Here is a 288,358-nt window from a genome sequence, read left to right as displayed (position 1 = left end):
CCAAAGTGCCTAGTCCCTACCAGTGCAGGGCAGAAGTGATTCTTGTGGGCTGAAGCATCTGGGAGAGGGGAAGCAGCCATGCCAGACTAACTACATGTGAATGCAGTTAATTCCATGCAAATGGGCTTGGGCACGAAGCCATTCACACTGGCAAAACAGGGCCAGGATGATACCAAATCGGTTTGTGCCTGGCGCAGATCTGATTTTTAGCCTCTCTCACTATTTTCCTGACTCACCACACTGATCGACTGGCACAACAAGTCAGTAAGATCATGCCAAATGTGTCAGTTGTAATCAGGGTAGCTGTTCGAATCTGTGGGCTAATATTGTTTCTTACTCCTTCTAGCATGCAAAGTGGTACGGTTTTGTACATGATGTTGTTATGACCCATCCTAGGTGAGATTCCCAAATGTTGGTGATCCAGTGAGACCCCTCAATTTGTTACTGTCTAGTTGGGTACCCCAAATTGTTACAAATCCAGGTGAGGAGGGATAAACTGGTTCCCTTTCTTTATCAACCTCTCTCTATTGGTAGCAACAGGATTTAATCTAAAAAGGATCCCTTTTCACGGATACCTTTTCCCAGACCTGATAATTGTGTTTTAAAAAGGAGCCAATTTAACCAGGCTTTCGTGAGTTAAAGGTAGACTGAGCTTATTAACTACTAAAAGGCAAGAACAAATGGTAAAACACATCCATATACATTCATATGGATTAGAAGTGAGAATTGAGCCCAAAGTAAGTAAATATATTTTTCAAAAAGTATTCAGAACAGTCCTTGACTTGTCCGGAATAAATCATGAAGCATTACACCCATTATGATTTGAGATTCCTGCATAGTTGACTTCAGTGAGTTTTGAGGTTCCAGTAGTTGACTTCATTGCGAACAGCTTGCAATTCAAAGTCTGTAGTTTGGCAGAGAAGATATTCAGTCCCGAGCCTGCTAAAAGGATGGAAATAGGGATTTAAATATTTACGCCAAAAAACTTAGCCCTGGAGACATCAGGAGGCCGTGGCACCCTGCAGTGAGCCTGCTAAACGGCCTTCGCTGATGTCTCCTGGCCTGTTGCGCTGGGCTGGGAGAATCGCCCCCTCCCCCTCCCCACTTAACTGGAAACAAGATGGTTCCATTGTCTCTCAGTGTATCTCCCCCCCGCCCCTCCCCCCACCCCCACCAGCAATTCAGCTAATGACTGACTACATCTTCAGCCATCTTTGGCTTATATGTCCATTTTTAAAAACTCACAGGTCTCAGTTATTTCCGTGTATAATTCTGTCCCCCCCACCCACCCTCCCATCATCATGACAACATGCTTTAGGCAGATCATATCTGCAAGTATTTTCCCTTTGTGGGTAAAGATTGCAACAATGAAAATACTTTCAACAGAAAATCAATATTATGTAATAAATATAACAACTTGGATGAGAGCAGTACGGGGAATCCCTGCTGATGGCCCTTCTGATGAAATTATAATGAGAACAGTCCAGATGTCACAAAATATGTTCCAAGATTATAACCGGGTGCTCCGGTTTCCTCCCACAGTCCGATAGACATGCTGGTTAGGTGCATTGACCCGAACAGGCGCCAGAGTGTGGTGACTAGGGGAATTTCACAGTAACTTCATTGCAGTGATAACGTAAGCCTTACTTGTGACTAATAAATAAACTTTACTTTTAACCCATAATCCTCCCCAATTAATAATTTTGAAACTACAGTACACTGGGTGACAATTACTGGTTACTAAAATTACTAACAATTTTGGCCATATGAACATTTATTTACAATTTACAGTCTTCACCTTTAAAACAGTTCACCACAGAAAAATAAAACTTGTTGTAGCAGTGATAAAAGTCACACTGAGGGCCCAATGTGTCCTTTTATGTTTGTTCACTAATCACTGTACAGCACAGTATTTTCCTATGTAGATATCACTGGCAGTGTCATTCTGTGATGATGATTAGTGTCTGAGTAACTTAAGGTAGATTTGTTTTATCAAAGTATAGTCCCTCTAAATACGTATCTATTTTGACTTTGAAGACTCGTATGTTTACATCAAGGCAGGCTGCCAACAGTTCCTATCTGGGTCAGTGCAGACAGATGGTTAAAGAGCAGACTTGAACTAAAATAAAATGCAGAACTAATAGGGTTTATGTTAAAACCACAGGTATACCAAAGCGTGCTCAGTTGCGAGAGAAATGTTATCGTGGGAAAGTTTAACAGTCATTTCAAACAAATTACTTTGTGTTAATCTGTCCATTTTAAACAACATTGTCCACTCATTTTAATTACTACGTACATCTCTTACCTTTCTATATCTCTTTAATTTGCCAGCTCATCATAGTTAACTCCCTTGCTTTTCCTCAAAACAGTGCCATGAGATCTATTACCTGAGAACATCTCATTCAGAAGGCAGCAGCACCTCCAACAGTGCAGCACTCCCTCAGTATTGTGCTGAACTGTCAATGTAGATTTCTGTGCTCAACGTTTTGGGGTGGGACTTGAACTCATAACCTACTGACTTAGAGGCAAAAGTGCTGCAAACTGAGCCATGACTGGCACCGAATGCGGACGGATTCCATCTCCCCTAACATTCCCAGAAACTGCAAAGCCATGTAGTGATCCAATGGATAAGGACCCAATGCACTTCCCACCCAAACCGGCCAGAGTTATGATGCAGAGCCAGTTTAATCTGAATGGAAAATCTTGGGCCTGATATTCAACATGTATCATTGGATAATGGCTTTTCCCCCATTCCTCCCTCTCTCTCTCTCTACTATGGAGCATTGAGGCAATTGCATTACTGTCACTGCCAGAACAACTGAGATCAATGAACTCAGCATGAACAATGAAGTAAAACATGGGCCTGCTGATTTATTTGGCTTCAGGTAATTTTCTATTTGAGTCATTTTAATTCATTGGAGACCAACATCTGTCAGCCAGTGATTATACCCAGCAAATCTGTCATTCATATTCTGGCAGCAGACTGAAAACAAACAAACAAAAGAACCGCATCTATGAGTCCGTGCTAAGACAGCAGAGGCCGAAATACTCTGCTAGGTTCTGAATGATAACAATGCCAACATTCTTTACCCAAAGTACCCAATGAAAAGATCAATGATAGAGCTCTACCCCACAATATTCCCTTTATAATTTTTAGCAGAGTCAAATCTTCACAAGATTCATCCAAGATTAAGAGCTATAGGTAGTATGCAGTAAATATGTTATACCAATTTTTGTTAAGGTTGGATTTACTTCAAAGTTCAAGAGCCCATGTGCTCACTACAGCTAACATATCTGCAATAGAATGAGTGTAGTGACCAGCATTTGTAGGATAGTCTACTGTGAGAAATAAGGATATTTGTCTCATTCAATGCAGGATGTATGGTTGATAACTCAAAGAATTTCCCTTTGTTTTACGAATTTGTATTGGACAGAAGAATGCAGATTTCAGTTCCTAGGGTAGCAACCTGATACTAAGCAAGCACATCAAATCCAATGTATTCAACTCAGAACTATATGGCAGGAAATGTTATTTTCAGTGTTTGTCTCTGGTAAGGCACAAAAAAATATTTACTGTCACAGCATTCAAGGTTCTGCCAAGGAACTAACATTCAGATACTCTTGAAATCCATTTCTCGGAAAGAGGAATTGATCTTAAATGCCATGAAAGTTGAATAAATTTCTCCTTCCTAATTATAGGGTCATGGAAAAGGAAGAAAACAAGTTACATTAAAATACTTGACATTCCTAATTCACTTGGTCAGAGTTTTGATTTTTTTCTAAGTTGTGCATTATCTCCAAGATGTCTTGCTTCCTTCAAGATGCTGCTTGATCTAGTGTTGGTCACCTGTCCTACTGTCTCCTTCAGCTCCATGTAGGTTTTTGTCTGATTATGCTCCATTGAAGCAGTAGATTTTTGTTCAGGAGGATAAGAAAAAGACGGAAAATGCTGGGAGGACTTTGCATTACCATCCTCTATAAGAATCATGCTTCAACATTATGATGCTTAGATTGTTTTCTGTTAAGATAAAATGCTGCCGGCTATATTTCTGCTACAATTTGGTAATGGCACTTCTATAAACAATAAAATACCAGCTGCAGTCGAATGTATGGTGATAAAATGTCAACCTCCAGGCTTATTAAGTAATTGCAAGTGTGTTAGAATAATGACACCCATCACTGTCACAAGAACAGGAATAGTGAAGGTCACTCCTTTGACTTGTCTTACCTCATGCACCCAGCAATAGCCCAAGAAAACATCCAACTATCTTCAAAATAATGCCATATCTTTATCAAAAAGTCCATCCAGAATGTTAACCTTTCAAAATCAAACTTCCTGCCATCAGTTTCCTTCTTTGTACAGTTCACCTTGAAGCAATGAATCAGATTTGCTGTAGTGTTTGATATTTTCTGTACCCCAATAAGGTTCCTTCTTTCAAGTAAATTTTAACGATACACTGGCCAACCGGCACTGAGAGTAGGTTGGCTGCATGCTCTCATCAGTGGGCTGGCAAGGGACTGAAGCCAGACCAGTTTTAAGGGAGGAGCCTCATTACAAGCCACCAGCATAACCAACGAAAGGATATCAAGAAAGAGCCCAGAGCAACAGCATTATTATTATGTATTATTCTCGTAGGACTTGGTGGCAAATTCAGCCCAGCCCAAAAAATGTAACTTCAACACTTAACTTTCCTGATCTCTTCCCTTCTTGCAATCGGCTGTTAAAATTACAATGGCTCTCTGTGTATATATCACAGCACCCTGATTGGCTTAGGATCAGTGAAACTCATGGCCCATTTGTGCAGGAGTCTTGGCCACCCCAGTCACAACCCCAGGAAAAGTAGGAGCAGAGCAGGAATAGAGCTGTGAATCCAGCACCTCTATTCTACCTGTTATTTCTCTGCTTCCACCAGACAGAGTTAGACAAAATTAATGGAAAGGGTTTTTTTAATGGGCATGTGATTAGTGACACCATTCAGGGCTGATGTCAGAAAACACTTCTTGATGCAAATCTGCAACTTTATTAAAAAGCAGCTAATACTGGGATCAATCAAAATGTTCAAAACTGAAATTGATATATTTTACTGAGGCGGGGGCAGTGAGGATTATGAGACCACGGTAGGTAGATGGAGTTGACCAAAAGGTGAGCTACAATCTAATCGAATGGCAGAACAGGGTTAAGGGGCTGAATGGCTTGCTCCTACATGGAGAGAATTTGAGGGTTTTTTTTAAGAAGGGAAATTTGTGAGAAAATTGGTTTTACTCGTCCACAAACCTAAAAGTCCTGGAAATTGAGAGAATATGTCCACTTCAGGGTCAACACAAGTATGCAGGACAGGTGGCTAAAATCTGAAAAAAAAACAATCAGCGAGTATTATGGGCTGAATCATTTTCACTGACTGGGTGGGGAAAATCTCCACCTCATGCACGCTCTTTCCTATAATCTTATCAGTAAAACTTGGCACACAATGTCAGACTAACAAAAGTGCCTGGATACTGATATAACATTAGGTATCAAGTTTGAACTTGTTCTGTCAATTTGGCAAGTGGGTAATGGGTGGAAGATTTCCATTGCTTGCTATGAGTTGACAAAGTGTACAGATAGCAGGGAGAATTCCATTGTTTGGGCCTTGGTAACAAAAGCAGACAAATGATTCCTAAAAAAATCACTTTGTTGAAGTTGCAATCAGATGAAATGTTTCCCATCATATTTAGCCATATTGTTAAAGCATAATGACCCGAGGAAATCTTCCTTCATTTTTGTTATACGATCCTAATAACAATAATAATCTGGGAGGGCAGAACAGGCTTTCTTGTGGGGCCGACTGCTCACTTGCATAAACAGTCAGGCTGGGTTAGAAGGTTTTTTTCAAATCTTGGCCCCCATTTGTCTGCAATGGGAATGTTCAGATTCCTTTATCCATTGAGATAGGTGGCCATTTTAAAAGTTACAAGAGGTTGGAAATTTCATATTTTTTAAATTTTAATTTAAAAATTAGGCCTTCAGCATATGCTGAGGTTATCGGGCGAGATGACTGATTTGGTTGAAGATTCACAACATTTCGGCTGTGCCAAAATGTGCAAAAGGTATTAAAGTGGTCCAAAATATTTCTGCAGAAACGAATGTTTAGATCATCAAGGTTGAATGAGAAATAAATAAGCTGTAACAATAGCAGTGCTGCTGAAATACTCCTGCAAAAGCTAAATTAATGTGGAGTAAACTATGAGAAGATGGTCAGGGAAAGAGCGTCTGCTAAAATTAATTTAGAACACACTTGTGAACTAAGCAAAATTACATAAAATATAAAATATAATAATAAAGACTACTGGGAATATGGATCTATTGACAATTAGTAAAAGTATTGATGATTGAACACTAAACATATCAAACACAAGCAGGTCCACTCTAGAAGACTGGAGAAGAGATTTAAATCTATTAAACAGAAAGAGGCCGCTCGACCCAAGCAGCTAGGGTCGGCATTTATCCTCTATTATTTCATGTGCTTATCTTGTTCTATATCTCTTCAACCCATTTTCCTTAACCCACCTATCCAATCTAGCCTTGAATGCTGGCATGGTTTCTGCATTAGCCACTAACCGTGAAAGTGGAATCCACAGTCTTACAACTCTGTAAAAAGTTTCTAGTTCCCCCTGCCCATTGTTGAAGCTGGGAAATTCCCAAAATATAGAAGGCTGAAAAAACAAGCGAGTGATTTCACGTCTGCACGAAGGGAAGATAGGGGGTTCCCACAAGCACTTCACAGAACCAACCCACTAATAGAGGAAATGAATCTCCTTGTGCTTTTATGAAACATTTGAGACACAAAATGATAACAAACAGAAGAGGTACCTTGCGCCACATGGTGGTGACAGGAAGTGTTACAGTTGTAAAATTCTGCAATAAGATGAAAGTAATCCAAACAAAACACAAAAAACTGGGCACTACGTATGCAAAAAAAACAAATACTCAGTCGATTGGGAGTTCCTTTAACAGTGGGAAGGGAAGGCCTCAACTTTCTTTGTGCTCACCAAAAGAGATCTCTGTTTCTCAAGGACCGACAACATTTTTTTTTCTAAATTGCCTGAAGGGCCCTCTCTCCAGCTGATGATCTGGTTCATTCAACCTGCATGAATGGTTCAACAGCTTCCTCACTCAGATCCCAGTTAAAATGCCATTAGGGTCCGGTTAACATTACGAGAGCCCTGTTACCACCATAGACAAGTCACTGCTGACTCCTCCACCAAATGTCTTGTCTGGAGACAATACACATCTTTTTAGCCTGTCTTGATGCTCTCTCCACTCACGTTGTTTTGTTTCTTAAAGACTTGATTAGTTGTAAGTATTCGCATTCCAACCATTATTCATGTAAATTGAGTTTGTGTCTTTATATGCCCTGTTTGTGAACAGACTTCCCACACACCTGAAGAAGGGGCTTGGAGCTCCGAAAGCTTGTGTGGCTTTTGCTACCAAATAAACCTGTTAGACTTTAACCTGGTGTTGTTAAACTCCTTACTGTGTCCTCCACCAAAAGCAGGGACATGAAAATCAGAAATCAGCAAATTCATTCTAACTGCTCACTTGTTCCATTTTAGTTAATCAGGGTGAGGTAAAACAGCTCCAGGATTTTATTTGCACTTGATTCTTCCAAAATTTTTCGAGATTAATTACTTTCTTTGGTGGTCTGTTAATTATTTGGTGGTCCCTTCTAAACATGAATAATCTTTAAATAAACAAAACATTACTCCCAAAGCCACATGCTAGAAACAGGATGATAGTGCAGGTAAAAATGAGTGACTGGAGAAACAGCGCGGGGGAGAGGATTTCAGATTGTGGAGATGACTGAACTGGTTCTGGGGGGAAAGGGCACTTGTACAAGATGGAAGGGTTGTACCTGGACAAAGGCAGTTCCAATGTTCTCACTCAGAGGGTAACTAGTAGGTTTCGGAGGAGTTAAACTAATCTGGCAGTGGTAGAGGAACTAAAAATCACCAGAAAAAAGCAGCAGTGAGGACAGAGAGGGAATGGGTCTTAATACTCCTGGTAACCAAGTAGTCATGGATGCCAAGGAAAGGGGGGCATGGCAGTCTTGATTAAGCATTATGTTGCAGTCCGAAATAGTAAGGATTTACTAGATGGTTCTGGCATTGAATTTATTTGACCTGAGTTGAAGAACAGAGGGAGACCTGTTACATTGTCAGAGAACATAGATGAACAAATTTGTCAGTAAATTTCAAAGGCAAGTAATATTAGAGTAATATCAGAACACTTTACTTACCTTACTGTAAGCTAATGTATAACCTCTCCAAACATAGTGCAGAAGGACAGGTATCTCTGATATGTGCACAGATGAATTTATTGGATCAATATGTCTACAATCCAGCAAGGAAGTTTTGGGTGTGGATCTGGGAAATGAAGTAGGGTGTGGAATGTGTTATAATGTGGAGATGTCGGCGTTGGACAGGGGTAAACACAGTAAGAAGTCTCACAACACCAAGTTAAAGTCCAACAGGTTTATTTGGTAGCAATTTGGAGAGACCATGCAGACACTACGGCAACGGATGAATGAACACTGCTCGACAATCGCCAGGCAAGAGTGTTCTCTTCCCGTTGGGGAACACTTCAGCGGTCACAGGCATTCGGCCTCTGATCTTCGGGTAAGCGTTCTCCAAGGTGGCCTTCACGACACACGACAACGCAGAATCGCTGAGCAGAGACTGATAGCCAAGTTCCACACACATGAGGACGGCCTCAACTGGGATCTTGGGTTCATGTCACATTATTTGTAACCCCCACGACTTGCCTGGGCTTGCAAAATCTCATTAACTGTCCTGTCTGGAGACAATACACATCTCTTTAGCCTATGCTTAACGCTCTCTCCACTCACATTGTCTGTACCTTCAAGACTTGATTACCTATAAAGATTCACATTCCAACCATTATTTTGTAAATTGAGTTTGTGTCTTTATATGCCCTGTTTGTGAACAGAACTCCCAATTACCTGACGAAGGAGCAGCGCTCCGAAAGCTAGTGGACTTTAACTTGGTGTTGTGAGACTTCTTACTGAATGTGTTATAGTCAGAGATCATCCAATTAACAGTGATTATAACATGATTCAGTTTAAAGTCATTATACAAAAGAACTCTGTTTCTCAAAAGTCAGTGGAAGCAGAGTTTTTGAATACCTTTAAGATGCGGAGATGCTGGCGTTGGACTCGGTTGGGCACAGTAAGAAGTCTCTCAACACCAGGTTAAAGTCCAACAGGTTTATTTCAAATCATGAGCTTTTGGAGCGCTGCTGCTTCATCAGGTGAGTCACTCACCTGACGAAGGAGCAATGCTCTGAAAGCTTGTGATTCCAAATAAACCTGTTGGACTTTAACCTGGTGTTCAGAGACTTCTTAATGTGAATATTTTTAAGGCAGAACTAGATAGATTCTTGATAAACAAGAAAATGAAAGATTATTGGAGATAGGCAGGAATGTGGAATTGAGGTTACAATCAGATCAGCCATGATCTTATTGAATGGCAGAGAAGGCTTGAGGGGCTTATTGACCTACTCCTGCTCCAAATTCATATGTTTGCAAGTACTTAGGTTGATATGAAATCAGGAATGATCAAAGGTAAAAATGTTCAACTGGGGAAAAAGTTAATCTCAGTGATTTAAAAAAGGACCCAGCACAAGTAGATTTGAAAAGGTGATTGTGGGGTAAAGTAGTAATGGAGCAATGGAGGATATTCAGGGAAGAGATAGTTCAGATATAAACTAGGCCATTTCTGTTGAGGAGCAAAGGTAGAGCATCAAAAGCTAATGCATTCTGGATTAACAAAGAGATAAAAACAGAATAATCCAGAAAAAGGAGGTTTATGACAAATGTCAGAAGCAAAATTCAGTTAATAACCAGGAAGTTTATGAGAAGTATAGGAAGGAATTGAAAAAAAATAATATGGGAGAAAAACAGAGGCTACAAGAAAAGATTAATAGGCAACTTTAAAATGAACCACAAAAGATTTCATGAACAGGTACATGATGCGCTATCAATTAGGCAAAAGACTACTTGTGTGCCAATACAACTGTAGGCTTTTATTCATTACAGAACCAGGAGCACATCCCAACAGATAACCGACCCGAACTGAACAAGGGGGAGGAAACAGCCACCTTTATACTAGGTGACAAGGGGAGGAGCCGGCAGGGGATGTGTCCAGGCATGACAAACACACAACGGTGGTCCAGGCAGGACAAAGACACAACTGAAGTCCACCACAGTACAGTGTTGGTGATCTAGGGAAAATGTTAGGTCTATTCAGGACGCAGAGGAAAATCTTCATGGAAAGGCAAAGGACCTAGCTAAGCTATTAAATGAATACTTTGCATTTGTTTCCACAAAGCAAGCGGATGATGTGAATATTACACTAAAAGAGGACAGGAGAGAGTTATGGATGGGTGGTGATAGAGAAGATGTAGCAAAAAAAAATCCTTCTTCTAAAGGATTACACCATTGAAAGTCATTAAGTCACCTGGCCCAGATGGAATGCATCCTATGTTGCAGGTGAAAATAGATAAGTTTTTTAAAAAAGAAATAAGAGACAAGTGTAAAGGTCAAACCAAGATAAGGTACAAGGGTGCCATAAACGATGAGGGAATAAATACATTTATAAAACGGAAGTATGAAAAAGCTGATGAAAATGAACAAAAACGAACAACTAAAGACAAATCAAACAGCCTGCACAGCAATGTGTAGAGCATCGAAAATAAAATGGAGAAACCGGGAGGCAATAATCTGCAGTGAGGAATTTGGAGCCAGAATTCAAATTGCTGGTAGTATTGGGAACAGGTACAAACACAATTTAAAAATTACATTTCTGGAAGGTGTCTCTGGGACATACTACAATTTTTAAAGGGTTGTGGGGGAAATTCGCCTGCCTCCAATTAACAGCCCATTCAACTCCTTGAGGAGCTTGTTAATGGGTTTGGAGAGCATGGAAATAATTGTGAATTCAGCAAACCTGAACAGTCTTGTGCTTGTTAGTGCGCAGCTGTCAGGTTCATTGTGAGGAGAAGTAAACATTTCTTTTAATGAGATGAAAATTGTAAGGACCTGGGAAATCTTGCACATTCCCTCCCATTTGGCTGTATGGTCACTTTCCAGGCAATGTCTCTCCTGCTCATAGGGCATTACCAGGCCCCATTATGATTGCCATGTGCCTCTGTCACTTGTCTCCTGTCTCCTGGTTAATTAGATGCTGAGTTCGCCTCCAGCCTAATTCTGACATTCACATTTCAAAATAGCATGTGGAGCTGGGTCAGGACCTGGAAATAAACCAGGCATTGGCTTCCTGACCCCATTTTCAACCCCAGATGTGGTAGGAATAACTTAAGCATGAAGAATTGATTAAATATAAAATAATCCGAAAGGATAGGGGTGACAGAAGGGTTTGGAATAGCTGAACTAATTAGCAATAAAGGGCAGTGGACAAAGCAACATAGATATCAGAGGGTTAGAAACAGATTCCATAAAAATTGAAATAATTTTTCTTCTTCTGTTCTCTGTACCAAGGTAGGCCTGACCTAGATCTTCACCAGGGGTAGAGCAAGGAAGCAGATCCTGAGGCCATCAACTGCATGCTGTTGGCACCAATCTGATCCACAATAGTTGTCTTAGCAACTCAATCCCCAAAAATCAGAATTCCTACAGCAACATACACTTTTACATGCAAATTGTAGTCCAGGGCTGTAAACTGTAATAGTAGAGGCTCCAATTTTCTTTCCATCACATGGCTGACCAGGAATTTCTCCCACTCTTACTGCCTGCCCTTGGTAGATGTTAGAAGGATTTATAAGTTGATATACACCTTTTTTGGCTATGTTGTGGAAGCCTTCCTTCGCCACCAAGTCCTGGAGTTGGTCTTGAACCAAGAGCTTCTGGTTCAGAGTCATGAAGGTTTACAACATGGAAACAGGTTCTTTGGCCCAATTTGTCCATGCCGCCCTGTTTTTACCATTAAGTTAGTCCCAGCTGTCCGCGTTTGGCTAATATCCCTCTATTCCAATCTTACCCCTGGAGCTGTCTAAATGCTTTTTAAAAGACAAAATTGTACCCGCCTCTACGACTCTGGCAGCTTGTTCCAGACACTCACCATCCTCTGTGTGAAAGAATTGCCCCTCTGGACCCTTTTGTATCTCTCCCCTCTCACCTTAAACCTATGCCCTCTAGCTTTAGACTCTCCTACATTTGGGAAAAGATGTTGACTATCTACCTTATCCATGTCCCTCATTATTTTATAGACCTCTACAAGATCACCCCTAAGTCTCCTACCCTCCAAGGAAAAATGTCCCAGTCTATCCAGTCTCTCTTTATATCTCAAAGCATCAAATCCCGGTAGCATCCTAATAAATCTTTTCTGTACTCTTTCCAGTTTAGTAATATCCTTTATATAATAGGGTGACCAGAACTGCACACAGTATTCCAAGTGTGGCTGTACCAATATCTTGTACAACTTTAACAAGATGTCCCAACTTCTGTATTCAATGTTCTGACCAATGAAACCAAGCATGCTGAATGCCTTCTTCACCACCCAGTCCACCTGTGACTCCACTTTCAAGGAGCTATGAACCTGTACCCCTAGATCTCTTTGTTTTATAATTCTTCCCAACACCCTACCATTAACTGAGTAAGTCCTGCCCTGGTTCGATCTCCCAAAATGCAACTCCATCTGGCATTCATCAGCCCACTGGCCCAATTGATCAAGATCCCGTTGCAATTCTAGATAACCCTTTTCACTGTCCACTATGCAACAATCTTGGTGTCATCTGCAAACTCACTAATCATGCCTCCTAAAGTCTCATCTAAATCATTAAATTAAGTGACAGATAATAGTGGACCCAGCGCCGATCCCTGAGGCAGACTGCTGGTTACAGGCCTCCAGTTTGAAAAACAACCCCCTACAACCACCCTCTCTCTGTCTTCTGTCATCAATCTGTCATCAAGCCAATTTTGTATCCAATTGGCTACCTCATCCTGGATCCCATGAGATGGGATGCAACAACCTACCATGCGGTACCTTGTCAAAGGCCTTGCTAAAGTCCATGTAGACAAAGTCAACTGCACTGCCTTCATTTACCTTCTTGGTTACCCCTTCAAAAATTGAATCAAATTGTGTGACATGATTTTCCACTCACAAAGCCATGCTGACTGTCCCTAATCAGTCCTTGCCTCTAAATAAATGCCTGTAGATCCTGTCTCTCAGAATACCTTCTAACAACTTACCCACCACAGACGTTAGACTCACTAGCCTGTAGTTCCCAGGCTTTTCTCTGCAGCTCTTCTTAAACAAAGACAAACATTTGCCACCCTCCAATCTTCAGGCACCTCACCTGTAGCTGATTGTGAGCCTCTCTTTCCTCTTCAGCAAGAAACCCAGCAGTGGCTATCTGAGACCTGGTTTGGTACATTGTTAAATATTAAGTTTTTTAAAAAGTTAGGTATGAAGAAACCAAACAACTTGCTGAGTAAAATATTCCATGTCAAAGCAACAAATTGATCATTTAAAAAAGAAAAATTAATAAAATGACCGTTAAAAAGTGCCAAGCTTCTGAGCTAAATAATAAAGCCTTTTCACTTAAGAAGCAGAAAGACAGATTCGGACCCATGTCCCGGTCACCAGGGATGAGAGAGGGGACCTGGACCAAGCCAAGAAGTTTAGTTTAGCTAATGTTGCGTTTTAACGGACCTTGCGTTTCCCTCTGGTGGAGCATTCTATGAACTGGACGTGGTGGAGTTTGTACAATAGTGGGGTCAGAAGTGCATAGCCATTCATTGACTCCTCTCTCAGCCCAGTGTGTGGACAGGTTTTTAAACAGGAAGGACGAGGGGGGAAATGTACGTGTTTGTCTCCAGCTCAATCTCGTTCTCAGGATTCATACAGACTCACTCATTCTCACACACACTTGCTCAATATCACTCATTTGCTCATGCTCTCACATGCACATTCACTTATTCTCACTTGCTCACTCTCACACACATTCTCATTCCCTTTCATTCACTCACTCTCACAATCACACTGACTGACTTGCTCTCGATGTGGAGATGCCAGCGTTGGACTGGGGTAAACACAGTAAGAAGTCTAACAACACCAGGTTAAAGTACAACAGGTTTATTTGGTAGCAAAAGCCACTAGCTTTCACACAGACTCATGCCCTCTCACATTCGCTCTTTCATTCTCACATTTATTGGCTTGCTCTCACATTCACTAGCTAGTGCACACATTCGTTCAACAGCAGTGATTTCCCACTGATGTCTTTGCGGTGACCCCAACCTGTCAGCTGGAATTGTGCTCTGTGGCGACGGTGGCCAACTCAGGAAGGGAATGGCACTCGGCAGCCATCATTGACCAGGTAGCCTGACAATCAGGATCACCCACACACCAGATTGACTGCTTTAGACACTGGCCATCCAGAATGACAGGCTAGTCAGCCAATGAGCCCAGGCCACAGTAATTAGCACTGAATATACCCTCCTGTCCCAGGCCCTGGTGCTATCCACTAAACCACAAGATTTTTAAAAAGTGTCACGGACAGAATGCATGTGATCTCTTACTGCCCATGGTCAGTATGTTTTGTAGAGAAAAGGGTGTGTTTTCTTACCCTTGGAGTGTGCATTCCAATTAAATAATTCAGTAGCAAGCTTTTGTGTGTTTAAAAATAAAGGTTATTTTATTCCAATACATTTACTCCAAATTAAATGCAACATCAGACACATTCATTCTCTCATACACAGAGGTTATATACTGATAAAGATCATGTTCTTTTACAGATTATAGTTATCTCAGTCTCTGACTTGCAAGTGTTAATCTCCCACATGGCAGGCCTGGTTTCTTGAATGATTTTGATGACTTACAGTTGAAATGAGGGTCTTGTAAAGCAAAAGATTCACAGCAGGTTGTAAGGTTTATTGCAGTTGAGCAGGTAGGAGGTTGGTTCCCGGGTGAACTTTAAACTGGAACAGGTTGGTGGGGGTTATTTTGTCTGTTGGGATCTTCTGCTTACAAAATATTGCTGGTCTACCTTGGCTGCTTGATGATTTGAAGTTAATCCATGATCCAGCTTTCTGGCCAATTTATTACTGATTGCCAATGGCTCCTAGCTGATTTTTAAAAGCATACAAAAACAACATGACTGCCTCCATGTGGTGTTTCACAAATAGAAATAATTTTCCCAATAAGTTGAATACTTAACAGGTATACTGCTCATGTTGATTACACATCCTATGTTGTGGGTTAACACCTCAGAAAGGTTGAGACATCAGTATTTTTGTATTAAAATTGCCCATTTGAATCAGATTTGGTTTCATAGAATCATAGAATCATAGAAACCCTACAGTGCAGAAGGAGGCCATTCGGCCCATCGAGTCTGCACCGACCACAATCCCACCCAGGCCCTATCCCTACCCCCACATATTTACCCGCTAATCCCTCTAACCTACGCATCTCAGGACTCTAAGGGGCAATTTTGAACCTGGCCAATCAACCTAACCCGCACATCTTTGGACTGTGGGAGGAAACCGGAGCACCCGGAGGAAACCCACGCAGACACAAGGAGAATGTGCAAACTCCACACAGACAGTGACCCGAGCCGGGAATCGAACCCGGGACCCTGGAGCTGTGAAGCAGCAGTGCTAACCATGTGCTACCGTGCCGCCATTGGTTTCATTGAAGGGCATTGATTCATATCAGTCTGGAACATTTTTTTGTTCCCTCTTGACACAGAGGAGTGGTTCGCACGCACCAAAGAAGTCAGGTTACCCTTGGGCAGCCATCTTTTCTGTCCAATTTGTTGTTCCAGTATAAAATTAGTTTCACGTTCAGGATATGATTGGCCAGTACTGGGCATGACAAAAATTGATCAGGCTGATAGGGGTCTTACCTGACGAAGGAGCAGCACTCCGAAAGCTAGTGGCTTTTGCTACCAAATAAGCCTGTTGGACTTTAACCTGGTGTTGTGAGACTTCTTACTGTGTCTATTTGGGCCAGCTAACAATGGAAAGGAGGTTGAGGAAATAAATCTGTAAGCAAATATGAGAAATAAAGAGGACATGGAATAAAAATCATGAGAGACTTTTGCTACACTCAAATAAACCGACAGGAAGAAATTGCCAAACTTGCACGAGGAATGGAAATTTTACAATGCATACTAAACTTCGAAAGCAAAAATAAAAGGCTCAACAAGAGAGGGATCAAAAAATTGGAAACGACCACAAGAAATAAGACTGGAAAGTATATCCTTGCCACTTCTCGACAGTTACTCAGCTGTGTAGGACTGCACTCACCCAGTTCCATTCTTATCCATTTAATCATAACTAGAAAATCACCTGGTTTGGATTCTCTTCCTGCACTGTTACCCTGGTGTCCTCCAGGAAGTCTAAAATTTCTCCCAAACTCTGGCAACTTTCTGGGTTTGAACTAGACTATTTGCAACCATATTTGACCACATATCTGTGCCATCGCTATGACCACCTATTTCCAGCTCTGTAATATCAACTCACTTAATTTAAGAGGAAGCTGGATAATCACATGAGCGTGAAAGTAATAGAAGGATATGCTAATAATAGATGAAATAGGGAGGAGGCTCATGTGGTGCATAAATATAAATGTGAACCTATTGGTCTGCCTTAAAAACAATTTAACAAAAGGGAACTTACTGTTGGCTCATAAATTTTGCAGCCAGGTGAATAATTTTTTTTCTAAGGGATGATTTTGCCCAGAATGTGGCACTCTGAAGTTAACATTTGGAGTGTGAAAGTTGCATGGAAAGTTTCTGCACATGTTACTGTGAAAATCCCCTAGTCGCCACACTCTGGCGCCTGTTTGGGTACACCAAGGGAGAATTTACCATGGCCAATGCACCTAACCAGCACGTCTTTTGGACTGTGGGAGTAAACCAGTGCACCCAGAGAAAGTCCATGCAAACATGGGGAACTCTGCACAGTCAGTGACCAAAGCCGGGAATTGAACCCAGGTCCCTGGCGCTGTGAGGCAGCAGTGCCAACCACTGTGCCACAGTGCTGCAAGGGATAATGTATCTGCAATTTCCTCCTGTTTCCCTTCGTGTCGTAAATTAGAAACCATCACGTTTTGGAGATTTAACTACCTTAATTCACATTATTTTCTCCATTACCTTATTTTTAAACTTATAAATCCAAGAGGTTCCTGTTCTTCACTTATTTTCTGTCCCTGTTTGTGGAAAAGGCAAGCAAGAGCTGCAAACACTTTGTTTTTCTGTTTACAGCAAATTACTAAATGGTTTTAAAAAGTATGGCACAAGTTTGCAATAGTCTGCAGCTAGTATATATATGAATTTCATATAAATAAGTAGCTATATCATGTAATGATATAGCTACTTATTTAAAATTTCACATTTATGCAATCATCCTTTTACTATGATTGGCAGAAAGTGGGAGCAGGTTCCCAATTTGTTTTCTTTGTAATCATATGTATAAAAAGTTCAGAGTCTAGATAATTAATATTATAAAACCAAATGATGTCTGGAGGTCTTGTGGCATCAGCGCTAGCTTCCCTACCCCTGAATCAGAATCTCTGGTTGTAAGTCCCACTTCAAGAGTTGATGGTGTGTTCATGGTGTAACCAAACAGTTTGATTATCAGCCTATAAATCCTTCCAATATGCCTCATGGTGTTAAGAGTGGGAGAGTTTCCTGGTTAGCCACACTGCAGAAGACAATGACAAACCTGCAGTCCTTTTCCAACCGTAATCATGGACTAATCCAATTGAAGTCTGTGGTCACCAATGTCGGGTATGATACTTGAAGGAAGGCCAGTGATGGCAAAGGCTGGGGGGAAGGCTGGGGGGAGATGGCACATAGTGGTAATACCACTGAACTGGTAATCCAGATGCTCAGGCTAATGCTCTGCGAACACAGGTTCAAATCACACCATGGCAGGGGAATTTCCTATTCATTCAAGTTATGTAGGTTTCTCTGGAAATATTTATTGCCCATCCCTAATTGCCCTTGAGAAGGTAGAAGTGAGCTGTGTCCTTGAACTACTGCAATCCATGTGATGTAGGTACGTTGTGGGTACAGTTAGGGAGGCAGTTCCAAGATTTTGACCCAGTGCCAGCGAAGGAGCAGTGATATATTTCTAGGCCAAGATGGTTGAGTGGCTTGGAGGTGAACTTCTAGGTGGCAGTGTTCCCATGTATCTGCTACCCATGTCCTTCTATTTGAACAGTAAGAAGTCTCACAACACCAGGTTAAAGTCCAACAGGTTTATTTGGTAGCAAATACCATAAGCTTTCGGAGCAATGCTCCTTCGTCAGATGGAGTGGTCTCTGTTCTCAAACAGGGCACAGACACAGAAATCAAATTACAGAATACTGATTAGAATGCAAATCTCTACAGCCAGCCAGGTCTTAAATGCACAGACAATGTGGGTGGAGGGAGCATTCAACACAGGTTAAAGAGATGTGTATTGTCTCCAGACAGTACAGCTTGTGAAATTGTGCAAGTCCAGGAGTCAAGCTGTGGCGGTTACTGATAATGTGACATAAATCCAACATCCCGGTTTAGACCGTCCTCATGTGTGCGGAACTTGGCTATCAGTTTCTGCTCAGTAACTCTGCGCTGTCGTGTGTCGTGAAGGCCGCCTTGGAGAACGCTTACCTGAAGATCCAAGGCTGAATGCCCGTGACTGCTGAAGTGCTCCCCCACAGGAAGAGAACAGTCTTGCCTGGTGATTGTCGAGCGGTGTTCATTCATCCGTTGTCGTAGCGTCTGCATGGTTTCCCCAATGTACCATGCCTCGGGACATCCTTTCTTGCAGCGTATCAGGTAGACAACGTTGGCCGAGTTGCAAGAGTAGGTACCATGTACCTGGTCGATGGTGTTCTCACGTGAGATGATAGCATCCGTGTTGATGATCCGGCACGTCTTGCAGAGGTTGCTGTGGCAGGGTTGTGTGGTGTCGTGGTCACTGTTCTCCTGAAGGCTGGGTAGTTTGCTGCGGACAATGGTCTGTTTGAGGTTGTGTGGTTGTTTGAAGGCAAGAAGTGGGGGTGTGGGGATGGCCTTGGCGAGATGTTCGTCTTCATCAATGACATGTTGAAGGCTCCGGAGGAGCAAACACACCCGGCCGTCCCATCGTTTCAGGAAACGGAACCCTGTGCGAGAACCTCTCCGGCTATGTCGAGGGCATCTTGAAACTCATTGTACAAAGAACCCCCAGCTTTTGTCGCGACACTACGGACTTCCTACAGAAACTCAACACACATGGAGCAGTTGAACCAGGAGCACTCCTCGTCACAATGGATGTCTCGGCACTCTACACCAGCATCCCCCACGATGATGGCATTGCTGCAACGGCCTCAGTACTCAATGCCGTCAACTGCCAGTTTCCAGATGCAATTTTACAACTCATCCGCTTCATCCTGGATCACAATATCTTCACCTTCAACAACCAGTTCTTCATCCAGACACACGGAACAGCCATGGGGACAAAATTCGCACCTCAATATGCCAACATCTTCATGCACAGGTTCGAACAAGACTTCTTCACCGCACAGGACCTTCAACCGATGCTATACACTAGATACATCGATGACATTTTCTTCCTTTGGAACATGGTGAGCAATCACTGAAACAACTATATGATGACATCAACAAGTTCCATCCCACCATCAGACTCACCATGGACTACTCTCCGGAATCGGTTGCATTCTTGGACACACGCATCTCCATTAAGGATGGTCACCTCAGCACCTCACTGTACCGCAAGCCCACGGATAACCTCATGATGCTCCACTTCTCCAGCTTCCACCCTAAACACGTAAAAGAAGCCATCCCCTACGGACAAGCCCTCCGAATACACAGGATCTGCTCGGATGAGGAGGATCGCAACAGACACCTCCAGACGCTGAAAGATGCCCTCATAAGAACAGGATATGGTGCTCGACTCATCGATCAACAGTTCCGACGTGCCACAGCGAAAAACCGCACCGACCTCCTCAGAAGACAAACACGGGACACGGTGGACAGAGTACCCTTCGTCGTCCAGTACTTCCCCGGAGCGGAGAAGCTACGGCATCTCCTCCGGAGCCTTCAACATGTCATTGATGAAGACGAACATCTCGCCAAGGCCATCCCCACACCCCCACTTCTTGCCTTCAAACAACCACGCAACCTCAAACAGACCATTGTCCGCAGCAAACTACCCAGCCTTCAGGAGAACAGTGACCACGACACCACACAACCCTGCCACAGCAACCTCTGCAAGACGTGCCGGATCATCAACACGGATGCCATCATCTCACGTGAGAACACCATCGACCAGGTACATGGTACCTACTCTTGCAACTCGGCCAACGTTGTCTACCTGATACGCTGCAAGAAAGGATGTCCCGAGGCATGGTACATTGGGGAAACCATGCAGACGCTACGACAACGGATGAATGAACACCACTCGACAATCACCAGGCAAGACTGTTCTCTTCCTGTGGGGGAGCACTTCAGCAGTCACGGGCATTCAGTCTTGGATCTTCAGGTAAGCGTTCTCCAAGTCGGCCTTCACGACACACGACAGCGCAGAGTCACTGAGCAGAAACTGATAGCCAAGTTCCGCACACATGAGGACGGTCTAAACCGGGATGTTGGATTTATGTCACATTATCAGTAACCCCCACAGCTTGACTCCTGGACTTGCACAATTTCACAAGCTGTACTGTCTGGAGACAATACACATCTCTTTAACCTGTGTTGAATGCTCCCTCCACCCACATTGTCTGTGCATTTAAGACCTGGCTGGCTGTAGAGATTTGCATTCTAATCAGTATTCTGTAATTTGATTTCTGTGTCTGTGCCCTGTTTGAGAACAGAGACCACTCCATCTGACGAAGGAGCATTGCTCCGAAAGCTTATGGTATTTGCTACCAAATAAACCTGTTGGACTTTAACCTGGTGTTGTGAGACTTCTTACTGTGCTTACCCCAGTCCAACGCCGGCATCTCCACATCATGACTTGTATTTGAAGTCAGTAATGGATGGTGACCATATTGCCGATTGTCATAAAAACGAATACGATTCACTAATGTCCTTTGGGGAAGGAAATCTGCTGTCCTTACTTGGGTCTGGGCTACATGACTGGATCCCAGACTTCCTAACCCACAGACCGTAATCAGTAAAGTAATGACACCTTCTCCATGATTATCCTCAACACCAGTGCCCCGCAAGGCTGTGTCCTCAGCCCCTTATTATACCCCCTATGACTGTGTGGCCAATTTCCACTCCAATTCCATTTTCAAGTTTGCTGATAACACTACCGTAGTGGGTCAGAACTCAAACAATGATGAGATGGAGTACAGGAAAGAGATGGAGAGTCTGATGAAATAGTGCGATGACAATAATCACTCTCCCTCAATGTCAGTAAAATGAAGGAGTTAGTCATCGACTTCAGGAAACATAGTGGAGGACATGCCCCTGTCTACATCAAAGGAGATTGTCATAATGTCACCAATGATAACATTGGAATCAGTAGATAATGTAACCAATGGCAAAATGATATGATGGTCAGCTGACCCAGTATAAATAGAAAGCAGATGGGGCTTGTGTGGCCCAGGTTGTAGTCTGAATGTTAGTGCAATGAAGTTTCTTTATTAAACCCTTTTCTTTGATTTGCTTTGTGAAGTTGGTTCTTTCATTGCTTGCAACTAATGTATCCTTACTGCCTGATGAACAGTGTTTAAGTGGAAATGGTCAAGACATTAAAATTTCTAGGTGTTCAGATCCCTCCAAATTGATGCTATAGTTAAAAAAACCCAACAACATTTCTACTTTCAGAGGAGGCGAAGGAAATTTGGCATGTCCTCTACGGCTCTCACCAATTGTTACAGATGTTCCATAGAAAGCATCCTTTTTGGATGTATCACAGCTTGGTATGGCTCCTGCTCTGACCAAGACCACAAGAAACTACAAAGGGTTGTGAATGTAGCCTAGTCCATCACGCAAACCAGCCTCCCATCCATTGACTCTGTCTACACTTTCCGCTGCCTCTGAAAAACAGCCAGCATAATCAAGGACCCCACGCACTCTGGAATACTCTCTTCCACCTTCTTCCATTGGGAAAAAGATACTAAATTCTGCGCTCACGTATCAACAGATTCAAGAAGTTTCTTCCCTGTAACCATCAGTCTTTTCAATGGACATGCTGCATATTAAGTTGACCTTTCTCTATACCTATCTGTAACTGCAACATGATATTCTGCACCCTCTCCTTTCCTTCTCGCCTATGTACTCTATGAACGGTATGTTTTGTCTGGATAGTGCGCAAAAAACAATATTTTTCACTGTATCCCAATACATGTGACAATAATAAATCAAATCAAAATCAAAACATGTGGCACATGGTTAGGACTACTGCCTCACAGTGTCGGGGACCCAGGTTCGATTCCTGGCTTGGGTCACTGTGCAGAGTCTGCGTGTGTTTCCTCCCAGTCTGAATGACGTGCTGGATTAGCATTAGCTATGCTAAATTCTGCCTCAATGTACCCAAACAGGCGTCAGAGTATGGTGACCAGGGGCTTTTCACAGTAACTTCATTGCAACGTTAATGTAAGCCTACTTGTGACACTAATAAATAAACTTTAAACAGACCCTGCGTTTGCAGTTGCTGCGTTTGAGAAAATTGCTGCGTTTGAAGAGGTGGCCAAAACTATGACCCACAGCAATGTGGTTGACTCTTAACTGGCCTCTGCAAAGGCTTAGAAAGCTACTCAGTTTCAAGGGAAATTAGGGATGGATAACAAATGCTGGCCTTTTTAATGAAGCTCACATCCCGTGAACAAACAAAGAAAAAAAAGTAATACGGTGGCGAGAGATGGGGAGGAATGATATCCACAATAAACAGTGTAGGAGAGGGCAGAAAATGCTGGAGACACTCAGCAGGCCTGACATCATCTGTGGAGAGAGAATAGAGTAAGAAGTCTCACAACACCAGGTTAAAGTCCAACAGGTTTGTTTGGTAGCAAAAGCCACTAGCTTTCGGAACCGGCATCTCCACATCGAGAGAGAATAGAGCCAATGTTTCCAGTCAGGGCGTCTATTCTCTCTCCACAGAAGCTGTCAGACTTGCTGAATTTTTCCAGCATTTTCTGTTTTTGTTTCAGATTCCAGCATTCTCTTAGGAAGAGGGGGAAGGGGGGGAATGACTGACAAAAGCGGAACCAAAGTTCTGAGCCGCTGTTGCCCCTCCGGCTGCCGGACGGTGTTACTCAGCCGCTCCGCGCTTTCATTTCAGTTTCGACTCCCTAATCTTTCCTTTAACCGATGCTGAGAGAATTTATTCTCCAGTCTCCGGGTGGAGAGATGGGGGGTGATGTGTTTATTTTGGTTTATAGACCTTGCCCGCCGGGAGGGAGGGGAGAGGTTTGAAAGTTTGGAGTCGCCGGTGCTAGAGCCTCTCTCCCTCAGGCGCGGAGGCCGGCGTCAGATGATTGACAGGGGCCGGCAGCCAATCGGGAGCGGGGGGAGCGCGGCTAAGGCCCGCCTCTGCCGTCCCGCCGGCCAATGGGAGCAGGGAGGGGGCGGGGCGGGTTCCGGCGCAAGTCAAGTGGGGCCTTCAGTCGGTGGTTTCGCAGCCTGTGTGTGTGGGTCTGGATTTAAGTCCAGTCAGTAAAGTTCCCTAAATACTTCAGATTTATTCCATCTTTATATCATTCACCAGAAACTCACTCCCTCCGGACCAACAACAACAACAAAAACACCCAAAATGTTCATCATCAGGTCTGAGTATGACAGGTCAGTGCAAGTGCTTTTGCTTTGTCATTTTGGAGCAAGGCCTCAGCTCTTTCTTTTATTAATTACAATTGTACTTCATTACTGAACCTTACTCAAATAAGGATTACACAATTCATTGTTTTCATTTTAACTTTTCCCCTTTCAGTAACTTGTTACTGCTAAATGTATTTTTATTTTGTGTATTGATCCATTTTCCTTTTTTGGTTTCACTTTCAGAGGTGTTAATACATTCTCTCCAGAAGGCCGATTATTCCAAGTCGAATATGCCATAGAGGCTATTAAGGTACCTTTTCATAATCCTGCGATGTTTGTTTCGAGCAGATGGAATCTTTTACTCTCGAGGCTGGGTCGTTAAGTATGTTTAAGGCTGAGATAGATTTTTAATCAGGAAGGGAATCGAGGGTTATGGGGATAAGGTGGGAACGTGGAGTTGAGGATTATCGTGTTAGGTCAGTCGTGATCTCACCGAATGGTGGAACGGACTCGATGGGAAAAAAAAATTGCCCCTTAATGTCCTGAGGTGCGTAGGTTAGAGGCATTAGTGGATAAAATCTGTAGGGATATGGGGGTAGGGCCTGGGTGGGATTGTGGTCGGCGCAGACTCGATGGGCTGAACGGCCTCTTTCTGTACTTGTAGGGTTTCTATGATTTCTATGATTTTGTGGACCTGGGTTTGAATCCTGCCACAGCAGATGGTGGAATTTGAATTCAATAAAAATATTGAATTAAGAATCTGCAGATGACTGTGAAATCATTGATGATTGTCAGAAAAACCCACCTGGTTCACTGATGTCCTTTAGGGAAAGAAATCTGCTGTCCTTGGTCTGGCCTACATGTGACTCCAGAGCCACAATAATGTGGTTGACTCTCAACTGCCCTCTGGTAACTAGGAATAAATGTTGGCCAGCCAGCAACGCCCGTGTCCTATGAATGAATTTTTTAAAAAAGCATTGTAATCAGTTAACCTGTGCCAATTTGTTTATCAATAAAGTCTTCCAGCCTTGCATCATCATCTTCATAAAAAGATTGCTTCGTTCTGTTCCTAGGTATTTTGGATGATATAACTGAAAGAATATTCTTCTAATAGACTTTAATCAAAGTAGGAAAAAGTGGTTTTAAAGTAATTAAGAAGGGGCAGAGGAAGATTTAGAAATCCAAGTGTAAAAGTTTAAGCAATAGAAGTTATATTGATCTGGGGAAAGACAAACTGACTGGGCCTAGAAGGATCAGAGTGTTATACAGTAATAATATATCAGAGTGAGGTCTAAGCAGGGAAAAGGAATACAAAAAATGAAGTCACTTTATCTGCATGCATGGAGCGTCTGCTATAATATAGATGAACTAGTGGCACAGAGAGAGAAATGGTTTAAATCTAATTGCCATTTTAGAAACATGGTTACAAGGTGACACTGTTTGGGAAATAAACATTCCATGGTACACAACATTTTGAAAAAGAGGAGGGGTAGCCCTGATGATAAAAGATGACATGAGGATATTAATAATGAAGGATCTTGCCTCAGAAAATCAGGAAGTAGAACTTGTCTGGATGGAGATTAGGAATAGTAAGGATCTGAAAATGCTGATGGGAGTAGTTTATAGATCCTCTAAGAGAAGTCATAGTATTGGTCAGAGCAATAAAAAAGAAATTATTGGAGCTTGTAACAAAGGCAATATAATGATTGTAAGGATTTTGATCTCAACACAGACTGGATTAATTGAATAGGTAAAGGTGGTCTGGAAGGTGAATATATAGAATGCTTTTGTGACCAGTTTCCTGGAGCAGTATTTTGTAGAATCAGTTAAGTCTAAAGTTATTTTAGTTCTAGTATTGTGCAATGATGCAGGATTGATTAATAAAAGATCCACTGGGGATTAGTGATCATAATATAATTGAATTCTAGATTAATTTTGAAAATGACATACTCCAATCACAAACAAGAATTTTAAACAAATTTTAAAATAAACAATGCTGTAGGATGGGTGCTGGGTAAGGTTGATTGGATAGAGACATTTTAAAAAGTTCAACCAAAGTATGTTGCATTGGAAAAAATGTAAGCTCAGTGAGAAAGCCACTGTGGCTTAGTAAGGTGATTTAAAGATAGTATTAGAAAAGAAGAACATAGAACATAGAAAGCCACAGCACAAACAGGCCCTTCGGCCCACAAGTTGCGCCGATCACATTCCCACCTCTAGGCCTATCTATAGCCCTCAATCCCATTAAATCCCATGTACTCATCCAGAAGTCTCTTAAAAGACCCCAACGAGTTTGCCTCCACCACCACCGACGTCAGCCGATTCCACTCACCCACCACCCTCTGAGTGAAAAACTTACCCCTGACATCCCCCCTGTACCTACCCCCCAGCACCTTAAACCTGTGTCCTCTCGTAGCAACCATTTCAGCCCTTGGAAATAGCCTCTGAGAGTCCACCCTATCCAGACCCCTCAACATCTTGTAAACCTCTATCAGGTCACCTCTCATCCTTCGTCTCTCCAGGGAGAAGAGACCAAGCTCCCTCAACCTATCCTCATAAGGCATGCCCCCCAATCCAGGCAACATCCTTGTAAATCTCCTCTGCACCCTTTCAATGGCTTCAACATCTTTCCTGTAATGAGGTGACCAGAACTGCGCGCAGTACTCCAAGTGGGGTCTAACCAGGGTCCTATAAAGCTGCAGCATTATCTCCCGACTCCTAAACTCAATCCCTCGATTAATGAAGGCTAGTACGCCATACGCCTTCTTGACCGCATCCTCCACCTGCGAGGCCGATTTAAGAGTCCTATGGACCCGGACCCCAAGGTCCTTCTGATCCTCTACACTGCTAAGAATGGTACCCTTCATTTTATACTGCTGCTCCATCCCATTGGATCTGCCAAAATGGATCACTACACACTTATCCGGGTTGAAGTCCATCTGCCACTTCTCCGCCCAGTCTTGCATTCTATCTATGTCTCGCTGCAACTTCTGACATCCCTCCAAACTATCCACAACACCACCTACCTTGGTGTCGTCAGCAAACTTACCAACCCATCCCTCCACTTCCTCATCCAGGTCATTTATGAAAATGACAAACAGCAAGGGTCCCAGAACAGATCCCTGGGGCACTCCACTGGTCACTGACCTCCATGCAGAGAAAGACCCCTCCACAGCCACTCTCTGCCTTCTGCAGGCAAGCCAGTTCTGGATCCACAAGGCAACAGCCCCTTGGATCCCATGCCCTCTCACTTTCTCAAGAAGTCTTGCATGGGGGACCTTATCGAACGCTTTGCTGAAGTCCATATAGACCACATCCACCGCTCTTCCTTCGTCAATGTGCTTGGTCACATTTTCAAAGAACTCAACCAGGCTCGTAAGGCACGACCTGCCCCTGACAAAGCCGTGCTGACTACTTTTGATCATACTAAACTTCTCTAGATGATCATAAATCCTGTCTCTCAGGATCCTCTCCATCAACTTACCAACCACTGAGGTTAGACTCACCGGTCGGTAATTTCCCGGGCTGTCCCTGTTTATAAGAAGCTTATAATTCAAGGAAACTGTGGATTGACAGTCTTCTGCAACCAACAAAGGGCACCAAAAAATTGAATACAAAGGGAAAAAATGGAATAGGAGGGGATCGAGCCAGAAATATATAATAAAATCAGATTATAAGAGCTTTTACAGGAACTTTTATAAAAAGGAAGAGAGTAGCTAAAGAATGTTGCTCCATTAGAAGGGAATTCAGGAGAAATCAGCATGGGGAATAGAGAAATGACAGAGACATTGAGCAAATATTATGTCTCTCTTCATGGTAGAATACACAAGTAACATACCTGAAATAGTGGATAATCGAGGGACTAATAAGAATGAGGAAATTAAGGGCAATTGCCCATGTGCACAGTTGTCATGTTCCACTGACTTCCATCTGCGTAGTTTTTTCCCCTGCTGGTATGACTGAAGTGATATGCATGTAAAGCAAAAGCAAATGAAGTGAGGTGCATGTAGATAGCACACAACATTGATTCAGGGCCATGCACTCCCTCTGCGTCCAAAGTGTAAATATTTATTTTGCTTTTACTATTTGAAGTTGATGGTTCTATTCATTAATTAAATGATTAAGCATTTTCTATAACTTATGAAATATTCAGCGTGTATGAAAGGTATGGGGTCAGTTTAGCTTAAGTGGTGGGACAGCTGGTTAGTAATGCAAAGTGACGCCAACAACCCGGGTTCAATTCCCATACCAGCTGAGGTTATTCATGAAGGCCCGCCTTCTCAACCTTGTCCCTTGCCTGAGGTGTGGTGATTGTCAGAGTAAATCGCCACAAGTCAGCTCTCCCTCCTCAAAGGGGAGAGCGGCCTATGATGACTTTACTTCAACCCCCTTGCAGCAAAGGCCAACCTGCCTTTTGACTTCCTTATTGCTTGCTGCACCTGCATGATAACTTTCAGTGATTTGTGTAGAAGGACCGTCAAATTCCTCTGCCAACATTTAGTACTTTCTCACCTTTTTTGAAAAGTAATTTGCTTTCCATTTTTTCAACCGAAGTGAACAAATTTACACTTCGCCACGTTATTCTTCATCTGCCTTCTTGCTCAATCTCCTAACTGGTTTAGATCCTTTTACAATCTCTTGAGTCTTCCCTTACAGCTTACTTTCCCACCCAGCTTTGTATTTTCAGCAAACCTGAATATATTACTTTTTGTCCCTTTATCAACGTCGTTGATATAGATTATAAATAGCAAGCTCAAGCACTGGTCTTTGCGGGACTCCACTAATTACACCCTAACATCCTGAAAATAGCTCTGTTTTCTCTCCATTGACCTAGTATAAATCCATGCAAATATGCTATGTTACTCCCAATCCCAAGAGCCCTAACTTTATGTAACAACCTCTTGCATGGTACCTTAATGAATGCCTTCTGAAAATCCAAATATGCATCATACAGTGGTTCCCATTAATCTACCCAGCCAGTTATATCCTCAAAAATCACCGATAAATTTGTCAAACACTTGATTTTTCAAGTACCCTGTTGCTACGTCCCTATTAATAGTCCAGCATTTCCCTACTGTTGGTGTCAAACTAACTGGCTGAAAGAGTCTATTTTCTTTCTTGTGCGCTCCCTCTTGAACAAGAGGGTTTATGTTTGCTACCTTCCTATGAGAACATTCTAGAATCTGTGGAATTTGGGAGATCAAAGCCAAGGCACCCATTATTTCTGCAGCCATTTCTTTGCAAACCATAAGCATAGGCCATGATTTGTGGACATTTCATGGCATGAATTCCCTACCATCTTTTCTACTATTAAGTACTTTAAGCTCCTCACTGTCATTAGACTCTTGGTTTCCCAAAATTTCAATTAATGTGGAGCCTCTGTTAAGTACTTACAACTTCCTGAGATTGTTAAAACTGCTTTATTACTTTTTTTCTTTTCTGAATAATTAATGCTTATGAGGTTTATCTGTTAAAGGCTGTTGACTTCCAATTTTTATTCAACATGTCCTCAGCTGAATTATTATCAGGACTTGTTGTCACCTCTCAAACAACCAATCCAGTGCTCTTCTAACTGGTGTCAATTCCTCTTCCTGTGCAAACTAGCTGTCACAAAAACGTCCATCTCCTAATCCTCATTAGATACTGCTTCCCCATCATTATTGTGCTCGCTGACCTAAAATGGGTCTTGATCATCCCAACCCTCTAATTTAGCATTCTCGAATTTGTGTTTAAGTCTCTTCGTGACCTCTCTTTGTATCTCTGTAACCATCTCCAAACTCTGGCCTCTTGTGTACCTCTTTTGTATACCCCTGTTCCTCCACCATTGATAGCCATGCCTTCATTTGTTTAAGTTTTAAGCTTTGGGACTTTTTCTTAATCTCTGTCTATCTTCCTTGCCTGTCTCTTTGACCAGGTTTTTTAGTTACCTCGTGGGCGGCACGGTAGCACAGTGGTTAGCACTGCTGCTTCACAGCTCCAGGGTCCCGGGTTCAATTCCCGGCTCGGGTCACTGTCTGTGTGGAGTTTGCACATTCTCCTCGTGTCTGCGTGGGTTTCCTCCGGGTGCTCCGGTTTCCTCCCACAGTCCAAAGATGTGCGGGTTAGGTTGATTGGCCAGGTTAAAAATTGCCCCTTAGAGTCCTGAGATGTGTAGGTTAGAGGGATTAGCGGGTAAATATGTGGGGATAGGGCCTGGGTGGGATTGTGGTCGGTGCAGACTCGATGGGCCGAATGGCCTCCTTCTGCACTGTAGGGTTTCTATGATTTCTATGATTAAGAGATCTTAAGATCTCTTTTTGCCTGAATACACTTCTGTGAATTGTCTTGGGCTTTAGTGGCATGATACACATGCAAGTTGTTATCTGAATCCTGAGCTGAATTTATTCCTGTCACATCACTTCAGTCTGTAATGCAGATCCTCCTGCCAATTTGTGGAACCAAGGTTCCATTACATCAATAATTATCGCAACCATGGCTCATTCTTTTTCTAATTCAATGGCAGAACAGGCCAGCTAGCTGTTCAGATATAAAAGATGGGGGGCAGATGGTAGCAGAACTGTCAAAGCTGAAAATCTTGAAATAGGAACGGAAAATGCTTGAAATACAGAGCATATCCACCATTATCTGAAACCTGAATCAGAACTATTTTAAAAAGAGTTTATAACCGAAAACATGTCTTTTTTTAAAGAAGGTAACTGGTATGTTTCTAGCATCGTCTGTCCTATGAATTTCTGGGATTTTTTATGGTGTACATTTTAAAGCTTAACAGTCAAAACTTGACTACAGTGTAATGCTCTTTCTCTTTCTCCAGTTGGGTTCCACAGCAATCGGAATCCAGACTTCAGAAGGTGTTGTCCTTGCAGTTGAAAAGAGAATCACTTCACCTCTGATGGAGCCCAGTAGCATTGAGAAAATAGTTGAAATTGATGCCCACATAGGTTGGTACACTTGAAAAAAATTTGTAGAACATTGACAGTTGAGCCTTTTATTCTTCAATACTTTCTAAATAATGAGTGTAATAGCAAATTTTACAGATGAATATATGGGGAAATGTTTGAAGAAGCAGAAAAAGATTGCCAAGGCATATTACTGCTTCTTGAGACTGATTAAAATGAAATACATAACACATTTTGGTCTGTGTCAATGTCTTATTCCAAGTAGTGGAAGCAGAATTCATCATTTTTTTAAAATATAGTGAGATAGGCAAAGTACAGGGCATAGGAATGGGACTAGGTAGATATTTTTTCCAGCGAGCTTGCACTCTATGCTGGGATGAATGGCCTCTTCTTGCTCTAAAGTTCTGAGTTGACCTGGGTAGTCCTATTGATAGGCATTTTCAGAGACATTGGGAGCTGGTCTTGACTGCAAAAGTGTCAAATTAGTTTGATAAATGCCCAGAATAAAATTATGAAGGAAATGGGGAAAAGTTGCTCCTTATAATTACAATGATTGTTTTGAAAATAATAAATTTGAGTATGTATATTTTACAAAAATACTAAGACATCTGTTATGTTGTCTTCCTGAACTTTTTTCTTAATGTTTGCGTGATCTGCTTTGTGTTATATAATGCATATTTTGCAAAATGTTTTGGGTCGTTGTTATGTGAGTCAACAACTTGTACTTTTGAGTCTATATTTACAAATAGAAATAGGCAATGCATCAAATGTAGACATTTTTTATTGGATAATGCTGTTACATTTCAATTTCAAATTCCATTCTACGTTTTTTGGAATGTCTTGTCTTACTTGTGTTTTGTTGCTAGGTTGTGCAATGAGTGGGTTAATAGCTGATGCCAAAACTTTGATTGACAAAGCAAGGGTTGAAACGCAGGTAAAATTACAGTTTTTACAAATGAATCTATTTTTAAATGTTAAGTAACTTATTTTTGTATTATGACCTTAGATGAGTGTAGTGCACCTTTTAACCCCCAACTTGATGTTTTATAATGACATAAAAATAAAATGCTGGAAATACTCAGCAGGACAGACAACATCTATGTCGCAAGAAACAGAATTAATGTTTTAGATGAATGTTCTGTCAGAACTGAGTGTTTTATATTGTTGCTTGTTTAACTAGCAAAAATGTTTATTTTTACTTGATTAATTTGGGAAACAGTTGTTGCAAATTCACTATATAGAGGAAGTTGTACTAACCTTCTAAAAGCCTGTGAATAACAATAGAATTTGGGTGATTATTTTATAGTTCCAAGTTCAATATAACAAGATGGGTTAAACAAATAAATACACTCGTGGTCCAAAATTACTTTCGAGCTGCAGTTTATTTTAAACAGAAAAGTACTTCTGGAAGATGTCATATATATCTACTATTATGTAACATGTTGAAGCTGCACTGGATTGCAAGGGGCTTGATACGGTAGATGCTGAGAGAGTATTTCTGCTATTTGGGGAATCTAAAACACGGGAGCACAGTCTCAGCGTAAGGAACTGATCATTTAGGACTGAACTCAACAGGTTGTGAATTGTTGGAATTTGCCGTCCAGAGGGTTGTGGATGCTCCATCGATGAGTAGGGATAGACAGATTCTTGGTGTCTCAGATAATCAAGGCTTATGGAGAATAGGCAGCAAAGTGGAGTTGAGGCCCAAGTTGGGCGGCACGGTACGGTAGCACAGTGGTTAGCACTGCTGCTTCACCGCTCCAGGGACCTGGGTTCGTTTCCCAGCTTGGGTCGCTGTCTGTGTGGAGTTTGCACATTCTCCTCGTGTCTGCGTGGGTTTCCTCCGGGTGCTCCGGTTTCCTCCCACAGTCCAAAGATGTGCGGGTTAGGTTGGTTGGCCATGCTAAAATTGCCCCTTGGTGTCCTGGGATGCGTGGATTAGCGGGTAAAATATGTAGGAATATGGGGGTAGGGCCTGGGTGGGATTGTGGTTGGTGCAGACTCGATGGGCCGAATAGCCTCTTTCTGTACTGTAGGGGTTTCTATGATGGTTTCTATGAAGATCGTGCATGAACATATTGAATGCTGAAGCAGGCTCAATGGACTATATAATTTAGTCCTGCTATTATTTCTTATGTTTAGTAGGAAAGAGGAAGGTGTTAAACATAAAAATATTTATTTCATTATAAACTACAGCTTGATCTTATTGATATTTGTTACCGATGTTTTGAATATAATTCACTGTACACCACAATCTGTTGTATTTTAAGAACTTTTAAAATACTTTGTTTTCTCTTCCCCTAAAGTTTGTAAAATAACTTTAGTGTAATTTCTGATGGTCTCTTTGTGTATAGGAATAATATTCATGAAAACTGTTTTTGTTTTCTATTCTTTAGAATCATTGGTTTACCTATAATGAAAATATGACAGTGGAGAGTGTGACACAGGCAGTCTCTAACTTGGCCTTGCAGTTTGGCGAAGAAGATGCAGATCCAGGTGCAATGGTAAATTCTGAAATATATAGATACAATGGCCTAGATTTTGAAGTTATAATGATGGTGAAACTATTGACGCTTGTCTTTCATTTTGTGTTAAACTGACACCAATTTGTGGCATCTGCAAATGCACAATTGAAATTGGAAATCCAGAAGATTGTGCCAGTAAAGTACTGCAGTACTATTTGTTGTAACCAATATGTGTTAATTGGTTATAGTAGTATTTAAATTCAAGTTACAAGGTGGGGTTGCCATTTTTAAAGACTGTTTGCAATTTGGTTGTATGCAAGAAGTCTCTTGTCCATTTTCCCCCCTCTCTGCTATAGCAAGGTGCTAAGTCATAAGCGTTTTGAAAATACTGTATTTTATATGGGATTACATGTGTTTGAAGCAGACTCGGTCAAAATGTATGGTATGAATGGAAGAAGGACAAAATGCTTCGCCTGCTTTGAGTTAATGTATTTTTTTGCTTGATCGCAAAAACCTCCACGCTGTTTGTCATTCATCTTTTATTGTTTTCTTGGCTGCAGAAAGGTCGAATAATCTTTTAATATATTATCATTTGCTGTTTAAGTGCTTGGAAGGAAAGACTTGGTTAAAATTACTGATATTAACTATTTTTTCAGAGCCGACCATTTGGTGTGGCATTGCTATTTGGAGGAATTGATGAAAAAGGACCACAGATGTGAGTATAATTTCTATGGAATGCATTGTTGTAAGTTAATGGTGCATTAGGATACTTTGAAAATGATAAGTTGGCCGCATGATTTTAGCTGCCACACAGCAATCTGCCTACAGCTGGATTTAATATAATGACAGCAGGATGAGGCCCTTGGGTAGTCATTAATTAGCTGCTTATGAGCTTCAATACGCAATGGAGTGGGAAGGTCAACCTTGGCCTTTCCCTCCCATGTTGGCAGAGGCACCACCATGGCACCTAAATGTGTGTCTTTCCACCTCCAAGCTCGCATCCAGCTAGAGCAGAAAACTCTGCCCTTTGCTTCATTGCAAACTGAACCTCTTTATAAATGCCAACTCATTTTTGCATTCGTTAAAAAACAAATTACAGCAGTAGTTCAAAATACTCCTTTCCCAAGATTTGCTGAGTCAACTTTAGGAGGCATTTTTTTCCGTTGGTGACTTTGAACAGGGTAACAGTGTTATCTTGTAAATGAAGCAGTGGTGAATGTTTGGATTTGTTAAGTTTAAACACATTTTAACCACCTTCTAATGAAAATAATTTTCTGCCAGGCAAAGTGATTATAATAAATTATGATTCTACTGAGGGCATTACAAAAATAACCATATGATAATTTCTACAGTAATGCGGCTGACCAGTTTCAATGCTAATAAAATGAGATAAATATTTGCAACATTTTGCATGGTGACACTGCGCAAGTTGCAGCTCGGAATTTTTCGAGCATGCACCATCAAATTAATTTTGCAGTTGTAACAGAGCTGCAGGCAGTTCCACTGTTAGTCAGCCACCTCCTCAGATACAAAATTAACTTGGTCCATGAATCTTGAAGCACAAATGATCTATTTGAAGCTTCAGGTGTGGGTGTTAAATTAAGCCCTACAGAAGTTGTGTTGTAATCACCATGTGCTTTGTCAACAAAGTGCCGAAACATATGGAAGTGGCATTCTGTAGTTCTGGAATTGGATTCTGGTTTGACTCAAATGTAGCTATGTTCCATCTGATTGGTGAAGCCGTTTTGCACTGCTTTAATTTGACATGTAGGATGGGACTTTACGGCCTTGCTCGACCCGAGACCAGAAAATCCCATCTGAGGTCAACGGATATTTCCATTGTCCACCTCTCGCCCACTCTGATTCCATGGCGGGCGGGGAGGTAGAATTCTGGCGGAGGAGTCTAACAAGTATTTTAAATTGATTTTAAAATCTTAGATTACATGGGATTTTATAAAATGTACTACTTTTCAAGTTGATTTTCAGAAAGTGTTTGTGCTTCCAAAGCCTTAAAAATATAACGAGCTGAAAATGGAGCTTGGTGTGGTGGCAAGAGTACAGCTGGCAGTAAGGCAAATGACAAAGAGTCTGGATGACTGTGGAGTGCAGCTTGCATGAACCTGTTTTAGATCAGTACTATTGGAACAGCTGCAAGATAAGACAAGTTTTCGGATATCAGAACTGATCTTGAGTGCATCTTTGCTTTGAATTGATTCTTATGTGATAGCCTGTAAATTCCAATATATATGTGCTCAAACACGTACAATCTGGACACCTATCATGTGCAGCCTAAAAAAAAAACAACTTTGGACATGAGTCAACTGTAGGCATTAAGTACAATACAGCCAAATTTCCGTATCTTTCATGATTGCCTCTTAATCCTTTCATCCAGAAGCATTTGAACAAGAACAACTTGTATTAATATATCCTACCTTTAACATAGTATAAAACACAGGGCTGTTATCAAATAAAGTTTGCCATTGAGCCACAACAGGAGTTATTGGGGCAAATGACCAAAAGATTGGTCACAGGCACGTCTTAAAGGTCTTGATCTGTAATATTAGTCCCGACTTGCAAGTTACAGAACCTAATCCACAGGCTGCCTGCAATATTCCTTCCATAGAAGGTATCTTTAAATGACAACCAGATTTTTAATTGTGTTTCTTTTTTAAACATCTCCACTGACACCTGTACTATGCTTTCTGTTTCTTTGGAATCTCTGTTTAGGTACAACTTGTTTGAAATAGTGCTTTTAGAATTTGGTCACCTATGCTGTAATGTTGGGTAGTACAGGACATGGGAATATTGTAGAAAAGAGGGTTAGCAGACATCTCTCTGTTACAGAGAGGTCCACACAAATGTGGCATGTAATTTAGTTTAGTTAGTGTTGGAGATTTTTAAAATCTATCTTTTGTTTTTACTTTCTACCTCCTGTGTCTTTCTCTCTTAAGCTCATAATTTCTTCTCCCTATTTTGCTTTCTGAATTTACATTCCTGGTTTAGACTTTGCATGCCTTGGTGAGGATTCTTTAAAATGGTTGAAGAAACATGCTGTTACTTGACGTGCTCACACGTACCACAGATCCCCTATAGTGGGCAACGTGCCTAATACCAGCAAGTTGCTTCCAAACCCATACAAGGTCTCTGAGCAGTTGACAGCATGCAGAAAGGCAAGTGCCATTCATTTGTTGATGACCACAAAATCCAGGCCAGTATAATCTTTTTGGAAGAAAGAAACCGGAATGTGAGGATTAATAGTCACTAAAAACTGTGGATAAATCATGAGATTTGAGGATTCCAGTACATAATTCCCCCAAAGTACAAGTGAAGATATATCAATCCATTTCCAAAAGACCAGTAAAATTTGGAGTTTCAGAAATACAGCCAAAGAAAACAAAATTAAAGTGTTATATCAAATACTGATTAGGTTTTGGTTAAAGTATTATGTCCTGTTTTGGAAACCAAGTGCAGAAGGACCCAAAAATCACAGGGAATGTTATTTAATTCAACAGCATTGACGCCAGGAATGAGAAACTATAGTTATGAGAAGAGATGCGGGATGCCACTAAAGTGGAGAAGATGAAGAGAAAATTCTAGAATCGTGATTAGAATAAATTAGAAAAGTCAGGGAGAGCTGTGATGAGGAATAGTTCATTAAAATTTATTACCAAATGTGAAGAAGGAGTTGAGCAAAACTTTATGCAGACTTTGAAGTGTTTTGCTATGGGGAATGATTGAAATTATTGCGGTATTTAAGGAAAAAATGTATAAATATTTGAAACTAACACAACACTCGGGAGAGAGGGTACAGTCAAAATGGACAAAATGGCCACTATGAATTTATAATTTTAGTTGTTTAGCTAATTCACGTCAAATGCATTCTATATTTGTACAAATTAAGTGTTTAGTTTGATGGTGTAAGTAACATAAACAAGTTTATTTGAGCATGGGTGTTTTGTCTGTTATGTTGTAGAATATCCCTGAAGAAAGACTTAACATAGAAAGCAGTATCAGCAATGGTGCACCAATTGTAAGATAAAGCATACCAGGAATATTAGCTGCTGCACACCTGTCCTTATAGCTACAGTTGAATCAAGTACGACCATTTCAATTTATTGGTTAACTCTCTTCAGATTGCTGAGCAGGAGCAGTGTCAGGGAGTTAATTGTTGCATTCTAAGATGCCCTTCCGATACAGCAGCTGATCTTGAGTCACATGACAGCTCCTACTTAGCTGGTCCAGTGTTACAGCTCGGTTATAGTAATTGAAAGTATTTGAGGTATTCATAGAATCCCTAAAGTGCAGAAAAGGCCATTCAGTCCATCGAGTCTTCACCAACTCTCTGACGGAGTATCTTACCCAGGCGCTCTTCCATGCCCTTTTCCCTGCAACCCCACACATTTCTCATGGCTAATCCATCTAACCTACACATCTTTGGACTGTGGGAGGAAACCGGAGGAAACCCACGCAGACAAGGGGAGAACGTGCAAACTCCACGCAGACAGTCATCCACGGCCAGAATTGAACCCAGGTACCTGGGAGCTGTGAGGCTCATGCCAAATCAGTTGCCACCAATGGATGCCAAGTATTCACATAAAATGATTGTAAGGAATGCGTTTTCAATTGAATTATTGTTTGGTTTGAGGTTTTGACGATTAAACAGTTCAATGTCATATCTGCATTCAATATTGGACTCTATATGCATGTTGGTAGATTGTTGTCCTTGAATGATACAGCACAATGTTGAATCTCTAACCTGTGCTTGGGATGGGCAAACTGTGGTTTGTTTCATTGTTAAATGTTAATGGTATCTTTGTAATTGTGAGCACAATTTTAATTTCTTGTGCAGGTATCATATGGATCCATCTGGGACCTTTGTACAGTGTGATGCAAGGGCGATTGGTTCTGCTTCAGAGGGTGCCCAGAGCTCTCTCCAGGAGGTTTATCGTAAGGTACAGGAACCAGTGTATATCGGATGCTGTTTGGAATATAAACCATTTAATATCATGTGAAAATGTTTTAACATTTGTTGGCCCCACTGTGACTAATGAGTAATCTGGGTAATATTGTGATATTACCCAGCGGCACGGTAGCACGGTGGTTAGCATTGCTGCTTCACAGCTCCAGGGTCCCGGGTTCGATTCCTGGCTCGGGTCACTGTCTGTGTGGAGTTTGCACATTCTCCTTGTGTCTGCGTGGGTTTCTTCCGGGTGCTCCGGTTTCCTCCCACAGTCCAAAGATGTGCGGGTTAGGTTGATTGGCCAGGTTAAAAATTGCCCCTTAGAGTCCTGAGATGCGTAGGTTAGAGGGATTAGCGGGTAAATATGTGGGGGTAGGGCCTGGGTGGGATTGTGGTCGGTGCAGACTCGATGGGCCGAATGGCCTCCTTCTGCACTGTAGGGTTTCTATGATTTCTATGAAAATATATGCCGCAACTAGCAGTCGTTTGGGAAATATTTGCGTGTTTTCAATCATCACAATCTTGTGAATTTCTGAAACCAATGCAAGTTTTTATTTTGATGCCTCTTAAATTTACAGGAGTGTGTTATTGTCTGACGAATTGATCTTGGGGAAATTTTAAACCTATTGGCCTGAATCTAACAATGGCAATTGTGGCGAAACTATTAGTGTTGTTCCATTGAAACTAGCAGCAACTGGGGAGTCTGCACATGCATATAATAATGCAGAAATCCAAAAGTTGCTGTCAGTGTTTCCACGCTCCCTTAGAGGATTACAGTGGGGGCCCTTCTTCCACGCCTGCAGACTGCAAGCAATGAGAATGCTATGAAGTGATAAGAACTTCCACTCTTGCTGTAAAAAAAAACGTTTAATAAGTTAATGATTGAATGAGGTGTAACTGGGTGTTAAGCAACATTCTAAAATCATAATTATGACTAAACAGCTGAGTTTTATATTTTAATGTCAAATATTACCAATATGATTTTTAAAAATTTAGATTCTGAAATTAAATTTTGGATTAAGGTAGGAGCTAAACTATCAATCATTTATTTCATTAGCTGACCATTTAAATTAAGAGGATAAAGTGCTTTTAGCTTCCTGGTTTACTATGCGAGAACACTTGCATGTGATTGGCTGCTTATCCTGCTTGCTAATCTCACTGCTGTTGGATGCCAGGAGATCCCCTTAACTTGATGCCGTTTTCACGTTGTCGTCAGGAAAGGGAAAGTCCGTGTCACAAGAGATCATTATATCTCAGTGAGTAGCTTTCTTCTAGGTCAGCTTTTCCGCTGAACATGAAACTCGGCCTTAATTTAGATGATACATTATGCATGCCAGTTGCCTTTGAAATCTGTTTATTCCTGGACGACCCTGCAGAACGTGAGTATAAAACTGAGGTCTTTGATATCCAAAATTTCAGTGATGCCTCACAGTTTTGAACACACACTAATGAAGCATGTGCATTCTTTTGAATCTTACATTTTTAGGTATGGCTTCTTACTGTCATATGTCATTGTGACTAAAGAGGTTTACTGTCTGGTTTCATCATGTAACCAGAAATAGGCGCGAGTTGTAATGGACTTAGCTGATCAGAAAATAACGTTTTAATCATTGCGAAACAATTGGGACAAGTTTCAGAAACTTATTAAAGCAAGCTACTGCAAATGCTGGAAATCTGAAATAAAAACTGAAAATGCTGGGAAAAAGCAGCAGGTCTGATTTGGAGTTGGACCAAGTGTAGAGTGTCAAAGTTCACAGATGACACTAAGATGAATGGTAGAGCAAACAGTGCAGAGGACACAGAAAGTCTGCGAAGGATTATAAATAGTTTAAGTGAGTGGGTAAGGGTCTGGCAGATGGAATACAATTGTGGTAAATGTGAAACCATCTATCTTGGTAGGAATAACAACAAAATGGACTATTATTTAAATGGTAAATATTTGCAGCATGCTGCTGTGCAGAGGGACCTGAATGTTCTTGTGCATGAATCACAAAAAGTTGGTTTGCAGGTGCAACAGGTAATTAAGAAGGCAAATGGAATTTTGTCCTTCATTACTAGAGGGATGGAGTTTAAAAACAGGGAAGTTATGTTGCAGCTGGAAAGATGCTGGTGAGGCCACACCTGAGGAACTGTGTACAGTTTAGGTCTCCTTACTTGAGAAAGGATACACTGGCACTGGAGGGGGTGCAGAGGAGGTTCACTAGGTTGATTCCGAGGTTGAGGGGTTGGTTTATGAGGAGAGACTGAGTAGACTGGGACTATACTCATTGGAATTTAGAAGAATGAGGGGGGAATCTTATAGAAACATAAAATTATGAAGGGAATAGATAAGATAGAAGTAGCAAGGTTATTTCCACTGGCGGGTGAAATTTGAACTAGGGAGCATAACCTCAAAATAAGGGGGAGCAGATTTAGGACTAAGGGTTGTGAACCTGTGGAATTCCCTGCCCAGTGAAGCAGTTGAGGCTACCTCATTGAATGTTTTTAAAGCAAGGATAGATTTTGAACAGTAAAGAAATTAAGGGTTATGGTGAGCGGGTGGATAAGTGGAACTGAGTCCATGAGAAGATCAGCATTGAGATTATTGAATGGTGGAGCAGACCTATTCCTGCTCCTAGTTCTTATGTCCTTGCGTCTGGCAGCTTCTGTGGAGAGAGAAACACAGTTAATGTTTCAAATCTGCATATGGACTCTTGGGGGCTTCTCTCTCTCTCTCAGATGCTGCTAAACCTACTGTGTTTTTCTAACATTTTCAGTTATATTACAAAGGCTTTTACCTTCCAAAATAATTCCTAGTCAAAGTATAATTTCCCATTGTATTAGTTCATGCATTTTGCAACAGATATTTTAATTCTCTCTCTAATCCATTTCCCATGTAATTTGTTGTCACTGTCACTCTGTTGGAAATATTAATCTCTTTCCATGAAAGAAATTAATGCTGCACTACACATTGCCATTGTGAGGTTGCATGCCAGAGTATAAATCTACTTTCCATTGCCTCCGGCTGCCATTTTAATGTGAGAAACTGTGGTGGAAATTAGCAGATTAGTGTAGTTTGTGTTACGTTGGATGAAAGCTTAGATTATTGTTTTTGATTTCTAGTCAATGACGTTAGAAGAGGCAAAGAATGCAGCACTCACCATCCTGAAACAAGTAATGGAAGAAAAACTGAATGCTACTAATATTGAGGTATGAACGTTTAGCCAATGGTAAAGCCGCAAATTTTCCAGTCTGCTGGGGTTGTCTACTTTTGTTCAATAACTTTTCTTTCAGTTCTGAAGGTTGGCAAGTCTTATTCTGATCATTAATATATACATTGCTCGTGCAGAGAGCTGGTTCGAACTGCATGGCCTCCCGTGCTGTAACCATTCTATGATGCTATATTTCTTCTTTCCTCTTCCCTCCCACATTCTGATCAACAGAATGGATGTGAGCACAGTTGGGTGACCAGACTTGGATTTTCCCTCCTGTTGAAGAGGAAATGTCCAGCCACTGCTCTTGCTTGTTACTTCCTTTTACTATTGCACCCTATATGAGCCTGTCCTGATTAAAATCTAAATAATCAGCTCACAAGTTTATCTAGATGGAATGAACCCTCTTTACAACTATGTTACTAAACCATAGAGGTCCCAGGTTTGATCCCCGGTTTATAGTGAGTTGGCTGTCCTGGCTAAATTACAAAATGGGCTTTAATTTGTATCCATGGCCTAGACTAGGATGTAGAAGAGGGACAACCCAGGTCCCCAGCTCCTGGTTTGTCTGCTTACTTTTACTGTTCATAGAATCCCTACAGTGCAGAAGGAGGCTATTTGGCCCATCAAGCCTGCACCAACACCAATCCCACCCAGGCTCTATCTCCATAAACCCACGCATTAACCCACTAGTCTGGCCAATCAACCTAACCCGCACATCTTTGGATTGTGGGAGGAAACCGGAGCACCCAGAGGAAACCCATGCGGATACGAGGAGAACGGGCAAACTCCATACAGACAGTCACCCGAGGCCAGAATTGAACCCAGGACCTTGGTGCTGTGAAGCAGCAGTGCTAACCACTGTGCCACCATGCTGCCCACATGTTCTCCTTATTTTAAAAAACAGATACAGTTGTGTTGAAAGCAGTTTAGAGAAGGTTCACATGATGCATTCCTGGGAGTAGGGACCTAGTTTAACCAATAAAGATTGACTAAGTTGGGGATTGCAGTTTAGAAAAATGAGAGGTGATCTTATTGAAGCACACAGGATGCTGAGGGGGACTTGAGAGGACAGATACTAGGAGGATGATTCCACTTGTGGGGGGAAGTCTAGAACTAGGGGACACAGTTTAACAAAAAAGGTCTCTCTTTTTAGATGGGATTAGGGAAAGTGTCCGTGGAATTCTTTCCCCCAGAAAGCAGTGAAGGCTGGATCATTGAATTTATTCGAGGCAGTGTTGGACAGATTTTTGACAGACCATGGAGTCCAGGGTTAAGGGGGAGAGATGGGAAAGTGGAGTTAAGACCACAACCAGATCAACCATGATCTTATTGAACGCTGGAGCAGGCTCAAAGGCTGGATGACCTACTCCTGCTCCTAAGTTCTAAGTTTCTAATATTTTAGGAATTTTGTGTTTGGTGCTGTTTGGATGATACTGATGCCTGTTATGACACAGTTCCCCATATGCCAAAGTTTGGATTAGTTTCTTTACACATTATCTAGGTTTAAACATGAACAATGTCTATTTGGGCAATGTACCAGAGGGTTGCCTGAGGAACCATAACTCATGTGTGAACCCCTATAGGAACTGAGGTGAAACACTGGGGTAGCAGTAACGTACTTTCTCAAAGTGCCAGACATTGTATCTGGGCAGCAATATGAGACTTGTGCAGTGGAATCTGAAATGAGTCTATATATAATTGAAAATACACTCAGTAAATGAAGTTAGAAAGTGGCATAGGCATGAATATAAATTCCTGTTGCATTTGCAGTAACAAGTTTCAGTACAAAAGCTGTGTGGATAGTAACCTTAGCTCTTTGTTAGCGTTTCTGTTGCTGCCAGGGCACTACAAATTGCAGTTTGGTAACTGCTCTTTTTTTTTTTCAGCTTGCAACAATGGAACCTTCAAAAGTATTTCATATGTACACAAAGGAAGAGCTGGAAGAAGAAATTAAGAAACTGCAGACATGAATATTGTCACAACCACTGACTGCTTCCTTGAGTATGAATTAGAGCATAATCAAAGTTCCATGCTCTGTTGAAGATTTTGTTCATGGAATAAAACTTTATTGTAGGAAAGCATTTTCAGATAACTTTTTCTTTGTGTATTACAGATCACATCAGTCTTTTATCTCAAGGATTTGAAAAGATCTCTGTACATAGTGCATTGAAAACTATTGTTATGAGTCAAATGAGGCTTAATAAATTTTTGTTACTGATGATGCATTCTGAAAATCTTAATTCCACTTTACTTAGAAGTAGGTACTCTTGTACCAAAAGGTCAAGGCAAAAAGTGACGATACACAATTCAGTTGAGCCTCACTTGAGTATCCACACTTAAAAACCTTAATCCCATTAGTGTTATAAACTGAAAAGAGTTCAAATCTGAAACAAACCCTCTGATAATATGAAATTGTAAGAAGTTTAACAACACCAGGTTAAAGTCCAACAGGTTTATTTGGTAGCAAAAGCCACACAAGCTTTCGAGGCTCTGAGCCCCTTCTTCAGGTGAGTGGGAATTCTGTTCACAAACAGAACTTATAAGACACAGACTCAATTTACATGAATAATGGTTGGAATGCGAATACTTACAACTAATCCAGTCTTTAAGAAACAAAACAATGGGAGTGGAGAGAGCATCAAGACAGGCTAAAAAGATGTGTATTGTCTCCAGACAAGACAGCCAGTGAAACTCTGCAGGTCCACGCAACTGTGGGAGTTACAAATAGTGTGACATAAATTCTGATTCTAGGATCGCATGATACGCTGCAAGAAAGGATGTCCCGAGGCATGGTACATTGGGGAAACTATGCAGACGCTGCGACAACGGATGAATGAACACCGCTCGACAATCACCAGGCAAGACTGTTCTCTTCCTGTTGGGGAGCACTTCAGCGGTCACGGGCATTCGGCCTCTGATATTCGGGTAAGCGTTCTCCAAGGCGGCCTTCACGACACACGACAGCGCAGAGTCGCGGAGCAGAAACTGATAGCCAGGTTCCGCACACACAAGGACGGCCTCAACCGGGATATTGGGTTTATGTCACACTATTTCACATAAATATTTCTGCTTTTTTCCTCCTGAGTCTTTATCATGCGATCCTAGAATCAGAATTTATGTCACACTATTTGTAACTCCCACAGTTGCGTGGACCTGCAGAGTTTCACTGGCTGTCTTGTCTGGAGACAATACACATCTTTTTAGCCTGTCTTGATGCTCTCTCCACTCCCATTGTTTTGTTTCTTAAAGACTGGATTAGTTGTAAGTATTCGCATTCCAACCATTATTCATGTAAATTGAGTCTGTGTCTTATAAGTTCTGTTTGTGAACAGAATTCCCACTCACCTGAAGAAGGGGCTCAGAGCCTCGAAAGCTTGTGTGGCTTTTGCTACCAAATAAACCTGTTGGACTTTAACCTGGTGTTGTTAAACTTCTTACTGTGTTTACCCCAGTCCAACGCCGGCATCTCCACAATATGAAATTGTACAGCAAAGAATGTTTTTAAGATGAGCATTTTTCATGTCCCTCCCCAACCAATATCTCAAAATGCAGTTGTCTAGCTTCTAAGCACCCTCTATTACAAAGTCTAAGTAGCCTGTCATCTCTCTGACCGTTAATAGGACGTTTTTATCAAGGAAATACTCATAGCTCAGCTCTGTCATTGCAATTGAAGTTCACACATCTACCCCCTGAGAGGGCGCGTGGACAGGAACCAGAATTGAAGGGCATGGCTGACATTTACCACCTAACCCCAGAATGCACAAGATAAATTTCAACACCCTAACCACGAGGTCAGTCAGCTTGGGATTAAATAGTTGGTCAAAAGCTCAATATTAAATTAATAATCTTGAGATGAAAAATTTGGTTATTCACATTCAGAAGTAATGATTTTGAAAGATGATGGCGACTCATCACTTATGAGAAGTTACATTTGATGCAAAAGAAATTGAATTTAAGAATACTGTTTATCACTGGCACCTGCTTTGTAGGAGACTTAAAAGGAGAAATGTCAGATCTGCCTTAGAAATTCTCTATCGCGCTCATTTCCATCAATGCTGAGAGCTTCTTGGCTCCAGGAGTATGCCTGTATTGCCCAATATCTCCTGGCAACATAGTAATAGGACCCCCTTGTGATCTGAACTGAATACTGTCTTTAGCTGTGCTGTTGTATGCTGTTCTCTAATCCTTCAACAGAAAGCCAGAAAATGCTTTAGTCAATTGAGACCTAATGATGATCTTCAAGCTGTTTAATTTTACAGACAGAAAGTGAACGTGAGCTTGTAGTTACATTTTCCTTCATGGATGTAGCTAGATTTACAGCTGTCTGTTTTCTCTCCTTGCCGTTAGCAGGCAGTGAGGTCTGATATCTTGTCAGAAAAGTTCCCACAAGCTTCTCAATCAAACTGCCTGCTCCCTCTCCTGAGGTTATATTCTCATCTGACCCCTTATACTGGGTTTCCATAAAATCATCTCCATTACACTGGGTGTTTTTTTTTGGGGGGGGCCATCTTAAAAGGAGATAAAATGGTTAATGTCTCTCAGCACAAGGCCTAGTGACATCTTGACCCCCTTCTTCACCCAGAGACTGTAGCCCATGTTTTTTTAAAATCTGTTAATCTTCTGTTTTTAAACTTTAAAAAAGTTTTATTCCATCCAAAAAGAAACATTCAAATTGAATCCAATTCATGGTCCCCGCATGAGGGAAAAACAAGAGCCAAGCTGACAAGACGAGACATTGCACTCCATCTTGGACTTGATCTGACGCTTCATCTTGGACCTTTCAAACAAAAAATTATTTGAGAATAAGTTCTGAGGGGGAAACTGATCCAGAAAGATGACTCAATCCTCTGTAGCACTTTTAACTTAAAAGTGTGTGGTTCAATCTTACCACCGCAAAGGGGCTTATGGCATGAAATTATCTAATTATTACCTGATTATTATAAAGCAGTAGCCAGTAATTCAATTAAGCATGCTGTGATTCTACAATTTTTGTCCCCACTCTGCCTAAATTATTCATCATTGTATCCAAACAACTTGATTGAATTCTGTTTGGATTTCAATCATATTGCCAGAATTCTTATTATATAGCAACTCTACATTTTGTTCACTTTTCAAAAGTTTACTAAAGCAATACTGCAGGAAATTGTGCATTTTGTTTTTACTAAGGGGAGTTTTCTTTATTTGTAACTAACAAATTCAAATAGATTTATTTTCATTCATTAATGTAGTTAAGTGAGAGGACATTTGTCCTCTCACCTAATGTGTAAGATATTCTGCAGGCAGTGTTGATGTTATGACTCCAGTGCCTTGAGGTGTCTCCTGTATGTTGTCTGTGTTTTAGCCCTAAATAGTAAGATAAGGATCATGACTACATGGTAGACTGTGAACTTGGTTTCAGTTTTGATGCCCTAATCTTTAAACACTTGCTTCCTCAGGTGAACAAAGGCTGCACCAGCAAATCTTGAGCAATGCTGGATTTCTTTATCAATAGTAAGAAGTCCAACAACACCAGGTTAAAGTCCAACAGGTTTATTTGGTAGCAAAAGCCACTAGCTTTCGGAACAGGCTGTTCCTTCATCAGGTGAGTGGGAGTTCTGATCACAAACGGCACAAAGACACAAACTCAATTTACTTGAATATTGATTGGAATGCGAGTCTTTACAGCTAATCAAGTCTTAAAGGTACAGACAATGTGAGTGGAGGGAGCATTAAGCACAGGTTAAAGAGATGTGTATTGTCTCCAGATAGGACAGCTAGTGAGATTTTGCACATCCAGGCAAGTTGTGGGGGTTACAGATAGTGTGACATGAACCCAATATCCTGTTTGAGGCCGTCCTCATGTGTGCGGAACCTGGCTATCAGTCTCTGCTCAGCAACTCTGTGCTGTCGTGTGTCATGAAGGCCACCTTGTAGAACGCTTACCCGGAGATCAGAGGCTGAATGCCCGTGACCACTGAAGTGCTCCCCAACAGGAAGAGAATAGTCTTGCCTGGTGATTGTCGAGCGGTATTCATCTATTGTCGTAGCGTCTGCATGGTTTCCCCAATGTACCATGCCTCGGGAAAGGATGTCCCGCGCAGAGACTGATAGCCAGGTTCCGCACACATGAGGACGGCCTCAACCGGGATATTGGGTTCATGTCTCACTATCTGTAACCCCCACAACTTGCCTGGATGTGCAAAATCTCACTAGGTATCCTGTCTGGAGACAATACACATCTCTTTAACCTGTGCTTAACGCTCTCTCCACTCACATTATACCTTTAAGACTTGATTAGCTGTAAAGACTCACATTCCAATCATTATTCATGTAAATTGAGTTTGTGCTCTGTGATCAGAACTCCCACCCACCTGACGAAGGAACAGCCTGTTCCGAAAGCTAGTGGCTTTTGCTACCAAATAAACCTGTTGGACTTTAACATGGTGTTGTTAGACCTCTTACTGTGTTTACCCCAGTCCAATGCCGGCATCGCCACATCATTTCTTTATCAATGTCAGCTTACTGTGAAAGAAAAATTCCCAGGTCCTGGAAATGTTCTAGATTTTCTAGGCACTCATTATGAATCTTAATCAATGAGGCTGGGTGTGCGCTTTTGGAGCTTACTGATGGAAGACTTTGGTTTTCTGAACATTGAACACAAGTGTTATATCCTCTCATACCTCAGTGAATATGTTGATTCTCTGGAGATTGATTTCCAACACAGCACATACTGCAGCAGCAACAGTGTATAAGTGTTCAATGACTGAGGTTGAAGTGGTCTTAAATAAAAATTATCTGGAATTAAGAATCTACCGATGACCATGGAACCATTGTTGATTGTCAGAAAAACCCATCTGGTCCACTAATATCCTTTAGGAAAGGAAACCTGCCATCCTTGTGTGATCTGGCCTACATGTGACTCCAGAGCCATGGCAAATGCGAATTGTGAAATTGAGTTGGTGCTTGACGAGAGGTTTGCAGGAAAGCAAGCATGGGATTTGGTGCCAGTATGGAAGAATGATAGAGTTTTGGGAGACTAGCCAAGAATGCATTGGCAAAGTCAATTCTAATGACAGACAAGCTTGAGGCAGGGGTGAATCAAGCAATGTCACAAAGGCAGTCTTAGTAATGGTGAGGATACATAGAAGCTCACCTTGGGGTCAAGAATGACATCAAAATTGTGAACAACCTGACTTAGTCTCAGAAGTTGCTGGGGCGATGGAGTCGGTAGCCAGGGAATGGTGTTTGGACCGGGGAGCGTAGAGAATATCAATAGCCTTCCCCAATGTTTCAATTGAAGGAAATTTCTGCTTTTTCCAGTATTTGATGTCAGACAGACAGTCTGGTAATTTAACAACAGTGAGGCAATTGAGAGAAGTGGTGATGTTGATCTGGGAGTAGTCAGCTCACGTGTGAAAATGAACATTCCATTTTCAGATGATGTTACCGAGGGGCAGCATGTGGATGAGAAAGAGGAGGGGGCAAGGATAGATCCTAGGCTACTCCAGCAGAGTGGAAAGAGAAACCATTGCAAGTAATAGTCTAGCTACAATTAGACAAGTAAGACTGCGACCAGGCAAGTACAATCCCAACCAACTGGATGCAGTGGAAAGATGTTAAAGGAGGATCTTGTCAAAATCTGTAGACAATTTGAGGAAGATGAGGAAGGATAGTTTACCTTTGTCACATAGGATGTCATTGGTGATTATAATAAGAGCCGTTCCAATATGTGACGAGGGCAGAAACTTGATTGGAGGGAATCAACATGGAGATTCATGAACTATAGGTATAGATTTGGGAGACAACAACATATTCAATGACTTGTGAAGAAAGGAAGGTTGGATATGGGGCAATACGTTTGCAAGTATGGAGGGATCAAGGGTTGTATTTTTTGAGGAGGGTGATGATGGCAGATTTCAATGAGAGAAGGACAGTTTCGAAAGAGAGAACCATTAACAATATGGATAACATGGGGTCAAGGAAGTGAAGTTGTGTGGACAGCAGTTTAACGGGAATAGGATTTATGTAACTGATGGTGGATCTAATGGACAAGGTGAGCTTAGTGGTAACATATAGTTAGGAGAGGAACAAGAGAGAATGGAGGAATTAGGAGCAGAAACAGGCAAATTCAGCTCTTCGAGCCTGCACCGCCATTCAATCAGATCATGGCTGATCTCTCCCTGGTCTTAAATCCACCTCCCCACCGGTTCCTCATATCCCTTTATCCCATTTTTTAATTAGAAGTATATATTGATTCAGACTCCACCACGCTATGAGGCAGCAAGTTCCACAAATTCACCACCCTCTGCGAGAGTAGTGCCTTAGAAGTAGTAAAGATACAAGTTCAGGGCTAGAGCAGGGGTTAACAATAGAAGAAATTTGATCTGGTGAGCTAAAGAAAGGGTGGGGAGGTGACAGAGACTGCTGATCAGATGTTCTCAATATTAATGGCAAAGAATTCCATGAGCTCCTCGTGATTAACGCTAGACTGACAAATCAACTGTTGAGGTGGCTGGATCTTCAAGTTAACCACAATGGACATGCATTCCTACAACAGTGTGGGTTGATGCAAGGATGTGGCATATGAATTTTATCTAGGACTCAAATGGGGCACATAGGCATATCCTGCGGAAGATGCCACAGATGAAATTGAGAGTTGACCTGTGGAGATTTTGGCAGGAGGCAAATAAAACTGCTATGCTTTTTCCAAAGTTAAATTGAAGAAAATTCTCTCATCCTTGGCGGGACTGCGAGAGATATAACTACTTGTCCTGGACAGCTGTTGATGGAATATATTCAATTTACGTACATTTGATTAAAATACCCATTTAAATGGAGTCAACTGTAATCCTTCTGCTTAAAAGTTATGTTTAGTATGTCTCATTTACTTTCAGCTGGGAGTTGACTGTTGAGGAAAACTGGTAGGAGGGGTCATAATTAAACATCATTTTCAGTAAATACAGTATTCAAACATTACCTGCAGTTAAATGAGCCAAGCTTGCTGTTTGGAGTTGGTGATTTACTGTATGTGATTTACTTTTGCAATACCAGAAAATGCATGGATGGCAATGACTGTTTAAAGTAAAAATAATCACCCAGGAAAAGATTCACGCAGTATTGTTTAAGTTTCTGATTTACCATTTTATATAAAAATTACATTAAAGATCTTGCGTGTGCAGGCACTTCACGTTAACCTAATTTGAATAATGCTTTTATGTCAACATTATGTCAGAATTTATGTCACACTATTTGTAACTCCCACAGTTGCGTGGACCTGCAGAGTTTCACTGGCTGTCTTGTCTGGAGACAATACACATCTTTTTAGCCTGTCTTGATGCTCTCTCCACTCCCATTGTTTTGTTTCTTAAAGACTGGATTAGTTGTAAGTATTCGCATTCCAACCATTATTCATGTAAATTGAGTCTGTGTCTTATAAGTTCTGTTTGTGAACAGAATTCCCACTCACCTGAAGAAGGGGCTCAGAGCCTCGAAAGCTTGTGTGGCTTTTGCTACCAAATAAACCTGTTGGACTTTAACCTGGTGTTGTTAAACTTCTTACAACATTTAACAGGACAATTCCCTGTCACAGTTCACTTTTTGTTTATTGTTACTGTATGAGGCATAGTTCACTAATGTCCTTTAGCAAAGGAAATCTGCCATCCTTACCTGGCCTGGCCTACATGTGACTCCATTCCACAACTTTGTGGTGGACTCTTAAATGCCCTCTGAAATGGCCTACCAATCCACTCGGTTATATCAAAACTGCGAGAAAGTCAAGAATGAATGAAGCCAGATGGACCATCTGGATTCGACCTAGGCACTGGAAACAACAATGGTAAATTCACCCCTGTTGGCCCTGCAAAGTTCTTACCAATATTCGGAGGTTTGTGCCAAAATTGGGGGAGCTATCTCACAGACTAGTCACACAACAGCCTGACATAGTCATACTCACAGAATCATACCTTACAGATAATGTCCAAGACACCATCACCACCAGCACCCTTGGCTATGTCCTGTCCCATTGGCGGGACAGGCCCAAGAGAGGTGGTGGCACAGTGGTATATGGTCAAGAGGGAGCGGCCCTGGGAGTCCTCAACATTGACTCTGGATCCCGTGAAGTGTGATCTGCCCCACGTGTGACTCCATTCCACAGCATTGTGGTTGATTCTTAAATGCCCTCTGGAATGGCCTATGAATATGGGTGGCACGGCAGCACAGTGATTAGCACTGGTGCATCACAGCACCAGGGACCCGGGTTCAATACCCGGCTTGGGTCACTGTCTGTGTGGAGTTTGCATGTTTTCCCCATGTCTGCGTAGGTTTCCTCCGGGTGCTCTGATTTCCTCTCAAAGTCTGAAAAACGTGCTGGTTAGGTGCATTGACTTGAACAGTCGCCGGACTGTGGCAACTAGGGGAATTTCACAGTAACTTCATTGCAGTGTTAATGTAAGCCTTACTTGTGTCTAATAAATAAACTTTAAACTTTAAATCTCATGGCATCAGATCACACGTGGGCAAGGACACCTTCTGCTGATTACCATGTGCCGCCCACCATACCCACCCTCATACTGAGAAAGGTATCCCAAGGTGCTTCACAGATGCACGTATTATCCAATAAGATCTTGGAAATTCCACTGTAAATGTGCATGCAGGCTAATTATCCCTCAAGATCAATATTCACAATTCAAGTGACATCAGCAACTTTGATTGCTCTCACTGCCTCCATGGTCATTCTGTATTGTGACCAGTCCAGAACTTTTAAACAGGTTTGCGGCTTTCCCATTTAGATATTCTCAGGTTTATTTTATTCCATTTCCTCTGCTACGTGCTCTGAGATGCACATTCTCATTTTGCACTTTCAGTGATTGGTTCAATACCCATCGTGTTTGTCTGATGGGTTATCATTACAGATGAATCTCACCATCAATGGCAAATAGTGTTAAAACCCTTGTGTTGCCAATCACCACAAACCCTTTATAGAACTTTAGTATATGTAAAGGATGGAAGCATGCAGGGTCAACCAAGAATATGAGAGAGGATTTAGGACTGTAGTCTGATTTTGGTGCTTAGATGAAACTAATGCTTGAATTTTGTTCTGAGGCCTGACTGCATGTTGAATCCTCTCAGTACAACACGAGCCTTTAACTTATTTTCAGGAATCCATTTTCCTCATAAATGCCTTGTGTGTCAGCTATGGCTCAGTTGGTGGTTTTCTTGCTCTGAATGAAGAGGTTCCGGTTCAAGTCCCACTACAGGACTAAAATCAAGGCTGTTACTCCAATGCCACACTTGAGGAATGCTGCATTGTCAGAGATTCTACCTTTTGAATGAGATGTTAAACAGTGGTCCTGTCTGCCCTGTCAAGTAGATAGAAAAGATCTCATGGTATAATTTTGGAAAAAGCAGACATATTATTCCTAGGGTGAATATTTAACCCTCAAATCACAGGAACAATTTTTCTGGATATTATCATTTTGTTGTTTGCAGGAGCTTTCCCTGCACAATTTAGCTTGTATTCTCTACATTACAACACTTCAAAAATACTTCATTGGCTGTAAGATGCTTTGAGATGTCTGATGGTCATGAAAAGTGCTATATAAATGCAAGCCATTTAAAAAAAACATTTCATGTTTTCATGATGCCCTTTTAATGCACTGCACCATAATGGTTTTGTGAGAATTGTAAAAGGTTGTAAATTTAGTTTTAAGTGAAAGCATTTTTCTTCTTCAGTCCTCTGTTTGAAGGCAGCTCTGACCTACAGCCCCAATGATGACCTCCAACATGGGTTTGGCAAGGAGGTAGATCCTGAATCCGCACCAGCTGGAAATCAAACTCTGTGCTGTTGACACAAAGCTGATCCATGGCAGCCGTCCAGCCGACTGCCCCCTCCCCCCGCCCCCACCGCCCCCACCACCAGCCCCAAGAGAGCTAAGTTGCTGTGGCAACACGCATATTGTAGTCTGGAGCTATGATGAATGATGGCAGAGGCTCCAATTTTCTTTCCATCACATGACTGACCAGGAATCTTCCCCCCAACTCTTACCACCTGCCATTGTACGTTGGAAGGATTTGTAATTTGATACTCAACCTGTTTGACTGCAGGTTAAGAGTGCGCCTCTCTTGGCCATCAATTCTTGGAATGGGGCTTGACCTTAGAGCTTCGCTTAGAGGCAGGAAAGCTACCACTGTGCCACAAGAGTTCCTTAAGTAAAATAATAGGTCTAGGATTATTAATGGTTTTAGACCAATATGGTTAAGCACAATAGGAAATGTGTTGAAATGTAATACACTGTCACATGGCCGTACACGAATATCTCTTTCATATTTACTACATGCAGTGGAGATGCTTTACGTTCCAAATTGATAGTACATTAACAATGCTGCCAACTTCCTTTCCTTGAAGCACACAAAAATAATTGTTTTAAATATACATTGATTGATGATCAATAGTTGATGAATATTTCTCAGATTAACAGAATACAAAGTATAATAACTGGCCCCTTTAAGGGGTGTATGTTGGAAGGGTCTTGTGACCCAATCACCCAATGGGGAATGAGCGCGGGAATCTTGGTGCAGAATATTGGCTTTTGCAGCCAGAGTAGATTCTAGAACTGGAAGTGTTAACATTGTGAAAGTATTCTGTATATTTATCTCCTTATAAATAAACCATTAAAGTTAATTATACTAATTAGTGGTTGCCAATCCTTCCAATTACTATATTGGCGACAAGGTAAATCAGAGCAACTCTGTTTGCAGTGAGGACTTCGAAGAGAACATTGTTGCAAAACTGCAGAGTGAATCTGAACAACCCGAGGCTGTAAAAGAGGGAGCAGGCATGCTTCTCTCTGGGAAGCTTGAGCCTTTGATGCGACCACTGAGAACTGGGTACAGTATGTGGAATGGTTGGCTTATTTTTTCAGGGCTAATGGACTAGAGGGGGAGGATAAGAAAAAAGTAATTTCACTTGCTGAATGTGGGACCCAGATGTACAACTTGATCCAAAGTTTAACAATCCTGGATGTTTCTGACACAAAGATATTTGCAGATCTTGTTGAGCTAGCAAAGAGGCATTACCACCCTAAAGTCCCGATAACACAGCGAATTTATAAGTTTAACTCGACAGGGAGGGCCCCAGGAAGATCTTGCTGCCTTTGTAGCAAGGCTAAAGCAGGTTGCAGAGCATTGCGACTTTGGGTCAGCTTTAAATGACATGTTAAGAGATTGATTGGAGTGTGGTGTAAATAAGACAGCTATATAAAAGAAACTGTTGGCTGAGTCTGAGTTGACTTTTAAGAAGGTGCTAGAAATGGTGAGAGAGTAATAAAGAGCACTTAGAAGGGTGTCCAGGAGTTACAAAGCACTCTCTCCTTTCCTTCTCTATGAACAGTATGCTTTGTCTGAAAAGTATGCAAGAAACAATACTTTTCACTGTATATTAATACATGTGACAATAATAAGTCAAATCAAATCAAATCCTAGTTCACTTAAAGCAGGGTTTCCCATAGGACCCTTTTGACCTCCCAAGAATACTGACGGAACCGCTGAGAAACATCCTCAAGGTGTTGAAGAATTAAACCACAAAAAACTGATTGTTTTCACACAATAGGTACAAACATACAGAAACCAATTTACAGAAGTGCTTTCTATCTCTTACATATATATATATATCTACTATAATTAAAAAGTTCCCTTATTTAAAAAGTACTCCATTGGTTTATGTGAGGAGTGTTGCTGGAAAGCTGGATTCTCATATTGGACACATATACTCTCATATCTTTCTCAGACACACAAAGACTCTCACACACACACTCAAACAGATACACACACTCACTCTCTCACACACAGGTCTTTCTCACACACACCCTCATCTCTCTCCCTTTCTCTCTCACACACATAAACACATTCATGTTCTCACCTATCTCTATCCCTCTCACGCACACTCAGGCTTTCATCTCTCTTTCACACACATATACACACATTCATATCTCTCCGCTCTCTCACACACACATACACACCTTTCTCTCTCTCTCTCATACACACACATATACACACATTCACCTCTCTCTTACACACACATACTCACCTCTCCCTCACACGCAGACACACCACAGACACACACATACTCCCCTGTCTCTCTCACACACACTATAGAGAAACATATAAACATAGAAAATAGGAGCAGGTGTAGGCTATTTGTCACTTGGAGCCTGCTCTCTGCCATTCAATATGAACATGGCTGATCTCCCTCCCCATACTCCTTGAGTTATTTAGAGTCCATGGCCGGGATTTTACAACCTCATTCGGGCGAGGCTCGTAAAATCCCGCCCAAGGTCAATGGAGAATTCTGTTCTCCGAGTCTCGTCGATCCCGATTCCAGGGCGGTAAAATTCTGGCCCATAAGTTTATTTTCTTCTTAAATATATTTAGTGACTTCGTCTCCCCGCCTTCTGTTGGAGAGAATTTCATAGGTTCACCACCCTCTGAGTGAAGAAGATTTTCCTCATCTCAGTTTTAAATGGCCTGCCCTAAATCCTGAAATGTGACCACTTGTTCTAGACTCCCCCACTCAGAGGAAATAACATTTCTGCATCCAGTCTGTCCAGCCCTGCCAGAATTTTCAATGGGATTCCCTCTCATTCTTCTAAATCGCAGTGAATACAGGCCCTGTCTACCCAATCTTTCCTTGTACAACAAGGGTGTGTGTTTGAAAGTCTCCTATGCTCAAGTTGTCTTGCAGTGAAGACCAACATACCATTTTTCTCCTAACTGCTTGCTACATCTGCATGCTTGCTTTCCTGATGTACTGGGACACCCAGGTCCCTTTGTATGCCAACATTTCCCAATCCATCACCATTTAGATAATACTCTGCAATTCTGTTTCTCCATCCAAAGTGGATAACTCCACATTTATCCACATTTAGTACTCTAGGATGTAGATTATTAGGCTCTGGGGATTTATTAGCTTTCAGTCCCATTAATTTCCTTAATCCCATTTTTATTTTTCTAGTAATACTAATTTCCTGCAATTCCTCTTTCTCACTAAACCCCTGGTTCCCTAGCATTCCTGGATTAGGTGGATTGGCTATGCTAAATTTCCCCTTAGTGTCCCAGGATGTGTATGCTAGGTGGATTAGCCATGGTAAATACGCAAGATTACAGGTATAGGATGGGAGAAGGTGTACGTGAGTAAGATGCTCTGTCGGAGAGTTGGTGCAGACTCAATGGGCTGAATGGGATTCCATAGGGATTCTATGAAGATTTCAGCGATAAAAACATAGTTATTGAATTGCTCTGCCATTTCCTTGTTCTCTATTATAAACTCTCTTAATTCTGACTGTAAGAGATCTACATTTATCTTCACTAGTCTTTTTCTATGTACATATAGAAACTGATACAGTCCACTTTTATGTTACTTGCAAGTTTACTCTCATACTCTATATTTCTCATCTTAATCAATACCTTTGTCCTTTTTTGTTGAATTCTGAACTGCTTCCAATCCTTCAGCTTGCTATTTTTTCTAGCAACTTTATATGGCTCCTCTTTGGATTTAAGATTATCCTTAATTTATTTTGTTAACCATGTTCAGGTCAGTTTTCTTGTTCGTTTTTGCACCAAAAAGGAACTGTTGCAATGCATATACTAGTTCCTTAAATATTAGCCATTGCCTATCCACTGTCATGCCTTTTAATAAAGTTCCCCAATCTGATTCTATATCTATATTTTATGAGCCCATATCTTCTGTCACTATTGCAGTGATTTCATTCTTAACTAACAACACCACCTCCTTTTCCTTTTTGCCTGTCCTTCCTAAATATTAACTACCCTTGGATATTCAGTTCCCAGCCTTGGTTACCCTGCAACCAAGTCTCCTCAATCATATCATACCCGTTTGTATCTATTTGCTTTATCTACCTTACTGCAAATGCACCATGCATCATTGAGTATAATTCCATCTAAATCCTTCTAAGTTCACAACAAACCCTGTTACCGTTAGACTCGGGGTGGTGAAATAGGAGATTCATATTTGTACTTCTCACGTAATTCTGTAACTGGAGACATCTCCATCTCATGAGGAATGAAACATGAATTTCAATAAGTATGTCATTATAGACTTCCATATATTAAGGGAATTAAAAATAACACATGTACACCATTCACACTCTTAATCTAATTGCATCTGTTCTGTTTTACTACGGTTTTGATACCCAAATGCCCCTAAACTGTGTTTGACTCTGGATAACATGCTCTTATATTGCTTTTCCTTTTTAGGTGGTTGGTTACAAACAAAACCTGTCTTCATTTGAAAAGATTAGGTTTGCATCAGTGTTCTTAACTTGCTTTTTGTTGTTGGTAGGCTTTACAGATAATTTTGCCAGTAACCCTGTGTCAGTCTCCCCTTGCAGAAGATTTGGACTGTTAAAGGAGTTTGGTGTTTTTCATGGTTGTCTGCTTGCAGATTGCTGGTAACAATGATCATCTGTAGAGGTTGGTTCTCTTCTCTCCCTCTTTTTTGTTTTTGGGAATGGGTGTTCCCCTAACCTGTCCTCAGGAACACCACTGCCCCAAAGTGAATGTACAGCTCCTGCTGCATTCCCCTGAGGCTCTTCAACTGATTGGGGCAGCACCTTGACTCTTTCTGGGTCCAGTTGGGAACTTCCCTAGTCCCAATTAAACCTGATGTGAAGGTGCCTGCTAAACAGATCACTAGCTTTCATCCTTTAACATTTACAGGCCTTTCATGGGCCTATTTTACTTCTGCTGGCCTGTCTTGATTTCCTTGTTTTCTATTTTGACTATTTCTACTCTTATTGGCCTCATTTTGGCCTTTTCAAACCTAAGAGTTTTTCCTTTAACCATGCCAATTCTCATGGGATCTATCTTGACTTATTTTATTCTGCTGGCCTGACAATGTGCCCTTTTAACTTCCTCAGTTCCCATCTTGGCTCTTTTTACTTCCGCTGGTCTGTTTTCAAGTCTTTTAAATTCAAATCTTCCTTAGCTATTTTAACCCTCACGGATTCAATCCAGAACTGTTTTACTTCGATTTCTCTAGCTTCGGCCTTTTTAAGTCCAAGGAGCTCTTCCATGGCACTCCAACTCCTATCGATTCTATCCTGATCTGTTTTATTTCACATGGCCTAACTTTGGCCATTTTAAGTCCAAGTAACTCCTCGTTGGTCACTCCAACCCTCATGGATTCTATCATCTCCTCACCCCGTAGGACTTCTGAACCTTTCGTAGTTCCCTGCAGTTCAGCAGCTTCTCGGTTTATCATCTCCTGCAGAACATCTGAACCTCTATCAGTTCCCTACATTTCAGCGGATTCCCTGTTCTATCACCTCCTGTAGGTCTTCCAAACTCAATCAGTTTCCTGTACTCCTACTGATTCCTGCCAGCTTTCTCCAGCCTCTCTGGACTGTCTGTGATTTTTAGGGTGTATTACTCTCCAGCCCGTGTCAGCTGCCGTACCTTCCAGCGGCCTTCACATAGTCTTATTTCCTTTACTCCTTGTCTTCTTTGGGAAACTTCCTCTCTCTCCTCCTTTCCCATGCATGGAGTTCTATTTCTATTCCTCTATTCCAGCGGTATTCTCACTAATTCTATTTTTTCTTTCTCATTTATCCTAGGTATGCAATCCAATTTTCTGGCCACGAGTTTTAAGATTTCACATTTCAAAGCTTTTGGGTGAAATGCCAATCCCTTAACTGTATTTTTTAACTCCTCGATAGAGGGGTGGCACGGTAGCACAGAGGTTAGCACTGCTGCTTCACAGCTCCAGGGACCTGGGTTCGATTCCCGGCTTGGGTCACTGTCTGTGTGGAGTTTGCACATTCTCCTCGTGTCTGCGTGGGTTTCCTCTGGGTGCTCCGGTTTCCTCCCACAGTCCAAAGATGTGCGGGTTAGGTTGATTGGCCATGTTAAAATTGTCCCTTAGTGTCCTAAAATGCGTAGATTAGAGGGATTAGTGAGTAAATTGTCGCTTCTTTGGACACGGGTGAGGTCCCTGAGGATTGGAGGATAGCGAATGTGGTCCCGTTGTTTAAGAAGGGTAGCAGGGATAACCCAGGAAATTATAGGCCGGTGAGCTTGACGTCCGTGGTAGGGAAGTTGTTGGAGAGGATTCTTAGAGACAGGATGTATGTGCATTTAGAACGGAACAATCTCATTAGTGACAGACAGCATGGTTTTGTAAGAGGGAGGTCGTGCCTTACAAATTTGGTGGAGTTTTTTGAGGAAGTGACAAAAACGGTTGATGAAGGAAGGGCCGTGGATGTCATCTATATGGATTTCAGTAAGGCATTTGACAAAGTCCCACATGGCAGGTTGGTTAAGAAGGTTAAGGCTCATGGGATACAAGGAGAAGTGGCTAGATGGGTGGAGAACTGGCTTGGCCATAGGAGACAGAGGGTAGTGGTCGAAGGGTCTTTTTCCGGCTGGAGGTCTGTGACCAGTGGTGTTCCACAGGGCTCTGTACTGGGACCTCTGCTATTTGTGATATATATAAATGATTTGGAAGAAGGTGTAACTGGTGTAATCAGCAAGTTTGCGGATGACACGAAGATGGCTGGAATTGCGGATAGCGAAGAGCATTGTCGGGCAATACAGCAGGATATAGATAGGCTGGAAAATTGGGCGGAGAGGTGGCAGATGGAATTTAATCCGGATAAATGCGAAGTGATGCATTTTGGAAGAAATAATGTAGGGAGGAGTTATACAATAAATGGCAGAGTCATCAGGAGTATAGAAACACAGAGGGACCTAGGTGTGCAAGTCCACAAATCCTTGAAGGTGGCATCACAGGTGGAGAAGGTGGTGAAGAAGGCATATGGTATGCTTGCCTTTATAGGACGGGGTATAGAGTATAAAAGCTGGAGTCTGATGATGCAGCTGTATAGAACGCTGGTTAGGCCACATTTGGAGTACTGCGTCCAGTTCTGGTCGCCGCACTACCAGAAGGACGTGGAGGCATTGGAGAGAGTGCAGAGAAGGTTTACCAGGATGTTGCCTGGTATGGAGGGTCTTAGCTATGAGGAGAGATTGGGTAGACTGGGGTTGTTCTCCTTGGAAAGACGGAGAATGAGGGGAGATCTAATAGAGGTATACAAGATTATGAAGGGTATAGATAGGGTGAACAGTGGGAAGCTTTTTCCCAGGTCGGAGGTGACGATCACGAGGGGTCACGGGCTCAAGGTGAGAGGGGCGAAGTATAACTCAGACATCAGAGGAACGTTTTTTACACAGAGGGTGGTGGGGGCCTGGAATGCGCTGCCAAGTAGGGTGGTGGAGGCAGGCACGCTGACATCGTTTAAGACTTACCTGGATAGTCACATGAGCAGCCTGGGAATGGAGGGATACAAACGATTGGTCTAGTTGGACCAAGGAGCGGCACAGGCTTGGAGGGCCGAAGGGCCTGTTTCCTATGCTGTACTGTTCTTTGTTCTTTGTTCTTTAAATGTGTAGGGATATGGGGGTAGGGCCTGGGTGGGATTGTGGTTGGTGCAGATGTGATGGGCCAAATGGCCTCTTTCTGCTCTGTAGGGATTCTATGAGAACTGTCAAATCCTCAAAAGTAATTTTCCACTGTTCTGAGAGGGTACTGGCATCAAGTGTGGACATCTTTGTTGATACTGAAGCTCTGTACACAAGAAAGCCTGGACTAAACTTTGTAAACTTCATTCTCAAGATTGATCTTGTTCCATTTACTCTTGTTATCTGTGGATTCAAAATCCACCCAGTTGAAGATAGCTTCTTGAGCTTTTGTGACCCGCGTTCACACACGCACAAGCATGAAAATTTTACAAGTTATACTGTACGTAGTGACTCTGTCAGGCAAATTAGGGTGACACAGTGGTTAGCACTGCTGCCTCACAGTGCTAGGGACCCAGGTTCGATTCCTGGCTTGGGTCACTGTCTGTGCAGAGTCTGCACATTGTCCCTGTGTCTTTGTAGGTTTCCACCGGGTGCTCTGGTTTCCTCCCATAGTCTGAAAGACGCGCTGGTTTGGTGCATTAACCACGCTAAATTCTCCCTCAGTGTACCCGAACAGGTGCTGGAGTGTTGCGACTAGGGGATTTTCACAGTGGCTTCATTGCAGTGAGCCTACTTGTGACACTAATAAAATAAATAAACTTTACAAATTTTGTTAAAGAAATGGAAGCTTCACTGTTTATGACACCTTGCCTCCGGCAGATTTTCATGGTGATCAGAAAGCTACAGGAATGGAGTTGATGTTCATGCAAAACTACAATTCCAGAGATGATTTATTTTTTAAATTGATTCCATCTTTTCCATAAACTCTATAGGCTTTGCACCTGAGTTTCCTTTCAATGGAAAATTCACTATCTCTGTGTTGGGTTTTTTAAACTATAACCTAATAGGGTCTTAACTTGGGGGAGAAGAGAAGCGAGCTCCTCTCCTGCTCAACTGGCAGCTTTTTCTAGACTATTCAACATGCTGTATTAAAGCAATTGCAAATTGGTTACTTCAATCACATAATCTCCTTCTCCCCATAATTATTTCAGAAGGGGTTTTTTATCTAACATCTAATGACTTTTGTTTCATGGCTGGGAGGGAGAGGGGGTATGATGAGTAGATTGTGTAATGTTCTAGCCATGAACCTTCTTAATGAGCCATTATCCATCTGGAGCGTCCTCAGGTGTTAAAGTCCAGAGAATTACATGCCTGAACTATATTCCACATTGGAATTTACCAGAAATTGGTCACTAGCAATACCAGATCAAGTGACTTGTAGCAGCCATCTTTATTTATTGCATTTTCTTGTCTTGAAAAAGTCCTTTTCAAATAGTTCAGCATGTTTGGTGAAATTACAGATTAATATCAATCATGCACATGTCACATCATCATGACAGGATGCATAACTAGACGCATACTGTCTAACATTAACAACTTGCCATGATGCTTTAAGTTTATTTATTAGTGTCACAAGTTGGCTTACATCAACACTGCAATGACGTTACTGTGAAAATACCCTAGTTGCCACATTCCAGTGCCTGTTCGGGTACACTGAGGGAGAATTTAGCATGGCCAATGCACCCAACCAGCACATCTTTCGGACTGTGGGAGGAAACTGGAGCACCTGGAGGAAACCGACGCAGACTCCGCATAGACAGTGACCCAAGCCGGGAATCAAACCTGGTTCCCTGGCGCTGTGAGACAGCAGTGCTAACCACTGTGCCACTTATTGTTGGACCATTTGCAATCACCTTATTAATTCATTGTAAAGAGCTTAGTAACAAGTTCTCAAGATGACTGGAAACATACATTTAATTTGTGCCTTGTAAATTTTGAGGGTTCCGACTGTAGCAGGAGTTCCAAAATGCAACCAGTAGTTAATAGTCTTTCACAATATAGGTTTGGCATAGATAGGTGCTGCTGCTAAACTTGAAGAATGTAAACAGGTGTCAAAACGCAAAGGGATTCTAAAGCTCAGGATGGCTACTCCAGCTCTTGCAGTTGCTTCGCATCCTTGGTGTGAGGAAGGAAGAATTAAGAAAGGCTTGCAATTATAAAGTACTTTTCACAATAATGGACATTTCAAAGCACTTTACCAAGTATTGCCTCTGTTACCATGTAGAAAGCACAGCAGCCAATTTGCACACAGCAAACTCCCATAGCCAGCAGCATGATAATGACCAGATAATCTATTCATGTGATACTGCTGAGGGATAAATATTGGCTAGGTCAGCTGGGACAACTTGCCTGCTTTTCTTCAAAAATAGTGCAAAGGGACTTTTTTCTTTCATAGGATGTGGGTGTTGCTGGTGGGTTCAGCATTTGCTTTCCAGCTTAGGGTCATCAACTCGGTGAAGGACGCGCTTTGGTCCGCCCGAAACTTGCTGATCTTCCAGTCCTCGACCGAGTGTTGCAGACTGGCACATTCCAAGGTCCAGGACTTCGTGCTCAGGGACGCGCTCAAGCTTGGGGCAGCCGCCGCAAAGGCACAATGGGGAAAGGCCACCGTGTAAAGCGTCTCAACCGAGGCAGACCGAGGGCCCGGTAACTGCAGAATACCCTCGAACTGCGTAACTGTGCGCCAATCTGAAAAATAACGGCACACAGTAATCTCTGATGTATGTACATAGTTTTAAGTAATGAAATGTAATGAATGTAATGTTTTGTAAATAAGCACTGTATTGTACTGTAAAAATGATTCTTTTTTTGCACTGTTTGTAACTTTCGGATCTGTCGTTTTGCAATGTTCATTTGAGAGTTTTTTTTAATGAATAAAGTATATTTTTGAAATAAAAAAAAAATTTGCTTTCCAGCTTTAATTGCCCTTGGACCAAGTGGCTTGATGGGCCATTTCAGAGGGCAGTTAAGAGTCAACCACATTGGAGTCACATGTAGGTCAGACCATGCAAAGGTGGCAGATTTCCTTCCCCAAAAGGATGTTACTGAACCAGATAAGTTTTTACAATTATCAGTGATATCTGTTATGGTCACCATTACTAGCCTTATATTTCCAGAATTGTTAATTTAGATTCCACCGGCTGCCATTTGAACTCATGTCCCTGGAGCATTAGACTGGTGCACTCAATTACCAGTCCAATGACATGATCACCATGAAGCCATTTCCCCAATCGAACCAAAGAGGTGGTTGGGGGTTTTGATTTAATATCTTATCCAAAAGACTGCATCTCCATCAATGCAGCACTCCCTCAGTACTGCACAGGACTGTCAGTCTTCATTTTTGTTCTCAACCCTGGAGTGCCACCAACTGAGCCACAGCTGACACGATTGAGGGTGGACCTGCATCTAGGTAATAGGTTCATCAACATTTATAAGTGCAGTTTTGATAAAAACTTTGCATCAACATTGAAGATCCAAGGTGGAATTGAATTTTAGGAAAGTGTAACTGCAATATGGATGATATACTGTAATGCACAAAATTACACACAATTCTACCTTAGTTCCTCCCCTCAAAATTTCCTCTGGCTCCCCTGGGTACATCCACTGCATTACTTTCTATGTTCCTTTATTGTTATAAAGTTATACTGGCTGAGGTCATGAAAGGCTAATCTTCCCATATTATTCTATCTATTAATTCCAAAATATCTCTGCGCAGAGGTAAATCTATAAAATATTTAATGATAACATGGGTTAGTTCATAAAATTTGATGAAACTCTGCTACTTGTTGCAAATTATAAAGGTTATCCATCATTTATTCATGATTCAACACTAACTACAGCTTTTTAAACCATTTCACATGTTTTCTTGGATGGTTAAAAAAATCCCATGTGCCTTTCAGGCTTTGCAACTTAATGACTCCTGAACTCCATGCTTTCTGACTTTTCCACAGATTGATTACATGATTCCCTAACTTTAAACCTGTTTCTTATCACATTATATGTATATATCCTTCTTCACCTGCTTTTGATCCATTAGAGTAGCATTAGATTTAATAGACTGTATCCAATCTAATACACTTAATGACCCGTGAACAATGTGTTCACAGTATTTATACATAAAAACAAAAAATGCTGGCAAAACTTGGCAGGTCAGCAGCATCTATGGAGAGAGAAATAATGTTAATGTTTTGAGTCCATATGACACTTCTGCAGAGCAAAAGTATTTAATTTTTCTGACCTAATGCTTCAATGTACATCAATTACGGGCGGCACGGTAGCACAGTGGTTAGCACTGCTGCTTCACAGCTCCAGGGACCTGGGTTCGATTCCCGGCTCGGGTCACTGTCTGTGTGGAGTTTGCACATTCTCTTTGTGTCTGCGTGGGTTTCCTCCGGGTGCTCCGGTTTCCTCCCACAGTCCAAAGATGTGTGGGTTAGGTTGATTGGCCATGCTAAAATTGCCCTTAGTGTCCTGGGATGCGTAGGTTAGAGGGATTAATGGGTAAATATGTAGGGATATGGGGGTAGGGCCTGGGTGGGATTGTGGTCGGTGCAGACTCGATGGGCCGAATGGCCTCTCTCTGTGCTGTAGGGATTCTAAGATTTCTGTTTTTTACTTATATTCATGTCCACTGTTTTGTATTTAGACTTCCCCTTTTAGTGTCATCTTTCACCTAAAATGTCTTAGTACCTTTTTTTCTCACTTCTGTTCGCTAATTACACATTCCTGCTTCCATTCACCTCAGAATTCCAACTTTCTGACATCTTGGGCGAGATTTTACGGCCTTGCTCATCCCGAAACTGTAAAATCCAGCCTGAGGTGAACAGACCTTCCCATTGCCCACCCCTTGTCCGCTCTGATTTCCGTGGCAGGCAGGGCAGTAAAATTCCAGCCCTCTTCTTTTCTCAGTCAGCTACTTCAATTACTTTCCCTACATTTTCTGGCTAAATTACCTGTCAGGAAACATATTTTGATCCAAACCCTCAACAACAGCATTATCTCTCCTGCAAAAAAAAAAGTAAATAACTAATTTCCACTTGAGTCCCATCACTTAATTAAAGGGGCATTGCCATCACAAAAGGTACTTTTACCCCAAGAGGTCCAACTTTTTATCTGGAACAAACGCTACCTTTTGGAACATAGTTTTTGTTCCTTCTTATTAACGTGCTTAATTTACAACATAAACTTATACCGTACCTGAAACATGAGGATTGGCACAGCAATCTTTCCATTGCCTCACCTTGTTTCCAAGTCTTCAACGACCTGGTAAATTACTTTGCATGACTATTTGCAACATGGCGTTGTATCAAAAACACTTTGAATGTCTGGAAAGGAGCCAAACTTCATTGCACATTAATAATTCATTTTATTACAAATATTTTGCCATCAACTTCTGACCATTTTTTATGGCGATGCCTTGATAGATCTGTATTTCAGATCTGTATTGTCCAATATGATAGCTGTGTGCGGCTAATTGGGAACTCAGGTGCAGCTCGCTGCATTCATGGCTGTAAATAAAAAATGAGTAATAGACACTGTTGATGCACGTATGATATCATGATACACTCATTGTTAGGCCGATGATAGACAATGCTTATCAGCATTGAGCTGACCACCATAGTGCAAACCATTGTCTTACAAGATGAAGGCTGCCAATAAATATATATCAGTATTAATTCACAAAATACTTGAACATTTTGTACATTTGCTGGTGTGTAGAAACATAGAAACTAGAATCAGGAGTAGGCCATTCGGCCCTTTGAGCCTGCTCCGCCATTCATTTTGATCATGGCTGATCAACTGGGTTCAGTAAGTCCTTCCTCAGGTAATGTCACCAAAACTGCACACAATACGTGTCACAATATGTGATGTGATGAAAGAAGAGTATTCAGGACTTTTTGATTGTTGTTAGTGCTTTACACAGTAACTTCACTGCAGTGTTAATGTAAGCCTACTTATGACTAATCAATAATTTTAAAAAAAAATTACATTCTTGATTATTGAATGGGAATATATGCATTGTCTCAAATAAACAGGTGAAGGGCGTTTACCTATATTGTTTGAGTGTATTTTAGAATTATAATCCTTGTTTTTAAATCCCTCTCTATCTTTGTAATCTCCTCCAGCCTCAAACACACTTAGAAACATGCACTCATCTAATTCTGACCCCTTATGCATCACCACTTTTCATTTCTTCACCAGTAGTAGCCATGCCTTCAGCTGCCAGGACCCTAGATTTTGGAATTCCCTCCCTAAACCTTCCTCCTTTAAAAAAAAAACTACCTCTTTGACCAACATTTATGGTTATATATTAAGCTGCTCATTCCCTTCACCCTATCGGTAACTGCTACACTATATTCTGCATCTTATCCTTTACTTCTCCCCTATGTACTCTATGAACAATATGTTCTGTCTGTAAAGCATTCAAGAAACAATACTTTTCATGTGACAATAATAAATCAATTCAAACATGTCCCATGTGGCTTGGTGTTGTTTAAAAAAATAACTTTCCTGGTGAAGCGTTTTACTCAGTTATGCAAATGCAAGTTCTTGTTGCAGTCGAGGCCTTTTCTGATAAAAATTAATAAATGAATGTGTATGGTGTCTCCAAAACTCATCAATTTCTATTGACTGAGTGAAATAAAATGCCACTCAATGCCTGGCTTTCCAAATTTTTACAGATGCACCATAGAAAGCATCCTTTCCGGATGTATCACAGATTGATATGGCTCCTGCTCTGGCACTCCACAAGAAACTATAATGCGTTGTGAAGGTAGCCCAGTCCATCACACAAACCAGCCTCCTATCGACTCCATCAACAGTTCCCGCTGCCTCGAAAAAGCAGCCAATACAATCAAGGACCCCACGCACCCCAGACATACTCTTATCCACCTTCTTCCGACGGGAAAAAGATACAAAAATCTGAGATTACGTATCAACTGACTCAAGGACAGCTTCATCCCTGCCGCCATCAGACTTTTGAATGGACCTATCTGATATTAAGTTGATCTTTCTCTCCACCCTAGCTATGATTTAAAACTACATCCTGCACCCTCTCCTTTATATACACTATGAACAGTATCCTTTGTCTGAACAGCATGCAGGAAACAATGGCCGCGATTCTCCCAAAAGCGCTGAATTGGTGGGAAAACTGTTCTGGACCCTGACTGTTTTCTCAGTTCAGCTTCTCACCCGAATCTCTGCACTCTGTGCACTGCAGAGATCCCAGTCGTGAATACCATTAAAAACCCAGGGGGGCGGGGCCTATTCGTGCCGGAGTCTGACAGTTCTGGAACTCTGCGCATGCACAGTGGCCCCGATCTGTCAGTCTCCCTGTTTGCTGGCCAGCCTGATCGCTGGCCAGCCCGGGACCCCTGCAGTGCTGCCCCTCCAGTCCTCCCCATGGCCTGATCGCGGCCCCCACAACAATTCCTGGGCCAGCCCTGACCCCCCTCTGTCCTGGAGAGCCCCGAAGCACAGCCCACCTCCCTCAGTAGTGGCGATCCCCCCACCCACCTCACCCTGGCAGATCCCCCCCCTCCCCCACTCCCCACTAACCCCCCTGGGGTCAGACTTCCCCCCCAGAGGCAGGCCCCTCCGGCAGACTATCTCCCCCCACACCCACCCCAATCACTGCCCTCCCTCTATCCCAGACCAATCACCATGCAGAGTGGCAGCGGGACCTCCCACCCCCACCGATTGCCCCTAGGCCCTGCCTACAACAGGTCCCACCCTGTGCCAAGGTACCCCCTGAACATGGGCAGTGCTGGCAGTGCAGGCTGGCACTGCCAGGGTGCCCATGCCCAGGGGGCACCACCCCTCCCCTCTGCCACCCAACCCCCTGGGGATCCCCGATTGTTTCCCCTTCATTCTAGCAGGGTCTCCCGCTAGTTCCCCGAATGTGGGGGGCTAGTGTAAACCCTGCCAGAATGAAGTACTCCTGGTGGGGCGAAAGATTCAATCGGGACCCGTAGGTTCCTGATAATTAGATTTAAAACATATTTAAAATACATTTTAAAAAGATTCAAATTACTTACCTGCCTTCTCGTCGGTTTCCAGTGTGGTCTGACTGGCGACTGTTCCCTGGCTCTGGGAGATGCGCATGCATTCCCGGTGCATGCGCAAATCCCAGTACAAGGCCGGCAACACGCATCTCCCACCGCGACCCACCAGAAAAGTTGGGGGTCGCAATGGGAGAATCGCGGCCAATACTTCTCACTGTCTGCCAATACATGTAACAATAATAAATCAAATCGAATTGAGGCAGAATTTAGCATGGACAATTTCATGATAAAATCAATCAATGAATGTGTGTGGTGATTCCAAAACTCACCAACTTCTACGGACTTGAGATGGGCGACAAGGTAGCACAGTGGTTAGTGCTGCTGCCTCACAGCACCAGGGAAATGGGTTCAACTCCCAGTTTGGGTCACTGTATGTGTGGAATCTGTATGTTCTCCCAGTGTCTGCATGGGTTTCTGCCGAGTGCTCTGGTTTCCTCCCACAGTCCGAAACACATGCTGGCTAGCATTGGCCATGCTAAATTCTCCCTCTGTATGTCCAAACAGGCACTGGAGTGTGGTGACTAGGGGATTTTCACAGTAACTTCATTGCAGTGTTGATGTAAGCCTTCTTGTGACAATAATAAATAAACGTTAAAAATGTGACAATAATAAATCAATTTATGTGTCTTGGTGTCAAAGTTTGTAAAACGTTCCTGGTGAAGCATTTTACTCTATTGAAAGTGCTATGCAAACAAAGATTCTTGTTGCAGTCAAAGTCTTTTTAAGTTAAGTTTATTTATTAGTGTCACAAGTAAACATAGAAGATAGAAGATAGGTGCAGGAGGAGGCCATTTGAACCTGTTCCACCATTCATCACAATCATGGCTGATTGCCCAACTCAATAGCCTAATCCTATAGTAACATAGAACATAGGAATCCTATAGAAACATAGAAGATAGTGCTTATGTTAACACAGCAATGAAGTTACTGTGCAAATCCCTTAGTTGCCACACTCCGGTGCCTGTTCGGATACACTGAGGGAAAATTTAGCATGGCCAATTTTCTGATAAAATTAATGAATGAATGTGTGTGATGATTCCAACACTCACCAATTTCTACTGACTTGAGATAAAATGGCACACTCACTGCCTGGCTTTCCAAAAATTTTGCACCCAAACCAAAACCAAACAAGCAGAAGATGAAGAACATTGTGGATGCTGGAATCTGAATCAAAACCAGAAAATACTGGAAAATCTCAGCAGGTCTGACAGCATCTGTAGAGAGAGAACAGAACCAACGTTTCAAGTCTAGATGACCCTCCATCATCCTTGGAGTTGGCAGAAATGGCGGAGGATGATCCTTTGAGTGCGGAGGCTGGTGGGGTGAAAGGTGAGGACAAGGGGGACCCTATCGGCTCTGATGAAGGGTCATCCAAGGCTTGAAACGTTGGCTCTATTCTCTCCCTAAACTCACCTGAAGAAGGAGCCTGAGACTCCGAAAGCTTGTGCTGTCAAATAAACCTGTTGGACTTTAACTTGGTGTTGTGAGACTTCTTACTCTATTCTCTCTCCACAGATGCTGTCAGACCTGCTGAGATTTTCCAGCATTTTCTGTTTGTGTTGTCGAAGATGAAGGAGTTGATGCTAAGATGCATATGGTAGGGAGTGGGAGACAAAATAAATATATGCCCCCTCTCAATGAACGGGTAACAGTATATCCAGGTCATGCAGTGAAAAGCAATTCTCAGGCACAGATCCCCTGCATGACTCAGTACCTGAATAAAGTAAGTAGGCGGGACTGCCACTGTCGCTAGCGTGAGGCTGATTGACGGGAGGATCGACCAATGGGATGCAGGAAATAGCTGATTGACTGGAGGATCAACCAATGGATGTCGGGGATGGGGGCGGGCCCGGCTGGTGATTGGTGGGCGGCGTTGCTAGGGGGCGTGGTTTCCGGCGGGGGAGGGGAGGAGGCGGTGGTGGAAAGTGCGAGAGAGAGAGAGACAGGTTGTTGTTGTTGCCGCCGTCGATGCTGCATGTTTAAAGCCGCAGGTTGTACTGTCGCCCTTTTAAACAATATTCTTTTGTTTGCGTGCGACTGAAATTCGGAGGTTTGTTGGCCTGGAGGGAGCGAGAGGGGGATAAAACATGAGGGAGGTGGTTTGGATGCTGATGCTGCTGCTGCCCCTGGTTGCACCGTCTGATTTCCAGGCAAGGCTCTCGGCTGCCTTGCCCGGCGAGCAGCAACGCTTCATCAGAAAGTTGCTGAGCGGCGGCCAGAGGCTGCATAAGAGGGACATCGTCTCCTCCTCCAGTAGCTGCCAGCCATGGCAAGGACTCCAGGGGAATCTGACAGCCCACACCCACAAGGTGAGTTAGAATTTTCCTTGTTGTTTATTTATGTTTTATTATTGTCACAAGTAGGCGTACATTAACACTGCAATGAAGTTACTGTGAAAATCCCCCAGTTGCCACACTCTGGTGCCTGTTCGGGTACGCTGAGGGAGAATTTAGCGTGGCCGATGCAACTAACCCGGCACGCCTTTCGGACTATGGGAGGAAACCGGAGCACCTGGAGAAAACCCAGGCAGACACGGGGAGAATGTGCAGATGCCGCAGACAGTGACCCAACTTGAGAATCGAACCGGAGTCCCAGGTGCTGCGAGGTAGCAGTGCTAACCACTGTCCACTGTGCCACCCCTAGTTGCTGTTGTTTTTAATTTTAAATTATTTGCATGCATCTCCATGAACCTTGCTCAAGCATCAGAACATCCCCTCCCCCAACTCTTGTTTAAAACTATGACCGCTCCCATCTAGAAGGACAAGGGGCAGTAGATACGTGGGAATGCCAATACCTGCAAGTTCCCCTCCAAGCCATTCACCATCCTGACTTAGAAATAGATTGTTGTTCCTTCACAGTCACTAGGTCAAAACCCTCCCTCATGGCATTGTGGGTCAACCCACAGCACATGGATTGCAGCGATTCAAGAGGGCAGCTCCCCACCACCTTCTCAAGGGCAACTAGAGATGGGCAATAAATGCTGGCCAGCCAGCGACGCCCTTGGCCCACGAATGAATAAACAAAAAGGTTGTCAGGAAACGTTCACTGTCGCACCTTTGGCTAACACATGCCCTCGGTGCAGTTTTAAAAATAGCACTCAGAATTTGCAAGTATGTTCACTTGTTGTCTTTGCCTGAACGAGCCCCTCTATGCATATATTAAAGAAATCTCAATGAATGTAATTTTCAAATGGCAAATCAGGACTTTAATTGCTATCTCCCCTGCCATAAAGATCCAGCCACTGTATTTTGAGCAGGCGATTTGGATTCTCTCAAACCACTATTATTGAGAACCTCCTGTCAAATGTTGGTCACCGTTGAGTTCAGGAGGGATGTTGTTTCCAAATTTCAACTCGTTTTAAATGCAAACAATTAATTAAAAGTATGCACACTCTCGTGTTTAGTTTGTGATGCTGGAAATACCACTGGAGTATTGAGATCAGAAATTAAGTGGTAATTAGGAGGTTGAATCTGTTCCCTTGAAAGCTTTGGAATATACACATAGGTTTGTGGAAAAGTTCAGATTTAGAATCCTTTTTTTGGATCTTAAATTTTAATCTTAAAATCTTAAATTTTCAAAATTGCCTAAGTTGCATTAAGATTCATGACAAGTGCCACTTATTTTAAACTTCTGTTTTGTTTGCTGTTGTATGAAAAATTAGTATTTAAATGATGTCTGAATTGATTAGAACTTTGAAGAATAGTTAATTTTCTCAAGTCGAAGTAAAGTTTCATCCTGTGTAAACAGTGGTGCAAGCTAATCAAGCAGATGTCTTCTTAAGAGGAATGCCTATCCGGCTCTCACTTCCTGGGTTGTACTGCCATTTTTGAATTGATGATTTCAGACGACTGCTTTAAATTTGTGTGAAAGAAGCAATATAACACCTTCAACTCCTAATGCTATTTCATAGTTCGCCTCTGGTTGGGATTCTCATGTTGAGTAGTAAATTGCACTGTATTTATAATTCAGGTATTATTTGTCTCCTACTTACCTGTCTCTCTCCATTGCTGTTTGTTTACAATTCTGATGTGGAGATGCCAGCGTCGGACTGGAGTAGGCACAGTGACAAGTCTCTCAACACCAGGCTAAAGTCCAAATAAACCTGTTGGACTTTAACCTGGTGTTGTAAGGCTTCTTACTTTACAATTCTGTGCATTCTTCCTGACTTGAGCAATCACTGGTCTAACCTGTTTTCCCTCATTGCATTTTACTTTTACCCTTTTCTTCTTTAGTTTGCTTTCTTCCATGCTAAATGCTGACTTGCATCTTTTGCATTTTTCCTTAAGCATTGTGTTAGTAGTAGTAATTGTTTTTGATTATTGCAAGGCATTTTACGAAATTATACAAATGCATTTCTGAAGTGTGGTCTGTCCCCAGTTGACTCTGGAGCCATGGTGTTGGCACTGAAGGGATTTGGTGGACTAAAAAATTCAGAAGGTGGCACTGATTGAAATAGTTTTGAAGCAAAATATTTAGTCCAAACTAGTTTTGAATTTTGGGATCTACTTTGCTTTCCTTGAGTAAGTGGGTTAATTCCTTGTGTATGTATAGGAAATATAAAATTGTAAGTTGGCAGAGAGCAGTTCATTAATACTTGCAGTATAATTTAATGCAATATAGTTTGGCACAATCGCTGAAGTACCCCCTTTGTACTCTGCAGTAGTTATTTTGAGAACTTAAATCATTTTAGCTGAAGCGGCACGGTGGCACAGTGGTTAGCACTGCTGCCTCACAGCATCAGGTTTGAGTCTCAGCTTGAGTCACTGTCTGTGTGGAGTCTGCACGTTCTCCCCGTGTCTGAGTGGCTTTCCTCTGGGTGCTCCGGTTTCCTCCCACAGTCCAAAAGACATGCGGGTTAGGTTGATTGGCCATGCTAAATTGACCCTAGTTTCGGGGGATTAACAGGGTAAATACGTGGGGTTACGGGGATAGGGCATAGGTGGTATTGTTGGTGCAGGCTCGATGGGCCGAATGACTTCCTTCTGTACTGTCGGGATTCTATGATTCATTTAAAATTATAATCCAGTGTGCTGTAGTAACACATTTTGCATAAATGCACAGTATGAGCTGTTTTGAGTTTGTTTTAAGATTAGCTCTCAATGCATCAGTGGTACTTGAATTTAATAACAATTCTATTAGTGCCTTTAGTTGAGCTTATAAATGATATTGGAACATTTGTTAAGTTATAAGCTTGAGTAATTTTCAACGTGCAAGAGGAATGGGTCAAGATTTAAGTTATGTCCCAGTTTTTATTGTGATGCTCAACTTATCCTACGTGCAATAACTCAATTCTAAATGTACAGCTACTGTTTGATTGGCAGCACAAATTAAGTGTAGTATTGGTTGAAAGCACTTGCCATCTATCCCACCGTCGCGATTTTAAGAAATAGATAGCACAACGCATGTACAGCAAGTATAATATATTAGGCATTGATCATTGCAGTAATGTAGCCTGACATAGGTCAAACAGTGTATAAATCGCCATGGGCGGAATAAACTTGATTTTCAATAATGCAACAGAATAACATTTGCTGGGTTTGGCCAAATGTAGTATAATGACTGTAACACAGCTTTAGCTGGGCTCAGTTTAACCTAAGAGTAACATTGTGTACCTCTATGTGTCTCCTATACAGTATTTGAATACAGATAATGGATGTCCTGCTATATTGAAACAGTTCCATGCTCTTCTGTAATGTGCCACTTCAGCAAGCAGTCTGTTGTTAACTCTTGGCTGCTTGATTCACTGGTGGGGGTCTTGTTCCACTCGTTTGCTATCTTTCAGTACTTAAACCTCATGGTTTTTCTTTTACGAAACATTTCTTTACTGTCAAATCTTAAAATATTTTAATAGCTTTACAATCACACTAAACGGATTTCAAACTTAAGTGAACTTTTCCCCAGAGTTTATGCAAAAACAGTAATATAGTATTGCAATCAGCAAAATATTGTTGGACTGAACAGTCTGAGGTTGCAGCTTTTGTTGTCTGGTGACTAAAATGTATAGTAGTTTCTAAATTCATCTTTTGCAGCACTGTTGGCTTTTATACTGTAGAAAAGCTGTGTGCCATTAAAGATTCTTTAATACTGTTTGTATTCATGATGTGGAGATGCCGGCATTGGATTGGGGTGGGCACAGTAAGAAGTCACTCCCCTGATGAAGGAGCAGCGCTCCTGAAGCTCGTGATTTCAAATATACCTGTTGGACTTCAACCTGGTGTTGTGAGACTTCTTATTGTTTGTATTAACATTGGAGGATAGTCCCCTGGAAGCTGTTGAGAATAGCCTATACAGGAAGTTGTCTGTGTAAGTTGAACAACTGAATGACAAAAGCAGTAATTGTTTCATAATGACAGGTAAGCTTAATTGCCAATTAACTATTTTTGAAATAAGTCCCCTATATTTTAAAAAAAAACGGAGTGACTGGTCAGACTAATTAATTTTTCAGTGAAGGCTGAAGGAAGAATGTTGGTTTGGACATGAGGAAAATTCCATGTTTTCTCCAAGTATTGCCATGCCCTTCTGATATTTCAGTCAAAGCCTTGGCTTAGTATCTCACTGGAAAGATATTTCCTCAAATGCATATAAATGTCAATCCAGATTATGTGCTTCAGGCCCTAGTGGAAATTCTGACTCTGAGGTGCAGTAGTGGACTCAACTGAACTGAACTAAACTTGACTCTTCTAAACATAGTTAATAAATTGGTGTGTGGTATTGCAGTTACGCTTTGTCCTATTATTTCATTGTATGTTAAATTTACCTATTCAGCAGTAAAGTTTTACTTTAGTACGTCAGCCTATTGTCTTCACACATCAGGCCACTGTGAAATAGTGCCAGCGTAAGGCTGCTAGATTATTGATTGATTTGCTGTATAGCACAGACATGTACTGAGGAACAAAGATCTCTATAAAAAGAGGTTGGCAGTTGCTTAAATGAAAATTGCTATTGTTACAGCTGATTGTCCTTGTCCCTGTTTTCAGGTCATAATTTGCTCTCTTCCCCAGTTGTGATGGCTTGTGCAAAATAGTTCCAGTTGAATTGAAACAAAAGAAAATTCTGAGAACACTGATCATCCGGCATCTGTGGAGAGTAGAGATAATGATTTTACTTCATGTTTCCATCATTTCCAGTATTTTGCTTTTTTTGCATTTTTGCAGTTAATTGTAACTACTGAAGTGCACCTGCTCCAATTCACCTGTTAAACAGATTAAGCTCACTTGTCTGTAAGTTGATCTCCATCTGTTTCTGTTTTATCAACTAAAGTATGTTTTATACAAGACATTTTGAACAAATCTCTTTTTATAGGGCCATGTGCCTTTGAAATTGGTTACTGGTTATGTTAGTAAAGTGCTGCCACTGAAGTGGTGAACTCTTAAAATTGCACAATGTGGATAGAGGCCATTTGGCCCATCAGGCCCTGCCCACGTTTTAGAAGACTATGTACTCTCTCGTAGGTTTTTCCACAGCCCTGCAAAATTTCCTCTTCATATACTAGGACTAAAAGTGTTAAGGGTGCACAAGGAAATTACAATGTGCATTTGATTGTTTGCCAATTTGACCTTGATGTGACAATAAGAACATCTGGAGCACAGATATTTTAAGTGTATCCATGTAATTCTTACTAGAATATAAAGAGATGGAGGTTATGCTACAGTCATTTACAGCTCTGCTTAGACCACATCTGGAGTGTCATGATCTTGGTAGAGACCGGTAACTATTTCTTTCTTTGGAAATCCAAAAGCCCAGGTAGTTACTGAAAAATGAAGCCACAAGGTTCACTGTCTGAAGCAAAAGTATTTTATTGAATCATAAAACATGAATGCTATTAACTACACTCTATTTTAAATGGTCAGTTACGTTAGTAATATTACAAGTACAATAAACACAGCTACTTAGCTGCTTATACTCTAAACAAACTAAGCTAACTCATAGAATCATAGAAAGCCTACAGTGCAGAAAGAGGCCATTTGGCCCATCGAGTCTGCAGCGACCACAATCCCACCCAGGCCCTACCCCCATATCCCTACATATTTTACCCGCTAATCCCTCTAATCCCTCTATAACTCATTCATTATAGTTAAGCTGTATTGTTAAATAAAGTTTGTTTGATAAAAGCTTCCTAGTGTGTCAATAGAATTGCACCTGGAGTGAAACATAAGGCGGCACGATAGCACAGTGGTCCACACTGCTGTTTCACAGGACCAGGGACCCGGGTTCGATTCCCAGCTTGGGTGAATGTGTGGAGTTTGCACATTCTCCTCTTGTCTGCGTGGGTTTCCTCCGGGTGCTCCGGTTTCATAAGAACGTAAGAACTAGGAGCAGGAGTAAGCCATTCGGCCCCTCGAGTCTGCTTCGCCATTCAATAAGATCATGGCTGATCTTTTTGTGAATTCAGCTCCGCTTACCCGCCCGCTCACCATAACCCTTAATTCCTTTACTGTTCAAAAATGTATCTATCCTTGCCTTAAAAACATTTAACAAGGTAGCCTCAACTGCTTCACTGGGCAGGGAATTCCACAGATTCACAAGCCTTTGTGTGAAGAAGTTCCTCCTCAACTCAGTCCTAAATCTGCTCCCCCTTATTTTGAGGCCATGCCCCCTAGTTCTAGTTTCACTCGCCAGTGGAAACAACTTCACTGCTTCTATCTTATCTATTCCCTTCATAATCTTTTATGTTTCTATAAGATCTCCCCTCATTCTTCTGAATTCCAATGAGTCCCAGTCTACTCAGTCTCTCCTCATAAGCCAACCCTCTCAACTCCGGAATCAACCTAGTGAATCTCCTCTGCACCCCTTCCAGTGCCAGTATATCCTTTCTCAAGTAAGGAGACCAAAACTGTACACAGTACTCCAGGTGTGGCCTCACCAGCGCTTTATACAGCTGCAATATAATCTCGCTGTTTTTAAACTCCATCCCTCTAGCAATGAAGGACAAAATTCCATTTGCCGCCTTAATTACCTGCTGCACCTGCAAACCTTGAGATTCCTGCACAAGGACACCCAGGTCCCTCTGCATAGCAGCATGCTGCAATTTTTTACCATTTAAATAACAGTCCATTTTGCTGTTATTCCTACCAAAATGGATGACCTCACATTTACCAACATTGTACTCCATCTGCCAGACCCTCGCCCTCTCAATTTTCTCTCCCATTCCCCTCTCATTCTGAAAGACGTGCTGCTTGGATGCATTGACCCGAACAGGCGCCAGGCTGTGGCGACTAGGGGAATTTCACAGTAACTTCATTGCAATGTTACTTGTGACTAATAAATAAACTTTACTTTTACCTTATCCTCACACTAATGCCAAAATAAAGAAAAAACTTTTGGGCTTTATAACATACTTTGGGGTTTCTGCTCTGGTACCCAGATGCCATTATAAAAGATACAAATAACGTCCTTGAAGCAGCTATAAATCGGGAAATCGAGGGGAGGGAGGGACCATAAGACATAGGAGCAGAATTAGGCCACTCGGTCCATCGGGTCTGCTCCGCCATTCAATCATCGCTGATTTTTTTTCTCATCCCCATTCTCCTGCCTTTTCCCCATAACCCCTGATCCCCTTATTAATCAAGAATCTATCTATCTCTGTCTTTAAAAATGTCCTGCCTTCTGCGGCAAGGAATTCCACAGATTCACCACTCTTTGGCTGAAGAAATTCCTCCTCATCTCTTTTTAAAGGATAGTCCCTTTAGCCTGAGGTTGTGTCCTCTGGTTCTAGTTTTTCGTACTAGTGGAAACATCCTCTTCGCGTCCACTCTATCCATACTTCGCAGTGTCCTATAAGTTTCAATAAAATCCCCTCTCATCCTTCTAAAATCCAATGAATACAGACCCAGAGTCCTCAACTGTTCCTCATACGACAAGCTCTTTCTTGTGAACTTCCTCTGGACCCTTTCCAAGGCCACCACATTCTTCCTTGGATACAGGGCCCAAAACTGCTCACAGTTCTCCAAATGGGGTCTGACCAGAGCCTTATACAACCTCAGAAGTACATCCCTGCTCTTGCATTTCTAGCTGCCTCGACGTGAATGCTAACATTGCATTTGTCTTCCTAACTGCTGACTGAACCTGCACGTTAACCTTAAGAGAATCTTGAATAAGGGCTCTCAAATCCCTTTGTGTTTCTGATTTCCTAAGCACTTCCCCATTTATAAAATCGTCTATGCCTCCATTACTCCTTCCAAAGTGCATAACCTCACACTTTTCCACGTTGTATTCCATCTGCCACTTCTTTGCCCACTCTCCTAACCTGTCCAAGTCCTTCTGCAGTCCCTGCTTCCTCAATACATATATTTGTCCCTCTACGCATCTTTGTATCATCTACAAACTTAGCAACAGTGCCTTCAGTTCCTTCTTCCAAATCATTAATGTATATTGTGAAAAGTTGAGGTCCTAGCACCGACCCCTGAGGCACACCACCAGTCATCGGCTGCCATCCTGAAAAAGACCCCTTTATTCTACTCTGCGTTCTGCCAGTCAGCTAATTCTCTATCCATGCCAGGATCTTACCCTTAAATAAGTTAAGAACCCACAGTGTTAACAGTCTCCTAAGTGGCACCTTGTCAAAGGCCTTCTGGAAATCTAAATAAATCACGTCCACTGGTTCTCCTTCATCTAACTTCCTTTGTTACCTCCTCAAAGAACTCTAACAGATTTGTCAGACATGACCTCCCTTGACAAAGCCATGCTGACTCAGTCCTATTTTTTTCATGCATTCCAAGTATTCGCGATCTCATCTTTAATAATGGACTCTAAAATCTTGCCAATGACTGAAGTCAGGCTAGCCGGCCTATAATTTCCCTTCTGCTGCCTCCCTCCCTTCTTAAACAGCGGTGTTACATTAGCTACTTTGCAGTCCTCTGGGACCCTCCCTGCCTCCAGTGATTTCTGAAAGATCACCACCAATGTCTCCACAATTTCCTCAGCTATCTCTTTTAGAACCCTGGGATGTAGTCCATCCGGCCCAAGTGACTTATTCACCTTCAGACCTTTCAGTTTCCCCAGAACCTTTTCCTTAGTGATGGCCACTGCACTCACCTGTGCTTCCTGATTCTCCTGGAGCTCTGGCATCCCATTGGTGTCTTCCACTGTGAAGACTGATGCAAAGTAGCTATTCAGTTCCTCTGCCATTGCTTTGTTTCCTATTATTGCTTCTCCACCCTCAGTTACCAGTGGTCCAATGTCTATTTTTGCCTCTCTTACCTTTTTATATATTGAAAAACAAACTCATCACTTTGTATACTTTTTCTTTTGCTTTTCTGCTGTCCTTGACTTCCCTCGTCGGCCATGGATGCCTCATCCTCCCCTTAGCGTGTTTCCTCCTCCTTGGGATGAATTTCTGTTGTGCTGCCCGAATAACCCCCAAATGCTCCTGCCATTGCTGTTCCACTGTCTTCCCTGCTAAGCTCCCTTTCCAATCAACTCTGGCCAGCTCCTCCCTAATGTCTTTGTAGTTACCTTTATTTAATTGTAATACCATTACATCTGATTTCAACTTCACCCTCCCAAACTGCAGGGTAAATTCTATCGTATTGTGGTCACTGCTTCCTAAGAGTTCCTTCACCTTAAAGTTCCCTAATCAAGTCTGCCTCATTACACATCACTAAATCCAGAATTGCCTGTTCCTTAGTGGGCTCTGTCACAAGCTGCTCCAAAAAAACATTTCTTAGACATTTCACAAATTCCTTTTCTTAGGATCCACTACCCACCCGATTTTCCCAGTCTATCTGCATATTGAAGTTCCCCATAATTTTTGTAATATTGCCTTTTTTATATGCCTTTTCTATCTCCTGATTTTATTTTCTGCTCCACATCCTGACTACTGCTCGGGGGCCTGTACATAACTCCCATCAGGGTCTTTTTGCCTTTGCGATTCCTCAACTCTATCCACAGAGATTTCTATGCCTTCTGGTCCTATATCGCTTCTTGCTATTGATTTAACTTCATTCCTTACTACCAATGCAACCCCGCCCCCTTTGCCCTTCTGCCTGTCCTTTCGATAGGACACATATCCTTGGATATTTAGATCCCAGCCCTGAACCCCTTGCAGCCACATCTCTGTGATGCCCACAACATCATACTGGCCAATTTCAATGTGCGCAGGAAAATTACAACCACCAGAGAAGTGGTACTGAATAAATTGTTGGAGCTATGGGCTGACAAGTGCCTAGGTATGGATGAACCTCATCCTCGGGTCTTAAAAAAAGTGGCTAGTGAGATAGTTAATGTATTGGTTTTAATTGTCCGAAACTCCCTAGATCTGGGGATGTTCCACTAGCTTGGAAGATAACAAATGTAACTCCATTACTTAAAAAGGAAGGGAAGACAGAGAGTGGGAAACTAAAGGCCAGTTAGGTTAATGTCTGTCATGAGAATGTTTAAAGCTATTATTAAAGAAGCTAACGTAGGTACTTGGATAGGTTCAGGTAATCAGGAAGAGTCAACATGGTTTTGTGAAAGTCATGTTTAACCAACTTGTTGGAGTGTTTCGAGGAAGGAACCTGGTTGTGAATAATGAGGAACTGGTGGATGTGCTGCACTTAGATTTCCAGAAGACATTTGATAAAGTGCCATATAAAAGATTATTGCAGAAAATAAAAAAAATCAGTGGGTATTGGACGTGGATAGAAGATTAGCTGGCTAACAGGAAGCAGAAAGTAATCATAAATGGGTTATCCTTAGGTTGGCAAAATGTTACAAGTGGTGTATGACAGGGATCAGTGCTGTGAGGTCAACTGTTTACAATTTATATAGATAACTTGAATGAAGAGATAGTTGCTAAATTTGCTGAGAACACAAACATGGGTAGGAAATAAGTTGTGAAGAGGATAAAAGGAGACTACAAAAATGTCTAGATAGGTTAAGTGAGTGGGCAAAGATCTGGCAAATAGAGTACAATGTAGGAAAATGTGAAATTGTCCATTTTGTCAGGAGGAATAAAGGAGGGGCATATTATAAAATTGGTGAGAGGATGCAGAGGTATCTGGGTGTCTTTGTGCATGAATCACAAAAGACTAATATGCAGGCACAGCAAGTAATTAGGAAAGCAAATAGGTTATCATTTATTGCAAAGGGATTGAATACAAAATTAAGGAGGCTGTGCTTCAGTTATACAGAATTGTAGTGAAACCATCTGGAGGACCATGTACAGTATTGGTCACCTTTATTTAAGGAACACTGTAAATGTGTTAGAAGCAGTTCAGAATGGGCAGGTTGTCTTGTGAGGAAAGGTTGGACAGGCTAGGCTTGTATCCACTGGAGTTCAGAAGAGTAAGAGGTTACTTGATTGAAGCATATCAGATCCTGAGGGGCCTTGACAGGATGGACGTGGGGTGGATGTTTTCTCTGGTGAGTAAATTTAGAAATAAGGCCCACTCTTTAAAAACAAGGGGCTGCCCATTTAAAGTATTGATGAAGCAAAATCTTTTTTCTGAAAGTAGTGTCTCTGGAACTCCCTTCCTGAAAAGGGTTTTTTTTAATAGCTGACTGCTGGTCAGCTATAAAACCACTCCATTTTAATTTTCATTGAAATCAGCAGGTTTGAACTTTGGACTGCCAATCTGCAGTGCCAGTTTTACATGCTGGGCAGGAAGTTGAAAATCTGCCTCCACATAGAATCGTAAAAGGCAGAAGTCATTTAATACATTGTGGTAATGCCAGCTCTTTGAAACAGCTGACCAATTACTCTCACACCTTTGCACTTTCTCTGTAGCCCTGCAAATGATTCCTTTTGAATATATGATCCACCCTTTGGGGCAGTGCATTCCAGAAGGAGCAACATGCTTGGAATCATCCCTGAGCACTCTATGTAACAATATTGGGTTGGAATTGTATATATTTTGCTCTTGTGCTGTTATAAACTTACTCCAAAATTCCCCAGGAAAAGCACTTTGCCGCAGCAATAACACCCAAATGGGGAGATCAAGAGACATTCAATGGCTTTATACCTGCACCAATGTCCTAATAAAACTGATGATTTTTCTTTCCAATTCCCTTTTTATTTTATGATGTGGAGATGCCAGCGTTGGACTGGGGTAAACACAGTAAGAAGTCTCACCACACCAGGTTAAAGTCCAACAGGTTTATTTGGTAGCACGAGCCACTAGCTTTCGGAGCGCTGCCCCTTCATCAGGTGAGTGGGAGTTCTGTTCACAAACAGGGCATATAAAGACACAAACTCAATTTACAAAATAATGGTTGGAGTGCGAGTCTTCGCAGATAATCAAGTCTTAAAGGTACAGACAATAAGAGTGGAGAGAGGGTTAAGCACAGGTTAAAGAGATGCGTACATTACTTTGTAAGTTGAGTTTGTGTCTTTATATGCCCTGTTTGTGAACAGAACTCCCACTCATCTGATGAAGGAGCAGCGCTCCAAAAGCTAGTGGCTTGTGCTACCAAATAAACCTGTTGGACTTTAACCTGGTGTTGTGAGACTTCTTACTACCTTTTATTTTATCCATGCTTTTCTCTTGAGGTTATCTGTACTGTTGTTCAAACAGGCAGCTGAATATCTTAACAGCTTTATGACTGGGTGAGGCTTGTGCAAGACTTATTTGGAAGATAAATTGCTATAACTAAACATCTTGTTGCTCAGTATGAGAAAGCTAGTTGAAAGTAATGAGAGAATAAAACCCCTCTCCAGCCACTGCCCAGTTCATTTTGCCTTGATGCTGCTGTTGCTTAAGTTGGGGCTGCTGTTGGTAGAGTGAATGGTGAGTCATTTGTGTCTCAAAGCTAAGTGTGATTAAGTACAGTGAAGCTGGATTTATACTTCACTTCCCATTCACTATCTGTAATTAGGTGCCCAAAACTGGGCACAGTACTGTGGTCTAATCTTTATATTATACAAAAATAGCATTTCCTCTTTAATTTTTTAGTGCGCTGTTAATGGAAGAAACAAAATTCTATTTGCCTTTGCTCATGACTTCATTGACCTGCACAAGAACTTTACTACAATTTTGATCAACGCCTGTCTCTGCTTATCTATAGCATTGCTCTATTCCTTTTCTTGTTTTTCTTTCCAACATGTGTTGATTCACTCTTCTTTGTGTTAAATTTTTTTCTGCCACCTCGTCAAAGCTTACTTTTCTGTTCCTAGGAATTTTTAAAATTTATGCTGCTTATACATGAGGCCAAATTGAGTGTGGATGTCTGCTTCAAGAGCAGAACTGAACTCTACCAATCCTTGCTGCATATTGTTTCCAAGTTGAGCAACTCTATCTAACTCTGATTGTTTATCTCAGCTTGCCAGTAAACCTTTTGTTCAAGCTTCTAATATAAGCTTCTGAAAGATTTGCAGGTTAGGTGCATTGACCCGAACAGGCACCGGAATGTGACGACTAGGGGAATTTCACAGTAACTTCATTGCAGTGTTAATGTAATCCTTATTTGTGACTAATAAATAAACTTTAACTAAATTTCTCCACTGTTTGAATTGTAATGTCCTGTGAGAGTTATAAAATACTACCTGAAAATTCACAGACTGCACATTCCCTTTTATCCAGAAACAAAATGCAGTAAGTGCTAAAAGTTTGAAATAAAAGCTGAAAATCCTGGAAATAATGAATCTGGCAACATCTGTGCAGCGAGAAAGAAAGTTAACTTTTTGGGTCCATGACTGTACATTGACCTGAAGTATTAACTCTCTCTCTCACCCCACACTTCCTCCCTCTCTGTCTCTCACTCACACACACCACAGATGCTGCCTGACAGCTGAGTATTTCCAGGATTTTCTCTTTCTATTATCTTTCTTCTGTTGGTCATGGCTTTCTTGAAAACAGCAAAAGTTCTCATTTGTCAAACAAGTTTTATATCTTTAACAAGTTTGAGGGTAGCTTGTACTCGATCTCAATTTATGCTTTCCTGTTTTTGTAGTGTGACTTAAAGCTTTGTGAAGAAAAATACCATAACCACTGGCCCAGATTTCACGGTCAGTGGAGGTGATGGCACTCACCACTGACGGGTAATAAAGTTGTCCACAAAGATCTGATCTCAGTGGGATTTCCCCTTTCTTGATGCTAAATCAGGGGGGCTCTGTAGGTATCAAGGAGAGTGATGTCGTTAATCAGGGTTTTCAACCATTTGCACTGAATTATTCTCATGGACAAGAAACCAGGAAATAAAATGACAGGGAGGAGGGCAGTAGTGTTTTCATCAGTGCACCCTATGGATAATTGTACTGACCACCCGTCAGGTGCGGTTCCCCAAAAGATGTTGATTCAGATAAGACCTCTTGGATTTGTCACCGCCTGCTTGGGCTCCTCCCAAATTGTTACAAACCCAGATGAGGGAGGATGAACTCGCTCCGACTTTATTCAACTCCGTGTTAGTAGTAGTAAGTATTAATTTAGTAAGACTCCATTTCCCCTCGGTATCTTTCCCAAACCCAATAGTTCTGTTTTAAAAAGAAGCCATTTAACCAGACTTTCTTGAGTTAGAGTAAGTTCATCAACTACTAAAAAGGTAAGGAGAAAAATGGTAAACCATGTGTATATATTCATACAGATCAGATTCATACAGATAAGAATTAAGTCCAATAGTATGTGAATTTAATAAAAAGGTATATGGAACAGGTTTTGACTCGTGAGGCGTAGATGAAAAAGTGTGCAGCCGCAACAATTTGGTTCAAGTAGAGTTGACTACTGCGGGAGAATAGTTGATTCTTCGACTTTGGTGTTCTGTTGTGGTGGAGAAATTCCCCAGTTTTTTTTCAGCTGTGATCTTTTTGCTGACTTTCAGTCAGAGATATTTCGGATATGCTTGCAAAAATGGCTATTTAGAAGGGGCACTGCTGGTTGTATGTTACTGTGTCACACACCTTAGTGTGAAAAAACTTCCAGCTGCTTATCCTCACAGAGCACACACACACACTGTGGGCAGCCTTTTCAGCTGGCCATGGTTTTTTTCCCCCAAGTGGATGACAAATCCACAATTCTGTCTGGGTATCTTTTGATACCTAGATGAGTTGGCCATTATGTCCCTTTGTCTTTATTGGAGATGGTAATCGATTACAGGATCTCAAGATGGGATGGCCATTATGTCCCTTTGTCTTTACCGAAGATGGTAATCAGTTATTGGATGTTTTTAGAATTACTTTGTATCGAAACAGAGAGGAGTTTCATTGTCCCTTAGAGGATCACCCTGCAGCATTTCTGTCAGCGGCTGAATGTACATTATCAGCCACCTTTTGAGATTTATGTCCATTTAATAAAAATCAGCTCTTATTTAAAGTCCAACGTTTCCATGTGTAATTTTATTTTTTTTCTCCAATATTGAGACAGTGTTGAATCACTGGCAGCAACTTCTTGACTTCTGTGTAACCGTGTTTGTGTGGAATCCAGAAGTTGCTATCAGTTTCAGAGAAGTAATAACTGAGAACACTGACTGTTGCATCATTACTCCAGCAAAATCTAAGCCCTTCCATTGAACATTGTTGATGGTAAGAGCACAGTTCTTCCATCTCCTGTGTCGGCATTGGAAGGAGATAGGTTGTTGAGGGTAATTCAAGAGTGCACCAGGGTGTTGATGAGGGAACAGTCCTTTCTACAAAAGGAAAAAGGAGGGGAAGGTGTTTTTGGTGGCATCAGGCTGGAGGTGGTGAAAATGGAGAATGATCCATTAAGTGCAGAGGGAGGGAACGTGATGAGGATAGCTCTGTCATAGTTCTGGAAGAGAGGATTTCCTTTGTACTCATCTTGCCCTATTCAAGTGAAGCTCATCAATTTTAGCATAGTGCACATTGGGCCATAACCGCTGACTCGTGTTGGAAAGTGATGGCCCACAGAATTTAAGACTTCAATCTGCACTTGCCTAGTTTTGAAAATAATGCTGAAAGTCCTGATGACTGGAGGTGTTTGGGACCTGCATCAAAGGAATAGTTGTGGTCCAAGTGGTAGTCCAGTGACCGTGGGGCAGATAGGGTCTATGGGCCTGGGTGGGGGAGTGGTGGCAGTGGTTTGGATCAGGGCACTACAATTTCTCCCCCATTCCCTTAACAAAATTGGTTGAGAGCTCTCGCAGTAGTTTCTGGCACATGTTGCAAAAAATCGTTTATTAATGTGTCTCATGCATTGTACGAAATAAGTTTTGATGTTGATGGGCTAATTTCTTTCAGGATGACTTCACTCGCAGACTGAACAGTCCTCTACATCATACCTTTTACCAGAATTGTAAGATAATGAGAAAGGACCGGCTGTGCTAATGAACTATAGGGAATTTTCTGTAAATCAATTTATCATTTTAATAGTGAAACTGTAGCCTTGGTGTCAGTGGTAGTGGAGGAGCGTTAGAGTTTGTTTGTTCGGAGCAGAGGATGACTCTGGAGTGCAACATCACTTGAAAACATGTTGTTGGTGTGAAACACAATTGTGCAAGCTGGTGGGCATTAGTACACTAAATGCAAAAAATATCATACAGTTTAAAAATTATTGCCAAAATAAGATCCCCAAGTCTTCTACTGGGCTGCCATTATCAATCAGATTTTGAAGTGGTGCTGCTTTGTAATTGTGTATGTTCTTACAGTAGAAAGTATTTAAATATATTTTCTTTTCCCCTCAGTATGAATTTGTGGACTTGAGTGGATCTGTAACATTGGCATGGGTTGGAGATGGAACTGGTGTAAGTATTGTAAACGTTTTTATTATCTTTATGGTTGTATTAGTTTTAAATTCTTGCAGTTATACTTCATTGAAGTTAATATTTTTTTAAATACTTTAAATTAAAGGAACAGTCCCTGAAAAATGTGGCTGTATAATTGTGAAATATGTCTAATATTAAACCAGTTTGTCAGGAAGGAATGAAACCGGATGTGGCAAATTCAGCCATGTCAATCCTGCATAGCCCTCCTTACTAACATCTGAGGCTTGTGTATAAATTAGGAGAGCTGTCCCTCAGGCCAGTCAAGCCTGACATAGTCATACTCATGGAATCGTGCTTTACAGATAATGTTCCAGACACTAGCATCGGCAACCCTGAGTATGCCCTGTCCCACCGGCAGGACGGGTCCAGCAGAGGTGATGGCACAGAGGTATAGAGCCAGGAGAAAATTGCCCTGGGAGTCCACAACACTGACTCTGGACCCCATGAGGTTTCATGGCATAAGGTCAAACACAGGCAAGGAAACCTCCAGCTGAATATCACTTGCCACATCTCTTCTCTCTCCTCCTGCCCCCTCCCCTCTCTTAGCTGATGAATCAGTGCCCCTCAGTTTTGAACACAACTTGGAGGAAACACTGAGGGTGGAAAGTGGCACAGAATGTACTCTGGGTGTGGAACTTCAATGTTGATCACCATGTAGTACCACAATAGACCGAGTGGCCAGGTACTAAAGGACGTAGCTGCTAGACTGGGTCTGCAGCAGGTGCTGAGGAAACCAACAATAAGGAAAACATGCATGGTTTCAGCCTCATTGATCTGCCTGCCACAGATGATTCTATCCATGACAGTATTGGTAGGAGTGGCAACTGCACAGTCCTTGTGGAGACAAAAGGTGGGATTTTCCGGCCAAGACTGGAAAATCCCACTTGAAGCCAACATGGTCTGTGTCCTGCCTGCTATAATTCCTGTGGCAGGCGGGATGGGAAAATTCTGTCCAAAATCTTATCTTCTCACCATGCTAAGTGGGATTTTGAACAACTGTAGCAACTCAAGACTCCGTATCCATTAGGTGGTATGGACCATCAGCAGCAGCAGAATTGGACTTGACCACAATCTGTGTATCCTTTTCGCCAACATATCCCCCAGGAGCACCACTAGCATATCTAAAATGAACTGTCCACCTGGTGAATCTACAACTCAGGACTACTCATGCCGAACAGTGTAAGTAGCACATAAAGGACAGAACTAAGTAATCCCACAACCAACAGATCAGATTGAAGCTCTGCAGTCCTGCCACATCCAGCTGTGAATGGTGGTGGACAATTAAACAACTCACTGGAGAAGGAGGCTGCACAAATATCCCCATCCTAAACGATGGGGGGGAACTGCAAAAGGTGAGGCTGAAGCATTTGCAACAATCTTCAGCTGTAAGTGCCAAGTGGATAATCCATCTGGGCCTCCTCCAGATGTCCCCAGCACCACAGATGGCAGTCATCAGCCAACTTGATACACTCCATGTGATATCAAGAAATGGCTGAAGGCACTGGCTACTGCAAAGGCTAAATAGGCTTTGACCATATTCTGGCAGTAGTATGAAAGACCTGTGCTCCAGAACTATCTGTGCCCCTTCGCAAGCTGTTCCAATACATCTACCCAGCAATGTGGAAAATTGTCCAGTTATGTCCTGTATTCTAAAAGCAGGACAAATACAGCCTGGCTAATTACCCCACCATCAGTCTACTGACATCAGTGCTATCAAGCACCACTTGCTTAGCAATAACCTGCTCACTGATGCTCAATTTGAGTTCTGCCATGATCACTCAACTCCTGACCTCATTACAGCCTTGGTTCAAACACGGACAGAAGAGCTGAAATCCCGAGGTAAGTTGAGAGTGACTGCCCTAGGTGCCAAGGCAGCATTTTACTGAGTGTGGCTTCAAGGAGCCTTGCAAAACTGGAATCAAAGGGAAAGCTCTCCACTAGTTGGAGCCATACCCAGCACAAAAGAAGATAGTTGTGGTTGTTGGTGGTCAGTCATCTCAGCTTCAGGACTGCAGGAGTTCATCAGGGAAGTGTCCTCAATCTAACTACCTCCTGCTACTTTATCAGTGACCATCCTTCTATCACGAGGTCAGAAGTGGGGATGTTTGCTGATTGTGCAACGTTCAGCATCAGTTGTGACTTCTCATATACTGAAGCAGTCCATGTCTAAAACAGCAAGACCTGGACAACATCCAGGCTTGGGCTGGCAAGTAACATTAGTGTCATACAAGTGCCAAACAATGACCATTTCCAACAAGAGAAAAATCTAACCATTGCCCATCAACGTTCAATGGCATTACCAGTGCTTAATCATCCATGATCAAATCCTGGAGGTTACCATTGACCAGAAACTGGACTGGGATCATTATATAAAACTGTGCAGGTCAGAGGCTAGGAGTTCTGTGGCAAGTACTCACCACCTGACTCCCCAAAGCCCATTCACCATCTCCAAGGCACAAATCAGGAGTATGATGGCATTCTTTCCACTTGCCTGGATGAGTGCAGCTCCAACACCATCCAGGACAAAGCAGCCCATTTGATTGTGCTCATCCACAAACACTCCCTCCACCACTGATGCGCAGTGACAACAATGTACCACCTACAAGGTGCACTGCCGGAACTTGCCAAGGCTCCTTAAACAGCACCTTCAAAACCCACGACCGCTACCATCCAGAATGACAAGGATAGCAGATGCACAGGAACTTCACTACCTGCAAGTTACCCTCTGAGCAGCACACCATCATGACTTGGAAATATATTACTGTTCATTCACTGTTACTGTGTCAAAATCCTGGAATTCTCTTCCTAACAGCACTGTGGGTGTACCTACATCACATGGACTACAGAAATTCAAGAAGGTAGCTCACCAGCACTTGCTCAAGGGCAGTAAGGGATGGGCAATAAATGCCAGCCTAGCCAGCAAAACTAACCTCCCATGAATAAAATAAAAAAAGTACCTGGCAAGGGAGAGTCTGTGATCACTTGGCAGGGGTGCACTTCTCAGCCTTTTGGCTAAGATCAAGCCCAAGATGGGGTTGCAGTGCCTTTTCTTGTCAACTTAGTTCTTGTATGTCTCTCTTGTGGGGATCATGAATATGATTCAATTTGAATTTGGCTTTTGGAGCGAGCAAGAAGATGGATTTGGGTCTGCCTGGTCTGCTTCTAGGCATTGACTTTGTAACTTTAAGAATGGTGCAAAAATTAAAAAATAAATAAACAGGTTAACACTGCTTTTGAAGTATCTGATGGACGAATTTCATCTGGATGTGTCAAAATATTTCTGTTCTCCTATTTACACAGTATATTTGCTAAGCTATATCACCAAGCTGTCTCTTTTTTTAAAAAAGCAACCTTTAACCCAGTGATTAGGTGTTCAAAATTGCACCAAGATTAACGGAATCAGTAACCTAGTTGTATGCATTTATAATAAAGTGGTAAGTAAGACTGCTGCCTGCATAAACAACAGAAGTTCTGTCTCCTAAGAAAATATATTGTGCCAGAACTAGTGTGATTGCAGTTGGGTTTCTGTAATCACCAGTAAACAGACATTTCTAGAAGCTGTCCCAATAATGAGCAGGTTACATTTTTGGATTCCTTTAATTGCTACTGTCTGGTTATTGGAACTCCCTGAAGACTCTTGATAAACTCATTATATAGTGTAGATAAAAATTGTCAGAATTCATCCTCCAGCTTTACGGTTGAGCTTTCTTGCTGCTAAGTGTGTATGTGTGTCTCTGCACATTTAGCTGAAAACAGGATCAGGCTTGTTTGTGATGCCTTCCATTACTAGGCCGTAGACACTTGCTGTCTAAACCCATGCGTGATGGGCGACACTGAAAGGTAGCTGGTTCGTAAAGGAAGGCCTCGAACAGGGCAGCATCTTTAGAACAGGAGTGAAGAAAATTTGTGGCAGAATACATTAATAGTTTTTAAAATTGTATTGACAGAAACTTGTCAAAGCTAATTAGCAGCATGCACCTCTGCTTCCTAAATGGGGTATTGCCTAACAGGAGTATTGAACTTGCAAATTTACAAAAATATTTTCAGTTGGTAGGTCAGGGACACCTTAACAGTTTAGTACTTTGTGACCATTTGAATCATGATTTAAATCTTTGCTCCCTTTTTAGAAGCCTTGTGTAGAAACTGTGGCCTGTAATTCCCTGGCTCTTACCGTTGGATTTTTTGGGGGGGGCGGGGTTTGGTGAGACAGGCACTTTAAAAAAACTTTATCGGATACAAAGTGGCAATCGCCACTGCTAATCTGAGGAAGATATGGCCGTGTGTTCTTCTAACTGCTTTCGTCTTGCTTTGGGCCTTTATGCTACCACGATGCTGCCCTGTTTAGAGTGTAAATTTCCATACTTATTGACACACATTTGACATTGGTACGTGGTAGTTTTGTGTTGAGCTATTTTATGGGTCTTCCAAAAAAATGTTACAACTTAAATTATTCATAATTGCAACTTCCATACACAGGCAAGTGCAAATGTTTTGGGAAAAAAGTTTGGCTCTTGGAAACCCTACCTGCAGTGTCCCTTCATATCAGGTTTACAGTACCGTGAGGTTGGTGTTCAGGCTGAAAGTATGTTGCTGACATATGCAAGAGTAGCACTTGCCAAAGTGGGAGACTGGGGTTTTGGTGGGGTATGTTGGCACAGGTTAGTCTCTGGTTACCTTTTTCTTCTAACCTCTCTGACTCTCATGAGCAAATTGCTCACCTAATGTTTTGAACTTGGGAACACTGTGCGATAGTCTTAAAATGGCCCTGCCCCATTCCACCTCTTCGTTCTTCCTCATCCTGTTTGTGGATATTTCTAAACTTGGCTTTACAGCAGCGGAATAATAAGCAACCTTTCATAGAATCCATTTCATAGAAACCCTACAGTGCAGAAGCAGGCCATTTGGCCCATCGAGCCTGTAACCCATATATTTACCTTGATAGTCCCCCTGACACTAAGGGGCAATTTAGCACGGCTGATCAACCTAACCTGCACATCTTTGGAATGTGGGAGGAAACCCACGCAGACACACCGATTAATGTGCAAACTTCACACAGTCACCCAAGGCTGGAATTGAACCTAGGTACCTGGCGTTGTGAGGCAGCAGCGCTAACCCTGCTTTGTGTGTTGCTCTCTGTCTGACTACAGCAATGGTGTCTGGGTATGGGGACTGTACTTGTACAGTCTGTGTTTTAGCAAGGGGCATGATTATTATCAGACAAATTTTTTAAAGTCCTGCACTGCCCATTGTACCGAATTCATGTGGTTTTTTCCAACTCCTTAGCACCATCCAAACCCATGACCACTACCATCAAGAAGGATCAGGATAGCAGATACATAGGAACACCACCACTGGAAAGTTCCCTTCCAAGACCACACATTATCCTGGCTTGGAAGTATATCACTGTTTCTTCACTATTGCAGGGTCAAAATCCTGGAATGCCCACCCTAACAGCACTGTAGGTATTCCTAAGCCACGTGGACTGCAGCAGTTCAAGAAGGCAGCTCACCATCACCTTTTTCCAGTGCAAATAGGAATGGGCAATAAATACTGGCCTAGCCAGTGACGTCCACATCCCATGAATTAATTAAAATAAATTTTTGAAGATCCATACAAAGTTAATATAAGGAATTCTTGCAACTTTCCCTGATGTGTTTTGTTGTTACTCTGTTATCAAATTGGCAATCATTTGGCGAAATTCATTTTATAAACAATAGCTCATGAAGATGCTATGTGTAGTTACAATGGCAATGAATCAGAAAGCATTGAATGTCAAACTGAATGCTATTTGGCCTGCTCCTCAAGTACACAAGTGTGGGTGTGGGAGATGGAGAGAATGCACTCTATTTGTGCCAGTGCATGTGTTCTTTCCAAACCCTAATCTTGAATATATTAATTTGAAGTTTACTGAACACATAAAAATTGCTACAGGTATGTAATCATTATTCCATTTCTTTTTTCAGCCTATTTCATTTTCGAACCAAAGTTTTTCATTCTAAATTTTGGAAGTTTATTAAGAGTCTTTTAACAGAGTACAGCATTGGTGCTTTCTGGATAATTAGGGACATTGTGAATGCTCTGACCACATGATTCAACTTCAGCTCAGTTTCATAATTCTTGGCCAAAGTATTGAGTCCATGCCCATTAATTTTGGAGTGATCTGAGACCTTTAAGTAAACACTTTAATGAAGAGTAAAATATAAAATACAGTGCATTGGGCACAATTATAAATGTAATTTTGATCTTGTTTCTATTATGAATTTCTGTGAATCCTGTTGGTAGCCAAATTATGCAATTTCAGAGAGATAAACTCACTGGAATACCAGCTGCTGTGTGAAATAATGACAGCCTTTAACATTGAACATCCTGTCACAGTAACAACTTCAAGGACTAAGATAAAAGCAAAATACAGCAGATGTTGAAATCTGAAATAAAAACAAAGTGCTGGAAAATCTCAGGTCTGACAGCATCAAGCCAACGTTGGGTCATCCTGACTCGCCAAAGTTTCGAGTCAGGATGACCCAAGGGCCATTCTGACTCAAAACGTTGACTTTATTCTCTCTCCATAGATGCTGTCAAACCTGCTGAAATTTTCCAGTGCTTTCTGTTTAACTTCAAGTGCTAATCGGTTTTCTAAGAAATGTGTGTCCAGTAGGCCAAAATTCAAGTATAATTGTTTGTAACGTTTTCAGCCAAAAACAGATTTGAGAGCGTGCTAAATTCTTAGTAATCCAAGCTAGCTCGCCAGAAAATAGTCACTGCGGCTGCCTCGCACTATCTAGTAACTGACCTGATGTGTGGTTACACAAGTGCCAAGTTCTGTCATAATGACAGCAAACACCTGTTCTTTGGAATGTGATTGAAACAGCAATCTTCCTTATCCACATGCCTTAAGTGTCAGTGTACAGCTCCTTTCCTGTGCTATTCTGATCTTCTGGATCATTCATTAAGAGTGAATGGAAGATTTGTAAAATAATGCTAATTGAAGGTTCACTTGTTGATTAGATTCCTCTCCTCTCCTTTCATTACTCAGCATTTCTGAGGAGAGGTTTCATATCTTGTTATTTTGAAAAAGGTATTCCTCTTTAGCAGCGTGTGCTTTCCATACCAAAACTAATTGGAAGTTCATAGAAATTCATAGTTGTAACTTTGTACATCAAAGAAAGTTCACTTATTTTGTTACGTTAAAGTAACGGCTTAAGCCAGGCATCTTTTGTTCAAGGCCGTTTTTCAGTTGTATGATTTAGTTTTGTTAGAATTTGGGGAACTTTCAGTTTTGTAGGTTGGTATGCATGACTGTCAGTTGAGCAGAAGGCAGACATGTGATTGCTCTTGTGACTGAGCATGCAAGCTGCTCCAACATGCAGTGCGTGTGCGCGGCGGTTTTATAGACCAACCGACGGACCGCATTGGTCGCTTAGTCTGCTTTAATTTAGACCCCTATTTGCAGCACATCTGCAGTGCCACAAAGTGACACTGATCCTGTTGCGTTAACAGTACTGATCCTGTTGAGTTAACATTTCTGATCCCTGAGGGTGTGCCTCAGGGGTCAGTACTGGGTCCACTGTTATTTGTCATTTATATTAATGATTTGGCTGAGAATATAGGAGGCATGGTTAGTAAGTTTGCAGATGGTGGATAGAATGGTGAAGAAGGCATTCGGCATGCTTGGTTTCATCGGTCAGAACATTGAATACAGGAGTTGGGACGTCTTGTTGAAGTTAGACAAGACATTGGTAAGGCCACACTTGGAATACTGTGTGCCGTTTTGGTCACCCTATTATAGAAAGGATATTATTAAACTAGAAAGAGTGCAGAAAAGATTTACGAGGATGCTACCGGGACTTGATGGTTTGGGTTATAAAGAGAGGCTGGATAGATTGGGACTTTTTTCTCTGGAGCGTAGGAGGCTGAGGGGTGTTCTTATAGAGGTCTATAAAATAATGAGGTGCACAGGTCAGCTTGATAGTCAATATCTTTTCCCAAAAGTAGGGGAGTCTAAAACTAGAGGGCATAGGTTTAAGGTGAGAGGGGAGAGATACAAAAGTGTCCAAAGGGGCAATTTTTTCACAGAGGGTGGTGAGTGTCTGGAATAAGCTGTCAGAGGTAGTAGTAGAGGCGGGTACAATGTTTTTAAAAAAGCATTTAGATAGTTACATGGATAAGATGGGTGTAGAGGGATATGGGCCAAATGCAGGCAATTGGGACTAGCTTAGGGGTTTTTAAAAAAAAAAGGCGGCATGGACAAGTTGGGCTGAAGCACCTGTTTCCATGCTGTAAACCTCTATGACTCTTTAACCACAGAACAGTTTCAGCGAGATATGAGATGGATTGAAATTTTTGTACATCAATAATGTGAAAGTATTCTATTGTAAAGAATTCTAGATTTGGGGGAAAATGTCATCAACATATTAGACCAAAGTTTAATTGTGTTTAGTTGTGTTTTCATTCACAGGTGCTCTTGGCCTTAACAACTTTCCAGCTGCCATTCTTGGGAATTAGCTTTGGACAGTCACGGTTATACAGAAGGTAATGTATGTAATCTTCAGCCTTCGATAATATTTTTGACAGAGCCATATTAAACAACTTTTACAGCTGTTGTTTGAATTTTGGAAGAGAAAATTAGTTATTCAAATGAGTAATCCAGTTCAGGAATTTGAATGGACAGGTCTGCAACCAGGACGCACACTGTTACTGTCTTATTTTTATTGTAAGCAGTAGCAGAGTTTATCAGTCTTTGGCAGTTATGTTGAAGCTGCCATACAGTGCTAAAAATGTCTTAATCATTTGTGAGTGTGCTACGGCATCCGTCTGTAACTGAGCTCTGACTGCTGTGCAGTCCCTCATTCTTTATCCACTCAAGTTTAGCATTTTAGCAATCTCTGACCACATGCTGATTTGTAGTAGAATCTACAAAATTGTTTGCTTCTTGTACGCTGTTGTGACCTGACGGTAACCATGCTGACAGTAGACTAACAAAACCTTCATTCAGCTTTGTTTGCAGTGGAAGCTGGATTTCCATTAAGAATGTTCAGATTTATTCTGTATTGGGCTGGCACGGTAGTTGGTACTGCTGCCTCATAGCGCCATGGACCTGGGTTCAATTCCTGTGGTTTGGGTGACTGTGCGGAGTTTGCATGTTCTCCTCGTGTTTCTGTGGATTTCCTCTGGGTGCTCCGGTTCCCTCCTACAGTCTGAAAGACAAGCTGGTTAGATGGACTGGCCATGCTAATTTCTCCCTCGGAGTGTGGCGACTAGGGGATTTTCACAGTAACTTCATTGCACTGTTAATGTAAGCCTACTTGTGACTAATAAATAAACTTTTACCATGGATGTGAAAGTTGTATTTGCAAATTATGAACAGTTTCATTGGGACTTGCTTGGAGTATATTAGGGCAGGATTGTCTAAATTCTTTGTACCTTTTGGATAGTTTAAAAACTGAGAAGCGAGATAATGAAAAACATGACCATAAGTGGCAAATAAGCATAATAGAACTTTGTTACGAATTTCATAATCTGATTTCAGCAACAATATAAAATTTGCATTGCCAGTGAAGTTTATTCCTACTTGAGAATGGTGTAGTGACGGTTTCTGGCTAACTATTCAGAAACCTTCCAATTGTTCCTTTTTAATTGCTACGAGAAGTTAACTATATTAATCTGGTTATGGAAAGATGGCTATTCTTTACTTGGTAATGCTCTCTGAAGAATTGCCTGGCTAAGATTGGGAATTTGCCATGCTTCAAATCTTCATAAAAGTATGTTCTATCACTAAGTCACAGTATTATAATATATCTTACAAGTACTAATGTAGTGTTTTTTTTTGTTGTGTCATTTTCAGACTTTGTTTATTTATTCAGTGGGTTGCATGCTTTATTGTTTTAATTGATAATTTTCTTTCAGTAATAATTATGGAAAGACCTTCTCTGACATTACAAAACTCATCAACAATACTTTCATCCGTACTGAATTTGGAATTGTTATTGGCCCCGAGAATTCTGGAAAGGTAACCCTTTTATGTTGTATGCTAGACTGATTTAGAATGTCCAACACTGTAATTTTCCAATGTCGTGTGTTGTGATAGATTTTCCATTGCTATCTTGCTTTTGAAGTTTTCTCAAACTGGATTGGTGTTGGATTTACATTGCATAGTTAAGATCTGAATTCATAACCATAGGTTTGTTTCGGACACTGTGCTGAGCTACAAATGTCAACTTTGTGTGGGTGGCGGGGTACATCTTAGTTCCCTGTAGAGACAGATCATTGGAGAGAGAATCCTCATGGTCTGTTCTTGCACGTGTCCAGCAACAACAGAACGATGTTTGGTAGTTTGAGGTCAGCCATAGGTCAACCATCCGACTGCCCATTGATACAGGAAGACCCTAAGAAAGGGGTAAGGAAGAATATATTTATTTAAAAAAAAATACAATTGCACAGTGTGGAAACAAATTTGGAGAATGTAATGCATGCTGATCACGTGACAAATATAGAAGCCAGATGACACTGAACTCATAGCACATCTATCCAAAAAGATTCTGCAATTCCACGACCTTGGCATCCATATGTTAAACATTTTGTAAGCTCCAACAAACTGTGAAATGAAGTAATAGGAACTGGCTTGTGCCCACAATTCCCAAGTCAGCCTACTCACAATCTGTTGATACTCTTATCCAGAAGAGTCCTTATCTGTTTTAGCACACTCTTGTGCATCAACAATTAACTCCAAATGTGGCACTGTTCCAGTGAGTTGGGCTGTCAATTGGCTTCACATGGCTTTTTCTTGACCAAGGAATTCAATTGCTTTGGAAAATTTGCTCACAACTATGAGGATGGCATCAGCCAGGAAGAAAGTAAATATAATTCATTAACTTCTGTAAATTGATAGGGGGGGTAATGTCATCAAGCTCCATGGACGCACAGGGTACTGAATTGTTACAGGAATTGGGTAGACTGCTGTAACCAATCAAGCTTCTATAAAACAGTTTGAGATCTGCCAGGCTGTATAATTTCAATTATATATTTGAAATATAAACTACACTTGCTAGACTGGTTTGCTGATGACTTTCGGACTGCTACCAGTGGTTAAATAACAGAAGTAGACAGTTTGCATTACCTAAGGTAGTTTTAACTCCTGGCAGTTCTGGTAGCATAATTGCAGAGGAAGCCAATGTTGGAGACAGAGGCAGGTTTGCAGTTTTGTTTCTCCCTTCAATGGCCTGAGCAGTAGAAGTACCAACTCTGGGCGAGACAGCGAAGGAGGAATTTTGCTCCGGTTGGTTAGCATGTTCCCACCTCAATAACTGTTAGAAAAATAGTCTCAAATGGCCATGAACAGAACTTGAAAAATTGTTTTAATGTGAAACTGGTACATGTGAAACTCCTCCCTTCAGCATAATAGAGCCACTTCAGTGAGTTGTTTTCCATTATACATATAGTATTAGTTAAGTGTTTGTGTGTTTAGGGAGAAATGAGAGTTAACTTAATTTAAAAAAAACACCTAATGTACATTTCAGGATGACAATTGTTCTCCCTTTCTCTCTCCTTTTTTAGGTGATCCTTACGGCTGATGTATCTGGGAAGAGCGGTGGTGGAAGGATCTTCAGGTCAAGTGATTTTGGCAAGAACTTTTCGCCCAAAAATCTTCCTTTTCACCCACTATTGCAGATCTTTTACAATTCCAAAAATTCTGATCATTTGCTAGCACTCAGCACAGATGTAAGTACATCTACGAAGAAAACTATTGTATTCATTAACTGTAATGAGTTTTGGTTATTCAGGAGGTGCAAAAATAATGTTGAAATTCTTGTGCTGTGGGATAACTGGAGGTTGAACATGACAGTTCAGCCAGTAATGGAAAAAATGGTACTTCTGGCATTTATTCTCTTTACAGCAATATTTTATTTTGTGAAGCAAAAGTTTTAGAAAAACCTCACTCTTGGGACATGGACATCACTGGCTAGGTAAGCGTTCATTGCCCATCTCGCATTGCCCTTGAGAAGGTGGTGATGAGCAGTTTTTTGGAACCAGTGCAGTCTGTGGTATAGGTTCATGTATAAGAGAGGGAATTCTGGGATTTTGACCTGCGACAGTGAAGAAATCGTGAACTATTTCCAAGTCATGATTGTGAATGACTTGGAGGAGAGCTTCCAGATGGTGGTGTTCCCATGTATCTGTTATCCTTCGAGATGGTAGTCATTGTGGGTTGTCTGGGGAGACTTGGTGAGTTCCTGCATTGCTTCTTTTAGATATACATACTGCTCCCACTGTGCATCAGTGGTGGAGGGAGTGAATGTTTATGGATGGGTGCCAATCAAGTGGGCTCCTTTGTCCTGGATGGTGTTGAGCTTCTTGAATGTTGTTGGAGCTGCACTCATCCAGGCAAGTGGAAAGTATTCCATCACACTCCTGACTTGTGCCTAGTAGATGATAGACAGGCTTAGGGAGTCAGGAGGTGAGCTGCAATGAAGGTAAGGATGCAGATGCAGTAGGCAGCAAAAAAGGCAAATTGTATGTTGGCCTTCATAGCGAGAGGATTCGAGTGCAGGAGCAGGGATGTCTTGATGCAATTATGATGTGGAGATGCTGGCGTTGGACAGGGGTAAACACAGTAAGAAGTCTAACAACACCAGGTTAAAGTCCAACAGGTTTATTTGGTAGCAAAAGCCACTAGCTTTCGGAACAGGCTGTCCCTTCGTCCGGTGGGTGGGAGTTCTGATTACAAACAGGGCACAAAGACGCAAACTCAATTTACATGAATAAGGATTGGATCCTTGATGCAATCATACAGGGCTTGGTGAGTATCTAGAGTATTGTGTGCACTTTTGGTCTCCTTATCTGAGGAAGGATGTTCTTGCTCTAGAGGGAGTGCAGAGAAGGTTTACCAGACTGATTCCTGGGATGGCAGGACTGACGTATGAGGAGAGGTTGAGTCAGTTAGGATTGTATTTGCTGGAGTTCAGAAGAATGGGGGGGTGATCTCATAGAAACCTATAAAATTCTAATAGGACTAGACAAGAAGGATGTTCCCGATGATGGTGCTGTCCAAAATCAGGGGTCACAGCCTGAGGCTACAAGATCGACTGTTTAGGGCAGAGATGCAGAGCAATTTCTTCACCCAGAGTGGAAGGGCTGAATGGCCGCCTCCTGCCCCTATTTTATGTGTTATTTGTTACAGGATTCCTGGCCTCTGAGCTGCTGTTGTAGCTTTAGTGTGTATATGGCTAGTCCAGTTCAGTTTCTGTAGAGGATTCAGTAATAGTAATGCCTTTGAATGTCATGGGGTGATGGTTAGATCCTCTCTTGTTGGAGATAGTCATTGCTTGGCACTTTTGTGATGTGAATGTTACTTGCCACACTTGGCCAAATGCTGCCTTGATGCCAAAGGCAGTCTCTCTCGGCTCACATCAGGTAGTCAGACCTTTTTTTTTGTTCTCCAAGCTTAAATCAAAATTGTGATGAGGTCAGGAGCTGAGTGGCCCTGGTGGAGCCCAAGCTGAGCGTCAGTGAGCAGGTTATTGCTAAACAAGCGCCACTTAACAGCACTTAATGACCCCTTCCATCACTTTACTGGGGATTGAAAGTGGGCTGATGGGGTAATTAGCTGGGTTGGGTTTGTCTGCATGTTGTGTACAGGACATATCTGGGCAATTTTCCACATTGCTGGGTAGATCCTAGTGTTGTAGCTGCTGTACTGGAACAGTTTGGCTTAGGGGGCACACGGCAAGTTCTAGAGAAGAAGTCTTCTGTACTATAGTCAGGGCCAATAGACTTTGCAGCATCCAATGCCTTAAGTCAATTCTCAATATAGTATAGAGTGAATCAAATTGGCTGAAGACTGACCTCTGTGATACAGGGGACCACTGGGCGATCCTAGATGGATCATTCATTCAGCACTTCTGGCTGAAAATTGTTGCAAATGCTTAAGCCTTATCTTTGCGGTACAACCATTGCAATGTGTCGTGGAAACCACTTCAGGGAGGCAATAGTGTAGTGGTATTGTCACTGGGTTAGTAATGTTCTGAGGACTGGTTAAAATCCCACCATGGCAGATGTTGACATTTGAATACAATTAAAAATAAATCTGAAATTAAAGGTCTAATGCATAGCATGAAACCACTGTCACTTGTTTAAAAACAAAAGTGGTTCACTAATAGCATTTAGGGAAAGAAATCTGCCATTCTGACCTGGTCTGGCCTACATGTAACTCCAGCTGTTCAGCAATGTGGTTGACTCATTAATGGGCAGTAAATGCCCACATCCCATGAAAAAAATATTTTCCCAGTTTTGTAAAATTAGATGGCATTTGGGATAATATGTAAAGTTTTATGCAGATGTAACAGTTATGTTTGCTTAATTGACTAAAAGCTTTCACAACTATCACTTGTACATTAATGTTAATTGCATAATATTTATTGCAATAAATGATTACAGGGCTTAGCAGGGTAGATGCAGGAAGGGTGTTTCACCTGTCTAGAATCAAGGGACGCAATCTCAAAATAAGGACTGAGGTGAGAAGAAATTTCTTCAAAGGGTGGTGAATCTTTGGAACTTCCTGCTCCAGGGGCCTGAAGAGGCTCTGTCGTTAAGTATTTTCGAGACTCAGATTGGTAGATTTCTACATGTGAAGGAATATGGAGAAAGTGCAGAAAAATGGTGTAAAAGTAGAAGATCAGCCACGTTCTAATTGACTGGCAGAGTGGGCTCAAAGGGCTGAATGGCCTACTCCTGCTCATATTTCATAAGTTCTTATTGGGAAATCTGATGGAAATAGAAATCGGAAGAGAAAAATCAGTGATACTTAAATATAAATGATTCAGAATGCTTTATGTTCTGCATATTTGCTTGCCACTTTTAACACTTCTGGAAGCATTGCTGATGTTTTTAGAATATAGGGTATTCAGACATGTCTGGTTTGAGATGTCTGGCTTTTATTTTTGCATAGAGTCAGGTTATCCTTTCCAGCCAGAGAAATGCCACGACCAAAAGTAAATAGTGCTTTATGGTGTAAAATGTGTTACTAATTTGGCACCAACTAGAAGATTTTTTTTATTCATTCATGGGACATGGGCGGCGTTGCCCATCCCTAGTTACCCTTGGAGGACAGTTGAGAGTCAACCACATTGCTGTGGCTCTGTAGTCATAGGTAGGCCAAATCAGGTGAGGACGGCAGATTTCCTTCCCTAAAGAACATTAGTGTACCAGGTGGGTTTTTCTGACAATTGAAGCTTCCTTCCTTCCAATTCTGCTGTCCTCCACTCAGTGCCTTGGGAAACCTGTGTACTACACCTGACCTGGGTCAAAAGTTAAGAAACTGGCAGTGGAGTGGCAATCCAACTCTGCCACCCCATCCTGGAAGTTCAGGGCCAATAAGTTAATAGCAAACTTGGGAATTACCTACATGGCAGTTGTCTAGTAACTAAGGAGCAATCTGCATAGTGTAAAAAGTAGGAAGAGCTCAGGAAGAGACAGTCCAACTTGGTGTAGTTTTAGTTTTATTTCCAAACCGATTTAAAAAGTTTCATGTGAGAGGATACTAGTGAGTTCAAGATGATAGGCATGCATTAAAAAGTTGGCAGAGGGATACTTGCAGGGGAAAGTAAAGTTAAAGTTAAGTTTGTTTATTAGTGTCACAAGTAGGCTTACGTTAACACTGCAAGGAAGGTATTGTGGAAATCTCCTTGTATTAAGGGGAACCAGGGATCAGCATTGGGACCCTTCCTGTGAGTTTGATTCAGAATACTCCAAACAGCTGGATCTGCTAAATTCATGAACTCCACGATGAATTAAGCAGAATGTAAATAATTAAGTTAACAAAATATATTGTCTAAATATGATCAGTAGCTGGTGAAATTCAATTTATATAACATCTTTCACAATCACTGGAAGTCCCAAAGTGCTTTACACTCATCAAACATGGCAGCTTATCTGTGTGTGAGATGTAGTGTTACAGTCCGTGCTAAGATTTTATTCTTTTGTCTAATATGTTATTTGTAATATTCCAGAATGTTCTGTGGTTTTCCTCCGATTTTGGTGAAACGTGGAAAAATATTCACGACTTTGTCTGTCTTGTTAAGTGGTAAGTAAAGCTTAAATGATGGTAACTGATGACTGAACATATTTTGTTAAAGTATGTAGTAATTCATTAACGTAGTAAATGCCTCAAATAGTTCACAAAGCAGAGTTGATGTTGAACAGTAATACTGTTGACGATGACGGTTTTGAAGGTGGGAGAAAGAAAGCAAAGTGGGTTTAAGGAGGTAGCTCCAAAGACTTGGGTTGAAGGCACTATTTCCAAATTAGTGGAGGAACAGGAAGGAGAAGAGGCCAAAGTTGGAAGGGTGTTATTAGGAATGTTGAGTTAGATGTAATTGTAGTGATAGAATAAAGATGAGGCCACAAAGAAACCATAAGTTAAGAATTGAGAATTTTGAATTAACTGTTAATGGAGAAGGGGAAATGATTATATTTGAAAAGGCCAAATGATGATTGAATCATAGAAGATGTAAAGTAGGTTTGGATTTTTAAATTGGCTTTGAAATCACCTTGTGGGTTGGATTTTTTTCATTTCTTTCATGGGGTGTGAACATCACTGGTTAAGCCAACATTTGTTCCTGTCCCAAGTTGCCCTTGAGAATGCACCAATTGGTGGCAGAGGATTGATTTTGTTAATATTCAACTGGAGAATGGTCTAATTTAAACATGGCTATGTATTGGAAAGTCTGTATGATAACGCAATTATGAGCACAGTGGATATTTATTGCTGAATAAGGCAAATCCCAGAGGATTTGGCTTTTCGGCCATACCTTTTTTGTATTCTGAAAACGAGAAGAAAAGTACTGACCTCAACACTAAGAAGTCCAGGAACACTTTTGAGATTTATAAAATTAAAATGTTCATTAACAAGAAGAAAACTTGAGTACAAAAGATTACAGTTAAAATTAGCTTTACAAAACATTCCTCCCACAAGACACTCCCTATTTGGTCAGACCCACAAGAAAACACCACCCAGGCAACCTTGAGCACACAAAATTATAGTCGCACTGTTAAAATTAGCCTTGCAAAACATTCCTCCCAAAAGTCATCCCTGCTTGGCCAGACCCAAGTAAATGCTACCCAGGCAACATTCCCCTATTGATGCTTAACCATAAAAATCCAGTCATGTTACCCAAGGCAAAGCTGCAGTTGCTTTAATAAAGATCTACCACACAACTTCGCAAACTCACTTCTACTCTGCTGTGGAAATCCAGTAAACGTCCGACATCGGACTTTTTTTGGCTTGGATGGGTAGCTGATTCAAATTTAAAATTTTCTCCCAGCCCAGAGCTGTTTCCAGCAGGTCTTGCTCACACAGCCAACTACAAATCCTCTCAACATCGTTTAGGTCAGATAACATTTAATATACTCGTTCACTAATGAAACCTTTTCAAATTGTAAAACCCTTCTACTTCCCTTTGAAATTTAATAGTTGAAATAGCAGATCCCTACATATCTCCTAATGTAAATTTCTAAGCCTTGCCTACTCTAAACATCTTGAGCAGGAAAGTCCCATTACAAATACATGCATCTAACCCCTTAACTCCTTTTCCCTCAACTCTTCCAGACAAATGGCCTCAATTAACCTTTTCCCAGTTTAATTAAATTGTTTAGATAATCTCACACATCCACACAGAGTTCTGTACAGAATAACACACTATCCCCCCAAAAATATAAAAACAGCATTCATTCTCACAATGATATTTTCAGAGTCAAGGATAACATTGTGTGCATTGAATCTTGGCCCACACTCGTGGATAATATCACAAAGGTGCAACATATGGGAAAAAGCTAACCTTTGGGATTCTTGATGTGACCTGTATTTGATAAAATGCCTTTGCCAGATAGTCCTTTCCATGCTGCTGTAAGTGGGAGTGGAGCTGAGTAAGTCCCACAGAACTGGACGACGGAGGAAATAAAGTACTATGTAGCGATTGACTGACTGTAAATTGCTGTGGAAAACAAGAAAAGATGAGGTACTTAATGTTACAAAGGATGATTTTGATGAGGATAGATATGGTACAGTGGGCAGGTCAGAAACCAACTTTAAGTATTTGGATAAAGAATGGTGGAAGAGGTGAGCGTGGAATTGTATGGATGTTGCAATGTAGAATTTTGAGGGAGAAAAGACAGCTTAGGGATGAGCTGATATTTGGAAAGGCTCAAGGGCTGAGGAAGATCTTCTGAAAAATGCTTTTTAAGATTTGTGCAAAAAAAATATTAACCATATCAATGAATGTTAAAGATGCACAAAATAGATGTCTAAATTTGGATTGAGGAAGTATCAAGAGCTGAGCCTGGAGAGAAGATACTAAATGAAGTGAAATTCGACTGGAAAGAAGAAAGTTAAGTGTGTGATAGAACTAATGCAGTTAGCAAGTGGTCTTGATTTTGTTGGCATAGGAGGTTTTTCACATGCTTTTGGATGGAGATGGCTTTGGAATTGAGTTTTCGGACACTAAAAAAGAAGGCCTGAGGTTGTCCTTTCCCTTGAGGATAGTACTGATAAGTAGGGATTTGGCTGTGGAGTGTGATCACTACTTTTGTTTTCTAAGTGTAGATTGCGGACGTATGCTTTCTGTTCTTTGCTTTTTAAATAAAGGTCTTTAGTAGTAAACCGGCCATGGGGGAGGTGCCAGACAACTGGAGAACAGCTAATGTGGTTCTGCTATTTTAAGAAGGGTTGTAGAGAGAAAGCGGGAAACTACAGACCAGTGAGTCACACATCAGTGGTAAAGAAACTATTAGAGAAACGTCTGAAGGAGAGCATCTATCCCCACTTGGAGGAGCAAAGCTTGATCAGGGATAGTCAGCATAGCTTCATCAGAGGGAGGTTGTGCCTAACAAATTTGATTGAATTTTTTGAGGAGGAGACGAGGATAGTGCAGTCGATGTAGTCTATATGGATTTCAGCAAAGCCTTTGACAAGGTCCCACATGGGGCAGCACAGTAGCAGAGTGGTTAGCACTGCTGCTTCACAGTGCCAGGGACCCGGGTTCGATTCCCGGCTTGGGTCATCGTCTGTGTGGAGTTTGCACGTTCTCCCTGTGTCTGCGTGGGTTTCCTCCGGGTGCTTCGGTTTCCTCCCACATTCTGAAAGACGTGCTGGTTAGGGTGCATTGACCTGAACAGGCGCTGGAATGTGGTGACCAGGGGAATTTCACAGTAACTTCATTGCAGTGTTAATGTAAGCCTTTCTTGGAATAATAAATAAACTTTTCATTATGTTTCCATGTTTCTGTTAACATGGGAGACTTGTAAAGAAGGTAAATTCACATGGGATACAGGGTAATTTGATAAAGTGGATTCAAAATTGGCTCAGTTGTAGGAGACAGAGGGTGATGACAAAAGGCTGCTTTAGTGACTGGAAGCCAGTGTCCAGTGACATACCACAGGGATCCGTGTTGGGCATCCATATAAATGACATTGATGACTATGTGGAGGGTAGGATTAGTAAGTTTGCGGATGACACAAAGATTGGATGGGTTGTTAATAGTGAGCCGGAGTACCTTGGGCTACAAGAAGATATAGATGGCATGGTCAGATGGGTAGATAAGTGGCAGATGGAATTTAACCCTGAAAAGTGTAAAGTGATACACTTTGGAAGGAGTAATTTGACAAGAAAGTATTCAATAAATGGTAGGACACCTAGGAAGTTCTGTGGAATGAAGGAACCTTGGTGTGTTTGTCCACAGATCTCAAAGTGGAAGGGCATGTTAGTAGGGTGTGAAAAAGGCATATGGGGCACTTGCCTTTATCAATCAAGGCATAGATTACAAAAGCAGGGAAGACATGTTGGAGTTGTATAGGACTTCGGTGCGACCACAGCTAGAGTACTGTGTGCAGTTCTGGTCGTCACATTATTGAAAGCATGTGAACACACTGGAGGGGCTGCAGAGGAGATTTTCCAGGATGCTGCCTGGGATGGAACATTTAAGTTATGAACAGTGGTTGGATAGGCTTGGGTTTTCGTTGGAGCAGAGAAGACTGAGGGGTGACCTGAACTAGGTGTACAAGATAATGAGAGACATGGACAGGATGGATAAGGAACAGCTCTTCCCCCTTGTTGAAGGGCCAGTCACGAGGGGACATAGGTTCAAGGTGAGGGGCAGGAGGTTTAGGGGGAATGTGAGGAAAAACCTTTTTACCCAGAGGGTGGTGCCATTCTGGGTTAACGTGCAGGTTCAATCGGCAGTTAGGAAGGCAAATGCAATGTTACCATTCATGTTGAGAGGGCTAGAATACAAGAATAACCTGGTGTTGTGAGACTTCTTACTGTAGAATACAAGAGCAGGGATGTACTTCTGAGGCTGTATAAGGCTCAGATACAGGGCCCAAAACTGTTCACAATACTCCAAATGTGGTCCGATCAAAGGAAGGATGTGCTGGCCTTGGAAACAGTCCAGAGGAGGTTCACAAGAATGATCCCTGGAATGAAGAGCTTGTCGTATGAGGAACAGTTGAGGATTCTGGGTCTGTACTCGTTCGATCTTAGAAGGATGAGGGGGGGACCTTATTGAAACTTACAGGGTACTGCGAGGCCTGGATAGAGTGGACGTGGAGAGGATGTTTCCACTAGTAGGAAAAACTAGAACCAGAAGGCATAACCTCAGGCTTGGCGGAGCAGACTCGATGGGCCGAATGGCCAAATCCTGCTCCAATGTCTAATGGTCTTATGGTCTGGAATTCACTGTCTGGGATGGTGGTAGAGGCACGTTGCCTCACATCCTTTAAAAAGTATCTGGATGAGCTCTTGGCACATTTTAACATTCAGGGCTATGGGCCAAGTGCTGGCAGATGAGATTAGGTGGGAGTTCAGGTGTTTCTTATGTGTCGGTGCAGACTTGATAGGCTGAAGGGCCTCTTCTGTGCTGTATGATTAACTCTCAGGTTTTGCTCTAATATTAATTGGGGTTCTTCACCCCAATTTGCACTTCACCTAAAGAGTTATTTGACACTATTGTGGCTGTTTATTATATTTTCAATTCATTTGTTGAAATCATAAAAGCAGCTTGAAACTGCAATTTGAAGAACATAGGAGTTGCTATTAGCTACTATACTTGTTAAAGAACATAAGTATTCTACATTATTCTGCATACTTTAGCAAAACTGTGAATTCTCCATTGATTAATTTTATCAAAGAAAAACTTCTCAGCTAAGATTTTTTTGGTTAAAATGCCAAAAGAAGAACGTTGGCCTCAAAATATGCAAGCAAGTTCTCTTCTGATGTAATGGATTCTGTCTACTAAGGAGAAAAAACTGAGTATGTAAAATCAGTGACACCATTTAGCAACTAAATTCACTTGGAGATGGGACGTGAAGTTTCTAGAACAGCTGAAGTAAATTTGAACATGACTTATTACCTACGAAGATTCTTGGTAGATGTTTGCTTATTGCGGACAAATTGTTGCCAAAATCTTGCTCCTGTTCACGCTGGTCGGATCTCATGGTCCTGCCGCCAATCCACCTCGGTCCCGGGTTTCCCAACTGCAAGGTGTGTGTTCAACGGGAAACTCCATTTATAATGGAGTTTGTCATTTTTATCTGTTTGTCATTTTTATTAATGACTTGGATGAGGGCGTGGAAGGATGGATTAATAAATTTGTGGATGACACTAAAGTCGGTGGAGTTGTAGACAGTGCAGGTCACAGAGGGACATAGATAAGCTGCAGAGCTGGGCTGAGAGGTGGCAAATGGAGTTTAATGCGGAAAAATGTGAGGTGATTCACTTTGGAAGGAGTAACAGGAATACAGAGTACTGGGCTAATGGTAAGATACTTGGTAGTGTGGATGAACAGAGGGATCTGGGTGTCCATGTGCATAGATCCCTGAAAGTTGGCACCCAGGTTGATAGGGTTGTTAAGAAGGCGTACAGTGTGTTAGCTTTTATTGGTAGAGAGATTGAGTTTCGGAGCCAGGAGGTCATGCTGCAACTGTACAAAACTCTGGTGCGGCCGCATTTGGAGTATTGCGTACAGTTCTGGTCGCCGTATTATAGGAAAGATGTGGAAGTGTTGGAAAGGGTGCAGAGGAGATTTACCAGGATGTTGCCTGGTATGGTGGGAAAATCGTATGAGGAAAGGCTGAGGGGCTTGAGGTTGTTTTCGTTAGAGAGAAGAAGGTTAAGAGGTGACTTAATAGAGGCATACAAGATGATCAGAGGATTAGATAGGGTGGATAGTGAGAGCCTTTTTCCTCGGATGGTGTTGGCTAGCACGAGGGGACATAGCTTTAAATTGAGGGGTGAGAGATATAGGGCAGATGTTAGAGGTAGGTTCTTTACTCAGAGAGTAGTAAGGGCGTGGAATGCCCTGCCTGCAGCAGTGGTGGACTCGTCAACGTTGAGAGCGTTCAAGTGGTTATTGGATAAACATATGGATGATATTGGAATAGTGTAGATTAGAGGGGCTTTAGATTGGTACCACTGGTCGGCGCAACATCGAGGGCCGAAGGACCTGTACTGCGCTGTAATGTTCTATGTTCTAATGGCGCGACCATAAGATCCCACCGCCAGTAAGTGCCCGTCAATTCCTACCACCAATAAACAAGTCATGGAATGGGAGAGAAATCCTGCCTTATGTCATTTTTAAAAGTAGTTCCACTTCCCTTTTGTCCTCCATTTTGCCTCGTATCCCAAAAAATTATTGTATAATAATTACATTTTATTTGTAAGCATGATTGTCCATTTGATTGTCTTTGTTTTATTTCAGGGGACAGAATGATACTATTTTCTTCACAACTCACTCCAATGGCTCTTGTAGTAAGTTCTGTCAGTACCAGACATTTTGCTTAAAGTTAATAAAATTCTACCTTGCAATGTTTTCAGAATGGTTATGTAGGATTATAATTTGGTAAGTGTTTTGGTTTTATAGTACAAGGTAACGCTGCCATAGCCTCAGATGACCATAGGCTGTGACTGGTGGTGATTTAACCAGAGGATCACCACACCACAGGCAAGGGGCAAGGTTGAGAAGGCAGGGCCTTCATGAATAACCTTAGCCAGTACGGGATTTGAACCCGTGCTGTTAGCGTCGTTCTGCATCACTAACCAGCTGTATAGTCAACTAAACTAAACCGACCTGATAGTATACAACATCTAAAGGTATATGATGACACTTTCTTGTTATCACTTAGATTTATTTATTTTTTGTTTTAATTTTCTTGCAAGAAAACTTCAGAGGCCTTTAGGGATTTGTTTTCATTAAGCAGGTAATTTAGCACATCGATGAAAAATGTGTGAATTAAATTCTTACACAAATCTTACGTTACATGTATCTGCTTCTTGGTGATGTGAAAATTAACCTTTTCCACAATTAATTCTTGCATTTTATTTTAAAAAGACTTTTGTAAAAGTGAACAAAACTGGTATTATCCGCATTGAATTTTGTTCTATCTGCCCAGCGAACTCTTTCTTGTACGCATGAATGCGATTCACAAAGTTTGCAGGTAGTCTGTCCAACTGTGTGGACTTGTTGCCAGGGCCTCATTTGCAGGATCACACTGTTTCTGGAACACACATACTAATGATGTGCCAGTGGTAATGATGGAAAGCATATCTTTTCTTTAGTAATTGAATGCTGGTTAGCAGTGTTGGCTATTTTGTTGTTTTACTATGGTAATTACACACTGGGAGCATTTTCAATGTACCTTTTAACCTCACTTACTTCCTGATTCATTAGAAAAACTTTGAATTTGGTTTCTAATTGATAACATAAGTAGCAAATCAACTGTTAGAGCTCGTATTTGTTCAATTAAGCTGGGACCAAAAACACAACTTTTTTATGCATTCCTGGGATGTAGGGATCACAAGCAAATAAATATTGTGATTGCTATTCAAAATGCTTAAATATTTAATTTAAAACCTGTAGTCTGTATTTAAGGCCACTATTTCCAATATGAGTAGGAACTGATGAAGATGCAATTTGATTTGTTGTGTAGCTGCAAGGGGTCTGTTGGAGCTGAAAAGGACAGATGATTTTGGAAGAACGTTCAAAACTATTGGAACAAAAATTTACTCGTTTGGACTAGGTGGACGTTTCCTCTTTGCTTCTGTTATGACTGATAAGGTAAATATATGGCGAATATTTCAGAACAAATGCATACGAGCAATTACTGGCTTTGCAGTCACTTTATTAAAATATTTGTCTTCATAATCAACTTTGTGTAAGCAAGTATTGTTTTAATCCATCCCAAATCTCTTGGCGACTGATTTGATTCTAGATCATCATAAGTGCCATTAGGAAATGTGAAGGCAGCTAGATAATGATTCTTTCTTCTGAAAGAACTTCTGTAATTGCAAAGAGGAGTCCTTTCTTTCTTCAGCTGTTTATCCAACCTATCAAATTATTTTTGAAACAAACCCAAACCACAATAAATATTTGCTCCATTAAATTTAAAGTTTAGTTAAGAGGAAATAATAGGGGGGAGGTGATTCTCCCAGCCGGTTGCGCTGCTTGAGCAGTGCAGCGGGGCGGGAGACATAAGCGAGTATCGTTTTGTGGGCTTCCCACAGGGTGTCACAGCCTCTGCGTGCCTGGGATCAAGATTTACAGCTTCCTTTTTGGTGGGGAGCTGATTTCAATATGAAAATCTCCATTTGCATCTGATTAGCAGGCTTGGGACTGAATTCTCTGAGCCTGTCAGCAATCCCGGGGGGGTGGGGGGAGAGACGGTCAATTAGCCAGCGATGAGGGGGTTATGGGGTTGACCAGTGATTGGGCTGTCCAGTGATCTGGAGGCTGGCAATGGAGGGCCAGTGTGCATGCACCGATCAGCGCTATGCTGCCAGCCTCTCGGGTGAGAATAGGCCCCACCCCCAGATTTTCAGAGTGAATCACGCTAGGGCATTCTGTGATGCACAGAGTGTTGGAGATTCATTCGCTAAAACAGAACAGTGGGATTTATTCCCATTTTCCCACATGTTGGGAACTTCGAATTTTTTTGGGAGAATCCTGGCCATGGTCTTTGCAGGGTTTGCTAATCACAACAGTGAGTGGTAGTTGAAGCAATTTTCTGTTGCAGCTTGAGAAAGTAGCTATAGAGGGAATTTCTGCAAATTCACCTGGTTCTGATTATTATTTAGCACTTCCTGTTGAAGGTATGCGTATATGATAATTAGATGTGAATAGAATCAGATTGCCTGTAATCTCTAATCCGTATCGTCAAGTGGTCTAGAGGCAGTCCGTGTCGAGTCTTGCAAACAAATAGTGATGATTTGCGTGTGTTACTGGAAGGTGCGTGACCTGTGAAACTGCTCTGGAAAGAATTGTTGCCTGCAGCCCAGCAGTGAAGAAAAAAATGACGTGACAATAATTGAGCAGATCTTGAAGGTTATGTGTAGTTTCTCTCAACTCAGAATTTAAGCTCATCCATGTTGAAACCACCACTGCAGAATTGAAATAATATTGCAGTCAATTTGATCAAAAACAACAGAAATAATGCTAAAAAACGTAACTGAGTTATGCAAACATTTTTAAGCTACAATGTCCTCTTTGTATTTTTGTACTGCATAATCCATAATAAAAGTGTAAATATTTTTTCTGGTGATAAAAGAAAATATCCACTTTAAATTCTACTTCATATTATTTGTATAGAAATATCTTAAAGCTTTATTAAAGCAATCCAAAGATCTACAAAATAACTTAGTGGACAAACAATTGAATTTGAAGTACTTATTTACTTTAGACGCCTCTGTGAACCTTTATTGTGAGGAATTAAGTTGTCTTAACAATATTCAAATTTTCTATCTGCATAAATAAAATCAACATTTAGAAGCCAACTAAGTTTAAGAAACCCTAGTGTTGACATTTTATTTTATTTAAGCATATTTGGAGGGTTAAGGGAAATATTCCCAGAGTTTGTATATGTCTAGGTTATGCTGTTCTATGGCAAAATCTGGCTTGAACATCATTGTTTTATCAGGTCATGCCTAAACTTTATCTCTCTCCACAAATGCTACTAGACCTGTAAAGGAATTCCAACGTTTTGGTTTTATTTCAGATTTCCAGCATTCACGGTATTGTGATTTTGTACTGATTGACCCCCTTTGTGACCCATGCAAGATTAATATGCCCTTGAATAACAAAACTGAACTTAACTTGCTGGACAACTAATGGCCAAAAGTTTGCAATGCTTTGGAAATGAATTACATGTTCCTTAATGCTACAAATGTTTCTTTGTAAGAATATCTTGCACTTTTGTTATTAATCAAGTTGAGGCAAAGCTCATGTACAAGAAACTTGTGAAACCTTCATTTGTCAATATAGTTGGGTTCAGACATGTACCAATTTAGTTAACTCCAACTGGGAGTACTTTCATAAAACTAAAAAAGGTAAACCCATTGTTTATTCTGCATCTGTGTTATAAAGCTCAGTGAGCTGAGATAACACTCTGATTCTTGCTAAACAAAACTCCATACGTGTAATGCAGTTTGTAATTCAACATTATTTTCAGTTCACTCATGAATTTAATTTTCAAGCTCCATCAGATTTCTTAAGTTCTCAACCAAATATTCGACCATCTCCTCCATCTTGACTGATGAGTCATTTGTTCCTTTAATTTGTCGGTATCTTCTAACGTTTCAAGAATGTTTTCTGGATAGTAAGCAGCTTGTGCCACTGCAGTGATTTCCATTTTAAATTATATGGGCAAGGCAGGTGTGGGGGGAAAATGCTAAATAGTATCATTCATTGGAACATACTACTTCTGATTTTAGAATCATAAGCAAGTATAGAGAATGGAATTTCTCCATCTTAAATTTCAACCTGTACAATAAAAACAAAATAAAAATCTGGATTTCTGACCTACATCATAACTGCTTCCTCTATTAACATTCACAATTGCTAAACAATAAATGTTATTAGAGCATGGGTGGAAATTTAACAAAGACAGTTTTTGGATTAGATATTTGTTCTTTTCAGAGTGATTTGGGGAGAAAGGCAAGATAGAGACCCGACTTGCAGTTTCCAGTTAGAATTATAAATTTCAGATCACTCTTAACTGTAAAATCTGAAATTGAAATAGTAATTTTGTAGCATATTTACATGGCACCTTTTCTATGTTTGTGCTATTTTGTAACTTTAAACTGTAATTCTTGAGTTTAGTGTATCCATTAAATCTTTAGTCGAATAATGTTTGTTTACTAACTTTTCTGATATAAAAATTACTTGACTTAATGGGCCCTATTTTACCATTTTGATTCTAATTGCTAGGTGAACTCGAAATTGGGAGTGTTTCAGATCCGACTCTAAGACCCGTTCTGAGGCGCCCTTATGTGCACCCTGCCTGAAAAAATATCAGAGAGTCCAAATTGTGCTGCACTAGCCTGTGGGCGGGGCGGTGCCCGAAACATGTAGCCATATAGTGAATTGAGTGTTGGGGGCAATCTGGATTTTTTTTTAATGCAAAGGTGCAGGCATTCCTGGAAAAGGAGAGGGTTTACCCATCTTAGTTGTGTACCGTTTCAGATTTGGTAACCGAAACGGGAGGAGGTCTTGTGGTGCAGTGGTTAGTATACTTGCCTTAATCAGAAGTTCTGGGTTAAGGTGTATTCTTTACATTACCAAAATAAGTTGGTTTTTAACATGCAAATCCTACCAATATGCTTATGGCAAATGGTATGAGTTGGAGAGGCTCCGAGTCAGCCATACTTGAGGCTAAGTGGCACAGCTGAAGCTAGTCTCTGGCAACAGGCTAGCAACCTGTTCCAGGAAAAATATAGGTATGGAAACTGTCTCCTTTGTTTGTTACTAGGTTCAAGAAGAGAGGAGGAGCAGAATCAAAATGGGTCTTTAAAAAAATGATAATTGTGCATGGTTCCTTAAGTTATGTTGTATAATTCATGCACATTATGTAATCCATTTGTTCTTGCTATTACAGCTATTAGAAAATGTTTTATCATTTATACTGTCATTTTATAGGTCAGTTTAAGGGCACTCCATGTATCCTTGGATATGGGTGACACTTGGAATATGGCACAGCTTCCTCATGTAAGCGCTGAACAGTTCTACTCCATACTGGCTGCAAATGATGACATGGTGTTCATGCATGTCGATGACCCTGGTGGTAGGTATTTGAGATTGGATTTTAATTCGGAAGCAATATTGTATTAAACCAAGCCATGCTTAAAGATGGATTTGTTGGACCCCACCGTCTTTTCTTTTTAGCGTATGTAATTCAAACCTTGGCATCCCTTTTAACACTTCTTTATTCCTGTGATTTTTTACTTTGGTAGACGTAGATGACAGCAAAGTGGAACTTTAGCAGAGATATGAGGGGACGAGATAATGTACATAGAGCTGATGTTGAAATTCAGTGCTTGAATGAGTAAATAGTGAATTAGCCTAAGCCCTTGTGTTGCCTGGAATTATTTGGTATGATAACATCTTTAGAAGAAAAAATGTTGCAAGTTGCATTCTATTTCCTTGCAACAGTTTTTTTTCAACTTAGAGAGAGGAAGTGGTCTGACTCAATTGTCAAAATCCATCTCTAAGGATGTTGCTTAGTAGTTTAAATGTAATTTAAAATACATTTTGAAATATTGCTACCAATTTAATCAAGTGGCTTTGCTTTGGAAAAGCTGTGTATGTTCCAGAAATTAAAGGGAAAGATAACTGGATTATGCTAGTGAATTACAATTTTTGCCGAGAAAAATTGTAGTTAAATCTCCTATTTTTGCTTCTGGATTGTTCTTAATTTTATTTGCAACAAATTATTTGGGGGTATCTGAAAATTAATAATTCTGGATGGTTTTTAAACTTGGAGAAACTAATTTTTAATTGTAACATCATTAAATTGCAATTAGGCATGCAACTTTTTAAACATCCACCATATTCTTTGGCTTTCTTGTCTTCCTTTATCTACGTGATGCCTCTTGGTGGTATCTGCAAACATGGGACTAGCTTCCACATAAAAGTTGCCAATCTAATCCCTCTCCCCACCCATTATGTCTGGCTGAACCAGATTATTAGCAAACAGCGTGCTCGAGTCAACCTTGGGCTGAGCTTCTAACCCCAGACCCTCTTTGCACTTGTACGACACCACCCACCTTTGCTCCTGCCTCAGCCCATCTTTCAGCCATGTTTTTGTCATCTCCTGACTTTTCTATCTCAATGGTCTTCTGGGTGACCTTTCATTTTCTACCCTCGGTGAACTTCCAATTCCACCAAGTTTCTCCCTGTATCCTATCCTGCATATTCATCATTCAAGTTCTAGCAGACTTGAATTGACTGAGTCACCCGGGAAATTACCGACCGGTGAGTCTAACCTCAGTGGTTGGTAAGTTGATGGAGAGGATCCTGAGAGACAGGATTTATGATCATCTAGAGAAGTTTAGTATGATCAAAAGTAGTCAGCACGGCTTTGTCAGGGGCAGGTCGTGCCTTACGAGCCTGGTTGAGTTCTTTGAAAATGTGACCAAGCACATTGACGAAGGAAGAGCGGTGGATGTGGTCTATATGGACTTCAGCAAAGCGTTCGATAAGGTCCCCCATGCAAGACTTCTTGAGAAAGTGAGAGGGCATGGGATCCAAGGGGCTGTTGCCTTGTGGATCCAGAACTGGCTTGCCTGCAGAAGGCAGAGAGTGGCTGTGGAGGGGTCTTTCTCTGCATGGAGGTCAGTGACCAGTGGAGTGCCCCAGGGATCTGTTCTGGGACCCTTGCTGTTTGTCATTTTCATAAATGACCTGGATGAGGAAGTGGAGGGATGGGTTGGTAAGTTTGCTGACGACACCAAGGTAGGTGGTGTTGTGGATAGTTTGGAGGGATGTCAGAAGTTGCAGCGAGACATAGATAGAATGCAAGACTGGGCGGAGAAGTGGCAGATGGACTTCAACCCGGATAAGTGTGTGGTGATCCATTTTGGCAGATCCAATGGGATGGAGCAGCAGTATAAAATGAAGGGTACCATTCTTAGCAGTGTAGAGGATCAGAAGGACCTTGGGGTCCGGGTCCATAGGACTCTTAAATCGGCCTCGCAGGTGGAGGATGCGGTCAAGAAGGCGTATGGCGTACTAGCCTTCATTAATCGAGGGATTGAGTTTAGGAGTCGGGAGATAATGCTGCAGCTTTATAGGACCCTGGTTAGACCCCACTTGGAGTACTGCGCGCAGTTCTGGTCACCTCATTACAGGAAAGATGTTGAAGCCATTGAAAGGGTGCAGAGGAGATTTACAAGGATGTTGCCTGGATTGGGGGGCATGCCTTATGAGGATAGGTTGAGGGAGCTTGGTCTCTTCTCCCTGGAGAGACGAAGGATGAGAGGTGACCTGATAGAGGTTTACAAGATGTTGAGGGGTCTGGATAGGGTGGACTCTCAGAGGCTATTTCCAAGGGCTGAAATGGTTGCTACGAGAGGACACAGGTTTAAGGTGCTGGGGGGTAGGTACAGGGGGGATGTCAGGGGTAAGTTTTTCACTCAGAGGGTGGTGGGTGAGTGGAATCGGCTGACGTCGGTGGTGGTGGAGGCAAACTCGTTGGGGTCTTTTAAGAGACTTCTGGATGAGTACATGGGATTTAATGGGATTGAGGGCTATAGATAGGCCTAGAGGTGGGGATGTGATCGGCGCAACTTGTGGGCCGAAGGGCCTGTTTGTGCTGTGGCTTTCTATGTTCTATGTTCTAATACCTCTTAACTAAAATGCTTATTGTTTTTAATTCTCTACATAGCTATGCCCCTTCTGGCAGTCCTACAATACTCTCCCCTCTCAAGTTTTCCTCCTTTTGATTCTGACCTTTTTATGTATTTCCCTTCCTTTCATCTTGCTATTTGCACCTGTATCTTTAGCCATCAGGGAGCCCACTCATGCTCCCTTCCTAAATTCCACTTTCTCTCCACTGCTGTTTGCATATTTTGAAGGCCTTTCTCAAAAGCTATCTACGATCAGACATTTGATAGACTGCTCCCTTATCTGATTGCCCGTTTTTTCTGATGTCATGGGGCATTTTTCTCTGTTGATAATGCAATTGAAACACAAGTTGTTTTAACAACCATTGCTACGATTTTGAAGAACATGAATTTCGAACCACCTTTTCCATGATCTTGAATTGCTTAATAAAAACCTTCTTCAATCAATTATGCCAGGAATCATGGTTAACGTTGTAACTGTGGATGAAAATGTAAATATTGGTAAAATATTTACAATATAACAGAAATAAATTGCCACTTTTATATTATTCCATGTTGTTCAAAGTGAAGGATATCAATAGGGAACAGCAATACTACTGTACTGTTGACACCAAGTTAGTTGCAGGTTTAGGCTTCACGTGCTTTATTTCCTCCCAATGTTTAAACCTCACCCCAATAACAATTTTCTATTTCCATGCAACTGAGTGTGTTTTTCCCTTTTTGCTATGAACTTGGAATTGGATTGGGGAATGTTCAAATTAACTTGGGACCCCTGATGCAATCATAATGTTATCTCATGAGTCTGTGCTGATTCAACTTTAGGAGCAGTATGTGAGCTCTGCCTTTGTATTAAAACAAAATCCTTTTTTCTCCCCCTCCCATTATAGATACAGGCTTTGGCACAATTTATGTTTCAGATGATCGTGGAATAGTGTATTCTAAATCTCTTGAAAGACATTTGTACACAACAACAGGCGGCGAGACAGATTTCACAAATGTTACTTCATTGCGTGGCGTATATGTTAGTAGTGTATTGGCTGAAGGTAAGTAAAACAAGCTTGCATTTCTTCAAACCTTGACCCACTTTAGAGCTTCATTTCATTTCTATAATATTTGTAAGTGTTCATAGAGTCGCTGCAGTGCATTCAGCCCATTGAGTCTGCGCCGACAACAATCCCACCCAGATCCTGTCCATGTAACCCCATCCTGACACTAAAGGGCAATTTACCATGGCCAATCAACCTAACCCGCACATCTTTGGACTGTGGGAGGAAACCAGAGCAGACACTGGGAGAAGGTGCTAACTCCACACAGAGGGTCACCCAAGGCTGGAATTGAACACGGGCCCCCGGCGCTGTCAGGCAGAAGTGCTAACCGTTGTGCCACCGTGCTGCCTCACAGCACCGGTATTAAATGATATTTCTTCAGTGTTACAATGTTATTTTTAATGTTGTTCCATGCTGTGCTAAAACATGTTGCATCTTAAAACAAATATGAAGTTGTAGCTAATGAAATCCTTTTATAAAAATAGCAAAGAAGCCAAAGGCTCTGAGTCAGATATTTTTTCATTGTGATGCACTGATTTATGGACTTGCATTCAATATAGACTGTTGTTCAGTGGCCAGTTTTCTTTTTGGTACTTATAGGTTATATGCATGTTAAATGCATAGTCAGAGGCTTTTTCCCAGGGTGGAAATGTCAATTACAAGGGGGCACAGGTTCAAGGTGAGAGGGGGAAATTTTAAGGAAGATGTGCAGGGGAAGTTTTTCACGCAGAGAGTGGTGGGTTCCTGGAATGCACTGCCAGAGGTGGTGGTGGAAGCAGGCACATTTAAGAGGCATCTGGATGGGAACATGAACAGGGAGAGGGAATAGAAGGATATGGACTGAGTAAGGGCAGTAGATTTTATTTTAGTTTAGTTAGGGCATCATGATCAGCACAGGCTTGGAGGGCCGAAGGGCCTGTTCCTGTGCTGTACTTTTCTTTGTTCTTTGTTATTTGTGGAACCAGGATGTCTTAAGGATTCTGGCTTAATGGGAATGGTTTCACCCCCCACATAGGGTGATCTGAGCTGCTTTCTGTTCCTTTGTGATTAGTCAATGAGCCACAATTTGTAAGTTTAGCATTTGGACTCATAGTGACTTTGGTGAAGAGCCAGAAAATGCCATTGGTGGTTATATAAGAAGTGGGAGTTTCTGTGGGTCAGAGATTGCAACTCGGAATTCACTGTCATCACTGGAACTCATCACTAGTCTGTTAATTCTCAAATCTAGGAAACATCCTATCCAGACTTTAATAAACAGCATGTTTTAATTTTCTTTCAGATGGTTCTGTTCAGTCTGTCATTACGTTTGACCGAGGAGGCGAATGGAAGCCCTTGAGAAAACCAGAGAATAGTGACTGTGATTCGACTGCCAAAAATAAGGATGAGGTGAGAATGAGATGTAAATATATACCTCTGAGAGCTTTTGTTTGAATATATTAGAAACATCGTATTCTCACTCCGAAGCAAATAAAACTTTGAGAAATGTTTAGAATTTGAACGTATTTCTCATGGATTCCATTCAATATGATTTACAGATGAGATGGTTAGTACTATCGTGCTATTAACCATTGTATGCTAAATGAGGAAATACAAGTCAATTTAGATGTAGCAATCACTGAACTGAGAGTTAAGACTGACCTTAAAGCGCGATAGTTGGTATAGTTGTTTCCGTTAGCCTAATTGAAAAGGACATTCCAGTGCACATTGAATTTATGTTGCTTGCAGCTTGGATCCTATTGTGGTGGGGTTCAAGTGTTTTGCAGTAGTCTGGTTACATTAGATATTTTGACTTTCTCCCAAACTCAAACCACTACATATTGCTGAAAAGAAAAACATGTTGCTGAAGCTTTTCATCGTGCACTCATTGGGACAAACACAAGAATGCCAAATTTCAAATGATCACAATAATTTATATAGGAGGATAAAAGGGGTGCTGATGGATTGGGAAGTCAACTCAGGCTGAGCATACAAACATACATTCATATTTATGTTCATACATTTGCATGTTGCCATGGAGAAAGCAACAGGGAACCTTGAGTTCCTCAAGCTTCCAGGTAATTCGAGAAAGGAACGAGAGAACCGGGCCATGCACATAAATCTATGTCCTCTGGCAAGCATAACTGAGTCCCCTTATGTGCTCAACAGTTTAGAATCTCAACATGTGCAGGCACATACACAGTAGCTCGGTTTTTTAGCTGAACTGCAATATCGGAGGAACTACAGATATGTCTTGGCCCTATCTGTTCTTTCTCTTTACTATAATTATGATAGGCAGTGGCCAGAGAATGACTGCAATGTGCCTCAGGTCTACTGTAACATAGTGTAGACCTACATATTAGTACAGCCAGTTGAAGAAAAAATATTTGCAATTACTAACATTTTGAAAGAACTGTCCTAGGAGCACAGCAGTTGGACAGGAATTTAGCATTGTGTGATGTACATGTTCTTGGGATACCTGGGTTGCAGTTTCACTGAAAAATGTATTTCTCAATCTTATTATCTGTCCATTTTTCACTGAAATTTACTGGTTTGGAACACCAGCCGTTAAACTGCTTCCAGCTGCATCCTGCCTAGGTTGTATCCTGCGTGCCTGCACACATACAGTGATGCCCTCACTTTAACCTGGCATACATATTGTTATGACAGAACCATTCTGTTAGTCTAAAGAGCCTGTCTCATCCTGAAGGAGAGCATCAACAAAAATGGTAGTGAAGCTGACCAGTAATTTCTGGGCTGCTGTGTTTGTTCTCGATGCAAAATCATTGAGATCAAAATCTTGGGTAGGTCTCCTAACCTACTACACGGTTCAAAATATGAGAGAAGTTCCACATCCGATATATAAATATATAGCAATTAGGAGCAGCAGTATGTCATTTGGCCCTTCGAGCCTGCTCCGCCATTCAATATAATCATGGCTGATCCTCTATGTCAATGCCTTTTCCTGCTTTCTCCTCCTCCTCCTCCCCCCCCGCCCCCAATACCCCTTGATGCCATTAAAATCTTTAAAAATTTATCTCTTTTCTTGAATGGATTCAGTGACTTAGCCTCTACAGTCTTCTGTGGTCAAGAATTCCACAGGTTTACCACTGAGTGAAGAAATGTTTCCTCGTCTTGGTCCTAAATGGTCTACCTCATATCCTGAGACTCTGTCATCTGATTCTAAATTGCCCAACCAGGGAAAACATCTCCCTGCATTTAGTCTGTCCAGCTCTGCTGAAATTTTGTATGTTCCAATCCGATCTCCTCATTCTTCTTATCGCCGAGTAAATATAGGCCCAGATAAGAACATAAGAACTAGGAGCAGGAGTAGGCCATCTGGCCCCTCGAGCCTGCTCCGTCATTCAATAAGAACATGGCTGATCTTTTCATGGACTCAGCTCCACTTACCCGCCCGCTCACCATAACCCTTAATTCCTTTGCTGTTCAAAAATTTATCTATCCTTGTCTTAAAAACATTCAATGAGATAGCCTCAACTGCTTCACTGAGCAGGGAATTCAACAGCTTCACAAGCCTTTGTGTGAAGAAGTTCCTCCTCAACTCAGTCCTAAATCTGCTTCCCCTTATTTTGAGGCTATGCCCCCTAGTTCTAGTTTCACCTGCCAGTGGAAACAACTTCCCTGCTTCGATCTTATCTATTCCCTTCATATATTTTCTCTAAGATCTCCCCTCATTCTTCTGAATTACAATGAGTATAGCCCCAGTCTACTCTGTCTCTCCTCATAAGCCAACCATCTCAACTCTGGAATCAACCTAGTGAATCTCCTCTGCACCCCCTCCAGTGCCAGTATATCCTTTCTCAAGTAAGGAGACAAAAACTGTACACAGTACTCCAGGTGTGGCCTCACCAGCACCTTGTACAGCTGCAATATAATCTCGCCATTTTTAAACTCCATCCCTCTAGCAATGAAGGACAAAATTCCATTTGCCGCCTTAATTACCTGCTGCACCTGCAAACCAACTCCTTGCGATACTTGGACAAGGACACTCCGGTCCCTCTGCACAGCAGCATGCTGCAGTTTTTTATCATTTAAATAATAGTCCATTTTGTTGTTATTCCTACCAAAATCGATGACCTCATATTTACCAATATTGTACTCCATCTGCCCAACGCTCATCCACTCACTTAGACTATCTATATCCCTTTGCAGACTTTCAGCATGCTCTGCCACTCATCTTGGTGTCATCTGCGAACTACACTTGGTCCCCAACTCCAAATCATCTGTGTAAATCGTAAACAATTGCGGTCCCAACACTGATCCCTGAGGCACACCACTAGTCACTGATCGCCAACCAGAAAAACACCCATTTACCCCCACTCTTTGCTTTCTGTTAGTTAACCAATCCTGTATCCATGCTAATACATTACCCGTAACGCCATGCACCTTTATCTTATGCAGCAGTCTTTGGTGCGGCACCTTGTCAAATGCCTTCTGGAAATCCAGTTACACCACATCCACAAGTTCCCCATTGTCCATTTGAATCAATGAACCAATCTCTCACAGGAGAGTCCCGCCAACCCCAGTATCAGCCTAATGAACCTCTGCTCCACTCCCTCTATGGCAAATATATCCTTTCTTGGGTAGGGAGACCAAAACTGCATGCAGTACTCCAGGTGTGGTCTCACGCAAGTCCTGTAATAACTGCAGGAAGACATCCCTACTACTGAACTCCAATCCTCTTACAATGAAGGCCAACATATCATTTGCCTTCCTAATTACTTTGCTGTACCTGCCTCTCCACTTTATTGACTGATGTATTAGGACACCCAAATCCTTTTGTACATTCACACTTCGCAACATATATTTAAGGTGGGAATATATTTATTATATAGTTATATATTTATTTACTCTTCCTCCCTGTTACTTTATGGCAAATTTGCTGTTGGGAAGATAGGAGGTCAGCACCAATAATAAAACGTAGATTGGATACATGACAGATCCATTTGTGTATTTAATACATGAGGGTAAGGCTTTGTGCTTATAAAGTAACGCTTCCAAGGAATTCTGCGAAAATGACATGCTGTGCAAATATCTGGGCTTTTGATCTACTAAATAGCAACATAGCTTTCTCACTTGATGCAGATTTCTGTGTTTCTGTGCTCACAGTAGGATATAACTTATTTAATACATGTTTTGATCTTGCCCCCAGATTTTAAAATGTTTGAGAAATAATATCATTTAAGACGGGCTTAATTTATTTTAGTTGGATCGTAAGCAGGAAAACTTGGGAGCAGCAAACTGTCCATACTAAAAGTAACGAGCTTTTTGACTGAAATTTTTTTTCAGTTAAGTTCAAACCCCAATAATATATTAAAGCTAGTGAATTAAATTTTTATTTTAATTGGTTAAGAACTGTAGAAAGAGATGCATGAAGAATTTAGTGGTAAGGGAATGCATGAGCAACTTTGGTTAGTTAGTGCGCCACCAGGGGGAATCCTAGTCCCATAAACCATTGTATATAAACCATGTATTTCTGTATGTTCCAATTTTTCCAGTGTTGACTCCATTTAATAAAATGCTATATGATATTCTGGAGTATTTTTGTTGAACTGATGCATTAAATTTTACTATCCCCTGAATGTTAGATGTGTTTTCTTTATAGGTAGCACAAGTCTGACAATCTGTCCATTGTTGAGCCATTCTAATTTTTGTCTTTGAATTTCCACAGTGTAGTCTGCATATCCATGCATCCTACAGCATTTCCCAGAAACTGAATGTACCAATGCCACCACTGTCTGAGCCAAACGCAGTTGGTCTGATCATAGCACATGGTATTAAGATATTTCACTTTATCCTGATTTATTTTATAGCTTTAAATATTGGGCAACTAAACTTGCGTTAGTTTTACTGGAGAATGCATTTTCAATGAATTCTTAACAAGACTGAAGTATATTACATCGAGCACCCTAAAATTCATCAAAAGTTTCTTCAGTAAGCTTTTCCTTCATGCTCTCTCTCTCTCTCTTTCCCATCCACCCTGCCCCCCACCAAGCTCAACTCCCTTTCATGCCTTTCCACTTCATGCATCACTTTCTGGTCAAAAGGGCAGGTGGGCTGCTTATGGCCCCCTGCCAAGTTCTGCCACCACACTGGCTGCTTTCTGTTCAACTCTGTGCCTGTTCATAAACTTTATTTCATTTTATTTGTGAAATGCACCCTTCTAACCATGCTGCACTTTATTATACAGTTAAATATTGTAATTTTACTGTTTGCAAATGCAAGGCTGATGCTGAGCACGAAGAATATTAATCATAGAGTAGATAAATGGAGGAAAATTCAACAAAATGTTAATACAGGAGGACTGGGCTCTTGGTGGCCTCTTTTCATTTTGAGCTAATTAAGTAGTTTTGACAAGAATGTTAAATAAAACAAATACTTTCTTGGATCGTAATAAACCATTAATTGGAATTTTCTGTTTTAAAAGAAAACGAACTGCCAATGTTTGGAATGTGAAATCTGTCCTGTTGGTGTTTTGAAGAGAGAAACATAAGCCAATATTTTGAGCAGTGACTCTTAAATTTTAGCCTAACTCAGCCTTAAGTCTGCATTATGAAATTGGAACTACTTTTCTGCGATTGCTGAAAAGGAAAGGAAGTTGAGAAATTAATGAGCAAAATTTCCAGCATAATTATTTTGCATACTAAATTTTTTTAACCTTGTAATGATCTTTACAATTATTTTCAAATTTACTTTGCAGCAGAATGATAGAATGCAAATACTGAAATTATCCTAAATATTTTAGCTTTGTTTTAGGGAAATAGCTGTTGTTCAGTTTCAGTTACTCTCCCCATGTTTTATTTTGTATTATGTCTTTTCTCACTTTTAGGTAGTGTTGGGGATGCAATTTCTGTAATGGTACCTGATGTGTATGTATCTGATGATGGTGGTTATTCATGGTTTAAAGCCTTAAAGGGACCCCATCACTATACCATTCTAGACTCTGGAGGCTTAATAGTTGCCGTGGAACACAATGAGTATAACAGTGTTAATACCATAAAGTGAGTATTATTGCTTGATAATCTCTGATCATGCTTAATGGAATCCATGTGTTATAAGCTTGTTTATTGCGACACAAGATTGAATATTGATTTCATTTATTAGAAAGACATGATTATATTCACAACATGGCGGCACAGTGGCGTAGTGGTCAGCATTGCTGCTTCACAGCCCCAGGGACCTGGGTTTGATTCCCAGCTTGAGTCACTGTCTGTGTGGAGTTTGCATGTTCTTCCCTTGTCTGCATGGGTTTCCTCCGGGTGCTCCGGTTTTCTCCCACAGCTCAAAGATGTGCGGGTTAGATGAATTGGCCATACGAAACTGCACCTTAGTGCCCCAGGATGCATAGGTTAGAGGGATTAGCGTGGTAAATATGTGGGGTTACGGGGATAGGGCCTTGGTGGGATTGTTGACGGCGCAGACTCGATGGGCCAAATGGCCTCCTGCACTGTAGGGTTTCTATGATTCTATCAAGGTTTCTACGATTTATATTAGACCCACGAAGCAATGCTGCTGATGGTGCAAACTCATCACGACAATAACCCTGCTTTCTTAGCAGGTCCTGATTTATTTTGCAATTTTTTAAACTCTTGAATGAAAGTTTCTGCCTGGCTTTGTTCCTTGATGTAAAAACTAAAAGTGCTGATAAAACTCAGCAGGTCTAGCAGCATTTGTGGAGAGAGGAACAGTGTTACTGTTTCAAGTCCAGTATGACTGTTCTTCAGAACTGAAGAGAGATAGAAATGTGTTAGATTTTCTGCTGTTGAAAGGTTGGGAGGTGGTGGGGGTAGAGGGGGGAAGTGAGGGTCAGGTAGAACAAAATGGAGGTTAGGAATGGTTAGAGGATGGGAAAGATTAAATGACAAAGATGAAGTGGAACAAAAAGTAAAGGGAGTGATAATGGTTGTAGCAGAGAAACAAAGCAATGGTCCAGAGTATGTGTTAATAGCAGAAGAAAGGACCGCTATATGTGACAGTTCACAGTCTGAGGTTGGTGAACTCCGTGTTGAGTTCAGAAGGTTGTAAAGTGCCTAAAGATACTGGCCCATAACTTCTTGGCTCCCCGTTGTTGTTGGATTTGGGCTTGCCCCAAACATTTTAAAATATTTGTTCATGGGATGTGGCCATCACGGGCTGGGCCAACATTTTTGCCCATCCCTGAGAACACTTAAGAGTCAACTACATTGCTGTGGATCTGGAGTCACATGTAGGCCAGACCAGATAAGGTTGGCAGGTTTCTTTCCCTAAAGGATATTCGTGCACGAGATGGGTTTTTAGGACCATTGACAATGGTTTAATGGTCATCTTCAGACTTTTATTCCAGATTTCTTTTTGTATTGAATTCAAATTTCACCGTCTGCCTTACGTGGGACTGTATTGTAATCCAGAGCATTACCTTGGGTCTCTGGATTACCAGTCAAGTGACAATACCACTACGCCACATTCTCTCCAACTTCCCTCTGGGAAGTTCTCAAGTGAGGGTTTATGCGGCAATTATCCTGAAGTGCTAACTACCCTGGATAATTGCACTGTGCTAGGAACCATGTGACAAATGATTTAAATTGCTAATTTTGGATGGTTCTGCCAATGTTACACTAATAGTTACTCTGAAAGAGTTAGAAGAAATTAAAGCACTTCTGACCTCAGCGTAACTATTTTAAACACCCAGACCGAGCCATGCAGGGGACAGCCCCCACATCCCAGCCTCCCTGACCTGACAGTAAACCCCAACCTGACACAACCCTCTCAAACAGCAAAATCCTCTTCTACCTGGCCTGTCAATTTCGCTGGGCCCTTTTAAACTTTCCTGCTTTCCAGCAGCCAGTGCAGTAAAAGAGGGGGGTGTGGACTTCCTGAGTTTGCCGGTGTTACACTGCATTAGGATCTGCCGGGACTCTTTAGCTGCAGGCCCTAAGCAGCTCAAGCCAGAGGAGGTTTCAACAAAGTTTCCCTTAGCAGATCAATGTGTTTTTAAACTCTTGTAATTCCAGCAAGCCATCACTTTACACCGCTCGGTGAAAGTTATGGCCCACTGTTCCTCCCGTTTACTTGGAACTCGGCAGCAGGCCGAGGGCAGAAATGTGAGCATGAGAGCAAGGTGGCGAATTAAAATGGCAAGCATATGGAAGGTCAGGGTGTTCCAGCAGTCACCCAGCCTCCATTTGCTCTCTCCAGTGTCGAGGGGACCGTATTCTGAGCCATGAATAAAGTAGACTGTGTTGAAAGAAGTACAAATAAAACGCTGCTGCACCTGGAAGGAATGTTTAAGGCTTTTCTGTTTTCCTTTCAGATTTCTAGCATCTGCAATATTTTACTTTTTTATTTCTTGATACTAACTTGTTAAATTTTCTGCTATTTAAACTTCTCAAAATATAGAGCAAGCCATACTTGTAATTTTGGTCCATATTGCTATTTGAAAAGCTTTTAACTAAAGTGTATAGCTATAATGGGAATTTTGCCAAGCTCTAAGTAAGGGAATGGACTTGTTTGTGATATTCATTTTTGATTAAAATGTAGAGAACAATCTCTTGAAATTTATATGTTCAATAATTTGATTTGATTTCCAGGTTTTCTATTGATGAAGGTCAGTGCTGGTACTCATATCAATTTATTGACAAACACATTATATTTACTGGCCTTGCATCGGAACCGGGTGCTAAATCAATGAACGTCAGTATCTGGGGATATGTGGATCTCATATTTACACAGCATTGGATATCTGTCACCATTGACTTTGAGGAACTCCTTACAAGAGATTGTGAGTTTGAATTTAATGATGTTGAGAATCAGCAGATAGATTAATTAACTCTAGTTTGAATTTGACTTAATTTATATTGTTTTCACCAAGTCACTTTGTGCCCAAATTGCTCTTCGGTTTGTTTGCCATTGCTGTTTGTATTTAAGAGCCCTCACTGTTTTCACATCTTTTACATCTTACATTAATTTGCAGCTGTGTAGGCCAAGATGTGTTTTGGTGATTTATTGCATTGATTGTAATACATTTCAGATTGTAGTGTTTGGTGTACTCTAGGTGGTGATTGCTTTTCACTGGAGTGAAAGGTTACTTGAACTGTTGTCAAATGTTGATGCTGTTTGTGGGAACCTAGCAATTTTTATCAGAGAATGTTATGTAAATTCTTATACCTAAAATTCAATCTGGAAAAACTGATCCGAATGGCAGCAACCAGTCTTTTACCCACCCAACTATTCTTTCTTTTTTCAGCACTTGTACTGATTGAGTTTCAACCTGCATTGCTTCTCTTAGTCTACTTATATTGCATTCCTATTCACTTAATTGCACCTTTTACAAACACTAACACCACCCTCCCCTGCTCCCTCCTCTCCCCTGGCCCCGCAATCATGTCCTTGGGCACCCCTCAAATTCATCAATTCTTGGACGACTTTATGCCAATATAGCTATTTACACACACAATAGGAGCTGGATAAGGCCACTCAGCCTCTTGAGCCTGCTCCACCCACCATTCAATAAGGTCATGGCTGATCTGATTTTAACCACAATTCCACTTTCCTGCCTATACCTTTCGCCCCCTTCCCCACCAACTTATCAAAAACCTATCTACCTCTGCCTTAAAAGATATTCAAAGATTCTGCTTCTACTCCATTTTGAGGAAGAGGGTTCCAAACTCGCACCCCTCAGAAAAAATTCTCCTCATCTGTTTTAAACGGGTGACCTGTTATTTTTATGCAGTGACCCCTAGTTCGAGATTCTCCCACATGAGGAAGTATCATCTCTACATCTGCCCTGTAAAGACCCCCTCAAGATCTTGTATGCTTCAATCAAGTCGCCTCAATATGAGCATAACCTTCCCTCATGAAGCAACCTGCCCATTCCAGATATTGGTCTAGTGATTACTTCTTAGCCCTCGTACCGTCCACATAACCCAACTCTAATTTGCTTCACTGAACCATCTATAGAATTGGCCTTCACCAAGCACCTGTGCAAACCCACTCTTCAGCTCTCAAATTCTTTTTTGACCGTCTACCTCTGTTCACTTGCTTAAACTATTCACTTGTTTTCTCTCAAAAAATCAACTGTCTCATTACTGTCTTCCACCTATGATGTGGAGATGCCGGCGTTGGACTGGGGTAAACACAGTAAGAAGTTTAACAACACCAGGTTAAAGTCCAACAGGTTTATTTGGTAGCAAAAGCTACACAAGCTTTCGGAGCTCCAAGCCCCTTCTTCAGGTTATGGCATACCATATGGCACACCTGAAGAAGGGGCTTGGAGCTCCGAAAACTTGTGTGGCTTTTGCTACCAAATAAACCTGTTGGACTTTAACCTGGTGTTGTTAAACTTCTTACTGTGTCTTCCACCTATACAGCCTTCAACTTTGCTCCCCAAGTTATAATTCTGCAAACTCAAGCATACCTGACATACAAATGGCCTAATCAACAATTGCTAAAGCTGGTTTGACCATATTACATAGCATCATTTCTTTCTTTTCTCAAGCAAAAGTGCACGCTCTTCCGGAATCCATCTACCTCACCAAATTTTCTTTAAAAAGCAGCTTGGATCAAGCCCTTTGTAACCACTATTAACATCCTTATTCCTAGTTTTTTATTGCTATTTTTTAAATACATGAACATGCACTAAAAAAATGTTTAATCCTGATTTCCCCAGGTGCTGATGATGATTACATCCAGTGGCTTGCTCATTCAAGCAATGCTAATGATCCTAATGATGGCTGTATGTTGGGTTACAAAGAGAAATTCCGGCGTTTAAGAAAATCTTCTCTCTGTCGGAATGGACATGACTACATCGTGAACAAACAGCCCAATGTCTGTCTGTGTACTTTGGATGATTATTTATGGTATGCCATTACTATTTTTCCAATAGTTCATGGTGCAAACCTATCAATCTAACTTAGTTAACTTATTTTGAAATATGTAGACTTGCCAAACTATGTCAGGATAGGGAAGTACAGAACAGGAAAAGTCCCATCTACCAGGTCCTAAACCATAGTTCTACTCTGCATGTCCACAATCCTTCCCACAAAAAAATCAGAAAATGCTGGAAAATCTTATCCAGACTCGAAACGTTGACTCTCATTCTCTCCCCACACATGCTGTCAGACCTGCTGAGATTATCCAGCATTTTCTGTTTTTGTTTCAGATTCCAGCATCCGCAGTATTTTGCTTTTTGTTTACAATTCTCCCCAGTTCATTTGCCTGTTGGTTCCTAACCTGATTTATTTTTAAAATCCAACTTAATTCAGTTAGTGTAATAAATCACAAAAAGTGAGTGCTATGAGCATATATTGTTTCTAATTGAAAGTTTCAGTATGTTTTGTTTGGTCTTGCTTTTGGTGATTTTAAAATAATATCCCTTGCTGAATTGGATAATTGTTAATTGTAGTGTTGGTTTCATGCTGTATAAATCTTGGAAGGAGAGATCAATTATTTGCTTTTTGGATGTGGGAACTGAGTTCTCAAATCTTTTTACAAGGTTGCTTTAATTTATTTAATTGATTGGGAATGAATTTGTTGTTTATAAATATGCTATTTTTTTCCCCCTTTCTCAGTGATTTTGGTTATTATCGAAAAGAAAATAGCTCGGAATGTGTAGAACAAGATGATCTGCAAGGACATGATCTGGAGTTCTGCTTACAAGGAAGGAAAGAAATTTTGCAGACAAACGGGTAAATGATATGCTGAAGGAAATTTTGACTAAGACTGTTGGCACCTTTTGACATGAACTGACATTGTCTAATTTGTTTTCGGATTTAAGAGTAAATGCAAATTAAAATGGGTTGATGTGAGTTACAATCTTCTACCACTTGTGACCAAAAACAGAAAATGCTGGAAAAATTCAGCAGGTCTGGCAGCACCTTTGGAGAGAGAAAGAGAGTTAACGTTTTGAGCCAGTGAGATGATTCTTCAGAGCTCTGAAGAAGAGTCATACAGACTTGAAACATTAACACTCTCTCTTCAAAGATGCGGCCAGACCTGCTGAATTTTTCCAGCATTTTCTGTTTTTGTTCCAGCTTTCCAGCATCCACAGTGTTTTGCTTATTTTCCGCTCTCGAGTTTGTCATGGACATTAAGATTAAATTTAGATTTGGGAGTAGATTGAGGCAAGAGATGATGGTCATGCAAGATTTATTTCTAGTTTTCATTCTAGGCTGATGGTATTATTGCTGATGTATGTTATTTTAAAAAGTTTCAGTCAGCCATCCTTGATGATTTTTTTGTATGAGGCACAATGTGTCTACTCATAAAAACTAACTGTGTTTGTTGAAGACATTCACATTTTTTGTACTGGGATTCTGACTGAAAACATCTAACAGGAATAGAGGAAATAAGGAAATACATTAATTATTGCAGTGCCTGTTCCCCCAGGGAAGGTTTGGATTGTTTGGAATATTTCAGTCACCACACAGAGTCCAGAGGAGTAGAGTTAAGCTGGTTTATTCAAACACTGCAGCAAGGGAAAGGGATTCCATACTTATTTCTTATACTACTACAGTCCCCACTTTTGGCCCTAGGCCATTCCATTGGCTCAGGGAGCCACACTGAGAATGCTGCACCAGTGAAGGCGTCCAGGGATCCTACTGGATCCTCATTAGCATCGCATTCTAAAATAATCTGACCTCTAATGATCCATCCTGTATCCTATTGATAGGGTTGAATCTGGGCTCTTACTCTCTTCTCAGTAATTACATTTCTTTCTCTGCACTGGAAAGTGGGATTGGAGTGCTCAGGATTGGAGCATGAGCTCAATTTGCCATTGTTATTGTTTTCATGACGTGCATAATTATTGCCTTTTGGTAACAACAAATACAGATGTTGATAAGCAAAGTCAGCGCAGAGGCGATTACCACCTTTGGTGTGTCATCTGTGTGCAGCTTATCTCACCGAAGCCTGAAGATCATTCTCATCAGGGCTCTGCCTGCCAGATGAAAATCTCCCAGAGTGGATGAATCTGAAACTTGGAGGCAGAATGTGTTATTGTTCAGGCAGCTCAGTCCCTCAGAAATAGTTCTTTCAGTCAGCTGGGAAGCACCACTGAATTGGAGATGTCTGGACTGCTTGAAAGGTCCAATTCCACTCAAGATTGTTGCGGTAGAGTTTTTGTTTAGTGGCCTTAAGGTATTGCAGGTGCACATAATATAATATTGCGATTCCACACAGCATTCTTCCATAACTTACTATCAGTTCCATTTGTTATATCTTCATGTGAGTCAAATTTTTATACCGATTCACCCTGTACCACTCGGGGACTTTATCTTACACCTGCCTGTATAGGTGCCATTTTAAATAATTCTTTGGATTCTGGTGACAGGTTAATCAGGCTCAAGTTACCAGTGGTAGGGGCGTGACCACTATGCCACAAGATCTCCTTGTGGATCAGTAACCTCTGTGCATTCCCCTGAATGGTAAATATTCGATTTTGATGAGGATTTATTTATATTGGGCTTTGCATACAACAGGAATTCATTATCAAAAAGCATTTTACAGCAGTGGAAAGCCTTTTTGTAAACTGGAAGCCTGAGCAATACTTGCTGTACGCTCAATGCACAAACAAAATACTGCAAATGCTGGAAATACTCTGCAGGTCAGATAACAGCTGTGGAGAAAGAAATGATTAATGTTTCAGGTTGATGGATATAGAGGGATATAGGCCAAATGCAGGCAATTGGAACTAGCTTAGGGGTTTAAAAAAAAAAGGGCGGCATGGACAAGTTGGGTTGAAGGGCCTGTTTCCATGCTGTAAACCTCTATGACTAACTTGATGATCTTACAACAGAACTGGAAAAAGTTAGAAATTTACTAGGTTTTGACCAAGGGAAAGTGGGGAGGATGGGGAAAATAGAACAAAGGGGAAGGTTAATGATAAGATGAAAGACGGAAGAGATTAAATTATCTTCCCTTTTGTTCTTTTTGTGCAACTTCCCTTCTTTCTCTTTCCCAAAACCTCTCCTTTGTTTTGATCTTTTCTGATTATGTTTGAGATCTTCAAAGCTTATTTTTGAGAAGTTTAACTTGCAAGTTCCTAGAAGATATGCAATCACTTCCCTTTAAGCACGGTCCTCTTGACTGGGGGCCAATAACTTGCTAATTTATGGTTGCCAAATGGCATTTGCTTTCTGTTTTACAAGAAAAAGATTTGTGCTGACCTCAAATGTTTGGCTGGATTGAAGACCAGTTTTTGTGTTGATGTTCCATGCATGTACTTGTTAATAATTCATAAATCATATTAAATGTGAAGCTTCTTCATTTTTAATGATTGATATATTATCAGATTCCTAATGTGCTGATTATTTCTTAGATACCGAAAAATTCCAGGAGACAGGTGTTACGGAGGGATACAAGTGAATCGCTCAGTGAAAGACATTAGTACAAAATGCGTCAGTAACTTGTTGGCCCCTGAGGAACTGGTAAGTGCAATGACATTTTGTATTTCAGGTGGAGGAAATGTTGATTTCATTGATGCAAGTATGTACAGTGAAATATTTCTGAAAGTTTTTAGGGTAAAATGTTTAACTCGGGAGCAAGTATAGAATGAATTCTTGGTCAAAGTATGCACAAGAACAATAGTGCCAATGCACTGTTGCGCTCATATAATTATCACCAAAGCGGTAGTATGCAGTGGCTGCTTTGGCCTTTATTAGAATACGAGAGGAGTTTTAGTATTATTTGTTCATGGGATTAAGGTTTATTTTTGCTGAACGGCTCCGCAGTTATTGCCCATTGGTGGTTGGTGTTTTCTTGAGTTTGGTGTTGTGCTTTGTGAGGCTCTTGGGATGAGATTGGATTGATGATTCCATGAAAATTATGTAACTTAGTTAATGAACCATTGTAACGTAAATAATGGAGCAATTTATTTATTTGATTCTGGTGATATTTTTTACCGTTTTATTCTTCCAATTTGGTAAAATTATTAAAAATTGAATAAAATGTGCTACCCAGGATGATCCTGAAATAAAGATGTGGCAATGAGAGGGACAGACAAGACTGTTTGAAATGGTCAAACAAGATCTGGAGGTGGGAAGTCAGGCCAGTTAGTCTGCACGATTGTGGCTCAGCCAACTTGTCTGGTGGGGGAATACTGGGATTACATCAGTCATAATGTGATGGGACAAGATAGTTTAGAGAGACAGCTGCAGAGTGAAATTTGACCTGAAAATACTTACTAAGGTAAGATTGTTGTGTTTCTCTGGCGACATTGCTTATCTTGGTGAGATTACCTCAAGGCAGGTAACAGATCTGACACGTTGACCTGTAACTTCAGAGCCCTGGGAAGCCAACCCCCACAATCCCGAAAGTTTCCAGGTAAGGATTGCACAACAATTGTCTGGAAAGTTCAGACTTCCGATGGATAATTGTCCTGTACTGAGAACCATCTGACAATGCAATTTAAATAGCAAACTTTGGATGGTTCCGATTGTGTCGCTGTAAATATTGACCCAGAAAAGGTTAGAAGAATTAAAACCAGCTAGCTTCTGGGTAACTGTAGCACTAACCCACTCGAAAGTGCCTCGCCCATGACTACCTCCCATGCACTGGCTATGCCACATCCTTGCCCCAAATCCTGCCTATTTACCTTCTCCCAGGCTTTTCTGGTGGCTGGAACTTCTGGCAGCTAGTGCTGTTTTTTAAAAGAGAGTGGGAGGCATGTCCTCCTTACTTCCAATGCTGCAACCCTGGACAGGGGCCAAGGGACCCCTCTATACTACACCGATCTTGCCCGCCCAGAGTCAGAAGGTCGGGAGAGATGGGAACAGCTGGATTTCCAGTTAAGGAACTATGAACAGAGTGGCAATCCGACTCAATTGCCATTCCACTAGAAGTTACAGCCATTACCCTTTGTTATTGATTGTACCTTCTGTTCAAAATTATTCGATTCCTATAATATATGGAATTAAAAAATAAAACTTTGTTTGTTTTCAGTCTGATTCACACAGAACCAGCTCTGTGCCAATCATTGCCACTGTAATAGCATTATTACTGATGCTGTTAATTGTAGGAGTGATTTTTATCAAGAAATACGTGTGCGGTGGGAGGTAAGTGTATTTGGTTTACTTCTGAGGATTATAGACTTTTTACGATTACATTGGAAGATTTGCTATGTTTAACTAATCCAATGTTCTACTGTTCATTGAGTCCAGTTGATGGTAATTCTGATAGAAAAGGAGCAGGAGGGTATACAAACAGTTTTTACTCGAAAAAACCAACTTGCATGTTACTAGTAAGAGCCTTGCCTGCTGAGCAAAATTCAGGAATGGGCTGTACGTGATTTTTGTGAAAAGTCAGAAAATTATTCTTTATATAGTTAAAGCAAATTCAAGACCAAACAGTAAGTAACAAATATAAGCACTAATCGAGTTGCAATTCTGTTCTGAATTCTATGGAGCTCTTGAGATTAGATGGGATTGATGATTCCATGAAAATTATGTACTTTAGCTAATGAGCCATTATAATGTTAATAATGGAGCAATTTATTTATTTTGATTGTGGTGATATTTTTTCTTTACTCTCTTCCAGTTTGGTAAAATTTGCAGCAGGTTAGAGTGAGAAGTTTACATCTGCCAAATCAAATCTCAACCAATTCCAAAAGCAAAATACTGCAGATGCTAGAAATCTGAAATAAAAAAAACAAGAAAATGCAGGAAAAGCTCAGCAATTCAGGCAGCATCTGCAGAGAGATTAATACTTTTGGTCGAGTGACCTTTCATCAGGACCAATTCCTCATTGTTCTTGATAATTCCTTAGTTTTGACAAATGCAAATGATGTGTTTTGAGCTAAGAACATAAAACCCTGAAGATGCAAGTCGGTAACTGAAAGGACCAATTTGTTGAAGCATCTTCCCAAGACTTTGGTCTTGCTCGATGCTAACCAAAATGTTATGGAATTCAAGGAATCTTTCTAATTTTTACCATTAATTGAGGCTAGGAAACCAATTTTTTCTCTGAAACCGCCAGATTAATCATGCAAAAGAAGGTGTGTCTATTAAATTTGCCATCTATAATGCCTTAAAATGGTTTTTAATCAATCTTTCAGATTCTTGGTACACCGGTACTCAGTCTTGCAGCAGCATGCAGAGGCTACCACGGCGGATGAACTGGCCACCACTACAGCTGCCAATAAATCAGAGTACCACGATGACTCTGATGAAGTAAGTGTCGTACAATTTTTCCTATTAAATGCTATTGGGGAAATTTAAGAATTTGCCTGTCTCCTGTAGCTTCTAGACTAAAAGTCAAGAAGAATTTGAGCACCTAATGTATGTAGACTAGACACTGCGGCTTTGTCAGCTTTGTGCTTTCAGAGGATTATTGAACTTGGTCCATACCTGCCTGTTCAGGTGGGTGCCATGCATTTTGTGGAACTATTTAAAGTAAAATGACCCAGACATTGAAAAGCAGGACGCACGACCAATATGTTCAAGTTGCCTCCTGTGTTTGCCTACTGAACATTGACTACACTTCAAAAGTAATTCATTGGCTCTGAAGTGCTTTGGGACACTGAGGACATCAAAAGTACTTTATACAAGAATGCATCCTTATCTATATAATTAATGAAAAATAGTATGTCCACATGCACTTCATGTCTACAAAACCTTGATTCCTCTCGCCACTTCAGTGACTCTTTTTCTGTCAGTGTCTTTCTAACATTAATTCTGCTGTCCGTGTTTTAGAATGTAAAGGGTCAATATAAGCTTGTCACTATGTGCAGCTTCGAAATCTGGTTACTGGCTGGCTGTCTGAAACAAATCATCTTCCTAGCAGTCCCTTGGAATTGAGGATGACTTGCTTCCACATTGAGGATGACTTGCTTCCACACTAGAAATGTGACTACAGTCCAATGCATGACCTACAGTCTCTGTCGCAGGTGGGAAAGATAGTAGTTGGAGGAGCAGGTGGAAGGGGTGACCGGGTTGCCACATGCTCCTTTTGCTATTGTGCCTGGCTTCATCTTGCTCGTGGCAATGAAACCCAAGGTGTTCAGCTCCTTCCTGGATGCGTTTCCTCCACTTCAAACAGTCTTGGGCCAGGGATTCCCAGATGTTGGTGCGAATGTTGCACTTTTACAAGGACCCTTTGAGGGTGTCTTTTGAAGTGTTTCCTCTGGCCTCCTGGAGCTTGTTTGCCATGTCAAAACTCCACATAGAGCACCTGTTTCTGGAGTCTTGTGTAGAAGATGCGACCTGTCCAGTACAGCAGAGCTGATCAAGGGTGGTCAATGCTTTGCTGAGTTTGTTGGTCTGAGCCAGAACATTGACGTTGGTGTCTAGGTCTAGGTCAAACATTCTTCCTCAGACGACTGAAGGCTGCACTGGCACAAATAAGACGGTGTTGAACCTTCTCATTGATATCTTCCCTTGTTGACAGTAGGCTGCCAAGGTATGGAAAGTGGTCTACTTTGTTCAAGGCTTCATTGTGGATTTTGATAACCAGGAGGCAGTGCTGTGTGACGAAGCAGATTAGTAGAGGAACTTTGTCTTATGGATCAGGCCTGTTGCTTTGGGGTTATGCACGAGGGTCCTGACGCTCCAGGTCCTGAACTTCATTTTAAGGGTCTTCTTCACCGACTGTTCTAGGTGGCGGTTACGACTTTCGGGTCCTCTTTTCACCCACTTCTGAAATGAAAATAAATTGTTTAGAACATAAGAAATAGGAGCAGGAGTAGGCCATCTAGCCCCTCGAGCCTGCCCGCCATTCAATAAGATCATGGCTGATCTTAAGTGAATCAGTTCCACTTACCCGCCTGATCCCTATAACGCCTAATTCCCTTACCGATCAGGAATCCATCTATCCGTGATTTAAACATATTCAACGAGGTAGCCTCCACCACTTCAGTGGGCAGAGAATTCCAGAGATTCACCACCCTCTGAGAGAAGAAGTTCCTCCTCAACTCTGTCCTAAACTGACCCCCCTTTATTTTGAGGCTGTGCCCTCTAGTTCTAGCTTCCTTTCTAAGTGGAAAGAATCTCTCCACCTCTCCACCTCTACCCTATCCAGCCCCTTCATTATCTTATAGGTCCCCAGCCTTCTAAATTCCAATGAGTACAAACCCAATCTGCTCAGTCTCTCCTCATAATCAACACCCCTCATCTCTGGTATCAACCTGGTGAACCTTCTCTGCACTCCCTCCAAGGCCAATATATCCTTCCGCAAATAAGGGGACCACTACTGCACACAGTATTCCAGCTGCGGCCTCACCAATGCCCTGTACAGATACAGCAAGACATCTCTGCTTTTATATTCTATCCCCCTTGCGATATAGGCCAACATCCCATTTGCCTTCTTGATCACCTGTTGCACCTGCAGACTGGGTTTTTGCGTCTCATGCACAAGGACCCCCAGGTCCCTTTGCACAGTAGCATGTTGTAATTTTTTTCCATTTAGATAATAATCCAATTTGCTATTATTTCCTCCAAAGTGAATAACCTCGCATTTGTCAACGTTATACTCCATCTGCCAGATCCTCGCCCACTCACTCAGCCTGTCCAAATCTCTCTGCAGACCTTCTACGCCCTCCACACGATTCACTTTTCCACTTATCTTTCTGTCGTCTGCAAACTTTGTTACCCTACACTCAGTCCCCTCCTCCAGATCGTCTATATAAATGGTAAATAGTTGAGGCCCCAGTATCGATCCCTGCGGCACGCCATTAGTTACCATCTGCCAACCAGAAAAGCACCCATTTATTCCGACTCTCTGCTTTCTGTCGGATAGCCAATCCCCAATCCACGCTAACGCCCTACCCCCATACCCGTGTGACCCAATCTTCTTCAGCAACCTTTTGTGAGGCACCTTATCAAACGCCTTTTGGAAATCCAAAAACACCGCATCCACCGGTTCCCCTCTGTCAACCGCACTAGTCACATCTTCATAAAAATCCAACAAGTTCGTCAAGCACGACTTTCCCCTCATGAATCCATGCTGCGTCTGCTTAATCGAATCATTCTTATCCAGATAGCCTGCTATTTCTTCTTTAATGCATTCAGTTGTCGCTATCTCAATGGAATAACCATGAAAGTTTTAAATGACTTTCCAGAAATCTTTTCAAATAAAGCTGCATTTTGTATTTTTAAAAAACCACCAGCCTCAATGCACACAGTTTCACTTTTCAGTTGTTCGGGACACAGACTGATGCCTCTAATTGGGACCTTTCCCTATCTGAAGCTGGAGGCCTCCTGAAAGACTGACTGCAAGTCAAGGCATTGCATCTCAAAGCCCTAATTGCCAGGAGGAATGGAGCATAGATCACTAGAAGAGACAGAAAATAATTTTAGAGATGGAGACATTCGATTGTGAGGGAAAGGAAACGAGAGACAAATGGGCAAAGGCAGATGTCAGGTGCATTGAAAAGGGTCATGGGCACAAAGAAAAAGATTGAGGTACAGACTGTGCCTTCCTGATTCATGCATACTTACCTATCCATTGACTAATTTATCCAATCGCTAACATTCAAACTGGACCTTTAAACTTGCCACACGGCAACAAATGCTGTAAAAACCGGGTGTGTAATGTCTTCCCTTGACTGTACGCCATCCCCAATACTCCTCCATCCCCAATCACTCTAGATCCTATACACACTATCAACTAATGAGTATCTCACACATTAACCATTATTATGTCCTTTGACCCTCATGTAGCTGTCTTTCTCACAAATGTTCATCACCTCCCATCCCAAGTACAGTGCAGCCCCATTTTAACGCGATGGTTGGGGTCCATAAAATGTTATCGCGAATGTTATCGGGGTCGCGCTAAATCACTAAACCGGAAATAGCAAAAAAAAGGGTCTATCGCGCGATCGCGTCCTATCCAATTTCGCGCTAAATTGGGGCGCGTAAAATCGGGGTTCCACTGTACTGAAGTTACTTTTCCCTATTTCCATCCACTCTGCCATTTGGGGCTCAACCTTGCAACTCCTACTCCTTTTGGGCCATCCACCATTTTGTCCTAATGTTTCTCAACTCTGACAACCTTCAGTCATTTTGCCACTGTTGATACAAATGCTAAAAAAAAAGTTGCAACGAGGAATTACATAGCAAAGTCAGCAAATGAACAATTGTCTTAGTCCCATGTGCTTGTCCTCTCTGTCTTTGTTTTCTTTCCCTTTAACCATTTATTTAACCTCTTGAACGTTGTTATCTCTGCTCAAATCACTAATTTCATTAGGGTATTCCACTTAATTAATTTTCCTTTGTTTTGAAGAATTTTCCCCTTGTTCCTTTATATTAAATAATTTGCATTTAATATTGGCGTGGATCTTCCAGGGAGCAGCAATCACTATAGGAATTTCCAGATTCAATGCTGCTTTGCATTTCTTCCGGGACCATCTGAGCCCTGCTTTTCCAGAAATGTGGAGTGTAGTGTCCCTCACGGAGCTCTGTCGTAGTGGAGTAGAGTCAGGGGGAGACAGGACGAACCTGCTGTTTACAGCACTTGTTGCTGTGTGCTAAGTTTAAAGGACCAGTTTGAACATTAGTGTGTAGGTGATTGGATGAATTAGTCAATAGGTTGGTAAGTGGATAGGGTGGTAATCAGGAGTTAATGTGCATGAGTTGGAGGCGGGAGAGGTGGTTGGGGGGCATGGGAGGAATCAGTTCTGTAGTTACGCAGGAGCTGGACTCAGTTTTACATCTGGTCACTGATCTGTAGACTGGAAGATTTGCGCCATTGTCTTTAGTTTGGAAAGGCATCATGTGTCGGTGCAGGCTTGGTGGGCCAAAGGGCCTGTTTCTGTGCTGTATTTGATCCCTTGTTCTAGATGCCTAGATTACTGGAAGCATTTTGTTTCTATAAATACTCATTCAGCATGAACTGCAACATTACAAAGAACCAAGTTGGAAGTGAACATAAGAACATAAGAAATAGGAGCAGGAGTAGGCCATCTAGCCCCTCGAGCCTGCCCCGCGATTCAATAAGATCATGGCTGATCTGATAGTGGTTTAGTTCCACTTACCCACCCGCTCCCCATAACCCTTAATTCCCTTTGATCAGAAATCTATCATCCTGTGACTTAAACATATTTAACGAGGAAGCCTCCACTGCTTCAATGGGCAGAGAATTCCAGAGATTGACTACCCTCTGAGAGAAGAAGTTCCTCCTCAACTCTGTTCTAAACTGACTCCCCCTTATTTTGAGGCTGTGTCCTCTAGTTCTTGTTTCCTTTCTAAGTGGAAAGAATCTCTCTGCCTCTACCCTGTCTAGCCCCTTCATTATCTTATATGTCTCTATAAGATCTCCCCTCAGCCTTCTAAACTCCAACGAGTACAGGCCCAATCTACTCAATCTCTCCTCATAAGCTAACCCCCTCATCTCCGGTATCAACCTGGTGAACCTTCTCTGTACTCCCTCCAAGGCCAATATATCCTTCTGCAAATAAGGGGACCAAAATTGCACACAGTACTTTAGTTGCGGCCTCACCAGTACCTTGTACAATTGCAGCAAGACCTCCCTGCTTTTATACTCCATCCCCTTCGCGATAAAGGCCAACATTCCATTTGCCGCCTTGATCACCTGCTGCACCTGCAAACTGAGTTTTTGTGATTCATGCACAAGGGCCCCCAGGTCCCTCTGCACAGTAGCATGTTGTAATTTTTCACCATTTTAAATAATAGTCTATTTTACTATTATTCCTTCCAAAGTGGATAACCTCACACTTGTCAACGTTATACTCCATCTGCCAGATCCTCGCCACTCACTTAGCCTATCCAAATCTCTCTGCAGATTTTCCGCATCCCCCATGCAATTCGCTTTCCCACTCATCTTTGTGTCATCCGCAAACTTTGTTACCCTACACTCGGTCCCCTCCTCCAGATCGTCTGTATATATGGTAAACAGTTGAGGCCCCAGCACCGATCCCTGCGGCATGCCACTAGTCACCAACTGCCAACCAGAAAAGCACCCATTTATTCCAACTCTCTGCTTCCTGTTAGATAGCCAATCCTCAATCCACGCTAACACTTTACCCCCAACTCCGTGTACCTTAATCTTCTGCAGCAACCTTTTGTGAGGCACCTTATCGAACGCCTTCTGGAAATCTAAAAACACCACATCCACAGGTTCCCCTCTGTCAACTGCCCTCATTACATCTTCATAAAAATCTAGTAAAATTCGTCAAACACGACTTTCCCTTCATGAAGCCATGCTGTGTCTGCTTGATTGAGCCATTTTTTTCCCAGGTGTCCTGCTATTTCTTCTTTAATGATGAATTCCAGCAATTTCCCAACTACAGACGTTAAGCTAACCGGCCTGTAGTTACCCACCTTTTGTCTACCTCCTTTTTTTTAAGCAGTGGTGTCACATTAGCTGTTTTCCAATCAGCCGGCACTTCCCCAGAGTCCAGCGAATTTTGATAAATCACAACCAACGCATCTGCTATTACTTCTGCCATTTCTTTCAGTACCCTGGGATGCATTCCATCCGGGCCCGGGGACTTGTCTACCGTTAGTCCCATTAGCCTACCAAACGCTACCTCTTTAGTAATAGTAATCGTTTTAAGGACCTCACCCCCTACAGTCCCACGACCGTCAATTTTCGGTAAGCTATTTGTGTCCTCTACCGTGAAGACCGACACAAAAAACTTGTTTAAGGCCTCGGCCATTTCCTCGTTTCCCATTATTAAATCCCCCTTCTCGTCTTCTAAGGGTCCAACATTTCCTTTAGCTACTCTTTTCCTTTTTTATATATTTGTAAAAACTTTTACTATCAGTTTTTGTATTTTGTGCTAGTTTAGTTTCATAATCTATCTTTCCTTTCTTTATCGCTTTCTTAGTAGTTCTTTGTTGTTTTTTTCAAAGCTTTCCCAATCTTCTAATTCCCCACTAGTTTTGGCCACTCTGTACGCATCGGTTTTTAATTTAATACTCTCCTTTATTTTCTTAGTTATCCACGGCTGGTTATCCCTTTTCTTACATTCCTCCTTTATCACAGGAATATATTTTTAAGTAAGCTAAAGAGAACCACGGAGAGAAATCAAAGATGCCACAAGGGTAAGAATTTTCAATTGCAGGCAGTAGAGGACTGGCTGTTATTGGATCAGCAAGTACGAGGGGATTTTCACAGTAAATGCTTTGGTTTAAGTCTACTTGTGACACTAATAAATAAACTAAACTAGGAGTATAGCCTGTAGTAGTGAGGGCTAGCAACCTGATGTATATGGTATGGAGGATCCACTAATATTTACCAATTTTCAATATTGTAAACTTCAGCTATGTATACAAATTGCACACAACCCACTCATTTTTTTGGGTGGTGTTTCAACTTGAGGCAAATTTGCAGAAGCTTTCTTCCACGTAAAAACTAACTTTGGCTTCTTTTGAGGAATCAGATTTACAATATTCTGTCTGTTACCTTCAAAATTAGGAGTGTGGAAATCGACTTTCAAACGTACAGAGTTTGCATAAAGTTCGCTTTAGTTTTATCAGTGGCTTTGTACAGTTAGTGTCTGGGATGATTTTTAATTTCTGGTTTTCAAACATTGCATAATGTGAAATTGCTGGTGCATCTGCAGCAACGTGCAATTTACAAATGCTTGTCATCTGACTATGAAATAATTTCTTCACTTTACAAATATTTTCTCATTAAATAATCAAGTTTGTTTGTAGATGTAAGATGATATCGAATCATAGAATCCCCACAGTGCAGAAGGAGGCCATTCGGCCCATCGGGTCTGCACTGACAGCAATCCCACCCATGCTTTATTCCCGTAACCGCATGTTTTTACAAGTGGCATTTCAGCATGGCCAATCGACCTAACCTGCACGTTTTGTGAAATGCCAATTTAATTTTGTAAGGGTGATTTCTTATACAAATGAAGTCACAATGATGCATTCTTCCTTGCTTTTGCTGCTTGAGATCAACTTCGTATTTTGAAAATGTGATTTTTTTTTAAACCCCTCCCTCTGCATGGGATTATCTGTCACATCAGTAAAATTCAACTCCTTGGTATCAACGTTTTACATTGAAACTTGCACTTTCTTTTGACAGGATCTCCTGGAATAGACTGATTACAAAAAGAAAATTTGGAGTTATGAGATGCTGTTCCTGCCAAACAAACAGCACTTTAGTACTTAGAGATGCTGTTGCCTCCATCTGATCTCCTCTATCCAGTACCTGCGTTCCGATTTTTACAGCATCATGCAAAAGGCATTATGGATGTGATAAATCTAGATCTGCAATCACAAATTTCATAGACGAGACTGCTTTCTGGTCCTGGCACACTGGAACTGTTTTTGAAAGCTTTGTTTTATGTTGGGGAAGGGGGAGGGAAGCTGAGAATGAAATGGCGTTAATCAGAGATGTGTTTTTTAAAAGTGGGAAAGTAGTAGTTTTGGAAAATGACTGATTAATTTGCAGAACCACATTTTTAAAATCTGCTTCTGGGTACATAACTACAAACTTTTGTGGACTTTTTATATGATTATACACTCTTGAGCAGACTGCATTAACCAACGCTCTTTTATTTCTCATCAAGATTGACCTGTGTCACAAATGTAAGCAGTGAATTTTTAAATTAATGTAAATATTGCATCTTCAATAATAAATGCCACTGAATGCAAAACCCCAGATAATGAACTCAAATAAAATTTGGTCCCCAGTTTGTAGAAGCAGGCATTTATTGTGGCAATGCTTCTTCTAAATTGTTTTAAGATTATGTTGGCCTATTTGACCTCAGAAAAATTTCCCTTGTGTAATAATTTCAGACTCCTTAATTAGGAGAGCTAAGTTTTTAAGAGCATTGTCCAGCCAAGAAACCACCCTTATTTGTACACATTTGTGTACTTGATATACGTAAGAATTATTAGAGATACACATTGATTCATGAGACAGTCCAGTATTTTATTAAATAAGAGATCAGTTGATTTCAGAACTTAATTTGCCATTTGAAAGTCTTATGCCTAAGAAATGATTGAGGGCTTTTCACGTTAAGATCAAAATCTTAATCATTTGTCAACTGTAATTTAATTTTATTAAATTAAAAACTAATGCTTGTGCCCTGACTGCTGCACTTTGCTGTTTCTTTCATCAATACTTTAAAGAGTAGCAGGCGTATAAACAAAATGCAACATGTGGATTATAAAAGTAACTTAGAATGACATCAGGTAAGTACACAGGTTCATTTACAACATAAATTGGTCCCACCTAGTATTCTACCTTTATTTTCTCGGTAGTAATCTGGGAAATAATTTGAAATCATTACATTCATGTATTAAGGGTGTTTTTAAAAAAAAAATATATAGAAATGTTATTTGTTTTCAGAAATAGCAAGCTGGGTGTAGTATGTACTGAATTTACTTGGTGAAAGCCTGTTTCAGTGCCCTTCTGTAGCTGTTAATTTATTTGCTTTGATTATTTTGTTCCTGAACACTTAGTTTTTGGAATTGGAAAGCGAGAACATGTTATAATGTAATATAGTTTTTTTTCTTTTATAAAATCATATTGGATTGTTTTTTGTTTGCTTATGTGTTCAAATGCGTTGTGCTACTCTTCCTTACTCAACAGATTGGAAAAAATCCAGGACAGAAAAACTTTTCAGTTCACAATGTTGTAAATCCAACACTTAAACTCCAGATATGCAGCAAGCATATGCTCTAAGAGTGCATGAATAATATGCAATATAGTGATGTGATGTAGGACTCAGTACGTTTTTTTAATAGTGCTGTAATATGAGAAGTTGTTGATTTACTTCCATGTACACGTTCCAAGATATATCTTCTACTCTTGTCCACATGCGACGTTAAGAATACAGTATCCCACTGAATCCTTCACTTGTTTCTGTTAGCTCTTTTGAGAAGCATTGTATAATTTCAGATCATGGCTCTTAAAATTACTGAGCAGTTTTATAACTTGATCATGAATGACAGTTGAATATTCATGTGGATATGCACATGTTGACTGAGGGTCATATAAAGTTTATCATTGACTAGGGCATTGATTTTGTAGGAATGCAAGTTTCTATGTATTCTGTCATAGTTACTTGCAAAGCATTTTCATGATTTATTTCATTCCATCTTATTGCCCTCTGTCAAACAAGGATGAGGATAAAATCATGGGCCTCAGGATGTCTTGGTGTACAACATATGTTTATATTTCTGAGTAGCCATACATTAAATTGGATAGAATAGATCCTGTATCATTCTACATATGATGCTACATTTGAAGGATTCCTGGAATGATTGATACATGTATACTTTCAAGTAGTTTGCTCATCATCAATATTATAGACCATCATAAAATAGAAGTGAATTATACATGTATTAAAGCTCAAGAAATCTTGATCAAGCTATACTCTGCAAACTGCATGAAGAGTTTGATTTGACTACCACAGTTACTCGTGCGCTCAAATCGAACAATTAACGTTTTTAGCTGATATAAGGCTTATTTGGTACATAGCATTTGTGAGAAGTCTCTGTTGGAAAAAAAACGAACCCAATCTCACTACCCTGCTGTGTCATACAACCCAATATTTTGTTCTGTTGCAAGCATACAAGGGATTTTTCTGTTAAAAGATGCTCAGTCTTCATGACATGAATGTTACGTCTACAACTTTGTTTTACACTATAATAGGCAGAGCTTGTGGCTTGGATGGTACAGGTCTAATCCTAATACAATCAATGAAACTGGAATGGGTTTGGTGTGACAAGTTGACTCATCAGCCTTGACCCAAAGGGATGCATGTAAATCTGCTTGCGTTCAGTTTCTTTTTAGCAGACGTTACTGCTTTTAGAAACTGCTATCTTTCATTTGGGTATATGGTTTTCATTGCATATGCTTGTGTGCATGAAGTAATGACAGTATAGAAATGTCCTGTTCACCTGATTATGTCTACCTTAGAATTAGGATGGAATAGTTTTTAAAGCAAAGCCGCAGGATCTGAAGAAAAATGGTTTTTGGTCATCTGAAGGATAAAGTGAGGTGAGAGGTTATCGTTAACTAAGATGATTACTCTTGCTCACATTTTATGCCCACACTTGTGTATCTAATGTCACCCTTCAGTCTCTCTCTTGATGCTAAGCAATGAAGACCATATACCAAATGAAAGATAACAGTTTCTAAAAGCAGTAATGTCTGCTAAAAAGAAACTGAACGCAAGCAGATTTACATGCATCCCTTTGGGTCAAGACTGATGAGTCAACTTGTCACACCAAACCTATTCCAGTTTCATTGATTGTATTAGTATCAGACCTGTACCATCCAAAGCACAAACTGCCTATTATAGTGTAAAACAAAGTTGTGGATGTAACATTCATGTGATGAAGACTGAGCGTCTTTTAACAGAAAAATCCCTTGTATTCTTGCAACATAATGATTGAGGTGTTCTATTGTGAATCAGCCCCTACATATTTTGAATGAAACTGGGGTTTTTCTATAAATTTCACATTGTACAAATGGCGACAACTCTATGGAAAGCAACATTATACATGATTTTATGTTTCAACATTTGAGACTATTTAAATTCTGCTATGTTTTTTAATGCATAAGCTATGATCTGTATTTCAAATGTAATAGAATGAATTTTTGATTTGATTTCATCAGTAATTTTAACCAGACCTAACTTGAGGGATTTCCAAAGCCACTAGAAAGCAAAATATATAATGAGCATTGTTGAATTAGTTTATCCTCCTGAATGCTGGTGTATTTTCAGTGATTAAAGCTCAAGCTTTTTTGCTTTCTCATTTATGTAAATAAAATGATCTAGATCTTGGCTATTTAGTATTCATCTTTATTGAATACAAACCCCTTTGAGGAGAGTGACACTGTCTGCAGCCATGTTATTTTATGAACACTTAAGTTACAGCGCAGAAGAAGGCCATTCGGCCCATCGAGCTAGTGCTGACACAAATCTCACCTTGTAACCCCACATATTTTCCCTGTGAATCCCCCTGACACTATTTAGCATGGCCAATCCACCTAATCCACACATTTTTGGACTGTGGCAGGACACCAGAACACACGGAAGAAACCCACGCAGACACATGGAGAGCATACATTTTGCAAGATCATGCTTTCAAAACTTAACCTCATGATATCCAATATTTTTATAATGGAAATATTTGATAACTATCTTTCTTTCCACTTCATCATTTTTACCAAATTTTGGAGCCCTGCTGGATTTTCAGCTTACGTGGGTCACTGTTAAGCCGGGTGTCAGTTGTTGAGCGATGAATCAATTTTAATGCTCCTGTAAAATGTTTATGAGCCATTTCTGTCAATCAACTGAATTTTGGATTGCTGACTTGCCAGAAATTTGACAACTGAAGTTTGGAGATTGGTGGGAGGCTGCTACCATGCTGAAATTAAAACTAGGGCAGAAAACTACAGTGTTCACCAATAGTGAAGGATTCAAAGTAGTTTGCTGAATGGTCAACAATGGTGGTGGGGAGGGGGTACTAGCAATAGCTGCCAAAAGAATAGCTGTGTTCAAGTAGCCTTTTAAATGCCAGATCATTAAATTAACCAGCCACTTGTTGTCATAACTTATTTATTCTTGGGTCATGGGAGTCACTGGCTGGCCAGCATTTATTGCCCATCCCTAGTAGCCCTTAAACTGTGTGGCTTTGCTGGGCCATTTCAGAGGACAGTTGAGAGTCAACCACATTACTGGGCTCTGGAGTCACATGTAGGTCAGACTGGGTAAGGACGGCAGATTTTAGAGGACATTAGTGAACCATATTGATTTTTCTGACAATCGACAATGGTTTCATGGTCGTCTGTAGACTTTTAATTCCAGATATTATTTATTGAATTCAAATTCTGCCTGCTGCAGTGGTAGGATTCGAACCTGGGTCCCCAGAACATCAGCTGAGTTTCTGGATGAACAGTCTATTGATAATACTACTAGGCCATCGCCTTCCTTTCAATTTTTATAGTTAGCTGTGATGTCCCTTAAAATTTAGACCAACTTCATGTGCTCTATTAATTTTAAAGAATCAGCAGTCATTCTCCTGAAGCCTGTCTCATTCGACAGTGGAAATTTGTTACTACCTTTCTCTTGTTACATTAACTTATTATACTGAATTTTTAGTGCAGAGCTTATTGAATTTAAAAATGCAAAGGTGCCAGCAGTGGTGACTTGCTATTTGTACCTGCACCCTAACTTGAATGGCTGCCATCAAAACAGTACGTCCATTTTTAATAAAAACACATACCTGAATGTGTCAGGTGTTCCTTTACCAGCCATGTTTAACCACAAATTGAAATTCTCTGCACCAGCTAGCTGTCTGGGATCACACTAAGTAGTTGCATCTTCACCATCACCACAAAGGCCCAATATTGAGAGTGCCTCAGGCCTGCATGTCCACTTCTGAGAACCCCTCACTCCACCCATTTCATCCCTCTCTGCATTGCCCCTCTGATCGTTTCTCTTTCTGGCTGGATTTCTTGCTGTTGGTTCTCACCACCAGAAAATGGATCTTGTCTCTGTGACATTAACTTCAAAAGCCATCTGTACCACATTGTTGGCTGGATGCCAACACTGGTTTGTACTGCTGCCTCACAGCGCCAGGGACCCGGGTTCAATTCCCAGCTTGGGTCACTGTCTGGAGTTTGCACGTTCTCCCCATGTCTGTGTGGGTTTCCTCAGGGTACTCCAGTTTCCTTCTCTGTCCAAAGATGTGTGGGTTAGGTGGATTGGCCAAGCTAAATTGTCCCTGAATGTTAGGTGGACTAGCAGGGTAAATAGATGGGGTTAAGTGTATAGGGCCTGGGTGGGATTGTTGTCGGTGCAGACTTGATGGGCCAAATGGCTTCCTTGTGCACTGTAGAGATTCTATGATGCTTCCACTGGCTTGTGCATTGCAACCATCACCTATGTTGTACTTACTGTCAGTCCCATTGCAGTATCCACCAGCTCCCATCCGAAAAGGGGGAGGAAGAGAAAACTGGAAAATACATGGAATTATGAAAGCAGGTAGGGTGGAAATGGGTATAAAAGAGATGCACACAAAAAGAACAAATTAACTGCAACAGAAAGATTGTTTTGAGAATTGCCATTAGCAGCGATTTGGAAGATCCAGTCTAATATTTGTTTAAACTACTAATCAAAAATTCTCAAATTTGCAATACTGTAGATTTTATTTGTTTTGGAGAAATATTTGAGATTTGACAAATAACAATAGGATTATTCATTTCGAGTCAAATGCAACTTTGGATTTGTCTTAATTTCCAAGGCTCTCCAGAGGCAAGCACTGGACAAATCCAGAGTGTTCAGCTTATGACAGAAGCCAAAGTTCAGAGAGCTTCTTGCAACTGCTTACTAAAATCAAACTAATAGTGAATGCTCAAATACTAAAAACATTATAATTTATGACAGTTATGCTGGCATCTTGAAGAAACAACCTGAAGATAACATTTTGAGATTCATGCTCTAGCTGTAACTAATAGATACTTTAATGTCCTTGATATTGTTTTCAGCATGGTTAACAACTTCATAGCACGAAAGAGGCAGAAGAAAGAAAATTAGAAAGTAATGTATATTCAGTGTTAAAAGTATTTTAGATCTGCACCTTATTGAACTTGCAACCAGTGCTTAAACCGGAATGCGGTATATACATGTATCAGAAAAAGCACAGTATTTCGGGACAATCTCTCTGAAAGGCCTGATCAGCCTTACCGAATTTCATAGTGTTAGCTTACGAGTGGCCATGAAGGAGGCTGGGAGAAAGAGCAATTCCTCCATGGCAAATCTGTGCCAGGGAACCACAGGACCATCTGCCTGATATTGGAAGAATGCCAGAAAGGATTGCAAAGGTGCCCTAAGTGACTGCTGAAGAGAGAGCCAATTGAAATTCACAACATGGTTCCCAAAAAAGTAGTCATGCTGTACCCATCCATTAAAAAAAAATACATTGCTGTGGTTATGGACAAGAGTTCTGGTAGACATTTTGTACCTGGATGAAAACTTTTAAAGTATCTAACAGCACATTACTTCAAGATAGGATTGTGTAAGGGCAAGAATTTGCAATACTGAATGAAGAATTGGCTCCAAACCGGCAGCCGAAGGTTTGGTGTTGATGACTGGATTAGCTGGAAGGCATTTCGCTCGTCGTATCGTACTATTCCTGGCTATTTATATCAAGGGAGTGGGTGGTGTGGTATGGTATGTAATATTTTTGGGGATGGGTGGCGGAGGATGATGTGTATTATTTACTGATGTACCATACTTAGCAGTAGTTGCGACTTTTTTAGGCCAATTGCAACACATGCAGCTTGAATCAAAGATCAGTCCGTCAGCACAACGCTCGTGGGTGGTTAGTTGGTCACAGCGATAGAATCTCGTTGGATCATGAGGGTCCATGTAAATTCCAGATGATTTATTGAGGCACCATGGCCCATTGATACGTATTTCTGTGCTGCCAAAAGGTTTGCTCTTAGTACTTTCACTGGAAGATGAATCCGAGGTTGACATTTTACAGCCTGGAAGAGAAAATTGGAATATTTGCATTTACTGAGATTAATTTGAAAATTCAAATATGAATTAGGAGCAGGAGTAGATAACTCGGCTCCGTGAACCTGTTTTGCCATGCAATAAAATCCTGGCCCATCTGATTTTAATCTCAACTCTACATCCCCACCTACTCCCAATTGACATTCATCCCCTTATGAAGAATCTATCAACCTCTGCCTTAATAATATTCAAAGTTTTTGCTTCCACTGCCTTTTGAGGAAGAATTCCAAAGACTCACGATCCTCCTGAGAAAATAATTTTCCACATCTGACTTAAATGGGCGAACCTTTATTTTTAAACAGTGATCTGTATATTCTAGATTCTCACATAAGAGGAAATTACCTTTCCACAGCCAGCCTGTCAAAACCCCTCAGGATTTTAAAGATTTCAATTAAGTTGCCTCTTACCCTTCTAAATTCCAGTGGATACAAGCGCAACCTTTCCTGATAAGACAACCCACCAGTAAACGTTCTCTGAACTGATTCTAATGAATTTACATCCTAAAATAAGGTTGCCAATACAGTACACATACTCTCAATATGTTCTCATGAATGCCCTGTACGACTGAAGAATAACCTTCCTATTTTTGTATTCAATTCCCCTTGCAATAAACAACATTCTATTAGCTTTCCTAATTACTTGTTGTATCTGCATAATAACCTTATGTGATTCATGCACTAAGACACACAGATCCATCTGCATCTCGAGTTTTGCAATATCTCACTATTTAGATTGTACAATTTTTAAATTCTTTCTGCCAAAATGGACAATTTCACCTTTTTCTACATTATACTCCATTTGCTAGATCTTTGCCCCACTCCCTTTGCAGACTCTGTAACTTACATTACTACCTATCTTTGTGTCAGCAAATTTAGCAACCATACCTTTGCTCCCTTCACTCAAATAATTTATATAAATTGTAAAATGTTGAGGACCCAGATTACAAGGCATTTCACCTGCTACATCTTGCAAACCAGAAATTGACCTATTTATGCCTAATATTTCCTGTTGGCTAGTCAATCGTCTATCCATGCCAATATGTTATCCCCTATAGAATAAGCTTTTATTTTCCACAATAACTGTTGATGTGGAAATCTACCAAATGCCTAGATCCACTGGTTCCCCTTTATCGCCAGCATGTGACTCCTTCAAAGAACTCCAATAAATTGGTTAAGCATGATTTTACTCTCTCTCAAAACCATGTTGATTCTGCTTGATTACCTTGAATTTTTCTAATTGCCCACTATATTGTCTTCAATAATAGCTTCTAACAATTTACCTATGCCAGATGTTAAGCTAACTGGCCTGTAGTTTACTGCTTTTTGTCACTCTCCATTTTTGAATAATGGAGTTACCTTAGCTACTTTCCAATCTAATGGAAGTGACCCTGAATCTAGGTTATTTTGGAAAATTTAAACCAGCACATCAACTATCTCGCTAGCCACATCTTTTAATGTCCTTGGATGGAAGTCCATCAGCACCCAAGGACCTGTCAGCCTGCAGCTCCAACAATTTGCTCAATACCACTTGGTGATTGTAGTTTTTCTGAGTTCTGCCCTCCCTGTGAGGCAGCAGTGCTAATCACTGTGCCGTCCTGAGTGAGCTGTTCCCTAGACACACATGCGCAGTCTTCAGCCACACAGGTTCTCAGACATCTGCAGGAATGACGAGTGCTGTCTGTAACCCCTCAGTCTAGTGAGGCACCTATGAGTGACGGTTCTCTGAGGTTCATCCTCTGCATGCGGAGGAGACCCTACCACCCCTTCCTGTTTGTGGCTCAGATCCTGCCTTCAGTGAGACCAGCATTGCTATTGCATTCTTCTTTGTTTTCTCTCCTTCCTATAAGCAATAAGTGAGTGTAAGTTTTTCGGGCAACTCAGGCCTTTTTATGAGCTGGGAAAAGGACTTGAACCCTAAAGAACTGTGAAAGTGGCCACATTTGGCTGCAGGACTTGACCAAAAATTTCCCAGGGAGCTCAGCCAGCCTGTGTGTGTGTGTGTGAAGGGGCCCAGTCCAAAAATTGCAAGCAGCCAGAAACCAGACGGACTGCTGATTAGGTTATCAGCAGCACAAAAAGGAACTCACGACATCACCAGACTAGGCCGGCAGCAAGACAATGCACCTGGTCTGGACTCAATACAGGTGATAATGGCCTTGTCCCAGAGCGAGGAGAAGCCCATTTCCATAATGGGAAAACAATTAAACGATCTCCGATGGAACAATAAAGGACAGCAAGAGACCTATCACCTGGGATGGGATCATCTGGTCTCTATGGACTGTAAGATCGCAGCTGCAGATAACACTAGCAAGCCTTTGTCTGTGGAACTGCCAGTTGGAAGGGGGCGGAGTTGGCAGGAAATAAATTCAAGTTTTACAATATAAAAGGATGGTCAGGCTGGCCATCTCCCCTTTTTCTCTTCGGACCAGCATAGCAGCACTCTTCTCCTGTTTCCTGCCTCTCGTTCGTCTCCAGCACGCAGCCCGAAGCCCACTGAGCAATTTAAACTAGGATTGTGAGCATCCCCTGGTAATTCGCGAGGTTCCCGAGATCATCATAGTGGATGAGGCTTTGGGGAAAGGGGGGGCTTTTGCATGCACCTTTCATAGTTTAAGACATGGTAAACTTGTGTAAAGTAAGCATTCCGGTGGTGTCCGTTTTAGTATTCCTTCCATAGCTATAGTCTTATAGAGCATAAGGCATTGTGTGTTGTTTTCCTGGTGTTTGGTGATTGACCTTGATGTTTTAATATATATATATATATCTTTGACTTCCATTGGAGTCTGTTTTGATCGTTTCAATTTCTCACCAATGATCTCTGACTAAGTCACAATATGAAATATTCCTTACCATAATTCCGGAGTCTAGAACTGAGGGTACCCTGGGCGCTTCGAAACCGCCCACTCAGGAAAGGCTGCCAGGTAGTAGATAGGCAGCAGTTTCCTTTTCTCTCTCTTGGGAGCGCTACTCTAGTGAAGTAGACGCAAGGTGGCCGTTGTTCCATCGGCGAGAGAGAGAATCACTCGGGCATTGGTGGGGTTTGGGTGACGGAGAACCAAACCTAAAATAAGCCCAGTGGAGTTAAAAAGAGGGATCCCGTTTCAGGAGACAGCAAGATGGCCACTCCATACTCCTGTCAAAGGATTATTTAGATCCGAAATATTAACTGCTTCTCTCCACAGATGCTGCCAGACCCATTGAGTTTATACAGCATTTTCTGTTTTTATTTCAAATTTCCAGCATCCGCAGTATTTGACTTTTATTCTAACTTCCTAACGGTGTCTCTGCAGACTTGGTGGTTAGCTCATGGTGGTTAGCATGTCTATGCTAAGGGTCAGTCTGTCATTTATTGTGCACAGCTGCCCCTCGAGGCCGATTGATGCAGGTCCTGTCCACAACATGGATTCCCCGCCTTTAATGTGCATGGTTGTTGAGCAAAACCCCACATCATACTGCACAACCAAGTGGTGACAGCTTCGATCAGTTGACTGTGTCCTGAACTCTCATCTCAGGTACAGACATTGTCCTAACCTGCACTCTCAAGTCCTGTGTTCTGCTTGCACCATGGAGGGTACTTGTCAATTGACACTTCAGCTTGGAGCAAAGGATTAGAAACACCATCCTTGGGCAGTTTGACAAGGAGTTATTCTGGCTTGCCCAGTTGCCCAATGGTGCTGCAAAGCCATAGCACTCATTGGATTGGGAAGTCTGTGCATCAAGAGTTAAATGTAGAGCAGTAATCATTGGCACTCACACATAAGTGCTGGTCTGCTAATCTTTGGGCACTCAATGAGGAGGGAGGATGACCCCCTCTTGGCCCTGCTCCTGGGCCTAGTCAAACTAGTTAATTGGTCCAGGCAGTGAATGGTTAGGAGGGTCATCCATCTGAACTGTCTGCCTCTCTTCCGCAGCTATGTTCACTGTCAGGTGTCCCTGGAAAGGGAAAACATGGTGCCTTCCGGTACTGTCAAGGCCTTCCATGCCCGGTGAGCTCTGAGGGATTGGGGTGTTTTATCAACACCTTCAATCACATTTTAATGCTTGTTTCATTTGAGATTCCATTTACTTTGATTCAATAGCCCTTTAAGGAACTGCATTTTAATTTATCCCTCAATTAGTTTATGTGGTTACCCAAAGGGAGCACACATTAGTACTGTTTGAATGAGCACAATTGGCTGATTAGCCTGACTCCAAGCATGTCAATTGAGCTCAAGCTAAACATTCGAAGCTGGAAGGGCATTTTTTAACATGCTTTTCCATTTGCATTGCCCTTATCTTCATCTCACCTCCATAGGCAACCCCTCCAGTGTAATTGTATAGAAGCATCAGCCTGTGCTGGCTCTCCGCCCTCCATCCCTCCACCTTTCACCACACTGACGCCTGCACCCTGGCACCACAAGACAACCAAGAAGAAGCTGCTGTGCAGACTTGCTAGCCCACCCCCTCACCCCAAAAATGCAGAGCTGCTCCACTAGCTTAAGTGCACTTGCCTCCAAATCCTCCTCTGTGTTCTGCCCACCAGGTGCCCACCTTTTGAAACCAGTGTTATATTGCACTGTTCGGACATCACACTGGCATGTGATTAAAATTTGAAATGGAGTTATAATTCTGGCTAATGGGCAAGCTGATGATATGGAAAAGTATTATAATGTTCCAGACGTTGGAGGGAGAGAATTGCAACACGACATGGGCGGGGGGGGTGGGGAGAGAAAAATTGCAACCTGCATTTATGCCACTGGGAGACATAGCTAAGGCCTTTCCGTGATATTTTCCAGTCGAGCCACCAAACACGCCCGCCATGAACAGGAGTAGAAAACCTTGGCTTCAGATCTGCATTCCCTGTCCCTTCTTGTCAAGGTGCCTTTAGTCTCTTCCAAATCTCCATTAAATAAATGTTTTTCTATGTCAGCTAGTTAGTTGGAGGAATGTGGCCAAGCACTGGCTAGAAGAGAGCGACAGTAATGCTGATTAATTCTAAATTGGTCGCTTCCTATACAGCGTCTTGGTTTCCTCGAACATCATCAATAAATGTTTGTATGTTTTGCAGCAACAACTGATTGAAGTCTTGCTTGAATTTGGCACGGGCTTGGAGGGCCGAAGGGCCTGTTCCTGTGCTGTACTTTTCTCTTTTCTTTGACTACAAGGACTGCAGCTGCAATTTGCGATAACTCAGCCCAATTGTTATTGCCATAGGTGCAGTTCCATTTTCAGATAGGATGAGAAATTTCCTGCAAATATATTTGCATTTCTTCAAGTCCTTTTAAAGTGTGGACACAGAAAAAGGACAATAATACGACAAAAGAAGTATTCTACATAATAGATGTAGGTTTTTCTTTCTGCCCATCTTGAATACAGTAAGAAGTCTCACAACACCAGGTTAAAGTCCAACAGGTTTATTTGGTAGCAAATACCATAAGCTTTCGGAGCGCTGCTCCTTCGTCAGATGGAGTGGAAATGTGCTCTCAAACAGTGCACAGAGACACAAAATTAAGTTACAGAATACTGATTAGAATGCAAATCCCTACAGCCAGCCAGGTCTTAAAGGTACAGACAATGTGGGTGGAGGGAGCATTAAACACAGGTTAAAGAGATGTGTATTGTCTCCAGACAGAACAGCTAGTGAGATTCTGCAAGTCCAGTCACGGGCATTCAGCCTTGGATCTTCAGGTAAGCGTTCTCCAAGGCGGCCTTCACGACACACAACAGCGCAGAGTTGCTGAGCAGAAACTGATAGCCAAGTTCCGCACACATGAGGACGGCCTAAACCGGGATGTTGGATTTGTGTCACATTATCAGTAACCCCCACAGCTTGCCTCCTGGATTTGCAGAATCTCACTGGCTGTCTTGTCTGGAGACAATGCACATCTCTTTAACCTGTGTTTAATGCTCTCTCCACCCACATTGTCTGTACCTTTAAGACCTGGCTGGCTGTAGGGATTCGCATTCTAATCAGTATTCTGTAACTTGATTTTGCGTCTCTGTGCACTGTTTGAGGGCACATTTCCACTCCATCTGACGAAGGAGCAGCGCTCCGAAAGCTTATGGTATTTGCTACCAAATAAACCTGTTGGACTTTAACCTGGTGTTGTGAGACTTCTTACTGTGTTCACCCCAGTCCAACGCCGGCATCTCCACATCATCTTGAATTAAGCCAGAGACCTTTGATACAGAAAAATGATTGATCTCTTATAACTTACAAAATATTTAAACTTGGTGATTCATCATGATCCTTCTAGTCATAGACTTTTGAATGGACCTACCTCGCACTAAATTGATCTTTCTCTACATCCTCGCTATGACTAGGTAACCTGGTGTTGTGAGACTTCTTACTGTGCCCACACTAGTCCAATGCATCATCTCCACATCTTGTTTAACAATGATAGTGGTAAATATATTACCTGGATTTATTTTAAGAAGTTTATTCAATGAGGTTGTTAGAGGAAGTACTCCCTGTTTGCAATGATCGTGGAAATCATCGAGATCTATCGTCCACACAAAGGCACCACCATATTTATTCCTTTGTAGCCACCGGACCTATAATAAAGCAGCAATGGAATTATTTTAACTCTTGCTTAGGTAGTATTTACATATCTCAATGTATTCGGTTAACTTTCATTGTTTTTTATTGAGGCTGTCCTGGTCTTTAGCGATCCAAGCTTTTTGTATCATCCTTGATGGAGGTGAACTCTGGATGACTAGCAATTATCATGGACATGTCTCATGATGCTGACCAACTTTCAGGCATCAGACGTCATCACCACATGGGTAATGTTGCTCAAGTCATACTGCAGCATTTACAATTTCAGCATATGGATTAAGTAGAGTTTGGAGGATGATGGGGCATGAGAAGCCAATTATGAACCATTCCCTTTGCAAAACATCTCCAAACATCATGATTTAAGTTTTTTTCCTGTAAGTAGTTATTAATGCTGCTTTTTTTATCATTCTTTAGATAGAATGTACAATTTGGAATGGATTGATTAACTCAACCTGTTGGTGTTTGCTATCAACTGAGCATTTGGCTGAATCAGTGTGCTCATTATTTCCCTTGAATCACCTTTTGAACCTATTCTTAAATGATAAATCCATCATCATCTCTACCGATACCTTCAGGCTCATGAGGCAGACAGAGCACATACCCTTGTCCATTCCTACAACTTGGGATTTTGTGGGACAGGTTGCTAGCCTGTCGTCACTCAACATCTTTGGCCACATTATGAACATGTGTCCTTTGGCCGTCAAGTCCTGGGGTGGAACTGGAAGCTAGTGCCATTGACTCAGAGATAAGCACACTACCCACTGAGCCACTAGACCTCCTCAGGGTTAAATTGATGATCTCTGTTTCATTGGGTGTAAACTGTTTTGAGACGTCCTGAGGTTGGGGAACAAAGCAAATTATTGTTATTTTGAAACTACAGACTATGGGCCATATGGAATTCAGTCTTCGCAACTGGATCGTGAAAGAGCAACCAATTCTGTCCTACTCGTATTTATATTCCTTATTTGTTTGTTTGCCTTGTTTGAATTCTTGGGCCTACTCATTTGAAATGAATGCCTTACTGATGAATGAATCCTAATTCATAACTCCAAAATGTGTTAATCAGAAATTTGATACACATAAATTAATATTTGGCTTCTAAGATGCCATGGTGTGTATCTATTTGACCCATATCAACAAGTAGTTCAAATATCCCCCAATATATTGCTTAATATAGCAATGTGCACAATTTTAACAATATTTTCTAAAGGTTGTCTCAACTATAACAATACAGTTCACAATACGCAAAGCATACTTTGGTCTCGTAGCTTTTCATGTTATCGTATCCAAGCCATACATCTTTCTTAACCGCGTATGAGACCATCTGGTCCTTAATGTATCTGGATTTAGCATCTTTCAAAAAGTCACAGACCTGTCAATGGGAAGGATTAGATATTTTTTACTATAAGTTCCATGAGAAAAATTAGACACCTTTATTAATCTTTGTATCTATCTGTCTACCTCTATCTATTTGTATGATTTCCCAGCTACAGCTAAAGATGTATAACACTCTCACGCTTATCGTATAGACTGACATCTCAGTCCAGTTGTGATGTAGTGCTGCATTGTGATATGTGCTGTTTTCTGAATGGGCGTTAAACTATTCGCTGCCTACCTTCTCAGAAAGCTGTAAAGATTAAATGTCGCCATCTCAGGAAGCAGAGACTTTTTCTGTCATTCCTTCAATTACTCATTTAATTCCTTGGGGTCTCGATGTGCACAAAAAAGCTGTATTACAGAGTATTTAAAATGTTTGAAATTGATGTGCATAAAGAGTTGTATTACAGAGTATTTGAAATGAAACATTTGAAATATTCCATAGAAAATAGGAGCAGGAGGAGGCCCTTTGAGCCTGCTCTGCCATTCATCATGATCATGGCTGACCATCCAACTCAACAGCCTGAACCCACCTTCCTCCCATATCTGTTGATCCCCTTTGCCTCATGCGCTATATCTAACTGCTTCTTGAAAACATTCAATGTTTTGGCCTGAACTAATTTCTGTGGTAGCAAAATCCACAGATTCACCGCTCTCTGGATGAAGAAATTTTTCCCCATTTCTGTCCCAAATGGACTACCCTGTATCCTCAGACTGTGACCCCTGGTTCTAGACACCCCCCTCCATCAGGAACATCCTTCCTGCATCTACCCTGTCTAGTCCTGTTAGAGTTATATAGGTTTCTGAGATCTCCCCTCATTCTTCTGAATTCCAGCGAACAGAATCTTAATCTACTCAATACAATCCTGACAGACTTGCTTCTCTGGAACATCTTGAAAATATGATGGAGTAACAATTTTTTTCATAACTGAACACTTTTTTCTGTCCAATTTTACATGTAAATCATAGAATCCCTACAACGCAGAAGGAGGCCATTCGGCCCATTGAGTCTGCACCGACTACAATCCCACCCAGGCCGTATCCCCATAACCCCATGCATTTGCCCTAGCTAATCCCCCTGACACTAAGGGGCAATTTAGCATGGCCAATTCACCTAACACGCACATCTTTGGACTGTGGGAGGAAACTGGAGCACCCGGAGGAAATCCACGCAGACACTAGGAGAATGTGCAAACTCCACACACACACTGATCCAAGCTGGGAATCAAACCCAGGTCCCTGGTGCTGTGAGGCAGCAGTGCTTATTACTGTGCCACCGTGCCGCCCCACGGAATATTTAAGAAAAATACTACCTTTTAATGGGTAGAAATTAGTAACAGCTCATTAAAGGTGCACAGCATTATTTTTGTATTTAAAATAAATTCAGCGATTTAGGGCAAGGAAGGAATAAGCCTTGAGTTTTGAATTGTCACAAATTGCTGGAGGATTTGTATCAATCCACCATTAATCACCATTTGTATCTATCCGCCATTAATCTCGTGAGAAGATTTCACTTTCTATATTCCCATGAATTTCAGCAAATTGCTGTTTGCGCACCGTGTAAATGTGAACTCAAGCCATCACAAAGTTATGGCTGGTATCTCACCACACTTTCGATTATGAGATTTATGTTCCTGCAATGCCACTTGAGGCGGAAATGGAACAGTTCAAACCACAATCTCTCCTCTGCACACATTGTAGATTGTTCCTGGGAGTCCTTGAAATTTAAAACATCATGTTTTGCTTTCTTTTCTTTTCTCCCTTTTCTGTGTTTCAATCCAACCCTTTCCTTCTGTATCTAATTTGTCTCTAATTCACCCTACATCATTGGATCTGTCCGTTTCTTGATCCTTAAATTTCATTGGTTAAGGGGATGGACTGGGTGGCCCTATTGTTATCCAAGAATCTGGTTGTTGATCCCTTTGCAGCTTTATCAACTCTTGCTTTCAGCATACTGATAAGGTGCAATTAATTGGGTGGGAAAAAAAATCCAACCCTCAAATGTTCACCATCAGAGACCCTCCTCCAGCAAAGTCTGAAGGAAATGATTATGTGGCAGGGGAAAAATAATTGACTGGGAAATATCATGCTGCATAATGTATTAGAAATAATCAATGGATTAGAAATAAACATATTCATATTTTGTCACCTCATAATAAGATAGGAAACCGGCCTCCTTGGTGAAATTGCCAGGTGGTCCTGGACCATTAGTTTCAGCACCAACACTTTCATTAGGAGTCTTGAGCTTGAAGGTCCGTCCAAATGTTGGAAATCCAATTATCATTTTGTTTGCTGGCAAGCCATGGCGAATCCAATATTTGGCAGCAAAATTCTGCAACGAAACAATGAACTGGTTTTTGGGGTAGTAAGCTTTATATGATACTTTTGTTCAGTGTAAATCGCTCCCACATATCCCCCTATAAACCAGAGCGTGTCTTTAGTTGCTGAATAGCTGGGTAAATGGTTAATGTCCGATAATATCCTGATCCTGATATCTATAAAATGTTGCAATATACACGAGTGAAGATCTAATATTGGACTCAAACTTAAGCTACAACTCACCAGACAATTTCTCTAAAATTAAAGTATTCAATAAAGCCATTGCAATAACAGTATTTCAGAAATGTTCTAATCTTCCTTGAGCTCAGTCTATTTCAACATCAATTTAATGTACATTAAATGATGTATATTAACATCGTTAAAGGTGGCAGGCAGGGTCCTGATGCTACCAGCCTGGTCAGAGCCTCAATCATTGGGTTAGGTGGTAGGTATGTGGAATGCAGGACATTTCAGGCCTACAGCAGATGTGTTTTGTTAAAGGAATGTGTGTTGGATGGTGAACTCCTCCTGATGAAATGTGGTCTGTTTAGCTGGAGACTTCCTCCATGTGACGGGGTGTTGCCTTGTTTTCGACAAAATGTCAGTGGTATTGTGAAATGACCCTTAATTCGGCCTTTAATAATAGTACCGTCATTGGCTGCTCACTGCCTTGGAGCAGGCAGTCTCTCCACATCTGGTCCTGCTGCTTGTAAAAGATGGTTCATCAGGGAATTGACCCAATGCTCCCCACAACTTTACCCAAACCCCCACCTCTCAGAGCCTGGTAAGAGTTTTGCCCTGGACTTCTTTCAGGTGGAAAAGTATTACCATTGTGCCAGCTGCAACTTGGTGTTACCATTGGTCTTAACCTCAATGATTCAATTCTGTTCTCCCAATTTTTGGAGGTGGGCAGGCCAGGAGGACAATCTATCCAATTTTATGGGCTGTCGATCAGTTCTGATGCGCCACAGCGAAAAACCGTACTGACCTCCTCAGAAGACAAACACGGGGCACGGCGGACAGAGTACCCTTTGTCGTCCAGTACTTCCCCGGAGCGGAGAAGCTACGGCATCTCCTCTGAAGCCTTCAACATGTCATTGGTGAAGATGAACATCTCGCCAAGGCCATCCCCATACCCCCACTTCTTGCCTTCAAACAACCGCACAACCTCAAACAGACCATTGTCCGCAGCAAACTACCCAGCCTTCAGGAGAACAGTGACCACGACACCACACAACCCTGCCACAGCAACCTCTGCAAGACGTGCCGGATCATCGACACAGATGCCATCATCTCACGTGAGAACACCATCCACCAGGTACACGGTACATACTCTTGCAACTCGGCTAACGTTGTCTACCTGATACGCTGCAGGAAAGGATGCCCCGAGGCATGGTACATTGGGGAAACCATGCAGATGCTATGACAACGGATGAATGAACACCGCTCGATAATCACCAGGCAAGACTGTTCTCTTCCTGTTGGGGAGCATTTCACTTCAGCGGTCACGGGCATTCGGCCTCTGATCTTCGCGTAAGCATTCTCGAAGGCGGCCTTCACGACACACGACAGCGCAGAGTCGCTGAGCAGAAACTGATAGCCAAGTTCCGCACACATGAGGACGGCCTAAACCGGGATCTTGGGTTCATGTCACACTATCTGTAACCCCCACAGCTTGTCTGGACTTGCTGAATCTCACTGGCTGTCTTGTCTAGAGACAATACACATCTCTTTAACCTGTGCTTAATGCTCCCTCCATTCACATTGTTTGTACCTTTAAGACTTGATTATCTGTAAAGACTGCATTCCAATCATTATTCTGTAAATTGAGTTTGTGTCTCTGTATGCCCTGTTTGTGAACATTTCTCCACTCCCCCTGACGAAGGGGCAGCGCTCCGAAAGCTAGTGGCATTTGCCACCAAATAAACCTGTTGGACTTTAACCTGGTGTTGTTAAACTTCTTACTGTGTTTACCCCAGTCCAACACCGGCATCTCCACATCGTGACTTACACAAACAGGCAGCCTGGCTGAAACCTGGCGAGGATACTTCCCAGGTAAACGCGCTTGTTCTATACGTCTGGTAACATCTGTGGAGCGAGAAATAGAGTTAATCTTTCAGGTCAAGGGAACTGAACTCTTAACTTTTCCCAGTACTGATGAATGTTCCTTGACTTGAAACATTAACTCTGTTTCTCTCTACAGATATGCTGCATGATCTGCTGAGTGTTCCCTGCCTTTTCTGTTCTAATTTCAGAAATCTGTGGTATTCTGCAATTAATGCCATGAGAACGCCAAACTACTTAGACAAAAGAATCGATTGAAGCAGTGATCCAACTGTACAATGATCTGGTCAGATCATACCTTCAGTACTGCAGCCAATTCTGGTTGTGGAATATTAAGGAAGTAATTGAAGGGCTGGAATGGGCGCATGCAAGAGCAACAAGGCTAATCTTCAGTGTCAAAAATATAAGGAAGGTCTGGAAAACCTTTGACTTCCCAGACTGGAACAAAATATCTGGGATGTGAAAATCTCTTTGAATTAAAGCAAGACAAAAATGGCTGGGGCAAGTTTAGTCTGGAGTAGTGAGAATACATTATTGATGCTAGAATAAGGCAACAAGGATGATAGCCAAAGGTTCTTCTTAACACCGAGCTTATACAGTGACCTTCTGAGCAGAGACATGGAGCTGAAAACTTGGAGTTATCTAAGAAAAAGTTGTAGGGTAGTTCTGAACACATGTATTAAGATGAGAGCAATGTCCCACCTCACTCTTAGGTAAGTTGTGAATGTTGAGAGATTGTATACATACCATATTAGAATTTGCATAAGCACCCTTATCAGCAGTGCCACGATATAAAGGACTGATGTGTCCAGTGAACCGATCCCAAGCCCCATGGAAACCATATGAAACCAAATTGACAAAATCAAGATTTCTGTAGAAATAAAAGTATTTAGTCACAATTCTAAGAATAATCAATTCAGTGCTGATACGTCTTGACATAACATGATAAAGATGCCCTATTGGTGGCAACAACTCATCCCGTGCTGAATCCTCACTGTCTGTTTATATTTTCCACTATCTACCCTGCCCAAGTTGCCAGTGTGGCCCTTGTCACTAATTCAAACCTTAGTATCCCTCCAACTGCTCTGGCACCAAGTTTATTTTCAATGTTTTTATGCATTTCAAGAGTCGTTTACAAGGCCGGCATTTGTTGCCCACCCTGAGTTGCTCTTTAGAACGTGGTGGTAAGCAACTACCTTAAACCACTGCAGTCCATATGGTGTAGGTACATCCATAGTGTTGCTTGGGAAGGATTTCCAGGATTTTATGAGTGATGGTGAAGGAGCGGTGATATACTTCCCAGTCAGGTTGGTTTGTGGGTTGGAGGCAGACTCGCACCTCCATGCATCTGTTGTCCTTTTCCTGCTAATTGGTAAAGGTCATAGATTTGGAAGGTGCTGTTGAAGGAGTCTTGGTGAATTGCTTAATGCTTATGCGGAATTTGGATGTGGTAGCGGTGACGGAAACTTGGTTAAAAGAAGGACAGGACTGACAGCTGAATATTCCGGGGTATAAGTGTTTTAGGCGAGACAGAGGAGGGGCTAAAAAAGGTGGGGGAGTAGCGATATTAGTTAAGGAGCATATTACCGCGGTGCAGAGGGTAGACAACTTAGAGGCGTCATGTACTGAGTCGCTGTGGGTGGAACTCAGAAACAGGAAGGGTGCAGTCACTATGCTGGGGGTGTACTACAGACCACCCAACGGCCCACGGGAAGTGGAGGAAAGGATATGTCAGGAGATTCTGGATAGGTGCAGAAAAAATAGAGTTGTTGTATTGGGGGACTTTAATTTCCCTGGCACAGACTGGAAAGTGCTTAGAGCTGGGGGTCCAGACGGGGAGGAATTTGTAAAATGCGTACTGGAAGGTTCTTTGGAACAGTATGTAGATAGCCCGACTAGAGAGGGGGCTATACTGGACCTAGTTCTGGGAAATGAGCCCGGTCAGGTCGTCAAAGTTTCGGTAGGGGAACATGTGGCAAATAGTGACCACAACTCTGTTAACTTTAGGATAGTAATGGACAAGGATGAGTGCTGTCCTACGGGCAGGGTGCTAAATTGGGGGAAGGCTAACTATAGCCGGATTAGGCAGGAATTGGTGGATGTTGATTGGGAGAGGATGTTCGAGGGTAAGTCCGCGTCTGGCATGTGGGAGTCTTTTAAGGAACTATTGATAAGGCTGCAGGATAGGCATGTGCCTGTAAAAAGGAAAGATAGGAAAGGTAGGATTCGAGAGCCGTGGATAACCAGGGAAATTGAGGATCTGATTAAAATGAAAAGGGAGGCGTACGTTAAGTCCAGGCAACTGAAAACAGATGGAGCTCTGGAGGAATACAGAGAGAGTAGGAAAGAACTCAAACGGGGAGTTAGAAGGGCAAAAAGAGGTCACGAGATGTTCTTGGCAGGCAGGATTAAGGAGAATCCTAAGGCATTCTATTCATACGTTAGGAACAAAAGAGTTGTCAGGGAGAAAATCGGACCTCTCAGGGGCAAAGGAGGGGAATTATGCTTAGAACCCAAGGGAATAGTGGAGATCCTAAATGAATACTTTGCATCGGTATTCACGAAGGAGAGGGGCGTGTTAATCGGGAGTGTCTCGGAGGGAGGTGTTGACCCGTTAGAGAAAATCTCCATTACAAGAGAGGAAGTGTTAGGTTTTTTAGGGAACATTAAAACTGACAAAGCCCCAGGGCCTGATGGCATCTATCCTCGACTGCTCAGGGAGACGAGAGATGAAATTGCTGGGCCTCTGACGGAAATCTTTGTCGCTTCTTTGGACACGGGTGAGGTCCCTGAGGATTGGAGGATAGCGAATGTGGTCCCGTTGTTTAAGAAGGGTAGCATGGATAACCCAGGAAATTATAGGCCGGTGAGCTTGACGTCCGTGGTAGGGAAGTTGTTGGAGAGGATTCTTAGAGACAGGATGTATGTGCATTTAGAACGGAACAATCTCATTAGTGACAGACAGCATGGTTTTGTAAGAGGGAGGTCGTGCCTTACAAATTTGGTGGAGCTTTTTGAGGAAGTGACAAAAACGGTTGATGAAGGAAGGGCCGTGGATGTCGTCTATTTGGATTTCAGTAAGGCATTTGACAAAGTCCCACATGGCAGGTTGGTTAAGAAGGTTAAGGCTCATGGGATACAAGGAGAAGTGGCTAGATGGGTGGAGAACTGGCTTGGCCATAGGAGACAGAGGGTAGTGGTCGAAGGGTCTTTTTCCGGCTGGAGGTCTGTGACCAGTGATGTTCCGCAGGGCTCAGTACTGGGACCTCTGCTATTTGTGAGATATATAAATGATTTGGAAGAAGGTGTAACTGGTGTAATCAGCAAGTTTGCGGATGACACGAAGATGGCTGGACTTGCGGATAGCGAAGAGCATTGTCGGGCAATACAGCAGGATATAGATAGGCTGGAAAATTGGGCGGAGAGGTGGCAGATGGAGTTTAATCCGGATAAATGCGAAGTGATGCATTTTGGAAGAAATAATGTAGGGAGGAGTTATACAATAAATGGCAGAGTCATCAGGAGTATAGAAACACAGAGGGACCTAGGTGTGCAAGTCCACAAATCCTTGAAGGTGGCAACACAGGTGGAGAAGGTGGTGAAGAAGGCATATGGTATGCTTGCCTTTATAGGACGGGGTATAGAGTATAAAAGCTGGAGTCTGATGATGCAGCTATATAGAACGCTGGTTAGGCCACATTTGGAGTACTGCGTCCAGTTCTGGTCGCCGCACTACCAGAAGGACGTGGAGGCGTTAGAGAGAGTGCAGAGAAGGTTTACCAGGATGTTGCCTGGTATGGAGGGTCTTAGCTATGAGGAGAGATTGGGTAGACTGGGGTTGTTCTCCTTGGAAAGACGGAGAATGAGGGGAGATCTAATAGAGGTGTACAAGATTATGAAGGGTATAGATAGGGTGAACAGTGGGAAGCTTTTTCTCAGGTCGGAGGTGACGATCACGAGGGGGTCACGGACTCAAGGTGAGAGGGGCGAAGTATAACTCAGATATCAGAGGGACGTTTTTTACACAGAGGGTGGTGGGGGCCTGGAATGCGCTGTCGAGTAGGGTGGTGGAGGCAGGCACGCTGACATCGTTTAAGACTTACCTGGATAGTCACATGAGCAGCCTGAGAATGGAGTGATACAAACGATTGGTCTAGTTGGACCAAGGAGCAGCACAGGCTTGGAGGGCCGAAGGGCCTGTTTCCTGTGCTGTACTGTTCTTTGTTATTTGTTCTTTGTTCTTTGTTCTTTGCCGCAGTGCATATTTAATATTGTATACATTGCTGCCGTCTGTGCATCAGTGGCGGAGGGAATGTTAAATGTTGGTGGATGGGGTGCCAATTAAGTGGGCTGCTATGTCCTGGATGATGTTGAGCTTCTCAAGTATTGTTGGAGCCGCACTCATCCAGGCAAGTGGAGAATATTCCATCACACCTCTCACTTGCACCTGTAGATGGTGACCATGTTGTGGAGATGCTGGCGTTGAACTGGGGTGGGCACAGTAATAAGTCTCACAACACCAGGTTAAAATTCCAATAGGTTTATTTGGAATCACGAGCTTTTAGAGCGCTGCTCCTTCATCAGTTGAGTGGAGAGGTGGGTTCACAAACACGGCATATGTAGACAGAGACACACTTGCAAGATAATGGTTGGAATGCGAGTCTTTACAGGTAATCAAGTCTTTACAGGTACAGACAGTGCGAGTGGAGAGGGGGATAATCACAGGTTAAAGAGGTGGTCACTTCAAGGACAGATGCACCTGTGAAAAGTAGATTGGTGAAAGGGTGAGCTCTAGCCGATTTAACAGACCTTTTGGTTCCCTTATCATAAGCTGAATCTGGCAAATACGTCCTTCAGGACTTGAGCAATTCAGTCATACGTGGTGCTACAGAACCACACTGTAGGTGATTGGCATTGACGTTTCTCACGAGAGCATGTTCTCCATCCTTGCTACCCTTAGTGCTTCTTCCAAATAGTGTTCAATATGGAGGATTCATCAGCTATGGGAAGGTGGTAGGTGGTAATCAGCAGGAGGTTTCCTTGACCATGTTTGACCCAATGCCATGAGATTTCATGGGGTCTGGAGTTGAAGACTCCCAGGGCAACTCATCTCTCTTCCCATCTTGCCATGGCTTTAAAATTCTAGTTTGCTGCTTCACCCGAGTTTCTCATTAAGATGTCCTCCGTCCTCCTCCCATAATGAATGACTCCTCATCCTCAGTGATTTCTAGCCATCACAATTCACTTTGTCTTCTCTCTCTAATGTCTTTGTCCTTGGGTCCTTAACCTCGTCCTCCAAGCTCTGTGATTTCCTCCAGCCCCAAATCCCTCCAGGTTCCCTGAACTTCTCCAATCCTGGTTTCTTGAGCATTTCCCCTGAATTTGATCACTTCAGTCCACTGGCTGTGCCTTTAGGTGCCTGGGCCCAAAGATCTGGAATTCCTTCCCTAAACCTCTCTGTATCTCTCGCTCATTCTCTTGCTTTAAGATGCCCCTCAAATCTACCTCCTTGTCCAAACCTTTGGTCATCTGTTCCAATATATCTCATTATGAGGATTGGTGCCACATTTTGCTTTATAATGAATGAGTAAAGCATCTTTGGATATTTCATGAAGTTAAAAATGCTCTATAATCCAATTTGCTGTTGACCTGCTAGTATAATCAAAATAATTCATCGTCATTTATTTCCAAGGCCACAAAACTATGGAAATCCTTATTCGTTCACTAGTCCCTTCCTCTCAGTAGCTACAGGTTTTAATTTCTAATTGGCCATCACCAAATTACAAATTTTGATTCATTTATCAGTCCACCCTTTTTCCCAACCTTGAGAATGTCCTGCTTTATGGCCCTGACTCAGATTATGAGGGGCGAGGACAGGGAGCAGCTGTTCCCCTTAGTTGAAGGGTCAGTTACGAGGGGACACAAATTAAAAGTGAGGGGTGGAAGGTTTGGGGGGGGGATTTGAGCAAAAATGTTTTTACTCAGAGGGTGGTGACGGTCTGGAATGCGCTGCCTGGGAGGGTGGTGGAGGCGGGATGCGTCACATCCTTTAAAAAGTACCTGGATGAGTACTTGGCATGCCGTAACATTCAAGGCTATGGGCCAATTGCTGACAAGTGGGATTAGGTGGGCAGGTCAGGGTATTTCATGCATCGGTGCAGACTCGATGGGCTGAAGGGCCTCTTCTGCACTGTGGGATTCTGTGATTCTGTGACTCCTCACTTAAGTTCCTCGAGTAAAGGCAAAGCTTTGTCCAATCTGGATTCAAATTAAAAAACCGATTTACATTTGATCTAAACGCTTGATCCAAACATCATTGCCCAGTGGCTATTATGAAATTTGCAGAGGGAAGAAAACAGTTGTACTGAAAAAAATCCAGACATACCGAACAATTTTTTTAATCTCGAAACCAGCATCAATTTTTTTTTTGTTAGCTGCCACAGCTGCTGTAAGGAGTAGCTTGACCTTTTTTGTCCTTTTTGCTTCTTGCTGAAAAGCTTTTTTTAATTCCTGGGGAGGGGGGGGAAATGCATAAAATATTGAAAATAAAATATGAATAAAATCTACCATGTTTCTTTTTGAAGTGTCTAATGGATTATGATGATTATAGAAACATAGAAAGAAACAGAAAAACTACAGCACAAAACAGGCCCTTCGGCCCCACAAGTTGTGCCGAACATATCTCTACCTTTTAGGCCTACCTATAACCCTCCATCCTATTAAGTCCCATGTACTCATTCAGGAGCTCCCCCACACCCCCAAGTCATCCTCAATCTGATATAACCTTTCCACAACAGTACAAAAGCCACAATCCATTTTGTTGGAATATAATCAGGTAGTTTTGAAATCAGTAATATTGTCAAACAGGGCAGAGGTTTTGCGGTAATAAATTTGGGAAATTCTTCTTACTTTGTTACCCTTTTCCAGTTGAGCCCCAAAATTCTTTTACTCCAAACAAGATCAGATGGAAATCTTTCTCCTGTTGCTTGTCTAACAGGAAATTGGAACACCAAAAATTTGTTGAGAAGCGAATTTACTTTGGTTGGTGAGGCAGTACTCACTGGACGCTCATTGTGGAGTAGACCTTTAACAACTGAGTGAACCAATGAAAACGTAACTGCAATAAATTTGGACCAGCCACCATTTTGAAGATGATTGTCACCATGATAATCTAGAATTCCTACAGTGCAGAGGGAGGCCATTTGGCCCATCGAGCCTGTACCTCTAACAATCTTACCCAGGCCCTATCCCTGTAGCCCCACATATTTATCCTGCTAATCCCCCTGACATGAAGGGGCAATTGAGTATGGCCAACTGAGTATGGCGGCACGGTGGCACTGGTTTGCACTGCTGTCTCACAGCGCCAGGGACCTAGATTCAATTCCTGGCTTGGGTCATTGTCTGTGTGGAGTTTGCACGTTCTCCCCGTGTCTGTGTGGGCTTCCTCCAGATGCTCCGGTTTCCTCCCACAGTCTGAAAGACGTGCTGGTTAGGTGCATTGACCCAAACAGGTGCCAGAGTGTGGCAACTCGGGGAATTTCACAGTATTGGAATGTTAATGTAAGCCTTACTTGTGACTACTAAATAAACTTTACTTTAATCCCCCTGACACTAAGGGGCAATTGAGTATGGCCAATCCACCTCTCCCACATCTTTGGGCTGTGGGAGGAAACCGGAGCAACCAGAGGAAACCCACGTAGACACGGGGACAACATGCAAACTCCACACAGACAGTGACCCAAGGTCAGAATTGAACCCAGGTCCCTGGCACTGTGAGGCAGCAGCACTGACCACTGTGCCACCTAAGTCACAGGATGTGATGCCTGCACCACAAGTTTCAATGGTGAGCACCACATGAGAGGTTGCACACACATGCTGCTAGTTATTGGATCAATTATTTTGGGTAACCTATCCAGCTGACAAGCTAAACTCTCTCTTTGGAAGGGCAATGTAATAGTTCTGACATCACCAATCATGCCATTGGACAGCTGATATTTAAAATTTTGATGGGAGTTGGCGTGAGTGAAATAGATGGGTTTTTAGAACAATCGCATGGTCGCCTTTTCTCAGGCTAGTTTTCAGTTCCAGAATTATAAATTTAATTTAAATTCTGCTAGATGCCTTGGTGGGATTGGAATCTATGTTCCCGGAGTATTAGCCTGGCTCTCTGGATTGCCAATCAAGTGGCATTGCCATTTTGCCGCTGTCTCCCCCAAGTCTTGTAATTTGTTTCTGATTTTACTTGGACAAAATAATCTTATTGAATAAAGTTCGAAATTGACTACAACGGTGAGGGGAGAGTGACTATCCCAGACATCACCTAGAAACGTAGAAACCTAGAAGATAGGAGCAGGAGGAGGCCATTTGGCCCTTCCAGCCTGCTCCGCCATTCATTACGATCATGGCTGATCATCCAACTCAATAGCCTTATCCTGCTTTCTCCCCATAACCTTTGATCCCATTCGCCCCAAGTGCTATATCCAGCCGCCTCTTCAATACATTCAATGTTTTGGCATCAACTACTTCCTGTAGTAATGAATTCCACAGGCTCACCACTCTTTGGGTGAAGAAATGTCTCCTCACCTCCATCCTAAATAGTCTACCCCGAATCCTCAGACTGTGTACGACAGCATTTGACCAAGTGTGCATTAAGGAATCTTGGCAAAATTGAAGTTGATGGGAATCGGGGAAATCTCTCTCCTATTTATTGTCATACCTAGTACAAAGATTTGATTTGACTTGATTTATTATTGTCACATCAATTGTGATACAGTGAAAAGTATTGTCAGAGCTGATGAAGGGTCATCCTGACTCGAAGCATTGGTTCTATTCTCTCTCCACAGATACTGTCAGATCTGCTGAGGTTTTCCAGCATTTTCTGTTTTTATTTATTTTATTTATTTATTAATAATAAATATATTTTCTGTTTTTGTTTCAGATTCCAGCATCTGCAGTATTTTGCATTTATCTTAGGGTTTTGATGGTGGTGGATTTGGCAATTGTAATATAGTTGAGTGTTAAAGAGAGATGGATTTGGTCCATAGTGCTAAAATCTATGGGACATTGTTTTGAGGAGGTATTATATTCTCAGAGTTTAGGGATGTAGGGAGAATTGCAACTTGGTTAATTTAAGTATACTGTGTTTGTAGCCACTATTGTATTAAGTATAATTTTTGTTCTGTATTGATGCCTTTTATGGTGTGTTTTACAGATGATTTTTTTTATTTGAATGATTAGAACAAGACTGTAACTTTCCTCTCTGGGTGTCATCTCTTTCCTCACATTTACAAAACTGCTAAATAAACAAGAATCGGTATTCCAAGTTTCCCTTCCAGGGTTTGGAATATCTTTGCATTTAACCCCAACATGTTTTTAACACTGTTGCTGGGTCAAAAACCTGGAATTGACCTCCTAATAGCCCTATAGGTGTACTCACTTCAGATGGACTGCAACAGTTCAAGAAGGCTACTTATCGCTACCATCACAAACACAATTAGAGATGGTCAACAAATGGTGGCCTTGTTAGTAAAATTCACATCACATGAAAAAAATAAAAACAGCATTGAGGGTTGCTTCCCCTTGGGACTATACCCTAGAAAAAGTCAATGCAAAATGAAATAAAGTCAGAAAATACTTGAAGGCTATTTTACTCACCACAATCAAAGCCGTGTACCTTTCTTTGTCTACAGCTGGACTTTCCCTCGAACCTGGATACTTCCAGTCTAAATTTAAACCATCAAAGTTATGCTTTCTAAGTAATTCAATCGCTGATTTAATGAATATTGAACGATTCTTCCTGGCGGCTGCCATGCTGGTAAACCTGAGGGAATGAGCGAATTGATGAAATGGTTTTATGTGGTTCCAAGATGTTTTTTAAAATATTTTAAAATTGAAACTTATCTCTTTCTGGAACGTAAGTTGTATATGAATATATGAGAACTCTTTCAAAATCCATTGCATGTTTTATAAGAAAACGCGGCTTTAAAAAGTAAATTGTTTTTTAAGAATCTAATTCATTATTTGCATTTGGATTCCAAAGTGAGCCTGCATTGTTGAGCAGTTTAAAGAAAATATGGACACTTGCTTTTGAATCCAACAGTTCTCAGTCTAAATGTTCCTGATTCTGCAGCTGTAATAAAGGTTGGGCTTTTTCTCACCAGGGATAGTAATTACCCAGCATTTAGAACATAGAACATAGAACAGTACAGCACAGAACAGGCCCTTCGGCCCACGATGTTGTGCCGACCTTCATCTGAAACCAAGATCAAGCTATCCCACTCCCTACCAACCTGGTGTGCTCCATGTGCCTATCCAATAACCGCTTAAATGTTCCTAAAGTGTCTGACTCCACTATCACTGCAGGCAGTCCATTCCACACCCCAACCACTCTCCGCGTGAAGAACCTACCTCTGATATCCTTCCTATATCTCCCACCATGAACCCTATAGTTATGCCCCCTTGTAATAGCTCCATCCACCCGAGGAAATAGTCTTTGAACGTTCACTCGATCTATCCCCTTCATCATTTTATAAACCTCTATTAAGTCTCCCCTCAATCTCCTCCGCTCCAGAGAGAACAGCCCCAGCTCCCTCAACCTTTCCTCATAAGACCTACCCTCCAACAATAAGGGCAGGAGTAATGGTGTCCACAGACAATTCTAAAGTGTTCGGCTCCAATTACATCTCATCCAGTAATGAAGAGGCTCGCATGTGCACCTACAACATAGTTTGGATAACATTCAGGCTTGGTTAACAAGTGGCAGATTACACTGGCATTCGATAAATTTGAATAAACTGAAGGTCGATAAGTCCCCTGGGCCTGATGAAATGTATCCTAGGATTCTTTGGGAGGCGAGGGATGAGATTGCAGAGCCTTTGGCTTTGATCTTTGGGTCCTCGCTGTCCACGGGGATGGTGCCAGAGGACTGGAGAGTGGCAAATGTTGTTCCTCTGTTTAAGAAAGGGAATAGAAATGACCCTGGTAATTATAGACCGGTTAGTCTGACTTCGGTGGTTGGTAAATTGATGGAAAAGGTCCTTAGGGATGGGATTTACGACCATTTAGAAAGATGCGGATTAATCCGGGATAGTCAGCACGGATTTGTGAAGGGCAAATCGTGCCTCACAAATTTGATAGAATTTTTTGAGGAGGTAACTAGGTGTGTTGATGAAGGTAGGGCGGTTGATGTCATATACATGGATTTTAGTAAGGCGTTTGATAAGGTCCCCCATGGTCGGCTTATGATGAAAGTAAGGAGGTGTGGGATAGAGGGAAAGTTGGCCGATTGGATAGGTAACTGGCTGTCTGATCGAAGACAGAGGGTGGTGGTGGATGGAAAATTTTCAGACTGGAGGCAGGTTGCAGGGATCGGTGCTTGGTCCTCTGATCTTGGTTTCAGATAAAGCTCGGCACAACATCGTGGGCCGAAGGGCCTGTTCTGTGCTGTACTGTTCTATGTTCTATGTTCTATGGCTGATCATGAGCCTTGACTCCACTTTCCAGCCCACTCCCCATGGCCCTTGATTCTCTGATAGATCAAAAATGTGTCCTTCTCAGCCTTGAATATATTCATCAATGGAGCATCCATAAACCTCTGGAGTAGAGAATTCCAAAATTCACAAATCCTTAAGTTAAGAAATTTCTCAACATCGCAGTAATAGAATCCTTACAGTGCAGAAGGAGGCCATTTGCCCCATCGAGTCTGCACCAACCACAATCCCACCCAGGCCTTATACCCGTAACCCCACATATTTACCCTGCGAATCTCCCTGACACTAAGGGGCAATTTAATGTGGCCAATCAACATAACCTGCCCATCTTTGGACTGTGGGAGGAAACCGGAGCACCCGGAGGAAACTCACGCAGACATGGGGAGAATGTGCAAACTCCACACAGACAGTCACCCGAGGTCAGAATTGAACCCTGGTCCCTGGTGCTGTGAGGCAGCAGTGCTAACCACTGTGCCGCCCATATCCTGAGATTGTGCTCCCAGATTCCCCACCCAGGAGAAATAATCACTTAGTGGTTACCCTGTCAATTTGCTTCAGAGTCTTGTATGTTTCAGTGAAATTCTGGACAATATAGGCCCAATTTACTTGACCTTTCATCATAGGAGAACCATCTCGTCTGGGGAACCAATCTCGTGAACTTTCGCTGTACCACATCCAAGACAACTTTCCTTAGCTATGGAGACCAAAACTGCACATCATACTCCAGGAGTGGTCTCACTAAAGCCCTAAACTTTTCACTGTATGCTAATACATGTGACAATAATAAATCAAATCAAATCAAATAGTTCGAGAAGGAGTGACGCATTTACTATGGTGCTGCATTATCTGACAAGTCAAAAAAGGCACAAGCTTATACCTTATTAAACTTAGTGTACCCAAGGCCATCGAAAAATTTTAATGGTCTGTTTTCCAGATGCAGGAGGAAAAAAGAGGATCCTGAAATAATTCTAAACATATTTGAAAATATTTGGCTTCCGGTAAAAAATATAACCCTTGACAGGCACGCATTTAATTCAACAAACAAGAGCAGATGAATCAATACAATCTTATATGGCCACCTTGAAAATCTTAGCAAAGAAACGTGCATTTGGTACCCCCACTGATGAGCTAGTCAGGGATCGAATAGTTTGCGGGTTCCACAGTAATCTAGTCCACAAGCAGCTGCTGTGAGGAAAAGATTTAACATTACAAGCAGCCATTAGCATCTGCATGTTAAATGAAGAATCAGGAAAAAGAAGCCTGGATTTTAGGCAGGAAACAGAAGTATTTGCAGTATAGGGCCCACCCGCTCTAACTGCAGTGGTCAGCATCTTCTGAATAGAACAGCTTGTTTCACATAATGGTAATCAATGCAACACATGTGGAAAGTGGAATCATTTTGATAAATGCTGCAGATTGAAACCACCACAGCCTTCTTCTACCATGTGAGGCTGTGAGTGTCTGTTTAACTCTGCTGAATATGGTTGTGTGGCGTCCTTGCCAGCACCATTTGACATCCTGCTGGAGAAGTTGATGAAGAGGTCCAGTGACCTCACTGGAAGATGGGATGAACTTAGAATGATAATTTGTCATACCAAGGAAGCGCTGCAGGGTGTGCGTGTCCACAGGAATGGTGGCAGCTAAACATCTTCTCAAGAAATGTGCCCGGGGTAGCACAGATTACTATGCTGCTCTCCTCAGCCTGTGAAATCTATCATGACGGGCCTGTCCTTGTCAGCACAGCGACTCTGTTAGGACCACGATTCCTACCGGCTCTGCTGCAGCCCAAACTTGAAACCATTGTGAACTCATGTGATGCTGATTGAGAAGTAAAACATGCTGTGATCAAGATGCCCACAGACCCGGCCTTCTAACTCTGGGTCAGACGGTCAGGATTCTGACTGCACATGGCCATGACAGGTTGGTGGTGATACACAACCATGTTCCGCAACTGAACTGTTACATGATAGCCTCAGGCAGTGCCCGTTACAGGTACAGCTGCTGCCACCACCTACAGCACTAACAGATTCTACAGTGCTCCTGTCATCCAGCCTGCACACAAGCCCGCTATGTTAGTAGATGTACAGACTCCTCCAGAGGCCAACGCAGCATGCCCTACACCCAGCAAGCACACTGACGGAATACTTCAGGTCATCCATACTGAGGACACCAGGCTGATAAAGACAACCTCACCACCAAACGGCATAACCACATGCATCAGGTGTCTGAGTAAACTGAACACAAATTTCCAGGACGATATTATCACCTCGTCTAGAACTGGCCTTTGAATCTCATCCTTCTACAACAGAAAGGAAGGGGGTAAAAGGAGGCGCGATGGGCTATGCACCAGCTGCCAAAACTTAATCTGTGGCTCACCAAGTGTAAATAATTATGTATTGTTAGCCTGTTTAATTTATATGTTACAAAACAGGCTATATACAGTTTCCATTTGAGCACACTGTTACATCTCATGCCACCGTAGTTCCAACTAGACGGGGTGAAGAACTAGACCAAGTGGTCACATTATGAAGTGGATACGAAAAGGGTCACATGTTGAGGGTGCCTGTTGACATTTTGTGTGGCACCTTATCGAATGCCTTTTGGAAAACCAGATGTACTACATCTACTAGTTCACCTTTATCTACCCTAGTTTTTTACAATCTTTCATGAGATGATCAGAGGGAAGAAACTGTCTGCCTACACCTGCGTTAGCTATTACCTTTGTGTACCAAAGTTCCATCCTCCAACACTCAGGAGTGTCTTCAATTGAGGTCTCCTGTCAGGAAAAAAAACCAAATGATTATTTTAATCCTTTCCTTAAACAAATAAGTCATCTTCAACTTTCTTGAAAGCAAAGATGATCTTCAGTGAGCAAAGAAGAGGTATCTGTGGGATATAGCTGTCTGGAGAGGAATTATTTCGTTTACACCTCTTTATAGAAATGTTGTACTAAAAGTCATGATTTTTATCTAGTGAGGGGGACATCATCATTCGGAGTCTATTATTCCTAATAAAGTATTTGATATGGATTTTGCACTCACCTGATAAAGGAGCGATGCTCCAAAAAATCGTGCTACCAAATAAACCTCTTGGACTTTAACCTGGTGTTGTGAGACTACTTGCTGTGTCTTGAGACACTAAGCAGCAATTTAGCATGGCCAATCCCCCTAACCTACACATCTTGAGAGACGAAGGGGCAATTTAGCATGGCCAATCCTCCTAACCTACACATCTTGAGGCACTAAGGGGCAATTTAACATAGCCAATCCCCCTAACCTACACTTCTTGAGGCACTAAGGGGCAATTTAGCATGGCCAATCCCTCTAACCTATACATCTTGAGAGACGAAGGGGCAATTTAGCATTGCCAATGCACCTAACCTGCACATCTTTGGACTGTGGGAGGAAACTGGAACACCCAGAAGAAACCCACACAGACAGGGGGAGAATGTGCAAACTCCACACAGACAGGGGGAGAATGTGCAAACTCCACACAGACAGTCACCAAGATGGGAATGTCGGTTTTCTTTTGCTTCACCACAGGCAGTGCTAGTCTGGTGTCTCCCCATTTGATTTGGCATTAAAATCCATGCAAGGGCATACATTTGCTGTATTTAACTATTAGTAATTCATTACATGGCAACTTGGCAGAAAGAATAGTGCATTCAGGAGTAAGTGAATATCTCACAGTGTGATCAGTCATAATTACTGTCAAAAAACCCCGGTGGCCCTGAAAATTTGATTTTACACATATGGAGTCTCATTCTTTCAAAATTTAATTAATGTAGGAGTTATTTTTAAAGAAGTACTTTCTCTCTATCTCAAGAACAATGTACTTTAATTTAAAATGGCCAGATGATGGACAACAGTTGGAAATAGTAAAAGAAAAATCAGCGAAGGAAAAAACACAACCAAACAACATAATCTTTCTTTGTTTCTAAATGTGAAGAAACATCGCAAGACATTTCTGTGAGGAACAATGGAACAGATGTTAACGAGCTTGTGACAGAGTTAGGGAAAATGACTGCAGGCTGAATTAGAAATCGGAAAAGCTGGATGGTTTAAGACAGGAGTGCCAATGGGCTGACTGTGAACTCTGCTGTCAATAATTATAGCGATATTAGGAGGAAACGCACAAGGGAATGATCAAAGAACTAAATGGACGTAAAGCTATAAGAGGTTGGTGAGCTTTTTGATCGAGTAGAAGTATAGATTTTATTATTTTGATACTTTATAAAGTAGAATTTACATTGATACTGTACTATAGGCCTAGTCCTGCATCTATTTCTTGTGTTGTGTGTTCTTGTGTATTCATAACCTCAAGATGTCCCAAGATATCTTCCAACCAATGAACTGCTTCTCATGTGTACCCACAGTTGTAATGGAGGGAAACATGGCAGCCATTTTGTGCACAGTAGGTTCCCACAAACTGCAGTGACGTGAGATAAATTATCAAAATATCTGTTTTAGTAATGTCGGTCGGGAGATAAATATTGGTGCATGCGGAGGAATGTTGCTGCTCTGAACTCTGGAAGTGTTCTTACACTGGCACTGTCCCTTGTGTAATATAATTATGAATTCAGTGCAGTAACTGAAGGTAATTAGAGAGTGATGCAGGAGGACAATATCACCTTCTCTGCAAAATACTTGATATTCTATTTCTGTGCCATGTGACCACTTAGATTCTGCAACGAAACGCTGCCAGGAGATGCCTTTTTCAGAATTATTGACCAGCTGAATAGGCAGCCCTGCTTTTTTGTGTTAAATTCTGACCATCCTGGCATCAGAAAAGTCACACAATGTTTTTCTTCTCTGTTAATATATTCTCTTCCATTTAGATCCTTGAGTCATTCAACTAGATCCTGGTACCTGATGAATGTTTAAACACGTTCTTTTAATGATTTACTTGACAAGTTTGAGATCTTGTGTTATGTGCCACTTGTATTTTTTTTGTGAATTGGCAAAATGGCCTTAGTTCCGTCTCACTCCTTACTTTCTTGCAAGATGCTCAAATGCACAACATCAAAAAACAATTCACAGGGACGATGACAGAGAGAATATATTTCTGTGGAAAGACTCAATAGGCCGGTCCTCTCTGCTCGAGAATAGAGAAGACCGAGGGATGGCCTACTGGTCTTTAAAATGATGAAGCAACTTGCTGGCATGGACGTAGATAAGATGTTTCCACTTTGGCAGGGATCAAAACTAGGGGAGGGGGGTTGGGGGGGAGTGAGGGGGGGGATGGGGGGGGTGGGGGTGGGGAGGGGGTGGGGGGGAGGGGGGTTGGGGGGTTGGGGGGGAGTGAGGGGGGGGTGGGGGTGGGGGGGGGGAGGGGGGTTGGGGGGTTGGGGGGGAGTGAGGGGGGGGTGGGGGTGGGGAGGGGGTGGGGGGGAGGGGGGTTGGGGGTTGGGGGGGTGGTGGGGGGGAGGGGGGTTGGGGGTTGGGGGGGTGGGGAGGGGAGGGGTGGGGGGAGGGGGGTTGGGGGGTTGGGGGGGAGTGAGGGGGGGGGTGGGGGTGGGGAGGGGGTGGGGGGGAGGGGGGTTGGGGGTTGTGGGGGTGGGGAGGGGGTGGGGGGGAGGGGGGTTGGGGGTTGTGGGGGTGGGGAGGGGGTGGGGGGAGGGGGGTTGGGGGTTGTGGGGAGGGGGTGGGGGGGAGGGGGGTTGGGGGGGAGGGGGGGTGGGGGGGAGGGGGGTTGGGGGGGTGGGTGGAGAGGGTTGGGGGTTTGGGGAGGAGGGGGGTGGGGGGGAGTGGTTGGGGGGAGGGGGGTGGGGGGGAAAAGATATAAAATAATTGGCAATAAATTCAACAGGGAATTGAGGAAAACATTCTTCACCCAGAGAGTGGTTAGAATTTGGAACATGCTACCATGAAAAATAAGTGTGACAGATAGTGTAGATGCATTCAAGTGGAAGTTAGATACACTGTTGATGGAGAAAGAAGAGATGGATATACTAATACTATTAGATAAAGCAGAGTGGTGGAAGTCTCATGTGGAGCATAAATGCCAACATAGACCAGTTATGCTAATTGGTCTATGTCTGTGTTGCAGATTCAATGTAATTTTCTGTCATCATTTAATTTTCTAATGCTGTTGGTGCAGTGACATGTTGTAAGCCACAATACAGAGCGACGGCACGGCGGCACACTGGTTAGCATTGTTGCGTCACAGCGCCTGGGTTTGATTCCAGCCTCGGGTGACTGTGTGGACTTTGCATATTCTCCCTGTGTCTTCCAGGTATTCTGATTTCCTCCCACGGTCCAAAGATGTGCAGATTAGGTGGATTAGCCATGCTAAATTGTGCCTTGGTGTCCCAAGATGTGCATTTTAGATGGACTAGCCAGGGTAAATGTGTGGGGTTACAAAGATAGGGAGGAGAGGACAAGGGTAAGATAGCCTCTGTCAGAGAGTCAGTGCAGACTCGATGGGTGAAATGACATCCTTCTGCATTGTAGGGATTCTAAAAGCAGATGCTGAATAGGGGCATTCGGGAAAGTGATCAAAAGGGATAGCTTTTCAGAAGGTTTTGAGAGTAAGAGAAAGGGAGATAAATTTAAAGGAATGGGACAAGATGGTCCAAGACTCTGCCAGTGAAGTAGAAGGGGGTTGAGGTGCTACTAAGTTTAGAGAGCCTCCTGGGTTTGTGTAGAATCTCCTTCAATGTGACAAGGGTCTCCATGGCTTCAGTATCTTTCCTCAGCAGCATTTATCCACCCTGTGACGCCAAGCACTCCCTCTATTGTCTCAGCAGAGAGATGGAATTAGCAGGTGTGAACAACAAATACAGCAGCCTATTATGAAATGACCTTTAAGGCAATGGAATGTCCCAAGGTGATTCCCAGGAATATTATAAAACAAAGCATGACACTGAGCCACAAACCTTGCTCAAAGGTTTCATGGAGTGTTGTGGAACTAAGTATGGTAGAGAGATGCAGTGAGAGGATTTCAGTGGCTGGCAAGTGAAGGCAAGACAATGAAAATTGGGGTTGCACAAGAATTAGAGGAGCGCATCTATCTTGGGTTGTTGTGGGGCTGGAGAAGATTACATAGACAGAGAAAAACAAGATCATCAAGGGATTTGACTACAAAGAACTTTATAATCAAGATGCTGGGAGCCAATGTAGGTCAGTAAGCACAGATGGCATGAAGTACGAAGTTTACCTCAGCATCTAATATGACACCAGGCAGGTGTCAAGCAGACTGGCTTAATCTGAGACTGCAGGGAACAATTGGGAGTTGAGAGATGTGTTGAGGGTGGAGGAAGCATGTGAAATGATGGTTGGAGGATCATGGCGGGAGGTGGGATGGGGGGGCTCACAGGGAAAGGAAGTTTGGTGACTGGAATAGGAGTAGGGATGTCAAGGAAGGGAGGGAGACAGCAATGAGAGGTCAGGAGCAAAATGGTGTTTGAGCCACTTGTGACTAGTGCATGGACCAGTATTTACTGCGGGACTGGGAGTAGCAGGAATGACGTGGTGAGTGACTGTTATGAGAGGAACAGGCAGTATAAAGAGTGAGTGAATGAAACCTATGGGCTTACTATCAGTAAACATCGAAAAATTGCTTCAATTGCTGCTGAACCTGAGGAATAAATTGGAAGAACCAAGGTAAATAGAAGGTTCTTGCACTGTTGGCTATTAATCAGTTGCCAGAAGTGGCTATCAAGGTAGATACTGGATCATTTAAAAGCGAATGGGATAAACATTTGCAAAGGAAGAACTGTGGGAAATGGGGTTGCAGGAAAGAGCAGCAGTATCTGGGATGGGGATGGGGGGTGGTGGGCATTGGATGGCTCCCTCCCATGTAATTTCTATAATTCCCAGAAAACTCTCCTGAGCCCAGGGGGTGCTTTAGAAATACTGGTGCTGAGCTGAGTTTAGGCTGATGTGCCCTGTGAGAAGTGCTCACACAGACCAAAGGGCTGAACTACAACCGACAGTGTTACAGTTCTAACTGTATCAAGTACCGACAGAGGATTGCTGAGTTAGACAATCATGATTTGAAGTCCAACTCCAGAGGCTTGACCACAGAATCCACAGACACTGGAGTGGTGACATATATCCCAGGCACTGTTTGGAGAAGTGCAGGGAAATTATCTCGTCATTTACTTCTAAAGTTTATAAAAGCTTATTTATTAGTCTCACCATTAGACTTACATTAACACTGCAATGAAGTTACTGTGAAAATCCCCTAGTTGCCACACTCACGCCTGTTCGGGTACACTGAGGGAAAATTTAGCATGGTCAAAGCACCTAACCAGTCGTTTGGACTGAGGGAGGAAACCGGAGCACCCGGAGGAAACCCACACAGACATGGGGTGAACATGCAGACTCCACACAGACAGTGAAGGAAGTCGGGAGTCGAACCTGGGTCCCTGGTGCTGTGAGGCAGCAGTGCTAACCACTGCCACCGTGCCATCCTGGTGTTTTGACCAATATTTGTCCATCAGTCAACTTTACTAAACCAGATTATCTGCTCAATATCATCTTGCTTTTTATGTAAGACTCGTCAACACTGAAAGCATTCAAATGGTTATTGGATAAACATATGGATGATATTGGAATAGTGTAGATTAGAGGGGCTTTAGATTGGTTTCACTGGTCGGTGCAACATCGAGGACCGAAGGGCCTGTTCTGCGCTGTAATGCTCTATGTTCTATGTTCTATATGTAAGGTCACTGTGCACAAATTGGCTGCCATTGTCCCTACAACGGTGACAACATTTTAAACAGCATTTCATGAGCTGGGAGATGCTTTGAGATGTCCAGTGGTAATGAAAAGTGCTGTGTAAATATGAATCTCTGTTTTTTTAAAGATGAGGTCCGTGGAATTGCCCTGATGGCTATCCCATAAGACCATAAGATATAGGAGCAGAATTACGCCATTCGGTCCATCGAGTCTGCTCCACTATTTGATCCCGCCTTTTCCCCATAATCTTTGATCCCTTATCAATCAAGAATCTATCTCTGCCTTACGTACACTCAATGACTTGGCCTCCACAGCTTTCTGTGGCAATGAATTCCATAGATTCACCATCCTCTGGCTGAAGAAATTCCTCCTCATCTCAGTTCTAAAGATTCATCCCTTTACTCTGAGGCTTTGCTGAGATAAGGTTACGAAGCACAGAACAAGAATTATCCTTGTAGTATACAATTTTTCCCAGCGCAGGGAGCAGTTAATTATTCCATATTGAAATCCACTTTTAGCATTAAGTCAAAGTTTTTTTCAGGTACAGGTGATGGCAAAATGTGTGATGTAAGATTGCTGTGTTGCTATTAAGTCCATTCAATGCTGTTGTAAAGGATAGACACGCATTGATATAGAACTGTTCATGTCCACTGACTATCCCAAGTATTTTTACAACCTTGGAAGTGTAGTCATGTTGTAACAAATCAAATGCAATCTCACAGTAACTTCATTGCAGTGTTAATGTAAGCCTACTTGTGACACTAATAAAGTAAACTTTAAAACTCCCCTTCCTCTTCTTTGAAGTAGTACCGTGGGATCTTTTACATTCCCGAGGAAGCAGTTGGGGCCTTGGTTTCATGTTTTAGATGAAAGATGGCACCCCGATAGTGCAGCGCTCCCTCAGAACAGCACCAGATGGTCAGCCTTGATTTTTGTGTTCAAGCTCTGGAGTGAGAACCTTATGACATGGTGGTAAGAGTGCGACCAAACCGAACCACAGCTCATGAGGGGAAACAATTGGACAGGGATTTTTCTCCTGATTGTTATCCGGTTATTCTTGTTGGAGAATGTAATACAGGCTTCAGATTTAGCCGTGATACCATTCAGTCATGGACGAAGCAACTGCATGGAATCACAAAGGGGAGGTGGTTTGACTGTGATCTGCCAATGTAATGTCTTTGAGAGAGAAAATGGGGAAGCATGCCAGAGGTGGCTGGGGGTGAAGAGCAGGGTTTGGAGACATAATTGAAACAATAGACAGAGAAAATCATCATTTGACACATGTTATGAAATACATGTTACTCACTCTTTTTTGAGACCATTGAATGATTTGTAAAGAGTTTCGTCATTCCGTTCCTTGGTAGCAATCTTGTGGTTACTTTCGATGATAGCAAATGCATAGATTAGATGGGTGCACAGGCAAGGGGGGGTGTTCTCTGGCAGAAACCTGCCTATTCCTGGTCTGTGCTGGGCCCAGTTTGCAAAGTAACAAACCAATTTGTAAGCTGTGCCTAAAAGCAGAAAGTAAAAGTATTGCAATGAAGCTTCCACCCTCATTCAAAATCATTAGCTTTCTTTAAAGAATGTCTAAATATGGAGCTCAGTTCAAGGTTTCGTTCAGAAACTGATTATTTAATGAAACTTAGAATCTTTGGGGAGACTGGACATGGTAGCAATGGGCAGAAGCATTTTGGCAGTAATAATGTGACTCACCCACTTGTAGTTGGGATAATAGGATGAACCCTGCTAGAATAAAGGAAAGGAAGGCAAGGATGAAATTCATTAAAAAAAACACAAAGATTTGCATTGATATCATGCATTTCATGTTTACAAGACATAAAGTCGGAGAGTCTAAGAGACATACAGCACAGAAACAGACCCTTCGGCCCAACTCATCTATGCCAGTTTACACCAGTTTTCCTAAACTGAGCTAGTCCCATTTGCCTGCATTTGGCCCATATCCCTCTAAACCTTCTTGACGCACTTTCAGCCAATGAGGGGGTGATCGGTTCCAGTGTAGAGTGCAATGGTGCAGGCAGATCACGGGATCCTGGATATTTCACCATCCCACCCAACACCAAAACCTGTATATTTTTATATTGGGCTTCTTCTTTCAAAGGAATGTGTCTTACAAGATTGGACATTGCACGCAAACATGTTCACTAAGAAATAGTTCTATAATTCGGTCAGTAAAAAACAGAGGAGCTGGGTTTGTGCTTCTAAGTGTTCACTTGGATAGTGCAGTTAATAAAACTGAATTAGTATTAGACACATAACTATCTTTCTGATTTAGAGGTTTTGACCCTCAAAATTGTTTCTTGCCTTTCCTGCAATGAAATGTTGCATTAATTAAGGTTTATATTTGCATGGAGCCAGAGGAAATGGGCAAGGTATTAAATGAGTACTTTGCATCAGTATTCACCAAAGAGAAGGACTTGGTGGATGATGAGTCTGGGAAAGGATGTGTAGATAGTTTGAGACATGTTGAGATCAAATAGGAGGAGGTATTGGGGTTCTTGAGAAACATTAAGGTGGACAAGTCCCCAGGGCCTGATGGGATATACCCCAGAATACTGAGAGAGGCAAGGGAGGAAATTGCTGGGGCCTTGAGAGACATCTTTGTATCCTCACTGGCAACAGGGGAGGTCCCAGAGGATTGGAGAATAGCCAATGTTGTTCCTTTGTTTAAGAAGGGTAGCAAGAATAATCCAGGTAATTACAGGCCGGTGAGCCTTACATCAGTAGTAGGGAAATTATTGGAGAGGATTCTTCGAGACAGGATTTATTCCCACTTGGAAATAAGTGGATGTATTAGTGAGAGGCAACATGGTTTGTGAAGGAGAGGTCGTGTCTCATGAACTTGATCAAGTTTTTCGAGGAAGTGACAAAGATAATTGATGAGGGTAGGGCAGTGGATGTTGTCTACATGGACTTCAGTAAGGCCTTTTACAAGGTCCCTCATGGCAGACTGGTGCAGAAGGTGAAGTCGCATGGGATCAGAGGTGAGCTGACAAGGTGGATACAAAACTGGCTCGGTCAAAGGAGACAGAGGGTAGCAGTGGAAGGGTGCATTTCTGAATGGAGGGCTGTGACAAGTGGTGTTCCTCAGGGATCAGTGCTGGGACCTTTGCTGTTTGTAATATATATAAATGATTTGGAGGAAAATGTAACTGGATTGATTTGTAAGTTTGCGGACGACACAAAGGTTGGTGGATTTGCGGATGGCAATGAGGACCATCAGAGGATACAGCAGGATATAGATCAGTTGGAGACTTGGGCGGAGAGATTACAGATGGAGTTTAATCTGGAAAAATGTGAGGTAATGCATTTTGGAAGGTCTAATACAGATAGGAAATATACAGTAAATGGCAGAACCCTTAAGAATATTGATAGGCAAAGGGATCTGGGTGTACAGGTACACAGGTCACTGAGAGTGGCAATGCAGGTGGAGAAGGTAGTCAAGAAGGCATATGGCATGCTTGCCTTCATCGGCCGGGGTATTGAGTTTAAAAATTGGCAACTCTTGTTGCAGCTTTATAGAACCTTAGTTAAGTCGCACTTGGAATATAGTGTTCAATTCTGGTCGCCACACTACCAGAAGGATGCGGAGGCTTTGGAGAGGGTACAGAAAAGATTTACCAGGATGTTGCCTGGTATGGAGGGCATTAGCTATGAGGAGAAACTTGGTTTGTTCTCACAGGAGCGACGGAGGTTGAGGGGAGACCTGATAGAAGTTTACAAGATTATGAGAGGCATGACAGAGTGGATAGTCAGAAGCTTTTTCCTAGGGTGGAAGAGTCAATTACTAGGGGGCATAGGTTTAAGGTGTGAGGGGCAAGGTTTAAAGGAGATGTATGAGGCAGATTTTTTACACAGAGAGTGGTGGGTGCCTGGAACCTGGTGCCGCGGGAGGTCGTGGAAGTGGATACGGTAGCGACTTTTAAGGGGCGTCTTGACAAATACATGAATAGGATGGGAATAGAGGGATATGGTCCCCGGAAGGGTAGGGACCAACTTTTGGTTAAGTTGGGCAGCATGGTCGGTGCAGGCTTGGAGGGCCGAAGGGCCTATTCCTGTGCTGTCATTTTCTTTGTTCTTTCTTTGTTCTTTGTTCTTTGTTCTTATTGGTGGTTGCCCTTCTTCAATGACTGTGTGGTGTCGCAATTTGATTGGACTAACTGACTTGATAGACTTCACACTTCAGAAGGCAGTTAAGGGTTAACTATGCTGGTGTGGAACTGCAGTTACAAAGAGATGGGGTAAGGACAGCTGGTTTTCTCCCCTCATGGACATCAATAGTTATTTTTTTATGACAATCTGATAATTTCACGGTCACTTTAAAAAAAAAATGAATACAAACTTTTATTTCAGAGTTCTCTTCACTGAACAGAGAAATTGGAACCTAGGCTCAGTAGTGGTGACCATTAAACTATTGCCGATTGGCATAAAAATTCATCTGATTCACTCATGTCCTTTAGGGAAGGAAATTTGCCATCCTTACCTGGTCTGACCTACATGTGACTCCAGATCCACAACAATGTGGTAGACTCGTAACTGCCCTCTGAAATGGCCGAGCAAGGCACTCTCTTCTAGGGCAATTAGGGATGGGCGACAAATGTTGGCTTTGGCAGTGACACCCACATCCCAAGAGAGGATATATTAAATTCACAAACTGCCATTTGAACACATATTGTGGATTATTACTCCATGATTCTGGAATTCTAGTCCAGTAATGTGACCACCACACCACCAGATTTGGAAGTAGTTTTATTTGATCTGGCAAGCTCATATCCAAACCATCCTCCTATAACCCCCTGCAAAACAAAATTCTGCCTACGCTGCTGGTAAATTGAAGTTATCAAAGATTTGATGCATAGTTGTATGTTTGATGATTAGTTGGTTTGACCAGAAACAAGCCATCTAATGCACTTCAATATATCTACACAGCTCATTTCTATATATTTGGTAAAGAAAAGAGTCACCCCCAGGAGTCACTTGTTTGCTCATTGCCCAATATCTTTCTACATCTCCACCTTGGCACAATGGAGCTTGCACTGGATGTCTATTCGTAGATGACCACCAATGCCGCCAGTCACTAAAAGGTGTAATCCCCCAAACGATTATTTCCATTAATTTGCCTGATTTCTGCTCTCCCACTCCCGACAGAGCAGCTCCGATCAGGAGCTGAGCAGGGCAGTGAAGGATTGTGCATGCATCCTCTTAATTCATGGTCCTGCACATCGATTCTCTGACTGATGGGGACAAGTTACATTTTTTAAAATGTACTGTTAACTCTTCCATTCCTTTATGTAGCTTTTAACTTACTACTTACATGCCATGACAACTATTAACAATTCTTAGCCAAACAGCGATCAAGCATTAGGCTGCCGCTTATATACAAACATACTCATGCATCATAGCATATGGGAGTCATGGTTTTACTTTTAGAAAAAGTCATTGCAAATAATTTTTGACACAATAAGCAACTAAATGTATCTAACACATGTTATCGCAAGTGAGCCAAAGATCAAAAGGTTTTAGTATTGTCTGCATTTTGTGTACCACAAATCTTTCACAATGCCTCACTGCAATAATCCTTTGTTGTACATTAAAAAGATAAAAATACATCTTTGATTTTTCTTGCTATTTTCTTTAAAATCATACTCACCAATTAAAATGAGTACTTTCCGCATTTTTGCCTCAGTTGTCTTTCCAACTTTATTCTTGCTGTAATGATGACACTGAGGGACTGGAGGAAACATGCACTGCCTCCACAGTTCCAACAACAGGCAATTATTAACTAGGAAGTCACAGTGGCGGGACAGATAGATAAACGTCTGTAATAAAGAATGGTAAACATTTGGAATTATCAACCGTATAGGTTAGCGGAGTTAGTCATATAAGTGTTGCTGTTGGCTGCCAGTTGGGTGAATTGGAATACTAGAGGTTTGAGCTCATTGAAGCTAAATAGACTTTCCTTCTCCTTAAATTTTCTTGTGTTCTTACGCGCAATTTCTAGTCCTCAATCTTGTCTTGTCAGCTTGGATCTGGTTTGTCCCTCATGTGGGAATCATGATTGGACTTAATTTGAATTGGCTTTTTGATTAGAAATAAAGTACCGAAAGGTACCAATAAAATAAATAATGGATGTCTCATTATTTCCACACATTCCTGAATGTAAATATTTACCCAATAGATAGATACATTAATGAAAAATAAATTCTGGTCTGCAATATTTATACCACAAGCAAAATCCTTCCCTTCACATTTCCTGCCATATTACACCATTTGGGTCTGTATTCTCTGGAGTTTAGAAGAATGAGAGGTGATCTCATTGAAATATACAAGATTCTGTGGGGGCTCGATGGGGTTGATGCCGAGCGGTTGTTTCCACTGGTCGGGGTATTTAAAACATGAGGGAACAATCTCGGGATAAGGGATTGATCATTTAGGACTGAGATGAGGAGAAGTTACTTCATTCAAAGGGTTGTGAATCTTGGGAATTCTCTATTCCAGAGGGCTCTGGATGCTCCATCGTTGAATACTTTCCAGACTGATAAAGGCAGGGTTCTGGTCTACTGGGGAATCAAGAGGTATGGGGAACAGGTAGAAAAATGGAGTTGAAGCCATTGTACTAAATGCTGGAACAGGATCGTGGGACCATTTGCACTACACCTGCTCCTTGTTCTTCTGCTTTTGTAATGTAAAGTCCATTGGTGACAGTGTTTGAACTTACTACCAGGTTAGTTAAGATAACATAATGCTAAAATTCATCTCAATTCCAGTGGAACATGCAGAGTTAATGTCAATTGCACCCATATTCAAGCGGAATGTGGAACAGGTGAGTTGGAATGAACAAGATGTATATAGAAGTCAGTGAGGAAGTTGAGACAAGTGTATATAGTGTCACAAAGATTATAAATAACATTCCTTCCATTTCTCATGTGTTATGGAGAAATTGAACAGTATTTCCATTCCCATGTCACGATCCCGGTATCAGGATGCCATACAGTTCAGATACCCGGAAATGCCGGCGATGGAATGCCCAGGAGAGCCAATCAGAATGCCTGAGGCCCTGAACTGCCAGGAGAGATGGGAGTGACCAATGTAGGTAGAAGAATGAAAAGGAACCTTAAGATGGAGGTGTCTTTTCATAGTGGCTACAGTTGCCAGAATGTCATTGCGGTGAGAATGTTCTCCACAAGATGAGCTGTGGCTGCAGCTATGATGGCAGTCGCAGCTGGCGAGGGGGAGAAATATAATGAAGCATTGTTCCGTGTAGGATTCACACTCCCATCCAAACCACGCCTCCCCAATTCTGCCCTGTAACAACCTCCATGAAAATACACAGGAAGCCAGAATATACCCATCCTTAATTGTCCTGACAAGGTGGTACTAAGCTGCTACTTTTAACTGCTGCATGTCCTGTGTAGTTAGATTTTAATGGACCTGTTAGAAATATTAAATTCAGCCAGACCTGCCTGTTGCCACTAAGACACACATCCTGCTTCCTTTGCTGTGTTACCATCCGTGAATTAAAATCAAGCCTTATGTCTTGGAAGTCAGTATTGCTCTGCTACCCGCCGGTTATAAGGGCAGCACAGTGGCGCAGTGGTTAGCACAGCTGCCTCAGAGCTCCAGGTACTCGGGTTCAATTCTGACCTTGGCTGACTGACTGTGTGGAGTTTGCATGTTCTCACCATTGACACCTATGGTGCAGTCATCACATCTGTGCACGGTGGCACAATGATTAGCAAGGCTGCCTCACAGAGCCAGGGACCTGGGTTCAATTCCGGCCTTGGGTAATTGTCTGTGTGGAGTTTGCACTTTCTCCGTGTCTGTGTGGGTTTTCTCTGGGTGCTCTGGCCTCCTCCCATACAAAGATGTGTGAGTTAGGTTGATTGGCCATGCTAAATCACCACTTAGTGTCAGGGGGATTAGCAGCGTAACACATGGGGTTACAGGGATGGGGCCTGTTGTCAGTGCAGGCTCAATGGGCTATATGGCCTCCTTCTGCATGGTAGAGATTCTATGATTCTATGATATCCTAAACTCTCTCCCACCTGCTGATCACTGTATTGTTCATCTTCTGTCTATCACTTCCCTCCTGAACACTTCTCTATCCAACGAACCAAACTATGTTCATTCTGCAGTCTAAAGTTTTCATCTTGATTGCCAACCACATGAAAACCTCTTCATCACATCTTCCACACTGAGTATAATTCGTTAACAAAACTATAAAAAGCAACCCACTGAATACTGAGTCCTGCGGAACCCTACTGGTAACACCCATCCAGTTGCAAAAGCAGCTGTCAACAAGCGCCCTTTGCTCCCCATCAGTAAACTAATTTTGGATTCAGTTTGTCACTCTCCCTTAAATCCCAAAGGCTAATATTTTTCCCTTTACCACTTTAAAATCACGGCAGATTGCCCTCGAGACACTGTCCTTATCAATGGCACTTGTTGCATCTCAAAAAATTCAATCAAGGTAGTTAGATATGGTTTTCCCTTAACAAATCCATGCTGAGTTTCTTTGATTATTCTCTGTATTTCTAAATGAAGGCTTATACTAACCCTCAGAACTGATTCCAATAATTTGCCCACTACCAAAGTCAAGCTAAATGGCCTATGATTCCTTCCCTCCCTGAAGCACTCTGTTTTGTATATTGGGGCATAGCCCCTTTAAGGGAATGGATCATGTTGCCTTGGCTGTGGGGTGAGCTGTTGGGGACTACCCTGAGTGGCCAGTCAACGTTTGGAGTGTGGAGCAAGTAGACCTAATAAAGAGCTGTGTTCCCTGATGCCTTACTGTGGAGTAGTTATTGAGGAGAAGCCTCAGTACAACGGGACAGAGGTTAAAAAACAGCAAAGAATAACGATGAGATTAATAAAGTGGGAAAATTAGAGCATGAGACACAGATGGCTAGAAATATAAAGACGGATACTCAGGACCCTATTTTACCATTTTGATTCTAAGTACTGGGCGGACTTGAATCTGGGATGTGTTTCAGATCCAACTTTTAGATCCGTTCTCCAGCGCCCCCATATGCACTTTGCCTGCAAAAATATCAGCGAGTCCGAATCGTGCTGCACAAGCCTGTGGGCGGGGCTTAACACACCCGAAAACCCTGCAGCTCCGATCGGCGCCTCCAACTGCGCATGTGCAGAAATAAAATGCTAGAAAAACGCTCCCCTACCATTTCACTCCCAGGCCAGATAATGCCTCCCCCTGGCCCCCACACACATTGTCCCACCCCCACAACATTACTGACCCCTTATCTCCCCACCCACCCACCACCCTGAATGATCCCAGGCCCTTCCCCCTACCCCCCAATGATCTCAGGCAGACTGGCAGTAGACCTCACTTCCCCCCGCAATGATCTCAGGGAGAGATCCACCTCCCCCCTCCACCCTACAGATATCAGGCAGGGTGATCTCCCTCACCCCCACCTGGATCCTCCCGCTCAAGGCCCACATCTCCTCCGGATCCAATGGCTGTATGACACCTCCATCTCTCTCCTGTCCCCCATCATTGAGGCAGTGATCCACCACCCACCCCCCCTCCCCATCAGCACACCTGCAAGTGCTCACTTGCCTTCCCCTCAATGCTAACAAGCAAACTGCATAGAACTTGCTAGAAATCTCTGCCAAACTGCCTGCAGCTGATCTGCCCTAACGAGGGGCAGCTCCATTAAAAACTCAAGAACGGACAGACAGGCAGGCATTCCTGCACAAAATGTGTGCATGACCAGCCCCCCCGATTCTCTGAGGGTGACCTGGGGAGGCTACTGGCTGCAGCAGAGGCGAGGCGGGACACCCTCTTTCCCCCAGGAAGGCTGATGGAAATGTGGCCTGGGAGGAAGTCGCCGCCTTGGTCAGTGCCAGGGCACTGGCCTCCCGAACCATGAAGCAGTGCTGGAAAAAAGTCAATGACTTCATCTGTGCAGCAAGGATGAGTGCTGAACCTCATCTTGCATTTTCCCCTGAATTTCCCCTTGACCCTCCCATCCCCAGCACCCTGCATGCTTCCAGCTCTTGACCCCCAAGCATCTCCTACCTATCCCCCCAAGAGGCCCATTATGCTTGCCCTTGAAGGGCCACCACCTGATACCCTGCAGGAGTCACGCCATAATTTCTTTCATGGCTCATTCTGTCTCCACAGGAGAAGACCGATGATAACACCCGTGAGAGGGCGAAGACAGGGGGCAGTGAGCCAGACTTTCGGGTCCTCACCCTTTTTGAGGAGCGGGCACTGGAGCTGTCAAGGGATGGGGGATGCGGGCTGTCAGCGACAGCATGGTCGCGCTGCCGTCAAGACGTGAGCACCTGTCATTCCTCCATTCACTTTCAGGCAACTTCTTGGGGGCACAAGTTTCGGATGCGAGGGGAAAGGTTTAAAGGAGATGTACGAGGCATGTTTATTTGCACAGAGAGGGTAGTGGGTGCCTGGAACTCGCTGCCAGGGGGAGTTCGCGGATGCAGGTACGATAGTGATCTTTAAGGGGCATCTCTGCAGCTATGGGAATGGGATGGGAATAGAGGTATATGGTCCTGGAGGGGTAGGGGGTGACAAATCAGATGGGCAGCCTGGTCACTACAGGCTTGGAGGACCGAAGGGCCTGTTCCTGTGGTATAATTTTTTTGGTGCTTTGTTCTATGTTCAATGGAGAAATGTGAATCATGTGTTTGGCATTCTGGATTCCTCTCCCTCCCTTGCACTTAACCTTGTGTCCTGTGCTGCAGGGACAGATCCGGATGCCCCTGGGCCTTCTGGACTCCAGGCCCCTACTGCAGTTCCCGCCCATCCTGGTCAAGATAGCTCGGATGGGTCCTCGGAGGATATGAGTGAAGGGGCTTCAGGGTGGCACAGTTTTGGCATCAGCTACCACTTCACAACTCATCATCCCAGATACTAACGTGTCGGTGGGTCCAGTTAGTGGTGAGGCTTCTGGGTCACTCTCTGGTGAGCACAACACATCTGATAATGTGAAGGAGGGAATGTCCGAGACCTTTGGCATGAGGGGGCCTGCCGGAGGCGAGGACTCAGCTGGCCCCAGGCTACTTGCTGAGCCTCTGAGATCGCTTCTCCCTCAGCAGCTGGAGATGCAGCGAATGCAGGAGGAGCTGACAGCCACACCGGACCAACTGCAAGGCTGTTGGGAGTCGTCCCAAAGCTTTCAGGCAGACCAGCTATTGTCTGTCTTGCGTGCTTCCCAGCCAACACTGCAAGGGTGGCGTCTGCAGTGGAAAGCCTGGGGCAGGGGATCCTCACCATGAGTGGCAGGCTCCAAGTGATGGCTGAGTCACAGCAGGCCACAGCTGAGGGATAGAAGATGAGCTAACTAACAGGAAACAGAGAGTAGGCATAAATGAGTCATTTTCAGATTGACCGGATGTGACGAATAGTGTACCACAGGGATGAGAGCTGGGGCCTCAACTCTTTACAATTTATAAAAAGTACTTGTATTAAGGGACCGATGGTATGGTTGTTAAATTTGTTGATAACACAAAGATAGATAGGAAAGTAAGTTGTGAAGAAGACATAAGGAGGCTATAAAGGGATAGGTTAGGTGAGTGGGCAAATGGAGTATGATGTGACAAATGTGGGGTTGTCCATTTTGGCAGGAAAAATAATGAAAAGGCAAATTATTTGAATGGTGAGAGATTGCAGAGTTCTGAGAGGGATCCATGGTGCATGAATTGCAGATGATTAGTATGCAGGCACAGCAAGTAATTAGCAAAGCTAAAAGGATGTTATTGTTTATTGCAAGGGGAATTGAAGAGAAGAGTCGAGAGACTGTATTTCAATTATACAGGGCACTGGTGAGACCACATCTGGGGTATTGTGTACAGTTTTGGTCTCCTTATTTAAGGAAAGGTGGAAATGCTTTGGAAGCAGCCCGGAAAAGGTTTACTAGATAAATGCCTGGAATGGGTGGATTGTCTTATGAGGCTAGGCTTGTATCTGTTAGAGTTTACAAGAGTAAGATGCAACTTGATTGAAACATATAAGATTTTCAGAGGCTTGACAGGGTGGCTGTGGAAAGGATATTTTTTCTTGTGGGAGAATCTAGAACTTGGCTTCACTGCTTAAGAACAAGGACTCACCTGATGAAGGAGTAGTGCTCCGAAAACTCGTGCTACCAAATAAACCTGTTGGACTTTAACCTGGTGTTGTGAGACTTCTTACTGTGCCCACCCATTTAAGACAGAGATGAAGAAAACATTTTCTCTCAGAGGGTTGTGAAAGTTTGGAATTCTCTTTCTCAAAAAGTGGCTAAGGCAGAATCTCTGAATATCTTTAAGGCAGAGGTAAGTAGATTCTTGATTGACAAGGGGTGAAAAGTTATCGGTGGTAGGCAGGAAATGTGAAGTTAAGTTTCAAATTAGTTCAGCCATAATCTTTTTGAATGGCGAAGCAGACTGGAGGAGCTGAGAGCTCTACTCCTGCTCCTAATCTGTATGTTCACATGTTCTTAGAAGGGGGATGGGAAAAGAAGAAAGTCACAAAAGAGACCAATATGAGAGAGCATTTATCATTGGCAATGCTAAAATGATCTACAAGTTAATTTACTAAAAAACTACTGAAAATGAGTTCTCACCACAGTTTGCAGTAAAGTTTGATTTTATTCACGACAGAGAAGAATTTAAAATTTGACATTCACTGGATCAAATTTGAGTTTGTGTTTTCTTTTTGCCTTGGCCAGAATCGGACCACAAAAAAAATCACAGTCTGTGATAGAAACCGAAACCCAATACATAGTAAAATGACAGAACACTGCAATGAGGTTACAAAAATTGAATGATGGATAATTCTGGTACTCTGCACCTTAAGAAATGACAAACTGTGTGGCGATGTTTTGAAATTCATGCCATGCCTGTAACTAATTATGTGTTAACATTTTGATTTTACTGATAATATAGGAGCCACGAGGTGGATATAGGAATTAAATCTGAAAATTTTAATGGTATTGAATAAGAATTTTGAAGAATGTTTATTATCATTTTAACTTTGCCTCTTGGTTAAGGGCCGCTTGCAGCATTTACATGCTTTGTTAAACAACAGACCTGTGGGACATTCTCTCCAGAAGGTTTGGTGCCTGGTGCAAATGTAGAATTTTGAAGCATCATTTTGGTCGGCGTAAAAGCCGTCAGCTTTATGGGAACACCATTTTGGGTCATAATGCCCCTTAAGTCGAGACCACGTACAACACATGCAATTTTGATCATAGACCTGCTTCTCAACACAGCGTTCATGAATGGCTAACACAGCGCAGCGGTAGAATTTGGATGGATTTGTGGGGTCAGCGTAGATACCAAGCACTTTATTGGTACACCATGTCTGGTCAATCCCCGTAATTACTCCGCCACTGCTACTGATCAAGTTAGTGCTCACTGTTGGTTTTCCACATTCTGAAAAAGAACAATTTGATAGCATTTAGGTTCACCTAAATCATTAGATAGAAAATCTATTACTATGACAGTTAAATGGAGGAGTATAGTCAGTCACTGGATAGCAGGAAGAAGATCATTTTGCAGAAATCTTCGCTGTTAATTTCGTATTTATGCTCTTGAACATTGGCAGAAAATGGTTCAATCGTGCTTTCTGAGACTTTACAGGAACTACAACTGTGGTTGAAGTAAGACTTTAGAGGCTCCAGTTAGGAGTTTTGGAAATCCAGCCATTTAATTCCAATGGTTGCTGCTATAATTGCCACTGTAATCACTATAGTGATCAGTATGTAATCACTATTCCATATCCAGATAGAAGAATGTGAAAATTAAAAGCTGGCATATGCACTGGTTTATATTCTTTATCTCAATACTTGCACTTATAATTAATTAGAAGTTTGCTTTTCTCAACTTAGGCTAACACTTTAAAAATGGTTTCAATTTGACAAGCTTTGAATCTATTTCATTTTTAAAAATTCATTTTTTTGGGATGTGGGCATTGCTGGCTGGGCCAACATTTATTGCCCATCCCCAACTGCCCTCCATTCCAGAGGGCATTTAAAAGTCAACCACATTGCAGTGGGTCTGGAGTCACATGTAGACCAGTCCAGGTAAGGACGGCAGATTTCCTTCCCTACAGGACATTAGTGAACCAGAGGGGTTTTTTTAACAATTGACAATGGTTTCATGGACATTGTCAGACTTTTAATTCCAGATATTTAATTGAATTCAAATTTCACCATCTGCTATGGTGAGATTTGAACCCAGGTTCTCAGAGCATTACCCTGGGTCTCTGGATTGCAAGTCCAGTGATAATACCATTACGTCACCACATCCCCTTTGATTTTATAGTAGCAAATAAATATTTATATTTTATAGACATTTCACATAAATAGTAAACTACAATGGCGCATGTTGGCTGTGATCCAGGTCAATGTGGTAGCCATTTTGTACACAGTGGTATTCCACAAATTGCAATGAGGCTAACGACCAATTAGCTTTGAGATGAATACCCGAAACAATACTTCTGCTTTTTCTCATAATAAACTGTCCTGTAATATTTTCGACTACAAAACATTTCAATTATGGTTCTCAGATAACACACATTAGCTTTTATAAGTGCAGTTAAAAACAGGGCAATCTGTTGAACCTGTAAAGTGATGTTGACTGCACAAGGCAGCCTTGTTAATCACAACATGCCTCTGGAAGTGACAGAAGGAGGGAGCTCTCTTTTCATACTTGAGCTTGGCTCATCTTCCAGTGCATTGCTGAGAAATTGGTGCATTGTTATCCTTCAAATGAGATACGCAAATAAGGCCATAGAACTGGTTTTCAATGCAGGGTCAGGAATCCAACACTTGGATGGTCAGGGAAGTCGGGGTGGGGGGGGAAATGCTGGGGGGGTGGGGGGTGAATGCCGGCTCTGATGGTGGGGGGTGAATGCTGCCTCTGGTGGTGTTGGGTGAAGGGGAGGCCCTGAGACCTCCGTGGTGCGGTGGTGGTGGGTGCGGTGGGGAGGAGTGGGATGGTTGGATGGATGGATGGAGGTGGCGGTTACTCTTTGGTCTGCTCAGGGCTCCCTTTAAACATGGCACCCTGATCTCAGTGCAGCCGGGCTTTGCTGGTGTGTTGAGGCCCTGCCCCTCTACAACATGGTGTGAAACACACCCACCTGTTTTTTTGTGACAGTATGGTAAGATCTGGAGAAAAACACGCCGTTTTTCTTTCTGGAACAAACACTGCCTGTTTTTAGCTAAGATTTCGCCCAACAAAAAGAATTCTGTATATCAGATGTGGTTTTTAGTTAATGGACATCCTGAATCAAGCCTAGAACTTTATTGTTCCCCGAAGAAATATAATCCTTTGAAGGTTTGTAATAATTTAATGTTTAAAAACACGGCAGGGGACTGATGGTTAATAACTTACAACATATCTCAAATTGAGTTAACGTAAGCTATGTTATCATGACACTTCTAGTCACCAGTAATTTAGTTATCAATATTTGCAAAAATGGGGTTGATTTTCAAAACTTCACTAGAGTGCAATAAAACGTTGATACATCCATCCCAATATTGTAAAATTAGCTTGGTGAAATACCATTATTTTCGTATTGCTGAAAAAGAGACATGTCAAAGCTTTTTGTCTTGCATGCATCAGGACACTTTGCAAGAACATTAGTATGAGGAAAAAACACCAATTTTATACTGTGTAAGAAGAGAGCGCTAATTGTTTGGCAAGTGGACTCTGAGAAGTAGAGGCATTGCCATGGGGAGTGCACCAGTCGATGGTAACTGATGGTTAACTGCCAAACATTGTTTGAAATTTTGACCAGGCAGCTTGTCCCTGATTAGTCAAGGCATTGCACTAAGGAATGAGTCAGAAAATGGCTGTTTTGCTGGAACAGGCGCAATGTGTGTGCATTCTTTCTGTCTGCAAAGAACAGATGTGGAGATGCCGGCGTTGGACTGGGGTAAACACAGTAAGAAGTCTCACAATACCAGGTTAAAGTCCAACAGGTTTATTAGGTAGCTTTTGCTACCAAATAAACCTGCTGGACTTTAACCTGGTGTTGTGAGACTTCTTACAGTGCAAAGAACAGAGCCCTGTGTATTATTATATATAGCTTCCAGTACACTGTGAGCTCTGCTGCCAATCATAATTCAATGCTAACGTAATGCTTAGCATGCTGTACTTTTGCAAAGTATCCTGATGAGTGCAAGATGAAAAGATTCGACAGGCTTCTTTTTTTCAACAATACTCAAGTTCTGTACTGCCAAACGACTATTAATTTAGTTATCAATGGAAATGACAAATGTTTACCTGGAGATATTTCAAGAAGCTTATGCAATTTGTTTGCTAGAGGAAGTACTCCCTTTTTGCAATGATTGTGCAAATCATCGAGGTCTATTGTCCACAGAAAGGCACCACCGAACTTGTTGTCTTTCAGCCACTGGACCTACAATGATAATTTCTGTTATTCAATAACTTTCATATTTCCTGCAGCATGTGGTATACTTCTATTTTTGATGCGGTCCCAAAGAACCCGAGCCCAGTTTTACACTGTATACATTAAGAGATGTTGGAGTCACTGGTAATACCAGCATTTATTACCCATCCCTAATTGCCCTTGAGAAGGTTGGCAGTGAGCTGCTTCCTTAACAACTGAGTGGTTTAAACCTTGACACTACGTTTGATTTGATTTATTGTTGTCACATGAATCGGGATATAGTGAAAGAATTGTTTCTTGTGCGCTATATAGACAAAGCATACTGTTCATAGAGTACATAGCGGAAAAGGAAAGGAGGGGGTGCAGAATGGAGTGTTACAGTCATAGCTAGGGTGTAGAGAAAGATCAACTTAATATAAGGTAGGTCCATTCAAAAGTGGCAACAGGGAAGAAGCTGTTCTTGAGTTGGTTGGTACATATCCTCAGACTTTTGTATCTTTCTCCCAATGGAAGAAGGTGGAAGAGAGAATGTCCGGGATGCGTGGGATCCTTTATGATGCTGGCTGCTTTTCCGAGGCAGCAGAAAGTGTAGACAGAGTCAATGGATGGGAGGCTGGTTTGTGTGATGGATTGGGCTAGGTTCCAATGTACCATTATTTGACGGCAATTATAGATTAGTTGTTCCTCGGAAGCTCCTCATATCAATTTGTAGCCAGATTAGTTTTACATACTTAAAATATAGGGTGCGATACTCCTGAATCGGAACTAAATGTCCACACCAGCTGGAAAACTGGAGTGTTTCCAGTTGGCACTGGCAGCGTCTGTCGGGTGGGATTCACCCACGACAGAATGCAAATGAGCTCATCCCGAGAAAGCCGAAGGGCAGGCCAGCTTTTCAGAGATTGGGGCATTGTTTTAAAAGAGTGCCTCGATCTCCGCGTTTGTGGACAACTCCCTCTCCCACCTAAAACTGAACTGTTGCCCTCCTTCCCCGCTGGTCAGGGGTGCATCACCAACCCCTCAAGAAAGAGGGGCATCCTCCCCCCCTCCCCACCGCTCAAATAATGGGTCACTCAACTCCACCAAACCACGCAAGCATGACGGTGAACCGGCCTGAACACCCCCCTCAGTCCCTCTCCCCATTCAGACCCTCACTCAGACCCCCTCCCCTCTCAGACCCTTACTTAGGTCCCCTTCTCCCCTCTCTCCCTCAGTTCCACCCATTCATGTCCCCCCTTCAAGCCACGTTCCTTGGCAGTGCCAAAAGTGCACAGTCCCTGGCCCCCTGGCACTGACAGCCTGGACTAGCACCTTAGGCCCTGAGAGGGGCCAAGTAGGTAAGTCCAGTGGCCATTTGTCCCTCTGACACTGTCAGGTTGCAGAGGGAGGGTCCCCCAAGGGTCCTGGGGGCTTGGGTGAGTTCAGGCTGGGGGCAACGAGCTGACAATGCCACTGTCCCCTGGGATGGGGGCTTCATGGCTCGACTGCCCCTTCTAATTCTGGCAGCCCTGAAGATCACCCCTGGCATGGCAATTTCAGGCAACATCTGTATCCCTACCTGTCAGCTGTGAAAACAGTAAGTGGCCTGACAGGGGCCTCAGTGGGGTCCTCATGGAGGAGGTAGGCTGAAGGGATGGGCCAGGTCACCCTAATGTCCGCATGGTGTGGGGGAGAGGGAAGTGACCCGTTATTTGAATGTTGGGGGGTGGTGGGGAAGATGCCCCTCTTTGTTGAGGGGTTGGTAGCGTTCCCCTGGATCCTAGGGAACCAGCACGCCAAGCCCATATCAAACCCCGCCAGGAGAGACAGGTGAACAGCTGGCGGCAGCGGGGGGGGGGGGGGGGGGGGGGGCCGGGGGGGGGGGGGGGCAGTGAATGGGCTGTCAAACCTGCTAATTGTATTATCAATGGGTTTGCATAACTATTGGGTTGCTGCCCGCTACAGGTGGGAACCCAATTGGGGCTGGCGGGGTGGGCCAGGAGGATTGCAATAGGTTTGGCTCCCAGCTTCAGGCCAGTTTTTTGCCCAATGCCCGATTATCCGGACCATCGTGATTCTCGTTGGGAGGTAGTGGGCCTGGAGAATCCCCCCATAATCTGTGTGACAACTTGGAAGGTTGGTTGGAAATAATGGGTCTACTTTTCTCGTCCTTTTGTTAAAAACACACAAATCAGCGCGTAGAATAGGGATGACTGAATTGTGATGGATGCACCTCAAAATTTACTTAAATGGAGCTTAGTTGATTGTTGTTGACTAAGATGGTTACTCGAATTTCCATCCTTTGACTAAGAAATCTCTGGAGAAATGTTTATAGGTGGCATGTTGGGCTCTGTGGACTGCAATGAAGAGGCCACCAAACCTGATCTTGCAGAACAGGTTGGAACAGTGGAAGAGTTTATAGGTTTAATGGTGGGATTTTCCGGCTGCGCTCGTCCCAAGTCTGGAAAATCCTGCCCAAGGTCAATAGACGTCTGCATGGTCCATGTCCCGCCCACTACAATTCCCATGGCAGGTGGGCGGGATGGGAACATTCCGGTCATAGAGTTTATAACTGTTCAAAATTTCAAATCTGCAGAGCTGGAGTTTGGCACAACATGACATACATGTCACTTTTCAGAACTTTTACCAAAAGGTGTACCATACCTAATTGATGAAAGTGCTCTGACACTCAGGTACTAATGTTTAATTGGCCTGACCCTTTAAGACTGCAGAACTCACCTGAAGCGGGTCATAAAAATGATCACATACTGCTGTTGGCAATGTGCTCTGAATGGATCGATCCTCTGATCAATTAGAAAACATTTGCTGCTTCTTCATGCACTTTACCTCTGGATTGGCTGCTGCATCCGAATTCTCTGGGCTTCCTTTCCCACCTAAGGGCTGGATTTTCCAGCGGCGCTTGCCCCAAGTCTGGAAATTCCCACCTGAGGTCAACAGAGCTTTACATGGTCCACCACCACCAGCTACGATTCCCATGGCAGGCGGGATGGGAAAATTCCACCCAACATCTTCAGCTGCTTCTTCAAAGATATTCCTTCCATCATAAGGTCAGAAGTGGGGATGTTTGCTGCTGACTGCACAATGTTCAGCATCATTTGTGACTCGGCAGATACCGAAGCAGTCCATGTCCAAATGCAGCAGGACCTGAACAATATTCAGGCTTGGGCTGACAAGTGGCAAGTAACATTCTTGCCACACAAGTGTCAGGCAATGACCATGTCCAAATAGAGAGAATCTAACCATCACCACTTGATCTTCAATGGCATTGCCATTGTTGAATCCTTCACCATCAACATCCTGGGGGTTACCATTGACCAGAACCTGAACTGTATTATTAATATAAACATCGTGGCTACAAGAACGGGTCAGAGACTCAGGATTCTGCAGCTTGTAACTCATCTCCTGATTCCCAAAGCCTATCCACCATCTACAGGGCACAAGTCAGGAGTGTGATGGAATACTCCCCACTTTCCTGGATGAGTGCAACTCCAACAACATTTAAGAAGCTTGACACTATCCAGGACAAAGCATATTGCTTGATTGATACCCCATCAGGAAACAACTCCCTCCATCACTGATGCACAGTGGCAGTAGTGTTTATCATCTGAAGATGCACCAAAGACTCTTTAGACAACAGCTTCCAAACCCAGGATCGCTACCACCTAGAAGGACAAAGGCTGCAGACATATTTGAATATCACCATCTAGAAGTTCTCCTCTCAGCCACACAACTTTCTGACTTGGAAATATATTGTTGTTCCTTCGCTGTCACTGAGTCAAAATCCTGGAATTCCCTCCCGAACAGCACTGTGGGTGCACCTACATCGCATAGACTGCAGCAGTTCAAGAACAAAGCTCACCACCACCTTCTCAAGAGAAATTAAGGATGGGCAATAAATGTAGGCCTAGCCAGTGACGCTCACATCTGGTGAGAGAATGAAATAAAATTATTTCTGAAGAAACTGCTTGCTACAATGGGGGAAGGTTTTTCAAACTTGCTGAAATAAAATTAATATATTTGTAATATCCTGCAATCTTGTAACTTATTGCTTCCAAGGCCCTGTGATATACACCTATGTAGCCTAGGGAGACACTCATGTTTTAACATATAGATTTTTTCAACAATGCTCACAAACATAGAATACTTTCCAACAAAGATTTACAAAGTGAAGTAACTCAGAATGCACAAACCGTACTTTGGTCTCGAAGCTATTTGCATCATCGTATCCAAGCCACACTTTCCCCATAAATGCATATGGCACCTTCTGTTCATGAATCATTTTGATTTTAGCATTTTTCAAGAAGCCACAGACCTGTCAGTGAGAAGGATTGATTGACGATTAAGATCCATGAGGAGAATTTCATATTTGTTCATTGTTAAAATATTTGAGTAGAAGATTGCTGAGGCCCTTGAAATTACCGTTAGAAATTTGTCTTCACTGCCTGGGTAGTAATTTTGTGGGACAGGTTGCTCATTTGAGTTGAAAAACAGCTAGTCTTTTACTATGAAGAGCGGATGCCAGACACGACCAGATTACTACAGGTAATAAAAACTATAATCTACCTCAGTATTTCTGGTTTCTGCAAATGTGTGCTGAAGCATTAGAGACTGTTCAATGTAGAAACTACTTCTTAAAAAGTGAGATTAGGTTAATTTGAGTGGTTATAGGTCAGTCAGTGATAGGGAAAAGTTTTAAGTCTATAATTAAAGATGAACTTTTGATAAATAGGAATTTAGCAATGGGCTGTATGGATTTCAACAGAATGTTCGTTTCCACAATTTTCTGTTTTTATTGAAGATTTCCAGCAGTGCTTTGCATTTGGATTTCAACAATACTTGACAAACCTCATGGACCTCATGAGAAGATAGCATAAATGGTTGACGAGTAAATGAGGTGGATGCAGTGTGCATGGGCTTTTGGAAAGCCTTTTATGTGGTACCACAGCTGAGATTATCAGAGAAGACAAGAGGATATAGAATTAGAGATGCAATTGAAAAGAACAATTCAAAGAAGGAAGAAAAAAAAGAGTAGGAGCTGAAGGTAATTTTTCAAAGTGGTCGAAAATGGGTAATGGAACCCCAAAGAGTTTGGGACCAACTTTGAATTTATATTCAATATTGGCATCAGTGATTCCTCATGCAAGTCCTGGGGGACCCCCATGGCTTGAATAGAGAATTACTGCATCAGAATGTCAATAAAATAGTTACAGGTGCAAAAGATTGAAGGTGTGATCAAAAAGGGAGGAGGAAATCATTGTCATAGCTTATTGCATCAAACCATAGCCGGATCTAGTGTTGTTATTTATCTTGAATAGTTCCTCAGGATGTTGACAAGGGGGCAATAGGTCAGACAATGTTCAAATGCTTGTCAAGGTTAGGCTTAGAGATTATTTCTCAGCTTCTACTTATTTATATTGTCACCAATCTTTGCCACCCTAACTCGTTAATTGTGAGGATACTTTTTATTCAAGATCAGTGCCTGGATGATGTTCTTAAAGAATCAAGTTCTCCAGGATTATTAACAAGTGGTGCCATTTTGTTACTTTGGAGACCACAAATGGAGATGTAGCTAATTCTTTAGAAGGCTAACTAAAGTTTCAGAGCGATCTTCATGAGATGGGAGAATGGGTTAAAGGTCACATACAGAATTCAATGCTAGTATGCCTCTTGTTATAAATTCTGTTTTTTTAAAATGTTATATCATGAATGGAAGTAGGGATCATGCTGTGGATAGGCAGAGGATCGGGGGTTACAGGTTCATGGGACATTAAAGGCAATATAGGTGCCATGCCACACTCCTGCCATTGGTAAGTCAATGTGTTCATACTTACGTAAGTTGACAAGTGAATTGACTCTGTTACCAGTTGAATCACTCATTACTCTTGGTCAAGCAGCCCTTTTTTGGTCATACCCAAAAATGCATTTTTAAAAACACAATTTTGTGCCAAAGTTTTTTTTTCTCCTGGTTTGTTTGCCCTGGAGATTAATCTTTCATTGTTGAGGATCTCAGGCCAATCCTGGAGGGTCGGGAACTCGGCTGCCTCAGGTGGGTATAGAAGAGCCCATGACACTTTCCGGCCCCATCCTGGGGGAACCCTGTGGTGAACCATTTAAATGTCCATTGGCTTTGGTGGAACCAGAAGATCCCACAAGTAAAGGGGCCGGAAAGTTCTGGCTCCTATTTTAGGAAGCCGAGTGTTTTCCTGGCACCCTGGCCAACAATTCTGGCTCATCTAAAACCTAAAACAGATTATTTGTTTGTGGGATCGTGAGGTGCATAAGTTAAAAGCTGTGTTTCTGAGCATAACACCGGCGACTATTTTGTAAAGTAATCAATTGCTTGTAATGACTATGTGATAGGGTACGGTTAGGTACTTTGTAATTGCAAACCCATTCTTCCTATATAATCTTCCTGTGTAAAAGGAACATTTTACTAAAATGCTGGACATGATTTTCCAGTCCTTCCCACCGGCAGGATCTTCTGATATTGCCAGAGAATCAGGGAATCCTCCACGGCAGGTTCCCCCCAGTGCTATGGCTGGTGAGAAACTCAAATAGCCACTGACTTTGGCTGGACCTGAGGATCCCACGGTGGACGGGCGGGGGAGGGGGGGATGCAGGGGGAGGAATCCTGGCCACTGTATTGAAAGGACCTTTTGGAAGTAATAAAAGATTCTACAAGGGAACATCAGGCTTAACTTAATTATCAGGATGTGGGCAGCACTGACAAGGCCAGCATAATTGTCCATCCCTTCATCTTGATTAATGCAACTGAGTGGTTTGCGAGGACACTTCAGAAGACGGTTCAGGCGGTCAAGCATATTAATGTAGCACTGGAGACGTATATAAATTAGACCAGGCTAGAACTTTAGGTTTTACTCTCCAAGTGTCTCAGGAAAATTGGCAGGGGTTTTATGACAATACAACAGCTTCATGTTCACTTTCACTGATAACTGCATTTTATTCTCCGATTTCTATAGCTGAATTCAAATTCATGGTGACATTTAAACTCTCATTCTCTAGAATATTAAAGGCGGCACAGTGACACAAGGGATGGCACGGTGACACAGTGGTTAGCACAGCTGCATCACAGCACCAGGAACCCGGTTTCGATTCTGGCCTGTCTATGTGGAGCTTGCACGTTCTCCCAGTGTCTGTGTGGGTTTCCTTCGGGTGCTCCAGCTTCCTCCCACAGTCCAAAGATGTGCAGGCTAGGTGGATTAGCCATGCTAAATTGCCCCTTAGCGTCTAAAGCTGTGTAGGTTAGGGGGATTAACAGGGTAAATACATGGGGTTACCAGGATAAAGCCTGGGAAAGATGCTGTGTTGGAGAGTTGGTGTAGACTTGATGGGTCAAATGGCCGGTTTTCACACTATAGGGGTTCTAGGATTCTCTGATTCTATGATTCAGTAACCAAAAAATGTACTCAAGTATTGTCACCTCATAATAAGCCCAGTAACCGGGATCTTTAGTGTAGATCCCAGCCGGTCCTGGTCCAACTGCTGGAGCGCCAACACTGTGATTGGCGGGAGTCTTCAGTGTGAATGTTCGTCCGTATGCTGGGAATCCAATTATCATTTTGTCTGCTGGTAAACCGTTATTTCTCCAGTATTTGGCAGCAAAATCCTACAGCAGAAAAGTGAACAAATTATATTTGAGAGTTTAATTCTAATTTCAGTCAGTGGCAATAATAACTCATCAAGGGACTTGGTGTCACTAGCAACAAGAGTACATCTTTTACTATCCAATAGCTAGGTGAATATAGACAGGTCTTGGGGCAAATAGGGACCTCTTATCACTGTATTTTGAGGTACTCAAATCTATAGGATCATCAGAACATTGGCAATGGGAGCAGGAGTAGACCATTTCTCTGCTGTTTGAGCCTGCTCCACCATTCAGCTAATCATGGCTTGATGGCTGGTCTTCTACCTCAACACCATCTTCCTGCACTATACCCATTTCTCTTGATGTCTTTAATGTTCAGAACTCTGTCGATCTCTGTCTTGGACACAATGACTGAGCCTCCACAGCCCTCTGGGTTGGAGAATTACAAACAGTAACCATTTTCTTCATGAAGAAATTCTTCTCATGTCAATCCTAAATGGCCTACCCCTAGTTCTGAGACTGTGATCCCTGGTTCTAGACTCCCAACCCAGAGGAAATATTCTTTTTGAATTTACCCTGTCAAGCCCTGTAAGAATTTTGTAAATTTTCATGAGATCACCTGTCATTCTTCTAAACTCTAGAGAATGCAGGCCTGGTCTCTTCAATATCTTCTGATAGGACAATCCCGCCATCGCAGGAACCAGTCTGGTTTCACACACTCTGTGGCAAGATTATCCTTCGTTAGGTGAGGAGACCAAAACTGCACACTGTATTCCAGTTACAGTCTCGCCAAGTCTCTAAATAATTACAGCAAGAAATCTTTACTCCGGTACTCAAATCCTCCTGGAATAAAAGCTGACATATTATTTGCCTTCCTAAATGTCTGCTGCACTTGCACGCTAGCTTTCAATGACTCATGAACAAGGACACTGAGGTATCTTTGGACACCCGCACTTCCCAACATCTCACCTTTAAGAAATACTCTGCATTTCTGTTTTTCCTACCAAAGTAGATAACTACACATATTTACGCATTATATTCCATCTGTCATGTTCTTGCCCACTCATACAGTCTGTCTAAATCCCCTTTAAGCCTCTTTGCAACCTCCTCACAACTCACATTGCCAGTAGTTTTCTAACATCAGCAATATATTTGATCCCTATATCCAAATCATTGATCTAGATTGTGAATAACTGTGGCCTAAGCACTAATCCTTGTGATACCTCCCTAGTCACAGCCTGCTAACCTGAAAATGACCTGATTATTCTTACTCTATGTCAGCAGAAAACATACGTCCCTTTGGCAACCTGCCCACTGGGAGATGGGAAATCAACTGTTGCTGGGTTGCTAAGATCCTGCAGAAGCTTAAAGGAGAGTGACTAGGTATTGTCAGGAATAGTACATCAAGGAACTTTTGGATTATGTCTGGAGATGATAAGTCACCGTACAACGCCCAAGATTTTTGTGTTCTGCAATGGAGATGCTGGTTAAGCAAGCTGATGAGGAGAATGAGGTCCTCTTTGCCTTAGGTGGTCAGTAAGTGACAAAGTGAGTCGGTGAACAAGTATGGCAAAGCATGTGAGTGTAAGCATCATTTACACTGGGACCTGGACAGGAAATTATATTTAATCTCCTCAAGAGTGCCTCAGGTACATTTCCCCTTCAAATCTTGTTCACAGTTCTGAAGGACCCAGTCTTCACCCTGCACAACCCACAACAAAAATATGTGATACCCCTAATAGCAAGATACTGAGGCCAAGCAGAGTTTAGGCTCAACCATCCTCCACCTTGAATAGGAAAGGAACGTCACTTGGTTTGGTGGACTCCTGGAATGTGCCCTTCCATAAGTCAGTAGCTGTAGATAAGTGGCAGTTGGAGTGGGATGTGCAAATAATGCCGTCTCTCATGTAACGACTACACTTGCAACTATCTGAACAGATGCCTACCCTGGTGCCAGAAAGCAAACTGGTCCAGACCTCAACAATAGAGACTGAGGGCAGGACTGAGCACGGACAAGCACAAAGATGTCTGGGACATCAGGCAAGTTTATGGCCCTCCTCATCTGCCTGGTCTCAGCTGCGACTGTTGGCCTCCCTATAGGATTGCGAAAACTTCCACAACAGTGACCTAGATGTTGAGGGGAACTTTTATTCAAAGAAGTTGGAGAGAGACCACTTGTAACAAGACACATTCTCTCCCTCTGTTATCTGGAAAGGGAAGCCGTGGCTTCTTCAGTACTGGAGGCCTTCTATTAGCCCTCCAGCTTTAACAGTCCAGTCATTAATTAGAAGGCAATCTGGCGATCTCTAGAAAGAGCAGCAGATGCATGGGAACACCAACACCTGTAAGTTCCCTTCCAAACAACTCATCGTCCTGACTTGGAATTATATCGCCATTTCTTCACTGTCACTAGGTCAAAATCCTGGAACTTCCTCTCTAATGTGGAGACGTCGGCATTGGGCTGGGGTGGGCACAATATGAAGTCTCACAACACCAGGTTAAAGTCCAACAGGTCATTCACCTGATGAAAAGCTTGTGATACCAAATAAACCTGTTGGACTTTAACCTGGCGTTGTGAGACTTCTTACCATTCCTCCCTAACAGCACAATGGGTGTACTTACACCAAATGGACTACAGCGGTTCAAGAAGGCAGCTCAAGGACAATTAGGGATTGGCAACAAATACTAGTCTACTCAGCAATGATCACATCCTATGAAAGTATTGGGTGGCACAATGGTTAGCACTGCTGCCTCACAGTGCCAGGAACCTGGGTTCAATTCTGCCCTTGGGTGACTGTGTGGAGTTTGCACATTCTTCCCATGTCTGCGTGAGCTTCTTCCGGTTTCCTCCCACAGTCCAAAGATGTGCAGGTTAGGTGGATTAGAAGGGTAAATACATGGGGTTATGGGGATAGGGCTTGGGTGGGATGCTCTGTTAGAGATCCGGTGCAAAGTTACATTGCTCAAAATGAATCATAGTCATGAAAAGGGAGATCATTTGGCCCATCATACCTACGCTAACTCTTTGAAAGAGATCCAAATAGACCCACTTCCTTCTTTTTCTTCATGGTCCTATACATTTACAGAAGGCTTTCTGATAATTATCATGCAGGAGCTAACCTTGTCTTCAAGCAGGTAAGCTTTAATTGGCTGTGCATTAACTGCAGGGACATCGTTGATAGACACTAAGTAAAAACATCATGGCAGCTATCAGGAAAGCAACCGCAGACTGTATGCTTTGGGGGTTGCATACTGGTTGTTTAGATTAGTACTCTTATTGATTTATAAGGGTGTTTGCATTGTATCAATTGGCCCATCAGGAGATGTGGGTGCAGTTGGTCCCACCATAGCCCTGAGCGAATCCTGTAATCTGTGCAAATGTAACAGTGATTCACAGCTCGTCATTATATTGAAAGCTTGTCTACAAGTTCATTTGCCATTACAGTAAACTTCAAAAGACATCTACCTGTGTAAATGTCAAGCTGACCAAACTGAACAGAGTGACAACTAAAAGTAACAAGGTGTCAGGAATGCATCCTTGGAATAATACCATGATGTAAATTTCTGTAGTTTACAAAGTCAGCCATCAAAACCAATTCTGGCAAATCAATGGGTGACTTAACACAGGCAAAAATTTAATTTTTGTCCGTAATACTTCATCCACTGGTTCCTTACTTTGCTTAATTTTTGTCAGAGTTCAAGAAGAAATATGTTTTCCAACATCTTCAAAGAAAGCAAATGTTCCAATAGTTGTAACTAAATTTGTGGTTGTTACCATTATGTGTGCAAGCACAATTTGGAAAAATGTGATAAAAGCAAAATATAATGCAGTTGCTGGAATCTGATACAAAAAAAGAAAAAGCTGGAAAATCTCAGCAGGTCTGACAGCAAATGTGGACAGAGAATAGAGCCAATGTTTTGAGTTTGGACGACTCTTTACAGAGCTGCTGAGATTTTGATGATGGATCAAGGGCTGCACGATGGCACAGCGGTTAGCACTGCTGCCTCACAACGCCAGGGACCTGGGTTCGGTTCCCGGCTTGGGTCACTGTGTGGAGTTTGCACATTCTTCTTGTGTCTCCTTGGATTTCCTCCGGGTGCTCCAGTTTCCTCCCACAGTCCAAAGATGTGCAGGTCAGGTTGATTGGCTATGCTAAATTGCCCCTTAGTGTGAGGGGAATTAAAAAGGTAAATACTTGGGGTTACGGGGATAGGGCTCGGGTGGGATTGTTGTCGGTGTGGGCTCGATGGGCCAAATGGCCTCCTTGTAGGGATTCTATGATTTCTATGATCTGATAAATGCTTTGAGAATGCTCTGACAAAGGGTCACCCAGGCTCGAAAACAGATGCTGTCAGACCTGCTGAGATTTTTCATCATTTTCTGTTTGTGCGGGAAAATGTGGGGTAGGATGAATTTTAAAAAGCACATTATTTAAATGGTGAGTGATTTCAGAGCTCTGAGCTGCAGAGGGATCTGGATGTCCCAGTGCATGAATCACAAAAGGCTAGTATGCAGGTACAGCAAGAAATAAGGAAAGCTAATAGAATGTTGTCATTTATTGCAAGAGGAATTGAAAACAAGAGTGGGGAGGGAATGCTTCGGTTATACAGGGCATTGATGAGAGCACATCTGGAGAATTGTGTACAGTTTGCTCTTTTTATTTAAGGAAAGATATAAATGTACTGGAAGTTGTTCAGAGAAGGTTTACTAGATTGATACCAGGAATGGATGGATTGTCTTATGAGGAAGAGCTGAACAGGCTAGACTTGTACACAGTGGAGTTTAGTAAGTAAGGGGCAACTTAATTATAAGGTCCTGAGGGAACTTCATAGGATGGATGTGGAGAGGATGTTTCTTTGTGTGGGAGAAACTAGAACTAGGGGCCACTGTTTAAAAATAAAGGGTGGTCCATTTAAGACAAAGATGAAGAATTTTTCTACCTCTGCCCCCCGCCCTCCCCCCCAAGAGGGTTGTGAGAGTTTGGAATTCTCTTCCTCAACAGGTGATTGAGGCAAGTCATTGAATATCTTTAAGGCAGAAGATTAGGGCGGCACGGTAGCACAGTGGTTACCGCTGCTGCTTCACACTGCTGGGACCCGGGTTCGACTCCCGGCTTGGGTCACTGTCTGTGTGGAGTCTGCACATTCTCCCCATGTCTGCGTGGGTTTCCTCCGGGTGCTCTGGTTTTCTCCCATAGTCCAAAGATGTGCAGCTTAGGTTGATTTGACCATGCGAAATTGTCCCTTAGAGTCAAAGGGACTAGCAGGATAAATACGTGGGGTTATGGGGATAGGGCCTGGGTGGGAGTGTGGTTGGTGTGGACTCAATGGGCCGAATGGCCTCCTTCTGCACTATAAGGATTCTAGGATTCTATGAGAAATAGATGGATTTTTGATAAGCAAGGGGGCAGTGAAAGGTTATGGGGGGTAGGCAGGAAAGTGCAATTGAGGTTAAAATGAGGTGATCTTATTGAATGACGGAGCAAGCTCGAGGGGCTACTCCTGCTCCTAATTTGTATGTTCGTATATATGTACAATGTGAATTTGGAACCTGTACTCATACCATGTTGAAAAATGCAGATTCACGCTGCTCAGGAGAGGCACGAAACAAGGGACTGTTATGTCCAGTGACTGAGTCCCAGGCACCATGAAAATCATATGTCATCACATGGATAAAATCCAGATATCTGTAAAAATGAAAATTCAGTGAATGAAATTCTGAATAAATTTGGAAAATTGTTTTATCTGGACTATATATATTCAATTCCGGTACATAATATTCTCAATTATTTCCCCTCATTATTGTAACACAAATTCATTTTACTTTTAAAAAACAATCAAGGATCCCTCAGCACTGGAAGTTTGGTGGAGATCCTATTAATATTCAGTAAAAAGGATTTCACTGCAGTTCTGACAAGGGAAGGTAAGCAGCCCCAAGAACTTGCCAGTGATAACAAACCGCCATAGTCCAGAAAGTGCTGCCCAGCAGGTCCGGCAGCATCAAGAGAAACAGTTATAGTTCTGAATACAACGTGATCCCTGTTCAGAACTGAATTCCAAAGTTCTGAACAAGTCATACTGGACTCGAGATGTGGGGCGGAATATTCCTGTTGCACCCGCCACAGGAATTGTAGTGGCGGGACAGGACCAAGCAAAGGTCTGTTGACCTCGGGCGGGATTTTCTGGTCTTGGGGGTGAGCGCGGCCGGAAAATCCCACCTGCTGGGCCCAATTTTACCATTGCGTCGCGCCCGGTAAAGTCAGGTGTGAGGTGATTAGTGTGATCCGCACCCACGTCCGTGCAGATGCCCACTTTACCAAGGCCCGAAAATGGCTGCAATCCGAACCACACCCGAAACGGGCGCAACGGCGATTTAAATGCATTTGCATGCATTTAACTTGAAATAATGGGCTGCCCGCCCAACTTTACCAGCATTTCCCCCTTTACCATCATGTTCGCCCGTCCAGTTTCGACGTGAAACAGACCTGCTTGGCAAAGGTCTGTTTCGGGCGCTCCAGCTTCTGAAGAGGTAAGTTCAAAACTTCCAACAGTTCTCTGACTCTGATGGTAAAGTTGGGCGGGCAGCCCATTATTTCAAGTTAAATGCATGCAAATGTATTTAAATCGCCATTGCGCCCGTTTCGGGTGTGGTTCGGATTGCAGCCATTTTCGGGCCTTGGTAAAGTGGGCAACTGCACAGACGTGGGTGTGGATCGCACTAATCACCTCATGCCTGACTTTACCCGGCGCGCGCAATGGTAAAATTGGGCCCAACAGGTGGGATTTTCCGGCCGCGCTCACCCCCAAGACCAGAAAATCCCGCCCGAGGTCAACGGACCTTTGGGGATGGGGGGGAGAGGGGGGCGAGGGGGGCAGTTGGTGGCGGGAGGGTGGTCTGATCATTCTCTGATGGTGGGGGGAGGGAGGAGGGAGGCCAGATCGTTCTCTCGTGGTGGGGAGAGGAAGGAGGCCCAATCACTCTCTGGTGGGGTAGGGGGAGGGTGGGAGGGAGGCCAGATGGATCTCTGGTGGGGAGGGGGACCATTGCCACTCTGCGGGCAATCGGGGGTGGGGGCAGGGGGGTCCGCTGCCACTCTGCGGGCAATCGGCGGGGGCGGGGGATCCGCTTCCACTCTGTGGGCGATTGGTGGGGGGGAAGGGGGCAGAGGGTCACGATTGGTCTGGGTAGCGGGGGGATGGGTAGATAAGGGGGACAATTATGTTGTGAGGGTGGGGTGATATCTGTGGGGGCCATCGCTCCCGCATTTCGCTCCTGGACTGCTTTATCTGTTTTTTGCGGCCCGGGAGTGATGTAACAGGGGCGTGTTTTTCAATTTTTTTTTCACCGCACATGCACAGTTCAAAGCTCCAATTGGAGCTGCAGCATTTCGGGCGCGATAAGCCTCGCCCACAGCGCAATTCAGACCCATGATTTTTTTTTCAGGCTAAGTGTGTATGGGGGCACCTAAGAATAGTTTTCCAAGTCGGATCTGAATTGCGTCCAGATTCAGCGCTTAGAATCAAAATGGTAAAATTGGGCCTGTTAACTCTGTTTCTCTCCGCAGATGCTGCCAACCCTGCTGAGTTTTTCCACCACTTTCTGTTTTTATTTCCAATCACCAGCATCTGCAATGTTTTGCTTTTATTAAACCACCATAATATCTCAAGTTTCTATATCGGTGATCATGGGTGATTTTAATCTGCACATAGATTGGGTAAATCACATTAGCCACAATGCCATAGAGGAGGAATTCCTGGAGTGTATATGGGATGGTTTTCTTGACCAATATGTTGTGGAACCAACTCGAGAGCAGGCCATCTTAGACTGGGTACCATGTAATAAGAAGGGAACCATTGCCAATCTCGCTGTACGAGACTCCTTGGGGATGAGTGACCATAACATGATTTAAAAATTTCTCAAGATGGAGAGTGAAGTAAGTTGATTCGGAGATGAAGGTGCTGAATCTTAATAAAGGAAACTATGGGGATATGAGGCATGAGTTGACCTTGATAGATTGGGAGAGTTACTTAAAGGGATGACAGTGGATAGGCAATGGCAAACATTCAAGGAGCACATGGAGGAACTGCAGCAACTGTTTATTCCTGTCTGGTACGAAACCAAAATGGGTAAGAGAGCCATTCCATAGCTTACAAAGGAAATGAGAGCGAGTATTCAATCCAAGGAAGAAGAATACAGATTGGCCAAGAAAAATAATAGGTCTGAGGATTGGGAGCAGTTTAGAATTCAGCAAAGAAATACCAAGGGATTGATTAAGAAGGGGAAAATACAGTACGAAAGTAAGCTTGCAGAGAACATAAAGACTGACACTAAGAGTTTCTATAGGTGCGTGAAGAGAAAGAGGTTGGTGAAGACAAATGTAGGTCCCATGCAGACAGAAATGGGGGAATGCATAATAGGGGACAAAGGAATGGCCAAGCAACTGGATATATACTTTGGTTCTGTCTTCACAAAAGTGGACACAAATCAAATGCCAGAAATATTGGAGAATGCAAGATTTAGTGAGAGGGAAGAACTGAGGGAGATCAATATTAGTAGAGAAATGGTGCTGGGAAAATAGAAGGGATAATTGAAGGGAAAAAGGCGGATAAATCCCCAGGGCCTGATAATCTACATCCCAGAGTACTTAAGGAAGTGGCTCTAAAAATATTGGATGCATTGGTGGTCATCTTCCAGGATTCTATAGACTCTGGAACAGTCCCTGCAGATTGGAAGGTAGCAAATGTCACTCCAATATTCAAAAAGGGAGGTAGAGAGAAAACAGGGAACTATAGACCAGAAAGTTTAACATCGGTAGTGGGGAAAATTCTCGAATTCATTATCAAGGACATTATAGCAGAATATTTAGAAAGCAGTGGCAGGATCAGACAGAGTCAGTATGGATGTATGAAGGGGAAATCATGCTTGATAAACCTGTTGGAATTCTTTGAAGATGTAACAAGGGGGAACCAGTCAATGTGGTATAAGCATTTGACAAAGTCCCACACAAGAGATTATCGTGCAAGATTAAAGCGCATGAGATTGGGGGAAATGTATTGAGATGGATAGAAAACTGGTTGGCAGAGAGGAAACAAAGAGTATGAATTAATGGGTCCTTTTCAAATTGGCAGGCAGTAACTAGTGGGATGCCACAGGGATCGGTGCTGGGACCGCAGCTATTCACAATATATATTACTGATTTGGATGAGGGAACAAAATGTAACATCTCAAACTTTGCAGATGATACCAAGTTGGTAGGGAGGGTGGACTGTGACGAGGATGCAGAGATCCTTCAGAATGATCTGGACAGGTTGGGTAAGTGGGCAAATCAATGGCAGATGCAGTATAATTTGGATAAGTGTGAGGTTATTCACTTTGGAAACAAAAACAAGGCGGCAGATTACTACCTGAATGGCTGTAAATTGGGAAAGGGGAGTGTGCAGTGGGACCTGGGTGTCCTTGTGCACCAGTCACTGAAGGTAAGCATGCAGGTGGTAAAGAAGGCAAATGGCATGTTGGCCTTCATTGCGAGAGGTTTCGAGTACAGGAGCAGGGATGTGTTGTTGCAATTATACAGGGCCTTGGTGAGGCCACACCTCGAGTATTGTGTGCAGTTTTGGTCTCCTTTTCTGAGGAAGGATATTCTTGCTCTCAAGGGAGTGCAACGAAGATTTACCAGGCTGATTCCGGGGATGGCGGCACTGATGTATGAGGAGAGACTGACTCGGTTAGGATTGTTTTCTCTGGAGTTCAGATGAATGAGGGGGGAATCTCATAGAGACTTACAAAATTCTAACAGGACTAGACAGATGCAGGTGGGATATTCCCAATGGTAGGGAGTCCAGAACCAGGAGATCACAGTCTGAGGATTCAGGGTAGACCATTTAGGACAGAGGTGAGGAGACATTTCTTCACCCAAAGAGTGGTGAGCCTGTGGAATTCATTACCACAGGAAGTAGTTGATGCCAAACATTGAATGTATTCAAGAGGTGGCTGGATATAGCACTTGGGGCGAATGGGATCAAAGGTTATGGGGAAAAAGCAGGATTAAGCTATTGAGTTGGATGATCAACCATGATCGTAATAAATGGCGGAGCAGGCTCGAAGGGCCAAATGATCTCCTCCTGCTCTTATCTTCTATGTTTCTATGTTTCTCGGTTCCCTGCTGAACTCGGGCAAGAGCTTCTGCAGAAGCTTTTCCAACCTTACAATAGTGGCTACAATTTGAAAATATCTAATTGGCGGTGAAACCCTTTGGGATGTCCTGAGGTCATGACAGGTTCTTTACAGATGCAAGTTTTTCTTTTTATCTGACTTGTATATTTAGTGCATTAATAAAACTCTGGCTTGTCATCACAAAATTATTACATCTTGCTTTACTTGTTTGTCTCTTACTCTTTACAACCTTGATCATGTCCTGCCTGTGGGCCCCATCTCTTCCCCCATATTTACGAATGAAATAATAGCTTTGCCCAACCTGGATTAATCTCAACTATTGAGAGGCTGAAATGGGATCTCTTGAGTATGGCATCATGGAGTTGATCACTGCCCAGCAATATTTTTTCAAGCCATCTGATTGGGAAAATTGTAAAATCCAAGTTTTGTCTTGAAACAGTTAATACTTACTGACCAACTTTCTTCACCTCAAAGCCAGCATCAATTTTAGCCTTACTGGCAGGAAAAGCAGCTGTAAGTAATAGTTTTGGTTTTCCAGTACGTTTTGATTCATTTTTTATGTTTTGTCTCAATTCCTGGAAGAAAGATCACATTTTGACATGAAATAGCATTGTAGCATGCTTCTCTCATGGTGAAAACAGGCTACGATAATAAAATAGCTTACAGTTCTGTACTATAAACACTTTGTTAATTTTGAATATAGAAATGTAGATAGCGGACGCATCTAATTACGGCATTGTGTTAGAAATGGTGAAACACATTCAATAAAGTCTGTGAAACAGACTTTTTCTGAATTTAGAATCATAGGATCCCTACAGTGCAGAAGGAGGCCACTGGCTCTACACCAGCTCTCCAAAAGACCTTCTTACCTGGGCCCACTCCCCATCTTATTCCTGTAACCCTGTGCATTTACCATAGCTAATCTACTGAGCCTACACATGTTTGGGCACTAAGGGGCAATTTAGTATGGCCAATCCACCTAACCTGCACATCTTTGGAGTGTGGGAGGAAACCAGAGCACCCTGAGGAAACCCACACAGACACAGGGAGAACATGCAAACTCTACACAGACAGTCAGAACTTGTCAAAACATGTTAAGCCAATGAAAGTATCAATGATATACTGACATAACAATTTGCTGAAAATACACACATTTCATATGTCACAATCTATTCAGAATAGCTTGGTTTAGTCAGTATTGTTCAACTCGCAGCCTGACTTTTATAGGTTGTTATTGTACCTGTTACTGTGGCTAGCTCTTTGTTGTATGGGGAAACGGCATAGTCTTGTGGAGTGATTTCTTAATGGCAAGGACAATAGATGTCAGAGTGCATGAGGTATAAATTTCTAATTACTGATGATAATGATATTTCTAATGTTCTTTTTAGTTACCATTCTGAATGGATGTGCGGTAAGATGCTAACCACAGGGGTAGAAGCTTCTATCTAATTCCCAAAATGATTACAATCACTAGAAATCTGGCTATGGAAGGGAATCCATGCTTTAAGAAAAGATGACCAGACTCTGCAAAGGAACTCTAATGACTGACTTGACTCTTAACTATTCCATGAACTGTTTCAAATTATTATGCTATTTAAGCTGATTTGAACTACTAGCTGTAATTTACACAACTGTAAAAGACTCTACTACTGATGGCTAAACCAGATTAGTAATACATTCCAGAACCAAAACATCTGGCATCACTGATATTATTTATCCTTCAAATGTGAAGTGGGATTCTTGCATATAAATCCTGAGACAAAAGCATGTTTACAATTCACATCGGTTGCACTATCCACACTCTAAATTGCACATCAGGTCAAAAGGTGCTGAACTGTGCAACAGATAAGGCTGAAGCATTCACAGCAATCTTCAGCAAAAGTGCTGAGTGGATGAGCCATCTCGGTCTCCTCCAGTGATCCCCAGCATCTCAAATGCCAGTCTCCAGCCAATTCGATTCAAAGAACAAAGAACACAGAAAATTACAGCACAGGAACAGGCCCTTCGGCCCTCAAAGCTTGCACTGACCATGATGCCCAACTTAACTAAAACCCCCTACCCTTCTGGGGACCATATCCCTCTATTCCCATCCTATTCATGTACTTGTCAAGACGCCCCTTAAAAGTCACTATCGTATCCGCTTCCACTACCTCCCCCGGCAACGGGTTCCAGGCACCCACTACTTGCTTGTAAAAAATCTACCTTGTACATTTCCTTTAAACCTTGCCCCTCGCACCTTAAACCTATGCCCCCTAGTAATTGACTCTTCCACCCTGGGAAAAAGCTTCTGGCTATCCACTCTGTCCATGCCTCTCATAATCTTGTAGACTTCTATCAGGTCTCCCCTCAACCTCTGTTGCTCCAGTGAGAACAAACCAAGTTTCTCCAACCTCTCCTCATAGCTAATGCCCTCCATGCCAGGCAACATCCTGGTAAATCTTTTCTGTACCCTCTCCAAAGCCTCCACATCCTTCTGGTAGTGTGGCGACCAGAATTGAACACTATATTCTAAGTGCGGCCTAACTAAGGTTCTATAAAGCTGCAACATGACCTGCCAATTTTTAAACTCAATACCCCGGCCGATGAAGGCAAGCATACCGTATGCCTTCTTGACTACCTTCTCCACCTGCATTGCCACTTTCAGTGACCTGTGTAGCTGTACACCCAGATTCCTTTGCCTATCAATACTCGTAAGGGTTCTGCCATTTACTGTATATTTCCTATCTGTATTAGATCTTCCAAAATGCATTACCTCACATTTTTCACATTTTGATATCAGGTGGATTCACTCCACCTGATATCAAAAAACTAGATGCTGCAAAGGCAATGGGCCCTGATAACATTCCAGCAATAGTAATGAAGACTTGTGCTCCAGAACTTGCCGCTCCCCTTGCCAAGCTCTTCCAGTACAACTACAACATTGGCACCTACTTGACGATGTAGAAAATTGCCCAGCTATGTCCTGTACACAAAAAGCAGGACAAATCCAACCCGGCGTATTACTGCCCAATCAGTCTACTCTCAATCATCAGTGAAGTGATGGAAGGGGTTATCAAGCAGCACCTGCTCAGCAATAACCTGCTCAGTCATGCCCAGTTTGGATTTTGCCAAGGTCACTCAGCTCCTGACCTCATTGCAGCCTTGGTTCAGACATGGACAAAAGAGCTGAATTCCAGAGATGAGCTGAGAGTGACAGCCCTTGGTATCAAAGCCGCATTCAACTGACTGTGGCATTAAGGAGCCCAGCAAAACTGGAATCAATGGGTATAAGGGAGTAAACTCTCCGCTGCTGGAGTCATACCTGGCACATAGGAAGATGGCTGTGGTTGTAGACAGTTAGTCACCTCAGCTCCAGGACATCTCTGCAGGAATCCCTTAGGGTAGTGTCCTAGGCCCAACCATCTTCAGTTGCATCATCAATGACCTTCCCTCTGTCATAATGTCAGAACTAGGGATATTTGCCAATGATTGCACAATGTTCAGCACTATTCACAACTCCTCAGATACTGAGGCAGTCCATGTTCAAATGCCGGGCTTGGGCTGACAAGTGGCAAGTATAATTCACGCCACACAAATGCCAGGCAATGACCATCACCATTAAGAGACACTCTAATCACCACCCTTTGGCATTCAATGGTGTTGCCATCACTGAATCTCCCCACTGTCAACACCCATTGACCAGAAACTCAACAGGAGTTGCCACATAAACACAGTGACTACAAGAGCAGGTCAGAGGTTAGGAGGCTAGGCATACTGTGGCGAGCAACTCACTTCCTGACTCCCCAAAAACTTATCCACCATCTAGGCACAAGTCAGGAGTGTGATGCAATACTCCCCACTTGCTTGGATGGGTGCAGCTCCAACAACACTCAAGAAGTTTGACACCACCCAGGACAAAGCAGCCCACTTGATTGGCACCACATCTACAAATATCCACTCCTTCCACCACCGATGCTCAGTAGCAGCAGTGTGTACAATCTACAAGATGCACTGCAGCAATTCACCAAAGATACTTAGACAGCACCTTCCAAACCCATGACCACTTCCATCTAGAAGGACAAGAGCAGCAGGTACATGGGAACACCACCACCTGCAAGTTCCCCTCCAAGCCACTCACTGTCCTGACTTGGAAGTGTAACACCATTCCTTCATAGTTGCTGGGCCAAAATCCTGGAATTCTCTCCCGAACAGCATTGTGGGTCAACTCACAGCAAGTGGACTGCAGCGATTCAAGAAGGCAGCTCACCACCACCTTCTCAAGGGCAACTAGTGATGGACAATAAATGTTGGCCAGACAGTGACACTCAGGTCCCACAAATGAATAAAAAATAACTATTGGTTAAGTGCAGGTAAAGTATCTGGTGTGAGTCTGAATGATGATAATCATGGTATCGCCAATTACGTCATTATGCAGTTGTGTTTTCAAGTCATGCAAAATGTTATACTGGTGACTTGGATAAAGTGATCCCTTTCGATGAAGTTCAGAACACTTGAGATTAAATGATACTCGTTCGGAGAGTCGGTGCAGACTCAATGGGCCAAATGGCCTCTTTCTGCACTCTGTGGATTGTATAGATTCTAAAACTTAATTTAAATAGTAGATGGTGGACACATCAGATAATGGCATTCCATGAGAAATGGTGAAAGACAACAAATACAAGCTGCGAAATAGACTTTTTCTAAACTTGTCAAAACATGTTGTCAATGATGTAGCACAGCATACCTGATCCACATTATAAAACAGAAAACTAGGACCCCCTGCTGGTTATAATAGATTAAAAACCTTGCTGTTAGTTTTCCGAATCCAGACCTATGCTGAGTTAATTCATTTTAATGTACAAAGCCAGCATAGATACTCAAATTGATTTCTGCTACCTGGGGGCGAGAACTGAAGAAAAAACAGTTAAGATTCCTATTCCTGATCAGTTTGCAATAGCACTACCTAAAATATGTATGTGTATATGTACATATGTTTGTGTATACTATGATACTGGATGAGAATGGAATATTGCTGTGCTGTGATATTCTCTGTACTTAGAATGTAGAATCCCTTCAGTGCAGAAGGAGGCCATTCAGCCCATCAAATATGCACTGACTCTCCAACAGAACATTGTACCCAGGCCCTATGCCCGTAACCCCACATATTTACCCCACTTTTGCTGTCTTGCTTTTGCCTGACAGTTCAGGCAAAAACAAGACAGAGAGCAAGGGAAGTCTGGATTAAACTGCATTTATTTCAATGCAAAAGGCCTGATGGGCAAGACAGATGAACTCAGGGCATGGATGGGTACATGGGACTGGGATATTCTAGCAATTACTGAAACATGGCTAAGGGAAGGACAGGACTGGCAGCTCAATGTTCCAGGGTAGAGATGCTATAGGAAAGATAGAACAGGAGGTAAGAGAGGAGGGGGGAGTTGCACTTTTGATTAGGGAAAACATCACGGCAGTACTGAGAGGGGATATATCCGAGGGTTGGCCCACTGAGTCTATATGGGTAGGACTGAGAAATAAGAAAGGGGAAATCACTTTGATAGGGTTGTACTATAGGCCCCCAAACAGTCAGTGGGGAGCAAATATGTAAGGAGGTTACAGATCGCTCCAAGAAAAATAGGGTGGTAATAGTAGGGGATTTTAACTTTCCCAACATTGACTGGAACAGCCATAGTATTAGAGGCTTGGATGGAGAGAAATTTGTTGAGTTTATTCATGAGTCATAGAGTCAGAGAGGTTTACAGCATGGAAACAGGTTCTTCAGCCCAACTTGTCCATGCCACCCTTTTTTTTTAAAACCCCTAAGCTAGTCCCAATTGCCCGCATTTGGCCCATATCCCTCTATACCCATCATACGCATGTAACTATCTAAATGCTTTTTAAAAAACAAAATTGTACCCGCCTCTGCTTGTTCCAGACACTCACCACACTCTGTGTGAAAACATTGCCCCTCTGGACACTTTTGAATCTTTCCCCTCTCACCTTAAACCTATGCCCTCTAGTTTTAGATTCCCCTACCTTTGGGAAAAGATATTGACTATCTAGCTGATCTGTGCCCCTCATTATTTTACAGACTTCTATAAGATTATCCCTCAGCCACCTACCCTCCAGAGAAAAAAGTCCCAGTTTATCCAGCCTCTCCTTATAACTCAATCCGTCAAGTTCCGGTAGCATCCTAGTAAATCTTTTCTGCACTCTTTCTAGTTTAATAATATCCTTTCTATAATAGGGTAACCAGAATTGCACACAGTATTCCAAGTGTGGCCTTACCAATGTCTTATACAGCTTCAACAAGACGTCCCAACTCCTGGATTCAATGTTCTGACTGATGAAACCAAGCTTGCTGAATGCCTTCTTCACCACTCTGTCTACCTGTGACTCCACTTTCAAGGAGCTATGAACATGTACCCTTAGATCTCTTTGTTCTGTAACTCTCCCCAATTCCATACCATTAACTGAGTAAGTCCTGCCCTGGTTCAATCTACCAAAATGCATCACCAGCACCTTTGTTTAAGAAGGGCTGCAGGGAAAAGCCTCACACCAGTCGTGGGTAAGTTGTTAGAAGGTATTTTGAGAGACAGGATTTACAGATTTAGAGACACAAGGACTGATTAGGGACAGAAAGCATGGCTTTGTGAGTGGAAAGTCTCACAAATTTCATTGAGATTTTTGAAGGGGTAACCTAGAAGGTAGATGAGGGCAGTGCTGTTGATGTTGTCTACATGGACTTTAGCAAGGTCTTTGACAAGGTACCACATGGTATGCTGTTGCATAAGGTTAAATTTCTGGGGATCCAGGGTGAGGTTTATAGCATGGAAACAGGTTCTTCAGCCCAACTTGTCCATGCCGCCCTTTTTTTTTAAAACCCCTAAGCTAGTCCCAATTGCCCGCATTTGGCCCATATCCCTCTATACCCATCATACGCATGAAACTATCTAAATGCTTTTTAAAAGACAAAATTGTACCCGCCTCTGCTTGTTCCCAGCATGATGCTGGGTCCGCTGTTATTTATCATTTATATTAATGATTTGGATGAGAATTTAGTAGGCATGGTTAGTAAGTTTACAGATGACACCAAGGTTGGTGGCATAGTGGACTGTGATGGAGGTTATCTAGGATTGCAACAGGATCTTGATCAATTGGGCCAGTGGGCTGATGAATGGCAGATGGAGTTTAGTTTAGATAAATGCGAGGTGATGTATTTTGGTAGATTGAACCAGGACAGGACTTACTCAGTTAATGGTAGGACGTTTAGGAGAGTTATAGAACAAAGAGATCTAGGGGTACAGGTTCATAGATTCTTGAAAGTGGAGTCACAGGTGGTCACAGTGGTGAAGAAGGCATTCGGCATGCTTGGTTTCAGAACATTGAATACAGGAGTTGGGATGTCTTGTTGAAGTTGTACAAGACACTGGTAAGGCCACACTTAGAATACTGTGTGCAGTTCTGGTCACCCTATTATAGAAAGGATATGATTAAACTGGAGTGTAGGAGGCTGAGGGGTGATCTAATAGAGGTCTATAAAATAATGAGGGGGATACATCAGCTAGATAGTCAATATCTTTTCCCAAAGGTAAGGGAGTCTAAAACTAGAGGGCATAGGTTTAAGGTGAGAGGGTAGAGTTACGAAAGGGTCCAGAGGGGCAATTTTTTCACACAGAGGGTGGTGAGTGTCTGGAACAAGCTGCCAGAGGTAGTAGTAGAGGCGGGTACAATGTTGTCTTTTAAAAAGTGTTTAGACAGTGACATGGGTTAAATGGGTATAGAGGGATATGGGCCAAATGCGGGCAATTGGGACTAGCTTAGGGGTTGCAGGGATGGTGTAGGAGGGAGGGTTTCAGATACGTGGATAATTGGAACACGTTCTGGGGAAGGTGGGACCTGTACAAACAGGACGGGGTGCACCTGAACCAGAGGGGCACCAATATCCTCGGAGGGAAATTTGTTACGGCTCTTCAGGGGGGTTTAAACTAATTTGTCAGGGGAGTGGGAAAGGGAGTTGTAGTCCAGAAGTCAGTGAGGGTGGTGAGGTATTGGGGAAGGTATCAGGGTCAAGGGTGGGTACTGGTAGACAGGAAGGTGGGTTGAAGTGTGTCTACTTCAATGCAAGGAGCATCCGGAACAAGGTAGATGAACTTGGGGCGTGGATTGGTACTTGGGACTACGATGTTGTGGCCATTACGGAGACGTGGGTAGAACAAGGACAGGAATGGTTGTTGGACGTTCCGGGGTATAGATGTTTCACTAAGTGTAGGGAAGCTGGTAAAAGAGGTGGAGGAGTGGCATTGTTAATCAAGGATAGTTTAACGGCTGCGGAAAGGCACTTCGTGGGGGATCTGCACACTGAGGTAATATGGGCTGAAGTTAGAAATAGGAAAGGAGCGGTCACGTTGCTAGGAGTTTACTATAGGCCCCCAAATAGCAATAGAGATGTGGAGGAAGAAATTGCTAAACAGATTATGGATATGTGTGGGGGTCACAGGGTAGTTGTCATGGGGGACTTTAACTTTCCAAATATTGATTGGAACCTTTGTAGGTCAAATAGTTTGGATGGGGCAGTTTTTGTGCAGTGTGTGTGGGAGGGTTTCCTGACACAATATGTGGATGGGCCGACTAGAGGTGAGGCCACATTGGATTTGGTACTGGGAAATGAACCGGGCCAAGTGTTAGATTTGGTTGTGGGAGAGCAATTTGGAGATAGTGACCACAATTCGGTGTCTTTTGTTATTGCAATGGAGAGGGATAGGGCCGTACGGCAGGGCAAGGTTTACAATTGGGGGAGGGGTAATTATGATGCGATTAGGCAAGAATTAGGGGGCATAAGTTGGGAACAGAAACTGTCAGAGAAAGGAACTAATGAGAAGTGGAACTTTTTCAAGGAACAAATACTGGATGTCCTTGATAGGTATGTTCCTGTCAGGCAGGGAGGAAATGGCCGAGTGAGGGAACCATGGTTCACAAAAGAGGTGGAATGTCTTGTGAAAAGGAAGAGGGAAGCTTATGTAGGGATGAGGAAACAAGGTTCAGATGGCTCGATTGAGGGTTACAAGTTAGCAAGGAATGAGCTGAAAAAGGGGCTTAGGAGAGCTAGGAGGGGACATGAGAAGTCCTTGGCGGGTCGGATCAAGGAAAACCCCAAGGCTTTTTACTCTTATGTGAGGAATAAAAGAATGACCAGGTGAGGTTAGGGCCGGTCAAGGACAGTAGTGGGAACTTGTGTATGGAGTCAGTAGAGATAGGCGAGGTGATGAATGAATACTTTTCTTCAGTGTTCACCAAGGAGAGGGGCCATGTTTTTGAGGAAGAGAAGGTGTTACAGGCTAATAGGCTGGAGGAAATAGATGTTCGGAGGGAGGATGTCTTGGCAGTTTTGAATAAACTGAAGGTCGATAAGTCCCCTGGGCCTGATGAAATGTATCCTAGGATTCTGTGGGAGGCAAGGGATGAGATTGCAGAGCCTTTGGCGTTGATCTTTGGGTCCTCGCTGTCCACGGGGATGGTGCCAGAGGACTGGAGAATGGCGAATGTTGTTCCTCTGTTTAAGAAAGGGAATAGAAATGACCCTGGTAATTATAGACCGGTTAGTCTTACTTCGGTGGTTGGTAAATTGATGGAAAGGGTCCTTAGGGATGGGATTTACGACCATTTAGAAAGATGCGGATTAATCCGAGATAGTCAGCACGGATTCGTGAAGGGCAAGTCGTGCCTCACAAATTTGATAGAATTTTTTGAGGAGGTAACTAAGTGTGTTGATGAAGGTAGGGCAGTTGATGTCATATACGTGGATTTTAGTAAGGCGTTTGATAAGGTCCCCCATGGTCGGCTTATGATGAAAGTGAGGAGGTGTGGGATAGAGGGAAAGTTGGCCGATTGGATAGGTAACTGGCTGTATGACCGAAGACAGAGGGTGGTGGTCGATGGAAAATTTTCGGATTGGAGGCAAGTCGTGCCTCACAAATTTGATAGAATTTTTTGAGGAGGTAACTAAGTGTGTTGATGAAGGTAGGGCAGTTGATGTCATATACATGGATTTTAGTAAGGCGTTTGATAAGGTCCCCCATGGTCGGCTTATGATGAAAGTGAGGAGGTGTGGGATAGAGGGAAAGTTGGCCGATTGGATAGGTAACTGGCTGTATGACCGAAGACAGAGGGTGGTGGTCGATGGAAAATTTTCGGATTGGAGGCAGGTTGCTAGCGGTGTGCCGCAGGGATCAGTGCTTGGTCCTCTGCTCTTTGTGATTTTTATTAATGACTTAGAGGAGGGGGCTGAAGGGTGGATCAGTAAATTTGCTGATGACACCAAGATTGGTGGAGTAGTGGATGAGGTGGAGGGCTGTTGTAGGCTGCAAAGAGACATAGATAGGATGCAAAGCTGGGCTGAAAAATGGCAAATGGAGTTTAACCCTGATAAATGTGAGGTGATTCATTTTGGTAGGACAAATTTAAATGTGGATTACAGGGTCAAAGGTAGGGTTCTGAAGACTGTGGAGGAACAGAGAGATCTTGGGGTCCATATCCACAGATCTCTAAAGGTTGCCCGTCAAATGGATAGAGCTGTGAAGAAGGCCTATAGTGTGTTAGCTTTTATTAACAGGGGGTTGGAGTTTAAGAGCCGTGGGGTTATGCTGCAACTGTACAGGACCTTGGTGAGACCACATTTGGAATATTGTGTGCAGTTCTGGTCACCTCACTATAAGAAGGATGTGGAAGCGCTGGAAAGAGTGCAGAGGAGATTTACCAGGATGCTGCCTGGTTTGGAGGGTAGGTCATATGAGGAAAGGTTGAGGGAGCTAGGGCTGTTCTCTCTGGAGCGGAGGAGGCTGAGGGGAGACTTAATAGAGGTGTATAAAATGATGAAGGGGATAGATAGAGTGAACGTTCAAAGACTATTTCCTCGGGTGGATGGAGCTATTACAAGGGGGCATAACTATAGGGTTCGTGGTGGGAGATACAGGATGGATATCAGAGGTAGGTTCTTTACGCAGAGAGTGGTTGGGGTGTGGAATGGACTGCCTGCAGTGATAGTGGAGTCAGACACTTTAGAAACATTTAAGCGGTTATTGGATAGGCACATGGAGCACACCAGGATGATAGGGAGTGGGATAGCTTGATCTTGGTTTCAGATAAAGCTCGGTACAGTGGGCCGAAGGGCCCGTTCTGTGCTGTACTATTCTATGTTCTATGTTCTATGGTTAAAGAAAGGGGCGGCATGGCCAAGTTGGGCTGAAGGACCAGTTTCCATGCTGCAAACATCTATGACTCTATGACTAATCCCCCAACCTACATACGGTTGGACTCTAAGGGACAAATTAACATGGCCAATCCACCTAACCTGCACATCTTCGGAGCTGGGAGGAAACAGGAGCACCCAGAGGAAACTCACACTGACATGGGGAGAAGGTGCAACCTACACATAGACAGTCATCCAAGGTTGGAGTTGAATCTGGTTGATTTGGAAGGTGATGACCAGCTATGAAACTCAGCAAGAGTTGGTGCCTCAAGACAATAAAGGGCAAAAAAAGAATGAAATCTCTTTTACTCACCATAAGCCAAGCTGTGTATCTTTTCTTGTCATGAAGTGAATTTCCCTTTGAACGTAGCTGGTCCCAGACTATGTCTAAACCATCAAAGCCATGCTTCCTAATGAATATAATTGCAGATTTGATGAAAGTTGCGCGATTTGCCTTCGTAGCAACCGTGCTGCTGAATCTGAGAGGGTGGACAGAACAAATGAAAAAACTTCAGATTGTTTTGCCAGGTTCCAGCCTTTTTTAAAACAACTTTTATTAGTATCTATTATAACATCAACCCTAAATCAAAATTGCATTGGGAAATATTGAAAATTCTTTCAATGATCTATTGCGTATTGTACTGGATACCATCCAATTACTGATAGTTGACATGATTTTATTTGAAAATGTACCAATAAACAGTGTTAAGCTGGTTTAAACAAAATATAAGTGTGATAAAAATTGCACCCAGTAGTGCACATTTTACAGGTGTAGAATAAATAGATTGTGAACCAATTTTGCGGGCCAATATCTTGCATCTGATGGATGTCAAATTGATTTTGGGTCTGATCCATTTTCAGGCATCGGTTACTGCCAGCTAAAACAGCCATCAGGTCCCTTGTCAGACAGAAATGATTGACTAAAAGCCTGCTCTAGGACCCCGCGGGCAAATTGGGTTACCTTGAATAGATCAATTATTGGACCTATTCCGCCACTCATGTCTTCTGAGCATGAAGAGCCAAGTAAATGGCCACTGCTAAAAGAATGAGTTACTTTTCATTCTGAGAAAGAAGAGCTCTCCCCCCCCCCACAACACTTCAGGGGCCACCTCTGGAGGTTCAGCCAGCATATTCAAGTAATGTCCATGTGCACCAAGGCCCACCCAGAAGGAAAAAAATAGTTTGAACCAGTTTTCTTATTTCTCCATTTACTGGTGTTCCATTTTAAAGTATACAAGACCAGTTCAGACCAGTATTCTTATTTTCCCATTTTACTGGTGTTCCATTGTAGGGTGGACAGAGATTATGGGGAAAAGGCAGGAGAATGGGGATGAGAAAAATATCAGCCATGATGAATGGTAGAGCACACTCGATGGGCCAAGTGGCCTAATTCTGCTCTTATATCTTATGGTCTTATGGTATACAACACCAGTTCAGACCAGTATTCGAATTTTCCCTTTTACTGCTTTTTTTCCTTCTGTCCTTGGGCTTCTTGGTTAAGATGTCAATTCATTGTTTGGCATCCAGCTAGAAATAATGAAATACAGGTTGTTCATTGCCAAAATAATTCAGGGTTTAATATGTTAGAGTAAACTTTAGCTGACCATGCTGTTTTAGCTTCTACTGAAAGTGCAGGTTGTGTGATTCAGGCCTGTCGACTTCTCTTTGTGGTCTCATTATGAAACATGATTGTGCAGGGACAATCTTGCAATAAGGGAACATGACGATGAATTGAGGATGATTAGTTAAATGCCGAGATAATAAAGACTTTGTCAGGAACAATTTCATTTCTGGGAGTGTCTTTCACAATAATATTTGCCATGACAAATCAACCAGCAAGGCTTAGCACATGTGGCAAGAGATCTTGGAGAAATATCACTCACAATTTTCAAGAATTAGGATTGAAAAGATTGATGAAGATTGATTAAAAATAAGAATGTCCAGGGGAAAATTTATATTTCTGTTTGCTTATTGCTTAGAGGCGCGAGGTGTGTCAAAGACTTGGGCCAAGATTTTAGGGCCCTGCGCTGGCAGGACCCACTGCAGGGGATGTGGGGGGACCGGCCAAAGGTCAATTGACTTTCGGTGGGATTGGAAGATCCCAGCAGTGGGCAAGGCTGGAAAATTCCAGCCTTGTTCAAACACAATAAAAGGATTGAGTTGTAAATCAAAAATCTGATTGTCAAATTCTTGTTCTTATATTTACGTTTCATTTATATTATCTGATGGATTTCATGCACTTGGCAGTGTGATTCCAAGTAATTAAGTACATTCATGTATTTAGAAGCCATCGTGACAAATACATTTATTATTCTTTCTTTGTTGGTCATTAATATGCTAACAGTTGTTTTCTCCGTGATTTAAACAATTAATAATTCTATTGTAAGGTTTTTGAATCTTTTTTGAATGTGGAAGTTGAGAGATAAAACAGAAAAGTGAAAAGGGCAGACAGTCAGCATTTTGATACTGGGAGCTGGCGGGCTCAGAGGGACTAAAGACTGCATGGACATTAAAACCAAGCTGATACAATGGAGCATGGCATATTTATCATTCTGTGGTGTTATGCAAGGACAAGTATTGATTAAAAATAAGAATCTTGTCAAAAATTCTGTTTGTTTTTTGTTTAGACAGTGTGAAATAAAGCAGCTAATGATTCTTAATAAGTCTCAACTCAAGTGTTTCTGCCTTTAAAGAAATTGAAGTGGGGAAAGATATGAATATGTGGTGCAAGTCACAAGGAAGTACCACCATTAAATCACTGAGTGAGTAAGAAACTCAGATGGCATACATGAGTAATTGGCGTCACTGAAGCTAAAAATGTGTTCCAGGCCTGGTTTCATCTGAGGTACTTTTCCTTTATGTGACAATAACCAAAGTGAAGAATAATATTTTTTATTTAATCTATATTTGAAACTTCAATTCCATGTCCTTTTCCCCCCTGAGTTCCTAATGAACTAGGCTCTGTCATAGCTACAATTCACGAATACTTACTCTTGAAGGTTGAACATCAAACCAACCATTATCGACCCAAACTCAACTCATCTACAAAATACTTTTCTAGGATACCTGTGCTGCAAGTGCTTACATTTCTTTAATTTAAAGTTTCAGCCTATTGCTACTTGGTAAAGGTAGCACATCCTGAAGAATATACTGGTCTATGGCACAGTATATTAATTATTGTTATTGCAGTTTGTCAGCAGTATGTGTTGATGTGTGAAGAATAAGAACATTTAATACTGATGCAATATTTTAGAAGTTATTATGATGTCTGGTAATGTATTTAACTTACTTGGAATTACACTGCCAAGTATATAAAATCCATCAGAGGATATAAATGAAATGTAAATTTTCCATGAATTAATGCTTTACAAAATTACTGAACATTTAGTGTGATGAAGAATGATAGGAAGTGCATTTTGGTGCTGCGTATCAATTGTGCATATATATTTCAGTCAAAGCCTGTTCAGTTATATGTTCACAATCTGCATTCTATACTGCAGGTCTCACCAAAGTGATTCAGTTCCTCATGCTGGGAATTTCCACAGAACTCCTCTCTCCAATTTAATATGTGATAGAAGCTGTTTGTATGTGCATAAACAGAGTCCTTGTCACACATCTGCTGAAGTTTCAGCAGGTTCAGTGGTGGCGATTCCAATTAATCCCTACAACTTCAAACTCATTCCCCTCTGTCCCTTTGCTTTCCAGCATTGGTGACCAATTAGAACAACCAATGTGACAGATTAGGGCTATAATTACCTTACATGATAGCAGTGACCAGACCATTCTCAGCACACAAAATTGACAATCTATGTTATCTTTTAATAGCTGATACTCCTGGTCATAATAAAGTGATGTCTTGGTCCACAGAGGCGAGCTTACATATTTACACATGGTCCATTACCTGTCTATATATGTGCCAGACATTACCTTTGTGGATTAAATCCTCCAATAGCCAGGAGTGTCTTCAAGTGAGGATTCCTGATAGGAAAAACAAAATATGATCAATGCCTCATTTCAATAACGAACCAAAGCTGGACATCACAATCTTGGAAACAGAGTTAACCTTTGTGAATGAAAGATGTTTCATGAGTAACTATAGGGTTTAAGTCATTTCACTTTGGTCTCCCTTTATTCTTAAGCAGTCACTTTACTCCAGTAACAGAAAGAGCCTTTTCCTTTGTCTTTTACCTCATCAAAAGTAAAAGACTTCATCAAGTTCAAATGGGTGAATGATACACAAACATACAAACTAGACCATTTGGTCTACTCCTGCTCCTAATTTGTATGTTTGTATTACTTTTGACGACGGGAATCAAAAAATGGATTGGTGCTTTGACAAGTTGTGAGAATAAAGAGCAATAAAGATCATCTTCAAATCTACATAAGCATAACCAGCAGTCATGTGAACTGTCAAACCTTATCCTCCTTATATTGTTGAAGTTCAGCACCTTTAAGAAGAAGCAGTCTCTCTAAACTACTTTTGCACAATACTTTCTTCCCATTGTCCACACTAGTAGGTTTCAGCAATGCATGATATGTATATTGCCACATTAAAGATTTATACCTTATGTCTAATGTTGTATAATTTTTAAAATATATATTCTCTTATAGGATGTGAGCATCACTGGCTAGTCCCTTCCCTTACTGCATTTGAGAAGGTTTTGCTAAGTCACTTTCTTGAATCTCTGCAGTCCCTGTGGTGTGGGTACTCCCACAGTGTTGTTCAGGAGGGAGTTTCAGGATTTTAACCCAGTGAAAGTGAAGGAATGACAATATAATTCCAAATCAGAATGATATGTGGCTTGGAAGGGCACTTGCAGGTGGTATTCCACTGAAAAGTACTCTATAAGGACCGTGGTCTTTAATCTTTTGATAAAAAAGCTTTAGCGATATTTATATATGAAAATTCTTAAAAGCACTGCTTTGTTATATATACACCTTGTTGTCGTATTTTACACACATTTTTGAATCATATATAATATAAAATCCTATTTCCACATTTATAATGGTACTACCTATGCAAGCTGGTAGTACAGACTTCTTCCAGAGATGACACTGTAGCCTCTCAATTGCGAACGATACAATTTGGAAGTTCGGAGAATTCCCTATGCTGCATCTAACTTTATTTCTCTGTCTCTCATTCTGCTGTAAGTTTTGCTACTTGAGTAAAAACAATAATATAAAATTAAAATACCATATAAAATGACAAAATTATGCCTTTGTGCTTTTGACAAAATATTCCCCGGCCTCTCTTCACCCATTTAAAGACTTTGGTCAGGAGTAATGTTGACTCTGGGTGATAAAATGGTAATGTTGATTCACCTGCACATTCTGCATCATTCCTGATTTCCATTTTCAATAAAGTCAATGCGCTGAATTGATAGCACACATTTTACATTATCATCCAAAGTCAAAATGACCCATCCCCTTCACTTTGTCTGCAACACCCTCTGTGATTGATTGGTGTATTACAAGAGTTTTTGTTTTGTTCTTATGAATGACATTGGCTTTAAAGTTATGGTATGCATATACATGTGCATATAAATTCCCTTTGCCAATTTTCGGGGTATGGAAGCATAAGGGTTAAGTTACTGGACCATTAATTCAGAAGCCGGGACTAATGAGTTCAAATCTCACCCGACTGCTGCAGAATTTAAATTTAGTTAAGTAAGTAAATTAAAAAGCTAACATCAGTAATTGTGATGAAGAAATTATGGAATTGCTATAAAAACCATTAATGTCCCTTGGGAAAGAAAATCTAGATTCTGGCCAATATGTAAATCCGGAGCCACAGGATTGTGGTTGACTCTTAACTCTCTTCTGAAATGGCCTGTCAAACCACTCAGTTGTATCAAACCACTAATAGCGAGTCAATGTGGGTATTGCTAATTTACACCTCAATCTCTGCAAGAATGTGGCTCACCATTACCTTCTCAGGAGCATTCAGTACTGGGGAATACATGCTGGTCTTGCCAGCAATGCCTGCAGTCTGTGAATCGATGAAAATAAGGTTATTCTAATGGGGACATTGTTGATGCAGTCAACAGATAAACGGATAGTGTGATCCCTTGGTCATAATATTATAAACTTATTGCAGTAATTGGTCCCAGTTTGGAAATTTATCTCTGTGCAAATTGTCACCAGGCCTGCAAATAATAGTGCTGTTCTATTTTTGGAATTCAGTCCCTGAGGCCTACATGGGTCGTGCATTGAGGTGTTGTCGAGTAACTCCTTTGCGTCTCAAGATCCTTTTTCTGAGAATATATAACTAAATGAATATGCAACCCCTTCTAGTATTATGTCAGGTTTCTATTGTCCTGGCATCAGAAAAGTCACATAATGTTTCCACTTCTTTTAAGACAAAAAACTCCCTTCCATTTAGATCCTTAAGTCTTTCAGCTAGTTCCTGGTACTTGATGAATGTTTAAACGACAGTGTTCTAATCATTTATTTTGACAAGTTTGAGATCTTGTTTTACATGCTGCGCGCACATTGCTAAATTGGTTGGCATGGCTGCTCTAGTTCTGTATTTCCTCATGTTATATCTCTGTAATTTCCAAATGATCAAATGTACAATTGCAATAATGCTTTTGGAGTGCGTTTGATGTGGTGACATCTATCCAGACACTTCACAGCAGCAATAGCAGATACTGAGCAGCAGTATAATGTATTGTCTGCCAAAATTGGTCACTGGCCCAGGGTCATCCTGGAGTCCAAATATAAAAGTCCCAACTTATTTTCTCTACCGTGAACCATCTTCTTAAACCACCTCCCAATCTCATTAGCCCTCACCTCCAGCAACATGTGCGAGAAGCTCATGGACCTCTTCATCACTAATGTTGAGACCATACAATCAATCTCTGCTGCAACCATGCCTTCTTACCCACAAGGCCAGACTTCCTCTAAAGATACCCTCCCCCCACCCTGCCCTAGTCCTGAACTTGGATCTTTGTCTAATTTCTCTCCTATCTCTCCTCATGCCCTCTCCAACCTCACCTCATCCAATAGACCCATCTTCTTATCATTTCATTCTATATTTACGCTAAACTGCTGACCATCCAACTTCCCTACCTGGCTCCCATGTTAGCTAATATTGTTAACAGTTCAAATAAAATTGCTGCAGATGCTGAAAATCTGATATCAAAATGGAAAATGCTAAAAGTATGCAACAGATCAGGCAGCATCTATGGAGAGAGAAACCAGTGAAATGTTAACTCTGTTTATCTCTTCACAAATGTTGTCTGAATATTACCAGCATTTTTGTTTGTTTTATTTATGGTTCTCTTTCCCCAAATACCATCCACTCTCACCATGGCAAGGTGGCACAGTGGGTAGCATTGCAGTCTCACCACACTAGGGACCTGGGTTCAATCCTGGCCTCAGGTCACTGTCTGTGTAGAGTTTGCATGCTCTCCTCATGCCTGCGTGGGTTTCCTCCGGATGCTCCGGTTTCCTCCCACCATCCAAAGATGTGTGGGTTAGATTGGCTGGCCATGCTAAATTGCCCCTAAATACATGGGGTTACGGGGACAGGGCCTGGGTGGGATTGTTGTCAATGCAGGCTTGATGAGCCAAATGGCCTCCTTCTGTAATGTAGGTATTCTATGATATGAAATTGCTGTCATTGCCTCCTTTTCAGAAGAGCAAACCCTTCCTGCTTGTACTTGCCACCACCTCTTTTGATTCTTCCACTGTCTATTTGTTGCCACACTGTTGTCCAACATCCAACATTGGGCTTCACTAGAACATTGTAGCAGGCCGAGAACAGGAATAGGAGCATGAGAGCAAGAAGACCGCAAGAAGTTACAAAGGGTTGTGAACGAAGCCCAGTCCACCAAGCAAACCAGCCTCCCATCCATTGACTCTGTCTACACTTCCTGCTGCCTTGGAAAGGCAGCCTGCATAATCACGGACTCCAAGCACCCCAGACATATTCTCTTCCATCTTCTTCCATCGGGAAAAAGATACAAAAGTCTGAGGACGCGTACCAATCGGATTTACCTTAAATTAAGCTGATTTTTCTCTACACCCCAGCTATGACTGTAACACTACATTCTGCACTCTCTCCTTTCCTTCTCTATGAATGGTATGCTTTGTGTGTACAGTGCATGAGAAACAATATTTTTCACTGTATCCCAATACATGTGACAATAATAAATCAAATCAAATCAAATGGCAAGTGACCCGAAGCTCGGCATCGTTGCTTGCAGACTGAGCGGAGGTGTTCCACTAAGTCCTCTCCCAGTCTGCATTTTGTTTCTCCAATGTCGGGGATACTACATTGTGAGCAGCAAATTCACGAGGTTAAATTGAGAGAGATACAAGTGAACAGCTGCTTCACTTGGAAGGATTGTTTGAGGCCTTGGATGCTGAGGTGGGAGGGGGTAGAGGGACAGTTACACCTCTTGCAATTGCATAGGAAGGTGCCACAGGAATAGGATGAGGTGTTGGGAGAATAGAGGAGTGGACCAGTGTGTCATGGAGGGAGTGGTCCCTTCGAAATGCTGACAGGGTGTTTTGTGGTGGCATCATGGCAGAAGGTGATCCTTTGAATATGGAGGCTGGTAGAAATGTGATGCAGCCCTTGATTGAAGGAAAAGGATAAAGGAAGACTTGATGGAAGCACAGTGGTAGAAGGTGGAATAATCAGAATAGATGTGATGGAAACAGAGAAACTGGGAGAATGGAACAAAGTCCTTACAGGAAGCAGGGTGTGAGGGAGTGTAGTTGAGATGGCTGTGGGAGTTGGCGAACTAATAATTAATATTAGTAAACAGTCTATCCCCAGCAATAGAGAAGCTAAGATAGGGAAGGGAAGTGTCAGAGTTAGACTATGTGATGATGAGAGAAAGTGGAAACTGGAAGCAAAGTTGATTAATTTTTCCAGTTCTGGCCCAGAGCAGGAAGCAGCATTGATGCAGCCATCTGTAAGGAGAGAAAAGAGCTGACGTTTCAAGTCCAGATGACCCTCAACAAAGGATCATCTGATCTCGAAACATCAGCTCTTTTCTCTCCTTACAGATGCTGCCAGACCTGCTGAGATTTTACAGCATTTTCTCTTTTGGTTTCAGATTCCAGCTTCCGCAGTAATTTGCTTTGATACAGCCATCATTGTACTAGAATAAAGAGTTGTGGGAGGAGGCCTGAGTAGGACTGGAACAAGGAGTGTTCCACAAAAAGCCAGGGAGAACTGGGACACATGCAGCTACCCATTATAACACTTTTTTAATTGGAGGAAGTGAAACAAGGTAAAGAAGAAATTGTTCAATGAGAGAACATGTTCAGCCAGGCAGAGGGAGAAAATGGTGGATGGAAACTGTTTGGAAAGAAGTGTGGAGCCATCAGACCGTTCCAGTGGAGTGATGGAGGTGTAGAGGGATTGACGTCCAAGTGGAAGTGGTTAGGGCCAGGAAAATGGGAATTGTTGAAAAGATGTAGGGTGACAGAAGAATCAAGAATGTAGGTGTGAAGAGACTGGGCATGGGGAAAGAAAAATAGAGTCAAGATAGGAAGAAATAAGTTCAGTGGGGTTGAAACCCTCTGAAACAGGATGAAACGCTTTGAGTCTGGCCTCTTGAACATCTCCAATTTTAATTGCTCCACAATTATTGAGCGTGCCTTCAGCTGCAAAACCCATAAGCTTTGGAATTCCCTTCCTAAACCTCTCCATCCCTCTCTTCTCTCAGATGCTTTTTAAGATCTACCTCTGTGACCAACTATTTGGTCACAGGCTTGGAGTGCCGAAGGGCCTGTTTCCTGTGCTGTACTGTTCTTTGTTCTTTGTCATCTGCCCCAGTATCTCCTTACATGGTTCAGTGTCTTGAATAATGCCACTATGAAACGCCTTGGTCTGTTTTACTGCATTAATTCACAGAATCCCTACAGTGCAGAAGGAGACCATCTGGCCCATCAAATTTGCACCGACTCTCTGACAGAGTGTCCTACCCAGGCCCCCACCCCCACCCATCCCGTAACCCTTCACATTTACCATGGCTAATCCATCTAAGCTACACATCTTGGGACAATAAGGGGCAATTTAGCTTGGCCAATCCATCTATCCTGCAAATCTTTGGACTGTGGGAGGAAACCAGAGCATTGGGAGGAAACCCACGCCGACACAGGGAGAACATGCAACCTCCACATAGACAGTGACCCGAGGCTGGAATCAAACCTGGGTCCCTGGTGCTATGAGGCGGCAGTGCTAACCACTATGCCACCATGCCGCCTGTGCTACATGAATATGTATTATTGCAGTCATGTGTGATTTCCAATTTCTCTAGTTACAATTGCAGTCAGGCACCAAGAACATCCAAACAATTTTTCTATTGAGTTAAAATAGTGCAGAAAGGAACATGAGCAACTTGCTCCTGATCTTTCTAAACTCTGCTCAAATCCAAGCTAGATGTTTTAAATTTTGTATGGACATTTTTCCTTTCTGGTCTTAAATCATTTTCACGTGGAGACCCCAAAGGTGTTTGTTCATATTTACTCAATCTTCTTTATTATGCAAAACCATATTGAACAACACCTCCACCCTTGTAGCCTTTGGACAGTTTGCCATTATTTTGTGAGATGTCACCTTAAGTTACATTTAGGGCTAACAGTGAATTTCATTAAGAAATATTTAATCAAAGTCAATTAAAGTCAAAGGCAATAGGAGGTGTCAGTTGTAATTCCAGTTTTGTGCAGCAACACCTGACCTTAGTTGGAACAGCATTTGGAACGGTTCAATTGACCTCATCTTCTTTAGAGCAAGAATAGAGGGATGCGATTGAACCAAAATGCATCTCCTAATAACTCCTGCTGGATAATGTATGTACATGGTCATTCTGAGGGAAAAGGTTTAGAATTGGAATCGGCAACCCATTTAACAATCAATTAGTAACTAACTGTATGGAATGAGGCTTGAAGATTGGGCAATTAGGTAATGTACTGAGGGTCTGCAGTATTTGTAAACTATACCATAAAACATGACTATGGTCAGTTCCTTTTGTTGTTCTTGTTTCTCTTTCTGCACCGAGTGGTGCACAAGGCAGACTTTCATCTGTTTCCATTGCTAGTTTTCCTTTCCTGTCGCCAGAGGCTTATGGCTTAAGGGGTGCCTCTCCACACCGAGCATGGCTGCCCAGGAGTGGCCAGAACTTTCACATGGAGAGAAGGTTGCAGCAGGGTGGTGGGGTAAGATAGCTTTTGCGTATAATGCATGTGAGCCAAAGGGAAAACCTACAGCACACGGATGAATTGGTGAGAAATACATATCTACTCACTTTCTTTTCAGGCCATTAAATGTTGCATAAAGAGCTTCGTCATTCGTTTCCTTAATCGCAATCCTGTGGGCATTATTAATGATAGCAAATGCATAGATTAGATGGGTACACAGACAAGGGGGGATGTTCTCTGGCATAAACTTGCCTATTCCTGGTCTGTGCTGGGCCCAGTTTGTGAAATAACAAATCAGTTTGTAAGCAGTGCCTAAAAAAAAGAAAATAATGAATAGTAACAAAGTTACTCATCTTACATCTTTACTCAAAAATTAGTTGACATCGATACTGTGACTTACCCAATTGTAGCTGGGACAACAAGATGAACAACACTAGAAAAAAAATTGAAAAACAAGTTTATTTAAAGTGGCAATTCATTCTCTAGTGTAGAATACACTCTCAATTTATCTAAGATTCATTGTATAGTTGTACTGCTTGATTGACCACAAAAAGTGCCATCTCATGGACTGGTGATAAATTTACAGTTAATTTACATGCACTGGATAACGAGGGCAGTTATCTTCTAATAAATAGCAACCAATAGTTTCCCCTGCTTGTAGCAACTCTATAAACTTCCAAGGCAGTAGTTTGCAAGAAGGCTGATTAGAGCTATCATGAGGTTCTAAATGGTGTGTTCCATTGTGATTTTGATGGATTGGATTTTGTTGGGCTGAATGGTTTCCGGGTTCCAAGCCAAGTTTTGGAGCTGATTTCCTCCATGCTCTACACCAGTGTGTGCAAGCTCGCTAACATGCTGCCCTGTGTGCCTCACACTTCCAGGTATATATATATATATTTATATATATATAGATCCATTGGCCTTTGTTGGTAGAATGGTTCCCGGTTTGAATCTCTGTCCTCTGCAGCAAAACTAATATTTGACCTTGCCCCTTGATGAACTGGCGCATGTGACATCTCATCATGCCGCCCCACATCCTGTGTACATAGTGAATGAGTCACCATGTGTCGAAAATCTCTAATTACCCTTTGCTCTGACATCCTGACTCGAAATGTTGGTTCTATGCTCACTCCGCAGATATTATCAGACCTGCTGAGATTTTCCAGCATTTTCTGTTTTTGTTTCAGATTCCAGCATCTGCAGTATTTTGCCTTTCTGTTAAGGTAGCAATAGTGGTGAGTGTGCGAATGAGGAAAGTGAGGGGTAGGGGTGGGAGTGTCTTGTGAGTTCCGACAGTGTTGTATTTAAGAAGGTGCAGGTTATGCAATTCTGAGCAGAGAAAATGTTACCAGCTGTTGTTTTGGGAAGGGGAGGGGGGGATATGGGGAGGGGTGGGGTGGTGATGTGCTGGAGCGTGGAAATCTGGAACACAGTATATTAGGTCAGTTTCGCAACATATCCCAGCCGCCATGAGATCATCCTATGGTGGGTTTCTTGCAGCTGTGGTGGCGGCCTCGAATGTTTGCTTCCAATTAAGGAACATAAAAGGGGAATGAGCCCTCTATTTTTGGATGCAGCTATAATCTTGGGGATGGTTCATGGGTCCCCTGCTGTGTCACTCTCCCAGGGAGGTGAGAGAAGGTGGCCTCACAGAGGAAAATCAGAGCCTCATTACTTTTGAGGCTGTTGAAAAGCTTATCAGAAGCAAACGGCACAAGGGCCGCCAGTGAAGCATCTTGGGAACCACTTAACTACTCCTTCAATCATTTCTTCAAGGCAGCCAGTGTACATCTCCACTTTAAGAGATACTGGATGTCTTTAAGTGGCCTCATAGATGCCCAACATCGGCCTCCCTGATAGGCCTGCAGTCAATGAAAGGAGTGAGCAGTGGTGGCTGCTCACTTTCATGACATAATGATATAATTACAAATGTCTTAGTAGATAGACATTTGTAATTAAAACAGAGAATGAAGCAGACAAAATGAGGCCATTCAGTCTATCTACTAAGACATTATGGCCTCATTTTGTTCTGCTTCATTCTCTGTTTTAATTACAAATGTCTAAGTAGATAGCATGAATATTGCATAATATGTTGCTCCTCATAGGGCACGTGTCAAGCATGCCCCACCCCTGTGCATCTGCTTTCGAGTGCAGTTGAAATTCTAAGCCATCATGATCCATGGCGTGTAGAATCAACAGTTTCATTTTCCAATTAAAAAATGTTATTGAATGTTGATAAAGGGCAGGCATATAATACTTAACACAGTAAAGCAAGTAAATCACAGTTCGACTCCTTAGTATTAAATATCTTTTGTTTATAGCAAATATATCTCAACATTTCACTGCATTAACTCTATCTTATATCATTGAAAGTTTAGGTAGATAGTTTTGATCAGTTTTCTTACTTACCAATTAAACCAGGCACTTTCCCCATTTTTAGGACTCAGTAATTCACTGTCCCTGCAGCTTTATTCTTGCTGTGGTCAATGATACTGAGGTACTGAAGGAACCATGTACTGTCTCCATAGTTCCTACAACAGATAATTATTAACTAAGCTGTTAAGGTGGTGGGACAAATAGATAAACTTATGCGATGATGGATGGTAAACATTTGGCATGATCTATGAGGCTAGGTAATGACATTAGTGACTGCAATATGCAGGTGATTACCAGACTGGGCGAATCAGACCAGCAAAGGGACAAGTTCATGGATTGAATTAATTTTTTTTTCCTCCATTCGATTTTTCATGTGCTCTCAACTGCTATTTTTCAATAATGGACATCTGACTTTATTTCCTCACATTCCTCAACGTGAGCTCCTTATTTGTCATTTGTCCCATGAGTAAAGTATCAAAGCAAAGGATGTTCTGGTGTTTGCACTGGTCCGACTATTTATTATTTCTGGAAGGCTCTTTTTGCTGTTCTATCTTTTCTGACACGTTTAGTTCAGAACAGGATTGTCTTCTATACATTGTAAACCAATGTTTCTCTCACATCTAGTAAGCTAATGTAACCTAATAGTTTCAAACAGGAGAGGATTTTAATCTCACCTGACCCACATATCCACTGTCTTCCCTTTGTTATTTCTAATAATCCTGAACCATATTCAATGACAATAATCAGTCTAGTTTCCTTTTGAAACTCAGAGTGATATATTGTGCAGGAACATATTCCAAAATCCGTTTCACAGACTTTTCACCCTTTATGTAAAAATGAAAGCTCTTCCTGCACGCCTTGTTTTTATTTGCTGTCCTTAATATGTCAGTGTGACCCGCCCTGTGCTTTAATCCAAAATTCCTTCCATGTACAGAATTTAACCATCACCATTACATGGGTAGTGGGATTATTTGAGTAGGTGTTTTAAAGAGCTGGCACAGGTACGATGGACTGAATGGCCTCATTTGTGCTGTTTCATTTTGTGATGTAATTACAAATGTCTAAGCAAGTGGAAAGTGCATTAACATTTTCCCTTCGCTGCTTCGTCATTCACACCATGTTTTTGACTGTCATGCTGTTTATAAGGGATTAATAAAGTGGTGGGTGAAGTTGGAGGGAAGAGGAGAGAGAGGTATGAGAGGGAAGAGGGGAGAGGAGGAAGAGGGGAGAGGAGCGAGAGGGAAGAGCAGAGGGGAGTACGAGAGGAGGGGAGGGGAGCAAGGAAGTGAGTGGGAGGAGTGAGGGACAGAAGTGGGAGGGAGAGGGAGGAGTGGGAGGGAGAGGGAGGAGTGGGAGGGAGAGGGAGGAGTGGGAGGGAGAGGGAGGAGTGGGAGGGAGAGGGAGGAGAGGGAGGAGTGGGAGGGAGAGGGAGGAGAGGGACGAGTGGGAGGGAGAGGGAGGAATGGGAGGGGACAAAGAGGAGAGTGGGAGGAAGGAGGGGAGTGGGAGGAAAGGGGGAAGAGTGGGAGGAAAGGGGGAAGAGTGGGAGGAAAGGGCGAAGAGCAGGAGGGAAGGGGAGAAGTGGGAAGGTATAGGAGAAGAGAGGGAGGATTGAGGCTGGGGAGTGTAAGGGAGAGGGAGGAGTGGGGGAAGGAGGGAGAGGGAGGAGTGAGGGAGAGGGAGGAGTGGGGGAAGGAGGGAGAGGGAGGAGTGGGGGAAGGAGGGAGAGGGAGGAGTGAGGGAGAGGAGGGGGAGGAGTGAGGGAGAGGAGGGGGAGGAGTGAGGGAGAGGAGGGGGAGGAGTGAAGGAGAGGAATGGGAGGGGAGAGGGAGAGGAGGGGAAGGGAGAGAATTCATGTTCTTGTTACTGAAACAGGTTGGGCTGGAAAACCGGAGCGCATGCGTGCTGCTGGCGGTTCCATGAAAACACTGGGTAACCCTAGCAACGGAAGTAACAACTCTCGGCATGGTGCCGCTATGGACAGGTGAGCTGGTCAAAGTGATACACCCGCGGCTGCTGCACAGACAGGGGGACATCATGGCAGACAGCAGGAGCAGCAGTGAGTGTCGGTGCAGGGTTTCGGTACAATGAAGGTTTAATTTGGTGAAAGGTTTGCTGCGACATGTCTGCGGGACATTGAGGAGCTGGGAAACCTATAGTTTGCTGATAAGTGTTGACTGGAATTTAATCATCCTTCCAGGGTCGATTCAAATGAATCAATTCTTTGTTTATAATTTTGGGAGTGCTGGATTTTGCGCTGGTGGGGTTTGTTAAGCAATATCACTGACAGAATCTTCTGAGTACAGGAGCCAGTGGCCCATCGAATCAGTACTAGCCCTTTGAAACAGCTAATGGATTAGTACCACTTTTTCTCCATTTAAAAAAATATAATTTGGAAGCACATATTCAATTCACCATTGAAAGTTACCATTGAGTCAGCTTCCGCCATTCTTTCAGGCAATGTTGAATTAGGAGCAGCAGTCGGCAATTCAACCCCTCAAACCTGCTCCACCATTCAATACAATCATGACAGATCCTATTTTGGCCTCATCTCCTTTTTGTCCACTCCCCATAACCCTTCATCCCACTACTAATTAAAAACCTACCTATCTCCACCTTAAATTTGTTTAGTGTTCTGGCGTCCACTCCACTCTGGGTTAGAGAATTCCACAGATTCATGACCCTTTACGTGAAGTAATCCCTCACTTCTGTTTTAAATCTGCCACCCCTTTGCCTAAAACTATGGCCTCTCATTCTAGAATGTCCAACAAGGGGAAACATCTGCTCTACCCTATCTTGTCAATTGCCTTTAGCATTGTGTATACCTCAATTAGATCTCCCCTCATTCTTCTAAATGCGAGAGGATATAGTCCTAAACTGCTCAATCTCCCTTCATCCCAGGAATCAATCTGTGTTCTGATTCCCATTAATTCAAAATAATCACACTTTTTAGACTCAAAATGCTGTGCATTTCTTACAGATCTCTATGTGGCTGGTGGGCTGATACATTGTCACACCAGCCTGACTACAATGGAGCAATAAATGTGGCAACTTGGACATGTCTTAACATTTAATTCCTAGGTCTTTGTGAATAATATAGCAACACAATAAAGTTATTTATTTATTAGTCACAAGTAGGCTTACATTAACAATGCAATTAAGTTACCGTGAAAATCCCCTAGTCGCCACACTCCGACGTCTATTCGGGTACACTGAGGGAGAATTTATCATGGCCAATTCACTTAACCTGCATATCTTTAGACTGTGTGAGGAAACTGGAGCGCCCGGAGGAAACCCACGCAGACACGGGGAGAATGTGCAAACTCCACACAGACTGTGACCCAAGCCAGGAATCAAACCCGGGTCTCTTTCGCTATGAGGCAGCAGTGCTAACCAATGTGCCACTACAATATGGCTCTTAATAAAATAAAATGCATTACCTTTATATATCAATACAACTGTTCAAAACATTAACCTTTTCTAAACTAAAGAAGAGGAGGTCTTCTGGTGCAGTGGGTTGTGTCCGAGCCTTTGAATCAGAAACTCCGGGTCCGAGTCCTACCCCTGGACTTGATGGCAAGGAGGGTGTGTTCATAATGTGGTCCAACAGGTTGAGTATCATAACATAAAGGCAAGTTACTGCGGATGCTGAAATCTGTAACAAAAACAGAAAATGTTGGAAAATCTCAGCAGGTCTAGCAGCATCTGTGGAGAGGGAATAAAGCTAATGTCTCGAGTCAGGATGACCCATCATCAGAATATCAACCTGCAAATCCTTCCAAACATGCAATTGGCTGATGTTAAGAGCGGGAGAGACACCTGGTCAGCCACACTTGGTATTGAGTCGGTGCCCCTCAAGCTATAAGACCTTGGCGAAAGACTAGCGACCAGTTCCGGGAATTTCTAGCTCAGGAAACAGATAAAAGTCTGCCTTAGTGAACCATAGGTACGGGAAGATAATTAGAATGAAAACTAAAGATTAATAATTGAATTTTATAATTATAACAATTGAATTTTATAATTAAACTGTATGCCATAAGACCATAAGACATGGGAGCAGAATTAGGCCACTCGGCCCATCGGGTCTGCTTTGCCATTCAATCATGGCTGATATTTTTCTCATCCCCACTCTCCTGCCTTTTCTCCATAACCCCTGATCCTCTTATTAATCAAGAACCCATCTCTGTCTTAAAGAAACTCAATGACTTGGCCTCCACAGCCTTCTGCAGCAAAGACTTCCACAGATTCACCACTCTCTGGCTGAAGAAATTCCTCCCTTAAAGGATCGTCCCTTTAGCTTGAGGTTGTGCCCTCTGGTTCTAATTTTTTCTACTAGTAGAAACATCCTCTCCACGTCCACTCTATCCAGGCCTCGCAGTATCCTGTCAGTTTCAATAAGATCCCCCCTCATCCTTTTAAACTCCAATGATTACAGACCCAGTGTCCTCAACCATTCCTTATACGACAAGTTCTTCATTCATGCCTTTCGAGAGTATTAAAAAGCTTGTGGTTTTCTCAAAATATTATTCACAGAATCATGCAGGTGGTAAAATGTTGTCCCACTTCTTTTGAACTAAAGCAGTACCCAGCCAGTCTTTGGCTGGCTGGGTACTGCACTATGATTCTGTAACATGCAGATCAACCACTAACTGACTGAATTGCAAGACAAGCTGAAGGGGCTGAATGGCTTTCTCCTGTTCCTACCAGGATGAGAACTTTCAGTATAGTGCTGAGGGGTCTAGCAGTCTCTGTAGGTTAGTGGAGATAGGGTGAGCATTGTGGGATAGGATATAGACAGCTAACTAATTTCTCGATGGTAATTTTAAGTTAAAAAAATCCCTGAATTTTCTAATGCTCAGGCTGAGTGTTAGTTTTGGGCACCTAGTATTGGCATCAAACATCTGGTCAGGTAAAATAGTGAAGTGAAATGCTTCCTACACTCTACTTCAACCATTTGCCTTAGTCTAAACCATGGAAACACATCACTCCTGTCTCAGTCTGACACCAACATGCTGTTCCCTGGCCACTCTGTGTCTGGCTGTAAAATTAATTCCAAATTAAAGACAGTTTGTTTTTTGTGCTGTGGGCCCCTGTGCCCTCAGCAAGAACTGTTTCCCTAGGTGGAGAATTTAAAAACCAGGGGACATAGATTCAAGATAAGTGGCAGAAGGGGTAGAGGGGACATGAAGAAGAACTTTTTAATGGAAAGGGTAGTGTGTGTTTGGAATTCACTGCCCAAGTTGGTGGTGGAGGCAGAGACCATTAACTCATAAAAAAGTATCTGGATCTGCACCTTAGTGCTGTGAACTTCAGAGCTATAGGCCAGGTGCAAAAAGGTGGGATTAGAAAGGGCATCTGGGTATCATTGGGCTGACATGGACAAGATGGGCCAAATTGCCTCCTTCTGTACTGTATCTTTTCTATGGTCCTGTGGACTAGCCCATCTATAAATATGTGAAAAATTTATGGTAGATTGACAATATTATGTTTAGTTTTGGTTCATTTGGTAGCACTGTCACATCTGAGTCAGAAGTCTGTGGATTCAGGATCCAGAGATTAGAGCACAATAAGCCAGGCTGATGCTCCAGTTTGGTGCTGAGGGAGAACTGGAAGTCACGTCCTTTGCATGAGGCATGAAACTATTCTCCCAGGTAAAATATCCCATTCAAAGAGGAGCAGGGGAGTTATCACTGATGTCCTGGACAAATTTATCCATCAATGAGTGTCACTAAAAAATAATCATCTGGTCAGTATTCCTACACAGTTTTCTCTGCATAAATGTTTCCTGTATTAAACGGTAACTATACTTCAGAAGTACTTCATTGGCTGTAAGGTACTTTGGGATATTCTGGGGTTGTGAAGGTGCAATATAAATGCTATATAAATACCAGTAACTCATTGTTAATATGAAGAGAAGGTGCTAAAATAATTCAGAAATTTCATTTCATTGATGTGAACTGGTAACTGGAAGTAATTGCTGTTTCTGAACATTAGAGTCTATTGGATCATGTTTTCTCTTGAATTTTGTTAGTGAAAAAGAAGCATTTACCAACAGATGTTCCCGATCGAAAGATGTTTCCACTTCACTGGGCCCCAGACAGACATGGAAATGAATTTCCCCCAATAAGAGGAACACCAAATTGTGGACCTGGACGCTATGACACTTATCTTGTATGCATGAAGCTATTATTTTATTTCATCAGTTGTGATACATTGAGAGAATAAATGTAATTGTGAGAATTATCGTAAATTTAAATGTTCGCATTCTATACTTACAACTGCTGGAAAATGGAGATGGGTTTAATGATAATAGTCAAAGTACCCTCTTTTCTGCCAGTCATATGGAATGCTTTTAGCTAGAATAAAAGGTGATGCTTCTTTAATATATAAGGTAAGCTGGCAGGGGGCTGGAGAAGACTTGGTTAATGATTGAAGCAGATTATAGTGGGTAATGTGACATTTTCATGTTAGGTTAAATCCCTAATCTAAAACCCACAACTCAGCCCTTAATCAGTCTGTACATATACAACACCGGGTGCAATATATTGAAAGCACATGCGCAAAGAGCAAAGTTTCACAAAACTAATTTTTTGAGAAAATAAATGAATAAAGTTGTGAGTGCTTATGCATGAACTTCCTTTGGCTGCTTTGTACAGAAATGTTGGAAATACTTGAATATTCCTCTTGTCTGCTTTTACAAGACAAAAGCATAAACACATTATTAGAATCTGTTAATTGGAGATATTAACACAAGTAATCCTTGCAACTTATTTTCAACATTATTACACAGAGTGACCAGAGGAAGTCTCATCCCCATAATCTATGAATTTCAAAATTACTTCTTATTAATATATTGAAGAGTACGCTGGTCTTTAAAGACGATGGACAAATCTTTGAAGATTATTGCAAAGGCCTTTGACTCTTCATACTTGCCAAGGCGTGAACAAATTTGGACTTGTTAAAACATTTTATATTATTAAAAATGTCAGCAATTGCACTATGTTTGGAATCCAAGTCATTGTCATATTGCCATATCCTGTTGTTTTGTTTGTTCGTTCATCGATGTGAGCATTGCTGGCAAAGTCAGCCCATTACTAATTACCTTGGCGGAGTTAGTAGTGGCAAATGAATGGCTTACTAGGCCATTTCAGAAGACAGTTCAAAGTCAACTACATTGCTATGGGTTTAGAGTCACAAATTGGGCAGGTTGGATAAGGTTAGCAGATTCCTTTCTGTAAAGAACAACAGTGAACCATTTAGGTGTTTCCAACAACCTGGTAGTTCCTTCGTCACTATTACCAGCTGCTAGTTTTTTATTCCAGGCTTATTTAAGTCACTAACTTTAAATTCCCGTGATGTGATTTAAACTCTCCTTTTCAGATTATTAGTCCAGGCGTCTTCTGGTGTATTAATCCAGTAACATAATTATTATGCTACCGCATCTGAGTACAGTATTCACTTCAGTTGGTCTCTGATTTACATTTTGTTTTGCAGAAAGACAGTTTGACTGATAACCTAGAAAGGAAACCAGAGAGTAAAATAGGATATGTGCTAGGAGCAAGGACAGCAAATCGATTTATGCCTGAGGTATGCTACGAATTAGGAGTAAAAATAATAAATGTGTATATGGTACAATCTGGTTAAGAACCAGTAAACTTTGTTAAAATAAATGAAATTTGAAATCCCAGGTATTTACTACAAGAATACTGCCACAGGATTCCATTGTTTTACACAAACAGAATAATTTTTATTATACAAGGGTCAACAAAGCAAACAGTCAATACTATCTATCTTATATCTAACGCCAAGAATTAACACGAGGTAAACATGCATTAGCAGGCAAACTGCAGTCAAACACAAACCACAAACTGTGCACCAAATGGCAGTCACAACCAAGACAGCAACCCACCCAGATTTAAGTGATCATTGCGAGTTTGAAGTCCTTCTACCTCTAATTTCCTCATAGGGATTTCAGCTCCTCTCTTTTGAGGATTTAGTGTCTGATTTTCCTTCAACAACAGCTCCAACTCAGCCTGCCCTAATGACTGCATGCTTCCTATTTGCTCAATCTCTTCTCCTGTGACTGTGTCCTACTGGATTTACAAGGCTGCACCCTTGAACGGGTATTTCTTTGGTCTCATTGAGTTGTTGATTCTTCATCTTCAGTGAGCTGACACTACTCCCCGATTGCACCAATTTAACAAAAGCCATTGCTCCCAGGCTTCTCTGAGTCTCAACTCCCTGTGGTGTAATTAACTACTGCCTTTCAGCCACGTGCTCGCCCCACAGCTGCTCTGAGAATCAAGCTGCTGCGCTCCCGTGGTTTCTCCAGCCTGGACTTAAGTTGTCATGTTGACTTGTTTTTGTGCCCCAAAACCCTGGACACCCGATCAACTTTTTGCGCCATCTCCCCACATTCCATGGTCACTTCTTCACTCCCTCTCCAAGTGTGCTACTGATTGAAATCCGAAAACTGAGCATATGGTGGCATAGCCCCCTGCCATGCTCTGCGCTTGTGTCAGAGCCCTGGGCAAGCTGGGAGTTGTAGTCCTCGGTCTCCACCCAGAAAACACACAGCGCAAATTCAAATAAAGAGAGATTTCCTCATAATTTTTGTAATATCTATTTTATTGGCCGTTATACAATCTGACAACAAACCTTTATAAGAAAGGGTGGAAGATGGTTGGCTCAGAGGGTGACAACATTCAACCCTAACATTCAACCAAAGAAAATTTGAAGCCATCTCTCACTCATGATGATAGTGGACCATTGCTTAAAAAAGTTTTTATGGTTTACATACTGCCCATCCTGCTATTGAGGCTGATGCTGTGTGTTGGAGTGGTTTAGCTACTGATTGTCTCCTTTCTCCTTAGTTGATCTCATTTGCACCTCTCTGAGGTCAGAAAACTGCTACAAAGGGTATCTCTCATCCTGTGTCCTGCCACTCAATGGCATGTTGTACTCCTACACCAAGGGGAAATTTAACCATGGCCAATTCATCTAACCCGCACATCTTTGGACTGTGGGATAAAACCAGAGCACCCGGAGAAAACCCATGCAGACACAGGGAGAACATGCAAACTTCACACAGAAGTCACCCAAAGCTGGGATTGAACCTGGAGCTATGAGGCAGCAGTGCTAACCACTGTGCCACCGTGCCACTTACCTGATCAATATCCTTTTTAGTGCATCCTTACGTATGTCCATATGAACAAGGAGTAGTAGTAGGCCACTCTGCCCCTCAAGCCTGCTCTCCCATTAAATAGGATCATGGCTGATCTGACAGTAACTTCAACTCCACATTCCTGCCTACCCTCAATAACCTTTCACCCCCTTGCTTATCATGAATAGATCCAGCTCTATAAAATATTCGAAGACTTTGCTTTCACTGACTTTTGAAAGAGAGAGTTCCAAAGACTTACAACCCTCTGAGAGAAGAAAATTCTCCTTATCCCTGTCTTCAATGGGCGACCCCTGATTTTTGAATAGTGACCTTCAGTTCTAGATTCCTCCACAAGGGGAAACATCCTCTCCACATCCACCCTCTCAAGACCTCTCAGGATCTTAAAGGTTTTAATCAAGTCGTCATTTACTTTTCTAAACTCCACTGGATACAAGCCTGGCCTGTCCAACCTTTCCTCATAATATAGCCCACCCATTCCAGGTATTAGTCGAATAAAGCTTCTCTGAATTGCTTCCAAAGCATTTATATTCTTCCTAAAATAAGGAGACCAATACCAGTACACAGTACTCCAGATGTGTCTCACCAATCCTTTGTTTAACTAAAGCATAAGTACCCTACTTTTGTATCCAATTCCCTAATTACTTGCTGTATCTGTATACTAATGATTCATGCACTAGAACATCCAGATCCCTTTGCATCTCAGAGTTCTGCAATCTTTCATTTTTTAAATCATATGCCTTTTTTATTCTTCCTGCCAAAATGGACAATTTGGGTGGAAGTTAACCAAAAGAAAGTCATGGGGGGAATTTTCCCATCTTGCCCGCCATGGGAATTATAGTGGGCGGGAGGAGGTGGACCATGCAAAGGTCTGTTGACCTCAGGTGGATTTTCCAGTTTTGGGGTGAGTGCGGCCGGAAAATCCTGTTCATAAAGTCTATAAGCTGGTATGTTCCACACCTGTTGTTAGCACTGCAATTTTCTCACACTCTATTTGACAGCAGGGAGATTTGCATCAGTAAGGGAGGGGTGGGGGAGAAGGGGGGGTGGAGGGGGAGGGACGGGCGGTGGGGAGAGAGCTTAAGCTCGCTGGGGAAACTGGCTTCAGAGTGTTTTGGTGCCATTGCACAGGGTGCCCCGATCTCTCAGTGAACTGAGAGACCTCCTTTCACCACCCTCATCCCCCTCACCCTCGCCAACGCCACCACCACGGATATCGGGTCTCCCCCAACCCATCACCAGTGGCATGTTCCCTCCCACATCAACATTTGTCGCCAGTACTGGGGCATCAGGACCCTCCCGATGAGTCCACTGGCAGACCCCCTACAGTCTCCCCTTGCAAAACCCCACCCTTTGCCCCCTTGCAGCGCCCCTGTAGCAAAGTCCATCACCCTTCCAGAGGCCCCACCTGCAAAGCCCCTCCAGCTGCAAACCCCCCTTTGCATAACCCCCACCTTGTTGAGCCCCTCCCCTACATAAGCCCTCATTATTGTGCACCCTGGTTATAGCCCCACCCACACTGGCTCCACACTCATGGGGCCCACCCACAGGGCACAACCCCACTTAGGCCACATCCCACACAGGCCACACACCCCTGGCACTGCCCTGGCACATTATGGTGCCCAACCAGGCACTGCCAGTGTGCTAGGTAGGCAGTGCCAGGGTGCTAGATGAGCAGTGCCAGGGTGCCAGCTGGAAACTGCTAAGATGCTAGGTAGGCAGTGCCAGGCTAGCTCTGCCCGATGGGCACTGCTCACCCCAGCATAGCCATCATGCCTGGTTTCTACTGGTGGAGACCAGTGGTGCTTCTTACATGCGTGAGGTCAGGCTGGTGAGGGGGTAAGTGTCTGGGAGGGCCGAAAAAGCCATCCTGAACGTGCTAATCGATCCTAATCAAGTTGCCTTTGCACCCAGAAAGGGTGTCCAGCAGGAACTGGATTTTTGGCCTTGCACGCAATCTCACCAGCTCACTGCACTGATCGACCAGAAACATTCCAATTGCCAGAGCTTTGCCCACTCACTGAACCTATCTATATCCTTTTGCAGTCTCTATATGTTCTTTTCATAACTTACTGTCCTACCTATTTTTGAGTCATCAACTACTTGTAACTTATCTAATCAATGTTTATTCATTCTTCACCTATAATGTTTTTACACTTTTACCCACATTACGGTTTTCTCTGTATCATTTCTTCTGTCTCTTTCTTGTGGTTATTTCATTCTCTTTATTTTCATTTGGTCTTCTCCTACCTCCTTCCTTCTTGTCTTTACTCTTCATTTGTCTGTGCTGCCATTTTGTGAAATGTATTTCTGTTGTTTTTTTTTCAACCTGCTCTCAACAGCTGAGTACATCGCCTGGTCCAGCACTATATCAGAGAAAATTTGGAAAAGATCAGATTTTCAAACCATCAAGTGCCCCATTTGGTTCTACAACTCCAAGGACTAGACCGATTTCATTGAATAAATTGGTGGTTCCCGGGTATGTAAAACTATCAAAAGATAGAATGATGCTTACTAGCTACTGACCTTTTCATTTCCCATCTGCTTTCCTATTCTTAAAATGTTTTCCAAATCTTCTGTCATCTCCAGATACAATGGCGTCATTCACTCCCTCACATTCTTCATTCTCTGTAAACCCTAGCTTATTGCAGACTCTACAACTTGCGTACTGTACCACACCAGGTCCTGCTCACCTATCATCCCTGTCCTTCCTGACTTACATCGGTTTCTGGCACTTCAGTGCATTTAAAGGTTTTATCCCCAAGTTTAAATATCCTCCATTGCCTCTTCCCTCCCTGGATTGGATTTTACGAGGGGCTGTATTCCCTATGCCCTCCTCCCTGACTGAAAAATCAGTCATCAGCCAGCCCACCTAAAGTTTGGCTTGCCCCACAGTCATTTGATGCCGGGAGCAGCCTCAATTGTTCAGGGTAAGGCTTCCACCCCTGCCTGGGAGGAATTCCCAGTCTTTGAGAACTGCTGGCTCTGGTTACCAGCCTGGTTACCAGCTCTTGAAGTCCTAACAGTATCAGGTTTGTGTGACAACCATTGCTGGTGCAACAGACAGTCCCAAAGAGGAAGTGATGAAGTTCGGACTTCAAGGTAATTGAGGCAGTGAGGGGAACCTGCTTTGAGAGGCTGGGGATAGGTTGGGGATGTAGGGTGAGGTATGGGTGGGAAATAGTTAAAGGGGGTATGAACTTTTGAGGAAATCCCCTCCTCCCCATCAAATGAAGACCCCTCCTTTTTCCCCTCAGCAGCCCACACAATGAAAGCTGCTGGGCTTCCACCTTCTCCTAATGTAGGTAAAATAGAGGTGGAGGTAGAATGAGACCCTTAAGTGGCCTTTAATTGTCCATTTAAGGCCCTCAGAAAGCCCAAAGCTTTCCTCGGTTACCATAAATTGAGGGAACAGGTCAGGGGTGTGCAGGAAGGCAATGGGAAAGCCACATGCTTTATTTTATGAACAACCATTCTCCCCCACCCCCCACCTCTCCCCTCCCCATCACCAGCTTGAAATATGCCGGTGGGGTCTGTAAAGTCCAACCCTCTATCTCTGTAATCTTTTCTAGCTTGATAGCCTCTCAAATCCTCTGTTCCTCTGATTCTGATCTCTTGTACACCACTCCTCACCTTCACTCCCACCAATGGTGGCCATGCCTTCTGTCATGGTCTAGAATTTTCTCCCTAAAACATCTGCCTCACTATCTCACTCTCCCTCTGCTTCCTCCCGCATAAAGCCTATCTCTGTGGCCACATTTCTGATCACCCCTTCCAATACCTTAGTCTTTGGCTCAGTATCCAAGTGTTTGATTATGCCTTCTGTACCTTGGCTGTTTTTCTTTGTTTAAGGTGCTGCCTAAATGCAAATTACTGTTTTCACCTTACTGGTTCTTTCTATGTATCAGGGTATGTCTACTTTATTATTCTTCCCATGAAATATGATAATTATACCTACATTTTAGCCACAGTCAGCTTGTGTAAGTTTATGGATAAATCTTAAAAGAAGCTTTTTCTCTGTGATAACAAATCTTCCCTAGTTGATATTTGATGGAGAGGTGATACTGAGCAAGCTGGTTTCTAGAAGGCTACCAGGACTTTAGTTTTCTTACCGCCTATTGGAGAAGTGCTGATTCCTCATCTGCGTCACCTGCCTGTTTAGATTAGGGGAACTTTCTCCATAGCATCCTCCTCCAGAACATTGTCTGGTTGGGGTTTGGTTGGTGGCTGGTGGTAAATGTGGGGTAGGAGCTCTGTTACTCTTAGCGACAAGGTTGCCAGATTGAATCTTAAGCCTAAAGTAATGCACTTCTTCAAGTTGTCAATACCAGAATTTCCCCATGGACCATTTACTTGAGAAAGATGAATGAATTACTTTGTCATTTATTCTAATGTGTAAGGTTAGACCTTTCACTAGTACCAGCTATCAATATATAGCAAGAAACATTTTAGCTGCAGGTAAGTGCTAGTTGCTCCAACAAGCTTGTTTTCAATCTCACCTGTTCAACATTTCTATGATATCCCCCAATCCTTCCCTCACTGGAACTTAGTCTCTTGAACATTTTTCTGCAGTGATTTTCATTTGCACAGTAATTATTTGTTAAATTCACCATAGAAAGTTAGGTTTAGTCATTGAAAGTGAAGTAACTGCTGAACAATTTAATATTTATTCATGACTGCTAATCAATCCCTCTTGCCTAGAAAATAATCAATTTCAAGTGTGGAGACTCATTCCTTTACATTGTGAATTGTAAAACTGTCCTTTTTAATTATTTCGTTTTTCCTTTTCTGCTTTTTTTCCCTTAATCCAATCCTTTTTCGCTCTCCTTATTCCTCCTTCTGTATCTCATTTGACATTGAATGCATTCCGTTTATTCACAAATTCACCCTCCTTCTCAGATCTTCCTGTTTATTTGTCAATTTATTGATGATGGAGATACTCTATTTCTTCTGTTGTTTGCCAAGGTCCCACATGCACTGGTTCTCTATTCCTCTCACCCACTCTAACTTGTCTCCGTCTGAACTTACTGCGCTTCGCTTTCTCAGGTCCAACCCTGACTTTGTTGTCAAACCCACCAACAAGATTGGTGCTGTAGTTGTCTGGCGTACTGACCTCTACCTCACAGAGGCTGAGCGCCAACTCTCAGACATTTCGTCCTGGGTTTGCCTATCACTTTATGGGGTATTTGGAACATTCCTTGTTCCAATCCTACTCTGACCCCCTCCCACAACTCTTTTACCTGTACATCGATCTCATCTGGACCTGGAAAAATTTATCAATTTCACCTACACATGGTCCTTCTCTCACACTTTCCCTCCCTTCCCTGACCTCTCTGTCTCCATTTCTGGTGATAGACTGTCCACTATATCCATTACAAGTCCACTGACTCCCACAGCTACCTTGACAACAGCTCTTCACACCCCACATTCTGTAAGGCCTCCATCCCATTCTCTCAGTTCCTCCGCCTCTGTTGCATCTGTTCCGATGATGCCACTTTCCAAAATGGCACTGCTGACATGTTTTCTTTCTTCCTTAATCATGATTTCCCATCGACTATAGGTGACAGGGCTCTCAACTGTTTCCGACCCATCTCCAGTGCCACTTCTTTCACCTCGTCCCCTCCCTCCCAGAAGCCTCTTGTCCTCACTTTTCACCCCACCAGACTCCGCATTCAAAGGATCATCCTCTGTCATTTCCGCCAACACCAACATGATGCCACTACCAAACACATCTTCTCCTCACCTCCCTGTCAGCATTCCGCAGGGACCATTCCTCCTGGACACCCTGTTCTACTCCTTCACCAAACCTAACACCTCACCCCCTTCTCATGGCACCTTCCCTTGCAAGTGCAGAAGGTGCAACACCTGCCCTTTTACCTCCTGCCTGATCCAAGCACCTAAACACTCTTTTCAAATGAAGCAGTGCTTCACATGCACCTCCTTTAATTTGGTCTATTGCATTTGCCACTCCCAATGCAGTCTACTCTACATTGTAGAGATTAAACACAGACTGGGTGATCACTTTGCAGAACACCTTTGGTTTGTCCGCAAGCAGGATCCAGACCTTCCTGTCGCTTGCCATTTTAACACACCATTCTGCTCTCATGTTCACATGTCTATCCTTGGCCAGCTGCAATGTTCCAGTGAAGCCCAACGCAAATTGGAGGAACAGCATCTCATCTTCCGATTAAGCACAGCCTTCTGGACTTAACATTGAGTTCAACAATTTCAGACTGTCAACTCTCTCCTCCACCATCACCCCATTCCCATCCATATTTTCTTTTTCATTTCTTCCATTTATTCATTTTACCATTTCCCTTTTCTTTACTCCGCTTTCCATCTTTTTTCCTTTACTATTGTCTCGTCTGCCCCACCCCATCTCACTTGGGTCATCTATTACGTTTTCCAGGTTGTCCTTTGTCACACTGCTTACCTTTGTTTTGCCATCAACACAGTCTGATCTCTTAATGTGTCACTAATAGCCATGATCGCCACCATCCACATTCCCTTTGTCTTTTTGCCCATGACATCTTTGTCAATCTCTCTCTTGCCTCCATCTATCATTGGCCGTCTATCCAGCTTCTACTGCTCCACCCCTCACCCCCACCTTCCTCCTACAGCAGTATAAATCTCATCCTATTTCCAGTTGTCTTCAACTCTGACGAAGGGTCAGCCAGACCCGAAACGTTGGCTCTATTCTCTCTCCACAGATGCTGTCAGACCTACTGAGATTTTCCAGCATTTTCTGTTTTTGTCCCCGATGCACTGTTGCTTTAACCGCCTTTACCGCCTCATACTTTCAACAATGTTGCAGACAAAAAAAAGAGTAAAACCTAAACACACGCGAACAAGTTTAAGTAACAGGACAGCCCCTGAGATGACCTGCTCCAGCAAAAGAGTGGCCTCTTTACGATATGAAATAAATAAGTAGTATCACAACACCAGGTTAAAGTCCAACAGGTTTATTTGGTAGCATGAGCTTTCGGAGCGTTGCCCCTCACCTGATGAAGGGGCAACGCTCCGAAAGCTCATGCTACCAAATAAACCTGTTGGACTTTAACCTGGTGTTGTGATACCACTTACTGTGCCGACCCCAGTCCAACGCCGGCAACTCCACACCAACATGAAATAAGGAAGCAGGGGAAGTGAAATACAGATATTGGCCACTGGATGGCATGTGTGTGTGTGTCTGGTCTGTGTGTAAGTGCATGGTAAATTCTTAGTTTGTCTATAATCCCCAAAGAACAGATGTTGATTTGTTATGGTGTATCCCAGGTTTACTTCTGTGAAGTATCACAATCAGGAGCAGTGCCATTATTTATGTCTATCACCAAGGAGCTCTGTGTGCTTTCTCTGTGTGTTTGTTAGCTCCATTTTTTTTCAGAACTCCCTTTGCCATCAGTCATGACCCAGAAAAAATAGACATGCACTTATAATATAGCGTTTTTCACAACTTTTGGACATTTCAAAGAGCTTATAGCCAATTTACTACTTTTGAATTGTAATCATTGCTGTAAAATATAGGAGACACAGCAATCAAATTTGCATGCAGAAAACTGCCACCAAGAGCAATGTGATAATGATCTGTTTTTTTGATGTTGGTTGAGGGATAAATATTGACTGGGATACCAGAGATAACTCCCCTGCTCTGGGTGGCATGGTGACACAATGGTTAGCACTGCAGCCTCACAGCGCCAAGGACCCGGGTTCAATTCCCAGCTTGAGTCACTGTCTGTGAGCATGTTCTCCCTGTGTCTGCATGGGTTTCCTCCGGGTGCTCCTGTTTCCTCCCACAATCTGAAAGACATGCTGGTTAGGTGCATTGACCATGTTAAATTCTCCCTCAGTGTCCCCGAACAGGCGCTGGAGTGTAGCGACTAGGGGATTTTTACAGTAACTTCATTGCAGTGTTAATGTAAACCTAGTTGTGATACTAATAAATAAACTTAAAAACTTTACAAAATCTTGGCATGGGACCTTTAACATCCACCCAAGTCAGCTGATGGGCCCTCAGTGTCATGTCACATCTGAATTCTCCAGCCGTTCACACTGGCGGGATTCTCCAGTCCCGCCAGCAGCACAGACCCGCCTGCGGGTTTCCTGCCAACATGGGGTGACATCAGTGGGAGTTCCCGTTGACAGCGGTGGGACCAGAGAATCCTGCTGCGAGCAAACAATGCGCCACCTCCTGCCGGCAGGAAACACATGGCTGGAAGACCGGAGAACTTTGCCTGCTATCTCTGACAGTGCAGCACCGCCTCCATGTGGCACTGAAGTGTTTGCCTTGATTTTTATGCACAAGACCTGATGTGGGAAAGTGATAAGAAACAATTAATTAAGGCATTAAGCAGCAATGATTTCTAAAGGTTACACTGAGGGGAGAGGGTCTCAATCAGAGGACAGGTCCCTTAAGTGGACCTGGGCCCTATCATGAGTACTGCTGAATTTTTCCTATTTTCCATGTGTCATACTTATTTGTGATAATTTTGGGGTTTTTATTTGGTATCAATAACATCAATAACTCAAACATTCAAGACATTGGTGGAAAGGCTTCCCTCACCTTTTGAGAATAAACCAAAAGTTTTACATTGTATCTGGTTTACTTTGCAGTTCAAAATTGATTCTTTGTTCAGTGCTAACGGAGAATGCTTCAGTTCCTTGGGTGACTTACCTCAGGGCAAAATTTTCAGCTGTTACTTGAATAATAGGCCAGCAACTGTTCCTGGTTTTATGAGCAAAGGGGGAATCTGTGTGAACAAAGAAAATCACAGCACAGGAACAGGCCCTTCGGCTCTCCAAGCCTGCACCGATCATGCTGCCTGACTTAACTAAAACCCCCTACCCTTTCGGGGACCATATCCCTCCATTCCTATCCTATTCATGTGCTTTAAACTTCTAGAAAAAATGTATAAGAATATTTAATAAGAGATCATAGAATCTCTACAGTGCAGAAGGAGGCCAGTCGGCCCATCTAGCCTGCACGGACAACAGTCCCCCCCCCGGTTATTCCCATAACCTCATGTGTTTATCCTGCTAATCCCCCTGATAATAAGAGTCAATTTTAGCATGGCCAATCAACCTAACTCACACATCTTTGGACTGTGCGAGAAAACTGGAGCATCTGGAGGAAATCCATGCAGACACGGGGAAAGCGTGCAAACTCCCCACAGTCACCCAAGGCTGGGATTAAACCCTGGTCCCTGACATTGTGAGGCAGCAGTGCTGACCACTGTGCCACCGTGTCGTGATGGTAAGACAGCTACACTGAATACAATCAATGGTCAGACTAGCTTTGAAAATTAAAAGCTATTGAATGATCTGTACAATATCATTCCGGAGTCACTACAAAATTTGTCAAGTTCACAACGCAGCTACAGAAAATGAAAACTGCCTATTGTCTCAATGAGAAGTTCAAATGGTGACACGTAAGTTGAGAGCAAAGATCAAATGATGTAAACTGTGATCTAAATCCAAGATGACATTACAGAAACACATCACTCCCATGAATAAAAAATTAAAAATCCCCATGGTGTCTCAAAAATATATCTCTTGTAAGTCTTCAAATGTTTTAAGTCTTCAAAGTGCAACTAGGGATGGGCAATAAATGCGGACCCAGCCAATGACACACATGTCCCGTAAAAGAATTTTAAAAAAAGATGAAGTAAATTCTATAATATAATGGTAGTTTCTTGGAATTAGTGAATTGCTTATTTGCTTGTGACTTTTGTTCTAGTGATAATGATGAACAATCTATTTATTCCATGTTGTTTGTGTGTGATACTAAATATTAACGTTTCTGATATAAAAAGTGGAAGTTTATGAACATGCAAATTAGGAGCAGTAAGCTACTCAATCTCTCGAACCTGCTTCGCCATTCAATAAGATCATGGCTGATCTGATTTTAATCTCAATTCCTTATTCTTGCCTACCCCCAATAACCTGAAACCCCCTTGCTTATCAAGAATATATCTCACTTGCCTTAAAAAATATTCAAAGACTCTGCCTCCACTGCCTTTTGAGGAAGAAAATTCCAAAGGCCCACAACCAGATGACAATTCATCAGTGGAAAAATAACAGTCTAGTTTAATTCAGTAATCCTCTGTTAAAGTTTATTTATTAGTCATAAGTAAGGCTTACATTAACATTGCAATGAAGTTACTGTGAAATTCCCCGAGTCACCACACTCCAACACCTGTTCGGGTCAATGCACCTAACCAGTCCGAATGCAAGAGGAAACTGGAGCACCTGGAGGAAACCCACGCAGACATAGGGAGAACACGCAAACTCTACACAGACAGTGACCCAAGCTGGGAATCGAATCTGGGTCTCTGGTGTTGTGAAGCAGCAGTGCTAACCATTGTGCTACTGTGTCGCCCCCGGCTGGCTTACTCCAGATTCAAGTCTCAGACAGAAACTATGAAATCTGGTCCAGAAGCCACTGACTGGAGTTATGTACCTGTCTTCTGCATAACTCTTGATCAGAGATTTAGTGTAGTTGTTTGTTTTATAATGCAGCCAGATGTCAGGAATGGGGGAATTGACTCTTTGCTAACGTTGAAAACATTCAAAATTCATTTGACTTGCTGGGCAACTTTATAAGCTTAGCATTGCTGTGGACATCTGTGAGGTGTGAAACCATCTTCTACTGCTTCCTGGAGTTGCTTCCATTTTAGTTTTAGTGGAATTAAAAGTCATGAGCCAGATCCAAGTCCATTTTAGAACATAGAAAATTACGGCGCAGTACAGGCCCTTCGGCCCTCGATGTTGCGCCGACTAATGGAACCAATCTAAAGCCCCTCTAATCTAGAATTGTATTCTAGCAATGGTGTCATAAAGTGATTGCATGATCATCGCTTCTGTACCTGAAAACCTTATCTTTGGAGGGGAACTATTTTTAATATACTCAGATTTCATACTCAGACTTATGAATTATATTTCTGTTAAATGGCTCCTCTCAGTTTGTCAGATCAATATTTCCCGAATGTTGATGCGAACAAAGAACAAAGAAAATTACAGCACAGGAACAGGCCCTTCGGCCCTCCAAGCCTGCACCGACCATGCTGCCCGACTTAACTAAAACCCACGACCCTTCCGGGGACCATATCCCTCTATTCCCATCCTATTCATGTACTTGTCAAGACGCCCCTTAAAAGTCACTACTGTATCCGCTTCCACTACCTTCCCCGGCAACGAATTCCAGGCACCCACTACTCGCTGTGTAAAAAATCTGCCTCGTACATCTCCTTTAAACCTTGCCCCTTGCACCTTAAACCTATGCCCCCTCTTAATTGACTCTTCCACCCTGGGAAAAAGCTTCTGACTATCCACTCTGTCCATGCCTCTCATAATCTTGTAGACTTCTATCAGGTCTCCCCTCAACCTCCGTCGCTCCAGTGAGAACAAACCAAGTTTCTCCAATCTCTCCTCATAGCTAATGCCCTCCATACCAGGCAACATCCTGGTAAATCTTTTCTGTACCCTCTCCAAAGCCTCCACATCCTTCTGGTGGTGTGGCGACCAGAATTGAACACTATATTCCAAGTGCGACCTAACTAAGGTTCTATAAAGCTGCTTCATGACTTGCTAATTTTTAAACTCAATACCCCGGCCGATGAAGGCAAGCATGCTATATGCCTTCTTGACTACCTTCTCCACTTGCATTGCCACTTTCAGTGGCCTGTGTACCTGTACACCCAGATCCCTTTGCCTATCAATATTCTTAAGGGTTCTGCCATTTACTGTATATTTCCTATCTGTATTAGACCTTCCAAAATGCATTACCTCACATTTGTCCGGATTAAACTCCATCTGCCATCTCTCCGCTCAAGTCTCCAACTGATCTATATCCTGCTGTATCCTCTCATGTTCCTCATCGCCATCCACAAATCCACCAACCTTTGTGTCATCCGCAAACTTACAAATCAATCCAGTTACATTTTCCTCCAAATCATTTATATATATTACAAACAGCAAAGGTCCCAGCACTGATCCCTGAGAAACACCACTTGTCACAGCCCTCCATTCAGAAATGCATCCTTCCACTGCTACCCTCTGTCTTCTTTGACCGAGCCAGTTTTGTATCCATCTTGCCAGCTCACCTCTGATCCCATGCGACTTCACCTTCTGCACCAGTCTACCATGAGGGACCTTGTCAAAGGCCTTACTGAAGTCCATGTAGGCAACATCCACTGCCCTACCCTCATCAATCATCTTCATCACTTCCTCGAAAAACCCGATCAAGTTTGTGAGACATGACCTCCCCTTCACATGTGGTTAGAACAAAATACCTGATACAGCCAATGAGGAGGGGCAAAAATGATTCCCTCCGAGTCTGACTGTAACAGGCTTTTGGTGAGGATGAATGTATTACCTAATTGTGCTTAACCAGATAAATTCTTGAGTTTCAAACAAAAAGGGGTTCATTTTTATTCAGTTAAAAACTCACCCAGATAAAGATGTTGAAAAGATAGACCTGTGTCTGACTTTCGCAATACACTTCCCCACACAAGCACACAGAATTACAAGCTATACAATAGGAAGTTTTTTTTGGGTAAAAATTAAATTCACTGCTGAAAGATAAAATATTTCAGAGTTCACTGTTTATGAGTCCTTTGCTAGTATCTGTGGCTGTGGGAGTTCTTTCTCCACATTGGCCCTGAGATTCCAGGAGTTGAAGCCCATCTAAAACTGAAATTGCCAGAGATTATTTATTTTAAAAAATGTAATCTCTCTTTTCCAAAATCGATGATTTTTGCACCTGAGGTTCTTTCAATTAAAAATTCTTTATCTCTATGCTGAATTTTAACTCAAATAGAGAAAGAGCCTTAAATTGATATTATTACTGCCCCACTGACAGTTCCCACCACACCGCCTCCCACCCCGCCCCCCCCCACCACTCCTTAGCAGCTTATGTGCTGTATTAAAATACATTTCAAAAATGATTATTCCAGTCACATGACCTCACTTGCCAAAATGATTTGAGAAGGTATTTTCTAAATTGATGTCTGCATAGATCATGGTTTTTGTTTCATGGCTGAGGTGATTATTCTGTAAAGTCCCAGCCATTAACTTTGGAATATCCATTATTCATCTTGAAGAGATAGGAAGAACACCTTTCCATGTAGCTATTGCCCTAATAGGCGTTCTGTTTTCACTTAAGGTAGCCATATATGAATGCAAATGTGAGGCCCAATACAATTTCAGTTCATCTTTTGAAGTAATTCTTTACATCAGAAGATGTAAAATTCCATGAAGATGTTGTGATATATCTGAATTGTAATTAATATTGGAACTTTCCAGAACTAGTTAACTTTCAGCATCAGGCATCAGGTGACTTGTGGTAGCCATCTTACATCAGCGTCTTTTCTTATTTTCAAAAACTCCTTTTTAAACAGTTTAATATATGTTTGATCAGCTGGTGAAATTACAGATTAATATCACTCGTGCACAGGTCCCATCATTGTGACATACCTAACAGGAAACACTGAGAGCTCTACAATCCAAATGCAAACCAAGCAAGGTAATGGAAACATGAAAATAATTTTACTTTTAAAAAATAGCCTTGTGTTTTGGTTGAACTGCAGCTTTTTTTAAAATTCCAGGTTTACTGCAATCCACAGAATTTAATCATTCCTTTTTAAATTGATGTTAGATTCATCTATGCAACCAGGACTAAAAGGAAAATTTTGTGTATTTGTAGCCCTGGTACATATGAGCCTAATGAACAAAGGAACAGGCAGGTCACATGGCCGATGAAGTTTGGTTCTCCAGACTGGAATTTGGTTCCTGCTCCAAAAAGGCGAACATTGAGAATTGAGGTACGCCTACCACATCAATAGGAATGTCCTTTGAACTGAGTCACTAGTGGTTCAAATACTACAGGAGAGTTGTTTGTATCTTTGTGAATTAAAAAAAAACAAAGAAATATCATTTAAAAATGCTGGTAACTTTTCAGTAACTCAGAGTAGAAGCGTAATACTCTTGAGATAATGTGCAACGCTTTCCTGATAGTTTCACCAGTGATACACCAGCAAAACATTACTGAGCCATGCAGATCAGGAAATTGAGCTTGATCCTGTGCTAGGTTGATTGACCATTGAACAAAGAGCAAAGAACAGAGAAATGGCAGATGGAATTAAATCCGGACAAATGTGAGGTGATGCATTTTTGAAGGTCTAATACAGGATCATAGAAATCATAGAAACCCTACAGTACAGAAAGAGGCCATTCGGCCTATCAAGTCTGCAGCGACCACAATCCCGCCCAAGCCCTACCCCCATATCCCTATATATTTACCTACTAATCCCTCTAACCTACACATCTCAGGACACTAAGGGCAATTTTTAGCATGACCAATCAACCTAACCCGCACATCTTTGGACTGTGGGAGGAAACCGGAGCACCCGGAGGAAACCCATGCAGACACGAGGAGAATGTGCAAACTCCACACAGACAGTGACCCAAGCCGGGAATCGAACCCAGGTCCCTGGAGCTGTGAAGCAGCAGTGCTAACCACTGTGCTGCCATGCCGCCCACGGATGGAAGTATACAGTAAATGGCAGAACCCTTAGGGTACAAGAACAGGCCCTTTGGCTCACCAAGACTGTGCCAACACATGACGCTTTTCTAAACTAAAGACCTTTTGCCTCTATGCAGTCCATATCCCTCTATTCCCTGCCTATTCATCTGTCTGTCAAGATGCCTCTTAAACATTGCTATTGTATCTGCTTTAACTATCTCCTCTGGCAGCACATTCCATGCATTTACCTCTGTGTAAAAAATTTCCTCTCACATCTCCGTTAAACTTTCCCTCTTTTACTGTAAACCTATGCCCCCTAGTAATTGACATTTCTACCTTGGAAAAAAGTCTCCAACGATCCATGCCTCTCATAATTTTGTAAACTTCTATCAGGTCGCCCCTCAGCCATGTTTGTCCAATCTCTCCTCATAGCTAATACCCTCCAAACCAGGCAACATCCTGGTAAATCTTTTTGGTACCTTCCCCAAAGCCTCTATATCATTCTGGTAATCTGGCAAGCAGAACTGTACACAATATTCCAAATGTGGCCTAACTAAAATTCTATATAGCTGCAACATGACTTGTCAATTTTTATTCCCTATGCCCTGACCAATGAAGGCAAGCATGTCATATACCTTCTTGACCACCTTATCCACTTGTGTTGCCACTTTCAGGGAACTTTGGACCTGTACGCCTAGATTCTCTGCGCGTTAATGCTTCTAAGGGTTTTACTTCTAAGGTTTCTGCCATTCGCTGTATACTTCTCTCCTATACTAGACCTTCCAAAATGAATCACCTTGCATTTGTCTGGGTTAGATTTTATCTGCTATTTCTCCACCTAAGTCTCCAGCCTATCTATATCCTGCGATATCCTCTGGCAATCCTTCTCACGATCTGCAGCTTCCTCAATTCTTGTGTCATCCGCCAACTTACTAATCAGACCACCTGCATTCTCCTCCAAATCATTTATATATATTACTAACAACAGGGGTCTCAGTACTGATCCCTGCAGAACACCACTGATCACAGAGCTCCAGTCAGCAAAACACCATTCCACAGCTACTCTGTCACTTATGACCAAGCCAGTTCTGTATTCATTAACCAGCTCACTGCGGACCCCATGCGACTTCACCTTCTGTATCAGCCTGCCACAAGGGACCTTGTCAAAAGCCTTGCTAAAGTCCATGTAGACCACATCTACCACCCTGCCCTCATCAATCATCTTTGTCATTTGCTCAAAAATCTCAGTCATGTTTGTGAGACACGACCTCCCCGACACAAAGCCATGCCGCCTATTGCTAATAAGTTCATATCTTTCCAAATGTGAGTAAATCCTGTCCCTAAGAATCTTCTCCAGTAATTTGCCTAATACTGATGTAAGGCTCACCGGCCTGTAATTTCCCGGATTATCCCTGTTGCCCTTCTGAAACAAAGGAACAATATTGGCTATTCTACTGACCCCTGGGACCTCTCCTGTGACTAAAGAGGATACAAAGATTTCATACAAGGCCCCGGCAATTTCCTCCCTCACCTCCCTCAGTACTCTAGGATAGATCCCATCAGGTCCTGGGGGCTTGTCTACCTTAATGCATGTGGCATGGTGGCACAGTGGATAGCACTGCTGCCTCACAGCACCAGGGGCCCGGGTTCAATTCGAGCCTCGGGTCACTGTCCGTGTGGAGTTTGCACATTCTCCCCATGTCTTTGTGGGTTTCCTCCAGGTGCTCCGGTTTCCTCCCACAGTCCAAAGATGTGCGAGTTAGGTTGATTGGCTATGCTAAATTATCCCTAGTGTCAGGGGGATTAGCAGGGTAAATATGTGAGGTTACGGAATTACCCAGGGTGGGATTGTGGTTGGTGCAGACTCGATGGGCTGAATGGCTTCCTTCTGCACTGTAGGGATTCTATGAATGCTTTTCATAATACTGGTAAGGAATTCATAATACCCTTTTTTTAACGACATCTAGAATATCAAAGTGATGCTATGACTGTCTTCACACACCTGGTCAAGGAAAACAAGAAAACAGTTGCGGTTTCCTTTCATGATCACTGTCCTGTTAGAAAATTGTGTGCATGGATGTCAGATAAGGATTAAGCTCAGCTGCTACATGCCCATAGTCAGGTAATTTGCGAATGCTGTCTAAACTCACACAACAATGACCATTTCGGCAAGGTACCAGCTATGTCCAATACCTAAATCGGAGCTTTCAGAAGTGGCGAAAGAAAACAAGCACTTTTTAAAAATACACACTTAAAGAATTGTTTTATTTTTAGCTTGCCAGTGACAAGGAATTTCGGAAACACAGGAACAGAGTGGCATATTTCAGTTTGTACTTCACCTGATAAATTGAAAGACGGGGATGTTAAATACAATTCCCATCCCTCCAAGTGCCAGTCAACACTATGCCAATAACATGACTTTAGTACCTTTTTTGAAGATGCAAATATTGAGTACTGGATGGAGTCCTTTATGTATATGTGATTATTGCTTTTCTCAACTTTGTACTCTGTAATTGTGTATCAGCGTCATGTATCTTATTAAACAAATTCAACATTGCGAATAAATGAATTTGTATCTTTCATTGTTAAATGTATTTTGTTTGCACCATTTCAGAGTGAAATGTCTCAGTGACCAGTAGTATGAAAAATAGAATGACCTTACAATTAATTCGCTACTGCTTGAACGTTCAGTTTGACTCAGTGCTAGCAGCCTTGCTGTTGAGTCATAAGATTGTGAGTTGAGGCCCAAATGTAAAACTTTAGCATAAATCTAGGCTGACAGTCCACATACTGAGGGAGTGCTTCACTGCCAGAGCTGCTGTTTTTCTGATGTGTTGTCAGGCCTGTTCAGATTAATGTAAAAGATCTCAGGACGCTATTGGGAAAAGAGCAGAGAATTTCCCTCAGTGTCCTGGCCATCATTTATCTCAACTGAGACCCACCAAAAATAAATCATTATCTTCATCCATCTCTTGGTTGTTTGTGAGGCCATGCAGTGTGCTAATTGGGTATTGCTGACACTTCGGATATTGTTTATTGGCTTTCAAATATTTTGGGAATTAATTCAAGTCCTTACCAGCGTCTTCACAATCTGCAACATCGAAACATGGTGAAAAAAATCTGACAGCTTTTTAATGGGCAAATGCAAAATATATCTGAATGAGTGACTGCAAAACAATCTGTGTACATCAGGGGGAGATAAATAGATTCACTCACAATTGGACACTCCATTAAATCTCTCCCCTATCCAATTTCTGCCAAAATCTGCCATAAATTCTGTCATAGAGTAAAAGTTTTTACAATTACTATTTTGTCCTGTTGCTCTCTTCTGTTTAAGCTCCTAAAATATATATATATTTTGCATTGTTGTAGGAGTTAAGATTGTGGCAAAATGGCACAGCCAGTTGTGGGATAGAAAGATAAAGTTTCAGAAAATCTTAACAAAATACTTGGAATATTTGTCTTTTATTGTTGAGCAGGTTGACAAATTTTGTTGATGGGTTGACTGACAACTTTTGATTTAGCCTAGTAGAAATAAAAGGGCTAGTTGTCATTTAAATGCAACCCAATGTCCCACCACAATGATTCTGGATAGCATCATCCTTAATGTTCTCAGCCCCCCAGCAAGAGAATCACAATCAAGTTTTATCAATCGATATCTTTCATAATTACAAAGCTTGGTAATCTTGATTATCAAAAAAACGTATGGTCTTCTATTCGTCTTCAAAGTTCTTTTGTGTTGGCTCAATTATAATTGGACTTTGTTCTTCTCCATCCAACCTTGTTCACAAATCTATTTTCAACCTTGTCACAAATTACTGGTTCACCTTTTCATCTACCCGTGTTTTGTACTTTGTACGCAGCATCACATATTGCATGAGCAATGTTCTCTTATCCACGGATTATTTTCAGAGTCTAAAACAGAATTATTATGGCCCATTGTGTCTGCACCGACTCTCCAAATGAATATTATGACTTAGCGCCATTCGCCTCTCTATCCCCAGCAGTACACCAGCCATGACGGAGCAGACACTGGATTGGTTTCAGCTGACACACAGCAGAAGTGAATGGATTAACTGGAAATGCCTGAGGCGCTGGGTCCAGAGCTGCAACAATGGCTCTATTCAATTTTAAATCTTCATTGATGCATTGCTCAGAGGCTCCCCAATCAGGCTTATAAATGCACTGCACCACAATTAGCTGTAGAATAACTGCTCAAACAATGCTGCCCTCTCATGGCTGGAACTTATCTAATTGGAGCAAAAATAGAAAATGGAGAAACTCAGCAGGACAGCATCTGTGTAGAGCCAACATTTTCAAAACAGGCCACAGAAGAATAGCTGTGAGAGGTATGGCAGCAGTAGGAGGCCACAGCAGATGGGAAGTGAGTTTGGGCAGCCAGCAAGTACCCCATTCCCTGCATGACTGCTTCTGAGCCCTGGTGGAGCCAGTCACAGCCAAGAAGAACGAGGAATGGAGGAGGCTTGCCTGAGGTGGCAGCAGAGGTCAGCGGCAATGATCTTGTCTGGAGAACCTGGATCCAGTGACAAAAAAGGTTCAATGACGTTCTACACTTGGAATGTGAGTACTGAGTAGGTATTGTGCAAAATGGGGCACTGAGGAGGGTGGCTACCCATGGTTGTGATCAAGTGTGTGGGTGTCATGTCTCAGATCACAAAAGTGCCTGTGTCCTAAGACTGGACAGATGAATCCTTTGGTCCATCAAAGGTTCAGATGTCCGGGGGGGGGGGGGGGAACGCTCTCAAACCTCTTGGGGGTCTTTTGAATTGGGAGGGGTGTGGTATGGCATTCAAGCCGAAGTTCCAAGCACTCATTGGAGCTCTACACCAACTTAGAATCATAGAATCCTACAGCGCAGAAGGCCATTCGGCCCATTAAATCTGAACCAACTACAATCCCATCTTATCTCCATAACCCCATGCATCTACCTGCATCTGTTGGCACCTGTACAAGAGGGAGGGGTCACAACTAAGTTGGAAGGGCACAAATATCCTGGCTGGGAGCTTTGCTAGTGCAGTTCGGGGGGGTTTAAACTAGTATGGCAGGGGGGTGGGGATCAAAATATTAGGTCTATAAGTGTGGAGGCTGGGGACGAGCTTGGGGCTGGGACAAGGCTGGCAAAGAAGAAGAGCACTCTGGGGGAGGATGACCTCACTGGGCCTGGAGGTCTGGAGTGCTTATACTTCAATGCAAGGAGCGTAGCAGGTAAGACAGACGAACTTGGGGCCTTAATGCGCACGAGGAATTTGGATGTGGTTGCGGTGACAGAGACTTGGTTGAAAGAGGGACAGGACTGGCAGCTGAATATTCCAGGGTACAAGTGTTTTAGGCGAGACAGAGGAGGGGCCAAAAGAGGTGGGGGAGTAGCGGTATTAGTTGGAGAGCATATTACAGCGGTGCAGAGGGAGGACAATTCAGAGGGGTCGTGTAACGAGTCACTCTGGGTGGAGCTTAGAAACAGGAAAGGCGCAGTCACTATGTTGGGGGTGTACTACAGGCCCCCCAACAGCCCAAGGGAAGTGGAAGAATGGATATGTCAGGAGATACTGGATAGGTGCAGGAAAAATAGGGTTGTTGTAGTGGGAGACTTCAATTTCCCTGGTATAGACTGGAAATCGCTGAGGGCAGGGACTCTGGATGGGGAGGAATTTGTAAAATGTGTACAGGAGGGTTCGTTGGAACAATATGTAGACAGCCCGACTAGAGAGGGGGCTATACTGGACCTGGTACTGGGGAATGAGCCCGGTCAGGTCTTCAAAGTTTTGGTAGGGGAACATGTGGCAAATAGTGACCACAATTCTGTTAGCTTTAGGATAGTGATGGAAAAGGATGAGTGGTGTCCCAAGGGTAAGGTGTTGGATTGGGGGAAGGCTAACTTTAGTGGGATCAGGCAGAAATTGGCAGCTCTTGATTGGGAGAGGCTGTTTGAGGGTAAATCCACATCTGGTATGTGGCAGTCTTTTAAGGAACAGTTGTTAGGGCTACAGGACAAGCATGTGCCTGTAAAAAAGAAGGATAGGAAGGGTAGGATTAGAGAACCGTGGATAACCAGGGAAATTGAGGGACTGGTCAAAAAGAAAAGTGAGGCGTATGTTAGGTCCAAGCAGCTAAAAACGGAGGGAGCTCTGGAGGAGTACAAAGAAAGTAGGAAAGTACTCAAACGGGGAATTAGAAGAGCAAAAAGGGGTCACGAAATGTTCTTGGCTGACAGGATTAAGGAGAATCCCAAGGCATTTTATTCATATGTTAGGAACAAAAGGGTTGTCAGGGAAAAAATCGGACCTTTCAGGGACAAAAGTGGGGACTTATGCTTGGAGCCCAAAGAAGTAGGGGAGATCCTAAATGAATACTTTGCGTCGGTATTCACAAAGGAGAGGGATGTGTTGACTGGGAGTGTCTCGGAGGGGAGTGTTGAACCGTTGGAGAAAATCTCCATTACAAAGGAGGAAGTGTTAGGTTTGTTAGAGAATATAAAGACGGACAAATTCCCAGGGCCTGACGGAATCTATCCAAGGCTGCTCTGGGAGATGAGAGGTGAAATCGTTGGGCCTCTGACGCAAATCTTTGTCTCGTCACTGGACGCAGGTGAGGTCCCAGAGGATTGGAGGATAGCTAATGTGGTCCCGTTATTTAAGAAGGGTAGGAAGGATAACCCGGGTAATTATAGGCCGGTGAGCTTGACGTCCGTGGTGGGGAAGTTGTTGGAGAAGATTCTTAGAGATAGGATGTATGCGCATTTAGAAAGGAATAAACTCATTAACGATAGTCAACATGGTTTTGTGAGAGGGAGGTCATGCCTCACTAACCTGGTGGTGTTTTTTGAAGAAGTGACCAGAATGGTTGACGAAGGAAGGGCCGTGGATGTTGTCTATATGGACTTTAGTAAAGCGTTTGACAAAGTCCCTCATGGTAGGCTAGTGAAAAAGGTTAGATCTCATGGGATAAAGGGGGAGGTGGCTAGATGGGTGGAGAACTGGCTTGGTCATAGAAGACAGAGGGTGGTAGTGGAAGGGTCTTTTTCCGGCTGGAGGCCTGTGACTAGTGGTGTTCCGCAGGGCTCTGTATTGGGACCTCTGCTGTTTGTGATTTATATAAATGATCTGGAAGAAGGAGTAACTGGGGTGATCAGTAAGTTTGCGGACGACACAAAACTGGCAGGACTTGCATATAGTGAGGAACATTGTCAGAGGCTACAGAAGGATATAGATAGGCTGGAAATTTGGGCAAGGAAATGGCAGATGGAGTTCAATCCTGATAAATGCGAAGTGATGCATTTTGGTGGGAATAATGTAGGGAGGAGCTACACGATAAATGGAAGAACCATAAAGGGTGTAGAGACGCAGAGGGACCTGGGTGTGCAAGTCCACAGATCTTTGAAGGTGACGTCACAGGTGGAGAAGGTGGTGAAGAAGGCATATGGCATGCTTGCCTTTATAGGACGGGGCATAGAGTATAAAAGTTGGGGTCTGATGTTGCAGATGTATAGAACGTTGGTTCGGCCGCATTTGGAATACTGCGTCCAGTTCTGGTCGCCATACTACCAGAAGGACGTGGAGGCTTTGGAGAGAGTACAGAGGAGGTTTACCAGGATGTTGCCTGGTATGGAGGGGCTTGGTTATGAGGAGAGATTGGGGAAACTGGGGTTGTTCTCCTTGGAAAGACGGAGGATGAGGGGAGACTTAATAGAGGTGTATAAAATTATGAAAGGCATAGACAGGGTGAACGGTGGGAAGCTTTTCCCCGGGTCGGTGGTGACGTTCACGAGGGGTCATAGGTTCAAGGTGAAGCGGGGGAGATTTAACACAGATATCAGAAGGACATATTTTACACAGAGGGTCGTGGGGGCCTGGAATGTGTTGCCGGGCAAGGTGGTGGAGGCGGACACACTGGGAACGTTTAAGACTTATCTAGACAGCTATATGAACGGAGTGGGAATGGAGGGATACAAAAGAGTGGTCTAGTTTGGACCAGGGAGCGGCGCGGGCTAATTGTTCTTTGTTTCTCGTTTCAAGGCTTCATTCTATGATCATCTTGCTGGTGCCAGTACAGAGCGAGACTGCGGATAGTTGGGAACCTGTCTCGGGGGCAGGGAATTCAGATGGTGTTCGTAAAGCAGAAGTGGAAATGAATAGGGTTGGGAAGCATTTTCTGATCAGGGCCAGTGTGATCTCCTGGACTCGTTTCGATCGCCACAGGGGGTCGGAGAGGAATTTCCCAGATTTTTTTTCCCCCATATTGGCCCTGGGGTTTTCACTCTGGGTTTTCGCCTCTCCCTGGAGATCACATGGTCTGGAATGGGGGGGTGGGGGTGAGTTAATAGGTTGTGATGAACAAAGCATCGTAGCTGTGAGGGACAGCTTGGTGGATAGGATATTGGTATGTAGATAGGCTGGAAAATTGGGCGGGGATCCTGGATTCAGGATTCAATCCTGGATCGGGGAGCGGCGCGGGCTTGGAGGGCCGAAGGGCCTGTTCCTGTGCTGTATTGTTCTTTGTTCTTGTACCCGAGCTAGTTTCCCTGACACTAATGGACAATTTAGCATGGCCAATCCACCTAACCACACATCTTTGGACTGTGGGAGGAAACCGGGGCACCCTGAGAAAACCCACGCAGACACAGAGAGAACGTGTAAACTCCACACAGACAGTAACCCAAGCCAGAATCAAACCCAGGTCCCTGGCGCTGTGAGGCAACAATGCTAACCATTGTGCCACCGTACCAGCCTTGCAGGAGAAATGAAGCCAATCAGGAATGATTATATGCTGGGGAGTGGTGGGGTGGTGTCAAACCTGACTATCCTCACCAGCCATGAGCTGGGAGCGACTGGAGGATGAATGAAGGGGAAGGTTGGTAAGTCATGGAGAGGCTGGCATCTCTGAGGAAGGTAAGCCAGCTGAGGTGAAGAATGTGCCATTCAGGGTGGTGATGACTGAGGCTCTGCTCCATCAGAACCTCATTTATGCAGCTGGCATGGAGAAGCCTAAATGTTCATGATGGCCAGCAACAACTGAGATGACAACCTGTGACGTGACTAATGAATCTTACCCTTTGTTTCCATCACTCAGATGAGCAGTCCGTATGAGCCAGTCAGCAGGCAGACACCTCCACCTCTACCGAGACATCAGGGGTTGCAGGTAGGGCACACCAGTTCTCAGCACTCAGCATCAGGACAGATGCATGCACGCCTGTCTGGTACTGTGTTGGGAGAGTTAGAATCAGACAATTCCTACAGTGCAGAAGGAGCCCATTTGGCCCATCAAGTCTGCTCTGATCACAATCCCACCCAGGCCCTACCCCATGTGTTTACCCTAGCTAGTCCCCCTGACACTAAGGGGCAATTTGGCATGGCCAATCCACCTAGTCTGCACACTTTTGGACTATGGGAGGCAACTGCAGCATCCGGAGGAAACCACACAGATACAGGGAGTTGTTAGGGCACAGTAGTGAGGGCAATTCACAATCGCATGGACAGATAGTGCTGGTAGGGAGTGTCCAGAGAGCCAGCAATCGGAAGAGTGCTGGGGACAAGAGCCATGCTGAGTCTAAGGGAGATGATGAGCCTTTGGAGTCACGCACAAGGTGGCAAATGCTCAATGTCCAGAGGGATGCACGGGGAGATCTGGTGAAGATCTCCGAGGGTCTGCATGCCATGTTATGTCATGGAAGAATCTTTGCAGAACATGAATGCTGCGATGACTCTGAGCTCCGAGCACACAGCCTCATCCATTGATTGGTGACTCTTACGGAGAGGAAGCAACGACGCATTACTGGGTTGCGCCCAGACCGGCAAGCCCTCACAGAGGCTTAGGAGGTGAATGCCTGTGTGGGAGAAAGTATCGCCCAGGGAGGTGAAGATTTACCTCAGAATGGTAGACAAAGTGGCCACCATCTCTGTGGACTCCTCTCAAGTAGCCCTGGATAAGGACACCACTTCTCCATCTTTTTGTCAGACACTGCTCCACGCCAGGAATCCACTGCGACTGAGGGTTGCCTGGCCAGGTCATCGGGTGAGCCCTCCTAGGTTGTGCCTGCTTAGGCCCCGTTGACCAGAGGACAACCGCCAAGGTCATCTGTGCCACAAGGAGAACAGTAATCTGTCTCAAGTGCCACTGTCAGCAGGAGGAATCTGGATGTAGCAACTAAAAACGTAAGCTGAAAGCACGGTAAATACAAGCAGGCGTCCACACATTGATTAGTTTGAAATTGAAATGTTATTGATTCATGTGGATCAATCTTCTTTTTGTATATTTCTGAATCTATCATCTTAAATAACATACTCCATTTAAGCCAGATGTGTCCCGTGTGCTGCACTGGTGTCAGACTAATCATTGCCTCATCAGAGATGTCCAGGATTTCAAACTTTATTGGATGGGAGTAGCCTCAGGGAATGGGTGAGTGTTGTTTCTGGGATGATGGTATTGCTCACTGCTGTTGCTGGAAGGAAGGGCATGACAGCCTATTTGAAGAACCGCTGAATCAGCACATCCCCACTGCCCCTGGAGGTTCCTCATTGTATTCTCACCCTCTGGCTGTCCTGCAGCAGCATCAGAGTCCTTATCTGTGTCCATGTCTGCAGCTGAAACTGCTACATCATCATCATTTTGCTCAAGAGGTTCTCCCCTAGACAGGGCGAGATTGACAAAAGCCCAGCAGCCTGCCACAATGAGGAACACTTGCTCGAGCGGATACCTGTCAATGGATTTGTAGGATTTTGCAGAGGCAATGTTTATGATATCTCTCCAGGGATTTGAGGTGTCAGCTATATATTGTCCATGTTTCTGATGCATACAGGAGGGCAGGAACCATGGTTGCTCTGTATGCCATAAGCTTGGTTTGAGGTCTTGGTCTTCGAATACCGTTTCTCAGATGTCTGAAGACCACATTGGCACATTGGAGTTGAGGCTGGATTTCATCATCGACGTCTGCTTGCGCCGAGAGAAGAGGCTCCTGAGGTATGGGAAATAGTCCGTGTTGTCCAGGGGCTTACCGTAGATCTTGATGGTCGGTGGCGGGGGTGGAGGGAGCACTGTTCTGTGACAGGAGCAGGCTGGTAGAGAACATTTGTTTTCCAAATGTTTAGCCTGAGGTCCATTCTCCTGCATGCCTCAGTGAATGCGTTGATGATGATTTGTAGCTCTGTCAATGAGTGTGTGCAGATACAGGCATCATCTGCATTCTGCAGCTTGATGGCTGAAGATGGGATAGTCTGGAGGTGTCAGAGGTTGAACAGCTTTTTGCTAGTCCTGTAAATTGGCTCCACTCAGGTGGGGAGCTTCAAGGTGATGGGGTGGAGTGCTGCAGTGAGGAAAATGGAGAAGAGCGTTGGTGCAATGATGAAGCCCTACTTGACCCTGGTTTGCATTATTTTGGGTCTGTGGTGGGTTCCGTTAGTGAGGATCACAGCTTGCATATCAATGTGGAGCAAGTGGAGGATGGTGATGAAAGGCAGCCAAATTTGAGGATATTCCACAATCCCTCATGATTGACAGAGTCAAAGGACTTTGCAAGTTCAAAGAAAGTCACATACAAAGGTTGATGCTACACCCTGCACTTTTCTTGGATTGTTGTGCACTGAAGATCATGTCCACTGTACTTCTTCACAGGTGAAAGCTTCACTGAGACTCAGGGAGAAGCTCTTCAGCTACTGGAAGGAGGCAGTTGAGAATTCTCGCAATGACCTTTCCCGTAGCAGACAATAGGGAAAATCCCTCTGTAATTTCCAGTCTGACCTATCTCCTTTCTTGAAGATGCTCACAATGACAGCGTCTGATCTCTCCCGGCATGCTCTCTTCCTTCCAACTGGCAGATGGAGATTATGAAAATCATGCTGCCCAAACACATCTTTTACGGGAGAGAACTGTAATGCGGATTTACAAATAAAAATCTGAAAATGTAAGATGGCTTGAGAACAATTTTCATACTAAGAGGTGATATACAGTTACAAGTTTCTGCTTCGCATAGCAAATAACTGTATATAGAGATAATGCAATAATGCTGCAATAACTGTGAATGAAATAATTTATTTTAAAAAATATATTACATGGGATGTAGGTATCACTGGGAATGCCAGCCTTTATGCATATTGCTAATTGCCCTTGTGAAGGTGAACAATCTTGATGAACTGCCACAGTTCATCTGGTGCAGGGCCAATCACAATGACAGCGTCTCTGATCTCTCCCGGCATGCTCTCTTCCTTCCAACTGGCAGATTGAGATTATGAAAATCATGCTGCCCAAACACATCTTTTACTGATCTCTCCCGGCATGTTGTTGTTGGAGCTGGACTCATCCAGAGAAGCGGGCAGTATTCCATCACACATCTGACTTGTGCCTTGTAGATGATGAACAGGCCTTGGGGATTCAGGAGGTGAACCACTCACCGCAGGATTCCCAGCCTCTGATCTGCTACTGTTCTGAAGCACAATTTTTGAGTACTATTGCTAGAATATCAAGGCCCATAGCATCGAGTACCATCAGCCACTTCTTGATCTCATATGGAGTGAATCGAATTGGTTGAAAGCTGGGATCTATGATGTTGGGGACATTTGGAGGAGGCCGAGGTGGTCAAAGACAGAAAGGTCTAAAACTTTTTTGTGACGGTGAATCATGGGCCAATCACAGTGCTGTTGGAAAGGAAATTTCAGGACTTCGATTCAGCAACAGTGAAGGAACAGTGAAATAGTTCAGAGTTAGGAATGTTTTAATTCAATTGGAGTATTTTGATAGGTTTCCAGAGCAGTTCAAAAGTTAGTGAACAGCAGATCAGTTTCAGGAGAGTCAGTACCAGCGAAGCGAAGCCCTGGTTACTGAATAGGGCTGCAGGGAAGCCCTGATAAAGAAGGCTCAGAGGAGTACCTGGGTGCCATATATAGTGGCATTTTATACTGATGTGACAATCTCCTCCATCCAAATGACTATTTCTAAAAGTATTTAATTAAAAAATCAATAAGGAAATTCTCTCCAGTTTGCAGAAAGTTTTAATTTTATTTAATACAGAGCAGAATTTGTAATTTGACATTACATGTAATAAAGATCATGCATCGTAATATCAGGGCTCCAAACCTAAAAATTGGATAGTTAAAAATTCAAAGTATTCAGGTTTTGAATGAAGCAAATATTGATATATTTTCATTTTAATAAATTGAGATAATAGATTAAACTTGAACACCAAATTTAATATTTTTAATCATATTGCCTTATGTGGGCATAGTAAGAAAATAATCCAAATATAACATTTGGTCATTATACCATAGCTGTAAATAATAACTTTATCGACTGACTGATTGTTTCTGCTAATTTACTGATATTACAGAAATATAAAACCTTATGTTTGAGGATTTGTTAATGGACTAGGAAGAAAATATATACTAAGCTTAAATTAGTAATCAAGCTACAGTTTGGCTAAATCCAATTCAACAAAAAGTAACTTTGGGGAAGTATCTTCTAGTGACACATTGTATGAATTTGGTCTGAAAGAATCTTCTGGTTACCGGAGGACTGTCTTCCTGTTTCATTGGGTTTATTACTACTGGGTTTGTTACCACATTTTCATTCCTGAACATATTCTGATTAACCTGGAAGGATCAGATTATTCCTAGAATAAACAACCAGATTTCTTACCATTCCAATGCCTTTTTTTTAAAGTCACAATTGTTACAGTCATCATCCAGGCAATACTCATGAAATGTTGACCCTGAGTATAGAGGCAGAATCTAGAAGAATATTTTGCATCAATGTAGGCATATCTTCTTTGTTGCAGCATCAATTCCCATCAGCACCAGTATTTGTCATAATTACGGTCACGACTGCCATGAACACTTTCACTGCTGAGGGGCCTATCTGCAAACCTAGTAAAGAAAGACAAAACTTTATAGATTTCGGGATTTAGGTACACAAAATCAGTGGATCTTCTGGTGAATATTCCAGGTTATCTATGTCAAGGAAGAATTCTGAGGACCAGACATCTAGGATGTGAAAATTTAACACGTTAATCCACAGGGATGAGAGGTTTGTAAAATTCATTTTTACAGGATGTGTGCGTCACTGGCTATGGTCAGCATTTATTGCCCATCCTTAATTGTCTTTGAGGTGGTGATGGTAAGCGGCCTTCTTGAACCACCGCAGTCCCTCTGGTGTTGATAAGCCCACAGTGCACCTTGCAGATGGTACACACTGCTGCCACTGTTCATTGATTATGGAGGGAGTGAATGTTTGTGGAAGGGGTGTCAATTAAGTGGATAGTGTCGAGCTTCTTGAATGTTGTTGGAGCTGGACTCATCCAGAGAAGCAGACAGTATTCCATCACACATCTGACTTGTGCCTTGTAGATGATGAACAGGCCTTGGGGATCCAAGAGGTGAACCATTTGCTGCAGGATTCCCAGCCTCTGATCTGCTACTGTTCTGAAGCACAATTCTTGAGTACTATTGCTAGAATATCAAGGTCCATAGCATTTAGTACCTTCAGCCACGTCTTGATATCATATGGAGTGAATCAAATTGGTTGAAAGCTGGGATCTGTGATGTTGGGGACATTTGGAGAAGGCTGAGATGGTCAAAGACAAAAAGGTCTAATACCTTTTTGTGACGCTGAATCATGCGTACATTATAGTGCAAAGTTACATTCACTGCAGCATAATGGGCTGAAAAATTTTAATTATCTGTGGTGAAATGGAATTACTTCTAGGCCTCTTCAAATGGGCGGAGTTGTAAAAGTTCTGTGAGAGGAATATAGTTGGGCTTATTATTGGTCTCAAAATCTAACAGCCACCTGACCTGGCTGGGATGCTGACTTTACAATAATTTCATTATAAAGAAACAGAACATGAACCACGAACCCTACTGAGGTATGACACCTGGGCGGGGGGTTTAAGAAGAGGAAGGAGTGCTGGAGTGCAGGAGTGATAAGAGGGAGTCTCATATCGACAAATATGTAAGAGGATGAAAGCAACTGGAAAGGATTTAACTTTTTCTTTTATTATTGTTGTTCCAGCAGCATTTATATACTTGAAAGTCAGGCCCAGGAGGATTTTAGAAGGAAAAGTAAAGAGTTTTGTAAGTGTTGGGAAATCATAAACATAAATAGACTGGAAGTGTGAGCAATGTTGCCTGCTATCCACATCTTCTCTCTCTCACCCTGAGAGGCCTCCTTCCTTCCCCTAATCGCTCCATCTGCCTCAGTGTCTATCCCTTCCTCCCACATTCCCTCCCTCCCATATTCTTTCTCTCTCACTGGATTATCCACCAACTTGGCCTCCCTCTCAGGATGGGGAGATCCTAAATGAATACTTTGCGTCGGTATTCACAAAGGAGAGGGATGTGTTGACTGGGAGTGTCTCGGAGGGGAGTGTTGAACCGTTGGAGAAAATCTCCATTACAAAGGAGGAAATGTTAGGTTTGTTAGAGAATATAAAGACTGACAAATCCCCAGGGCCTGATGGAATCTATCCAAGGCTGCTCAGGGAGACGAGAGGTGAAATCGTTGGGCCTCTGACGCAAATCTTTGTCTCGTCACTGGACACAGGTGAGGTCCCAGAGGATTGGAGGATAGCCAATGTGGTCCCGTTATTTAAGAAGGGTAGGAAGGATAACCCGGGTAATTATAGGCCGGTGAGCTTTACGTCCGTGGTGGGGAAGTTGTTGGAGAAGATTCTTAAAGATAGGATGTATGCGCATTTAGAAAGGAATAAACTCATTAACGATAGTCAACATGGTTTTGTGAGAGGGAGGTCATGCCTCACTAACCTGGTGGTGTTTTTTGAAGAAGTGACCAAAATGGTTGACGAAGGAAGGGCCGTGGATGTTGTCTATATGGACTTTAGTAAAGCGTTTGACAAAGTCCCTCATGGTAGGCTAGTGAAAAAGGTTGGATCCCATGGGATAAAGGGGGAGGTGGCTAGATGGGTGGAGAACTGGCTTGGTCATAGAAGACAGAGGGTGGTAGTGGAAGGGTCTTTTTCCGGCTGGAGGCCTGTGACTAGTGGTGTACCGCAGGGCTCTGTATTGGGACCTCTGCTGTTTGTGATTTATATAAATGATCTGGAAGAAGGAGTAACTGGGGTGATCAGTAAGTTTGCGGACGACACAAAACTGGCAGGACTTGCATATAGTGAGGAACATTGTCAGAGGCTACAGAAGGATATAGATAGGCTGGAAATTTGGGCAAGGAAATGGCAGATGGAGTTCAATCCTGATAAATGCGAAGTGATGCATTTTGGTGGGAATAATGTAGGGAGGAGCTACACGATAAATGGAAGAACCATAAAGGGTGTAGAGACGCAGAGGGACCTGGGTGTGCAAGTCCACAGATCTTTGAAGGTGACGTCACAGGTGGAGAAGGTGGTGAAGAAGGCATATGGCATGCTTGCCTTTATAGGACGGGGCATAGAGTATAAAAGTTGGGGTCTGATGTTGCAGATGTATAGAACGTTGGTTCGGCCGCATTTGGAATACTGCGTCCAGTTCTGGTCGCCACACTACCAGAAGGACGTGGAGGCTTTGGAGAGAGTACAGAGGAGGTTTACCAGGATGTTGCCTGGTATGGAGGGGCTTGGTTATGAGGAGAGATTGGGGAAACTGGGGTTGTTCTCCTTGGAAAGACGGAGGATGAGGGGAGACTTAATAGAGGTGTATAAAATTATGAAAGGCATAGATAGGGTGAATGGTGGGAAGCTTTTCCCCGGGTCGGTGGTGACGTTCACGAGGGGTCATAGGTTCAAGGTGAAGGGAGGGAGGTTTAACACAGATATCAGAAGGACATATTTCACACAGAGGGTCGTGGGGGCCTGGAATGTGTTGCCGGGCAAGGTGGTGGAGGCGGACACACTGGGAATGTTTAAGACTTATCTAGACAGCTATATGAACGGAGTGGGAATGGAGGGATACAAAAGAGTGGTCTAGTTTGGACCAGGGAGCGGCGCGGGCTAATTGTTCCTTGTTTCTCGTTTCAAGGCTTCATTCTATGATCATCTTGCTGGTGCCAGTACAGAGCGAGACTGCGGATAGTTAGGAACCTGTCTCGGGGGCAGGGAATTCATATGGTGTTCGTGGAAGTGGAAATGACTAGGGTTGGGAAGCATTTTCCGATCAGGGCCATTGTGATCTCCTGGACTCGTTTCGATCGCCTCAGGGGGTCGGAGAGGAATTTCCCAGAATTTTTTTCCCCATATTGGCCCTGGGGTTTTTCACTCTGGGTTTTCGCCTCTCCCTGGAGATCACATGGTCTGGAATGGGGGGGTGGGGGTGAGTTAATAGGTTGTAATGAACAAAGCATCGTAGCTGTGAGGGACAGCTCGGTGGATACGATATTGGTATGTAGATAGGCTGGAAAATTGGGCGGGGATCCTGGATTCAGGATTCAATCCTGGACCGGGGAGCGGCGCGGGCTTGGAGGGCCGAAGGGCCTGTTCCTGTGCTGTATTGTTCTTTGTTCTTTGATGCGTCAATGATTGTGCTGAGAATCCAATTCTCATATTTCTCTTTTATATTGAAATTGAAGGGTTTTGTAACTGGTACAGGGAAAGGGTAGGGACTGTTTATTTATAAAATAATTAAAAAGACTCGCCTCAGGGCATTCTCCCTGGTGTCTGTTGGAAACAGCACCCTCTGACCCTCAATAAAAATCACATAACTCCATAAGGATAATAAAAATAAATATTCTAAAGTGAGGTAGGAAGTATCAATTATCCAATGATTCCCAAAATGTGAAGCTCCACTCTGAAGAGAATTGCTTCTTTCTCTTCAGTTCAAGGAAATGTTTTGTTTTGGTTTCAGTTTCCCTATCTCCCCCATGTACACGACTCCACCTCTCCAATCACAGGTGTCCTCCCTCCCATTCTTACAGTTTCTCCCATCATAGATCCTGGGCGGGATTTTATGGCCTCGCTCGTCCCGAAATCGTAAGATCCCGCCCAAAGCCAACAGAACTTCCCATGCTCCGATCCCTGTGGTGGGCGGCGGGCCGGTAAAATTCCGGTTCCTGGAGGATTAGCCAGAGCAGAAGAGCAGCAACATATTATTGGAGGAACTGGAGCAGCAGCATGGGTAGAGACAGATTCTGTGATTGGAGATGCAGCTACTCAAAGGGGGTTGCTGTTCCTTCCGTTACAGCTCTGTGATCAGTTTGGGCAGCACAGATGGTTGGTGCAGGCTTGGAGGGCGGAAGGGTCTGTTCCTGTGCTGTAATTTCCTTTGTTCTTTGTTCAGTTCTTGCTCTCACTGACTGACAGCAGAGTTGCGATTTTTTTTAAAAGGCCCATATGTTGGACTAGTCCTGAAGGCTGGAAAACATTTCCCTAAAATTATGGAATACCAAGATGGCAATATTGGAAATTTGCCAAACTGAATTTTCTCATCCCTGAATTGCAATTGTTCTGTTCCAGATTTATTACTATTTGAAGATGGTTACACATGCATGAAACAGTGCAGAGGCTATTGTAAGAGCTTATAAGTTGAGAAAATACTATTAGCTGATCCAAGAATTAATTACTTTCCTTCATTTAAACTATTCTAGTTAACTAAAGTTGTCAGTTAATATAAATTCTTATAAGCAATTAAGGACTCCCTAGGAGTAACTGTAAAACAAGTTCGCGAATATAATTGCTTTTGAGTACTGAAATTTCTACTGGCAAATTTTGCCCTAGATAATAACATCTGTTATGAAGCTAGATGTTGCATGCAGTAGCCTGGAGAAAACACCTGATGTTTTTTAAATTGGAGAGCACCCAAAAGTGGATTACCCAGGCTACTTAGTACTTATACAGGCAGTATGCAATGACCTGATTATCATGAATTGTTTCTGTAGTCTGACTATTCATTGGGCAGCATATTTTTGGGGGTAGGGTGGGTGTCGTAATATCAGGAGGCTCGGATGCTTAAGGCAAGGACCTCTTAAAGGGGGATAATTATGTGATGTTTCACTTCAGGTATGATTCAAATGACCCACTAGGTATTTTTATCAAACAAAGTTTATTTAAGAATATAGGTAACATGTACAGTAAGAAAATTAGCAAGAACTTTTATCAATTGCAAACAAGAAACAGAACAACCACTATAATGTTTAAACCTTAACAAATATATTTAATGTGTTCCAATCAAACTAATCCCATAGACAAAAGATCCTTTAACACAGCAGGTTTAACACAGCAAAGACTAATGCTCACGTGATACTGGACTTGAGACCTTTGGATTAAGTCTGCAGTTCTCTCGATAAACTCAGAACAGTTTGAAGTCAGAACAGCTTCCCAGACCAAGGAGACTCTCTGGTCAAGCCACCAACAGCAGATTTTCTACTCCAGGAAGAATTTCAGCTGAACAGCCGAATTTCCCAAAATCAGGGAGAGAGAGAAACTGCTTTCAGTCTGGTGTCCAGACTTCTAAATAAAAATACTGCAGTCTGCCAAAAACAGAAAATGAAACCTTGAATTCCCTGGGAACGAAAACAAATCCCTGATCAGAACCCATGACCTTTCTCCTAACAATGCAGGGCCATAAAATCAATCCTAGAGTAAACATAAATAACCCCCATAAACAACCCCCATTTAAGCTATTGAAGTAGCAATAAAAGGACGGGTGGAATTTTATGCCCTCGCTCGTCCCAAAACCGTAAAGTCCCACCTGAGGTCAATGGACCTTCCCATTGTTTGCCCCTTGCCTGCTCCGTTTCCCGTGGTGGGTGGGGCGGTAAAATTCCAGCCGACATCTTCAGTCAAGCCGGTAACAAATGATGAATCCTGAACTTCCTAACTCACAGACCACAATCAGTAAGGATAGGCAATAATAACTCCTCCACGATCATCCTCAACACCGGTGCCCCACAAAATTGTGTTCTCAGCCCCCTACTATACTCCTTATACACCTATGACTGTGTGGCTAAATTCACCTCCAATTCTATTTTCAAGTTTGCTGACGACACCACTGTAGTGGGTCGGATCTCAGACAATGACGAGACAAAGTACAGGAATGAGGCAGAGAATCTGGTGAACTGGTGCGGCAACAATAATCTCTCCCTCAATGTCAACAAAACGAAGGAGATTGTCATTGACTTCAGGAAGTGTAAAGGAGAACATGCCCCTGTCTACATCAATGGGGATGAAGTAGAAAGGGTCGAGAGCTTCAAGTTTTTAGGTGTCCAGATCACCAACAACCTGTCCTGGTCCCTCCATGCTGACACTATAGTTAGGAAAGCCCACCAACGCCTCTACTTTCTCAGAAGACTAAGTAAATTTGGCACGTCTCTCACCAACTTTTACAGATGCACCATAGAAAGCAATCTTTCTGGTTGTATCACAGTTTGGTATGGTTCCTGCTCTGCCCAAGAACGCAAGCAACTACGAAAGGTCGTGAATGTAGCCCGATCCATCATGCAAACCAGCCTTCTATCTATTGACTCTGTCTACACTTCCCACTGCCTTGGCAAAGCAGCCAGCATAATTAAGGACCCCACGCACCCCGGACATTCTCTCTTCCACCTTCTTTCTTCGGGAAAAAGATACAAAATTGAGAGGTCATGTACCAACCGACTCAAGAGCAGCTTCTTCCCTGCTGCTGTCAGACTTTTGAATGGACTTACCTTGCATTAAGTTGATCTTTCTCTACACCTTAGCTATGCCTGTGACACTACATTCTGCACTCTCTCGTTTCCTTCTCTAGGAATGGTATGTTTTGTCTGTATAGCGCACAAGAAACAATACTTTTCGCTGTATGTTAATACATGTGACAATAATAAATCAAATCAAAAATGTCAGCTTAGGCTGTGAGCTAAGAAAACACTTAAG

At 42.5% G+C, this 288,358-nt stretch overlaps 5 protein-coding genes across 6 annotated transcripts; 3 read left to right on the top strand and 2 right to left on the bottom strand.

Moving 5' to 3' along the window:
- Nucleotides 1-23,251: 23,251 nt before the first annotated feature.
- Nucleotides 23,252-43,504, top strand: psma5 (proteasome 20S subunit alpha 5). Of its 2 annotated transcripts, XM_078242204.1 has the most exons (10): nt 23,252-23,797; nt 24,014-24,080; nt 30,582-30,708; nt 31,533-31,600; nt 33,063-33,170; nt 33,788-33,846; nt 37,981-38,083; nt 41,194-41,280; nt 43,172-43,286; nt 43,399-43,504. In XM_078242204.1, exons 1-9 carry the CDS (start codon nt 23,769-23,771, stop codon nt 43,253-43,255), a joined length of 732 nt encoding a protein of 243 aa, XP_078098330.1. In that variant the 5' UTR covers nt 23,252-23,768; the 3' UTR covers nt 43,256-43,286; nt 43,399-43,504. The 2 variants fall into 2 exon arrangements, with proteins under 2 accessions (XP_078098330.1, XP_078098329.1); XM_078242203.1 differs by having other exon boundaries at nt 23,253-23,797; nt 43,172-43,504.
- A 27,095-nt stretch (nt 43,505-70,599) lies between these two features.
- LOC144511836 (sortilin-like) lies at nt 70,600-146,777 on the top strand. The gene is made up of 20 exons (XM_078242202.1): nt 70,600-71,007; nt 87,251-87,310; nt 95,787-95,860; nt 97,235-97,337; nt 98,882-99,046; nt 103,333-103,406; nt 110,074-110,123; nt 111,302-111,429; nt 115,282-115,426; nt 118,874-119,029; nt 120,312-120,418; nt 124,701-124,803; nt 125,859-126,030; nt 128,596-128,786; nt 130,674-130,863; nt 131,575-131,691; nt 134,322-134,430; nt 135,944-136,056; nt 137,055-137,169; nt 144,998-146,777. Exons 1-20 carry the CDS (start codon nt 70,786-70,788, stop codon nt 145,010-145,012), a joined length of 2,409 nt encoding a protein of 802 aa, XP_078098328.1. The 5' UTR covers nt 70,600-70,785; the 3' UTR covers nt 145,013-146,777.
- Nucleotides 146,778-152,078: 5,301 nt separating this feature from the next.
- On the bottom strand, nt 152,079-190,648 carry LOC144511733 (chitotriosidase-1-like). The gene is made up of 11 exons (XM_078241957.1): nt 190,595-190,648; nt 186,640-186,669; nt 186,233-186,437; nt 178,962-179,018; nt 174,408-174,573; nt 171,139-171,263; nt 165,501-165,624; nt 162,520-162,702; nt 160,249-160,365; nt 158,854-158,989; nt 152,079-152,425 (listed from the first exon to the last, which is right to left on the bottom strand). Exons 1-11 carry the CDS (start codon nt 190,617-190,619, stop codon nt 152,079-152,081), a joined length of 1,515 nt encoding a protein of 504 aa, XP_078098083.1. The 5' UTR covers nt 190,620-190,648.
- Nucleotides 190,649-197,932: 7,284 nt separating this feature from the next.
- Nucleotides 197,933-243,923, bottom strand: LOC144511732 (acidic mammalian chitinase-like). Its single transcript, XM_078241956.1, has 11 exons — nt 243,899-243,923; nt 241,890-241,922; nt 241,597-241,801; nt 234,257-234,307; nt 230,643-230,808; nt 219,556-219,680; nt 214,495-214,618; nt 208,767-208,952; nt 205,521-205,637; nt 201,199-201,334; nt 197,933-198,339 (listed from the first exon to the last, which is right to left on the bottom strand). Exons 1-11 carry the CDS (start codon nt 243,921-243,923, stop codon nt 197,933-197,935), a joined length of 1,575 nt encoding a protein of 524 aa, XP_078098082.1.
- Nucleotides 243,924-245,821: 1,898 nt separating this feature from the next.
- On the top strand, nt 245,822-269,920 carry LOC144511731 (ciliary microtubule-associated protein 3-like). The gene is made up of 6 exons (XM_078241955.1): nt 245,822-245,849; nt 249,897-250,036; nt 251,360-251,452; nt 255,389-255,525; nt 266,746-266,863; nt 269,839-269,920. The coding sequence occupies exons 1-6, from the start codon at nt 245,831-245,833 to the stop codon at nt 269,905-269,907; spliced, it is 576 nt and encodes a 191-aa protein (XP_078098081.1). The 5' UTR covers nt 245,822-245,830; the 3' UTR covers nt 269,908-269,920.
- The last annotated feature ends 18,438 nt before the right edge of the window (nt 269,921-288,358 follow it).

Source organism: Mustelus asterias, chromosome 25, assembly GCF_964213995.1.
Source record: "Mustelus asterias chromosome 25, sMusAst1.hap1.1, whole genome shotgun sequence".
In the NCBI taxonomy this organism is placed as follows: Eukaryota; Metazoa; Chordata; class Chondrichthyes; order Carcharhiniformes; family Triakidae; genus Mustelus; species Mustelus asterias.
The sequence above is the reverse complement of the archived record's forward strand: the minus strand, read 5'-3'. Positions and strand labels throughout refer to the sequence as shown.

Bases quoted from the DNA above. Each gene is read 5' to 3' on its own strand.
- LOC144511733 (XM_078241957.1), bottom strand. From the start codon at position 190,619: ATGCGGAAAGTACTCATTTTAATTG. The intron at 186,670-190,594 runs GTGAGTATGATT...TTATTCTAGCAG, and splicing joins GAAAGTACTCATTTTAATTG to GGTTCATCCTATTATCCCAA. The intron at 171,264-174,407 runs GTGAGTAAAATA...CCCCCTCCCCAG, and splicing joins GGTACACGGCTTTGATTGTG to GAATTAAAAAAAGCTTTTCA.
- psma5 (XM_078242204.1), top strand. From the start codon at position 23,769: ATGTTCATCATCAGGTCTGAGTATGACAG. The intron at 33,847-37,980 runs GTGAGTATAATT...TTTCTTGTGCAG, and splicing joins GATGAAAAAGGACCACAGAT to GTATCATATGGATCCATCTG. The intron at 38,084-41,193 runs GTACAGGAACCA...TTTGATTTCTAG, and splicing joins TCCAGGAGGTTTATCGTAAG to TCAATGACGTTAGAAGAGGC.
- LOC144511731 (XM_078241955.1), top strand. The intron at 250,037-251,359 runs GTATGCATGAAG...TTTGTTTTGCAG, and splicing joins GACGCTATGACACTTATCTT to AAAGACAGTTTGACTGATAA. The intron at 251,453-255,388 runs GTATGCTACGAA...TGCTCTCAACAG, and splicing joins CAAATCGATTTATGCCTGAG to CTGAGTACATCGCCTGGTCC.
- LOC144511836 (XM_078242202.1), top strand. From the start codon at position 70,786: ATGAGGGAGGTGGTTTGGATGCTGATGCTGCTGCTGCCCCTGGTTGCA. The intron at 87,311-95,786 runs GTAAGTATTGTA...TTTCATTCACAG, and splicing joins GGGTTGGAGATGGAACTGGT to GTGCTCTTGGCCTTAACAAC. The intron at 128,787-130,673 runs GTGAGTTTGAAT...TGATTTCCCCAG, and splicing joins GGAACTCCTTACAAGAGATT to GTGCTGATGATGATTACATC.
- LOC144511732 (XM_078241956.1), bottom strand. From the start codon at position 243,923: ATGGGGAAAGTGCCTGGTTTAATTG. The intron at 234,308-241,596 runs GTGAGTAGATAT...TTTTCCTATCAG, and splicing joins TTTAATGGCCTGAAAAGAAA to GAATCCTCACTTGAAGACAC. The intron at 198,340-201,198 runs GTAAACATTTGT...GTTCTTTTTCAG, and splicing joins GCTTCTTGAAATATCTCCAG to AATGTGGAAAACCAACAGTG.